The sequence below is a fragment of the Callithrix jacchus genome, chromosome 6 (assembly GCF_049354715.1).
Source record: "Callithrix jacchus isolate 240 chromosome 6, calJac240_pri, whole genome shotgun sequence".
Lineage (NCBI taxonomy): Eukaryota > Metazoa > Chordata > Mammalia > Primates > Cebidae > Callithrix > Callithrix jacchus.
Window position 1 is genome coordinate 144,331,341 of NC_133507.1, and position 284,878 is coordinate 144,616,218.

The window sequence follows — 284,878 nt, forward strand, 5'->3', positions numbered from 1 at the left end:
CCCCACATGGACTCTGGTCAGGGATCTGAGATGATTCCTGCAAAACGCTAGCTAGGCACAACACCTGTCATGCGGAGACCCGCACTGCGGTTTCTACTGAGCCATGGTGGTATCTCCCAAGTAGCTGGGACTATAGGCGCACGCCACCATCAAAGTATCCTTTGATCGTCGGGATACTTCAGTGTCTTTTTACTGGTGGCTAATTAGGAAGGCTAAAAAATCTGTGCATAATTGGCCCCACTCACAGTGGCACCTGTCAGGTTTCCATGTGACAGAGACACTGCAGACTGGAAGCCCAGGAGGCTTCCCTCCTCTCTGTGCCTCATGGGGAACAGACTGTCCCAGACATGTACTGCTGCCTTGAATTGTATCATGCATGCCGCTCTCTACTTTTGAAATGCAAGTTTTCAATAATGTGTTTTAGTTTGCTGTGACTGTCACAACAAAAGATTACAGGCTGGGTGGCTTCAATAAAAGAATTTTATTTCTCACATTTCTGGAGGCTGGAAGTCTAAGATCAAGGTGCCAGCAAAATAGGTTTCATTGGGACGCCTCTTAGCTTGCTGGTGGCCACAATGTTGCTATGTGCTCACATCACCTCTTCTGTATGTGTGCACCAGGTGGGCAGAGCAAGAGAGCAAGCATTCTGGAGTTTCTTCTTAACAGGGCACTTAGTCCATCATGAGGGCCCTCCCTCTCATGACCTCATCTAGCTCTAATCACCCCCCAGAGGCCTCATCTCCGAAGAGCATCACGCTGGAGGTCAGAGGGTCCGCATGAGTTTGTGAAGATACATTCAGTGCATAATAATATACATAAAGTTATTCAAGGTCCTAATAACACAGGAAGCCAGAACCTGGATAGAAGGCTTTAGTTGCTTAGGAGGCACATTCTGCTTAAGGCAATTGTGTCCCTTAAAGACTGTCTGTTTTTGAATAAAATGGACAGAAGGGCCAAAGTCAGTACTCAAGTATTAAGTTAGTGATGTCATACAGAACACCCGGCACAAACAGGTTAAGATAGAAAAGCAAGATTTTGAGTAATGTTCTCTCTTACCAAGCCGATGGGCCCATCATTGCTGAGAGCAGGGCAGTGGTTAGGCTGGCTGGTTTCTAGTAGATTACTCCTGTTTAAAATGTGAGCATAGTCATCCAACATATTTTAAATTCAAAACACACCCTTTGACCTAGTGACTCCTACATCTGAGATGTAAGGTACTGGACTAATACATCATTCAAGTACAAACATCACGTCAAAGAAATATCTAATTACCTCTACGCATTTCTGCATGTGTGTGTCAAATGTGGATATTTATACAGTTCTTGCACCCATTAGGACTGGTTTTCCTTGGGCCCTAAGCCAGCAGTATTTTTCAGGGTGCGTGTTAATTGGAGCAGTGTTATAACTGCAAAAAGTTGGAAACAACTGAATGTCCACCGATGGGGAAAACTTGAATAATTATGAACATCTGTACAATAGAATACTACCTCATTTAAAACAATGAGATAGGTCTCTAGGCACTGACCTGAAAAAATGGGACACATTAAGTGAAATGTCATGAGATATATATAAAATAAAAAAATGTCACAAACAAGTAGAGCATGACCTCCGAAAATGTGAGCAGGTGTATGTGACTGACTGTACAAATCAAGGAAAATGCCCAAACTAAGGAAACGATACAGGCTAAATTGTTAACAGTGGTTAGTTACTTCAGGGAATTATGAGGAAGAAAGGTAGATTAGCTTGGAAAGGCCATATTTGCCCAGTTTTTAAAAGTAGTAGACTTAACAAGGTTTAACTTTTAATGGAAAACAAAAAGTTTTCCACTATTTTTATATTTTTAAAAAAAGTATAGAAAGTAACATTACTTACTTTTGCATAAATAAGTAAATAATGCAAACCAGTGTGTGGGCTGTGGACTCCAAGTCACTCTTAAATAGTGTCTCAAACTCATTTATTGGTTATGTGACTTCTGAGTGAGGTATAATCTGTCTGAAACTCAACTGCTTTCACCCTATCCATCAGGGAGAATTCCTATTCTCATACTATAATTAAACCAAAGCAATTAAAATGTGAAACAAGATCAATTCAAAAATACTTTAACAACAGAAGAGCGGGCTGGGCGCGGTGGCTCACACACCTGTAATTCCAGCCCTTTGGGAGGCCAAGGTAGGCAGATCGCCTGAGGCCAAAAGTTTGAGATCACTCTGGCCAACATAGTGAAACCCCATCTCTACTAAAAACACAAAAACTAATCTGTAGTCTCAGGAGGCTGAGGCAGGAGAATTTCTTGAACCTGGGAGGTGGAGGTTGCAGTGAGCCGAGATTGCACCATTCCACTCCAGCCTGGGTGACAGAGCAAGATTCTGTCTAAAAAAACCCACAACCAACAAAAAACCAGAAGAGCACTGCAGAACTGTCAGGCTGTAGTAGTGGAATTTAAGTTTTCTGTAAGCTAGACTACAAATCAATTACATTTAATTTTCACTTTAATACTAGAGCTCCCAGTTTTTACCAAGAAGGTGTGCATCTTCTCTAATGAAGGCTTTTGGCAGTACTCAGACTGCCCAGGCTCCAGTTCAAATGCTTCACCAGGAACAGGTGTAAGATGATCTGGCTGCAGAGCCTCGACTCATAAGCTGAAGGTTCACTTCTTCCAGTGTGGCTGACACCGTTTTTCTTCCTACCGTTTCCTGCTTCTGAGGGCAGAAACATCTACATCATGCATGGAGTTGATCATTCCCCTTTCATGCTGGGATATACAATTAGGCATTAGTGGGTTTTTCATTATAAGTAATTTTGGCTACCCCAAAAAATATCCAGGTGGACAGCTGCTGACAGAATGAATGGTTCCACCTATTTCAACAATGGCTATCATAAGATGATCCATACGCCATGGTTTTAACTACAGCGAACCTGAAACTAAGGGAGAATATATCAATAGTTGTGGACCAGTGAGCTATCTTAAATAGAAATGTCAATTCTACAGTTCATGTTATTTCTCTATACATTTATCAGCTAGTGCTATGCAGTTAAATTATTAAAATACATTACATTCTATTCTTTTTCTCCCAGCTTTACTAAGGTATAACCTACACCTGAAGTACACCTACCACCTCAATTAAGATATAGAAAATTTCAGTCACCCCAAAGTTTCCTCTAAACCCACTGCAGTTTTCTTTCCTGAGCCTCTGCCAATGCATCTGCTTTTTACTTTTCTGGACTTTCATACAAATAGAATGAAATAGAGTCTTTTGTGTCTCTCGCTTTCACTTAGCATACTGTTTTTACATTCATTGATGTTGTTTTGAGGATCAGTGGTTCATTCCTTCTTATTGCTGAGAAGTATTCCATAGTATGGATATACTGCAATTTGTAACTACTAAAAGTAACACCGTGAACACTTGCATAAAAATCTTTGGCCATATGGATAAACCTAGGAATAGAATGGCTAGATGGTAGGTGTATGTTTCAAGACACTGCCAAGCCATTTTCTAAAGTGACAATGTATGTAACGTTTTACACGATGACTCACCAGCAGCGCATGGAAGTTCCACTTGCTCCACTCTCACCAATATTTGATTAAAAATCTTCTAACTTTTAGCCATTTTAATGGGTATACAGTTTATCATTGTGGATTTTATTTGCATTTCCCCCATGACTAATGATGTTGAGCATCTTTTCACATGCTCATTGGCCATTCATATATCTTTTGGGAAATGTTTGTTCAACTCTTTTGCTCATTTCAAAAAAACAGTTGTTTTATTATTTTTAAGAAATATTTGTGCATGCTGGATAAAGTCCTTTTGACATGCATCATTTTTAGAGGGCATATCTCATTTCATTTTTAAAGTGTTGTAAGGAACTGCTTACAACAGAGCTATGAAAGGTCAGATGGAAGTCCGTGTTCACAAATCTTACAAAGTTAAGACACTCCTGCCCCGATTCACGGTTGTGAAATGGTTGGGTTTTCTCCTAGTAGTAGGCTCAGCGAAAGATCCAAGAACATAATTCTTATTTCACTACCTTTGGTAGCTTTTTTTTTTCTTTTTTTGGTAGACAGAATCTCACTCTGTTGTCCAGGTTGAAGTGTAGTGGTGAAATCTAGGCTCACTGCAACCTCCACCCCCTGGTTCCAGAGATTCTTCTGCCTCAGCCTCCCAAGTAGCTGGGACTATAGGCCCACACCAACATGCCTGGCTAATTTTTGTATTTTTAGTAGAGATAGCATTTCACCATGTTGGCCAGGCTGATTTCGAACTCCTGGCCTCAAGTCATCTGCCCACCTCAGCCTCCCACAGTGCTAGGATTACAGGTATGAGCCACCATGCACCTGGCTTTTGTTAGCTCTTTCTACTGAGACTTTAAAATATTATATTTTATCATATTTCTTATTATTTCAATACTACTTGAGAACTTCTCTCAAACAGACCCAGCTTTTTTCCAGAGATGGTACCTACTGGAGAATTCTAGATTTAAGTAAAAAAGTAAATTAGGATACAAAACAAGGAGGATTGGCTGAAGCTTAGCTTCAGAAAAAAGAGAGGTCTAATATCTCCCTATAAAACAAGACAGAAAATTTAAGTATTTAAAACTATGATTTTACAACTGACTGAATACAGTACCATGCATGGCCTACAGCAAAAGTAAGTTTCTCACTGTTTCCTAATGTTCATACTGCACCGATATCAATACTTGTCCATTTTAACTTTTGTTTTTTGAGATGGAGTTTTGCTGTTGTTGTCCAGGCTGGAGTGCAACAGCGCGATCTCGGCTCACCATAACCTGTCTCCCAGGGGTTCAAGCGATTCTCCTGCCTCAGCCTCCCAAGTAGCTGGGGTTATAGGCATGCGCCATCAGGCCTGGCTAATTTTTGTATTTTTAGTAGAGACGGGGTTTCTCCATGTTGTTCAGGCTGGTCTCGAACTCCAGACCTCAAGTGATCCACCTGCCTCAGCCTCCCAAAGTGCTGGGATTACAGGCGTGAGCCACCGTCCCTGGCCCATTTTAACTCTTATAGCAGAACAGATCTTTCTTGCATGTACTCTATCTCAGAGTATCACAGATAGAGTATGCACCCTCAGATATTTGGAATACTTGTATTACAGACTTTTCTTTCATTTTAAACTGACCTCAGAAGCTATAACTGTTGGACCATAATAGATTCTTAAATGTTTTCTAAAAATATTGTTATTTTAGTATTTCTCGATGAATACAGGCCAAATGCAGAAAATCAAAGCTAAATCTCAGTTATCTCAAAGTCACGCAATATAAACTCTCATCAATAATCTTGTTTTATCAATAAGGAAAAGAATGGAATCTTGCTATGCAGGGTAATCCGTTTCAATGCAGTGCTCTGATGTCTGAGGAGCACATCTGACTTTCAGAACTTACCCTGCACTCCGCTAGTGCATTTCTCTGGCACTCCACTGGGCTTTTACCCAACAATGCAGCTTCACACACAGACACCACATCTGTATGTTGCACACGCTGGCCGAATGCAGGGAAAGGGTGGCATCTACCCTCAGAGACAGACAGTGCTTTCTACTTTATTAAACATTAAAGCACAGTGGATATTCCCTGTGGAGGAGTAAAGGAGGTAAAAGGGACACTTGGGAAGAGAATCATACAACAGAGACCAATCTTCACAAAAACGGTTCAATATTGATTTCCAGGGAGGAGCAGGGCATGGTCAGCTCAAATTTGGTGATAACGTCAGGATGAAGGACACCAAGCTTCCCGATGCTTTGACCCCTGGCAAAGATCTCTGCACATCGCCCAGGGAAGAAAGCAGGCCCTGAAAAAGAGAAAGTGAGAGAAAAATCAATGTTTCTTCTGGCAAAAATGTCAATAGACATTTAACACTAAAAGCTCACTAGTCTACTTTAAAAAAAAACTATTCTTTTTTAAACCACTGGCTATGAAAAGAAAATGCTTCCTCATACTTTCTAGTATTTAAAAGAAGGATTTGCTATCAAGAAACTCTTGCAAGAAAAAATTAGGGGCAAATGCGAAAATAAGGGTCCTGTGTTTTTGGTGACAGGGGCCCGAGCAGGAAGGATGAAATCATGGAGTCTGCTGAAGGAACACAGTCAGAAAGGGGAACTCTGCCTGCATTTGAAACTGGTCTTAAAAAGGACAAAAGGAAAAATAATGAAATATAAAACTGATGAATTTGCATGGGAAAAACCAGTTTTCAAACAGGTTTTTCCATAGCGACACTCACCGGGTAAGACATCGACACTGAATTCATTTGCTCTGCACAATGTCACTTTTTCTCACCTTATGATAGAAAGAAACCAGGAGCCACAGTGTCATAGGCCAGCAACATGGGAACCACACTTCTGATGACAGGCCATGCTACCAGAATGCAACCCACATTCCTGTCTAAAGAGAGCTTTCTAAGTAGTACTGGAACATCAACTGTAAAACCACAGCAAAGGCCAGCCCAACGCAAGCCTGGGATGATGCCTTATTTACTTCAAGACGGGCAGAAAGTTCTCTCTTCATCTGGGTGCCAATGCACTGACACAGCTTAGCAAGACAGTAACAGTTCTTGAGGTTTATAGAGCTAAAAACCAACATACAGGCCCACTCCATACTCATTAAATAACCAGTGCCAAAGGAGTTTATCAATGCTCTGTCCTCTCCTGAAGTTTACAAACATGCTGACTCATTGCTGTCACCACCAACTTGAAAAGGGATCAGGCCCGCAACTCCTGACCGATGCAACAGAAACGTTTACTGGCATGAACTATAAATACCCATGCAGAGCTGGGCCACAGCTTCCAGCCCGCCGCTTCAGAGTGAGTGCATTATTGATGAAAGAGTAAACTGCTGAGTCTCTACTAATGGTTCCAAGGTCAGCATCCTCAAGAAATACAGAATTGGGTTGGAGGGGAGGGGAACCCGATACCTTCAAGTTAGCACCATAGACACAAAGGACAATTACATATATTTCTCCACCAGCAGAGAAGTATCTTTGTTTATATTTCTGGGGGAAGACCTGGAAAACATTTTAACATTTAAACATTGTCATCCTTTTTTTTTTTTTTTTTTTGAGACGGAGTTTCGCTCTTGTTACCCAGGCTGGAGTCCAATGGCGTGATCTCGGCTCACCGCAACCTCCGCCTCCTGGGTTCAGGCAATTCTCCTGCTTCAGCCTCCTGAGTAACTGGGATTACAGGCACGCACCACCATGCCCAGCTAACTTTTTGCATTTCCAGTAGAGACGGGGTTTCACCATTTTGACCAGGATGGTCTCGATCTCTTGACCCTGCGATCCACCCGCCTCGGCCTCCCAAAGTGCTGGGATTACAGGCTTGAGCCACCGCGCCCGGCCCACATTGTCATTCTTTTTTCTTTTTTTAATTTTTTATTGCATTTTAGGTTTTGGGGTACATGTGCAGAACATGCAAGACAGTTGCACAGGTACACACATGGCAGTGTGTTTTGCTTCCTTTCTCCCCTTCACCCACATTTGGCATTTCTCCCCAGGCTATCCCTCCCCAGCTCCCCCCACCCGCTGGCCCTCCCCTTTTCCCCCTAATAGACCCAGTGTTTAGTACTGCCCTCCCTGGGTCCATGTGTTCTCGTTTTTCATCACCCGCCTATGAGTGAGAATATGCGGTATTTCATTTTCTGTTCTTGTGTCAGTTTGCTGAGAATGATGTTCTCCAGATTCATCCATGTCCCTACAAATGACACAAACTCATCATTTCTGATTGCTGCATAATATTCCATGGTGCATATGTGCCACATTTTCCCAATCCAGTTTATCATCAATGGGCATTTGGGTTGATTCCAGTTCTTTGCTATTGTAAACAGTGCTGCAGTGAACATTCGTGTGCATATGTCCTTATAGTAGAACGATTTATAGTCGTTTGGATATATACCCAGTAATGGGATTGCTGGGTCAAATGGAATTTCTATTTCTAAGGCCTTGAGGAATCGCCACACTGTCTTCCACAATGGTTGAACTAATTTACACTCCCACCAACAGTGTAAAAGTGTTCCTTTTTCTCCACATCCTCTCCAGCATCTGTTGTCTCCAGATTTTTTAATGATCGCCATTCTAACTGGCGTGAGATGGTATCTCAATGTGGTTTTGATTTGCATCTCTCTGATGACCAGTGATGATGAGCATTTTTTCATATGATTGTTTGGCCTCATATATGTCTTATTTTGTAAAGTGTCTGTTCATATCCTTTGCCCATTTTTGAATGGGCTTGTTTTTTTCCTGTAAATCCGTTTGAGTTCTTTGTAAATTCTGGATATCAGCCCTTTGTCAGATGGGCAAACTGCAAAAATTTTTTCCCATTCTGTTGGTTGCCGATCCACTCTAGTGACTGTTTCTTTTGCTGTGCAGAAGCTGTGGAGTTTGATTAGGTTCCATTTGTCTATTTTGGCTTTTGTTGCCAATGCTTTTGGTGTTTTGTTCATGAAGTCCTTGCCTACTCCTATGTCCTGGATGGTTTTGCCTAGATTTCCTTCTAGGGTTTTTATGGTGCCACATTGTCATTCTTAAGTAAACCCAAAGCAACAGAAGTGAAACATTAAGGTGGCCTCTTTTTCACATCTCTCCAAACTCAACAATCCTGCCTCCCTATCTTTTAAAGCAAGAATTTCAGTGAGTACATTTAACTATCTATCTCTGTGCACTGATCCACACTTGAGGTGAGGGACAGGGAGGGAAACCAAATAAAACAATGAAGAAACCAAACCCAACTAATACTACAGAGCCTTAGTTTGATACACATATTACCAAATCTGATAAAGATGATGCATTTTAATCCCATCAAATTGAAAATCTAACTTAAAAGACAAAACTCTCCTCCCCTCGACTCCCCAAAACAAAAGAAAAATCTTCAAATGACACATAAGCGAAGTGTTGATGGTAAGCAATATAATCCAGAACTGGAAGGACTGCTGGGAACTATTTATCCCAGCACCCAGCACCGTTTATAGAGCTAGACTTGAATGCAACCATGCTATCTGAAAAAAGACACCAGCCTGCTGCGCTTTCTTTTCAACTTTTATTTTATTAATAGATTCAGGGGGTGCGTGTTCAAGTTTGTTACCTAAGTATATTGTGTGATGCTGGGGTTTGACACAAGCCTATTTTTAAAGGACACTCAGAAAGGAAATGTTCAAGATCTTCCCTGATAACTTTGCTGCGCTTAAGAATCCTCACTGTACCAAAATTCATCCTTTCATCTATCTTCAATTCCAATTTGATTGGATTCATTTTTACTGAAGCATAAAATCAAACTATTTTAGAATCTAAGCCAGATGTGCTAGCTCTTACAATGTTAGCAAAATAAAGCCTAAGAAATAAGAGAATTTTTACTTTATACAACAACGTTTTGAATCAGCACTTTTTTAGCAAAATTCAGTATATTCTTCCTCAGTTGCCAGTTCTCCGTCTATCCGGAAGTTGGGATCAAACTTTGCTTTAGCTCATTAACCGGACAAAAATATTTGTGTCGCTAAATATAATTTTCTCTCTTTCCAAAGGAAAGCAAAAAGAACTAAAATTCACATTATGCTTTACTTAAAACATATCCAACTATATGAGTATTCTACATAATGTAAATATCAAAAGCTCTCACCTGGGCACAAAGACCGTGTAAGCCAGTGCAGCATCTCAAACTGCTCCGGGGTCAGAAGGCCTTAGGGCCTAACGGAGCTGACAGCACATAAGAGCCTGCCGCCCTACCATCCAATACTAATCAGCCTCCACTACCAATTCACATGTAAAAATGAAGCCTGCCGCCCTACCATCCAATACTAATCAGCCTCCACTACCAACCCACACGTAAAAATGAAGCCTGCCGCCCTACCATCCAATACTAATCAGCCGCCACTACCAATTCACATGTAAAAATAAAGCCTGCTGCCCTAACATCCAATATCAACAACCTTCCCCTACCAACCCTCAGGTAAAAATGAAGCCTGCCGCCCTACCATCCAATACTAATCAGCCTCCACTACCAATTCACACGTAAAAATGAAGCCTGCCGCCCTATCATCCAATACTAATCAGCCTCCAATACCAATTCACATGTAAAAATGAAGCCTGCCGCCCTACCATCCAATACTAATCAGCCTCCACTACCAATCACATGTAAAAATGAAGCCTGCCGCCCTATCATCCAATACTAATCATCCTCCCCTACCAACCCACACGTAAAAATTAAGCCCAGTCAAACACTTTGTATCTGACCTTGTGAAAAGTGAAAAAAACGGCAAGTTAAAATTATCATCACAGGTTAAACACTTCCTGTGATTTTCTTATCCCCTCCTCTGTTCAGCAAGACTGAAGTTCTGTCCTCCTCATACACAAATTGAGAGGTAAGCACACAAAAGGTCCTTCGAGCTGTCAATCCGTACAACAGAGAGAACCTTAAAAAATGTGCCACTTGACAGATACTATATGTAAATTAGAAATACTGAAGAAAAATATGTTACTAAAACACAAGCATTTCTTAGTGCTTTGAAACCCTTCAAGGTTCAAAGCAAATTTTGCAGGCAGAAGTGAATCACTTCAAAGGACAGAAGAGAGAATAACTACCTCACTAACAAAACAAGGGCGATAACAGCCGACTTGGGCAACAATTAGGCTCTAGAGTTCAAAGACGAGAGCATCTCCACTGCTGGGAGAAAGGGGGTGGCTGAGCGCAGTAACTCCAGCAGATCACTGTGATCATAGTGCTCTAGCTAGGACGAATGCATCTTAAAGCAAAGTATTTCCAGAAATAAAAACAGTCACATCTGAATGGAACAAAATGTGGATCTACGCTTGTGAAAAATCAGACCTGGGTGACAGCCAAAGGCTAACCTTAGAGCATCCACAAATGAAAACATACTTTTAGAGAAAGAGCAGCATGCTATGTCTAGAAACGTAAAGTTGCCAACTCCAAGAAAACCACATTGCTTTGTGAAATGGGAATTCTCAAATCCAAATTCTATAAAGGACATTAGTTTTCTTTTTTTTCATGTATTTAACTGCAGATTTCCTAGCTTATGGGTGTTTCAAGACACGGAGTACTACAATTTTCAATCTGGGCCCAAAACGTCCCCCCGCAAAAAGCCTCCCAGTCCACTTTTCTACCTACTTCCTTACACTGGTTAAACTGTCAGCTTTGCTCCTATCTATCACAGTAAATGGCTTCCAACATAAAACAGATGTGGGGGAAATAGTGTTCTCTGTTGAAATATACGTGAAAGTCTGGACAAAAGAAACATCAGGTAAGCACAAATAAGAATTCAATTTCCAAAACGTAGTGGGGTGTTAGTAAGTCCCTTAATTAAAGCCTTTGTAGCATCTCCTAGAGGTCTGTAATTGTGTCTGTGCTCAAACGGCAGGACCACTCTGAGGACCTTGGGGGTAATTCCTGGGCCCGTAATCCAGCACAGCACCCAGTCTTTAGCACATTTTCTGGCTAATTGACCATCAAAGCGTTTGTGAGCTCCCTCTCTTGCTCAATGCTAAACACTTTTCACAGTTTCTTTTTGCCTCATCTTTTTTTTCTTAAGAGTAATATTATAGGCCCAAAGTTTGCATAAGCTTTACACACAGTCATTCCTGTAATTTTAAGGAGCATCGGAAGTAGAAGCTTGAGGTGGTGACTGAGCAGACCCCCTAATCTGAAAGCATTAGAAGGCGTTATCAAGCCCCTTCTTAATTAGGGTCTTCATTCCTGATCTTAATCCCTCTGCCACTGGCTATATTTAGCTCATTCATTTAGTACTTTACTTGGCCCATCTGTAAAAAGTTATCTACTCATACAATTTTACTTTTCCCTTTTTTTACATTACTAATACATGTTGTGAGGCTCAAACCCAAATATTATACTGCTTGCATGATACTTAACCATCCAAAATTTCTGCAATAAAGAGATAAGAACAAAATATAAAGGGGGGCAGGGAACACTGGAAAAGGAATGTCCATATGTTACATATATCACAGCAAGCAACAGAAACTATCATGAGTTTTAACTTCACATAACTCTCCAACTTCAGGAATGAAATAAAAAATACAGAATCATATAGATATTATAAGCCACTGGGCCAACTGAATGTACTGTAAATCTGTTCTAAGTGACTGATTATGTACTATGGAGTGAAGGGAGAAATAACCATTTCACAGGCTGACTCTGAGGGCATCTACCCAAGCCCTTCTCCTCCCAGAAAAGGGGAAAAAAAACTCCAGTGTTCCATTCTGGGGTGAAATTGACAAGGCAAAGAGTGAAATGAGGCTGGAACCATAATTTCCTACAGAGGAGGAGCTTCCTCCTGGTTTCCCACTAGTTTGCTGAGAATGCAGTAACAGGAATTGTAGAACTCTGCTGCCAGCCCATCAACATCACCTTCCTTTTCTAAATAATGTTGATTTAAAGAAAGAGATAGAATATAGAGACTATAAAACTAAACACACACTTATCCCACGTGAGGGTGGTGTCCTACTTAAGGGTGGTTGTTCTCAAAGTTTTAGAACCAGCAGTTTTTTGAGGGCACCAATGGACTTACACCAAGGGGAGAGAACTCAAGGGGAAAACAGTACCATGTAGGTAAGACATTAGCTTATAAAAGGAAAGAAACAGGCTTAGGAATAAAATGAGGAGACAAAAAAAAAACTATCAAGATATAAACACAAAACATTTTTCAGATCCTGGTACACTCAGTTGAGAGGAAATGTTCTGTGTTGATATCTCGATAGTGATTTGCTCTCTGCAAAGACCATTTAATTTGTAAGTGGAGACTGAATAATTTCCAACTGGTAATATAAAACACCCATTTTCCCCAGATGTATACAAGTCTTCACCTTGCATTTGAAGTGAAATATTTATGGTACCTAAAGTCTGTAAAGAGAGGGGACCTAATCCCTTGAGTTTAATGGCCATCTTTCATCCCTTTCTGAAGATCAAAAGAAAGAAAAACCCCTTACACAACTTTACAGTGCTAATCCCAACACACCTGCAGACACCATTAACTCTTAAAGTGAAGGCAACTGGATGCGAGGGAACCACAGCATGGAACTCAGGGAGCCCATGATGCAGCAGCATTCTATCAAGACAGGGCAAGGCACACTACTACAAATAAGGACAGGATCCGGTAGGGCCTTATGCTTAAAAAGAAAGCAGCAAAACCCACATTACCTAGTATTCTAAGTAATCGAGCAATGTCTTCAATAAGTAACCATCTTTTAAAAATTACTGCAATCTCCTATGAGAATCGTTAACTCCAGAATTTCCCGGTCTTAATTTGTGTAGAGAAATTTATCATTTATCATATATTTCTGTGGTTTTTGCTTTGTAACATTTCTTATGAAACGTTTAGGTAATTAGCAGGGTGAATACAAAATGATTAAATAGCAAATGCTCGGGAGATGTTGAGATCTATTTTAGTCTAATCTTAACTACGTATCTCTCATGCACACGTACACACTCATATTTTAAAACCTAAAGGAGGTTACGAATATTGGAAGAGCTTCAAGACAACCCAGCTAATTGCAACTTTAAATCCATTTCAAATTGTGTAAAACCAAAGGATTTTTACCTCTAGGTTAAAAAGTACTCTGTCAGTCTGTTTTTAAAAATTATGTTCTTAAATAATGCCATCATCCTATATTTGTATGACACCCTTATCATTTTCCCCCAAAATTTTCACACTTCTTCAGTATATATAGAATATATTTGGAAAAACAACTTCAAAAATAAAAGCAATCACTCTGCTGCCTTCCTGGGCCAACAAATGGTTCTTTATCTAGTCTTTTGCCTGAAAAAATCTTTAAGGAGGCTATTTCTCAAGCCAAAAGGAATAACGTATTACTTCCTCCAGAAGTACAGTGAAATAATTAAAAAGAGACTCTGGTGGGGCTAATTAAAGAAAGAACAGAAATGTTGCCTATATGAGATTGTATCCATAATTTCACAATTAGTTAACTTACACAATTGTGACCTTTAGCTAACTTTGTGCAAACATCACTTTAAACATGTAATTTTTATAGATGTTTTAGTTTCAGAGTAAGATTTCAGGTGACAAATAGGGCATGTAAAAGAAAAAGGAGGCAGGGCAGTGTGACTCACACCTGTATTCCCATCACTTTGGGAGGCCGAGGCAGGCAGGTCATAAGGTCAGGAGATCAAGATCATCCTGGCCAACACGGTGAAACCCCTACTAACGTCTCTACTAAAATACAAAAAAATTAGCTGGGTGTGGTGGCATGCACCTGTAACCCCAGCTATTCGGGACACTGAGGCAGGAGAATCACTTGAACCAGGAGGTGGAGGTTGCAGTGAGCCAAGACTGTACCCCTGCACTCCAGCCTGGGTGACAGAGCGAGACTCTTTAAAAAAGAAAAAAAAAAATAGGAAAGAATAATGAAATTGTAAAAACATGGTACCCTGCTTTCTATTCATCACTTCTCCCGTAAAAGCACTAAGCCATTCCCATTGCAGCCCTGGCCAAGCCCTTTGTGGGACAGACAAGTTACAGATGGGAAAAAGTGAAGCACAAGGAGATTAGGAGGCTCGCCCTAGGCAAGAAATAGTAGAGGCTGGAGAGCAAGCTAAAGGTGAAGAAGGGCCGTGGAATCGGCTCCTCTCTGTGTGTGGCCCACAGGCACTTAAGGCCTACAGCAGAATGTTTTTAAGCTTTTGGTCAAGCTGTCCATTTCATGTTTGCAAACTTCTTCGGGTTTAAAATTAAATAAACAAACAAAAGAGAAAAAAGAAAGACTGACAGTTCATCATCTCTCTCATCTCTCACCTTAGGACATACCCAGGTGGGCTCTGTAATATTAGCATAGCATAATATGGACAAAACCTAGAGCCTTCCATGGAAAATAGAACTATTTATTTTTTAAATCCTGTATAACGCAGGTACTTGTATGAATCAATTTCAGATTCTTGAAATAAAGCTGGAATTATTTCAGAAGACAAATACCACAGGGACACCATCTAAAGGCAAAGAAAAAGAGCTGAAATGTTAGAACCTATGGCAGAGATTCCTTCTGAATTTAAACTTATGCAGAATCTTAAAACTGGAAATGACCCTGGAAGCCACCCTGTCCATTTCCTTCACTTGATATACGAGAAAATAGATACTAGACAGGTTAAGAAAACTGTAGGTAAGGGCGGAATTGAGATCAGAAATCAGGTTTTCCTGAAATCCGGTCTCAACTCATCCAATGTTGCTTTCCTGAAGACAGACCTAGGATCTACTCCAGATTTACCCTGAAGAGTGATTTACACATTCCAAAACGCTTTAGCAAATTCTTGCATCTGTCTCTCCTGAAAACCCTACGGTGTCGATGGGACAGGTATCTTCATTGCCATTGTACAGACGAAGAAACGGGGGTGAAGGAATTAAGCCTTTAATCACGTGGATTAAAGTGACAGAAGGACTTGTTGCAACACTCAGTGTCATACTGACTGTCACAGTTGATTAGCATGCATCCTAGGGTTTTACAAACAACATATTCATTATATATATGAATATTGTATACAATATTCATATTTGAATGTGAACATTCATATATTATATAATATTGCATATATATATTCATTATTATATTATATGTAAACATATAATATTCATTATTATATAAACATAATAGTCCTATATAATATTCATTATATATTATATATAATATTTATAATGAATTAATGTCTATTCCATCTTGGGAACTGCTTTTTCAACTGAATTTATATTCACATGCCTAAAGACATTTTAATCATATTCCATTATATTTATACATCATAGTTGTCAACTTATTCTTTAAGTATTTCATCTTGGAGTTGCTTCCTATTATTCCTTAGTATAAATAAGGTTTCTATAAGCTTACAGTCTGTCTTGGATTACTTCTCTTTTCTAAAAGTAGCACTAAAGGTCAGGCATGGTGGTGTACACCTGCAATCCTAGTGCGTTGGGAGGCTGAGGCAGGGGGATAGCTTGAGATCAGGTGGTCACAACTAGCTTGGCAAAGTACTGAGACCTAATCTCAAAAAAAAAAATAGTACTACACAGGTTAAAAAAAATGAATCATTGTATAGCTCCTTATACACAAAATGTTAAACAATGCACGACTAGTGGTACTGGCAACAAACCACAAATAACAGATTATATTGACGATCATCTTACACAACACCAATAAAAAACTTTCTTCTGCGTAACACTACTACTGCCTTAAAAAAAAGTTCCACTGGCAGGAAAAAAAAATGCCTCAAATCAATCTAGGAAAATAATTCCAAGAGGAAATCTTTGTTCAGAGAACATAATACACAAACTAAAAGCCTTTAGGGATTAAGAGAGTGACTACAAACCTTTATCTTCTGGAAGGTGAGTGACAAAGTACAGTGACTCAGAAGGGAGAAAATGAGGGTCCTGGGTCTGCGAAGGGAAGGAGGAAAGTACATCTATGACACAAAAAAAACCCTGTAAGACAGGAAGGGCCACATGGGTCTTGAGACATCTTACTTGGCCTTGTAAAACCCTCAGCAGGAAGATCACATTCCTGACCCACAGCCCATATGAGCCAACAGGTGCTCAGCCATATCTCCAAGGTTGCCCAAGTCACCCAAACAAATGACAGCATTCACTTCTCAAAGAGGCCAAGGTCAGGCCACAGCTATTCAACCCTAGTGTTAAACAAAATAATTGGTCAAAATCAAACCACAACTGAGACCTCAGTGAAGTTAGCAGACCTCCTGTCATTTTTATGAAGGTACTGGGAATACTTTAAATGAATGTCAATCTGCTGGATTTCTGCAATGACATAATATATATAGAAGAGTAATTTTAGCTAAAAAGCAGAAAGGAGTCTCTCCAAACAAAGCATAATATGGGGAGAGAAGGAATGTGCTAGCGATGAATGAAACTGGAGAAGACAGGTATCTAATGATGTTCAGTCATTCCCCACTGCCACAAAAGTCCATGGTAAAAGAAGCATTTCTAATTTTTAAGCCAAGCAGATTATGAACATATTTTTAAAAATCAGAGCAAGCATTTAGTTATTAGAGGTTTCTAGAATCTTGCTTGTTAAAAAGAAATACTAGGAAAATGTCAAAAAAAGTGGATTTTTCAACAGTCTTCTCGATTCCTACCATTAACAGATAAGCTATTAGCTTCTGAGCAGTTGAAGTCAAAAGACAGTTGACAAACTAAAAAATATATAAAATATATATATATAGCATATGTTTATCATGAAGAGTTGATAGCCACACTACATAAAAGGTTCCTAAAAACAGAGAAGATTGACAAACCTAAAGAAATAACGAGCAAGGCAGGTGGAACACGGAAAAGGGAATAAAAATGTCTTTGCGAACACGTAAATATGTTTACACTCGTTCACAAGGGAAATTCCACTAAAACTACAGTGAGACACCACTTCCCATCTGAAAGACTGGCAAAGACAGAAAGTCTAGTGACCACGGCTGTGGAGAAGTAAGTTCTCTCAAGTGCTGCTGCTGCGTTTGTACAACGTTGAACTAGAAATCCTGTGGAGGGTGTCTGGCTGGCAGTGTCTGGTGAAAATATGAATTTATTTACTTTGTCCCAGTGATCCCATACTTCTAGGACTCTGTCCCAAAGATGCATTGACATTACCAAATAACATATGCACAAGACTATTTGCTGTAACACAATGTGTTAGAGCAAAAGATTGGAAACAACTCAATGTTTATCAGCAAAAGATTGGAAACAACTCAATGTTTATCAACAGGAAATTAGTTGATCACACTGTGGAACTCCACGCAATGGAGTACCCCACAGAAATCAAAAGAGGAAGATCTCTACATACTGCTACAGAATGATCTCCAGTGTAGGCTGACAGGTAAAATGAAGCAAGTTACAGAACAGTGTGTAAAGTATCAGCCCCTCAGATGAGAAAGTGGAAGAGAAAATGAACACACATACCCATGTGTGCACACGTACATTAGAAGGATAAACTGAAGACTAAGAAAAATCATACCCTATAAAGGCAGGGAAGGAACGGTGTGGAGGACGGAACAGAGGTGGAAGCCAGAGCTCCCTCAATGCCCCTTATTTATAGTCTATATTTTAAGTACAAAAAGTAATAAAGATAAATTTTAAATGCTTTCAAATAAGCATATTGTTGATAATAGTATTGGTATTTTTATTTTGAAACTATGATAAATAGATAAACAGAATGAGCAAACAAACAATAATGCAAATTTGGGTGCAGGGGATCATACGGCAATCCTTGCACTTTGGTAGGCCAAGGCAGGCAGGTCACTTGAGGTCAGGAGTCCAGACCAGCTGGTCCAACATGACAAAACCCCATCTCTACTAAAAATACAAAAAAATTAGTCAGGTGTGGTGGTGGGCTCCTGTAATCCTAGCTACTCGGGAGGCTGAGGCAGGAGAATTGCTTGAACTCAGGAGGCAGAGGTTGCAGTGAGCCAAGATCACACCACTGCACTCCAGCCTGGGGGACAGAGCAAGATTCTGTCTCCAAAACAAAACAGAGTAAAGAGCAATAATGTAAATTCATTAGGAACCAAGATTCTCAATAAAGAAAAAGAGCTAAACTAATGCAGAAACAGAAAACCATACACTGCATGTTCTCACTCATAAGTGAGCACTGAACAATGAGAACACGTGGACAGGGAGAGGAACAACACACAGCAGGACCTATTGGGGGGTAGGGGACAAAGGGAGGGAACTTAGAGGGCGGGTCACTAGATACAGCAAACCACCACGGCATAGGTATATCTACGTAACAAACATGCACGTCCTGCACATGTATCCCGAACTTCAAGTAAAATAAAAAATTTTTCTAATATTATTCAACATCATTTTTTTCTAAAGAAAAAGAGCTAAAGTCAGATATCTTACATAAAAATTCTCAAATCATGAAAATGTCTGCACAAACTCAATGCTTTTTCTTAAAAAAAAAAAAGGCAAAAAAACAAGTTTTCTGCAGCTTTGCCTACTAAAAATCCCTGGAAACAAAAACTTTCACAGTAGCAACAAGCAACCTTAACATCCAGACTGTGATCTAAATTTGATTTCTTACTGGAAAGAACCAGGACCAGATGGAGAAATATGCCAGATTTGAGGAAGAAACGTTAGGTGAGCCCAGAAAGATATTTCCTACATTACCACCCCCTTTCAAAAAAGCCCCACTGTATGCAACCATTTCCTCCCCTTCATTTTAACAAGAACGTCTCTATCAGCAAAGGCTTTGTAAGACTTTAAAAGTCTTTATCCCCTTCTCTTCCAGAACAATTCAGCCCTAAAGGAGCAGAAGAGGCAGAAACCCCTACCTGGAGGGGTGAGGAGATGAGATAAAAACTGTGTGTCCCAGGGCAGAAAGAGAAATCTAACATGGGGTATCAGAGCCCAAGGGGGACGGGGTGCATCCACAAGTGAGTGGAGAGAGTCCTGTGGGGGAGTCAGAGGCTCAGTGATGAGCAGGGCAACCTGCAGAGAAGATGAGGAAGAAGAGAGTTCAGCTACATGCAGGGGCATAGATCAAGTAAGTAAATAAACTGAGACTAATGGGAGCTAGTTGCCTCAGAGTTGGAGAAGAGAGGTACCAATATGGATCAGGAGAAAACTGGAATAAACCGTAAAGTGTTAGGCTGGAACTGGACATATTGTAGACTTATGGTTCTGTATATACATATGGATCTATGTTTGTGTACATACATATGTACATAAACAAATACAGAGGCATAGATGCAGATGTGTGTGAGTGTGTGCGCACAGGCACGCATCATGCCCAATCCTCCCTCAGTCCTCTGTGAAGAAGGCCTTGGAAGAGCAACCCTCCCCTGCCATAACAATAATCACACCTTGCACCCTAGATCTTGGCTTCAAGATACCATTTTCCACTAAAAGAAACCAGGTTCGAGAAATGGGGTAAGAGAAAGTTCAAGATAAGCCTAGGATATCTTGTGCCAAAAGCAAGGGCGTGCTCAAGAACGGGAACATGTTAGAAGCAAACAGAAGTCAGCTTGAAGGGACTCCTCCTGGCCAAATTGGGGATAATTTGAGCATCAAAATAAATGACTGTAACGGATTTAAATACACTGAATAAAATCAGCAACAATATGAGTCCAAACTGACATAACCAAGTATACAGGAAAACTGATTAGAAATAGTATATTTACATAATTTCAAAGCTCTTGCCCATAAGATATTTATTAATTATAATGAAGAAAAGAATAACTTTACAGTAGAGAAGACTGGTAGATACAACCTTAATTAAGTGATTACAGTGAACATTATCAGTTACGGGATAAATGAAAATTGTGTGCCACTTCATAGCATGCACTGAGAAGTTAGCATTACTTCTATATCATTCCTCCAAAGATGCTAACAGGAATTTAATTAGTGAAGAAACATCAAACAAACCAAAATTAAGGAAAATGTTACAAAATAACTGGTCTGTAATCTTCAAGTGTCAATGTCAAGAAAGTCAAGAAAAGACTATTCTAGAAGTCTCCAGAAGGAGACTAATGAGACATGATGGCTGAAGACAACAAGTGACTCTCTGCTATTGATATGGTTTGGCTGTGTCCCCACCCAAATCTCATCTTGAATTGTAGTTCCCATAATCCCCATGGGAGGATCTGGGCACGAAGTAATTGAAAAGTTCTAGTGATAGTAAGGGAGTTCTCACAAGATCTGATGTTTTTATGAGAGGCTTTTCCCTCTTTACTCACTGTCCTGCTGCCCTGTGAAGAGGTGCCTTTCACCATGACTGTAAGTTTCCTGAGGCCTCCCCAACCATGTAGAACTGTGAGTCAATTAAACCTCTTTTCTTTATAAATTACTCTGTCTCAGATATTTCTTCATAGCAGCATGAGAAGGGACTATTACAGCTATAAAGGACAACTGATAAAACTTGCATAGGGCCTAAAGATTAAATAGTGGTTAACATAAACATCAATGTTTATCTGATTTTGATGATTAATATTAAGGTTATGGAGAATTACATCCTTGTTAACAGGAATACATACCAAAGTATTCAGGGATTATGTGTTATCAGATTAGCTCTCAAACAGCTCAGAAAGAAATATTTGTATACCACTCACATTTTTAATATAAATTTTTGATTGTTTCAAAATAAAAAATGGGGATTTCAGTTATAGAAGTTGCTTAAAGGGAGTTTCCATCCAATTCCTCCCAAAAAAGTTTTAAAAATTATTGTTCTAGTCCTATACCTTGATAGAAAAGGAAATAACTAAATGTGAATACATTAAAGGGACTTTTGGAACACAGATAAACTCAATAAACTCATTTGCTTGGACACTGGATACATTTACTTAAAAAATAAAAGAATTGGCTGGATATGGTGGTATGTGCCTATAGTCCTGGTGACCTGGAAGACTGAGGTGGGAGTATCACCTTTGCCCAGGAGTTGGCAGCTTCAGTGAGCTATGATCATCAAGCCAGGGTGCGCCAGCCTTGGTTAAAGAGTGAGACCCTGTCTCTTAAAAGGAGAAAGAAAGAGAGAAAGAGAAAGAGAAAAAGAGAGAGGAAGGAAGGAAGGAAGGAAGGAAGGAAGGAAGGAAGGAAGGAAGGAAGGAAGGAAGGAAGGAAGGAAGAAAAGGCTGAACCATCAATGTTCTGGCAGACATTCCTTTTTAAGTCAGTGTTAATGAAAAGATAATTACTTTTAATTTTCCAGTATCCAGAAATCTCAAATATCTTCAAGTACCTAGTGTTCCTGTGCAAACAGAACTAGAAAACACCCAAAGCCTTAAATTTAATTGCTGATTCATATAAGAAGCTAAACAGGTATCAATCACTTTTCACACTCCAATGCATCACCTCTATGTGATATGATGAGCTGGTATTGCCACAATCTTTGTACTCATACACACAGCACACCAAAGAAAAACAAACAAAAGTAATTTAGAAAGAGAAGAATAAAAATGCCTAATCATCTTTGGTATAGCATTCATAATCTTCCTCATGTTCTATTAGAGTAGGCTTCAAACTTTTTTTAAGACAGGTGATCCTTTGTTCAAATCTTACTTGGAAGCATATATACAATTTTTTTTTAAGTGGCTGATCAGTGGGAGCCAAGAAGACATTTTTAAAAGCCAGTCCTCTACAGCATATTCCCTGAGAGTGGCCAATGCCTTCACTAGCTGTAAAAATGCAAATGCAAACTGGAAATAAATGTCAGTAGTTACCAATAATAGCCTTCAAGGCAATAAGATAAAGTGTGTCCACCAAAACACTTTACATGTAGATACACCAGTGAGCATCTAAATGTGTTCAAAAGTGCAGTGTATATAGTGGGGGCAGGGAATGAATGAGAATGAACAATTTCACTAAGAGTTAATTTTAAAATAACTTAGAAGTTAGCTTGAAACTTGACTCAGTTTAGAGCTGGATGGCATCTTAATACTGCCAAGGGGTTCCAGCAAGTAGGAATTAAAATATCATTTGTAAGTGAGGATTGGTTTCAACTTTAAGAAACTCCCAAATGGTAATGGTTTAAAAAAGATGGAGGTTTTCTCTCTCTTGTCAAAGCCGTAGTTAAGTGCTCCAGGGGAAAAGGCCTTTATTTGTTGTGGTCGTGTGCTCAGGACCCTATTTCACAGTTACCATCCCTACCTAGGGATTTATGCAATGTGTTTATCCATCTTTCTAGCTACCCATCCATCCATTCTCTTAATCCTTCTGGAGTAAAGCTGGACTGGCCACTTAGAGGGTTGGTAGTTTATCAGAATACATCATGCTCTAGGAATTCCCAGGACAGTGACTCTTAACCAATATGCTGCAGCACACAAATGTGTCAGAACCAAGTGCTGCCCCATTTTGGCCAATGTATAAACTGCTGATGTCCAAGGAAACGAAAACTATCTTATATGTGTAAGATAAAAATTTAGTAATCAGAATCATCCTAAAAATCCTTTGAACTTTCAGGACCTGGGCCCTTGAAAGATCACAAGCTAAAAATGAACTTCTTTTATAAGTCTTTGTATTTGGGCCACAACCTCGTTTTCTATAGAACAGTGGAGGCCAAGATCTAATATGGATGCAGAAGAAAAGAGAGTACCATGAGCTAAAATATCTTCCTCTTTTTTTGCCCAGTATTTACAGTTGGATTTATATACAGTAGTCCCTATTTATATGCAGTTTCACTTTTCTGTGGCTAACTGAGGTCTGAAAATATTAACTGGGAAATTCTGAAGATCAACCATTCCTGTTTTAACCTAGACACTGTTCTGAGGAGTATGATGAAACACTGAGCAGAGTTGTCCCTCTCTGTCCTCCACCGGACATGAATCATCCTTTTGTCCATGTGTCCATGCTGTATACACCACCTGCCGGTTAGTCACTTACTAGCAGCCTTGGTTATCAGACTAAAAACACATCATATATAGGGTTCAACACTATTTGCAGTTTCAGGCATCCATTGGGGGTCTTGGAATGTATACCCTGCAGATAAAAGGAGACTACTGTTGTGCCAAAGTATTCATTCTGTTATAGCATGAATTTTCACAGGGGTGAAAACTGGTTCTTAGAGGGAAGATGGTGGTGGGGGGTGGGCATGAAATAAATCTTCCATATTAAAATGGTTTGTGTTGCTCGAATGCTAGCCCTACTTGACACAAAACTTACTCATTATTTAAATTCTCTCACTGGGTTTTCTTGAGTATCACACAAGTAGCGTTGATATGGAAGATAAAGTAAATATATACAAGAACATTGCTACAAAAAACTATGGCAACAGATGGCTGTGTTTGGAAGACTCTATCCATTGCCAGATCTCCACGTCACATTGAATAGGCTGCCATTTGACTGCGTTGTGGCTGATCTTTAGAACTTTTGTGTGTAGCTCAGACTCTGAGAATTAAACAAAATAGTTTATATTTTATTATTTAATTCAAAAGGTTATTTAACACATCATTAGTTATGGTAAGTACTCAAAAGGTAGGCGTGGTGGCTCATGCCTGTAATCCCAACACTTTGGGAGGCTGAGACAGGAAGATCACTCGAGGTCAGAAGTTCAATACCAGTCTAGGCAACATAGAGAAACTGTTTCTACAGAAAGCAAAACAAAACAAAAATTAGCCAGGCATGGCACCTATAGTCCCAGCTACACTGGCTGAGGTGAGAGGTTCACTTGAGCCTGAGAGATCAAGTGGTGATGGCACCACTGCACTCCAGTCTGGGTGACAGAGAGAGACCCTGTCTCAACAACAATATCTGAATATCAGCTAGATCAAAGTTACTTTCTTATATCAAGGAAAAGTTAAAAGTTAAATTCACTAAAAATTATTTTAGCTAGGTGTGGTAGCTCACACCTATAATCTCAGCACTTTGGGAGGCCGAGGTGGGTGGATTGTTTGATCCTGGGAGCTCAAGACCAGCCTGGGTGACATGGCAAAACTCCACTTCTACAAAAAAAAAAAAAAAATAGCTTAGTGTGGTGGCATGCCCTATAGTCCCAGCTACTTGGGAAGCTGAAGTGGGAAGATCACAGTGAGCTGTGATTGTGCCACTACACTTCAGCCTGGGCAACAGAGCAAGACCCTGTCTCAAAACATAACAACTGTTCTACTTTTGCTAAAATAAGTTTTGAATGATTTTTCAATTTTTTATTACTGTTACCATATATGTGTATAAATTGCTGATTGGCAAATATAATTTGATATACTACAGTTTATGCATGTAAATAAATAACATTAAAAGTTATCCAGCAGATATAAAGTTAAATGTCAATCATTTTAAAATTTAACTTAAAATTTTTATTGATAACCCTGAATTGAAATTTTTTAAAGTAAGCATTACACATTATTTTTATGTATACAGCACAGCTACACATATAATACATAATATATATATAGTATCTATATATACAGTTTAATAATGTACATATACAATATATATAGTGTACAGTATATATGTAATGTATCTGTGGTATTAAAGTTTTATGAAGAAACAATTAAGGAGAAAATGTCTAAAAGAGGCTCTTAAGGAAGAGATTAATTTTTAAAAGGTTAAGAAACTCTGTAACTACAATATCTATCAGATGGAATAACAAGCTGACTAAGCCATTCATCTTGGAACTTTATTCCAATTTGCTACAAATACTGAAGTATCAGGGAAGCATCAAAACACCTGACCATCAAAAAGAGTTAAGTGAACACGAGTGCAGAGAACTTTGCCTTGCACATACAAAAGAGTGAGGCGAGAACAGAAAAACAAGACAGGACTAAGTGACTCACGTGATGACTGCTGAAGCTTTTATAAAAACAGTGCCCATGTTATACCACTATTTCAACTGTGTGGGAATCACTGCTTATTTATTTAATATTGTTTTGTCTTTTAATTCATTCAAAGAAGCAAAGAAAAATGGTAGGATTTGAAGAAAGCCTGCCTTAAACACAAAACAGCAGACATCCAGAGGAATAAAAACTGTTGGCGCACAGACTAACCAAAGGTCAGAAGCTTAAAAACCTCCAATTTTTCTTTAACCTGTTGTCTTCACAACCTCTTTGTGATGTTAACTAAATGGTATCATCAACATGCCAGAAAGGTCTCCCTTTATTATAGTCCAGAGCGTTCTGTATAAACCAAACCATAAATTGAACACCTTTACTTCAACAAGTTGTTCAACAGATATTTTTCTCATGTATTTCCAAGCTCATGTTACACTAAAAACCAGTGTGACGACCAGGGAAACATCACAATTTCACCCATATTTTTTAGCATCTGAAATCTTTCACAGGTGTCCTGAAAGGGGAAATAGGTCATGAACTCCAGGTCAAGCCAATGATCATTAGGTATTACTGCAGCAGAAGGTACTACCCACTGTGTATACATATGGTACAGGATTAAATGTGCGTATTACTTACAAGGTTATTTTTCATTTCACAAAATGAATTCTGAGCAGCATGAAAACTAGAATTATCAAAACTAAAGTTCTAAACCTGATGTCTCTCCAACAGGGATCTTGTCACAAGTTAAATTCAAGTTTTCTGTAGAACTGTAAATAATCGAATCTGAACTAGGAAACAAGCTAAAGGCGAAAAAAGCCACAGGCTCAAGTCAATGCCGCCAATCACACACAAAGCCCACTACATTCTACAAGAAATGATTTTTGCCCCGATCCCTAGCAACCACATAACTGTTCTAAACACAAAAATGTTGAGAATTTTCCTTGCCCAGAAGTGGTTTTTGAAAAGGATAAATGCATCTTAACATACATAATTTAGTTTGCAAGAAACCACAAAAACAAAGGGGAAGAAGCCTGAAGAAAAGAAAAAGCATATATATATATACATGCCATAATCGGATCCAAAGCCACTAAAATATTTGGAGTTGAACCCTTTTGAACCTCTTAAAATGCTCTGCAGTCTGCTAAAAAGTTAAAGATTCTTTTTTTCCCACTCAACACTGGCCTTATTCTGTCATCAATCTGACATTCTATCTCACTTTATGGTGTTAACTGCAAGGATGCCCAGCAAATAAGAAATGAAAGACCTTGCCAGGCACGGTGGCTCACACCTATAATCCCAGCACTTTGGGAGGCCGAGGCAGGTGGCTCACGAGGTCAAGAGATCAAGACCATCCTGGTCAACATGGTGAAACCCCATCTCTACTAAAAATATAAAAATTAGCTAGGCATGGTGGCATGCGCCTGTAGTCCCAGCTACTCGGGAGGCTGAGGCAGGAGAATTGCTTGAACCCAGGAGGCAGAGGTTGCAGTGAGCCGAGATCGTGCCATTGCACTCCAGTCTGGGTAACAAGAGTGAAACTCCGTCTCAAAAAGAAAAAAAAAAAATATGTAAAAACAGGGGACAGTAGCTTTTCACTCTGGCTTCAACTACAGGCTTTCTGAGTGCTTCTACAGATACTCCCCATGCTGCAGAGGGCTGCCGCCTGCCTGACAAGCAAGGTTACGCTCAAGTGTCAACAAAACTCCTTAGATCAGTGCAAGGATCAATCAGATGAGTTTCCAGATGTCTCACAATGCACAGAGTCAAGTGTCTCAACAGCAAATCAAGTTCTGTTCCATTCATCCCCACCACCAAACAAACAAAAGAAAGCTTAGTAGCATACATTAGAAGGACAGGAAGAAATAGTTGCCAATGCAACTGACATATGCAGGAATCTCTGGAGAACAGACTTAGCTCAATTACAACTGCAAAGCCACTAGGGATTTTTAATTATTAAAAAGTAAACCATATGCCAGAGTAATATAAGATAACCCAGTAATCAAGAATGGCAGGGAATGGTAGTTCTTAATCTGCTTCTACTCTACTTTTTAATACTCTGAAGACCTTTTCTTAGCAGAAAAAGCTGTATGTAAAATAACAATAAATCAGAGAAAATGATGCAGCTAAACATGCCCCATAACAAAATTCCTGTGTCTAATTTGCTTAGGAGTCTGAAAAACAATTTTATTCCTTAGTCGTGGTATGTATATGTGAGTATTTGTGTGTGTATTATATATACCACCTTTGTTAACTAATACCAACATTGTTACTGACTTATTTTGACAAGCCACTTCGTCATGCTTTGGTTTCCTTAACCATAAACAAAAAAGGATAATTATATTTGCCATTAGATAATTCAAAATAGACTTAGAAATCCTTGTGAGAAATGAGGAACCATTATTTGTAAAGATACTAATTCTCTCTGGCTTGATGGCTCTTGTAGGAAGCACCCTGAGAAAAAAGCACCTAGAGCTAGATGCATGCCCAGAACTCCAACAGACTAATGTGGCCAATGATGGTGGTGATAGGGAGTGAAAGTAAATCTCCTGCCCTTTTCCAAAGAAAGCCAGTTAGATTGAAATATATACAGACCCAGGCTGCCCATGTGTATAAAGTTTCTCACATTCATAAATCTTGGACATTTCATAGGTGGAAAAACTTCAAAACATTTCAATATTCTACTATGACAGCCAATATAGATTCAAAAGGAACCAAAAGTCTGAATCTGTAAATATTCATGCCAAATCAAAAACCAAAATAACCTAGCCTAACAAAACTGAACATAAAAATCTACAACCACATCAGAAGTAGTGACAGTTTATGAATGCATATTTCCTAATTAAAAAAAAATTCTAAACAAAAACAGCAGACATCTATATTTTAGGGAAACTAGACACTAAGTATTATATTCTGTATGGAAGCTAAATTATATGAAATTCAGATTATAATATCGTAAGTTTAGATTTAGAAAAACCTGACTTTTAAAAAGAAGATGAACACAAATTAGCTGTATTATTTAAGGTTCCAAGTGGCACATATCACAAACTTTTCCAAATGATGAATGCTGTAGCTTCTATCTTCCCAAGGTTTCTTAAATCAGTCTTATCCTTGGTATAGCTATTACCACCATTCAGGCCAAGTCCTCATTCTCACTGCTCTACAATGTGCTAAAATCCCTTCCCATCATTCTTTTCACCTCTGCTCTCCATCCCACCCAACCTACATATTGCTGTAGGCTGTAATCCCAGCTACTCAGAAGACTGAGGCAGGAGAACTGCTTGAACCGGGAGGCAGAGGTTGCAGTGAACTGAGATCGTGCCACTGCACTCCAGCCTGGACAACAGAGTAAGACTTTGACTCAAAAAAAAAAATATGAAAAGCAAAAATTTCAGAATTCCTTGGATAATGGCAACTAATAATACTGTATTAGGAGCACATATATACAATTTAGGTAGCCTAACTGAAACTCCCCAACAAAGATGCTACTGTACTTGGGCTTTCATACACAAGGATTCCTATCCTTGCTCCACCAACTCTATGACTTGATTAATATGTGCGAAGTCTTTCAGAGTAATTTTTGAGGCTTTTTTTTTCTTTTGCCTTAAAGCTGTCAGACAGGTGGCTTTTGAGCACAAACCATCCCTTTAGGTCTTCTCAGCTTCCAGTTAAAACTTCTGGGTTCACCATGGTGCTGACAGCTTAAAGGTGCCAGTAACTAGGGGTTACCATAGTTCAGTTGGAACAAAAGGATACTGTGCAGCACTTATGAGAATTCCAAAAAGTGCTTATTAAAATGCTAGAGGGAAAGGGGATATTTTCTGGATAATACTGACAATTAATTAAAATAAAGCTCTATCTGCCTTCCTTTCTACAATCCCAAATCAAAACTATCAACTTTATCAAAAACAGGGTGTAGCAGCTTCCTGACATTGTCACTAACTCTGGACTCAGCTCATCTGTCTTACCTTCTGATGCTCTGATCACATAGCCCGCCTTGTCTTCACCAGGAGGCACATCGAGCAACTGCATAATTCTGTCCAGCAGCCCATGAATGATCTCAAACCCAGGATTCTTGTTGTAATACACAGCACAGAGATGCCTGTAGTTTTTTGCACCTACATCTGGAAAAGTAAAGGCTGTATTAACCATTGCTTATGAAATTGATTTACCCCAATACAAACAGGCAAAGTCGACAGAAAAGGAAACCAAATATTAAACATACAGAGAAGGATTCAACCTCAGAAATGCAAAATAAGATAAAACGGTCTTTTTTCGGCTTATCGAATTCCCTAAGGTGTTTTATTTTGGGAAAAGAGTCAAAAACTGTCAAAGCTGACCGGGGAAAATGAGGCTTCATTGAGGTATAAATTGGTAAAATTCTTTGTAAACAATTAAAACTTCATACTCTTTTATTTGTAATACTGATACTATCCAAAGAAAATAATGCTAAATACAAAAAGGCTTTATGTAAAAAGACATTTACCACAACATTATTTCCAATAGTAAAAATTTTAAACAACTTAAATTAGAGATAACTACATAAAGTACAGTCAGTAACTCATCAGGATACTCAGTGGCTCTTAGAAAGCATCTATGATGGTTTATCATAACAGAGCAACAACAAATACTTATAACAGTAAATGACAATAAAATAAAGAAGTCACAAGGTTCAAAAAGAAGCAAAACTACATTACATTATTTAAAGAACAATCATAGGTTGGAAAACTATGAAGCAAGTCAAGGGAATGAAGATGACCAAAGATAGGCTAACAATTACCCTAGGTAAAACGAAGAATCTGTGACAGGGAGGGGTCAGACAAGGAGCTTAGGATACGGGCAACCTTCTATTCTTCATGTGGCTGATGGTTATACTAGTGTGTGTTTTAGAATCTTTTTAAAACTATTTATGTTGAATACATTCTTCACAAAGCATGAAAAAAAAGCAGAATACTAAAGTTTATGAAATTATGCTACCACATGGGTGAATCTTGAGGACATTATGCTAAATGAAATAAGCCACTCACAGAAGGACAGATACTGCATGATTCCACTTACATGAAATAACTAAGCCATGAAATTGGGAGAAACAGACAGTAGAACAGTAGCTGCCAGGGGCTGAAGAGAAAGGGAATGGGGATTTGATATTGAATGGGTATAAAAGTTCAGCCATGCAAGATGGAAAGTTCTAGAGACCCACAACAACGTCCATATAGTGAACACTACTGCACTGTGTACCTAAAAGTTTAATAAGAGAGTAGCCCTCATATGTTTTTTACCAAAATAATAATAATTTTAAAAAGCATATGAAGAATGGGGCCAGGCAAAATAACTCATGCCTGTAATCCCAGCACTTTGGAAGGCCAAGGCAGGAGTTTGAGACCTACCTGGGCAACACAGCAATACCCCACCTCTACAAAACTAAAAAATAAAATAAATGAAAAACAGAATCACAACTACATAAATATAATCGTAAGCCAAAAAACTCCATGCACAGAGAAAAAGACTAAAATAAATATTCCTACCTAAATGTTAACAGAGGTTATGTTTGGGAAAGGATAATTTTTTCCACCTTTTATTTATTTCCCAATTTTTCCATGATTAGTATATTATTATTCTACTTTGAAAATTAAAATAAATTTGCAAACTCAATTTTTCATTTTATTTCACTTTATTGTTTGAGATAGGGTCTCGCTGTGTCTCCCATACTGGTACACTCACACTGCACTGCAGCCTCAACTTCCTGGCTCAAGCAATCCTCCCACCTTAGCCTCCAGAGTAGCAGGAAACATAGGCACGTGCCACCACACTCAGCTAATACTTCAGTCTTTTGCAGAGACTCTCACTCTGTTGTCCAGGCTGGTCTCAAACTCTGGGTTCAAATGATCCTCCCACCTCAGCCTTCCAAAGTGCTGGAATTGGATGAGCCACTATGCCCAGCCAAAGTCAGTATTAAAAAAAAAAAAAAAGAATTGTAACAGTCCAAAGGAACCCTGATGGATAAAGAAATTGGTACATCCATACAGTAGGATACTACTCAGCAATAAAAGGAACAAACTATAGATAAGACTTGACAACTTGGATGACTCTCAAAGGCATTATACTGAAAGAAAGAAGGCTCCCAAAAGGCTACAGACAATGAGTCCATTTATATGACATTCCGGAAAAGGCAAAACTATGGCAACAGAACAGGTAGTAGTTCTCTGGGGTCAGGTATGGGAAAAAAAATGACTAAAATAAGGGAGTTTTGGGATAATGGAATTATTTTTGATCCTGCAGTGATCGTGATAATCATCTAAACCTGTAATAAAATTTATTTTTAAAAAGAAGTACATAGTATAGAGAGGAAAACTCAAAGTCAGCAGTCATCACTTAACTTTGTAACACTTGTGGCCCTTCAGTAAATTCGGGAGACTGCTGCTCTAACACAAACAGAATGAATGCTGGCCTCATTTTGCTTTCCAAATTAAAGAGAAAGAACAAACGAATATCTGAGGGAATCAACTGAAAATAGAAAGCTACTTCATGTTAGTACATATTGAGCAAAACTTTATCCATAGATTTACTCCCATAGGTTAAATCTGCTAGCAATGGTTGACATAAAATACAGAATGCCTTTTATCTTCTCCGTATCTAAGTAAAACACGACTATTTTAAGATACTGTATTCTAATATTAAAATAATATAAAAGTAAGCACATAAATGGAGTAAAAGGAAAACTAACACGAACTGTTAGTCTATGGTATCGATTATCTGGCGCGTGCCAGGTATTACCTGTCTATCAATTTATCTATAATCTTTCTTAATTCTCAAGACAACCATGCAAGGTGAAGTATTAATATTGCTATAAAACAGATGAAGAAATAAAGCTCAGAATGATTAAGCAACTTGCCCAGTCAAACTAATTGGCTGGAGCTAATCCATTTAATTATATTGCTAATAAGTTACAAAACCAGGATTTGATTAGAACTGACTGACTTTTAAATCCACATTCTTTCCACTATAGGGTACACCCAAAAGGATTTAAATGAAAATGAACATTCAAGTGTGAACTTACGTATGGCTACATATCCACCTAATATGGTCAAAGATGTGCATTCTTGAAATGTTTTTTATATGATAAACAGAAGTTTTAATTTTCAAAAGTTTTTGTGACACTTAAGAATTCCATTTAAGCCACTGAAATAAATTATTGTTAAGGGTCATGAAGTTTCTAGCCATCCATAATACTGTTACTTACGGTAAGTATATTCTGAGTTGAACTCCAGACTGAACAGACACAAGGAAATACCTGCCCCAGCCATTTAACATTTTCCAGTACACACTGTACTCAAGGTGCTCTATTCTAGATATCGTTTGACAATAGAGGTCAAAGCCAGTACAAGGCACCCACAACCTAAACCTTCAACAATTCTTTTTTTTTTTTTTTGAGACAGGGTCACAGCCTAGTAGGCCAGGGTGGAGTGCAGCAGCACAATCTTGGCTCACTGCAACCTCGACTTCCCAGGCTCAGGCAATCAGCCTCCCGAGTAGCTGGGAGCACAAGCACACACCACCATGCCCACTTATTTATCTGTTCGTTTCTATTTTTAGTAGAGACAGTGTTTTACCATGTTGCCCGGCTAGTCTCGACCTCCTGGGCTGAGACAATTTGCCTGCCTCAGCCTCCCAAAGTGCTAAGATTACAGGCATGAGCCATCAGGCCAGGCTTTTGGTATTTACTCAGAAAATAATTACTCAGATAATTATTTTCTGAGTAAATGCTTAAAGCCTAGAAAAAAAGATAAACACACACAAATAGCTATTAAACTGGGCCAGGAGCAGACAGTGGGTCATATCTACGCCAGCTGAGGTAAGCAAGTAGGATACCACTGTCACCTTCTATCATTTCTATTTTTAAAGATAAAGAAATTTGTTAACTAAAAGCTATAAGTCGACATTAAAATCAGACAGGCACAAACCCCACTAAACCAACCACATGCATAAACTAAAATGAAGATCCTGATTCCACTGTAGGAATATAAACTTAACTTTCTCTGTCTCTCTTTTTCTTTCTTTCTTTCTCTCTAAAGGGAAAAAAATGAAATGAAACAGAACTAAATTATCCCTTTCATACTACTGACTTGCTTCTGGGTATTTTTGCCATGTGGTACCCATTTGTTGGTGTGGATGTCACATGCTTCCACTTTAACACACAGGGATGTATTGAAACAACTTTGTAGTTCCATTTTTCTGTGAAAGAATAGCCCAACAGTAACACCATCCTTAAGAGAGAGCTTAGCAACATAAACTGGAAGCTTTATTTTGGTAAACGTTGCCAAATTCCAAGTATTTTTTTCCTGATCTCCAAATTATGTAAAACTTTTATATTTCTGATATGAACAGCAGCATCCAGATTAAAATCTTAAGAATTTTAAAAAACAAATTAAGTAAACTTGTAATGAGAATAATAAAATCACAATAAAAAATATAGAATTTATGCCAGGCACAGTGGCTCAGGCCTGTAATCCCAGCACTTTAGGAGGCTGAGGCAGAAGGATTACTTGACCCCTGGAGTTTCAGACCAGACTGGACAACAAAGTGAGACCCCATCTCTATGAATTTTAAAAAATGTAAAGGTTAGCCAGGCACGGTGGGGGTGCCATGTGCCTGTAGTTCCAGCTCCTCGGGAGGCTGAAATGGGAGGATCCGTAGAGCACAGGAGTTTGAGGCTGCAGTGAGTTACGATCATGCCCGGCTGACAGAGTGAGACCTGCCTCCAAACAAAACCAAAAGAGAACTTAAAAACATTATACTGGATTTCATTCAAGAAAGGTTTCAGAATGTTGATAGCACACACATACAATAATGAACTATATATTTTTAGAATTAATTTTGCAATATTTTTAAGAAAGGCCTGACTTCTAGACATTGTACTAAGCCCACCATAATAATTAGATTAACCTCAGTATTTAGGTGCCCGCCTCCCAACTCCACACTGATTGGCTGGCTTTTTACATTTCCCAAAGGTTACTGCTCTCTCTGGACTTACTTCGTCATGTCTTGCTAAAATACTCCCTCTACTGTAGTTGAACTGAATCAAAGGAGAAGATAACCACAAACTCATTTCTACTCATTCCGCTTCATGAAATTGCTGGGTATAGTAAAAGTTCCATTTCCTAGTACGTTGCACTAAGAGACCATACTACATCACAGAAAGTCCACTGACTACACACCACAAAATGAGAATTATTTAAATGTCATGCCAAAGCTAGGGTTTGTTGGAAATGCCTCAGTTCTTTATAACTTAGTTAACAGAACGCTTGTGTCATGCCATCAAACAATTCTGCTTTTTAAATGGGCCTGCCAAGTATGTCAGCCTAAATTATCTATGTATTTCACAGACTTCAAAGTACTGCCTGGAGAGGGCTGATCTAAGCTGTGCAAAGGAGGGGCGGCTAGCTGGAATTCTATAAGCTGAAAGAACACGCCAAATGATTTTTTTTAACAGAAAAGAAAAAGGAATGCTACATGATGTCTGCTAGTAAATGACTATTACATATAACTCAAAATTTTTAAGTAGGTTCCGGCTTGGTGTAGATCCTCTTCCACCAAAGTCCCAGTGATTAAAAGCTAAGGTGTTCAGTTATGTTATCACACATGGCACAGACTGGAAAAAGGCAGAATCTTCCAGAGAGCCTTTCCATTCCTATTCTCACATTCACCTAGAAGCCCAAAGAAAGATGCGAGGCAAAAGCCTACTGGGATGCCAAAATAGCTTCTAGAATAATCAGAGGCTGATATGGAGCCTGAGGTTAATAGTCTGGCCAAGTTCAGAAAATAAAACAAAGCTGGCAGGACATGGTGGCTCACACCTGTAATCCCAGCACTTTGGGAGGCTGAGGTGGGTGGATCACGTGAGACTGGGAGTTTGAGAACAGCCTGACCAACATGAAGAAAGCCCATCTCTACTAAAAATACAGAATTAGCCGGGCATGGCGGTGCATGCCTGTAATCCCAGCTACTCGGGAGGCTGAGGCTGGAGAATAGCTTGAACCTGGAGGCAGAGGTTGTAGTGAGCCAAGATCGCACCATTACACTCCAGCCTGAGCAACAAGAGCAAAACTCCATCTTAAAAAAAAAAAAAAAAGAAAAGAAAAGAAAAGAAAAGAAAACAAAGCACCTTGATTTTTAAGCCTATTCCATCCAACAAATGTATTTCATATTGCAACCCAAATAACTATAACTTACATTGCAAATTTTATACATCTGAAGAATTTCAATGCAGGCCTAAATGATTCACAAATGCAAAAAGAATCTTGTGAAAACACAATGCCACCAAAAATCATATCGAATGTGGGTAAACAGGCACCTTTATAGACTCTTGGTAGAACTCTAAGTTTGTAAAAATTCCTTTTTTGAAGAGAATTTAACAAATCAGACATTTAGATGTTTACACCTATGGAACGATCAGTTCTAGTTCTAAAAATATCTGTTTGTATAAACTACAAGGACATTCCTTGCAACACATAGTTTAGCAACAATTTGGTAAAAATCTAAATATTCATAATAGTCTAAGTAAATAAATTACAGTACATTGATATGATGGAAAATTATCTAGCCATTAAAAAGAAATGAAGTCGATAGAATGTGTTCAAAGGAGAAAATGAGGTGCAGAACAAGACAGGTAAAATATATCCCATTTGTATAAACACTAGAAAGTATTTATCCATATCTATGGCTGTACATAAAAGCGTAAATGATGTTTGTATATGCACAGAAAAGGTCTGGCAACTAATTCTAAGAGCATTAAGAAGTTGAATACTTTTTTTTCTTAAAGAAAAGATTAGAATTACTCTTAAAAAATATATCCATGAAAGGTCTTAAAAACATTACAAATATATTTTCAATTAAAAAAATAACACAATAAAGCTTAAGAACAATTTTCCTTAAAGTGCTCTCTGATATCATAGCACCAAAGTACAGACTTTTCTTTTTAAAATAGTGCTAAAAAGCCAAGAAACAAATGTAAGAAAAAAATCTATGACCTTCTCAATGCATGAAGGAAAAAGTTACATCCTTGTAGGTTGGCTTTTATTTAGTTAATGTAAACCTGGAAAGGATTTTTTACCTATTAAAAAAATAAAATATTCAATGCATGACAGGGCACATTATGCTCATGTTAGCAGATCTTAACTATGTGGAACCAAATATACTAAAGTTACTTTCTATATTAAAAATGATCTATTTACACAGTTAAGATGCCATCACGTATACAATGATGATACTTCAAAAATTGTTAACATCAATGCTCCTTACACCCATATTTTTTGAATTATTAATTGGAAATTCTACATGCCAAAAATATGAAATGGTGAAATTAAATTAATCCAGACTGATGACATAAGCTCTCTTTGGAAAATCACATTCCACATGTGGACGCTAGATAATCCTTCATTATTTGAGGGCTCCAAAATTACTGGACAACTTCTCAGAACTGAAGGATTTCACAAGCTCATAATGAAAACGCTTTTATTGAGTTATTTTTAAGCACAGATGTACACAAAAACCTTAAAAAATCTGACCACTACATCTTTGTAACTTATAAGACAGATACACAAACACCAACATACAGATACAGTACAAATCAACAGCAAATTGAATGAATATACCAAATCATAAAATAACAGTGAATTAGGTTTGTTCTTTGATGGCTGTGGTGGTCAAGGGAGGAGAAAGGAACAAGAATCTTAAACATATATTGTGACTAAAGTTTAAAAGAAAAATCTGGATTTCTACATCTTTACCTAAGCATGGTAAGAAGTAGCTTATTTTCTCATTTAGAAAAGTTTCAGGGAGACTGTGAAATTTTAAAAACTATTTTGTCAGTGATTTGAGGGATAGAGGAAATGCGGCTTGCACCAGGACCACAGCAATACTTTAGAGAAAGTAAGAATGCTCTGAGCAAAAGGTGAAGGTTTAGCATGCTTCATGAAGAAACTGACGCTAACTGGAGCCTTATGAGTAGTCAAGAGGCTTTAACCTATCCTATTCCATCTACTATATTTATTAAAATCCAAACTTTTGTTAATGTAGTAGTTATAACCAAAATGCACGGCAATTTGATTTTCAGGGTTCTCCACAGATATATGTCAAATTGACAATTGGATGATTGTATCCTGTTAAATCTAAATCACCCTCTTTTTTTTTTGGAGACAGAGTTTCACTCTTGTTGCTCAGGCTGAAGTGCAATACTGCAATCTCTGCTCTTCAACCTCTATCTCCAGGTTCAAGCGATTCTCCTGTCTCAGCCTCCTGAATAGCTAAGATTATAAGCATGGGTCACCACACCCCACTAATTTTGTATTTTTAATAGAGAAGGGGTTTCTCCACATTGGTCAGGCTGGTCTCAAGCTCTCAACCTCATGTGATCTGCCTGCCTTGGCCTCCCAAAGTGCTGAGATTACAGGCGTAAGCCATCACATCCAGCTAATTATTTATTTATTTATTTATTTATTTTAGTAGAGATAGGGTTTCAGTGTTGGCTGGGCTGCTCTTGAACTGCTGACCTCAGGTGATCCGCCTGCCTTGGCATCCCAAAGTGCTGGGATTACAGGCGTGAGCCACCGCACCCGGGCCTAAATCACCTACTTACATTACAAAGCCAAACCAATCTTTCTTAGGCTCTTGTTCCTTTTATACTTAAACTTAACGCAGTGATGTGTTTTCTCTTGCCATTTCAGGGAAATTTTATGTATACTGGCAGCTTCAGTGACCATAAAGGAATAAACTGCAATTGCAGAAGTCAATCTGTGTTTAAGAAAAAGCCAGAATATTAGATTTTGCAAAATATAATTGCTTTTCTGGGCATAAAGTTTAGGAATTCACAATTAGGTCCTTTGCACCCCAGAAGTCATTGTTGTTGTTTTTTTTTTTACTATTTTGTTTATAGTTTAGTTGTTCCTGACATTTAACAGAAAAAATAAAAATATTAAGGACTGAAACCAATCAATTGCTCACACAGCAGCCTGATATGGCAGCTTCAGTGCTGCGTCTGCTGACTTCCTTGTTATCAACTAAAAAATTTACCCCACAGCAGAGTCTGCATTCAACTTCTCATTCCAAAAACATACGCCACTCTGCCCAATAAGAGGCATAAATCAGCTGAGTCCCTTGAGTCATGACTAATTTTTTTAAATGTTGCAGCAACTTCGTATTTGGAGACTCAGTAAATACAGAGGTTGGCTCAGACTCAAAGAACCTGAATGTGTCTGATTTAGAGTGGAAGTTTTAATGTTCGAAAAGTGTGCCTGACACAGTCTCTAAACTGGCAGCCTGACAGCCTCACACAACACGGATGGTCAATCAAAAAAGTCTACATTAGAATAAGAAACTGTCCGACGAGGTCAAGCATGGAAACAGGGCTAGCAGTCTTTCATCTACTCTTATAGGAATACTGGTCACATAAAATGTGTGGGAGGCACATCGAAATCCAATAGGGATTTTATTTTCATTTTCATTTTGGAAGACATGCTTACCCACCCCAAGTTGATACAAGGCTGAGAATGCTGGGTTTTCCCTTAATATTAGAAAATAAATTAGTTAATGGCAACTGTTGCTCCCTTCTGAGCTACCAAGGGGCAACTAGTACATTCTCTCTGAGCATGATCTGTAAGAATCTGCTCACAGGTTTGTCTCCCTCAAGTCTGGCAACTCTTTCTCTGATATTCTAAAGCAGTCTCTAGAAAGGAAGAGGAACTTAAAAACCTTCCACTGAAGTGCTGTGCTGAATGAGATTGCCCTGCTCATTCTTGCCACTCCACCTCCACTCTTTTGAACCAATAGTTTGGGTATTGCTCCCACCAATGAAAATTAGAGGAATTATCACATTAACTGGAAAACTATTGTTTAGACCTTTTTCTTCAAAAAAGTTTCAATATTTAGAAGGAAATCGCTAATGTAAATCCAACAGAGAAAAAGGGTTACTGGTTTGAGAGACAGTAAAAACACATTAATTCACTGAAAAAAAGTAGGTAACAAATTACTTAAAAAAACAACATTCCTGTTTCCATAAATACATTCTCACAATAGTCTGTTTTGTTTTTTTTTATTCTTAAAAAAAAAAGGAAATAAAAGAGCCTGGCGCGGTAGCTCACGCCTATAATCCTAGCACTTTGGAAGCTGAAGAGGGCAGATGACAAGGTCAAGAGTTCAAGATCAGCCTGACCAACATAGTGAAACTCCGTCTCTACCAAAAATACAAAAATTAGCCATGCGTGGTGGCGCATGCCTATAATCCCAGCTACTCAGGAGGCTGAGGCAGGAGAATTGCTTGAACCCGGAAGGCAGAAGTTGCAGTGAGCAGCGATTGCACCACTGCCAGCCCAGCCTAGGCAACAGAGCAAGACTCTGTCTCAAAAAAAAAAAAAAAAAAAAAAGGGCATAACAGAACCAATTAAGTCAAAAGTTAGGATAAAAATTGGCCCCAAGTACCTCAGCAAGGTGACATCAGCCCTTTAATGGACAGCTAAGTCATTCATGTAAAAAATTCCCATAAACCAGGATGCTAAAGTATCTGAGCTTAGGAATTGTAAATTTCTTTTGCTTTTATTTAATTATTTAAAAAAAATTTTTTTTAAGAGGCAGAGTCTTGCTATGTTGCCCCGGCTGGAGTGCAGTGGCTTTTCAGAGGCTCGATCCCACTACTGATCAGCATGGGAGTTTCGACCTGCTCCGTTTCCGATCTGGGCTGGTTCACCCCTCCTTAGGCAACCTCGTGGTCCTCCACTCCCAGGAGGTCACCATAGTGATGCCAAACTTAGTGTGGACACCCGATCAGCATAGTGCACTATAGCCCAGAACTCCTGGATTCAAGCAATCTTCCAGAGCAAAAGCCAACACTTCTTATTATGTGGCTAGAACTTTTCAAACTGCAATTACATTTAATCCTCATAACACATCAATGAAATAAGTGCTATCGTTATTCCCACAGTTTGGATGAGGAAGCTGAGCCATAGAGAGAATAAATAGTCTGAAGTTAAGCAGCTGGTAAAGGCAGAATCATGACTCAAAGCCAAGTACTCTGGCTGCATGCAGTCTTTCTATGGAACTGTGGTGCTTTGCTGCCTTCCCTATAGTCCTCTATGTACAACAGGCAACAAGTAGGGAATTCACATGTACACATTTAAAATACTCCATCAGAGAAGCTCATTTTTGTTATGAAATAAAATCCAGGCCTATCTAAACAGAAAACATACTCCAAATAAACTATGTTTTTAAGATGGCAGACTATGTTTTCAAGATGGCAGACTTACCAAGCACATTTGCCTCCCTTCATTTCTTAAGTCCCATTGATGATGGAATTTTTTTTTTAAAAAAGAATAAAGCAGAATGTTGCACATCAATAGGCAAAAGTAATACCAGAAATGAATCAATGAAGAAAATAGAGCAATTATAACTAAAGATACATATAAAAGAGGTTTCCTACAGAAATTGGAACTATCTTTCCTGACGAAACAAAGTACCACAGAAACGCACATCTAAGAAGTATACGAACTGAGTTTCTGGGATAATCACCTCAGTAATTTGTCTTTTTGTTTTGTTTTGTATTGTTTTGGAGACAGGGTCTTACTCTGTCGCCCAGGCTAGAGTGCAGTTGGTATGAACGTTGCTTACTGCAGCCTCAACCTTCTGGGCTCAAAAGATCCTCCTGCCTTGGACTCTCAAAGTGCTGGGATCGTAGGCAGAAGCCAACACGCCTGGCCACGTAATTTGTTAGAAGATGGCCTATAGCACTAGCATTTAAAAACAGCTCTTTCAGTAGGGAAGTCATTCTAAGCACAGGCCTTGGGGCCAGAAAGAGAAGCAGAGTACAGTCAATGCCTGGGCCTTTCCAACAAACACAAATTATAACAAATATAGCAAAGGCACCACTACCCAGGACTAAAATACAGTCAAGTGCCCCATCCCTACAACAACCTCAGCTTCCTCACCCGTACCTTCTACCTGGCTATGAGCATGCCCAGCCCCATAGAACTGTGCACAGCCCTTAGGGAGCCCTGGCAATTAGGGAAGAGGCCTACTGCTGAAACAGTATTACAAAACTTTTGAAGAAACCTTGTATAATTAACCTAATCCTGTATTTATAAACATAGCCATGTATTTCTAAATATGAACAGATCATCAAGGATCAAAACAATAAAAAACTCAAAATAAGATGAATGGAAACAAGTCAAGGCTAACAGAAAAATTCGACATAGGAATTGAATCAAATTCTCAGTTACTATACCAATGGAGGGGTTAAGGCACTCAAAACTATTTGCAGCTGGCACTAAAAGTGTTTCTGATTTCTATTATAGTAAATTTACCATCTAAAGAAAATTCTACATAGTGATATTAAAAATGAACTTTCGGCCAGGCACAGTGGCTCAAACCTGTAATCCCAGCACTTTGGGAGGCCGAGGTGGGCAGATCACAAGGTCAAGAGATCAAGACTATCCTGACTGACATGGTGAAACCTACTAAAAATACAAAAACTAGCTGGGTGTGGTGGCGCATGCCTGCCATCCCAGCTACTCAGGTGGCAGTGGCAGGAAAATCACTTGAACGCGGGAGGTAGAGGTTGCAGGGAGCTGAGATCGCTCCAGGAGGCCAGGAAGAAGGGTAGTACATGCCACCTACAGGAAAACTCCTGACGCCAGACTGCAATTGTCCTGTAGGTGGTATGCACTACCCTTCTTGCCAGACTCTGTCTCTGTCTGGCAAGATTCTGTCTCAAAAAAAGAAAAAAATGAACTTCTATTCTCTAAGGATGTATAACTGAGACCTACACTATGGCTCCAGCTGCAAATTCAATATTTTATGCAGGCCTGGGCAAATTACCACTTTCTAATTTTTCAGTCCATTAAATGGGACAATACTGGGGAACAGATGGAATCCAGCCTTGGCTGGATGGTCTGCCATGGACAATACTACCTCTGGTCCTATCTCTATATTTCCTCCATAGGTTGATTTACAGTCAATAGTTGTGACTACGTTGGGAAGTTAAGAATGATGTGCATTATCCTCTTCAGAAGAAATTGAGAATAAAGTCTCTGCTTCTGTCAGCTGATTCAAAAGAACACAGTGCATTCTGTAGAGTCTAGAGTAAGCATGGCTACATAAATGCTGCTAGGAATTGATCTGTTAAATCCAGGAGCCAAAGGAAACACAGCAATTGAATCACTTAAAGTACTGCTCCCCAAGGGACCAGTGCACATATAGCTTCAAACAGTCAGATTTGTATCAGAGACTGGAGATGTGGAGTCTGAACCAGACTGAATTCCTTGGCAATCAAGTGGAGGTATTTACTAAATATATACTCGTTAAATAACCACCACATTCCAAGTGCTGGACCAAGCAACCTACTGTACTAACGAGTCCAGGACTTACTCAAAAGTAACGAAAACTGGCAAAACACATTCGAAGTCACTGGTACAATGGTAACGGTGGACAGTCACTGTGAAACTAGAATGACACGATATCAAGTATGTTAAGACAATATGCATATAAATCACATCATATAAGAAAATGTTCCAAGATAAAAAAGACAAACAACCAAATAAAAAAAAAGTTCCACGGTGCTTGTCAAGTGAGATTTTAATGGAAATCTCATTTACTAAATCCTTTGTTTAAAAATGCTTTCCATTAAAAGAAATGTGAGATATAGCAACCAAATAGCTGGACCTTGAATTGATTCAAATAAATTAATCATAAAAATTAAATTTATAGAACAAATAAAACTAAAGTGGTAGCGCTTATCTTTTTGAAACACATGCTAAAGTGGCTGGGTGTGGTGACTCACACCTGTAATCCCAGCAGGTTGGGAGGTCAAGGCAGGTGGATCACCTGAGGTCACGGGTTCGCAACCAGCCTGGCCATCATGATTGAAACAGCATCTCTACTAAAAACACAAAAATTAGCTGGATGTGTTGGCACATGCCTTTAATCCCAGCTATTCAGGAGGCTGAAGCATGAGAATCATGTGAACCCAGAAGGCAGAAGTTGCCATGAGCCGAAATCACGCCACTGCACTCCAACCTGGGTGACGGTGAAACTGTCTCCAAAATATATATATACTAAAGTGTTTGCTGATTAAATGATACAATGTATGATTCATATTAAAATAATATGGCAAGTTAATAGTAGTATAGATGAAACAAGCCTATCAATGTGTTGGTAACTGTTGAAGGTGGGTGCTGGATACACAGGGGCTAATTATACTATTTTTTCTTTTATATATAGTTAAGGTTTTCATAATGAACAAAATGCTTTAAATACACAAATCACATCAAAGGTGACTTATTCTTACCTGTATTAGAATCTTTTATTACAATGTCAGAGATTTCAAACAGTTTCAGAGGAAGGGGCATCTTCCGATTTGCTGCTATGGTCTTCAGGAGGCCAGGAAGAAGGGTAGTGCGTGCCACCTACAGGAAAAAACATGAAATTGCACTGACTGAATAGGACCCAAACAAACAGACTTGATTAAATCAAGACAAAGACTATGGCTTCATAGGAAGACACTTCTGGAAAATGCAATGCCCTAAAATATCCAAGACGCTTTCAATTTTCAATTCCAGGACACTGAAATTGAACTGAAAGGAACTGAAAACATTCTGGCTTCCAAATTTACAAAATGCAAAATCATAAATTTTATTTAAAAATAAATAAGAAACAAATATAACTTAAATATGTTTGCTCATGTCTAAGGATTGGTTATTTTATTCATTATCATTTTATTTATTTATTTCATTTTTTTCTTGTTTTAGAGACACAGTCTCACTCTTTTGCACAGGATAGAGTGCAGTGGGCACAGTCATAACTCACGACAGCCTCAAATGCCTGGGCTCTAGTGATCTCCTGCCTCAGCCGCCCAAGTAGCTGGAACTACAGATACATACCACTGCACCCAGCTAATTGATTATCATCTTAAAAATTAAAGTCTGCTCTCAAGATTTCAAATACATGTATGCAAGTTTTCAGAGCCTGCCTCATTTCACAAACTAGAAGAAATACAAATGTTTAAATAAATTAAATGTGGGTCAGGCACCATGGCTCACACCTGTAGTCCCAACGCTTTGGGAAGCCGAGGTAGTTGGATCACTTGAGCCCAGGAGTTTGAGACCAGCCTGGGCAACAGAGCAAAACACCACCTCTACAAATTTAAAAATTAGCTGGGTGTGGATACACGCCTGTAGTTTCAGTGACTCAGGAAGCTGAGGTGGAGGATTGCTTGAGCCCAGGAATTCAAGGCTATGATCATACCACTGTACTCCAATCTAGGCAATAGAGACTCTGTCTCTAAACAAATAAAAAAAAACATAAATATATTAAATATGAATTAATCAAAATTAGGACCAGGAAAAATATAAATGCAATTCAAATATCATCACAATGAGGAAAACAGAATATAAATATATAGGTCCTAAAAAATATATACAGCTGCTATGGGTAGGCTGTAACAATAACTCTAAACTTTTCATTGACTAAAACAAATGTGAAATTACGTACAGTCGCCTCATTCTTACTATTCCTAAGAAGTGTATACCCTGGTACATTAAAAAAAAGCAAAACTTTCCTGCTTTGTCTGTGAAATAAAATTCTCTCTATAAGCTATCTGAAATATATTAGCTTCCAACACACGTTTCCAGAAGGGTTTTATAAGCAGTGGTATAACATTACTGGTAAGAGCTTAGGCTGCGCAGTGCTCCCAAGCACTATTCTCTTTTGCCCAGACTATTGCATAACCTTCTTAAGCTGGCTTTTGTGTTTCCACTCCTGCCACCTACAACCTATCCATACAGTGTGGTCCTTTAAGATGGAAATCAGATTATGCATCTCCTCTGGTCAAAAATCTTCAACAGGTTTCCATTAAATTTTGAATAAAATTCATGGCCTACCTGGGCCCTGTGTGATGTGCTCTGCCTCCCTCTCTATGCTCAACCCCTGCTGCTCCTGTGGGCTTACTGCACTCCAGCCACATTGGAGGTCACACTGGTCGGCAAGTAAGTTTCCATCTTAGGGCCTCCGTGCTTACTCTGCTCATACATTTTTCCCCTAGGTTCACATGTGGCCTCCTTCCTTCCTTCAAGTGTCTGCTCAAATGTTCCCTTCTACAGAGGTTTGCCCTGAACACCCATGCTAAAACACAGACCCTCTTAGATCTTGCACAAGAAACCATAAGACCCTAAATGGAATTGCTAGATTGTGCTTTGAAGGAAAAAGGGAACATCTTTCCCATTACACTCACTATACCAACAAGCTGCTATTCGTCTTCAAATTGGTGCTTCTTAAATATTGTTCATTTTCCCCATTGGAGGGCAAGTGCCCAAAACATTCACAGAAACGAAACTACAATGTTGAAAGTTACAAGGAAATTTAACTTAGTGAGATACAATAAACTACTTTTATAGAAAACTTTTCTTAATGTTATCAGCATATTTTACAGATATGCCTTATTTGCATATTTAAAAATCTACAGCAATACAAAAACTTAAACCTGAATCTAATCAAGCTTCTGTCTCCAACTACTAATTTACTGGAAATTTAGGGGGCCAGTGGAATATATTCAGCAAAATCCTAAATGTGAGAATTCTGTAGGACAAATGACTCAGTTTCTTCAATAAACAAACTAAAAGAAAAAGAAAGAAAGATGGAAGGATGGGAAGTGCAATTGCAGATTAACAGAGACATGAAAAGCACATAAATCAATGTCAATGTATAAACCACATTTGAATCCCAACACAAACTGTTAAAAAAAAGATTGACAATTGGAAAAAATAAAACAATGACTGGATATGTGAGATTAAGGAATATTATTATTAATTCAGAAGGCGTGTGGCTATAATCTGTAAATTTGTTTACCATAATAAAGGTTTACATATGTTAGCTAAGTTATATTTTTATCTTGTCCATTCTCTAACATATTTACTATCAGAAAAGAGCCCAAAGTTAAGAATTATGCAGGAGAAAGAATGAGCTTAGACAAGAAATTGAGTTACAGGCCCATGAAGAACTTCACATTTAACTTAACCAAAAATAAATATAAACCTTTTAACCAAATTAGTAATGGAAGGACTCGCCTGTTGGTAAAGCAGGGTAAAATACAGAATCTGTCAGGTCAAAAGACAGACACTCTCTCATATCTTTAAGGTATTTTATGCAGAAAAATTGATCCTTAAGTGTGCTAAGCCACAGCTATTTATAGTGACATTTAATGCATTTCTGATTGTTTTCCTTCTACTTCTATAAAATAGGTAAGACAGGATATAAATCCTGAAGATCATAACAGTTACCACATCTTAAGAAATCTACCAAGCTTCACTAGGGAATACAAGGCAGAGAGGGAGGTGGGGTAAGGACTGAAAAACTACCTATAGGGTACTATGCTCACTTCCTGGGTGATGGGTTCAATAGGACTCCAACCCCAACATCATGCAATCTACCTTTGTAACAGACCTACACATGTACTAACTGAATCTAAAATAAAAGCTGAAAAAAGGCCAGGTGAGGTGGCTCACGCATGTCACCCCAGCGCTCTGAAAGGCCAAGGGGGTGGATCACTTGAGGCTGGGAGTTCGAGACCTGCCTGGTCAACATTGTAAAACCCCATCTATTAAAATACAAAAATTAGCCAGGTATGGTAGCATATGCCTGTAATCCCAGCTACTCGAGAGGCTGAGGCATGATAATTGACTGAACCCAGGAAGTGGAGGTTGCAGTAAGCAAAGACTACCACTGCATTTCAGCTTAGGCAAAAGAGCAAGGCTCTGTCTCAAAAATAAACAAATAAAAATAAAATAAAGTTTAAAAAAAGTAATCCATCAAGCTTGATAACTGGGAGAAAAGGGTGCATTTGGAATAAACAAAAATCCATTAAGATTTACTAAAATTCATTCTATGCAAATAAATTTGAATACCTCTTATTAAAAAGAATACCATGGGCAAATTTTAAAAGCAGTAAGAAAGCTAGACCTTAGAATACAAGATATAACAATTCATTATTACAATCCTTGCAAAATTAGTATAAGTATTTTTCAAAGTTCTGACCCTAAATATAAAGAATTAATTCATTTGATTCATATTATCAATTAGTTCTTTAGCTCTAATCTACATTAGTAGATAGTTCTATAGATAAAGTTTAGAATTTTTTTTTTTTTTTGAGACGGACTTTCGCTCTTACCCAGGCTGGAGTGCAATGGCGCGATGTCGGCTCACCGCAACCTCCGCCTCCTGGGTTCAGGCAATTCTCCTGCCTCAGCCTCCTGAGTAGCTGGGATTACAGGCACGCGCCACCATGCCCAGCTAATTTTTTTGTATTTTTAGTAGAGACGGGGTTTCACCATGTTGACCAGGATGGTCTCGATCTGTTGAACTTGTGATCCACCCGCCTCGGCCTCCCAATAGAATTTTTAAATTTAAACACTTGCAGAACTTTTAGATTTTTAGAACTAACTCAGTCCCTTATTTTTGCAGAAGTAAAAACCAAAATACAAAGAAACTATTTGAAATCAGAATTCAGGGATTATTTATAATAGCATTAACCTTCTTTAAAATATAACCATCCAGTTCTAAGATTTCCCCTTGATTCTAGAAGACATGATTTTCTCTAAAGTCTGGGTTAAAAAACATACAGATTAGCATATGCAAGAGAAAGAGAATAAGAGTTTATTAGTATAAAAAAGAGATAACTAAAGTTATTAATAAGCAAAGATGTTATCATCTTAAAATACACTCCTCTTATAGTTATTATCCTAATCTATAACACAGATCACTTAATACTTAATATTAAAGCAGTATCATTATAATTTAAGTATTCCTAAACTCTAAATGAAACTGCCAATAAACTTAGACAATTGCAATAAAAGACATAAGCAGCACAGTCAAGAACTGATGTAATGGGCAATTTCAAAGTGAATGACTTACAAAGGAACTGGGAAGAGGTTCTGATTTATTTATTACAAATGAGTGGAAAAGAGATGAAAGCTGGTTGGGCGCAGTAGCTCATTCCTATAATCCCAGCACCTTGGGAGGCAAAGGCAGGTGGATCACTGAGGCCAGGAGTTCAGGACCAGCCTCGCCAATATGGTGAAACCCTGTCTCTACTAAAAAGACAAAACTTAGCCAAGTGTGCTAGTGCGCACCTGTAATCCCAACTACTTGGGAGGCTGATGCAGGAGAATCACTTGAACCCAGGAGGCAGAGGCTGCAGTGAGTCGAAATCATGCCACTGCACTCCAGCCTGAGCAACAGAGTGAGACTCTATCTCAAAAAATTTAAAAAAAAAAGATGAAATCTGAAAAGAGTATTAAATAAAATCAATTATGAAATGGAAAGTTCAGACAAGAGAGACATGGCCAGATAATAAAAAGCAAGTAAGAACCAAGCATAAAGTTAATCAAGAAAAGATTGTTTTTTAAAGTTTTAAGAATTTTTGGCAGCAAAGCATGTAATAACCAACTATAAACTTACCCAAGAAGATATTATTAAAAAGCTCTAAGATTTCACCATCTCAGTTATAATAACTGAAGAGACTTTTCCTACCTCAGGTACTGCCTCTCAGTTTTTACCTGAATTCTCACCTACTTAAAATTCTTACCTGAAATTCAGCTGTTTTAGGATTACTTATGTGGACTGCCTTTGTTGCAGAGATATCCACACCAAGTTTATCAGCAATATCTTCTTGGGAGCACTGCAAAGTACATAAAAAAATAGATGAATATGGAAAAGCAATTAAGTTTAAAATAAAAAGTAATGCTGTAAGTCAACTTCTAAGAGCAATTTATATTCTCTCCACATATCAGCAAGTTAAGAATAGGCCTGATGTGAGCTGAAGTAAATGTAGTAATAATAATAAAACTATACAAACAAAAAGAATAAGCTAAAAATAAACACACATCAATCTCAGCCCCACAGCAGATGGAATTTAACATTAATACTTCTCTCACAGTGAGTCCTAGCCATCATGCAGAGCTAAAGTAAATTTCTCATGTGGAGATGGTATAACCTATACTCGGGCCCTTCCTAAGCTAGTTTCCCATTTACCTTTCCAATCTAATCTCCCATGATGCCCTAGCCATTCCCTAAACCTTATATTTCCCTACATTATCCAAATTGCACTCCCAGCCCCACTTGCTACCCTTCCCTAAGGCCCTACTTAAGTGACTTCTCTTCCATAAAAATTTTCCTAATGACTCCAATCAGAAACTTTCTCTCCCTCCTTGGTACTTCATGACTTTCTATTTTGACTACCATTGTAACCCTTGCTAAATCTATATTGACTTGCGGCAGAATAGTAGGACTGAGAACAGAATTCAAGTGACCGGAACTCTGCCCAGTGTTCTTTTACTGTATCGCTTAACTTCTGTGTATGTGCCTGAAACTCTTACAACAAATAAATTCCTTAGTATCCACCCATCAAAAAGAAAGATGCTTGTCATCCTCAGAAACTAGCAATGTAGACAGAAGTTATAAAATTAAAAACTCACTTGACTATTAGATGCATCAAGTCTAATAATAAATGATATAATGAGAAAATGCAAGTATGGTGCCTGGCACAGAGTAAGCACTCAAAAAATATCAACAATGATGATAAATGACAAGTCATTAGCAAGGATAAACTATTATCATGTATATTAATGCTAACTTTTTAAAAAGCATTTAAAATGCAACACAAAAACTAATGTACCATCAGATTATTGTACTATTGTCCAGTGTTAAACAATATTGTTCATTATACTCTTCTACAATTAGTTTTCAAGGACTAGTTGGCCTCTATTTCATTTATAAAAACAAAATGGTACACACCAACTGAAATGGTAAAAATAATTCATTTCATGTCAATGTCAGTTCTAGTGCTTCTTGCCGTGCTTTCTTAAGAAAGATCCTGAAGCCACATCCAGGCATAGCAGAAAACAGCTGATCTGATATGGCTGCTGAGGTGAAGAACGGTGCCATGCGCAATGGGGATAAGTGTTTTCCCCACAGCATAAAGAAGCTTTACAGCAAGATTTAGGTATAATGTGATTGATTAATTAGGAAATGCAACTGACTTGAAGCAATCTACTCTCAACTGAAACTAGTCCTTTCTGAGTAAAAGAAAAAGACTCCACAGACATGTGGCAATGCAGCTGTGTATCTGAGTGACCTTGTGTTTTCTCATGGCAATGGATAATAAGGGATAGTGACAAGAAGCAATTTAAATTAAGCTACCTTCAATGGCAGTAGTTAGCATACAGTAAGAAACTTTTTTTTTTTTTGAGACAGGCTGGAGCACGGTAGTGCAATCCCGGCTTGCTGCAGTCTCCACCTCCTAGGTTCAAGTGATTCTCCTGCCTCAGCCTCCCAAGTAGCTGGGATTACAGGTGTGCACTACAATGTCCGACTAATTTTTGTATTTTTAGTAGAGATGGGGTTTTGCCACGTTGGCCAGGCTGGTCTCAAACTCCTAGTCTCAAGCAATCTGCCCATCTCAGCCTCCCAAAGTGCTGGGATTACAGGCGTGAGTTACCGTGCCTGCCAGAAACTTCTTTTTTAAATGTTAATATGTAGCGTTTATGGCCGGGCGCAGTGGCTCACGCCTGTAATCCCAGCACTTTGGGAGGCCGAGGCGGGTGGATCACGAGGTCAAGAGATCGAGACCATCCTGGTCAACATGGTGAAACCCCGTCTTTACTAAAAATACAAAAAAAAAAAAAAAAAAAAAAAAAAATTAGCTGGGCACGGTGGTGCGTGCCTGTAATCCCAGCTACTCAGGAGGCCGAGGCAGGAGAATTGCCTGAGCCCAGGAGGCGGAGATTGCGGTGAGCTGAGATTGCGCCATTGCACTCCAGTCTGGGTAACATGAGCGAAACTCCGTCTCAAAAAAAAAAAAAATATTTAGCGCTTATTTTAATGTGTTAGAAAAATATAACAAGTAAATGAAGCTCATAATTTTTATGAATATTATTCCTATAACAAGGCTGAAGTACATGAACCAATTTAAAAGACAGTATTACAACTACTATGCAGATATAGCAAAAATCGTGATGATGGAATGTGAATTATTTACACTTGGAAAGTCCGGGACTACGTTTCAGAAAGAAAATGGTTGTTACTCTTGTGTAAAACTGGATTTAAAAATATAAACCATCTTTGCTCAGTGATGCTTAGGCTTGCCTAGACACATCTTCATAAACATCTTTCATGCTGAAAATCCTATAGGAAAATGTAGTACAAATCTGAAACTGTCCAAGAGCTCACTCCTTCCTTTCCCCACAGGGATGAACTATGAATGTATTCAAGTGACTTTGAACAGCTTAACAGACTGTTTCTAACATCCCTGGTGTGTCAGTTCAGTCACAGGCCTCGGATGCAGACAGACATGGGCAGGAATCCCTGATCCACAGCCATGGCATAGGACAAGGTACTTAAATTAACTGCTGTGAAAGACAGGAATGCCTACTTCACAGGAGTATACTGAGAAGAAATGGAATCATGTACACAAAGCCCTTGGCACAGGGTAAACATTCCCTGCAGAGCCGCCACTAGACAGGACTCAGCCTCTGTGCTTCTTCAAAGACCCTCAAGGCTCCAAGGTCACAAAATCAAACTGCACCACTAATACAAAAGGGCAGAGAAAAATGCAGACTCAAGTTTTAACAGCAGTTGTTTCTAGAAAGGAAAACAGGATTCGAAGTAGGGAAAAGAACTGGCATGGTTTACTCTACATGGTTAAAATCTGAGTCCTTTAAAACGAGATAGATTCCTATGACACTTATATGTTTTAAAAAATAAAAATGCCTTACTCAATATTATTTTCGGTATTTCATTTTACAGGATACCATGGATGCCCACAACTACAAATGTGTGTATAAATGTGTATATAGACGAATGACATGGTATTAGAAAACTACTGTATACAGTATGACACCATGGAAAAGCACTGTTCTAGAAGGCCAAAGGTCAGGACTCTGCTCATGATAGAATGAGATAATGCAAGTATGATGCCTGGCACACAGCAGTTCTACTGCTGTCCATGTAAAATGTGCTACATACTTATCCTCTCTCAGCCTCAGTCTTCCTCATTGGTGCAGTGCCTGACATATAACAAATGCCCAATAAATGTAAAATAAATGACTGCTGAATCAGAAAAATCAAAGTATGAAGCAAACTGGAAGTAAGGTCCCTTAAATACTCCAAAAGATTGAGAATTTCAGGGCTAGGGCTGAGTCGCAGGGGAGAAAAAGAAGTAGCTTCCTTCCCCCACCGCCCCAGATCATTAAACGTACTTGAATCCTTAAGAACTATATTGTAGGCAACGCAGAAATGCTCAGCAAGAGGGAAAAACGGAACTACAAATTGCATACACATTTTATTCTTTCAAACGGTCAATCTGGTGGGGGACAGACATTTCCTTCGGATTTTGTAATAGAAGTCATTTCCTGATTTAGGCCTTTTATGTCAGCTTTTCAACTCAAAGCAAATGTTTGTGAACATGTTCAAAGACAAAGAAATAAATTTAATGTGGAACAGTCCACAAGCTTTTACCCAGGGCGGCATCTAGTGGGCAGAGCTGTAACCAAATTAAGGCCAAATATTCCGACTTAATAAATTTGGTTATGAAATACATCGTGAACTCTCAACACTCACATGAAACTATAAAATACTTTGTCATCTGCCATTTAAGGTCTTTTTTTCTAGGCCTTCATGTTCTTTTGTGGCTGTAAAAAGAAATGCTTCAACATTACTTTACCAGGAATTATATAATCTCAAGTAACAAAGTTATTCTTCCAGAATCTGAAAGTTTTAACAGTCTAGATTTTATAAATTCATAGAAAGAATCACAGAATAAATAATTCAGAGAGTCTCAGCAAACAATCAGCTGGGCAGAAAAAGGATGTAAGACATACCAGGGCAAAGGTAAGCACTTCAGTGAAGCCAGCGGCTGCCATGTCATGTCTGAGAAGTTCAGTGAGCTTATTAAGAGGAAACTTAAAAAAAAAAAAAAAAAAAGTATCCACTTTATTTCACCTCAATACAATTTCTTGTCTTTTAAAAGGGAGATTTATACAGAACATGTCATTAAAAAAATGTTTTTAATAAAAATGTTTAAAAGATTAAAAACCTTTTCACCCTTACTAATGTACTCCTAGTGCCACAATTTCCCTACCAATATTACTTCCTCCTTCCCCACTGCTCTGCCACCCCTCTGCTCCTACACAGATGTACAAACCATTCCCACTTCCACCTCTCCCACACACAGCTTCTGCCTTCAGGCCCAAGTTGAGAAAATGAATCCCTGAGTTAGAGATTCAACAAGGGCTCCAAACTCGAAACCTGTCTTTCTTCAAAGAACTAGTCATCACAGGTTTTCAACTTACTCTAATCATCTGGGCATCTGTTTTGTATCCTCTCCATAGCAAATGCCTCTCATTGCAGAGCATGTCCAAATACTGCTTGATTCCTACGTTCTGTTTTCTTGAAGCCTTTCTGGCATTCAACAATCAGTTTCTAACAATAAGGAGTGTTTATTTAAGGGTACAATCTTACTTGATTAGCTATGGTGTATGTTTTCGGGAGAGTCATCTGAATGTTGTTATATCCATAAGCAATAGCTGCATCTTCTACAATATCACATGCATGGATAATGTCAGCTCTGGTTGGAGGGATTTCAATCTCAATCTGATTCCCATCACCTATGACTTCTGATTTTAAATACATCCTGGTCAGAAGTTTGGCAAGATTTTCTGGAGTTTCTCTGAAAAATGAATGAACAAACCATAAACTTCATTGGATTATGTTTTAAATGTTTACATTTTGTTTAAAATATGCTACTAGCCAAAATAGTAATCTTTCTTTCTGAGTTCTATCAGAAACCAGACATCTTAACTGCTGTTCTATCATTCCTTAACCGATTCTGAAGGATTGCAAAAAAAATTAGTCATATGTGTACTTCATTCTTGAATTACCTCCAACAGTAAATACATAAATGAAGTTTTCAGAGCATACCTGATTCCCACTTTTTTGTTAATGAGGTCAGCTCTCACTATCTCCTTTCGGTAGGCTAGTTCCTTAAAGAGAAAGAGTTTAAAAAGTAAATAATTTCCCATCAGATACAGCTTTAGACTCTTTTCCATTAAATTAGTCATTACTGCAGTTCTATTACATTCTGAAGAAACTGTCATTAGAGCCACATATTGAAAATAAACTTGATGTTGCAAAAACAGTTTTGTGAGGACTACATTTGCTACATTAGATCCATATATGAACATTCTACTTGCTAGACAACTTGCACTGCCTGGAAATATATAAAATGCCAAACATTTTTGCCTTTAGATAGTCAATCTCCATTCCCCACAGTAAAACACTGCTGTGTTACATCATTCCAAAGATGTTTATAAATCCAGTGGAAGATTTTCAGTCTCATCCTATGCAAGCAGATGAATATGACCAAGAAAGAATAATTCCAATGTCACAATGTACTATCCATCATACTCAGTCTAAGAGCATGATGAAGATATTCTTTTCTTACCATTTCCAGGTGGGGAAATACAATGATGTCCCAAGTCCTGGCTACCAATCTGCTCCAGAAGACAGCAGAAGTCGGAACATATAATGAATTTGGTACTCAGTCTCCTTCAAATACATAACTCCACCGTATTAGTGAGGTGAAAATCCACACACATAAAACCCAGGCTTTTCAACACCTTTGGAAATGTCCTTACGTCTTATCACTGAATCACTCTCAAAAGTATAAATGCCACTAGCAAAAAGGAAATTTAAAAACCTGTTTTGATTCAAGTAAGGGCAATGGTCCAGAGCCTTGCTACTCAAAATGCAGTCCTCAGAGCAGAAGCACGAGCATCACCTGAGTGCTCGTGAGAAAGGCAGACTGCAGGTCTTGACAGCTAGTGGCAGTGACACCAGAGCTACTGAAGCCCACCCAATCTGCATGTTTTCAAGATCTATATGGTTTGGAGGTACATGATGAAGACTGCGAAGTAATAAGTAAGTTTTCTGAACAGTTACTACAAGCTAAATACTCACAGTTATTATGAGCTGAATAGTACAAAATGTATTTTTAAGATAATCTTACTTAATCTTCACAACAGATGCTATTAGAATTCTTATTTGACAGATAAGGAATTTGAATTTTAGCTGAATAACTAGTTCCAGGTCACAACAATAGTAAACTGCTGAGTTCAAGTGGTGCTATATGCCCAGTGCTTAGAAAATAATTATCAGATAATAAGTATTTGGCATATATATTTAATGAGTGAATGCATGCATGGAAGAAGTAACAGGGATTACAGGCGGTGGCTCATGCCTGTAATCCCAACACTTTGACCAGGAGTTCGAGAACAGCCTGGCCAACATTGCAAAACCCCATCTCTACTAAAAATACAAAAATTAGCTGGCTGTCGTGGCATGAGCCTGTAATCCCAGCTATTCAGGAGGCTGAGGTAGGAGGACTGCTTGAACATGGGAAGCAGAGGTTGCAGTGAGCTGAGATGGTGCCACTGCACTCCAGCCTGGGTAAGAGAATGAGACTCACATCTCAAAAAAAAAAAGTAACCAATGAACAAATGAATTAATAAACAAATTAAGACAACCCGATTCCAGAGCACACAACTTTAACCATTACTCTGACTACTGACTACTTATCTCCTCTCTTATTTTAAAACTTTATTCTTTTCTATGAAATAACAAAACACTAGAAAAAAAGAGTTTGAGAAAACATGCCATTTAATGTGAGAAAGAATCAGCTTCCCCCAGAGGATCCTTCCCTAAGAAAAGCTGTTCTAATTTAAGTTTAGGAGAAAATAAATGAACAAATGCCAAAACACTCACGTAGGACTCCTTTTCAAAGGCCACCATTTCAAACTCACAAAAGAGCTCTATATTATGAAGAAATGATTTTAAGGGACTATCCACATGAGGAGAATGACCCAAATATTAAAATATATTTATCCTTTTCTTCCCAATAATATATAATCACTTTTAGTAACCCTTGACAAGTCTTCATATTACAAAGAAAAAGAGGCCATGCATGGTGGCTCATGCCTGTATAATCTCAGTACTTTGGGAGGCCGAGGCAGGCAGATCACAAGGTCAAGAGATCGAGACCATCCCGGCCAACATGGTGAAATTCCATCTCTACTAAAAATACAAAAAATTAGCTGGGCACGGTGGCACACGCAGAAGAATCACTTGAACCCGGGAGGTGGCGGTTAGTGGGCCGAGATTGCACCACTGCACTCTAGCCTCGTAACAGAGCAAGACTCTGTCTCAACAAAAAAAAAAAAAAAAAAAAAAAGAAATTTTTCTTAGACATTATTTTAAAACCATCTAAAAAACTATCTCCAGCTAATCCTAATTGCTACCATCATAAACTGCAAAAACAGCCACAAATTTCTCCCCTCTCCGTATCCATGGCCTTGCAATGTGACACTGCCAATCTTCCAATCAGGAGATGGCATCTATTCTCCACCCCTCAAATCTAGCCAAATGACTGGCTTTGGCCAACAAAATAATGTTTGAAAAAGACCTGGGCATGAACCATGCTCTCTTGCTGCTAGGAACCCTGCAACCAACACCATGTAAAAAAGGTCCAAGTTAGTCTGCTGGATGATGAGGGGCATGTCACTTGTTGATGCCACTGCCAGGAAGTAAAGGAGAATGAGGCCATCCCAGATCATCCAGTTGCTAGCCAACCAGTCAACTGACTACACATGGGTAAGCCCAGCAGAGATAAGCCAGATTTGCTCAGACCAGGAAAACCACTCTATTCACCAAGAGAATCATGAGATAAATAAATGGTGGTTGTTTTAAGCCACTAAGTCTTGGGGGTAGTTTGTTAAATAACAAAAGCTAACTGGTAACAGCTACTTAAATCCAAATCAACTTTTAAAAACTGATATTGCCCATATAATTTCAGTTATGCTTCATACAGTTACATGTTTCTTTTGAAGTATAATTAATGCTCTAGAATAAAATATGATGCTAAACGCGAATGTGTTCTGGAATAGGGAGGTTTTGATCTTAGCAGGTTTCATCTACTGTAAAAGCTATCTAAATAGTAGAAACTATTTCAGGCTGTGATATACTTCATAAATAACAAGGGAATAGTGAAAGATTCGAAGGAGAAGAAAAAGCTCATCAAAGAATGGTCTCACTGAATGAGAACCACGAAGTGACTATGATACTGTTGTCTTTAAACAGTCATCTTGGAGGGACAAAGCACCCCAAGAAGGGGTTTAGATTTTTTACCAAGATCTTATGTCTTGACAATAACTGTGTGCTTACTACTAAATTAGTCTTATTAATACATTTGAAATTATTTATTAGTTACAGTAATGGCCTTCAGCAACTGTTAATTCAAGTGTGAACAGACTAATTACATTTGGAGGGCTGAGTAATCTTAAAAGGAGTGAGAAGATAAATTATCCAGTTAATAAGTTCTATTGTTCTACAGCACCGTAGGGTGCTATAATATAATTAACAACAGTTTATTGTATATTTTCAAATGTAGAGGAGCAGACTATGAGTGTTCCCAACACAACAAATAATAAATGTCTGAGATGATGGATATGCCAACCACCATGGTTTGATCATTACATATTATATACATGTATTGAAATATCACACTGTACCCCATAAATATGTACAATTTTATGTGCCAATTAAAGAATAAAAACATTAAGAAAAAACTACTCAGTTAACTAGTTAATAAGATAATAAATCATAGGAATTATAATCACACAATGTTGTTGTATAATGTTATGTGTTGACAGCTGGCGTACAACTGTCTGAATTTAGATTCTAGCTCTACTACTTTAAAATAATAAGCAAGGTGGCCAGACTCGGTGGCCACCCAGCATTTCGGGAGGCCAAGGCAGGCAGATTACCTGAAGTTGGGAGTTTGAGACCAGTCTGACCAACATGGAGGAAACCCTGTCTCTACCAAAAATACAAAATTAGCCAGGTGTCGTTCCAGGCTCCTGTAATCCTAGCTACTTGGGAGGCTTAGGCAGGAGAATCACCTGAACCCAGGAGGCAGAGGTTGCGGTGAGCCAAGATCACACCATTGCACTCCAGCCTGGGCAACAAGAGCGAGACTCTGTCTCAAAAAAGAAAAAAAAAAGCAAGGTATTTGACATCGCAAGGTCTCAGGGTCTCCATCTGGAAAAAGCATAATAATAGCACCTACCCTCACAGGATTACTGTGAGGCCTAAATCCATGTGATGCACATAGTATAGTGTCTGGCACACAGGTGGGTAGATAGGGGATGGGTAGGCAGACACAACATGAGTGCTTTATAGATATTATCATTAGTATTGCCATAATCATGAAGTTTCTTAAGCACTTACTGGAAAGGTATAGGATTTTCCATTAGGAAAAACCACCTCAGCAGCTTCGACCCTGAAAACAAAAGCCAGAAATAAAATACTTAAGAAAAAAATGTACCATGATTACCAAATCTTTCATTTGGGCTACAGCTACAGCCTCACCATATTCCATCTATCCCATTCCAACACCGTTTGGATTGATCTTGCTATATACAGTATTACTCTATCATTTCATCTCCTAGGCTTCCTATGTGCTTTTCAGGCACTACCTACTTGAAAGGTTTATTTTCCAGTACTGCAAAGCATGCATCCTATAGGGACTCCTTGCCAATATTGATACCCACATTCTAGGCTTTACCAGGGCAGTGTACTATATGATAAAACAGACAGAATCACTGAAATGAAAATCAATTGAAAAAAAAAACCTGATGCTGCCCATATAATTTCAATCATGTGTTCTATAGTTATATATTTATTTTCAATTATATTAATATTCTAGAATAAACTATGATGCTAGTACTAAGGATCATATAGATTTGTTAAATAATTTTCTAAATTAAAAATATGCTTTGGAAAAAATACAGTAATCTTGCCGATATGGGATGCATGCTTTGTTCTTGTATATGCCTCTCTACCTCTGCCTAGCTGTTCTTCTGCTGTTCTTCCATTTATATAGTTTCAAATCTAATGATCCCCAAACACAGCTTAAATTTCATTGCCTCCATGAAGACTTCTCAGATTGTATCAGCTGGCAGTAACTTGCCCTTATAAACAGTCAGAATATCCCCAAAACTTTTTAAAGTACTTAACACTTATGACTTTATCCAATGGTTATGCATATGTCTTATCTTTCTGAATAGATTATATGTTCTAGTTATAGGAAACACAGTTTTAATCTTTATATTTGTTTCTTCATTCTTTTTTTTTTTTAGACAGTGTCTCCTTCTGTGACCCTGTCTGGAGTGTAGCAGCACAAACATAGCTCACAGCAGCCTCAACCTCTCAGATTCAAGCAATCCTCCTGCCTCAGTCTCCTCAATAATTAGTACTACAGGAGCAAGCCACCAAACCCAGGTTAAGTTTTAATTTTTTGTAGACATAGTGTCTTCCTGTGTTGCCCAGGCTGGTCTTGAACTCCTGGGCTCAAGCAATCTTCCTACCTCAGCCTCCCAAAGTGCTAAGATTATAGGTGTGAGCCACCACGCCTGGCCTATCTTTCCATCTGGCACAAGGCCTTGCCTTCAGAATAGTGGGCCATCAGTAAAGGTGCTGGATGAACTTACGTAAATTGTTTCTCACAATATTCACTGAACATGGTGACAATAATATCAAGAACTATTTTTGCCTGCAAAGAAAAGAAAAACAAATATTATGGTAATCTATAAATATCTTCTCGTCACTCAGATGGAAATGAATTAATATTTAATATAATTGCGTCCCCAAACATCTAATGGACCTTTACATATATCTTTTAGGAAAGGAAGTGGAATGAAAACATGAGTAGGCCTACCCTTATCTTCAGCTGTTCTCCATTTATGCAGTTCTCTGACAGTTATAATTCATGACTGAGACAAATCATTTTGTTCCCCCACCCCCAACCTCAGGTTCACTGGGCTTCAACAGAGATAAATGGCTAATTACTGGAATAAATTTTATCACTCTCCTAAGTCTCAAGCCAGACTGCTTGAATCCTGGCTCAAGTACTTACTAGCAGCATGACATTGGGCAAGCTGCTTTTCTTATCTGTTAAGTGGAGATAATGAAAGTTCCTATCTCGTTTGGTTATTACAAAGATTAAATACATTGGCATGTAGTAAAGGCCATATAGATTTGTTAAATAATTTTCTTTCAAAAAAAATTCTTAAAAAAAAAAATACAGTAACCTTATTGGGATATATGCTTTACTCTTATATATGTATCTCACTCCTATATATACAGGCTTCAGGAAAGACATTCAAGGTTTGTAAATGCATGAATTAAATTTTTTTAAAAAATTTAATATTAGGCCGGGCGTGGTGGCTCACGCCTGTAATCCCAGCACTTTGGGAGGTCAAGATGGGCAGATCACGAGGTCAGGAGCTCACGACCAGGTTGATCAACATGGTGAAACCCCGTCTCTACTAAAAATACAAAAATTAGCTGGGCGTAGTGTCGCATGCCTTTAATCCCAGCTACTCAGGATGCTGAGGCAGAAGAATTACCTGAACCTGGGGGTGGAGTTTACAGTGAGCCAAGATCGTGCCACTGAACTCCAACCTGGGCGACAGAGTGAGATTTCGTCTCAAAAAAAAAAAAATTAATATTAAAAGCTGTATTACCCTGGCAATATTTCTGAAGGCAAGGAGTACATAAAAGTTATAAATGAAATACATTACAATGGCCTCTAATCATATAAGATGTACATGAATACCATTTATTTGACCTGTTTCTATACTCCAGCCTTCTCCTACCATTTGAGTTTACCTTTCTTAATTTGTTTAACTGCCACCTCATTTAACATATGTAAAGAAGACATGTCATAGAAAAAGCTTTCATAGCACTCCAATCCAATAGATGAAGTGACTAAAAGTGAGTGACAAATTATATTCTAGATAATTTTTGTGCAGTAAATCATTTATCAATTTACTAAATAAAGCTTCTTCATAGCAAGTTCATTTTTTTTTTAAGATTGTACCAAGTCACAAAGGTACCAAATTACTCGGCATTTAAATTAAGTCAACTAGATAAACAATTTATATAGATCTTGCTACAGTACTCATTCCATTTTGTGTTTTATAGTTACATATATTACTAACTCTCCCCCTAGGAGTTCTTTGAAGTGACGAAACATGTAACTCATTATTAAATTCCTGGCACTGAAAAGACATTCACTAGACATTTGTCAAATTAATGAAAGCACCGTAACCAAAGTGTAGAATATCTATCTTTCTAAATTTCTAAAATAGGTTCCCATCTACAAAATGCATGTATTTTACATTTAAGCCTTTTAGTCTTGGTCTAGAAATAAAATCTATCCATCTGATCATATAAAAATTGAATAAAAGTTGTATTTACCTTCGTAAAGTCAGTTCCCGTGCATTCAATGAAAACATTTCTAGTATTTACTGTTATTCTGGAATGATCCCCTGCAATGAACACAAAACAATAACAACACAATAACTAGTTTCAGAAATAGAAGTGCACTATTAAGCTCAATAAAACAAACTATATTTTAAACGTGAAACACATTAAAAACTAACACCTTAAGAGCAAAGAGATAAACAACTTTTATTTAAGCCCCCACTGCAGGTTGAAGAATGAAAATAAAATAATTAACAGGCCTTTACTGAACGCATACAGCATGTCAGGTGCTATGCCAAGCACTTAACATAGGTTGTCCTCTCTAATCTTTACCACAACACCATGATGTAATTGCTGGCAAGAAACAAAGTTCAGAGAGATTAAACTACTTGACCATGATCACAAGCAGCAAGGCTAGAATTTGGGTCTAGATCTGGTTAACTCTGGGGCCCATGTTTTTTAACCGCTGTAACTACTAGAGTCCAAGACCTCGAGAAGAAGCTTCTCCTTCTCAGAGCAAATCAGCTAAGCCTCCTTCTTACCTACAGAAAGGCAAACATCTATGGCTCAAAATCATTACGTTTTGTAAATACATTCAAACTGCCTCATAAAAATGGCCATCAGAAAGGAATTAAGAGGGCAAATTTTAAATTAAAAGTTTTAGTTTAACAATAAAACTATAGGCAAGGCCAGACATGGCAGCTCATATCTATAACCCCAGGGCTTTGGGAGGCCAAGGTGGGAGAATCACGTGAGCCCAGGAGTTTAAGGTTGCAGTGAGCCATGATTGCACCACTACACTCCAGCCTGCGTGACAGAGCAAGAACCTGTCTCAAAAAAACAAAAAAGAGAAAAGAAAGAAAAAAAACGACATACATGACAGAGTTCGACTTCGAGTTTAACCAAGTGAATACCTGCTAAAACCAAAACATCAACTGCCTTTGGAGGAATTTAACAGAACTCAAAGCCAAGCATCAGAAAATATTTATAAATGTATGAACGTATTATAAATTACACAAGAATCACCAGTAAAATGTCGAATAAATGAATGAAAAGAATAGTTAGAATCTACAAAAGACCTGAGATACTCAGATTATGAGTTATTTGAATTTGATTCAACCAAGTCTATTGAGAATTCTACAGAAATGCTGAAGATTAAAAGGAAACAGCAAAGATCTGTGATGCTTGTGAAATAACTCACCATTGATGATGGGAGGCATTGAAAGGACAACACCATTACTATCATAGATAACTGGATACAGGGGTTTGTTTTCAATGATATGTAAATACTGTTTAAGGTGATTGTCAGTCTGCAAACAAATCAAATAAAATTAGTTTTTAAAATTTCTATCACTATAGTTTACCTACTGACCTAATATTAAAAAAAGAAGGGGAAAAGTCAGAAAAACCTTAAAACAGTCCCAAATAAAGCAAGTTCTGAATTTAAAATATTTTCTAATATAAATTAATATTCCAATACTCAACGAACACAATTGAGTCATTTCTCAAGAGTGAAAACAGCTTTGCACTGGTATGCCTGAATCATTTCAAAGGAAACATAAAACATGACAAAACTAGATAAATAGGAAGAAGTCACTTGCAAATCAGGGCAAGGATGATAGCTGCTTTTTCTAAATGACACCCATTTTTTCTATTTGTAAATACAACCCAAAGTGACTACTGAATTCATTTCTGCTGCTGGACTTTTAAATAATGGGAAGTAGTATTTATAACAGTATTTCCCACAAAAACACTAGCTGAGTCTTATTACTGTTCTTTATACTTGCATGAGTTTCAGTTATACCCAAATATGAAGATTACAATGTGGTATGGTCTACTTCAGTGGTTCTCAATCTCAGCAGTACACTGAAATCATATCAGAAGTTAAAAATGGAGCCTACCACACAAAAAAAGCCCAGGTCCAGACGGGTTCACAGCCGAATTCTACCAGACACACAAAGAGGAGCTGGTACCATTCCTTCTAAAACTATTTCAAACAATCCAAAAAGAGGGAATACTTCCCAAATCATTTTATGAGACCAACATCATTCTGATACCAAAACTTGGCAGAGACCCAACAAGAAAAGAAAACTTCAGGCCAATATCCATGATGAACATAGATGCAAAAATCTTCAATAAAATATTGGCAAGCCGATTGCAACAGCAAATCAAAAAACTTATTCACCATGATCAAGTAGGATTCATCCCGGGGATGCAAGGCTGGTTCAACATACGCAAGTCTATCAACGTAATTCACCACATAAACAGAACCAAAAACAAAAACCACATGATTATCTCAATTGACGCAGAGAAGGCATTTGACAAAATTCAACAGCCCTTTATGCTAAAAACCCTCAATAAACTCGGTATCGATGGAACATATCTCAAAGTAATAAAAGCTATTTATGACAAACCAACAGCCAATATCATACTGAATGGGCAAAAACTGGAAGCATTCCCTTTGAAATCGGGCACTAGACAAGGATGCCCTCTTTCACCACTCCTATTCAATATAGTTCTGGAAGTTCTAGCCAGAGCAATCAGGCAAGAAAAAGAAATAAAGGGTATTCAAATAGGAAAGGAGGAAGCCAAATTGTCTCTATTTGCAGACGACATGATAGTATACCTAGAAGACCCCATCACCTCAGCCCAAAAACTCCTGAAACTGATAAGCAACTTCAGCAAAGTCTCAGGATATAAAATCAATGTGCAAAAATCACAAGCATTCGTCTACACCAATAACAGACTTAAAGAGAGCCAAATCAAGAGCGAACTGCCATTCACAATTGCTACAAAAAGAATAAAATACCTTGGAATACAACTCACAAGGAACGTAAGGGACCTCTTCAAGGAGAACTACAAACCGCTGCTCAACGAAATCAGAGAGGACACAAATAGATGGAGAAACATTCCATGTTCATGGTTAGGAAGAATTAACACCGTGAAAATGGCTATACTGCCCAAAGTAATTTACAGAATCAACGCTATCCCCATCAAGATACCATTGACTTTCTTCACAGAACTGGAAAAAACCACCATGAACTTCATATGGAACCAAAAGAGAGCCCGCATAGCCAAGTCAATTCTAAGCAAAAAGAACACAGCGGGGGGCATCACACTACCGGATTTCAAACTATACTACAAGGCTACAGTAATCAAAACAGCATGGTACTGGTACCAAAACAGAGATATAGACCAATGGAACAAAACAGAGGCACCGGAGGCAACACAACATATCTACAACTATACAGTCTTTGATAAACCTGACAAAAACAAGCAAGGGGGAAAGGATTCCCTGTTTAACAAATGGTGTTGGGAAAACTGGCTAGCCATGTGCAGAAAGCAGAAACTGGACCCCTTCCTGACACCTTACACTAAAATTAACTCCAGATGGATTAAAGACTTAAACATAAGACTTGGCACGATAAAAACCCTAGAAGGAAATCTAGGCAAAACTATCCAGGACATAGGAGTAGGCAAGGACTTCATGAACAAAACACCAAAAGCATTGGCAACAAAAGCCAAAATAGACAAATGGGACCTAATGAAACTCCACAGCTTCTGCACGGCAAAAGAAACAGTCACTAGAGTGGATCGGCAACCAACAGAATGGGAAAAAAATTTTGCAGTTTACCCATCTGACAAAGGGCTGATATCCAGAATTTACAAAGAACTCAAACGGATTTACAGGAAAAAAACAAACAAGCCCATTCAAAAGTGGGCAAAGGATATGAACAGACACTTTACGAAAGAAGACATATATGAGGCCAACAATCATATGAAAAAATGCTCATCGTCACTGGTCATCAGAGAGATGCAAATCAAAACCACATTGAGATACCATCTCACGCCAGTTAGAATGGCGATCATTAAAAAATCTGGAGACAACAGATGCTGGAGACGATGTGGAGAAAAAGGAACACTTTTACACTGTTGGTGGGAGTGTAAATTAGTTCAACCATTGTGGAAGACAGTGTGGTGATTCCTCAAGGCCTTAGAAATAGAAATTCCATTTGACCCAGCAATCCCATTACTGGGTATATATCCAAAAGACTATAAATCGTTCTACTATAAGGACACATGTACACGAATGTTCACTGCAGCACTGTTTACAATTGCAAAGACCTGGAATCAACCCAAATGCCCATTGATAAGAGACTGGATTGGAAAAATGTGGCACATATACACCATGGAATATTATGCAGCAATCAGAAATGATGAGTTTGTGTCGTTTGTAGGGACATGGATGAATCTGGAGAACGTTATCCTCAGCAAACTGACACAAGAACAGAAAATGAAACACCGCATATTCTCACTCATAGGCGGGTGATGAAAAATGAGAACACATGGACACAGAAAGGGGAGTACTAAACACTGGGGTCTACTGGGGGGAAAAGGGGAGGGCCAGTGGGAGAGGGAGGTGGGGAGGGATAGCCTGGGGAGAAATGCCAAATGTGGGTGAAGGGGAGAAGGAAAGAAAAGCACACTGCCATGTGTGTTCCTATGCAACTGTCTTGCATGCTCTGCTCATGTACCCCAAAACCTAAAATCCAATAAAAAATTTAAAAAAAAAAAAAGAAGTTAAAAATGTAACATTAAATAAAAGAAAACTGTCTTTAGGTCCCACTCAAGATCAGATGAATCACTATCTCTAGGTTGGAGCCCAAACGGTGCTATTTTTTAAACGTATTGACTACATTTCCCCGGTTGCAAGGCTTGACTCTGATGGAATTTCGTGATTTTTACAAAGCTACTGCATAATCAGAAAGGGTACTTACCTTGTATATGTTCATCAGTTCACAGGCTGTATACTCCTTGGTCTTATTTAGAGGCTTGAATTTGATATCTGAAGGACGCTTTGCAGTGTAAGTAAATGGGCCTGACAAAGTGTCCAAATCATGGGTACCAATAGCAACCAATGCTCTTTTCCTAATTGTTGAGAGGGTGAGGGAGAAGAAGGGAGGAAAGGAAAGGAAGAGAATGATAAAGATTTGAATATTCTAAAGCAGAAATTCTAAAGATAACATAAACATAGACTATATATATTTTGTAAATTATTTCAGATACTTTCCTGAAACAGCAAATTGCTACTACATGGCATCTTAGTGGCAAATAATGAACAAATTCTCACAACCATTAAGAGTACTGAGAAATCACAAAACCACTTGAAATACATAATTTCAGAAGCTGAAGAAAATTCCTTGCCATTATGTTTTCCCAAATACTGTTTCTAGGATATCTTCAAAGTTAGCATTTCCTTTACCTCTTGTAACCTATTTTGTCTTGATATATTCAACTAAACATGCTTTAATAAATTAGAATAAACTACCAAATTGTTGTGGGTTTTTTTTTTTTTGGCTTTTCTATGTTTTCTTAAATTTTATCATATAGCTGAATTACTTTAGTCATGGAAAAAAATTAATTTTAAGAGCTCTGAATAACAGTTTGAGTTTTGTATAAGGAAAGTTCAAAAGGTATTCATTTCACTTGTTCTACAGTTTACCCACAAAAGATTTAAGGTAATTGTAAGAAATTACAACAAGCTACAAAATTGGAGAGAAAGAAATAGAAGTAGGATGTAAAACCGAGCCAGGAAATGTTAATTCTGATTTAGGATCTAAGGGCCTAAGTCTTACCAGGAAGGGTCACAAGTTTGGCTCTAAGCTTTTAAACAGTCAATTCGAAAAGAGAAACTTCATCAAAATTCTTTAGTGCACAAAATGTATGTGCCCTAAAATTAGTTTAAAATGCTTAATATTACATTTTGGTCAACTTCCAGGACTGCAGAACTGGTGAACTAGAACTTTAATAAATAGGGTTGAAGAAAATTGCTAACAGGCAAAAAGGAAATGTTACTTTACTCAATTAGTCATATGCTTACAGAAGATAACCCACAACTATCATAGGATAAAATGCACATGGTTCAATAAACCTAGGTAAATTGATAATTGACAAATGCACAGGTAAGAAAGTCTGTTTCCTTAGATATTAATATTGGTCCTTTAATCTTAAAACAGTACCTTCAAAACATCATCAAAATTTCAACTTCAAATCATCAACAAAAAAACAAAAAAATTAATTCCAAGCCAGGATTACAGATCACACCTGTAATCTCAGCACTTTGGGAGGCTGAAGCAGGAGGATCTAAGTTCAGGAGTTCAAGATCAGCCTGACCAAGATGGTGAAACCCTGTCTCTACTAAAAGTGCAAAAATTAGTCAGGTGTGGTGGGTGCCTGTAATCCCAGCTATTTGGGAGGCTGAGGCAGAGAATTGCTTTAACCCTGGAGGGTAAAACCTCCTGGAGGCGGAGGTTGCAGTAAGCCGAGATGACACCACTGCACTCCAGCCTGCGTGACAGAACAAGACTGTCTCAAAAAAAAAAAAAAAAAACACACACAAAAACTTAATTCCAGATGAATCAAAGACTTAAGCATTTTGAAAAGCAAAAGATAAACATATAAGCATACATACAAAAGACCCCATAAAAATTATTCGAAGAAAATAGAAGCCAAGTGAGGTGGTTTACCCCTGTAATCTCAACACTGGGAGGCCAAGGCAGACTGCTTGAGCCCAAGAGATTAAGACCAGCCTGGGAAACATGGTGAGATCCCATTTCCACAAAAAAATTTAAAAATTAGCTGGGTGTGGTGGTATATACCCCTGTGGTCTCAGCTACTTGGGAGGCTGAGGCAGGAGGATCACTTGAGCCAGGAAGGTCAAGGCTATAGTGAGCTGTGATTGCACCACTGTAGGCCATCCAGTCTCGGCAACAGAGTAAGACCCTGTCTTAGAAAAATAAAATAAAATAAGAAAATATAGAAGAATATGCTTAAAATTGTAGAATAGGACACCACTTCTTAAGTAGGTCATAAAACCTAAAAGTCATGCAGAAAGACTGATAACTATACCCAACTTACAGGTCCAGAAGACACCCAGTGTCAAAAAACAGAAAAGGTGTACATTTACAGGAAAAAGATTAACATTCCAAATATGGTAAGATATGAAAAAACTAAAAATATTCAGAAATCAAGATTTTATTTAACATAATGGTAAAAAATTTCAAAGTCCTGCTATAAAAGAGTGGCAAGTGAAAGGTAAAAGAGCTGAGCAGAAAACTGCACCGCTGCCAAGTCTGAGTCTGGCTAAGTATTCAAGTCTTTGCCTCAAAGAACAAAATCCACTCTTCAGCAAAACATAGCAAAGTCAAGACTCTTTCCTAACATAACATTCTATAGTCATCAAAAGGCAATGGACATGAGAAGTAATACAGAACACATGGGAAGTTCTATAGAACACAGTCCATAGAAACCAACGCTAAGATGCCCCAGATTCTGATACTGCCACACAGATTTTAAAGCTGCTACCAAAAAATGTTCAAGAATTATGGAAAAACATACACAAATAAATAGATGAGGAAATATCTGCAGAAAAGAAGAAACTATTTTTTTTAAAAAACAGTGGATTGCAGAGAAGAAAAGTAAAATAACTGAAGTAAAAGACTCGCTAGGCACTTCAAGCCAACACAGAGTAACAGACTAGCTTTACTCCTGCCTGAAACAACTAAACAGCAAAATATATGGAACAATAGTTTTCATGGCACCTAACAGTAGGCAATGTAGGGCAGCAATCCCTGAGACACAGGAGACAAGCGAGGCGAGCCCTGACTATAGGGCAGGAAAGGGGGTCCGGTGGAGCCCAGGAGACTCGCTGAGAGCAAGAGACACAGCTGAGAGTTTGGGGAGGTCAAGGTGGGCAGAGTCCCGGAGAAAAGCAGAGAGGTACAGAGAGAGAGAATTCTGAAGATATGCAGAGGGGCTCACTTAAGTACTGGTGAGGTGAGTACTGATCAGAACATGCAGCTGAGAAAACTACCTAAGGCCAGGAAAGAATTATCCAAGAGAATTAGAGGAAACAGTGTCCACGCTCACACAGACTAAAACTTCACTGCTCATGTAGCAGTGGATACAGTAGGTAAAAGGGTCTTGCCTCAGCAGTAGAGACTAATTAGCCAAAGAAAGAGGCTTAATAAAAATAGAGGGAAAAATAAGAGACCATCCCATACACATAAGCTCCTCCTAGTGTCTATTACCAAACAGGATCAATGAAACCAAAAGTTCATTCTTTGAAAGATCAATACAACTAGCCAAGCATGGTGGTTTAGGCCTATAACCCCAGCACTTTGGGAGGCTGAGACAGGAGGATCAATTAAAGCCAGGAGTTCAAGGCCAGCCTGGACAATCAAGTAAGACCCCTGTCTCTACAAAAAATTTAAAAATTAGCCAGGTGTAGTGGCTCATGCTTATAGTTCAGCTACTTAGGAGGCTGAGGCAGGAGGATCCCTTGAGCACAGGAGTTTTGAGGTTACAATGATCATGCCACTGGACTCCAGCCTGGGCAACAGAGCAAAATCCTTCCTCTAAACAAACAAACAGAAAGATCAATAAAACTGATAAACCTCTAGCCACACTGCTCAAAGGAAAAAAAGAGAGAAGACAGAGGAATGAAAGAGGTGACATCACTACAGATACCACAGCTATTAAAAGGATAACAAGGAAACATTATGAACAACTTTATCTCAATAAATTTAATAACTTACACAATATGGACATATTCATTGAAACATGTAAACTTCAAAGCTTATTAAAGAGGTTAATTAGGATTTACTGACAGAAAAGAACTCTGGTACACCAAAGTATTAGGATGTGTTCAATTCTTCCCCGTAGAAAAAGCTCATGATTTCCAGAAATACCAAATAAAACAGAGCTTAAAGTTAAAGTAAGAAAATGTTTGTTTAGATTAAAATAGCTCCTTAAATAGTTAATAGAGCCAGAGTAGATAATCTAGCTCAACCACTTAAATTACACCTATACTTGTCGAAAATCTTGTGTATTGCTCTAATTTTGAAATTATACTTAAATTGTTATTGCTTTGCTTAATAATGACATATTAGCAAGCTGACATATAAACTCTTTTTATTTAAAAGAACTGGGAATAAACATTATTTGGAATCTGAAAAAAATATTGCTTCTACCACATGCACAAACATGTTTCAGGAAAAAAAAGCCTCATGAGCTTAAGCATATGTGTGATTTTAATTTTTCAGTGTTTTTCACCATAGCAGAAAATGTCTACAGTTCTCCTCTATCCTGTCCCTAGACCATCCCATACACATAAGCTCCTCCTAGTGTCTATTACCAAACTACAATTATTAACAAATAACTGTGGCAGATCGCACACAAAAATAAATAAACAAAAAGTCTTTTTTTTATTTGAGACATATAACTATCAATCATACCTTTGGATCAACATGCAGTAACTTATGTTGTTCTATTTCAGGACCAACACAAATAAGCTTAATATGATAGCTAAAGTCTAAGGTTTCTCATCAGTAAGTATACGGTTTCCATTAGGATTTTCAAATCTTAAATTAGTTCAAGGATTCCCACTGCTACCTTCACTGACATAGAGGAGTTCAGGAATTATATAGGTTTGAAGATCATTGCCTTAAAGGGAGCTGTGCAGGAAATTATGCATAGTAATGTAAAGAATGAATAAGTAAAATTTAGTCATTTAAACTCAAGTTTTATCTGTCAATTTATAACTATTCTCACTCAAAAAGTGAGAATAAGCCAAAATTTTGTTTCCATTTTAAAAACGATATATCATACTTCATCCCCATGGTTTATACTTGGTAGTATAATTCACTGCTGATCTGAACCAAAAAAAAAAACAACAAAAAGCAGGGAAGTCTCTAAGTCCAGGTAATTCTTCTCCTATGCGGTATTCAAAATAGACCTCCTGTTTCTCCATGCATGTACCATGTACAAGCAGTAACAAGTATCTGGCAAAGCAAAGTTAAATTCTCATAATCTGTCACATTCTATTAATTTAGAAATGCTTTGTAAAAAAATCTGCAGAGGAAGAAAGGAAGGAGAGATAGAGAGAAAGAGGGCAGAAGTGGCAAGAGAGAAGAGGGAAAGGAGATGGGGATAGGGAAAGGGGAAGGCAAGGAAGAAAGAAGATACAGCCACAAACCTGCAAATATTCTGATGTAATTTCTCCTGAAGTTCGATGAAGCTGTCATATCGACCTTTAGTAAACTTTATATTTCGGAGAACTGCTGCTACTGCAAAAGGACGTATCTTAGCTGTCTGAAATTCATAATATCATTAGAGGTAGCAAACAGTAAGGCTTTTCTTTGTAATATCTTATAATAAAAGGCATCTGCACTCTTGCCACTGGCATATATTTTCATTCAAACAAGTATACATTAATTTATTCAATCGACAAGCAATGAAGTGGTAAGCAAGAAACGAAGTCACTGTCTTCACAGAATTTACATTTCAGTAAGATTTCTGAAAATGTATTAAATAATTGAGAAAAAGTTTGCTCTTAATTCATATTTTTACCAAAATATCCCCTCTGAAAAATTTAAAATCTTTTAAAATTTCATTAATGTTCTACAATTTACATAATTATATCTCAAATGTGTTTTAAATATGCATTTAATATTATTATCCAGGATTATTTACAGAAAGCAGAGGCTTTGCTCATTATCATTGCTAGGTTAAAATTTTTTTTCAAGAGCTAGGGGCTAAGTATATACTCATTTTAGCAAATGATCAAAGAATATCGCATTTTTTAGAGGCCTAAGCTTTGGGCCAGGCACAGTGGCTCACACCTGTAATCCCGGCAGTGTAGGAGGCTGAAGGGGAAGGATCGTTTGAGTTCAGGAATTTGAGACCAGCCTGGGCAACATGGTGAAACCCCATTGTTAAAAAATACAAAAAATTAGCCAGGTATGGTGGCATGTGCCTGTACTCCCAACTACTCAGGAGGCTAAGGCAAAAGGATCACTTGAGCCTGGGAAGATGTTGTAGTGAGCCAAGATTGCACCACTGCACTACTGCCTGGGCAATAGAGACAGACTCTGTCTCCAAAAAAAAAAAAAAAAGAGTAAGCTTTATTTCTTCTTCTTCCCCACCTTATACAAACATGTATAAAAAAATCTTTTTAAGAAAAGTAAGAATTTATCCTTATTACCTCTTCTGTGATAATCAATTTCTGGATTTTTCCATCAGGCATTACCCGTTTATACACCGGAGCCTTTATCCTAAAATAATATTAAAATAAATTTACTCATAATTAATCAAGACATTATATAATTAATTATATAAACTAATTACATTCTATGCTATGTAGAGGAAGTATACAAAATGAATTAGGACAATGGGCTGAGTTACAGCAAGTCAAATTTTGGCTGAACACGAAAAAAAAAAACTAGCAACCTTTTTAACATCTAAAGTTGTCCAAAAAAGACATAAGATGCCTCATAGTCATGTATTTCCTATCACTAGCATTCCAGCAGAGGCTACAAAACTGTTAACTGAGCAATTGTTTAAGAAGCATTTCAACATCAGCTGAGGGACTGGATTAACTTTTAAGTTAACATAGTTATTCTAACTATGAGATTCTGAGCTTCTAGGGAAAACAGAGCTTATGGAAAATACAGATTCCCTGGTTCCATCTGGACCTACTGAATCAAAAAAGTGAAGACAAAGGTTTGGTAAATGGTGCATTCTGAAGGCATCTCTAGGGAACTCTTATCATAGCGAGAAATTGGAAATCACCGTTTTAAGGCAATGCTTCTCAAATTTCTACATGCTTACAATCAACCGGGAAGTTTGTTAAACCACAGATTCTGACTTAATAGGTGCTGGGTGGCGACTAAGACTGCATTTGTAGTAAGTTCTTAGGTGATTCAGATGCTGCTGGTCCATGGACTCACTTTAAGTGGAAAAGGTTTAATGTTGCTTTCCTAATTGTCTGACCACAGAAAACACAAGGTGACTGTTATAAATACAGATTCTCATTGGGCAGGTTTGGGAAACGACCTCTTAGGAGTTATCCTTGATCCTAAAATAAAGCATCTGATTATCCTACAGGAAACCAACTGGGTCAACTACACATTTTAACCACCTTTAACTTAATGTCTAATTACCATCATTTCACCAATAACCATCACTCACCTAAAGCCCCATAATTTCAGAATATGACCCATCAGTTAGAACTCATTCTTTTGCAGCTGACCAGGTAACACAGAAGTAATCAAAAACAATTAATTTTGGTAGCTGTTATTTTTTTTACTTTATATATTCATTACCCTCTATCTTTTTTTTGTTTTGTTTTGTTTTGTTTTTTGAGATGGAATCTCCCTCTGTTGCCCAGGCTGGAGTGCAGTGACGCAAATCTCAACTCACTGCAATCTCTACCTCCCAGGTTCAATCGATTCTCATGCCTCAGCCTCCTGAGTAGCTGGGACTACAGGTGCATGCCACTATGCCTGGCTAACTTCTATTTTTAGTAGAGACAGGGTTTCACCATGCTGGCTAGTCTGGTCTTGAACTCCTGACCTCAAGTGATCCACCAGCCTCAGCCTCCCGAAATGCTGGGATTATGGGCATGAGCCACCACGTCCAGCCCCTCTATCTTTATTAAACGAGAATAGAGGGGACTTATAAATCTGCTTCATTATAGATCAGGAAATTGAAATGAGAGAGCCCAACTAACTTGCTCGATATCACGGAGCCGTCATAAGATCTTTGGTTTTCCACTTAGGGGCTTCACTCCTGAGCTAAGGGGGTTGCTATCTCTCCCTTTCCTCTCAACCTTTTCAATACATCAAGTGAACTACACATTCCAATTAGATCACTGATCTAATTGATTGAGAAATCACACAAACCTGCTAAAGAATTTTTAAAGAAGCCATAAAAGCATTAACCACCAGTTTTAAAATACGCTCCCCAAAATGGATAGCTATGTCTCAAATTTTCATGGAAGTTTTCAAATGGCTACAAGCTACATGAATCTTATCCTGAAGTGAACCCTCTGCTGACAGCTAAAGTTGTGTGCCTGCACAAGTTTTTTCCTAGAAATGTAAACGTGGCTGCTGATAATGACAAGGAAAAAAAAGAAAATCCAACTTAGCACAGTCTTTAAGGAACACATTTCTTTACCTTTCTTTGAAGACCTGAAGTCCTCGAACCAATCCTTCCAGACACAGGAGATCATATCTATTGGCGGGGACATCAATTTTGTAAAGAACAACATCAGAGGCTCCTGCTGCCTTTATACTACCTTGTTCTTTACTTATTATTTCCTTCTCAGATGTCTAAAACAAGCCAAAAAGTAATGATAAAATTAAATAAACTCTTTTTAAAAGTAAAAAGCTGACAAGCCCTATAAAGCAGTAACTACATTATACATATTTTCTGCAACAAGAACACGGGATTATTAGATCCATGACAAAAACAACATGAAAATATTAAGTGTTATAATTATGGAAGTCAGAAAAACACTTCAACTTTAACTGAGTTAGGATATCTGGCATCCTCAGTCACCCCAGAACAGCACAAATCCATCTAAACAAGGGTCAGCAAGCAATGGCTCCCTGGCCAAATCATACCTGATACTTGTTTTTGTAAATAAAGATTTACCTGAACACAGACAGATCCATTCACATACTATTGATCGCTACTTATAAACTGCAACAGCTGAGTTGTAACAGAGACTACAGCGCCTACAAACCCTAAAATATTTACTATCTGGCCTTTCACAGAAAAACTTTTCCCAGCTCAACCTAAAAGAAAATGAAAACACCACCAAGAACATAAAGTAACAACGACAAAAGTGTCAACGGGGGAAAAGAAAGATAATTCACTAAATAAAAGAAAGGCAACTTCTTATACAATGACTCTAAATCCTGTGGGCACCCAAGTACGTATGGGAATGTGAGGGATAATATAAAAACAAAAGACTTTCAGAGACCATCAGAAACTGGTGAAAATTAGAAGGGATGATAGGTACAGTGGGAAGCAAACTAGTGATGGTAAAGGGATAGTGCAGCAGAACGAAGGCAACTAAGAGGGAGATGACAGAAGAAACACCACTAGAATATGTTTAATGCAGAGGCAAAGAGTCCAGAATATCTCAACCGCTACACTACAGCAGGGTAACAGATTTTCCTAAACATAACCAGTGCAGAAAAGTTACATTCTATTCTTTACGTTTACTAAAGCAGGGAACTGTAAATATATTTCAGAAACTTTCATTCAAAATGCTTAAGAGTTGTATTCCAATTGTAAATGTTACCTTTTAATTATCTGGAAACTCCACTTAACCAGAATTCCTACTATTTCCACCAAAAACAACCTGCTAAAAATGGATTTCTATCAAAATATGTAATGATTTTTGTTTTACACGATGCTCTCCCACTGCCATAATATAAGTATGTCAAATTCTTGCCCAAATTAATAATTACATCCACATTTGCACAGTATGCAGAGGAATTCACTTCCGGCCACTGAGTATTATGTGCCAAAGTCCCACCCAAGGAACCACAGGAGTCTATACAATGCTAGGGCTGTGCAAGGTGCTGCTGGGCTCCAGAAAACATCTACCTCAGGCATCTCAAACTCAGGATACAAATTTTTTAAATTAGGGAAAATGGAAGAGAATGAAGAGGAGGAGAAGGAGAAAGAGGGAGAAAAGATAAGGGGATGGAGAAAGGCAAAAACAGAGGAGGAAGAATTTGAGTTTAAACAACGTTCAATAAATGGGGTCAATAAAATGACTGGTATTTAGTGAAGAAAGCTGAGTCACCTCACAGGAGATATAGCAGATCTCAGGAGGGACCTAAACACAGGGAAGATAATATAATAACTAGAGCAAAAAAGGCATCTGCATTCATGTTTGAACAGTATCCCTTTATCCACAAGGGATATGTTTCAAGCTCCCCAGTGGATGCCTGAAACCTGGCATAGGTTAAACCTTAAGTATGGACTAAACCTTAAGTATGCCTTGTCTCTTCCTATACATACCTATGAAAAAGTTTCATTTATAAATTAGGCACAGTAAGAGACTTGTTAATAATAAAATAGAACAATTATAATAATATAGTATAATAAGAGTTACATGAATGTAGTCTCTTTCTGTCTCAGAATTTCTTATTGTACTATATTCACCTATTTTCAAACCACAGTTTGCTGCAGGTAACTAAAACTGTGGAAACAAAAAAACTGTGTATAAGGAGGAACTACTGTAAAAAAAAAAAGAAAATCTAATTCCTTTGTAAAAAAAGACACAGAAGCTTTTATCTTCTTTCAATTTCATTGTCTCAACTCATACAATGACCATATGGGAAGACTAAGTTTGTCAGTGCTACCTGACAAAAATCTTACAGAAATCAAAAACCACATAAATTTCAGAGCCAGAAAAAAAAAAACACACACACATAAAGATCATATAATACAAACCGCTTATTTCACAAATGAAAAGGAGTCTCAGAGAAACTAGTCTGGACTGTGAGACCCAGGCAGGCAAAGCAACTGTCTTTGTTACAAAGCTAGTAAATGTTGAAACTAGAATTCAAATTATCTAATATCCAGTCCAGCACTTTTAGATCTCACATAACCTCAAATATAATTCTGAGGTGCAGCAAAATTACTAATAGCAACTTATAAACTACAGAAATCTCAGCCAACTTCTCAAGTATATAAATATTAATTAGTATGAAGATGATCTTTCTATAACATTAGTAAGGCAGCAGGAAAAATAAGGTAAGACAATGTACAGTTTTTTGCCTGAAGATTTTTTAACTTCACACCTAAGATAGTGTTGTAAAAACATTGAATGGGTGAAGAAATAGAAGGCTTAGGGAAAAGAAAATACTAACTACCAGAAAAGTATCTTTTAAATTAAAGTATAATATCTTTAATAGAAAATTATTAACAATATTAAAAGGTATAGCCCAGACTTGATTTTTTAAAAATATTTTAATCATTATACCATCAAAAGTCAAAGAAAATGCTTCATCATTTTTATAAGCTAGTCTTCAAAAATTATGAGCTCGTTTTACAAGATCAATGAATATAGTAATGCATTAATACTGGTTAAAGAGGAACGGAGGAAGGTGGTAGAGGCAAAGGGGCTGAAGGAGGAGGCGCCGGAAGTGAAGGAGACAGTGCAGCTCTGGCTGAAGCAACATTTCTACTGCCTCTTGGTCCCTTTCTGTGATGAATTTGCCAAAGGAGGGGGCTTACTTTCATACTGGGGTTATCTAACACATTCTATGCATTTCCACAGCATGAGCCTGATATCATAGTGATTATAGACAGAATAAGGCATGAAACCCTTTTGAGATTTTAGTCAAGGCAACAAACAGAACTGGAGCTTAACCCTCAGAACAAAGAAATCATCATGGCCCACAGATGTTACCATCTTAGTCTAACTATAAGGTAATGGCGATGAAATATAGTACACCCCTGAAAAATAAGCTTATGCACACAATCATTGAAAAACAGACAAATATCCAATACATACAATTTCATCAAGTTCCAGACCAAATTCAAAACATAGTTCATCAAATTCTTCGTCAGCTAGGAAAATAAAAAAGGAGATGGTTAATTTTACTGTGTTCAGCACAAGTGAAAAACGACATACAAACTGCATTTTCTTATTATTTCTAATTCCCTTACGCCAACCATACTGCTAAATACCAGGTATCACATATTATCATTTAAAAACAAACAGGCCGGGAGCAGGGGCTGACATGCGCAGTGGCTCACGCCTGTAATCCCAGCACTTTGGGAAGCCGAGGTGGGTGGAGTTTGAAACCAGCTTGGCCAACACAGTGAAACCCCATCTCTACTAGAAATACAAAATTAGCCAGGCGTGGTGGTACATGCCTGTAATCCCAGCTACTTGGAAGGCTGAGGCAGAACTGCTTGAACCTAGGAGGCAGAGGTTGGAGTAAGCCGAGATCACGCCATTGCACTCCAGCCTGGGCGACTAAAGTGAAACTCTGGCCCAATAAATAAATAAATTAAATACATAAATAAATAAATAAAAGCTTGGCCAATTAAAAAAGAAAAAACTATTACCGGCTTAATTAATCTACACTAATATCAACTGTAGTTTAGGTTACCTGCCCTGGGAAGTTTGCAAGTACATAGAAAAAAACAAACAAACTGTTAAGTAGAGATCAGATATAAATCACATAGCTAGACTGCAACATGGTGCGACCCAAAGCCAGAACCACCCACCTAAGCCACTCCCCGATTCCTGTCTCTCAAAAATTTTGTGAAATAATAGTCTTGTTGTTTTACACTCCTAAGTATTAGGATAATTTGTTATATAGCAACAAACTACTAATACCTGAGATTAACTTGTTATATAGCAATAGATTACTAATACAGACTTTAGTCCCTGGATGGGGGGCACTGCCATAACAAAAATGAAAAACATGGGAATGGTTTTGGAACCAAGCAGTGGGCTTTGAGGAGTGTAAATGAAAACCTAAAGGGCCTTGAAAACGTTATTAAAAGAAGCCTCATAGTCTTTGATAAGGATACAAGTGAGGACCTGGAGGAAAATGAGGTAATGTTACCAGAAAGTGGAAGAAGAGGAATCCTGGTTAAATAGAGACAGAAAGTTTAGCAAGACCATTCCCTGCATTTATGCGGACTGTGAAAAAATCCATGGGGCAATGTAACTAAGAAGATTTCCAACCAGTGTTCAAAGGGCCACCCGGGTTTTTCTTGGGCTTACGTGAAAAAAGAGATAAGCTAAAAGAAGGGCTATTAAACAAAAAGGAGCCAGGATGTTGAGGATTTTAAAAACTCTCATCTTCTCCAGATGTGAAACAATGCTAAAATTAAGAAATAACTTCTGAGCAAAGACCAAATCCAAGGCACTGCCAGGAAAACATGGTCCAAAGATAAAAATCAAGGTTATGACTGTAAAATCTTAAGACTCAGAAAGATCAAAGGTACTAATCGTTCAAACAAAGGGCTGCTATAAAGAATTATAAAGAATGTGCCTCACAAATCCAATTAATCACACAATAGAGCTTAATTAAGAGCACTGTTATCAGCAGAAACTCAATATATTTAAGAGATGTATAGGTGGTGTGGCTTTTGACTAATAAAATGAAAGCCAGTAAAATGCACCAAAAACCCGCAAAGTTTTTAGAAGAAATACACATGCAGAAGCACTGCCAGCTAGAATTGAAAAGGATAGAAATAGGATAAAATTAAGTCTTTGAACTCTCAAAATTCTATTAGCAGTAAGTAGACTGAGAACACTAACCAGCTGTAAAGCACATGCTTTCTAGAGATCACTCAGAGGGGTGGAACCAAGAGCCTACAGGGCAGGGCAGACAGCCACGGAGAATTATCCCAGGCCTTCGGACCTAATCAAGAACATCCAGCATTTGCCACTTGATTTCAGAATTGCCATGGACCAATGACTTCTTTGTGTCTCCTATTTCCGCCCTTTTGAAAAGGAAGGTCTACAGTAGTTATCCTATGTCCATCCCACCACTGTATGTTAGGTATACATGAGGCAGGTAACTGGTTTCTCAAGTCTCTTGGGCCAAGAGTGAATTGTGCTAAAGAAGCGATACTGAAGGAACTACACCCAAGGAGCCACATCCACGTCTGGTCCTGACTGAGATGATGAGAGTCTAGATTTTGAGCAGCTGTTGTAATGGGATGGCACTTCTGAGGGCCTTGGGAGGGGGTGAGTATATTTTGCATATGGGAGGAACCTGAATCAGTGGAGGTTAGAGGGGGAATGGCTGCAGTCAGCCTCCAAGATGGCCTCCAATAATACTGGCCTTCTGGTATTCACACCCTTGTAAAATTCCCTTCCATATTGTGCTAGGATTGGTCTACGATCAAGAGAATATGAGAAGGGCTAGTGTATCACTATCCTATCTATCTTGAGATAGGATAAAGAGTGCTGCTATCTTGAGCACCCTTTCTTACATAACTACTCTCTCAGACCTCTGCATCTGGGGCAAACAAGGTAACATATTCTAAGTAGTCCTACAGAGAAAATAAGGTGGGAAGAACTAAAGCTACTGGCCAAAAATCACCAAGGAACTGAGGCTTGCCAACAACCACTTGAATGAACCTGAAAGCAGTTTCTGCAGACCCAGTTAGGCCTTGAGATGACTACAGATCTGGCAAACACTTCCACCTCAATCTAGTAACAGATCCAGAGCAAAAAACCACCCAGCTAAGTCAATCCCCAATTCCTGACCCTCAGAAACTATATAACAAATGATAGTTGCTTTAAGATGCTAAATTTGGGGATAATGTAGTATGCAGTAATAAATAACTAAATGATACAGAGCTATTAAAATATGCTGAATCCTAATAATCATGTTTTATTCCTGTCAGCTGTATTTCACAGGTTTAGATATAAAGAAAAATCAACAATAAAATCATGATTAGTAATTTCCTCCAACAAAATGACACATCAAGTAACCACACCTTAAGGGGTGTGTGTGATATGCACAGAAGGCTCTGACATTACTGCCAGCCATTACATTAAGCCAGAACAGGACTATAATTGTAGAGCAGTGATAATAAATCAGTTAACAAGAAATGGAGTTGCAAGAGGAAACCACCTGCACAGAAAGTCCATTGAAAAGGTAGCCTAAGGCGACAAAACTGCTCCAAAGGAGTCGGACAAGCAAAATAACCAAAATGGCAAAAGGCTTGAAAGAGACGTACAATTGCTAAGCAAAGAGGCGGTGAAAAGGAAGGTGAGGACTGGTAGAAACAATGACATTTCACTTAGAAAGCAACTCTTGGAGGGACTAAAAAGAGAGAATGTGGATTTAAAAAGCGTGATCGAGACATTATCTGAAAACAAGAAAAAAAAGAGGAAGACTGAAAAAAACAAGGGTAAGAAACAAGATGTATCCATATTACTTGGAAACCACATGCTTTGCTGAACATGCTTTTCCAGTTCTGACCTCAACCCAGTTAAGTTTCAAGAAAGAACACAACACATGTAAACTAATGAGGAGTGTTGTTTCTGATCTCTGGAAAGTGTATCTCAATAAATAACGTCAATCTTTCTGATTCTTTTTTTTAAAACAGGGTCCACTTTATGGCCCAGCCTGGAGTGCAGTGGCTTGATCACTGCTCACTACAGCCTTGACCTCCTGGGTGACCTCCTAGGTTCAAGTGATTCTCTGGCCACAGCCTCCCAAGTAGCTGGGACTACAGGTATACACCACCACACCCAGCTATTTTTGTAGAGACAGGGTTTTGCCATGTTGCCCACTCTGGTCTTCAACTCCTGGGCTCAAGCAATCTGCCCACCTCATCCTCCCAAAGTACTGGGATTACAAGCATGAGCCATGTACCTAGCCCTTTATAGACTGAGTAGCTAACAAACACATATTTATGAAAAACTCACTCTTAACTGATCACTAACAATATGAAAAAAAAAGGGGGGACAGAATATGTTAAAACATCAAATGATAGTAAATAGGTTACAAATCTTACCATTTTTAAGAACTTGGATTATTTCTTACTTTCCTAGAAATGGAGACTGGGATGGGAACTAATTATAGACATTTTGAACAAATATTTACCACCTACCATCTTACACAATTCAGGTATACAGTTTGAGATTCTTAATCCAAAAATCTGAAATCCAACGTGCTCCAAAACCCAAAACCTTTAAGTGCAGACAAGATGCCACAAGTGGAAAATTCCACACCTGACTCCATGTGACTTGTCAAAACACAGTCAAAACTTTGTTTCACAGACAAAAAAATTATTTAAAGTATTCCATAAAATTAACTTTGGGCTATGTATATAAGGTATATATGAAATATAAATCAATTTCATGTTTAGACTTGGTTCCCAACCCCAAAATATCCCATTACAATTATGCAAATATCCCAAAATCCAAAATCCAAGCCGATTTTGATCCAAGCATTTTGGATAAGGGATTATCAACTTGTACCACATCCCATTAGTGAGAATATGGTTTAGAAGGGCACTTAAGAAATATGAATATTAAATAAAGCAATTAGGGAAATAGAGCCAAGTACAAAGGGTAAGAGTAATGCAATACCCTTGTATTTCCTTTACTTTCATGGATTTATGACAAAACTTGCAGAGAATGTCACATTAAGAATAGGTACTACCTAAAAGTACACACTTAGGAAAGATTTTTAAACAGCTTTAGGCCAGGCACAGTAGTTCACATCTGTAATCCTAGCACTTTGGGAAGCTGAGGTGGGTGGATCACCTGAGGTCAGGAGTTAGAGATCAGTCCGGCCAACATGGTGAAAACTTGTCTCTACTAAAAATCCAAAAAAATAGCCAGGAGTGGTGGCAAGTGCCTGTAATCCCAGCTACTTGGGAGGCTGAGGCAAGAGAATCACTTGAACCTGGGAGGCGGAGGTTGCAGTGACTGGAGATCATGCCACTGCACTCCAGCCAGGGCAACAAGAGTGAAACTTATGTCAAAAATAAAATACATAAGCAAACAAAAAAGTCTTTCTTTTCACGGTAACAGTAATATATTCTAGGAAGTGGTGGCTGTCATTAAACCGATTAGGCCTTTGTTATCACACTGAGCCCTAAAAACAAAAAACAGTTCTCACAAACCATTTGCTGTACAGCCTTTAGACAAGCTAAACATTATGGGTTGGGGCAGCTGCTACAGCTCTGTGGTAACTGAAAACTGCACTTCTTATCTCCCTCCTTTTTTTCAATGGTTGTGTTTTTTAGAACTGAGTAAGAGATGAAATGTAGAATGAAGTCTACGCTCATCGAATACTCCTCATTCAGGTCTCAAATCAAATGTTACCACCCTATCTAAGGTTGTTCTTGGCACAACACCTTTTCTTTCCTTGATGGCATTTAACATTATCCGAAATCATTTTATTAACGTGCTGGTTAATTTTCTGCCTCCATCAGACAGAACGTGGACCTGTGTCATGTGCACAGCTCTAGTCCTAAGCTCTTAGAACAGTGCCTGACACATAACAGGAGCTCAGGAAACATTAATAAAACGAAGACAGATGGAATGTCATTCTCCACTCTGCTGCACAAACCTCTCCTCCTACCCCCGAGTTCGCACAGCGCTCTTTTTGCACTAAACTGGCTACGCTTGGGATGCACCCCGGGTTTCCTTCCTGTTCTATTCCCTGGCTTGGATGTCGGTGCCAGGTACTCTGTGGCAGATCACTGAATGAATGACACGGCGAGTCAGGCACATGCAGGTGATGCAATGGCACCGCTGCGATGCCGGTTCCGAGGCTACCACAGCCCAGCCGGACAGCCACCATCATCATCCCTCCCGTGTAAAGTCCGGCCGCCCGGGGCCAAAACCTTCGGGAAGGCATGAATGTCGTCACATTGCCCTTTCGGAGGGAGGCCCAGCTTCCGAGAAGAGGAGTAGGGCCCAATGTACAGGGCCGGCACTCACTGTAGGTGCGGCCCAGAGCTTGGAAGAGCAGATCACGCTTCACGCTGACAGTCGGCATGGCGAGTCAAACTCACTGCGCCTGCGCGGCAAGCTGGCCCGGGCTTCCCCAGTGAAGGGTGTAGGACCCGGCTCTTCTTATAAGAGCTGTCTTGAATATCGCCATTCTGCCGCCAACAGTTTCTGTTCTCTTTTTAATCTAAAAACATTCATCTGGCCATTATCTAGCTGACTAAATTTATCTATATGGCACTAATAGCTTAAAAGCTTGTAGGAGAGATATAATTGGATACAGCTGGCTAGGATTTGTCAGGCATTATAATGGACTGACCCCGAAGTCCCAGCTGCTTCCGGCGCGCTAAGGGCAGGGGACGCCCAACCAGATGGGCGGGGCGAGAAAGGGGCGTGTCCGGGAGAAGACTGGGCCAACACCTGGGAAATCTTGCCGAGAGGCGGTGGAAATGCGAGTGGAGGAATTTAAGGTTCCCGGAGAGAGGTTTGCAAATCCTGGCGGCGGGAGAGGGAGGGGCTGTTAACAGACCTCAGCTTTTACTTCATTCTTTAATCTCTCCTATTCTCGTGTAAGTGCTTTGTTTGAACCTTGCGGCAGCTCTATAAGGGAGGCGTTGTTAGAGACCTCTTTTTAGTCTATTTGCTTAATACGCTCTGCTGTCAGTGGCCTGTGCTCAGCCCTTTGAGAGCATTAAATTTCCTCCTTAAAACAACCCTGAGTGTAATAGGCTGAATAACTGCCCCCCAATAATATCAGACCCTAATCCCTACAACCTCTAAATGTAACTTTATATGGAAACAGGGTCTTTGCAGCTTAAGTTAAGGATTTTGAGATGAAAATTATCCTGGATTCTAAAGACACACACTAAATGGAATCACAGTATCCTCATAAAATCATAAAAGGGAGGTAGAGACACGATGTAGCCATGGTGGCAGAGATCGAAGTATGGCAGCCACAACTCAAGGATGCCAGCAGCCACCAGAAACAGAGAGACAAGCACACACTGGGGCATGGGGGTGGGAGGGAGGAGGCGGAGCAGGGAGCATCAAGAAGAGCTAATAGATGCTGGGCTTAACACTTAGGTGATGGGATGATCTGGGCGGCAAACCACCATGGCATACATTTACCTGTGCAACAAACCTTCACATCCTGCACAAGTACCCCTGAAATAAAGAGACAAGGACAGATTCACCCCTAGCCTGTGGGACAGCCCTATAATGCGCACTGTTTTGAACCCAGTGAAACTGATTTTGGGTTTCTGACCTCCAGAACTGTAAGAGCATAAATTTTTGGTTTAAGTCAGCAAGTTTGTGGTAACTTGTTTCAGCAGCCAAGGGAAACTAATACATTAAGGTAGGTACCATTATCCCTGTTTTACAAATAACGAAAATAAGGCACAAACTGGCAGTTGAAGCGGGAGCCTTGCCCTTATCCTTCCTACTGTACAGTGAGTGAGGGCTTCTTCCAAGGTCCTTTACATGAAGGAACAAAAGCTGAACCACATTTAGGTCACGCTAACTATTAATCAAGCAGTTTTTCCTGTACAGTGTTAGCTCCCCTCCATGGCTGCAGGCAGTTCTTTCTCAGTGACCAACATAACAGATTGGCAGCACCCCATAAATGGCAAACATCCCTGATGCAAAATACAATTTTCTATCTAAAATTGGTGCTTTGTGCCAAATTAATAAAGGACTAGTGCCAAGTGCAGTGGCTTACATCTGTAATCCCAGCACTTTGGGCGGATCAGAGGCCAAAGTGGGCAGATCACTTGAGGTTAGGAGTTCGAGACCAGCCTGGTCAACATGTGAAACCCCATCTCTACTAAAAATGCAAAAGTTAGCTGGGCAAGGTGGTAGGCACCTGTAATCCCAGTTACTGGGCTGGCTGAGAACTGAGAATCACCTGAACCCAGGAGGCAGAGGTTGCAGTGAGCCAAGATCATGCCACTGCACTCTGGCCTGGGTGAAGGAGCAAGATTCTGTCTCAAAAATAATAACAAAATAATAATAATGATAAATAACTAAAGGACTTCCTGCTGAACTGCTCTGCTTTGGGCAATCCAAAGTGTTCTGTGGCTTCTGAACCTCAGTTTCCTCATCTATAAAATAGTTATAGTAATATACACCTTAGAGAATTACTGTGTCATGCACCTATAATTCTAACACTTTGGGAGGCCAAGGTGGGAAGATTACTTGAGCCCAGGATTTCAAGACCAGCCTGGGCGACAGAGTTAGACATTGTCTCTAAAAAAAAAAAAAAAAAAAAAAAAAAAAAATGAAAACTTATCCTGGCATGGTGGCACACACCTGTGATCCCTTATACTCCAATCACTTGAGCCTGAGAGGTCAAGGCTGCAGTGAGCCATGATCGCACCACAGTGCTCTAGCCTGGGTGACAGAGTGAGACCTCGTCTCAAAAACTAAAAAAGAATTATTTTCAGAATTTGAAATAATGCTTATAAATAACTAGTGTAGTTCTTATCACGTCAGAGGTCCTGGAACTAGGGCAACTGTCATTATTGTTTTTTACCCTCCTAGTTAGTTTTCTGCTAGTCTCAGACTGCCAAGGGACATTCTGTTCTCATCTCTCCCATTCCCCAACTGACCCCTCCTGCTTTTTATCATTGCACACATTACAGGTACTCTGTCCCTTCTTTTTGAGAAGGTAAACTGTTAGAAGATTCTAATGGAAAAGAGGAAACTAGGCCACTAGGGCTCATCAGAAATGGCATTAGCTAACTGAAAGGAAAGGTACATGGAAAATGATGAGCTTGTATATCACAAAATGTAGGTACAAATGTAGGTACATGCTTCTTTCATCTAATTTTGGGGCCAGACTGAAAGCAGGGATGAGGTGGCAGAATTTCCTAGGAATGAAAGACGAACTGGACAAAAGACATGAAAAACTCTCAGCTCAGTAGAAATTAAGGAATGCAAATTAAAATTATAAGGACATACATGTTTATATCTATGAGACTGGTAGAAATCTTAAAGTCTGAAAACAGTAGATCTTGGCAAGAATCTGGGAGTAGAAATTGATATGAACTCTTTGGAAAATATGGCCTTACCTAGAAAAATGGGGCATGTCCGTATCCTACTACCCAGCAATTGTACTTCTAGGAGTATTCCCCAGAGAAACTCTTACCCATGTGCACCAGAAGACTCAAGTAAGAATTTTCATGGCTACACTGTTCATTATAGCAAAAAGCTAGAAACAACCCAATGTTTGTCAATAGTAGAATAGGTAGACAGTGATGATAAATTTATGCAATGAAACACCAGCTGTGTAAACAAATGAACTACACCTGCATGTATCAACTTGGATCAATCTTACATTGTAAATTTGAGGGAAAAAATGTAAATCACAGAAGAATACGTATCATGTGATGCTGTTAATATAAACACTAAAAACCAGGCTAACCTAAAGAGTATATTATTAGGCATATATAAATAGAATGGTAAGCCTATAATAAAAAGCAGAGGATGACACACACAAAATATGAGACTAATTAGTTCTGAGTGGGATGGAAGGGCTGCAGCTTGGGGTGTTGGAATACCTGTATTAGTGAGAGCTCTCCAGAGAAATAAATAGGAAATAGGTAGACAGCTATTTATTATGAAGTAATGTCTCACGCCATTATGGGGACTGAGAAGTCCCACAGTCTACCATCTGTAAGTTGGAGACCCATAAAAATCAGTGAAGTAGTTTGATGCCCTGAGAGCTGAAGAGGTGGTGATATAGATGCTGTCTCAAGGTCTGAAAATCGGGAGAACTAAGAGCAGGGAAAGATCTATGTCCCAGCTCAAGTAGGCAGACAGAGAGTGAATTCAGCCTTCCTCCCCCTTTTTATTCTCTTCGGGTTCTCCATGGATTGGATCATACCTACCCACGTTGGGGAGAGCCATTTGCTTTACTCAGTCTATCAATTCAAATGCTAATCTTGGACAGGGCAGTGGCTCATGCCTGTAATCCCAGTACTTTGAGAGGCCAAGGTGGGCAGATCACTTGAGGTCAGAAGTTTGAGACCAATCTTGCTAACATAGCAAAACGCCACCTCTACTAAAAATACAAAAAATTAGCAGGCATGGTGGCAGATGCCTTTAGTCCCCTACTTGGGAGGTTGAGGTAGGGGAATCACTTGAACCCAGGAGGTGGCGGTTGCAGTGAGCTGAGGTTGTGCCACTGCACTCCAGCCTGGGCAACAGAGCAAGACTCCATCTCAAAATATAAAAATAAAAACAAATGCTAATCTCTTCTAGGAATACCCTCACACACCCAGAAATAATGTTTAATCAGCTACCTGGGTACCCATTAGCCCAGTCAAGTTGGTACATAAAATTAACCATCACAATACCCAAGCAGTTTTAAAAATATTGGTAATGCCCTGCTTTATCCAGTATACCTTTATGGATGTATTTTTAAGCAAGTAAAGACGGAGGTGGGAAACAACAGATGAGTGTGACAGTCTGTTTCAGTAGTGGGGAAACATGAATGTTGGGTGGCCTATAGCTGAGCAGAAATGCAATAGGAATACTTGCATTTGATTTCACTTAAAGGGTTTTTTGTTTGCTTGTTATGATTTGTTTTTTTTTTTTTCCTTTGAGATAGAGTTTTGCTCTTCACCCAGGCTGGATTGCAACGGCGCCGTCTCGGCTCACTGCAACCTCCACCTCCTGCGTTCAAGAGATTCTCCTGCCTCAGCCTCTCAAGTAGCTGGGATTACTGGTGCGCACCACCACACCCAACTAATTTTTGTATTTTTAGTGGAGACGGGGTTTTACCATGTTGGCCAGGCTGGTCTCAAACTCCTGACCTCAGGCGATTCAGCTGCCTCAGCCTCCCAAAGTGCTGGGATTACAGGTGTGAGCCACTGTGCCCGGCGGATAAAGGGCTTTTAAAAAACTTGAGCATTTCCCTTTTGCAGCCATCACCAAAGCGGGAGCGGCCAAAATGAAGTTCAATCGCTTTGTGACTTCCGACTGAACCAAGAATTGAAAAAGCCATTTCAATGCACCTTCCCACATTCGCCGGAAGATTAGGTCTTCCCCTCTTTCCAAAGAGCTGAGACAGAAGAACGACGTGCGATCCCACCCCGTCCGAAAGGATGATGAAGTTCAGGTTGTCGGAGGACACTGTAAAGGTCAGCAAACTGGCAAAGTAGTCCAGGTTTACAGGAAGAAATCTGTTGTCTACATTGAACGGATGCAGGGCGAAAGGCTACTGGCACAACTGTCCACATAGGCATTCACCCAGCAAGGCGGTTATCACGAGGCTAAAACTGGACAAAGACCGCAAAAAGACCTTTGAATAGAAAGCCAAATCTCGCCAAGTAGGAAAGGAAAAGGGCAAATACAAGGAAGAAACAATTGAGAAGATGCAGAAATAAAGTAATCTTATATACATACAAGCTTTGATTAAAACTTGAAAACAAAACAAAAAAAACTTTATTATTCTTTTCCTTTATGGATGAAGAGGTTTAGGTTATGTTTTAAACGGTCTTCCTTAATCTCAAGATAATGATGATGATGATGATGATGATGATGATTATTTTGAGACGGAGTTTCACTCTTGTTGCCCAGGCTGTAGTGGAATGGTACCATCTCTGCTCACTGCCACCTCCGCTTCCCGGGTTCAAGCGATTCTGCTGCCTCAGCCTCACCAGTAGCTGGGACCACAAGCACCCACCGCCACGCCTAGCTAAGTTTTGTATTTTTTTTTAAGTAGAGACGGGGTTTTTGCTGTGTTATCCAGGCTTGTCTCAAACTCCTGACCTCAGGTGATCCACCTGCCTCCCAAAGTGCTGGGATTACAGGTATGAGCCACCTTACCTGGCCTATTTTTTTTTTTAAGTATGTTTCTCAGAGTACTTAAATGGTTTTTTGTTTTGTTTTGTTTTGTTTTGTTTTTGCATTTAAATCTCAGATCCTTCTGAAATTTGTTTTGGTTTTGGAGTAAATGAGCCTGCTTTATTTTGGTTTTTAAATAATTCAGTTAATATATTATTTGTTAAATAAGCTTGTTTTTACCCATGTATTTGAAATATGTTCTTTATCCTGAGCTATCTATTCTATTGCCAGTACCAAGCTTTTTCAATTATTATAGTGCTATAATACATTTTAACCCTTGGAAAAGTTAGTAAGTTGGTGTCCCTGTCCCTTCAATGCCTTCTTTTGAAATCTTTCATGGTTTTTAATCTCATGTTCATTTTTCTAGATGAACTTTAAGTTTTTTCAAGTTCTGGAAAATGTTCTTTTATCATTTATTAGGAATCAAACATAATTTGTGGATTATCAATCTTTCCTGAGTGTGCCAAGCAGTGGCCCACCTTAGGCCTTTGAAGCAGCACTTCCTTCTGCTTGAATATTCCTACCCATAGATTCCTACAGAGTTAGATCCCTTGGCTCCTTGAAGACTTCCCAGAAAAGCCTATCCCTGACTATACTATTAGTTATGGTTAAGAGATATTAAATGTCTCTCCCTGGTAAAACATGAATCTGTAAGGGCAGAGATTTTTGTGTTTCGTTCACTAATACATGCTAAGAATCTCAATCATTGCCTGGCAGAGAGCAGACCATCAATAAATATTTGAAGATTTTTTTTTTTTTGAGACAGAGTCTCTCTCTGTTGCCCATGCTGGAATGCAGTGGCGCAATCTCAGCTCACTGCAACCTCTGCCCCCCAGGTTCAAGCAATTCTCCTGCCTCAGCCTCCTGAGTAGCTGGAATTACAGGCATGCACCACCATGCCCAGCTAATTTTTGTATGTTTAGTAGAGACTAGGTTTTACCATATTGGCCAGGCTGGTCTCGAACTCCTGACCTTGTGATCCACTTGCCTCAGCCTCCCAAAGTGCTGGGATTACAGGCATGAGCCACCGTTCCCAGCTGTATATTTGAGGTTTTAACATTAGGAATACTTGGTATGTTACCTTTTCTTTTTGTAAATATATACTTTAATATTAAAAATGAGCAAAGAAAGTGAGCACCAATTAAATACAACAAACAAAAAGAGAAGGGAATATAAATTAAAACAACAATGAAAGTTACAGATATTTTCTCCAGGGAGACTGGCAGGCATTAAAGAAACCAATCGTATCAACCCTATGTTGGCAAAAATTTAGGAAGTTGGCACTTTAACTCCTGTTGAGAATATAAGTAACAGTTTGACAATACGAATCAACATTTTAAACATTTTTTCTCTTTATCCTGAAATTCTACTTTTATGATTATTCTAAGGAAACAGTGAAACAAGTCTTCCTCTCTTTGTAATGTAGAAAATTTTGAAACAACCTAAACATCCAACAATATGAGCTTGATTAAATAACATATGATACCTTTATGCAATAAAATACTATGCAAACATTAAAAATGATATTAGTTATCTACATTTTTAACGTTATAAAAAGTTCAATGTACTTTATTTTATTTTGGAGATAAGGTCTTACTCTTTCACCCAAGCTGAAGTGCAGTGGCATGATCATAGCTCACTGCAGCCTTGATCTCCTGGGCTCCAGCAATTCTACACCTCAGTCTGAGACCATAGGCACACACCACCACACTTGGCAATTTTTTTTTTTTTACTTTTTGTAGAGACAGAGTCTCATTATGTTGCTCAGGCTGAACAATATACTTTAAATGACTAATTTTTTGTTTTACAAATGCATGTATGGCTGAGCGCAGTGGTTCATGCCTGTAATCTTAGCACTCTGGGAGGCTGAGGTGTGCATATCACTTGACGTCAGGAGTTTGAAACCAACCTGGCCAACATAGTGAAAACCTGTCTCTACTAAAAATATTTTTAAAAATTAGCCAGGTGTGGTGGTGGGTGCCTGTAATCCTAGGTACTCAGGAGACTGAGGCATGAGAATCACTTGAACCCAGGAGGTGAAGGTTGTGTGAGTGGAGATTGTGCCATTGTGCTCTAGCCTGGGTAACAAGAGCAAGGCTCCCTCTGAATATTGAAAAAAAGCTTGTGTGTATATGAGTGTGAACAAAAATAAAATGGCTGCCATGATATATAACAGAATGTTAACAGCCACTCTCCTTGGGTGGTGAGATTTTTTAAATTGTATCTTTTATTTTACAGAATTGTAACTAGCAATTATTATTTTATTATGAGGGAATAAAAGGCTATTATAAAACACAATAATGCTCACTTCTTTTCCCTGCCTAATCAGACATTGGTAGATTGTCCAGCTTTCTCATTAGTACCTGGAATCAGAGCCTGAACAGGTGGATTGTTTTTTGCCTGTAAAACGTATAATCAGCTCAGAGGAAATTTCGGAAATTATTTTGTCACTTTCCTGTAATGCTTGTGGGTTGGCTACTAATTGCGAAAGCCATTAGGTCTGAAGTTCTTCTGACACAGATCCTAAATTGCAGTTCGAGGTAAGATGACATTTTAAACTGGAGCCACAGATAGTTTAAGGGGCATGTTGATACCGTGTAGCGCTTTCCTCTCCAAAAGTGAACATTCTCTGCTTGCAGCCTCAGTTTCTTCATTCACAAAATGGAGATCATATTCCATCTGAGGGTTGTCAGGATAAAGTATGTAGAGACAATTTGAAACCTTCAAAGTGCTATTTGATTAGTAGATATTTATTTGCAGGTAATTATCCAGTATATTTACCCAAGTGATTTGAGACTAGGACTTGTTTTTGGTATGAAGCTTTGTAAAACTTGAGATGCTGTCTCCCAGAGGGTGAGACGGGGCTTTCAATACAGCTAATAGATGATAGAAGTTACTATAGCTGGCCTTGCTTTTACTTGCTGTATGTTCAAAACTGGCTCTCTATCCAAAATCTTATATGCCTTTCTTGTAAATTTCCTTGGGCAATCTGTAGATTACCCTGAAACTTTTAGGACATAACCAAAGTCCATTTATGTTTTTGGGTTTCTTTTGCTAGATCCATCTAGAACCAACAAGGGCTGCAAGCAAGACCTCACAAGAATCAGTTTAATCAGCACTAGGAATTTGCTGAAACAATGGTCATTTTAAACTGGATTTTTAAAATAAACCCATTAGACCATTTTATAGTATTGACCATTCCCTCATTCTTGAAATTCTCCTTCCTTAGCTTTCCTGACTCCAGGCTCCTGATTGGCTCCTTGGATTTTTCTATTGTCACTATGTGAGAGGCAATAAAACATAGTATTGAGTTCTATCAGTCACAGATTTAAATCCTGGATCTGCTGTTCACTGAGACCTTGGACCAGTGATAGAATCCTGATCAGCCTCAGTTCCTCATCTGTAATGCAAAGATAATAATGATACCTACCCTGTAGGTGGGCCATGGGATGGTTGTGAGAATTTTAAGAGATGGTTTGTGTTAGGGTTTGGCCTATCATGAGCACTGAATAAATATTAGCTCTCTCATGCCCTCCTGCACCTCCTACACTGCATTTTCCCTTCCTTCTGTGTGGGATGCTCTCCACAGTTACATGCTTAGAGAGCTTCTCCTGGAGTGAGGTCCGCAGCCTCCACTAACACCTAAACATAGATGACTCCCGTCCTATCTTCAGCCTTTATCTCTCTTCTGTACATATTTCTTACCAGCTTCTGAACATCTGCACCTGACTCTCCAACATGCTGGCATCTCATACTCAACATGTCGAAAACTGAAGTTTCCCCTAAGACCCATTTTTTCCCATGTCCCCCTTTTCTTTTCAATGTCACCCCCATCCACCGAATTATCCAAATAAGAAATACTGAAGTCAACTCCTCCTCACTTATTTCTCCCTTCTGATTGGTTTTGATTACAGAAACTTGGCAGCATCTGCCCAGAATTTTCTTTCTGTGCCACAAGGGTAAACGTGAGAACCTCCATAATACAGCAGTGGGACCCTGTATCTCATTTGAATGAATTGATACAGAAGTAGACACCTGATGCCAGCTGGATTTTGGACTTGGAACCATAAGGAACTTAATTCCATTTGATTTAATAGTGGAAGCTGTAAGGTACAAGTGTGGGGCCGTTCGTGGCCATGCTTCCCACCCCATGGAGAAAACTAGTCTGCAGTGAGGTAAAATGACTCACTCCCACAGCAAGAGGGAAGACAGGAGCGAGAGGATCTAGACACATTGAAGTGCCTGGTTGTTCTTGAGACCCACGTGTCTCTTTCTTCCTCCTGAAACTTGACTGCTCAAAAACAAAATAAGTTCAAAATTATTAAAGCTTAGAGTGTGAGCGTTGGAAGGCTATAGCTGAGACTCAAGAGGTGAGCTGTAGATGACCTACATAATGCAGAATCCAAAATGATATTAAAGAGTCTGGACTTTATCTTGACAGCAATTGTGAAGAAATGCAGAGATTTTAAATGATCTTTGAAAAGTAATTGAAAAGATTACATTGGGTGTGTTGTGGAAAGGTTATAAGGAGTGTTGGTTTGGAGGGTAAAACTCATGGCAAGAAGATCAGTTAGGAGGTTGCAATAATGCAGGGGAGAAATGAGAGCAGTCAGGACTGGGAAAATGGCATATGTTGAAGCAAAACAAAACAACCAATAATAATAGACCAGTGGAATCAACAAGTCAAATACCAAGTGCCCATAAACAACAAGAAAGATACAAACATGTTCAAGCCCATCCACTGGATGGGACTGTCTTCATCCATTGAGGCCACTATAACAAAACATCCTATGATGTTTTGTTTGTAAGACTGGGTGGCTTATAAACTACAGAAATGTATTTCTCACAGTTCTAGACACTGGGAAGTTCAAGATCAGGGTGCTGGCATAGTCGGGTTCTGGTAAGGGCCCTCTTTTGAGTTGTAACCGCTGACTTCTCACTGGATCCTCATATGGCAGAAGGAGCAAAAGAGCTCCCTTTGACATCTTTTATAAGGGCGCTAAGTCCGTTCGTGAAGGAGGAGCCATCATGATATAATCACCTCCCAAAGGCCACATCTCTTGTACCATTACCTTGGTGGTTAGGATTTCAACATGTAAATTTGCGGGAGGAGGATGGGGAGAAAACAAACATGCAGACCATAGCTTGGATCTTCTTGGAAACTGGAACTAAATAATGGAACCTGCTTTGTCATGTCCCCAAGGGCACTGCTGTTGGAGTAGCCGACTGCCTGTTTTATAAGATGGCCTTGAACTCAGGACAGTTGCAGGAAACCTTCCTAGTGTCTTTATTCTTGTTCCTACCTTGCATGGGTTGCTGGATCCCCAGGTAGTGTCCCAGGGCAAATGCACATGAAGGTGTGGGTGAGGATCATGGGAAGAAAAAGGACATTTAATACATACTAGTGATTATCCTCATAATTTCTCAGAGTAATCAGTCATAGTGTTATAACAAATTAAAAGAACAATTAAGGGCCAGGCATGGTTGCTCATGCCTGTAATCCTAGCACCTGCCTAGCAATCCACCTAGGCAGGTGGATTGCCTGAGCTCTGGAGTTTGAGACCAGTCTGGGCAACATGGTGAAACCCTGTCTCTACTAAATATACAAACATTAATTGGGCATGGTGGTGTGCACCTATAGTCCCAGCTACTCAGGAGGCTGACTCATGAGAATCACTTGAACCCGGGAGGCAGAGGCTGCAGTGAGCCAGGACTGCACCACTGCTCTCCAGTCAGGGCAGCAGAGCAAGACTCTATCTCAAAAAACAAACAAAAGAGCAATTAGGGAAGTGTATATTTTGTAGAGAAAACATCACATATTAACATAAATTAACTAATGGAGAGATAACACTTGAACTTCTACGAATTGAGTTTTCAAAGAAAAATGTGAATGGAAGGCAGTCAGGAAGGTACATGGGGTCTGAGACCTTTTGTGTACCTGTAGCATTAAGAAAATACGGAGGAAAGAAAACCTTGGACTGCAATGAGGGGGCTGCAAAGCCTCACCATCTCAGGCAAGGTTCCTGCAACTTCGCCCAGAACAAACATACCCAAGCCTTGTCAGATTGATCAAATAGTTGAGAAGACAATAAGAACGCAGAAGGACCACAGCAAGTTTCTTAAACTTTATTCAAAAGAGCCTTGAAAATAAAACTTGAAGAATATTCCATTGAAACTACCATAGGATGGCCTTCTATCTGACTTTAACCAGAGCTGGTTGCTCTCAGTAGTGTGTGTGTGGGGTGGGGGGAGGGGGGTGGGGTGTGGGTGATTACTTACTTTTATGATTAATCTTATGAAAATCAGAACCATGACCTTTTCCCTAAAGTATCTCCTCTAGGGAGTCTAGACAGAATACCAGCAGAGTACTATATCCTTTTTAACTTAACAATGAAAATGCTTTTACTTAAGTTACAGTAAAACCTCATTATTATGGAAAATTTGTCACCTTCCTGCTAGTAGAAGTTATAGTAAAGTGCACAGGAAGAAGTAAATAAAACAAGGAAATAATTTCTTATTTCTCATTTCCAAGAGTAACCTTTCATAATTGTTGAGGCAATCTGACCTGTGACCTTATTTCTTCATCAGAGTTGAGAAATAGAAAGAGGAACCATGCCCATCAGTGAAATCCCAGATTTTCAAAGGGTCTGTGTTGGTTTTTTTCCCCAGGACTTGGCACAGCTGTGGTGATTGATACATTTTTGTTGAATTATTGTAAACATATATATGTATTATTCACGCATATTTCACCAATTCCAGGCCCATAGGAACAACGCTGACACTTATGTCAAATGTATTTTTCTTTAGTCATTTGCTAAAATATTTGTTGACCGAATGGATAGCTAAACCTTAACCCAAATGACAAGCTCAGTCATCCCTCTTCTACATACTGTTCAATGACGTGTTCCTCTGGTGTGACAGCACTCTCTTTCTTCCTTATAGCATTTGAGAAGCAGCCTAGTATACCAGTTAGGCTCTGGAAATCTTAGGCTCATATAGAATAATTGTTTTGAATAGCTTGATGAATTAAAACTTTCCCACTATGTCAATCCAGTGATCTCATGTTAGTAACTTGGCACACAATCTGTAAACAAATAAATACATGTTGAATGTCAAAAGGATGAGTAAATGATTTAACTGTTGATTAAAGTGGTGATGGACTGTTGCATTGACTGAGTGCTGCTGAGTCCATGCTTTGCTTCGGTAGGTTGTGATGGCTGTGATGAGATATGACAGTTGTTTTCTATCAGCTAAGTGCTCTGGGAAAGTGACAAACACATTACTAAGCACAGCAAACGCCAAGTGGTCAGGATCAGGAGTTCTCGGTGTTTTGCTCTTCTTTACTGACAGACTAGGAATCCAGTTAATGAAATACTCCTACCATTTATATCTCCCATGAGTATCTTAAGGCTATATCTATTTGCCCAAGCTTCAACCATCCTCTACAATCATCCTACAATAGTCGCCTCAGGGGATATGCCTACTTCCGCTCTTGCTACCACCAATCTGTTCTAAATAGGTGCCTGTCATTCTGTATCAGCCTAAGTGTTTCCTTTAGGGCACTGTCACAAATTTGGTTGTCTACATAGGCAGGCATTTTCTGTTTGTCTCACTAGACTGTGAGCCCAGCAGGACAGGGACCTTTCTTAGTCACCATTGTAGCTCATCTCCACTCTCACCTAGTGCCTAATTTATAGAAAGCTATCCACAAGTGGGAACGATCCAAGATGGCCGATCGATAACATCTCCGGATTGCAGCTCTCAGTGAAAGTGCAGAGAACTAGAGGATGCCACACTTTGAGACAAATTCTGGTCGCTTATGGAGCAGAAGATTCCCAGTGGAGGAGCCACACGGGTTGCCAGCGTGACTCTTGTGGCCGGCGTAGAGGTTTCGCCAGCACCTCGGTGCAGCAGCTCTCGGAGCAGAGTAAACAGGGCTGGCTCCCCTTCTGACCGAGGTTTGCAGGACCCACACGGGTCCCCAGCACGACTCCTGAGGCCAGCGCAGCGGCTGTGACAGCTCTCGGCACAGAGTAAACAAGACTGGTTCCCCTTCTGACCGAGGTTTGGAGCCCCGGGAAGGCAGAGTCGCCTATTACGAACACAAGAAGGAAGCCAGACAGGAGAATCCTGGGCAGAAAAGCACCATCAGTCTTAACACTGCTGTTCTGGCCCTGGGAACTAACAACTTGGACGCCCACTCAAGAGACCTAATCTGAAAGTAGGTAATTTCAAAGATGACAGAAGGATAAATTTACAATGATAGGAAGAAACCAGCGTAAAAAGGCTGAGAATACTCAAAATCAGAACACCTCTCCCTCTAAAGATGATCACAGTTCCATATCAACAATGGAACAAGGCTTGATGGAGAACAAGCACATCCCAATAACAGAATCACACTTCAGGGAATGGATAATAAGAAACTTCTGTGAGTTAAAAGAACACGTTGTAGCCCAACGTAAAGAAACTAAGAACTTTGAAAAAAGGTTTGACGAAATCCTATTGAGTATAGACAACTTAGTGAGGAATATAAGTGAATTAATGGAACTGAGGAATACAATATGGGAACTCTGAGAAGTAGGCACAGGTTTAAACACTCGAATTCTTCAAGCAGAAGAAGGGATATCAGAGGTCAAAGTCCAACTTAATGAAATAAAACGAGAAGACGAGATTAGAGAAAAAAGGATAAAAAGGAATGAGCAAAGTCTCCAAGAAATGTGGGACTATGTGAAAAGACCAAATTTACGTTTGATAGGTGTACCTGAATGCGACAGAGAGAATGAATCCAAGCTGGAAAATAGCCTTCAGGATATTATTCAGGAAAACTTTCCTAAACTAGCAAAGCAGGTCAATATTCAACCCCAGGTAATAAAGAGAACACCACAAAGATATTCCTCAAGAAGAGCAACCCCAAGGCGCATAATCGTTAGATTCACCAGGGTTGAAATGAAGAAGAAAATACTAAGGGCAGCCAGAGAGAAAGGTCAAGTTACTCACAAAGGCAAGCCTATCAGACTTACAGCAGATCTCTCAGCAGAAACTCTACAGGCCAGAAGAGAGTGGGGGCCAATATTCAACATCCTCAAAGAACAGAACCTTCAGCCCAGAATTTCATATCCAGTCAAACTAAGCTTCACAACTGAAGGAAAAATAAAATCTTTTATGAACAAGCAAGTACTCAGAGATTTTATTACCACCAGTACTGCTTTACAAGAGCTTCTGAAAGAAGCATTACACATAGAAAGAAACAACCAGTATCAGCCTTTCTAAAAATATACCAAAAAGTAAAGAGCATCAACATAAAGAAGAATTTACATCAACGAATGGATAAAATAGCCAGTTAACATCAAATGGCAGTAACCCTAAATTTAAATTGACTAAATCCCCCAATCAAAAGACACAGTCAAAACCCAATGGCATGTTACATCCAGACCTGTTTCACATGCAAGGATACACAAAGACCCAAAACAAAGGGATGGAGAAAGATTTACCAACCAAATGGAGAGCAAAAATAAATAAATAAATAAATAAATAAATAAAAAGCAGGAGTTGCAATTCTCGTATCGGATAAAATAGATTTTAAAGCAACAAAGATATAGTGGTAAAAGGATCAATGCAACAACAAGAGCTAACGATCCTAACACCCAGATACATAGAGACTTAGACTCAGTGAGACAGAAAATTTAATAAGGATATCAAGGACTCGAACTCAGATCCGGAACAAGTAAACTTAATAAATATTTATAGAGCTCTCCACTTCAAATACACAAAATATACATTCTTGTCAATACCACATCACACCTACTCATAGTTTTAAATGAAACATTGATTGGCCATTAATAATACACATTTTTTTTTTTCAGAATAAAGCAATATTTCCGTTCACCCTCCCTCTTTCTCTTCCTCTTTCTTCCTCTCCTTTACTCATTTTTTTTTTCTTTCCTTCTCTCAAAAAAAGAAAAAAAGAAATCAACTTGTAAACCTCTAGATCCAGGTCGGCAATGTCTCTCTCATTGCTTGATTTCCTTCCTTCCCTTCCCTCCCTCCCTCCCTCCCCCCCTTCCTCCCTTCCTTCCTTCCTCCCTCCCTTCTTCCTTCCCTGCCTTCCTGCCTTCCTCCCCCCCCCCAAAAAAAAGCTATCCACAAGTAGTCAATGAATAAATGTGCATTAATTCTCAAAGGCACAGTGACCTCGCCTTAATTCACTTTTGTGTCACCAGTACCAAGGACAATGCCTAATGCAAGGCAGACACTCTATGCATGTTTATTCCATGTTGGGTTCAGTTGATGAGGGGATGACTCGCCTCTCCAGATTTTACAGAAAGCTACATTTGAATCTTCTCTATTCTGCCATTTACCAGCTCTGTGACTTTAAGCCCTGATTTCCTTAGCTGCAAAATCGAATCAAATGCTTATTTTGTAGGGTTTTTGATAAAACGCCTGTGAGGGCTCTGCAGAGTGTCTGACGTAGTGTGTGTTCGTCGTGGCTCCCCTAGCACTGGGGCAAGGTTCAAGGAAGAAATCTAAAAGGAAAGAATAAAGTGATTCCTGGGTCGGGCGCGGTGGCTCACGCCTATAATCCAGCACTTTGGGAGGCCGAGGCTGGTGGATCACGAGGTCAAGAGATCGGGACCATCCTGGTCAACATGGTGAAACCCCGTCTCTACTAAAAATACAAAAATTAGCTGGGCATGGTGGTGCACGCCTGTAGTCCCAGCTACTCGGGAGGCTGAGGCAGGAGAATTGCTTGAACCCAGAAGGCGGAAGTTGAGGTGAGCCGAGATCATGCCATTGCACTCCAGTCTGGGTAACAACAGCGAAACTCCGTCTCAAAAAAATAATAATAATAAAATAAAAAATAAAGTGACTCCTTCAGAAGGGGAGAAAACCCAAACAGGTTTTGCATACAAAAAGTCACAAACAACTCCCCCAAGTGGCCCTTGTTTTAATCAAATCTCTGTTTTAAAATGTTGAAGAAAGGGGCATCGCATGGGGAAGAAGGGAGGGTCAACTCTGTTGCCCTGTTCCAAGACCTCTCCAGCAATGACTTGACAGCTACTCATCATTTTGAGCTTTTTAACTATGTGGTAATTAATATTTATAAATAAAGTGCAGTGGTTGCTCCCAATGACTAGGCACCATTTAGAATCTGTCCATCCATTTATCCATTCAGCACATCATAATTGAAACTCTTCAGTATCTTGTATTGCTCTTGTGGTACAAACTTGGACCCTAAACACAGTCTGCAAGGGTCTGGCCCTTGCCCCTCATTTTTGCCTGATGTTACCCCAATCTCACCCTTGTTCCCCAAGCTCCCACTGTTTGAGCTCTTCTTTAAGTTCAGCCAGAGGACCTTTGCACATGTTCTTCCCTTTGCCTGGATGACTCCTGGGTTAACTGAATTCGGCTACAGCTCAAGTAAGGGCACTTCTTCAGACACTTCCCTGACCATGTAGCAGTCTTAGCTCTCAAGTCTTCTAGTCATCCACAGTATAGGCTTACTTGTAATTACACACCAAATTGTTTAGTCGTTTTGCTTATGTTTTCTCCCTGTACTCTGAGAACAAGACAATGAATAGCTTGGCACATGGTGCCCCGCATGTGGCAAGTGCTCAATAAATGTGGGTTGAATGAATGAATGGATGAAACGTTCCCAAAGCTCCTGAAGGGATCTGACAATCCAAGAGTGAGGAAGCCAGGTTTCTTCCCCCTCCTCGGGGAAATCAGGGGTGGCGGGGGACACAGATCAATAAGCTAAGAAGCAAGTCTCGCGCCTCTCTCCAGTTGGTGCGCGATTCCTCAAACCAACCCTCCGCCAGTCATGGAGGGTTCGGAGGAAGGGGTGGGTTTAAGGGCGGATGCTCTAGGCATGTGCTGGGTGGTCGATCAGCTGAACAATGGTCAGATCCTGGTGGAGATCCCAGATCCTCAGCCAGGCGGCCCGAGCCCGCGCTGCCCGGCTCGGGCCGGCCGCCAGCTGACTCCTTTCGCCATCCCTCGTGTCCCACGCGGCGCGCTTTCTCCAGCGCCCGGGCGCGCCAGCCAATGCGCCCGGGCCTCGGCAGCTGCTCCCCGGCCAGGGCGCTCTGGGCCAGCTCTGGCGCCGGGCGCTCGTGATTGGCGGCCCCCAGCCCCAGCCCAGCGTGCCCTCTTACCCGGGGCGAAGTCCAGTCCCCGCCCGCTGCCTGGGCTCTGCCCCCTCCTCTCCGCCCAGCCGGTGCCCGGGGCCCGGATCCGGCCGAGCACTTCCCTCAGGGGCCGCAGAGCAGCAGGGTGCAGGCGGCTGTGGTTGGCGCGGTCCTCGGCCGGCCGGGCCATGAAGGTCGAGTTTGCGCCGCTCAACATCCCGCTGACGCGGCGGCTGCAGACGGCGGCGGTGCTGCAATGGGTCCTGTCCTTCCTGCTGCTGGGTAAGGACCCCGCGCCCCGTGCCGCGGCGCCTGGGCTCGGTCTCCTCCCTCGGGACGGTCGGGATACCAGGACCTGCATAAAACCTTCCAACCCTCGTTCCCCTGTCGGCCCGAGCGAGCAGGTCAAAGAGGGCATATGGAACTAACGTGGGCTCTGGTTTCTTTCCTCAGAACCTCATCGCGAGCGACTGTTTAACCCACTTTATTTTACCCTGTGCTATTTTTTTAAATTGAAGTGCACCTTGCCTACAATAAAAGGTGCGGTTGTACGGATACAGCTCGATGACTTTTGTCAACTGTATTCACCGAAATGTAACCATGACCCCACCAAGCGCTTGAGCTCTTTAGCCCTCAAAAGTTGGCAAACTTGTTTCTGGAACTGTTGATTCATAGATGGAAAAGTAATGTCTCCGTAGTTCAAACCTGATTCCTTCCTCGTGACGGAAAGCAGTGTTCACTTTTCCGTTTTGTAGATCTCCTGGATGCAGAGAAGTACCTTTCTGCAAAGAAGGCTGCACCACTCACTGCGTTTCGTTGAACGATTTCTCTCTGGAAATAATTTGATCCAGCAGCGTGTGTGTTTTGGTTGGTTCCCAAGTTGAGCCCATGAAACATATAAGAGCCGAATTATTAGATGGGGCAAAGATGTTTACCTGGGTGGTTTGGGTTTTTTCCTTCATATTTGTTCTCCTCTTGAAGTAAATTGAGGTGATGTGGGAGGAGAGAGGAATTTGGGGAGACCCTTCTTTGGAAACATAAACTCTTCTGAAAACTAAGAGCATGTATATGATGTAAGATCATGCATTGTACAGCGTTGGGTGGTCATAATAGTATAAACCTTGCCTGGGAGAGTTTTACACTTTTATTTATTTATTTATTTATTGACAAAACTCATGACTACTTTTGTGCCAGAGTTTTACACTTTTAAAACTGCTTTCACATTTTGAAAGCCTGAATCAGTGGTTCTCAACCCTAGCTCTACACGAGAATCGCCAGAGAAGCTTCTAAAAAATGCAGATGCCCAGGCTCCATCCCTAGAATTTCTAGTCATTTGTTTCATAATAAAGCTGGCGCACCTTTTTTCCCCCCGTCTTTTCCTTTTTAAGAACTCTGACTGGGCGGGCGCAGTGGCTCACGCCTGTAATCCCAGTATTTTTCCAAGCCAAGGCAGGCGGATCATGAGTTCAGGAGTTTGAGACCAGCCTGACCAGCATGGTGAAACCCCATCTCTACTAAAAATACAAAAATTAGCCAGTGTGGTGGCGCAAGCCTGTAATCTCAGCTACTCAGGAGGCTGAGGCAGGAAAGTCGCTTGAACCCAGGAGATGGAGGTTGCAGTGAGCAAAGATCGTGCCACTGCACTCCACCCTGGGGGAATAGAGTGAGACTCCATCTAAAAAAAAAAACCCCAAAAAGCAAACAAACAAAAAAACAAAACAAAAACAAAAAACAAAAAACAAAACCTCTCCAAGTGACTCTCTTGAGCTGCTAGGTAGAGTTTACCAAAAAAAAGTAATTCAAAATGTCAACTCATTAAGTCCTCAAAGGCCACACTGAGGCAGGGTTGATAACATTACACCCCTTTTTGCTCTGGATCAAAGCACCATGAAGATAACAACACACAACCTTATCCAGTGCTTGGTATGTGCTAGATGCTGTTCTAAGCAACATCCACAATCAACTACGCAATCTGTACAACACCCCTATGAGGTAAAGACTATTCCTGCACTCATGGTACGGGAACTAAGAGGTGAGGCGAATTGCGCATGGTGATGCAGCTAGCAGTTCGCGATAGAGCTGGTTGCAAACCCACTTCTGCTCCCAAGTCTCTGCTTTAGCACTAAACTGCTCTCTTTAATGGCCTGAACGTGGAGCCCGACTTCCTAACTGATCACCCGACACATCTCTGATAGCCACTGTCCTTTTCTTTCATGGCCCTTTTCATTGCTTGTATCTGTGTATAACTGCGGTGATTTGACAGAGTTCTGTATGGCTGTCCTCATCTACACGCTCAGTGAGGGAACACCCAGTATGTGTCTGGCCCGTGGAAGATATACACAAATATTTTTTGAGATATATAAAAATACTTGTTGAATGGGGCTGTTTCTGGTCTGTCATCCAGAAGAGAAGATATTCATCCCCCAGCTGCCTAGAGTATTAACTCATGTAATCCTGACAGCAACTGGGTGAGGGAGGGACCACCCCTTACCCTCGTTTTACCAAGGAAGGAACTAGGAGGTAAAAGTAAACTGCTCAAGGTCATGTGGCTCAGCAGTGGCATGTGAGTAGATTATGACAAGGACATGGCAGGTGCTTAATGACCTGTGTCTAATTTGAATGAAACTGCAATGGCTCTAGATCCAATCACTTCAATATTTTTGTTTCACACATTTGACGTTTGTGTTGGCTGGGGCATATTATTTTGTATTATCATATATCTTGGAAATTATATTGTGGGAAGTTTCAAACATATGGAAAGTAGACAGAAGAGTATGAATTTCCATATACCCAGTACCAAGGTTTATAATTATTTAATAATTTGCCATATCTTTTTTACCCATTATTTAGCAAAAATACTTTAAAACAAATCAAATTTTTTTGTATAGGCATTTTTTTTTAACTTTTAGGTTCAGGGGTACATGTGCAGGTTTGCTATATAGGTAAATTGTGCATCATGGGGATTATACAGATTATTTCATCACGTAAATCATTGGCGTAGTTCCCAATAGGTAACTTTTCCTCATCCTCCTCCACCCTCCACCCTCAAAGGAGGCCACAGTGTCTGTTGTTTCCTTTGTGTCTGTGTGAACTCACACATTATGATATTTTAATTCTAGTTTGCCTATTTTAAAAATAAGTATTTTGTGTGTAACCATAGTACTCTTCTCATACCTACTGCAGTTTACAAATATTGCTTAAAATCATCTAAAACCAAGTTCAAGTGTCCTAAATTCTGCCAAAACTATGCCTTTTTTTTCTTTTTGGTAGAAACAGGGTCTCCTTATATTGCCCTGGCTGGTCTTGAACTCCCAGGATCAAGTGATCCTCCTGCCTCAACCTCCCAAAGTGTTGATATTATAGGAGTGAGCCACTGCATCCAGACAAAAAACACTTTTACTGGCAATTTGTTGGAACGCAGATCCAAATAAGAGCCTCATGTTCTATTCGGTGTTTATGTCTTTTGTGTAGAACAGTGCCTCCCATTTGTTTTTTTGTCTATGAAGCCTTGAAGAAGGCATGACATAGGTCCTGCAGAATGTCTCATTTTGTGAGTTTGCTTCTTTGTAGAGTTACCTTGTTCCTCTATCCCCTATATTTCTTTTAGAAGATGGAGGTTAGAGTTAAATGCTTGATTAGATTTAGATGAAACCTTCTGGGTAAGACTTCTTCCTAGGTGTTGCTTGATTAGATTTAGATGAAACCTCCTGGGTAAGACTTCTTCTTAGGTGTTGCTGTGCACTTCACATCACATCACATCACATCAGGATGCACACGGTGTCTGCTTGTCCCAAAAAGAAAGTAATATGAGACAAAATGACTGCCATGCTGCAGACGTTCCTCATTGACAACTGACCTTTCATCTAGTGATTTCAGTCATGATCCTTGCCCCAATTGTTTTATTTGAACCAGCAAAATAGTAATTTTCTTATTCTATCATTTAACCTTCATTTATTAGCTAGAATTTCCACAGTTAAAAATTTAGTCTTATCATGTAGCATCATTTGACTACCCTATAATTCAATTCTTACAGGAAAGAAAGGATAAATGCTACCTTCTTTCCATTTAATTATCAAGTTTCAAGTAAGGAGTTGATATAAGTTACTCCCAGTGGTGATGAGAGATATTTTATTAATGATTAATGAGAAATGTTTTTATTTAAGATCTCTAAATCAAAATCCCAGAATGCATTTTTCTTGCCACCACCAGGAAAGTGAGTTTAAGCTATTAGTACTTGAAATATATTTTAAAATAACAAAATGTTTCATTTAGTAATAAAATCAGTTTCTTTGAGATACATGTTAAGTATCAGTCACCCAACCTTAAGTACCAGTCACCCACCTTAATATTAAAAAAACTGAAATATTTCTTACTAGCTTGTACTAAGCTACGAATTGAAAGGTAGAAAAATGAAAAAGAAATAGACAACATTTATTGGCTATCTTCTACCTACAATCTCATGGAAAGAATTATTATATTTATTTTTTTAGATGAGAAAACTGAAGCTCAAGAAGTTTTTTGTCCAAGGTTATATGTGATAACTGGTGGAACCATGATCTTTTACTGAATGGGTTTATTTACTTATATGTTTGTTTGTTTTTGAGATGGAGTCTTGTTCTGTTGCTCAGGCTGGAGTGCAGTGGCATGATCTTGGCTCACTGCAACCTCTACCTCCCAGGTTTAAGCAATTCTCCTGCCTCAGCCTCCCGAATAGCTGGGACTACAGGTGGGTGTCACCATGCCCAGCTAATTTTTTGTATTTTTAAGTAGAAACGGGGTTTCATTGTGTTAGCCAGGTTGGTCTCGATCTCCTGACCTCGTGATCAGCCCACCTCGGCCTCCCAAAGTGCTAGGATTTTGGCGTGAGCCACTGTGCCTGGCTATTCACTTATTTATTTAAGCAGCCTTATTGAGGTATAATTGATATGCAATAAACTGCACATATTTAAAGTTTACAATTTGGTAAGAAACCATCACCACAATTAAGATAGTGAGCATAGCCATCATCCTCAAAGATTTCTCATACTCCTTCTCTGCCCCACCTTACCCTTTTCCCAAGCAACCACTGATAGGCTTTTCTTTCTCTTTTTTTCTTCCTTCCTTCCTTCCTTCCTTCCTTCCTTCCTTCCTTCCTTCCTTCCTTCCTTCCTCCCTTCCTTTCTCTTTCTCTCCTTCTTCCTTCTCCTTCCTTCCTTCCTCTTTCTTTCTTTCTTTCTTTCTTTCTTTCTTTCTTTCTTTCTTTCTTTTTCTTTCTCAGGGTCTCCCTATGTTAACTAGGCTGGTCTTGAACCCCTGGGCTCAAGGAATCCTCCCACCTTGGCCTCTCAAAGTGCTGGGATTACAGGTATGAGCCACACTGTGCCTGATCTGATCTGCTGTCACCACAGATTAGTTTGCATTTTCTAGAGTTTTGTATACATGGAATCACATCCTATATACTTTGTTTTTGTCTGGCTTCTTTCACTCAGCATAATTATTTTGAGACTCTTTCTTGTATATATCAATAGTTCATTGCTTTTTGTTTCTAGGCAGCATTCTCTTGAATGAATATATTGTAATTTGTCCAATCATCTATTGATGAATATTTGGCTCATAGCTATTATTAATAATACTACCATGAACTTTGACTTACATATCTTTGTATGAACATATACTTTCTTTATTCATAGGTAAACCTAAGAATGTAATGACTTGATTATATGATAGTTGCAGGTTTAACTTTTCCGGAAACCACCAAAGTTTCTTCCAAAGTATTATACCATTTTACATTCCCACTGGCAGGGCATGAAAGTTCTAATTGCTCCATGTCCTTACCATCACCTGTTTTTCATATATATATATATATATTTTTCTTTTTGAGATGGAGTCTCACTCTTTTGCCCAAGTTGGAATGCAGTGGTGCAATCTCAGCTCACTGCAACCTCTGCCTCCCAAGTTAAAGCAATTCTCCTGCTTCAGCCTCCTGAGTAGCTGGGATTACAGGTGCCTGCCACCACACCCAGCTAACTTTTGTATTGTTAGTAAAGATGGGGTTTTACCTCCTTGGTCAGGGTGGTTTTGAACTCCTGACCTTGTGATCTGCCCGCCTCAGCCCCCCAAAGTGCTGGGATTACAGGCATGAGCCACTGTTGCCAGCCGATGTTGTCTTTATAATTTTTGCAATTCATTTTTTATTGTGATACACATCAATTTTAATTCTAGCACCTGAAGCTATATAAGGGGATGCTCCATAAACTTAATGGGACTTTTGTACACATTCAATAAAGCAACAACTAAGCACTTTAGTATCTCAAAATCAGGAACATACTTTTGAATTGTTTAAACACAATCCGCAGAATTAAAAAACAAAATCAGAAGCCGTCCACAGTTACGCTAATTGTCAACTGAAGTTTTACACTTCATACTTGAGCTGTAACAGTCTATATCTAGCAGCGGGTATTGAAAATGATTTCAGAGTCTCATCCTGTTGTACTCTATTGGGAACGTTTCTTGAGTGGATATGTGACTAGCCAAAGGTGGGTACAACCAAAACCAGACCAGCAAGTGAAAATTCTTCCACCGCTTCCATAGGTTCCACTTTTATTATGTTAGTTGAAAGTGAGCATGAGAATTAAATACTTAACTTTGCAGATATACAAGGTACGTTGTGAAGTATATTTGCTCATAAACATATAAAAATACCTGTTGGCTGGGCGCGGTGGCTCACGCCTATAATCCCAGCAATTTGGGAGGCTAAGGCAGGTGAATCACGAGGTTAGGAGATTGAGACCATCCTGGCTAACACAACAAAATCCCTTCTCTACTGAAAAGCCACCATGCCTGGCATGTATATTTTAATGAAATCAGACAATTTCGAAGCAGCCTTGGCATTTCCTTTAAATTTGTCTGGAAATGACCATCGTATTAGCTTCATGGAAAGGACTCTCCAGCTTCTTGGTCTAAGGCTAACATGGCGATCGTGTGTCTAAGGCTAGAAAGATACCAATGACATGTAAACTGTAAGGAGAGAAGAAGATGAAGGCTTTTCATGGAGGCTGATAGCTAAAACTCACAGGATTCTAGAAAATGACACAGTAGCAACCTTTCTTGTCTGGTCTGGTGAAGAAGGAAATTACTGCCTTTGAAATTTCCTTATAACTTGGACAAGTTAATGGAAAGCTTAATCTACACTCATTCTAATCTTTGCTAATGCCTTCTGGATATGCTCCCTTAAGATGATGTACTAACTCTGTCCTTTCTGTGTTACTTGTCTTTGATGATCCAGAACTGTCCTATTATCATCAGAAACTCATCACAATCCTTTACTCTGAGAATCTGTCTTTGAAATGTATAGATTTTTTTCAAAACTGCTTCTACACGTGACTCAAAAGACCAACAGGAAGCTCTTACCAGTTGTCACATTCTGTTGTCTTGTGGCTCCGAACTCTTCTTGTTCTGCTATATCCAAAATATCTAGCCAGCCTGCTGTGTAATCCATCACACACTGCTTTCTGTAGAAATCTCCAGTGATTGGGTCATACTCCATTACAAAGTAAGACTGGATTAACTGAATGATGAGTGCCGACTTGCCCACACACTCTCCCCACTGACCACAGGAGCCAGCATTTTTCCTGGCTGGAGCCAAGGGAATATTGCTGACACCCTCGTTTTTGCAATTTTAATAAGTACATAGTGGTGTCTGATTGTGGCTTTAATTTGCATTTTCCCAATGAGCATCTTTTCATGTACTTAGTTGCCATCTGTATTCCTTGTTGAAGCATCTGTTTAAATATTTTGCTCAGTTTTTATTAGATTGCTTGTTTTCCTATTGCTGGGTTTTGAGAGCAATATCTTGTATATTCTGGATATAAAGTCATTTATCAGCTGTGTGCTTCATATAGATTTTTCTTTCAGTCAGTGGGTTATCTTTTCAGTCTCTTAACAGTGTCTTTTGAAGTGCAGAAGTTTTAATTTTGATGACATCCAGTGTATCCATTTTTTAAAAATGAATTGTGTTTGGTGTTATATCTTTAAAATCTTTGCTTAATCCAAGGTCACAAAAATTTTCTTCTGTTTTCTCCTCCCAGTTTTAATAGTTTTAGGTTTTCCATCTAGATCTATGATCTATTTAGGGTGAATTTTTGTATATGGTACAGTGTCTAAGTTCATTTTTTTTGCATATACATAATCCAATGGTTCCAGCTCCATTTTTCTTAAAAGAGCACTCTCTGCTCTCCACTGCATTACCCTTGTGCCTTTATCAAATATCAGTTGTCCATATATGCATGTGTTTATTTCTAGACTCTTTATTCTGTGCCATTGATCTGTTTATCTATCTTGATGCCAGTACCATGTTGTTTTGATTATTGTAGCTTTGTAATAATTCTTGGAATCAGATAGTGTTAGTCCTCAAACTTTGTTGTTGTTGTTTTTCACAGGTGTTTTGATTATTCCAAGTCCTTAGCATCCCCATATGTATTTCAGGATCATCTTGACAATTTCCACACCAAAGAAAAGCCTCCTGGGATTGCTGTTTGATGGGAATTACCCTATAGTTTAATCTGTAGAAAACTAACTGATTATAGTATGTATTTCCTAAAACTAAGCACATAGCCACAGTTCAATTACCCAAATCAGAAAAATAACACAACACAATATTATGATCTACAGACATTATTCATATTTTAGCAGTTCCCTTACTAATGTCCTGTATAACAAAGGAATCCACATGTTGTATTTAGTTGTGTTGAACAGAAATTATTGGCAGCCATTGTTTTGGACTGAGCTCCTATTCTAGGCTCCAGCAGACCTGAGCAAATTAAAGTGAAGTCACTCATCCTACGTGCCACATAATCAAACTGCAACTTCAAGGAAGGAAATAGATCTCCAGACAGACCAGTTTGCCTGAAAACAGGAGATCCAGTCTGCCTGTCAGTGTAATAAGGAAGTCTCCTTTGTTTTAAACTTTGTAAAAAAGAAAGCTGAAGTGACATGACAATACCAATCCACTTTTTTTCCCTCTTGTTCTGTTTTCCTTGTTTCTTCCTTACCCACTGTTCTGCTATTGCTCAGTAAAAGCTCTCCTTTTCTTTTATTATGGATTATCTCCATGGATTTCAGTTTGAGCTATACAAAGTATTTGTGTTTATAGAAACCTTCCTGAAATATTCAGAACATAGGGCTGGTTACAACTGGATCTTTGCTATAATTTATTTGCCTTTGTTGGGCAAGGAAGTAGGTTCAATATTGAATGTGCTATAAAACAAGAAAAATAGATTTCCCTGTGTGAAACACTTTTTAAAAGCAGTGTAGAATAAACCCACATATGAAAAAAGCTAGGCTGCAAAATTCTGCAAAGGGGTCTGATGAGATCTGTCTTTTAGCACAATTCTTAAAAACTCAGGGAGGCAAGTTCTCTTAAAATAGAAATTTTTTTAAATCAGAAGAATTAACACTTACATTCTTATATTCTACATATGGCACAGATAGGTATTTTAAAGATACAGTGTCTCCAGGAATAAGAAGGAAAAGAAGTGCTAATAAACTTTGCTTCTCTCTGAATTTTACTTACTTTCTTCATACTATGTTAAATCGTTAAAAATAAGTATGGAAGCTGGGCGCGGTGGCACATGCCTGTAATCCCAGCACTTTGGGAGGCCGAGGTGGGCAGATCATAAGGTCAAGAGATCGAGACCATCCTGGCCAACATGGTGAAACCCTGTCTCTACTAAAAAAAATACAAAAATTAGCTAGACGTGGTGGCTCGTGCCTGTAGTCCCAACTACTAGGGAGGCTGAGGCAGGAGAATTGCTTGAACCTGGGAGGCGGAGGTTGCAGTGAGCCAAAATCGTGCCACTGCACTCCAGCCTGGTGCCTGGCAACAGAGTGAGACTCTGTCTCAAAAAAAAAGGAAAAAATATGTATGGAAACAGTTTACATGCAGAAAAAAAAAAGAAAATGTTTTAGATGAGACTAGGAAGAAATAATACATATACAAGTTAAATGTCTTAAATTATTTCTTAATTATGGTCATTATTCAATGCAAGTAAATATACATTCAACAGTTTTCACAATGTTTTGGCTGATGCAGGTTGCTCATGGAGATTTTATAGAACAGTTTCACTTATTGTCAATATCCAGGTGAGTGGACTGGAGTCAGAAAGGGTAGAGACAACAGAAGAAAAATCATTAGTAAGCTGCAGATATGGGAATGGTCTGTGTAAGCACTTAAGCACCCCCCAGAAGCCACAGACCTGGCCACCACTCCTTGCCAAAAGTCTTCAATTCATGGAAAACTGAAAATTTACATCCCTGATTTTGCTGGACCAACCCTTCTGCAATTCTCCAGACACCAACTAGGTATCCCATAGTTCAATTTTGGTGCTGTCCACCTGGAGTTGGGTTCCACAGGGGAAGAGCTCAGTCTACAAGACTGCCCCAACTTTAGATGCCAACCACAAGTCCAGGCTGGCACTTGTGCTTCTTTCTGACTGGCTACAAATTGAGGAGTCACACTACCTCCTCCTTGGACTCTGTCATTTGCTATGATGGCTCATAGTACGCAGGAAAACACTTACATTTTAATTTATTAAAATTATTATATTTATTATAATACATAATAATTTTATATATTATAAAATATATAAAATATATATAATATTTATATTATAAATATAAATTTTATTATAATGTTTATTATAATGGATGGACAATATATTATATTATTATATTGTTTATAACAATATAATATTATATAATATATATTAATATATAACAATATAATATATTGTTTATTATAATGGATATAATGGCAGTTTATTATAATGGATATGATAAAGGATATAGACGATGAGGTTCCTAGGTCAAGGTCTGAAAGGTTCCCAAGCACAGGAGCTTTTCTGTCCTCATGGCATTGGGGTACACCAATCTCTCAGCATGTAGCTGTGTTCACAAACCCGGAAGCTCTCGAAACCCTGGACTTTATGGAGCCTTCCTCATTTAGACATGATCAGTTACTAACTCCATTTCCAGCCCTTCTCCTCTCTTTTGAGAATGGGGATGGGCTGCAGGTTCCAAGCATCTAGTGACTGCTTAGTATTTCGGTGACCAGCCACCATCCTGGAGCCCACCAAAAGTTGCCTCTAGAAGAAAAGACACTGCTGTCACTCAGGAAGTCCCAAGGGATTGGGAGCTCTGCAACAGGAACTGGGGTCCAAATATTAGAGTAAAAGATAGAAAGAGGTACCTAGCACCCTTGTTGATCAGGAAATTACAACAGTTTTAGGAGCTCTAGGCTAGGAACTGGGGACAGAGACCAAATATTATTATGTCACAGACATGGTACTTACAACTAACAATACTGCGTTAGACACTTGTTCACACAAATGTTTATTTGTTAATAGGGCAGATTGCATATTAAGTGCTCTTACCATAATAAAATACAAGTTTTTGAAAACACATTTTTTATGTAGATTTAGCAACTTTTTAGCATTTTGCCACGTTTGCTTTCTCTCCCTCTCTCCACACACACACACAGACACACAAACACTTTGTTGTTGCTGTTCAACAATTTGGAAGTAAGTAGCTAAGTTGTAAACATCATAACACTTCACCTCTAAATGCTGTAGCATGTATCGCCTGAAAACAAGAATTTTCTGCATAATCAAAATCCCACTATCATACCCAAAATATTTATCCGGGATACAATAATCTTATTTAATATTTGACTTATATTCAAATTTCCCTAATTGTCTTCAACTTTTCCTAGACCAGTTTCTTTGCCTTTAGTTTGTTTTTAAAGCATTTATAAGGTTATTTTTAAACAGCCCAAGCCAATTATCTTGTAGAATGTCCCTGAACCTGGACTTGACTAAGGTGATGGAATGTATTTCCCATTAGATCCTATGAGGAGGCATCATGTCATTTTGTCCCTTTATTGGTGGTGCTGAATTCAATGATCGCACATACACTTTGCTGGAGACTTACTTGTTTTGAACATGTAGTACTGTTCCAGTGATGGGGGCATTGTGGCACTATTCACAGTAGCCAAAAGGTGGGAGCAACCCAAATGTCCACAACAAATGCATGAGTAAGCAGATTACAGTATATATGTATGTGGGAATATTGTGCAGCCATAAGAAGGAATGAAGTACTGATACATGCTGCACCATGGATGAAACTCAAAAGCTTGATGTTAAACAAGGGTCTGCAGAAACCTGTTGTTAAACGAAAGTCTACAAAAGGCCCCATATTCTACCATTCCATTCATATGAATATCTAGAGTGGGTAAATCCATAGAAACAGACTATAGCCTGGTACGTTGGCTCACACCTGTCATTCCAGCACTTTGGGAGGCCAAGTAGGTGGATTGGTTGAGCTCAGGAGTTCGAGATCAGCCTGAGCAACATGGCAAGATCCTACTATTACAAAAAATACAAAAATTAGCCAGGTGTAATGGTGTGCACCTCTAGTCCCAGCTACTTGGGATCACATGAGCCCAAGAGGTGGAGGCTTCAGTGAGCCGTGTTCATGCCACTGCACTCCAGCCTGAGTGACAAAATGAGACCCTGTCTCGAAAAAAAAAAAAAAAAAAAAAAAACAGAAACAGACTACAGACTACTGGTGATTGCCAGTGGTGGCGGGGAGGGAGAAAATGGGGTGTAACTGCTTAGTGGGTAAAGGGTTTTATTTTGAAATAATGGTGATGTTTAGGAACTAGATGGTGGTAGTAATTGCACAATATTGTGAATTAAATGCCACCAAAATTTTCTGTTTAAAATCACCATTTTTTTATGTTATGTGAAGTTCACTTCAATTAAAAAAAAAGTGGGGGGGGCCGGGCACAGTGGCTCACTCCTGTAATCCCAGCACCTTGGGAGGCTTAGGTTGTTGGATCACCTGAGGTTAGGAGTTCTAGACCAGCTTGGCCAACATGGCAAAACTCTGTCTGTACTAAAAATAGAAAAATTAGCCAGGCGTAGTGGCACATGACTATAATCCAAGCTACTTGGGAGGCTGAGGCAGGAGAATTGCTTGAACCTGGGAGGTGGAGGTTGTAGTGAGCCGAGATCACTCCACTGCACTCCAGCCTGAGCAGCAGAGTAAGAGTTCATCTCATTAAAAAAAAAAAAAAAAAAAAAAATGTGAGTGAGGGACAGCTTCCCCAACAATGTGGAGAAAGTAGAATTTTTGCTAACTAAGTGAAAATAGAGTGTCGTTGATGGGGGTCTGAGTTGTGGTTTTTAATCCAAAATATAGATAAATCAACCCAGCTAAAATTCAACTCAACTTGGCCTTCAACTCAACTTGGTTTATGAATCTAGACAACTTTTAAAGTTATCAGCTTGCGTTTCGAGAGCTGCACAATATAATGGCATAGACCCTTGTATCTTCCTGTCTCTTCGAACTCCAGTTTGGAAGAATCCAGTTATCTTGAATTGCTTAATGAGATAAAACAGAAAACAGAGGTTATCTAATCAACTAGTTTTTGTGGTGTTTTCTTCTTTTGATCCCATTTAGAATCAAAGGATTACAGGGCTGGGTACAGTGGCTCACACCTGTAATCCCAGCACTTTGGGAGGCCGAGGTGGGTGGATTACCTGAGGTCAGGAGTTCAAGACCAACCTGGCCATTATGATGAAACCCCATCTCTACTAATAATACAAAAGTTAGCTGGGTCTGGTAGCACATGCCTGTAATCCCAGCTATTTGGGAGGCTGAGGCAGGAGAATGCCTTGAACCCGGGAGGTGGAGGTTGCAGTGAGCTAAGATCAGGTCATTGCACTCCAGCCTGGGCAACAGAGTGAGACTCTGTTTCAAAAAATAAAAAAGAATCAAAGGATTAAAAAACTATTTTGATGCTCTTTATGATTTGAGACAAAAAATGTATGCAGTGTCTAGAGTGGGAATTTAAATTTGAACAACTTCCTTGGATAGCAAAATGTCAAAGTGTACCAGGTGACAAAGATGTTTCTGCTTAGCCATCCAGTATTTTACTTGCTTACTTACTTATTTATTTATTTATTTTGAGACGGAGTCTCAAGGTTGTTGCCCAGGCTGGAGGACAATGGCGCAATCTCGGCCTCCCAGGTTCAAATGATTCTCCTGCCTCAGCCTCCTGAGTAGCTGGGATTACAGATGCCCACCACTATGCCTAACTAATTTTTGTATTTTTAGTAGAGTCGGGGTTTCACCGTGTCAACCAGGCTAGTCTTAAACTCCTGTCCTCGTGATCTGCCTACCTTGGCCTCCCCCAGTGCTGGGATTACAGGTGTGAGCCACTGTGCTCGGCCATATTTTACTTCTTTTTTTTCTATGGAAGCAAATCAAAATGTGGGGAAACTTTATGCAAGATTACATTTACAGAGAAAAATTGTTAGAATCGCAGATGTTTAAAAGGAAGAAAATGGTTGAATTAGCACTAACCATCAATGGAATATTGATCAGTCATTAGGTTGTAAAACAGCTAATGTGACACAATTTTAAGTGATAAAATACAGAATTTTGAAAATGTGATCATATTAAAGAAACATAACCTGTTCATAGGATAAAAAAGTCAAAAGGACAGAAAATGAAATACTGCATATTCTCACTCATAGGCGGGTGATGAAAAATGAGAACACATGGACACAGGGAGGGGAGTACTAAACACTGGGGTCTATTGGGGGGAAAAGGGGAGGGCCAGCGGGAGGGGGACCTGGGGAGGGATAGCCTGGGGAGAAATGCCAAATGTGGGTGAAGGGGAGAAAGGCAGCAAAACACACTGCCATGTGTGTACCTATGCAACTGTCTTGCATGTTCTGCACATGTACCCCAAAACCTAAAATGCAATAAAAAATTAAAAAAAAAAAGTCAAAAGGAAAAGTTTAAGAGTAGTTTTTGTTGAGGAACTTGCCTGATGTCCTGTCTGCAGCTACATTTTGCATTTTCCAAATGTTTAATAATAAAGAAAGTAATTATAACAGTGGCTGGCATTTGATGAACACTAGTTCTGTGCCAGGCACTGTACACCCTTATGTTATTTCTTCCCTTTATGGCATTTGGAAACAGGAGCTTTCATAAGCCCATTTCACAGGCAGTGGAATTGAGGATCAAGAGCTCACAGAATTTGGCCTGGGTAGACTAGTCAGTGGCAAATTCTAACTAACAGTTCAATTCCAGACCTACATCTTAACTGCTATGCATGCAAAACATGTAATGAGCATTAAAGAGGTATATGCAGTATATACATATATATATACATACATACATATATACACATACATACATATATACATGCATACATACATACATGCATGCATACATATATACATACACATACACACACATGTACATACATACATATATACATACATATATACATATACATACATATACGCATACATATATACATACATACATGCATACATATACATATCTGCATACATACATATATACATACATACATATATGCATACATACATATATACATATATATACACATACATACATACATATATACATACATACATATATACATGCATGCATGCACGCATACATACATGCATATATATACATACATATATACATACATACATACCTGCATACATACATATATAAATACATACATACCTGCATACATACATATATACATACATACATATATACATACATACATACATATATATATAAATAGAAAATAGAGGTTATCTAGTCACCTAGTTTTTATAGTGTTTTCTTTTCCTTCTTTTTTTTTTTTGAGATGGAGTCTTGCTCTGGTGGCCCAGTCTGGAGTGCAATGGCACGATCTCAGCTCCCTGCAACCTCCACCTCCTGGTTTCAAGCAGTTCTCCTGCTTCAGCCTCCCAAACAGCTGGGATTACAGGTGCCCACCGCCACACCCCACCAATGTTTATATTTTTAGTAGAGATGGGGTGTCGCCATGTTGGCCAGGCTGGTCTCAAACTCCTGACCTCAGGTTATTCACTCGCCTCAGCCTCCCAAAGTGCTGGGATTACAGGCATGAGCTACCACGGCTGGCCGTGGCGTCTTCCTTTGATGCAAAACATGTAACGAGCATTAAAGAGACATGCAGCATGTGTTCAGGTATCCGTAGTTCAGTTAGTGGAAGAGTGAATGAGTAGCTTGGGGACATTATTTCTGGATCTGTTCCTGGCTCACTCTGTGATTAAAATTCAGTCAGTTTGCTTTTGATGTCAGTTTTTCCATCTTTGTAGTAAGGAAAACAGAACCTCCCACTTGCCTGATTCTTTACGCTTATTAACCTGCTTATGCACCTGTCATAAGTTTGTCTACAGTGTTATTGCCATTAGCTGGAGGATAATGTGGCTTTGTGAAAAAGTGCGTGGGTTTAAGGATTAGGCAGATCCAGCCGCAAATCCTTTGGATGCTCAAATTCCCTGAGCCTCAGTTTCTACAACTGTAAAATGGGGCAGTAACATATACCTTGGGGGTTGCAAGGAGGAATGAATGAGATGCCCTATATACAGTGAAGGAGGATGGTTCTCTTTTCAGTAACTGCTCTTTCCCTGCCCTGTTTCACTATACCTTACCTGATCAAGATTTGAGTACAAAAGAATGAGGCCCACGTAAGTTTCCTGTCATTTTTTTTTTTGCACGTTTTATGAAAATAAACAGAAAAATAACCAATAGTGGCAAATCATCAGCACTCGGGCCTGAATAGAAGAAATCAGAGGAAGCAAAATGGAATGATCCTGTAGGAATGAGGACAGAGGGCATTCTTTCCATCATGCTTTGGACTCGTGGAAACTTTTCTGGCAGGTCCAGAATGTAACAGGATACCCCACAGAGGGGTAGAAGACACATGCTCCCTTAACCTTTCATCCAGTCTTTTTTTTTTTTTTTTTGTATGGAACGCTTTATGAATTTGCATGTCATCTAGTCTTTTAACCTTTAACCAACTTAGAGAGACCAGCAAGTCAGTTTGCTGACTGGGTTCAATGATATATCTGAGAAATTTGTTGATTTATATGTATTAAGAAATAGAAATAGGCTGCGTGCAGTGGCTCACCCCTGTAATCCCAACTCTTTGGGAGGCCAAGACAGATGGATCACTTGAGGTCAGGAGTTTGAGACCAGCCTGACCAACATGGCAAAACCCCATCTCTACTGAAAAATTAAAAAATTAGCTGAACGTAGTAGCACGTGCCTGTAATCCCAGCTACTTGGAAGGCTGAGGCAGGAGAATCACTTGAATCCAGGAGGTGGAAGCTGCAGTGAGCTGAGGTTGTGCCACTGCACTCCAGTGTGAGCAAAAGAGTGAGACTCTGTCTCAAAAAAAAAAAAAAAAAAAATATATATATATATATATATATATATATATGAATGTTCTGTTTTTGGTAAAACATCTATGTCAGTACATATGAATATATTTCAATAATAGATTAAGGTACTATTTCTCGGAGAGTTTGTGGATCATTTGGGGAAAGAGTTGTTTTTAACAAAGATGATTGGCAGTAGATAAGAGCTTGGGGATGAAAGTGAACCCTAGATTGGAGACTGCAGTGTATGATAGGAAAGAAAGCGACAACAGCACTCCTTAAAGTCAAGGTAGCTGGCATTTAGTGAACATTTACTGTGTGCCAGGCTTTATGTCTTCATGTACGTTCTCTTTCTCTTGCTAACGTGTTTCTCTTTTTATACATTTTTTAATTGTAGTATATAACATAGACATTTTAAAAACATATAGCTGAGCTTCATGTGTTACTTGAAGATAACCAAACTTGTCACTACCACCCAAGTTTTGACAGTTTTTGCCCCGTGTATCTTGAAGCTATGTTATTAGGTGCTTAAACAATTAGAATCGCTTGCTCATTATCAAATGTTGCAAGAAGTGATGCATGCTAAGACCTAAAGGGTCCCACCTTTGCTATTTCTATGTCTGACAGCAGTTCCTGAAAATGAAGTTTGTTGCCAGAATGTGCCCTCTTTGTAGGCACATGAATAATGCCTGCTCGGTCAAGGTAGGAAGATGGGAATTCCTGTGTTAGGAAATTCTCTGCATCCTCGTCGGCAATGATCCTTCCACATATTCACATAGGGGAGGAGATGTAAAGCCAGGACTAAGGAGTTAGACTTTCAATTCAGACAGATCAGCCACTTAGGTGCTGTGTGGCTTGGGCAACTCACTTAACCCCTCTGTAAGCTTCCATTTTTGTCTTATTTATTTATTTATTTTTAGATGGAGTTTCGCTGTTGTTACCCAGACTGGAGTGCAATGGCACCATCTCGGCTCACCGCAACCTCCGCCTTCTGGGTTCAAGCAATTCTCCTACCTCAGCCTTCCCAGTAGCTGGGACTACAGGCGCACACCACCATGCCCAGCTAAATTTTGTATTTTTAGTAGAGACAGGGTTTCACCTTGTTGACCAGGATGGTCTCGATCTCTTGACCTCGTGATCCACCAGCCTCGGCCTCCCAAAGTGCTGGAATTACAGGAGTGAGCCACCGCGCCGCCGGCTGTTTGTCTTCTTTAAAAAGAACGTTAAGAGTTCTATGAGGCCAGGTGCGGTGGCTCACACCCATAATCCCAGCACTTTGGGAAGCTGAGGCGGGCAAATCACAAGGTCAGGAGTTTGAGACCACCCTGATCAACATGAACCCCTGTCTCTACTGAAAATACAAAAATTATCCGGGTGTGGTGGCACACACCTGTAATTCAAACGACTCAGGAAGCTAAGGCAGGAAAATCACTTGAATCCGGGAGGCAGAGGTTGCAGTGAGCCGAGATTGCGCCATTGTACTCCAGCCTGGGTGACGAAGTGAGACTCCATCTCAAAAAAAAAAAAAGTATGGCTTGGTGTTTCCTGTATCCATTCTTTCCACCTCCCCCTTCAAAAATAAAAAGAGTACTATGGCTACTTTATTGATATGTGGCTTTATGAGGATTAAATTAAGATACCTTGGCAGGGTCCATAACACAATGCTTGCCATATGGTAAACATCCAATAAAGGTTAAATGATACGGTGTCATCACTGCCTGGTTCTATTACCTTACCTCAACTGAGGCTCAGTTTAACATACCTTATATGTATTAGTCCCCGTGCCATGGGCCACTACGGTGAGCAGCTACTAACAGACTCTGATTCCATGAGACTTTTTCTTTCTTACAGCGCAGGTGTGCATTGGGATCATTGTGATGTTGATCATCCACAACTATTGGTTCCTTTACATCCCTTATTTGACGTGGCTTTACTTTGACTGGAATACCCCAGAGCAAGGAGGCAGGAGATCCAACTGGGTCAGAAATTGGGCTGTGTGGAAATACTTTAAGGACTATTTTCCAATCCATGTGAGTACAATTGTTTTGTAAAGTATTATTTTGAGTTAGCAAAAGAGTGGAAATCTGTTTTCATCACATATACCTCAAGCTTCTTTTTCAGAGGGGGTGTCTGAGTCTGTTTTGTGCTGCTATAACAGAATACCAAAGACTAGGTACTTTATAAAGAAAACAAATGTATGTCTCACAGTTCTAGGGGCTGGAAAGGCCAATCCCAAAGATGCTGGCATCTGGCAAGAGCCTTCCTGCTGCGCCAGCCCATAGCTGGAAGGGCAGGAGAGGCCAAGAAAGAGCAAGAACGAGTTGAATTCATTCTTCTTCTTCTTTTTTTGGAGACAGAGTCTCACTCTGTTGCTCAGGCTGGAGTGTAGTGGGGCAATTTTGACTCACTGCAACCTCCGCCTCCCGGATTCAAGCAATTCTTCTGCCTCGGCCTCCCTAGTAGCTAGGACTACAGGTGCAGGCCACCACACTTAGCTAATTTTTGTATTTTTAGTAGAAATGGGGTTTCACCATATTGGCCAGGCTGGTCTCGAACCCCTGACCTCGTGATCTGCCCTCCTCGACCTCCCAAAATGCTGGAATTACAGGTGTGAGCCACTGCGCCTGGCTGAATTCATTATTTTATAAGGAACTCACTCCCAAGATAACAAACCTACTTCTGTTGTAATCCATTCACTCTGGTTTCATGCCTAATCACCTCTCATTAGGCCCCACCTCCCAATGTTGCCTTGGGGATTAAGTTTTTAAACATTTACTTTTGGGGGGACACATTGAAACCATAGCAGGGAGAAAGGCTGCAATTCAGTTCCAATTACTCAATGAACTGTCAGCTGACTTGACAAAATCTAGAAGGCTGTATATAAAGGGATCTGGGCTCAGAAGATAGTTTAGAAATTTGGAAACAGCTCCAATCCAGGGAGCTAAAACGAGTCATATTCTCCATTTTCTCTTGACATAAAAACTAGTTCTTTTGTTTCTCACTGGAAAATAGTAAGGGAACTTACTTTTTTTTTTCTTTCTTTAATCTCAATATGAATGTGCTGTAGCTCATTAAAACTCAAGATTTGGATCCAAGTCACAACTATATATTTGGGTTTCACCCCCATGGAATCCTCGTGGCTGGAGCCTTTGGAAACTTTTGTACAAATTATTCTGACTTCAAGCAGCTGTTCCCTGGCTTTACTGCGTACCTTCACGTGCTGCCATTCTGGTTCCGGTGTCCTCTCTTCCGAGAATATCTGATGAGCAGTGGTAAGTGATGGCAGATCAATGCTTCCACAGGGCAGCGGGAGCACACAGACATTCCCTCCCAAGCCCATGTGTGTTCATGGTTTCTTAGAGTAAAACCTGTTTCTTTGGATATTTTTTGAGACAAGAGTTTTTGCTTTTGTTGCCCAGGCTGGAGTGCAGTGGCACAATCTCGCTTCACTGCAACCTCTGCTTCCCAGATTCAAACAATTCTCCTGTCTCAGCCTCCCGAGTAGCTGGGATTACAGGCATGCACCAGCACGCTCGGCTAATTTTTGTATTTTTGGTAGAGATGGGGTTTCTCTATGTTGGTCAGGCTGGTCTTGAACTCCTGACCTCAGGTGATCCACCCGCCTCGGCCTCCTAAAGCGCTGGGATTACAGGCATGAGCCACTGCACCCGGCCAAAACCTGTTTTAGCCTCATCTGGCACTTCCTATGCTGTCTGGGTGTTTCCTGTCCTCCCCCACTGGACTGTAAGTGTCAGAAAGACATAGACTATGTCCTTTTTTCTGTTCTATCCCAAGTATCTAGCATGGTGCCTGGAACATAGAAATGATCAGTGAATATTAACACAATGAACAAATAAAGTAATGAGTGTGTTTTGTGTATTCAGGTGTAGAAAAAGAAATCATGGATCAAGTAAGTGACAAATGACACCCTTGGAGAGGCACCATGCCTTCTGTTACAAATACTAGAAATGGAACATGTCTTTTGTTGTGTCTTGAAGTAACAGCAGTGATAAAGCAAAACATATTCAACTGGCTGTCTTCCTAGATTAAAAATAACTTGGCTCAGAAATAAGCGTTCAGGCCGGGTGCCGTGGCTCACGCCTGTGATCCCAGCACTTTAGGAGGCTGAAGCGGGCAGATCTCTTGTGAGCCCAGGAGGTTGAGATCAGCCTGGCCTACATGGCAAAACCCCATCTCTACAAAAAATGCAAAAATTAGCCAGGCATGGTGGCACATACCTTTAGTCCCAGCTACTCAGGAGGCTAAGGTAGAAGGATCACCTGAGCCCGGGTGATCCAGTCAAGGCTGCAATAACTGGAGATGGTGCCCCTGCACTCCAGCCTGGGGGACAGAGCGAGGACCCATAACAAATAAAATAAATAAATAAATAAGACGAGCTGAGCGTGATTGTGGTTCATGCCTGTAATCCCAGCACTTTGGGAGGCTGAAGTGGGCGGTTCACCTGAGGTCAGGAGTTTGAGACCAGCCTGGCCAACATAGTGAAACCCTGTCTCTAGTAAAAAAATACAAAAATCAGCCAGGTGTGGTATCAGGCACCTGTAATCCCAGTTACTTGGGAGGCCGAGGCAGGAGAATTGCTTGAACCCGAGAGGCAGAGGTTGCAGATGAGCCAAGATTGGGCCATTGCACTTGAGCATAGGGGACAAGAGTGAGACTTGGTCTCAATAAATAAATATCAAAATAAAAAATTAGGGCATGGTAGCGGGTGCCTGTAATCCCCTGTTCTCAGGAGGCTGAGGTGGGAGAGTTGCTTGAACCCAGGAGGTGGAAGTTGCAGTGAGCCAACATAGCGCCACTGCACTCCAGCATGGGCGACAGAGCAAGACTCTGTTTCAAAAAATAAAGAAAAAAAAGAATTCTTCATGGTATTCCAAATGTTTTATTACTTCCTGTGAATTTATATACCTAGTAGGATATCATTAAGCACCCTAGGACCAGGATTCACCTCTGGGTTTTCAGGTTGTTTTCTCAGTCCAGTCTGAGCCAGAGCGCACACTAGAGGGCGCAGTAAACCCTCCAAGCTACCAGAAGATCTTGTATCTGACCTGCAGAGGGTGCACTATCCCCTTCTTAACCACCAAGGGTTGCGGGTGGGGGGCGAGGGTGGGGATTACTTCTCTTTCTTGTTTTGAATTCATTGTGTTAGAGTTTTAGAAAATTACAGGGAAGAATGTTTAAATTTCACAAACGCACAGAAACATATTTAAAGTGTACTGCTTGCTTATTCAAAGCATTGTCACATCACAGGTGAGTTTTAGTCATATAGTTGAGAGCAGGTTTGGCAAATTCATGGCACTAAAGACGTACGAACCTGCTTCTTCATGGCCGTGTCAGACACATAAACTCCATTTTAAAGTCTTTCTCCATGTAGCGCCCCTACAGCTACTGCAGTTTACTAACGTTGGCTTTGGAGAGGAAACCTGTTTGCAATAACTGGTTTCATATATATATATATATATATATTTTTTTTTTTTTTTAAGTTCTGGGGTACATGTGCAGAACGTGCCGGTTTGTTACATAGGTATACATTTGCCATGGTGGTTTGTGGCGTCCATCACCCTGTCATCTGCATTAGGTATTTTTCCTAGTGCTATCCCTCCCCTATACCCCCACCCCCAACAGGCCCTGTGTGTGATGTTCTACTCTCTGTGTCCATGTGTTCTCATTGTTCAGCTCCTACTTATGAATGAGAACATGAGGCCTTTGGTTTTCTGTTTCTGTGTGTGTTTGCTAAGAGTGATGGTTTCTAGCTTCATCCATGTCTCTGCAAAGGACATGAATTCATCCTTTTTTATGGCTGCATAGTATTCCATGGTGTATATGTGCCACAGTTTCTTTATCCAGTCTGTCGTTGATGGGCATTTGAGTTGGTTCCAAGTATTTGCTCACGTAATAAACATACGTGTGCACCTGTCTTTATAACAGAATGTAATCACTGGTTTCTGACATCATGAATTCTTTTCTGTGGTATAACCTTCAGTTATTTCAGAATAGAAATATTCAAACTTTTAGCCAGTAGAGGTTTAGACTATCCTTGTCTTTAAGTCTAGAAAGTTCTCTATACTTCCTAGAATTAGCTTTCTAGGACAGTCCTTGGTCCAAGGCTGCCCCTCTTCACTCTGCCTGCCCAAGTGGCTACCTCTCTGGGTGTGAAAGACTGGCAGAAATAGGCACCAGAGCTGACGTAGAAAGGAATCATGGGGCTTCAGAGGGCCTTTGCTGACAGCAGTCTGTTTTGCTCTTACCCAAGGGGATTCTGCATCTGCAATTCCTTTTAAATCCCACCTCCAGCCCATTCCTCTGGTCCCATTTTGGTGTATCTGTACCCATCAGGTGTCAGCCAGAGCTGACTATCTTTCAGGGTTCGTGTTCCTTTCTGTTTACTCCTTAAGGCTGGACAGATAACAGCATCAGATCATGACAGTCTTATATACCACACAGAGGACTTTAGATTTTATCTTGTAGACAAGCCATGGGGAACTTGGAGGGATTTTGAGCAAAGGAGGGATCTGATGGATTTTGTGTGATAGAAAGATAATCCAGCTTTCTTTCTTCCTTTTTTCTTAAAAAAAAAAGAAAGAAAGATAATTCAGGCAACAGACTGGAGAGTGGTTAGAGGCAGGTAGGCCTGGAGATTGTGATGATGGAAGGGATCAGTTGGGTGATGAAGAGAGAGGTGATAAGGGCTGAGCTAACATTGGCAATGGCACTGGAGATACAGAAGAGGAGATTAACATTAAAAATATTTGATAGAGGGGCCAGGTGTGGTGGCTCACGCCTGTAATCCCAGCACTTTGGGAGGCGAGGCGGGTGGATCACGAGGTCAAGGGATCAAGACCATCCTGGTCAACATGGTGAAACCCCATCTCTGCTAAAAATACAAAAAATTAGCTGGGCACAGTGGCGCGTGCCTGTAATCCCAGCTACTCAGGAGGCTGAGGCAGGAGAATTGCCTGAACCCAGGAGGTGGAGGTTGTGGTGAGCCGAGATCGCGCCATTGCACTCCAGCCTGGGTAACAAGAGCGAAACTCCGTCTCAAAAAAAAAAAAAATTTGATAGAGTCACTAAGACTTAGTGATGGATTCATCCTTATGAAGGCAGCCACTGTATTTTGTCATTATTATCAATATCTAGCCCAGTACCTGACGTGTAGCAGGTGCTCAATAAATGCTTTTAAATGAATGAATGATCAGTCAATGTGGTGGCTAAGAAAGGGAAACGTGGCTACATATGGAAGAAGTTGTGTTTTGACCAGATAGACGATGGTCCCATTCACCTTGATAAATAGTGTTGGAAGAGGGACCACTTTGAGGGAGAATTTAATGCATTTGGTTTGGAGATGTGTAATTTGAAGTGTCTTAGAGCTGTCAATGTAGAGATGTCAGTTAGGCAATTGGAGATATGGGCGTGGAACCTCAGGAGGAAGATCTCCTGACAGATGGACTTGGGAGAGCTCAGCACACACAAATGGTGGTTAAATTCATGGGTGTTAGAGGACAAGAGAGATAATGAAGGACCACTAAGAAATAGCAGCACTGGGCCAGGCATGGTGGCTCACACATGTAATCCCAGAACTTTGGGAAGCTGAGGTGGGTGGATCACCTGAGGTTGAGAGTTTGAGACCAGCCTAACCAACATGGAGAAACCCCATCTCTACTAAAAATACAAAAAAGTAGCTGGGTGTGGTGGTGCGTGCCTGTAATCCCAGCTACTTGGGAGGCTGAGGCAGGAGAATCGTTTGGACCTGGGAGCTGGAAGTTGCGATGAGCCGAGATGGCACCATTGCGCTCCAGCCTGGGCAACAAGAGTGAAACTCCATCTAAAAAAAAAGAAAGAAAAAAGAAATAGCAGTGTTGAAGGATGGCCTGAAGACAGGGATACTGAGGGAAAACTGCGAAGTGGCCAGAGACAAGTGGCCAGAGGCCAGAGCCAGGTGTGTGAAAACCCAAGAGGCCCTCTTCCTGGTGGGAGAGATGCACCCAGCTGTCACTCAGGTTCACACAGAACAGAATGGCACGCCTTGACCACAGTGAAGGTTCAAACCAGTCTAGACAGGCTCAGGTTCTCTATCTCTAACCTAGAATCCTCTGCCTCTGAAGAGGATAGTTGGTCATTCAGAATCCTGTCATAATTCCTCCCATAATAGAAACCCAGAGTAAAATTAGCATATCATTTCCTTCAAGAGATGTGATATGCTATGTCTTTATAAAGCCTGTCTAACACATTCTGTTATGACTGAATAAAAATGGATAAAGCCCAGAATGGAAGGAAACATAAGACATTAAAAAGTGATTATTTCTGAAATGTAGGTCAAGAGTGGTTTATATTTTTGTCTTTGTTCTTTTCTATATTTTCCTCCAAGAGTACGCAGAACATGTAAAATCTGGAAAGGAATCTTTTAAGTTATTTTTACATCAGAAAGCCTGAAATATAGACTGAACAATTATCTGTTTTAAATGAACAATTTACCAAAGTCAGACTACACATTTTGGAAGCGTGTAGAGAGCTGGCAAGTGATCGAGGTTGTCAAATGTCTTGATTTTTTTTTTTTTTTTTTACTGTTTGTATTAGTTCATTTTCATGCTGCTGATACCCAAGGCATACCCAAGACTGGGAAGAAAGAGAGGTTTGATGAACTTATAGTTCCACATGGCTAGGGAGGCCTCATAATCATGGTGGAAAGCCAGGAGGAGCAAGTCACATCTTACATGGATGGCGGCAGGCAAAGAAAGAGAGGTTGTGCAAGAGAACTCCTGTTTATAAAACCATCAGATCTCACGAGACTTACTCACTATCATGAGAATGGCATGGGAAAGACCAGCCCCCATGATTCAGTTACCTCCAACCTGGTTCCTTCCATGACACAAAGGAATTGTGGGAGTTACAACTCAAGATGAGATTTAGGTGGGGACACAGCAAAACACATTTATGTTAGAAATGTGTTTCTAACATAATATCACATAAGTATCACATTTATGTTAGAAATCCAGGTTTGGAAAATAATTATCCATATAGAATATCTGAAAATAGGCCATTGTATATTCAGAAAATCCACTGCAGCCTCTTGGAGAATATACCTTTTGGTTCTGTGTAAAAATTCACCAGGGTAAGTAGCAAGACCACCACATACAGCTGTATAGGTTGTGCACTGAACAACTCTAGGGGCAGGGGATTCTTTTACTTAGAATGCAATATAAATGGTATCCCGTAGAGTTCTTCAGCACATTGCCTACCTAAAGAAATAAGTGGTAGACCTAGTAATGATTAGATGGCATTTTAAAGATCTAGCCCAATTACCTGACAAATGCTAACTTACTAATATAATGCGTTACTAAAGATTTGGCTATGAAAAATTACAAACCTGCACAGTGCTGCAGAGGTAAGCAGTGTAGGATTGTTAAATGTTTACTATTGTCATGGAAGATTATGACAAAACATAATTTTTTTAAAAGGATAATTAGTTACACTTTTTGTTTTATTCACTAAGGGCCAGTTTCAGTTTCCAAGAAAAGTGTGTCCTATGTACTAAGCAAGGATGGAGGTGGAAACATCTCTGTCATTGTCCTTGGGGGTGCAGAAGAATCACTGGATGCCCATCCTGGAAAATTCACTCTGTTCATCCGCCAGCGGAAAGGATTTGTTAAAATTGCTTTGACCCATGGGTAAGTGGCTTTTTGTATAAAGCAGTGGGTCAGGAAAGTTAAGACATTACTGAGCAAACCACGAAGAAGTAAGGTGATTTTCTAGCCCGTAAAGACCTCCCCCAAGTCGATCTGACAATAAACGCAGGTCTGGAAGTTCTTGGGGAAAGGAATAATGACTTTTTTTTACCACAGTAGCTAATGCCATGACATTCAGCAATTAAACTTCACTCTAAAAGCAAAGCAATGAGAACAACAACAAACACCAACATTCTTCCTATACACACAGAGTAATTTTCCAGCCAAATAAACAAAACAGTAGCCTTCACTCTGCCACCAGGCTGGAGTGCAGTGGCACAATCTTGGCTCACTGCAATCTCCACCCCCCGGGTTCAAGCCATTCGCCTGCCTCAGCCTCTCAAGTAGCTGGGATTACAGGCACGTGCCACAGCACCCACCTCATTTTTGTATTTTTAGTAGAGCCGAGGTTTCACCATGTGGGCCAGGATGGTCTTGATCTGTTGACCTTGTGATCCACCCACCTTGGCCTCACAAAGTGCTGGGATTACAGGCGTGAGCCACCACGCCCAGCCTGGAACCTTTTTCTTTTCTTTTTTTGAGACAGGATCTCGCTCTTGTTGCCCAGGCTGGAGTGCAATGGCAGGATCTTGGCTCACCACAACCTCTGCCTCCTAGGTTCAAGCAATTATCCTGCCTCAGCCTTCCAAGTAGCTAGGATTACAGGCATACACCACCACGCCCTGCTAATTGTTTTATATTTTTAGTAGAGATGGGGTTTCTCCATGTTGGTCAGGCTGGTTTCAAACTCCGACCAGGTGATCTGCACACCTTGGCCTCCCAAAGGGCTGGAATTACAGGCGTGAGCCACCATGCCCGGCCACCTAGAACCCTAATTTTCTATAGAATACAATTCCATCTGTCAATGGCTAGCCAACTGAAGTTCCTCCCCAAAGAATGTCAAGTTTAAGGCAGTTTCAATGAACATGAAGTTACCAATATAGAAAGGCTTGGGCACATTAAAAAAACTTTTAAGGATTTGTCGCACGAGTCTGCTGGACAGAATAAGTTATTTGAATCCTTTTCATTGAAAATTCTCATCTGTTCCCTTTGTTATTGCAGCGCCTGTCTGGTCCCAGTGTTTTCTTTTGGTGAAAATGAGCTGTTTAAACAAATTAGCAACCCTGAAGGCTCATGGCTTAGAACCGTTCAAGAGAAACTACAGAAGATCATGGGGTTCGCTTTGCCCCTGTTTCATGCCAGGGGAGTTTTTCAGTACAATTTTGGCCTAATGCCATATAGGAAAGCCATCCACACTGTTGGTATGTACATAAAATGACTACAATTATTAGCTTACTTTAAGCAATGTTTCTTGTTATTGACTGAGGTACTAATGCAAGAAAACTGGCTTTGAGTGAGAACTTTCTAAAATAATAACTCTGTAGACGTTATTTGTTTTGTTTCTGACATTCCTTTTATTTATGAAATGACTACATTTTCCACTAGAATAGGAATTGATTGTTTTCAAGAATACTTGTATTGGGCCAGGCGCAGTGGCTTACGCCTGTAATCCTAGCACTTTGGGAGGCCGAGGCGGTTGGATCATCTGGGTCGGGAGTTTGAGACCAGCCTGACCAACATGGAGAAACCCCAACTCTACTAAAAATACAAAATTAGCCAGGCGTGGTGGCCCATGCATGTAATCCCAGCTACTCAAGAGGCTGAGGCAGGAGACTCACTTGAACCCAGGAGGCGGAGGTTTCAGTGAGCTGAGATTGAGCCATTGCACTCCAGCCTGGGCAGCAAGAGCAAAACTCTGTCTCAAAAAAACAAAAACAAAAAAAAAAGAAAACACGGATACTGCTGTTAAACTACGATAAAATAAAATCCAAGTTTTGAAATAAAGTTTCTAATGCTCTATAATAAATCTATTTCTTTGTGCCAGCTGATTATAACAGCAATTCTTTGATGACAAGTTCTATCAGAGTTTATGGATAGATGAAAATTTCTGTGTGATAAATGTCCTCATCATGCTCAGTTCACATAGGCATCAGTTTCTATAGAAAAAGCTTTTTTTTTTTGCAGCTATCTATATATATGCTGCTATAGATCCATTTTATTTTTTAATTTTTAAAATTTCAATAGGTTTTTGGGGAACAGGTAGTATTTGGTTACATGAATAAGTTCTTCAGCGGTGATTTCCGAGATTTTGGTGCACTCATCCCTGGAGCAGTGTATACCATACCCAGTGTGTAGTCCTTTATCCGTCACTCACCTCCCACTCTTTCCCTGAGGCCCCAAAGTCCACTGTATCATCTTAATGCGTTCGTGGCATAGCTTAGCTCCCACTTATGAGTGAGAACATACAATGTTTGGTGTTCCCATTCCTGAGTTACTTTACTTAGAATAATGGTCTCAATTTTATCCAGGATGCTGCAAATGCCATTATTTCATTCCTTCTTATGGCTAAGTAGTAGTCCATGGTGTGTGTGTGTGTGTGTGTGTATCACAATTTCCTTATCCACTCGATGATTGATGGGCATTTGGGCTGGCTCCAAATTTTTGCGATAGCAAATTGTGCTGCTATAAACATGCATATGCAAGTATCTTCTTTGCATAAATTACTTTTTTTCCTCTGGGTAGATACCCAGTAGTGGGATTGCTGGAAAAAAATGGTAGTTCTACTTTTAATTCTTTAAGGAATCTCCACAGTTTTCCCTAGTGGTTGTACTAGCTTACATTCCCACCAGCAGTGTGGAAGTGTTCCCTTCTAACCACATCCACACCAACGTCTATTATTCTTTGAATTTTTGATTATGGACATTCTTGCAGGAGTCAGGTGGTATCGCATTATGATTTTGACTTGCATTTCCCTGATCATTAGTGATGTTGAGCATTCTTTCATACATTTATTCGGCATTTGTGTATCTTCCTTTCAGAATTGTCTATTCATGTTCATAGCCCACTTTTTGATGGGATTGTTTTGTTCTTGCTGATTTGTTTGAATTCTTGTTGATTCTGGCTGTTAGACTCATTTTATTTTAAAAAGTTGCATGTTTGGGAGAATCCAGTTGGAGGACGATGGTGAAGACCATGTTGACAAAAATACTGAGGAGTTAGCCAAGCATGGTTGCACACACCTATAACCCCAGCACTTTCGGAGGCTGAGACAGGAGGATTTCTTGATCCCAGGATTTTGAGACCAGGCTGGGCAACAAAGCTAGAACCTCATTGCTACAAAAAATTTTAAAAATTAGCTGGGCACCATGGCATGTGCTTGTAATCCCAATGCTTTGGGAGGCTGTGACAAGAGGAGCACTTGAACCCTGGAGTTGGAGGTTGGCGTGAGCTATGATTGCACCCTGGCAATCTAGCCTGGGTGACAGAGCAAGACCCTATCTCAAAACAAACAGACAAACATAAAAACCCAGGAGCAGCCGGGTGCAGTGGCTCACGCCCATAATCCCAGCACTTTGGGAGGCTGAGGCGGGTGGATCATGAGGTCAAGAGATCGAGACCATCCTGGTCAACAAGGTGAAACCTCATCTCTACTAAAAATACAAAAATTAGCTGGGCATGGTGGTGCGTGCCTGTAGTCCCAGCTACTTGGGAGGCTGAGGCAGGAGAATTGCTTGAACCCAGGAGGCGGAGGTTGCGGTGAGCCGGGATCGTGCCATTGCACTCCAGCCTGGGTAACAAGACCGAAACTCCGTCTCAAAAAAACAAACAAACAAACAAACAAACAAAAAACCCAGGAGCAAAGTATTTAGCTCCTCAGATTGGAAGAGGATTGGAGAGCTAAGAGGAGAAAGTGCTGAGCCAGGCACTAATAACAGAATGACTAAAACTATAAACTTAATATGAAGCTGGAAGTGATATGTTCACCATGGATAGCCCATTAAGTGAAATTCAGATGTAGTCAAATATTATTTTTGGTCTGTTTTGCTAGGCTAGGATTTTACTACCATCAGTTTATAAGTGGTTTCCATTTCATGTGGGGAGTAGGGGTAGGGGAGAGGAATAGAGGAGGGGATGGGGATGGGAGTAAGGGGAGCGGAGGGGATGGGAGTAGGGTGAGGAGAAGAGAAAGGGTTCTTTCCATTGGTAGGCTTGCCTTGATGGCTTGTGGCTGATGCTCCAGCACTAGCCACATAGAGACTGATCTTGGCATTGAGAAGTCATTTATTATGCAGCAGCTGGATATACAGAAGGAAGTGGTGTGGGATTGAGGTCTGACTCTGAGTGACTTTGAATGTTTCATTTATCTCCTCTGAACCTCAGAGTTTTACAACTATGAAAGAAGAGACCGTTATAACGATTCTGCCTTCTCACAGGGTTATGATGGGGATTAAATGTCAGGTTACTTGGGCAGGCACTCTAGAATCTAGCTGCTAGGCAAATGCAGGTTGGTAAAGGGAGTAACGGCCTCCTGACCAGCTTGTTGAGAACTTTCAAATGTGTTTCCGTTTCCCTATATAAATAACTTGCCAAAATGTTAATCTGAATCAAATCATGAGGAAATAATCAGACAAATGCAGATTGTGGGACATTGTACAGAACAACTGGCCTGGACTGTTTAAAAATATCAGTGTCGGTCAGGTACAGTGGCTCATACCTGTAACCCCAGCACTTTGAGAGGCTGAGACAGGCAGATCGTGAGGTCAGGAGATCGAGACCATCCTGGCTAACACGGTAAAATCCCGTATCTACTAAAAATACAAAAAATTAGTCAGGCGTGGTGGCACCCACCAGTAGTCCCAGCTACTCATGTGAGTGAGGCAGGAGAATCGCTTGACTCGGGGAGATGGAGGTTGCAGTGAGCTGAGATTGCGCCACTGCACTCCAGCCTGGGCGACAGAGGGAGACTCTGTCTCAAAAAAAACAAATAAAAAATCAATGTCATAAGAGACAAGAGGGCCCTCCCTTATGTGTCCTCAGAGACACATAACAGCTGTTGTGAATTGACAAGAAAATAATAACTATGAATGGTATGGAGATGCTTGATAAAGTTTCAATTTGGATTAAGTACAAAATAACATCATGAAGAGGCGACATTTCTTGAGTATAATAATGGTGTTGTTATATAGAACACTGTTTTTGGTTTTAAGTAATACTGAAGAAGTATTTAGGGATGATTCACATGACTGAATCATTGATGTCCACAACTTACTTTCAAATCACCTACAAAAATAGAAATAATACTGCATATGTATATAAGTACACATATGTGTGCACATGTGTGCAAAGTATTAGAAATTGATGCGCCTAGATGGGAGTAGACAAGGCTTATTGTATTCTTTCTGAAGGTTTGACTTTTTTTTAAACAAAAAAGATAAGTAAGGGAATGCAGTTTATTTAAATAAAGCTAGTTCGTTAACCACATGAGGACAAATATAATCCATTGTGTTTCAAGTAATTATTATATTCTGATGGGAAAAATGCAGAGTGAACCCGGGAGATGGAGGTTGCAGTCACTCCAGCCACTGCACTACAGCCTGGGCGACAGAGCAAGACCTTGTTTCTAAATAAATGAATAATAAAGTTCGGGCAAGGTGGCTCATGCCTGTAATCCCACCACTTTGGGAGGCTGAGGCGGGCAGATCACCTGAGGTCACGAGTTCAGCCTGACCAACATGGAGAAACCCCATCACTACTAAAAATACAAAATTAGCCAGGCATGGTGGTGCATGCCTGTGATCACAGCTACTCGGGAGGCTGAGGTGGGAGAATCACTTGAACCCGGGAGGCGGAGGTTGCAGTGAGCAGAGATGGTGCCATTACACTCCAGCCTAGGCAGTAAGAATGAAACTCATTTCAAAAAAAAAAAAAATTATAGAAAAAAAAAGGCAGACTAAGTAAGGGATTTAGTAAAATAGAAAAAAAAAGTAAAAAGGAACTTAATTTAAGTTTTCATTGTAAAATAAAAAGGATTAAATAAGATAATATTGTTAAGGGCACTAGCGTGGTGTAGGGGAGGTGTTGTATGTTGTAAACTTTACCTATAGCCTCTTAGGGTCATTGGCTGGGCCTGAGAATGAAGTTGACATGAGCCTACAGGAGAAAAGCATACAGAGTTTTGCAAGCACGTGGGAACCTCCGTAAGAAAATGAAGACCCAGAGAAGTGTTGAGGGCTGAGTTTATATACGAGGTTCAACAAAGAAAGGCAATTGTGGAAAAATAGCTGAAGTCAATGGAGAGACTAAAAGAGGATCAGTTGTTTTAACAAGGTCTGAACAGATTTCTCTTGGCCTGTGTCTACATTTCTGGTGATAATGTTCCTTCCTTCCTACTACGGGGCGGGGTGGGGGGGATCTTTTACGAGGAATTTTGTTTCCTGCTTTCAAGAAGAAAAGGGGAGGTTAGACTGCCCTTCTTGTACCTGAGGGCTTGTTTTTTTTAGTGCCTTTAGCCCAAAGTGATCTCTGTGCCAAAGTGGCATATTTTAGGGTGGCATATTCTTCCACCTTTCAGCACCCAGGATGACATATCAATGCTCAATGAACGTTCATGAGTGAGTGTGTCTGTGTGCGGACCTATATACCCATACTCACATGTACACATGCTGACATTGGGCATCTTGTAAGCCTCTACCATAAGCCACAGGCGAGCCCTGATTTGCTCTCTGGCTTCATCTGACACCCAGGTTCCTGCTCTTTTTTTTTGAGACAGAGTCTTGCACTGTCACCTGGGCTGGAGTGCAATGTCACAATCTTGGTTCACTGCAACCTCCGCCTCTGAGGTTCAAATGATTCTCCTGCCTCAGCCTCCCAAGTAGTTGGGATTACAGGTGTCTGCCACCATGCCTGGCTAATTTTTTGTATTTTTAGTAGAGACGGGGTTTCACCATCTTGGCCAGGCTAGTCTTGAACTTCTGACCTCGTGGTCCACCCACCTTGGCCTCCCAAAGTGCCAGTATTACAGGCGTGAGCCACCCGGTTTCTACTTTTTTTAACCCTCGTTGGCCACAGAGCCCATGCCTGTTTTTTCTCTGGTGTACGGCTATGTGGCAGCTTGAAGGGCAATTCCTGCATGAGACTATTAGAGCAATCAACTCTATGGAGTCTTTATGACTACAGAAAAATACAACAAAGATTTTTTTTTTTTTGCTATGAAAAATCTACTACTTGCCTCCACGAGAAAAAAAAATAATGCCCATTTCTAAATGCTTCTCCAGCTGCGTATACCTATCACAGCCCACAAAGCTCCCTTATCTTAGGTAAATACAGCATAGCACCGTAGAAATTGGAGCAAGATTGCGGTGTAAGGCGATATATGCATAAGTGATCTTGAATTGTTGGAGGGAATTGGAAAATAGAGCAGCTGAGCGTACCAGCTATAAAAAGCAGCGCAACATAAACAAAAGCTGTGATTCCTGACTCTGCCACAAGTCGGCGTTGGCAGATTTTTTTTTTTTTCCAGGGCAAGGAATTCTATTTCCAAGAGCAGCCTGATGCAGCTGTTTTTTTCCCCTTGTTTTGTAAAAAGAGAGTTTTGCAAAAGTTTGCAACTAGCTTAGTGTTATGTTGAAAACGTTTTTTCTTTTCCATGTACTGAAAAGATCTTTCTGTGGAGAGAGAAAATTCTGGTCTTCTAGGGCTCCAGGGACCCTTTTAAGAATATACCAATTTGCAATAACTCAGTACAGAACAATTCCAAGTAGATTTTTTTTTTTTTGAGATGGAGTCTTGCTCTGTCACCCAGGCTAGAGTGCAGTGGCACAATCTCGGCTCACTGCAGCCTCCACCTCCCGGGTTCAAGAGATTCTCCTGCCTCAGCCTCCCAAGTAGCTGGGGCCACAGGTGCTACCACCACACCCAGCTAAGTTTTTGTATTTTTAGTAGAGATGGGGTTTCATCATATTGGCTAGGCTGGTCTCGAACTCCTGACTCCGTGATCCACCCGCCTCGGCCTCCCAAAGTGCTGGGATTACAGGCGTGAGCCACTGTGCCTGGCCCAGATCTTTTTATTTGACCCTCACAGCACTGGAGTTGGGTATGGCAGGGATGTTCTTTATATGGTTTCGCAGATGAAGACCTTGAGCTCTAATGATAAGTAAGAGTTAAATGTGATGAAAGCATATAATCCTTTAGATCTTTGATGTAGGCTGAGACCCCAAGTAACTGAGCGTTGGCCTAAGGGATTATGGGTAGGTTATGATAGTGTTGCAGGAAACGGGTCCGATCCAGTCCCCAAGAGAAGGTTCTTGGATCTCACGCAAGAAAGAATTCAGGGCAAGTCCATAAAGTGAAAGCAAAGGAATAAAAGAATAGCCACTCCCTAGACAGAGCAGCCCCCAGTGCCACCGGTTGCCCATTTTTATGGTTGTTTCTTGATTATATGTGAAACAAGGGGTGGATTCCTTGTGCTTGCCCTTTTAGACCATAGAAGGTAACTTCCTGACATTCCTTGCCGTGGCGTTTGTAAACTGTCATGGTGCTAATGGAAGCATAGCAGTGAGGATGACCAGAGGTCACCCATTGCCATCTTGGTTTTGGTTGGCTTCTTTACTGCAAGCTGTTTTGTCAGCAAGGTCTTTATGACCTGTGTCTTGTGCCAACTTCCTACCTCATCCTATGACTTAGAATGCCTTAATCATTTGGAAATGTAGCCCAGGAGGTCTCAGCCTTACTTTACCCAGTCCCTGTTCAAGATGGAATTGCACTGGTTCCAGTGCCTCTGACAACAGGGCTAGGATTTGAGGCAAGCTGGGGGCCCTCAGAGCCAAGGCCCTGATCAGCTGTTCTCTCCATCTGTCCTCCCTCTTGCAGAAGGTGAGGTGACCATCTTAGAGCCATGAGGGTGCATGGATATCTCAATGTCCTCATCTCTCTGCCTTTGGCTGGAGCCCATTCCCTGAAGTTCTATATTTCTGACACTGCCATTTGGGTTCATGATGTTTTTCCATGAACTGGCTGATTAGCCTTCCTGTGTCCCTTGTTCTCATTTGTAAAACATGGACAGTAATGGCTGCCTTGCTAGCTTGTTCCAGGGATTTGACTTAAAGACATCTAGGAGACTCTTGATATATAATAGCTTGATTTCTAATACAGGCACAAGTTAGCTTCAGCGTAGCTCTGTTGGAGCTGAACTATATTGGTAGCAGGTTGTTTTCCACGACTAATGGGCTGGTAGCTTTTGTGGGAAGTAGAAAAGTTCCTCTTTTAAGTTTCCTTTCTTGTTTAAGAGTAAGTGTGCTAATAATTTTGTTAAGCCCTATCCTATGTAGCTGTCAGACATGCCATGCTTACAGGCACGTAGTACATTCTATGTCCTTGTACTTTAACCAAAATATCTGTGCTGGACGTGCTTACAGCCATGTCCCAGCTCTCCATTGCTTTTACCTGTTTAGAAAAGTTTTAAGTTGTTAGCCAATAGGGTTTTAGTTTAAATGGTGAGGTCTGACCCCAGCCAACAAAGATCAGATACAGCAGTAAGGACGACCCCAAATGCACAAGGGATAACGTTGCATGCTTTCCTTTGTTTATTGTACTCCCATGGCCCTCACAAGGGTACCCTTCCTGCAGACCAGGAAGTAAAAACTGCATTGCTGAAAGATCCGTTGTCTCAGTGCTAATTTTTCTTTGTGCACTGAGCATCTATTTCCAACAGCTTTCAGCCTCATTTCCCTAAGATGGGCTTTTCTGAGTTCCTTAGTAAAGGTATGATTATGGTCTGTGTTCTGTGACTTCTGGCTTCATCCCTAAAAAGCAATTAAGAAAGATTTCTTACTCTCTAATCCAGTTCGGGGTTAATTTAGGAAGCAGGGGCAGGAATGCTGGGTTTAAGTCATATTAATTTCCTGGGGTTTTTTTTTTTTTTTTTGGAGTGTAGTTTAGGAACTTTCAGCTCCTCACTTTTCCTGCAACTAAATAAGACAAAGCCAGGTAGACTATTTCTATCTCACAGTTTAAAGGGAAAAGTCTTATGATCATAAATTCACTCTAGGCTGGGCACAGTGGCTCAGGTCTGTAATCCTAGTACTTTCTGAGACCGAGGCAGGTGGATCACCCGAGGTCAGGAGTTTGAGACCAGCCTGGCCAACATGGGAAACCCCATGTCTACTAAAAATATAAAAATTAGCCAGGCATGGTGGTGCGTTCCTGTAATCCCAACTACTCAGGAAGTTGATCGCTTGAACATGGGGAGTGGGGGTTGCAGTGAGCCAAAATTTGCTGCTTCACTCTAGCTGGAGCAAAAGAGCGAGACTCTGTCTCAAAAACAAAGAATTCATTCTATACGAGCATGTTTGAGCTCTCTGCAGGAACCATCTGAAATGCAGTAGAACTATTAATGAGTAAAGAACAGGACTGAAATTAGCTATAGAATAGCTCAAAAGAAAGAAGACTCACTAATTCACAAGTCTGAGGCCTAGCTAAAGTAAGCAGAGAACAACACACTTCATTGTCTTAGACCACTCTTTTTATTAGTCCCCTACTCCCACCCTGAATAGTTACATTGACTGTCTCATTGGAATAATATCACTAAGAAAACAAAAGCTATTTCAATAAAACCACAAATGTGCTAGTAGATTTGCATGTAGATTTCTCAATATCGTCCTCAAGCAACAGGAAGAAAGCTTTAAGATTTTGGAGTTCTACTCTTTTTTCCTATGCATGTGAAAATTAAGGCCAGAGAGGCTGGCTGTGGTGGCTCACGCTGACCCAGTGCTTTGAGAGGCTGAGGCTGGTGGATCACTTGAAGCCAGGAGTTTGAAACCAGCAAGGCCAACATAGTGAACCTGGTCTCTATTAAAAATACAAAAAAAAAAAAATGTCTGGGCATGGTGGCACATGCCTGTAATCTCAGCTACCTGGGAGTCTGAGGCACCAGAATTGCTTGAATTCAGGAGGTGGAAGTTGTAGTGAGCTGAGATCGCGCCATTACACTCCAGCATGTTATAACACGGAAGGAGAGGAAATAAAGGAAAGGAAAAAGGAGGGAGGGAGGGAGGGAAGGAAAGAAGGAAGGAAGGAAGGAAGGAAGTAAGTCACTTGCCCAGTGCACTTGCTGGTGAACTGTGGTGAACCAGCCCAGCCTGGTGATTTCGTGCAATTCCCGTTCCCAATTCCACCTCATCACTACGTTAGCCTCTGCTAGTCCTTATCTCCAGCCACCACTGACAGTGATATGATTGCTTCCAGTTCTTTGCATTGAGTTAGACAGGACTTATGTCTACTAAATTCGACATCCAAGCTACCAAAGGAAACCACTTGAGATTTTTGAGGCTGTATCTGGTTAAATTCTTAGCAATTTGAGAATATGAGTGTTGCAGTAAGGGTGTGTGTGTGTGTGTGTGTGTGTGTGTGTGTGTCTCCTTCTCTGTGCCCCCTCAGCTCCCATACTGATGTCATTTATCACTTTTTTCCTTCTCTGTGACTTAACATTTCCTCATTTTTTTGGTTAGCTAACCACCTACTCTTACTGACATGAATCAGAGCCTCGTATGTGACATGGGGTGACTCAGGGTATGACAAAGATTGCTCCACTGTGAGTCCTGTTCATTACCTAGAGCCCACCTGACCTCATGCCCAAGCTAATGAGGTCAGAGGCAGCAGTTTGCCACCTCATTGCACATCCTGTACATTTTCAACGCTTGCCATCAGTAGCAGTATCCGACCAGCAGGGGGCGCAGTGAGTGCCAGCGCCAAAGCCATGGGAATTTTTGTATTCTCTAAAATCAGAGGCAAGTGAGATGTTATTACGTAAACACCTTTTAAAATATGTATAGAGATTGCCAGATTTGTTTTTAATTCGTATATTTGGAAAAATACAAATTCATTCTCATTTGCAGAAAATTTATAAAATACAGTTAGAGTGAAATTTCCCGATTCCTACTTCCTTTCTGAAAAATGTTTCCCTCTCTTCCCAGACTTTTTCCATGCACTAAAAACGTATAATAGTTCTAGAAATATAAACTTGTTTTTTCAAAATGGATCATGCTGTATTATTTTGCAAATTATTTTTCCACTTAATACATTTTAGACATCTAAAATGTGTGTATTTGTGTGTTTGTGTACACATATTTATATTTGTATTACTTCATTGTTTAAAAATTTCTGCCTAGGATTCTATTGAATGACTATCATGTGGTTTATATAACAGCTTTTCTATTGAGACATTAGTTGTGTTCAGTTATCCACTATTACAAACAGTGGAATCCATGTAATTCTTGTGTATTTCTCTAATATAGATACTTAGCTGTGAAGATATATAGTTTTTAATTGTTTATAAAGACATTCTAACCAGGCCTGGTGCGCCTGTAGCCCCGGTACTCGGGAGGCTGAGACAGGAGAATTACTTGAACCTAGGAGGTGGAGGTTGCAGTGAGCCAAGACTGCACCACAGCACTCCGGCCTGGATGACAGAGTGAGACTCCGTTAAAAAAAAAAAAAAAAAAAAAAGCCGGGCACGGTGGCGCGTGCCTGTAGTACCAGCTACTTGGGAGGCTGAGGTGGGAGGATTGCTTGAGCCCAGGAGTTCTGGGCTGCAGTGCGCTATGCCGATCTGGTGTCCAAACTAAGTTCGGCATTAATATGGTGACCTCCCGGGAGCGGGGGACCACCAGGTTGCCTAAGGAGGGGTGAACCAGCCCAGGTCGGAAACGGAGCAGGTCAAAACTCCCATGCTGATCAGTAGCGGGATTGTGCCTGTGAGTAGCCACTGCACTCCAGCCTGAGCAACACAGAGAGACCACGTCTCTATATATATATTAAAAAAAGACATTCGAAAGAGACAGACTAGGCCCGGCTCGGGTGACTCATGCTTGTAATTCAAGCACTTTGGGAGGCTGAGGTAGGCGAATCACTTGAGGTCAGGAGTTCAAGACCAATCTGTCCAGCATGGCAAAACCCCGGCTCTACTGAAAATACAAAAAAAAATTAGCCAGGCATGGTGGTGGGAGCCTGTAATCCCAGCTACTCAGGGAAGGCTGAGGTAAGAGAATTGCTTGAACTCAGGAGGTGGAGGTTGTCTTGAGCCGGGATTGTGACATTGCTCTCCTCTCCAGCCTGGGTGACAGAATGAGACTCTGTCTCAAAAAAAAAAAAAAAAAAAAAAAGAGATAGAGAGACTACAGGACTGCCATGTGACTCGAGGATTCACAGTAATAATCAGGGCACTGTGGTCTGGCTGTCAACTGTCCCAGAGGGAGGAAGCTGGTGACGTGGACACACAGCTATGTCCACTCACCTCCCAGCTGCAGTCAGCACAGTAGCTCATTTGACTCCAAGTCCAAACCACCAGGGTCCTGACAATGCAGTGTCTGCCTCGGAAGAAAGTTCTTTATTTGTTATCGGATGGAATGGTGTGACCACTGTAGGCAGCTAGTGAAACAAAACAAGGATGGGATGAGCAGGCTCGAGGGATTCTGATTGGCAGTTGTGTCCGCAGCTGTGTATTACAGGCAGCGGTCTGTGGTGGAGTGGCTTTAGTTCCTCACGTATGATGTATTATCTCTTTCCGCAGTTGGCCGCCCGATCCCTGTGCGTCAGACTCTGCACCCGACCCTGGAGCAGATTGAGGAGTTACATCAGACCTATATGGAGGAGCTTAGGAAATTATTTGAGGAGCACAAAGGAAAGTATGGCATTCCAGAGCACAAGACTCTCATTTTTAAATGACTGGACTGGAATAAGGCGTAAAGGACAACTGTGGGAATAAGTATTTTAAATAAGTTTATTTTTTCTTTTGCCTGTGGCGTCAGATTTGCAACAGAAAAGTATCATTTATGGTGATGAATGCTGATGTATCTGTGGTAAATACAAGCACAGTAGACAACTGTAGGATAGGGATGGAGATGGCTATCAGACTTTTAATAATTTTCCTTGCTTATGAAGGCTAAATCATTTTCAGGTTATGAGCAGGTTTAGAATTATTCATATGCTTCAAAAAACAAAAGAAAGCTTCAAAAAATAATTAGACCTGGCCAGGCGTGGTGGCTCTTGCCTGTAATCCCAGCACTTTGGGAGGCCGAGGCAGGCAGATCACTTGAGGTCAGGAGTTTGAGACCAGCCTGGCCAATGTGGTAAAACCCTGTCTCTACTAAAAATACAAAAATTAAACTGGGTGTGGTGGCTCACGCCTGTAATTGCAGCACTTTGAGAGCCTGAGGTGGGTGGATAACCTGAGGTTGGGAGTTTGAGACACGGAGAAACCCCATCTCTACTAAAAATGCAAAATTAGCAGGGCGTGGTGGTGCATGCCTGTGATCCCAGCCCCTCAGAGGCTGCCAGCAGGAGAATCATTTGAACCCAGGAGGCAGAGGTTGTGGTGAGCCAAGATCATGCCATTGCGACAGCGTGAGACTGTCTCAAATAATAATAATACTAATTAAACCCTTTTACTAAACATCACAATAACTTAAGGCGGTGTTTTCATGAAGTGCGACAGCTGACGTTCACCGCAGCCAGCCGTCTGGGAGACAGTGTGTAAAATAGTTCGCCGTATACAGCTGGAGGAAATATTTTTTCTGCTTCAACAGGTCATCTGTTAATGACCAAGGATACTTTGAATACTTAGTTTGAGCCTTTGGTCATACCAACAGCACATTTTTATACAACAGCGCAGGATTTTTATGCCATTTTCAAAATGGGATCTATTGGTCATACAAAAACTCATGTGGACGGGAGCTGTCTCCTCACTTCTATTTATGCTTAGAATCATGCTCCTTTGCTGTAGAGAAGGAAATCTATTTGGAAGATAGGCTTTTCCACATGATTTAGGACTAGAAATTCTGGAAATTCCAAAAAGGTTTTGTGCTAATAGAAACGGTGTTAATTTTCTTCCTGAATGGCCTTTTCATCATAAAATTTTCTCTAAAAGAGAGTGTTCTCCCTGGTGAGATATGTCTAGTTCATAGTTTGCCAGGCTTTGGACTCTTCTCTGACCCAGCATGATCAGGGACTTTGCCCTTCCTGCTTCCTGATGTCCCCTCAGTGCCCAGGTCAGCTTATGGTGCTTAGTAGGCACAAAACAAGTATTTGTTTGATGAATGTATTTGTAGCTGAACATGCAAACAAACATTGCCATTAAGCTGAGAATTTTTAAAGCCACACCATAGGAAGAGACCTGTTTTAAGATAAGACCCACCTAACTGGGCACGGTGGCTCACGCCTGTAATCCCAACACTTTGGAAGGCTGAGATGGATGCATCACCTAAGGTTGGGAGTTCGAGACCAGCCTGACCAACATGGAGAAACCCTGTCTGTACTAAAAAATACAAAATTAGCCAGGCATGGTGGCACATGCCTGTAATCCCAGCTGCTTGGGAGGCTGAGGCAGGAGAACCTCTTGAACCCAGGAGGTGGAGGTTGCAATGAGCCGAGATCCGCTATTGCACGCAGAAGGAGAATATTTGCTGTGTCTGATTGTTCTGCACCAGTAATCAACAACTGGTAAACCAATTGATAGGGAGCAAGTCAGAAAGAGGTTTCTGATAATTAGTCACTAAGTGTTAAGTAACTAGTCAGTGGACAAGAAGAATGTCTATTTCTAAACCATGTCCACTGCTAGATGTGAGTGCTTGTAGGCAACTTTATGGAGTTGCCTCCCCACTTATTGGAAATAGGTCTTCAGGTTTCCAATTTTTAAATACTCAGCTCTGGGTTAGGGCGCGGATTGAGATTTAGTCACAGCAAAGTGCAATCATGCTGGGTAATACCTTAAGAAGGAAAGCATGTAACCGCCCCCCCCCCCCCACCAACACACACACACACACACACACACAAATGCAAAACCCGGAAACTTCTCAGTTGTTCTACAGGAAGGTTTTTAGGCCAGAATCCCTTTGATTTCACCCTTGTTGAGCAATCCAGGAGTCCACTGACCCTGGCTTGATCAAAGCAGGGCCTTTCACTTATTTTTAAAACCGACAAGTTGGGCCGGGCGTGGTGGCTCATGCCTATAATCCCAGAACTTTGGGAGGTCGAGGTGGGCAGATCACTTGAGGTCAGGAATTCGAGACCAGCCTGGCCAACATGGTGAAATCCCGTCTCTACTAAAATATACAAAACTAGCCAGGCATGGTGGCGTGCACCTATAGTCCCAGCTACTTGGGAGGCTGAGGGAGGGGAATTGCTTGAACCCAGAAGGCAGAGATTGCGGCAAGCCAAGATCGCGCCACTGCACTCCAGCCTGGCGACAGAGCAAGACTTGTCTCACAAAACAAAACTAAACTAAACTAAACAAAAACCATGAGTTGTATCCCCTTGGAGCAGGTTATTAAAAGACCATGCCACATCATCTTTGCGATTTCACAGAGGTATGAGTTTTAATCTCACACTTAGTATTGAGAGACCAGGCTTTTATCTACCAAGCTTTTTTATCTATCAGGCAGTTAAAGCCCATGCTTGTAAATCAGAGGCATTAAAAAGTGAAAAAAGTTCGCTCTCATGAAATTATCTAAAATTTTGCCATTAAAAATCTAGGCATAAGCAACTGTAATTTTGGCATACATAAAATGTTATTTTTCAGTACACATGATAGGGGGCGGGGATGATGGGGTTATCTCTTTACATATTGCAATATCTAGAGATCTTAATTCAGCCATGCCAGAAGTCTATTCATGTATGCAAAGCATACCTGTAAGTTCCATTTAGTCCTGTAGATTGCAAATGAATTTTTTGATATGAATTTTTGCTACCAGACAACTGTTGGACATATTCACTAGTATGGGTTGATGGAGATCTCTTCCATTGTAAGGTTTCCATCTACTAGGTAATTGCACATAAATTTTAAACAGCAGCCGGGTACAGTGGCTCATGCCTCTAATCCCAGAACTTTGGGAGGCCAAGGTGGGTGGATCATCTGAGGCCAGGAGTTCGAGACCAGCCTGGGCCAACATGGTGAAACCCCGTCTCTACTGAAAATACAAAAATTAGCTGGGCATGGTAGTGCACACCTGTAATCCCAGCAACTCAGGAGGCTGAGGCAAGAGAATCACTTGAACCCGAGAGGCAGAGGTTGCAGTGAGCCGAGATCGCGCCATTGCACTCCAGCCTGGGTGCAGCCTGGGTGACGAGAGAGAAACTCCATCTTGAAAAAGAAAAATTTTTTTTTAAACAGCAAGGCAAAACAATGATAACAGAAATAACCCTGGAACACTATAAGAGAAACATTTCCTTGGGAAGACGTGCATGTATGCTGTTTGATTTGGACAATTTTCCCTGTGTTTCCATTGCATCCTGGGTACAGCCTGAGTCATTGCTTTTCTCTTGCAGCAAGAAAATAAAATTGTTGATGACTAGCTAAGTCTATTATGCTCACATTGAAGGTTGCAGCTTCAGTGCTTATGAAGGACAGCCAGGTTCGCCCTTTTCAAAGGGGAACAGTAAATGATGCTAGATATTTTGCTGCAAAACCCTGGCAACTACTGTGAAAACAGTCCAAATGTGTGTACTTTAGGGATGATGGGTGAATCTTTATTGTATGCATAGCATTAAAAGTGAAATTCCTGCTTTCCGTAGAATGTACGTTTCTATCATAAGAAGCATGGAGACGGAATCTGGTTATAATGTCCGCACATCTGTAACTTTACATTTCTTTCAAACTACCTCACTGATGCAGCCTACTAAAGTTTGTGATAAAGATGAAAATAGTTTTGGGGTGCATTAGCTCTATAGTTTTCCTCTGACAAGAGATCCCATTGACGGGATTTGTTGATTGGCTGCTTTTTCCAGTAGCCCAAGATGGCTGGTTCTCATATTTGTAGGGTTTTTTTTTTGTTGTTGTTGTTGTTGTTGTTGTTTTTGAGATGGAGTTTCACTCTTGTTGTCCAGGCTGGAGTGCAATGGCGTGATTTCAGCTCACTGCAACCTCCACCTGCTGGGTTCAAGTGATTCTCCTGCCTTAGCCTCCTAAGTAGGTGGGATTACAGGTATGTGCCACCACACCTGGCTAATTTTTTATTTTTAGTAGAGATGGGGTGATTTCACTATGTTGGTCTGGCTGGTCTCAAACTCCTGACCTCAGGTGATCCACCCACCTTGGCCTCCCAAAGTGCTGGGATTACAGCATATTTGTTTTTTTAACCTAAGTGGCCAAATGTCTATTTGTAGAGCTGGAGGAGTTACTTCAAGTAGAATTTGTATATCTTTGTAAGGAAGAAAAACAGAGCGACTTCTAAAATAACCAACCAGTTGCCCTAGTTTCTCTAGGAGAGCAAACACAGAACAGTTCTTTATATTAAAAACAAAGGGATTTTTCTAGTATCTTATATTTTTTGTTGTTATAGTCAATCCTTCCCAAACACCTGCAGCTTAGTGCCTTACAATCTTCTATCAAAAGGAAAAAGTTTATCTCAATCCATGTTAACCCGTAGGATGATGACTTCCTCAGTAGCAGAATCTGGATCTTGTTTGCATTTCGATCCTGACCCAGACAGAGGTGGTCTCTAGCAGTTTCTTGGGGAATGTTTGTGCACTAACCTAGAAATCTTGTGGATTGTGCCAAAGAAGGCAAATTTTAGCACTAGAAGGGACTTCACCATCTGCCTAATTATTCCTCCTGCCGATGAAGCAGTTGAACCCCAGTGAAGTTTCATGCAGATGAAAAATAACTCCATCATCGTATTACTCTGCCCCAGATCGAGCAGGTGGTACTGCTGGTCTATGATTGCTGAATAATAAACCTAAAAATCCTCCTATAAAACAGAAGTGTCAAAAAAAAAAAAGAGTGTGATTAAAAATCCACTTGAAGTAAGGGATTAAATAGGGCTGAAGCAAGCTATCTTATTGGCACTGAGAACATTTTTCTTTTTGGGGGCCGGTATACATCATTGTTGATTTTTCCCTTTTGTGAGAGCTATTTTGGTGATGTGTCTTGGGCAAAGTCCAAGTTTCCAACAACAAGTTTAGCCTCTAGAGCCTTATGTATTGGAGGAGTGAATAAGGCAAGGTGTCATATGCCCATGGCAACTGACAGAACCAGAAAAAAATCTTCATCAGTCGTTCTGTGATCATTAATGCAGGCCAGAGCAATCCTGTTACTCAACAGAGGTGGAGGCCAAACTTCTGTCACCTCAGTGACAGTGCTAAGCCCAGACTCATTTCTGGCTCCAGCCTCATTCAGCTGGGTTATCACAGCTGCTTTTTTTTTTTTTTTTAAATAGCTCTTAGGTTCTGGTGAAGAATCATCTTAGGCTCTCTCAAGAACAGACATAAACCCGATGTTCCTGCTGTTCCCAAGGGCTGCATAATTCTCTCCTACTCCATTTCCAGACCAACTTGGAGCCTGAACTCTTTCTGATTGGATTCTAGACCCTGCAGTATGGGTGTGCAGTGATGTAGGGGCAATCAGAGAATGAGAACCTGGTTGCCCCACTCTTTTCTACGCTCCAGTCTTCTGTTCTAGATAGTCCTTCAGCCTTTGATCTTTTAGTAACTGGCTACGTGACCTGGGCTCCATTCTTTCCTATGTAAATAGGGTTAAGAGTGAATGATCCTCAAGGTCACTTCTGCCTGTATCTTATGGCCTCTGCCTGGCCTTCTGTCTGTCAGGGCAATAAGGTCTCATCGGAGGTGTAGGTTTATCTGATAATTCTACCTTTTCCTCTGCCTCTGTCACTTTTTCTGTTCCTCCAGAAATGCAGTGAGCTAGAATGATTGTCTCACTTTCTTGGCATGTGTATCTATACGTGCATATACAAACACACACACGCAGATGTTTTACATATCTGTACATATCACAAATTATATATATATAAAAATCGCAAATTATATATAATGTAATCACAAATTATATATATCAAATTGCTACTGGAATTTATCCAGGATCACAATGATATTTACTCATGTGTTTATGAGAAATAATTTAATTCCCTAAGTAAAAAGAGGTAGAATTTATCTAAGAAGCTACCTCCTTTTTATCACTCAAAACTATGGAATAACACAGTTTATTACTTGTTAAAATCTTCATAGGAGACTGTGAAGTTTTTATATTTCCTACATGGGATGTGCTATAGTGTGTTTTTTAAAAGCTTTCCATTTGTAAACGTTTTGACCAATAAATGTGTTTTTATGCCTGAATGATAACGTTATGAGTGTGGTTTTTATGGATAGAATGTTTTTCATCTCCCATACTTTGGAAAGCTGAATTAATTTAGATTGGGGATGAATAGTGGCGAGAGAACTGGTGCGAAATTGTGAGGATTGCAAACGTCAGAGTGAGGAGTCGGTACTTTAACGTCTCTTGATGGAATACAAGATACAACAGAAAGCAGGGGTGGGGTTAACTGAAAGCTGCAGGTGGACAGGAATGAAAGAAGTGCGGATGGAGGAGGAAGCGAGTCGACCAGCTGCCATGGTCTCATGTGGTTGGAAACACAGAGAGGCTTCTCGGATTCAGAAATATTCAAAAACTAGTAGAAAGAATTGCAGATTACAAATCAAGTCAATTAATGCTAATGGCATGGGGTTTCTTCTGGAGTAATGAAAAATGTTCTAAAATAAATCACGGTCATGGTTACACAGTGCTGCAAATATACTAACCCCTACCCAAGTTCTTCATTTTAGTGGGTAAATTGGATGGTATGTGAATTATATCCCAATAAAGCTGTGGTATAAAATCGAGTGAGTCACGCACTTGCCAAAATAATGAAAGACACTAAAAGCGAAATTCTTTTCTGTGTCAAGAATGAAGTAGCCTCCCTTTGGATGTCAGCGCTTTGTAGGATAAAGCTTCTGCCTTGATTTTTGAGACGTGTTGGTGTACCTGGTGTTCATCATCAAAATCAGTGTTTTCCAACCTCTTTTTAAAGTATTTTATTGGATAAAAAACATGCTGTTGTATTGTGGTGTAAAATATTGCTTGACTTTAATTTTTCCCAGTATTCTCTCTCTTTTTTTTTTTTTTTTTTTGTTTGAGATGGAGTTTTGCTCTTGTTACCCAGGCTGGAGTGCAATGGCACCATCTCGGCTCACTGCAACCTCCACCTCCTGGGTTCAGGCAATTCTCCTGCCTCAGCCTCCTGAGTAGCTGGGATTACAGGCACGCACCACCATGCCCAGCTAATTTTTTGTATTTTTCGTAGAGGCGGGGTTTCACCATGTTGACCAGGATGGTCTCGATCTCTTGACCTCGTGATCCACCCGCCTCGGCCTCCCAAAGTGCTGGGATTATAGGTGTGAGCCACCGTGCCCGGCCTTTCCCAGTATTCTCATTACACTGTAGCATAATACTATGTATTGTGTTATCATATAAAACAATAGTCAACATTTTCCATTCATCTACGAGGTGCCAGATACAGGGTTAAATATTTTATGTATGTTGTGACATTTAGCGCTTAAAATAGCCCTATGAGGTTGGTACTGTTTTTATTCTATAGACTGGGGCTCCAAGGGATTAAAAACTGTGCTTGAAGCACCCCTGATGGCGGGTGGTGGGGCTCAGACACAGTAATACCAGGTCCTCTTGCCAGGCCTCATGCTCTGGATATAGGACCCAAAAGCCTTGAGGGTATGTGATGTTTGCTGTGAGATTCTGGGTAATTGCATACCCTTTACCTATTAAAGGAGAGGACGAGACAGAAAGGCTAAGGTTCTTTCTGGATCTCTCTAAGTCATGATTCTGTTCTAAAGCTGTTTCTGAGCAGCCCTCTTTTCCAAAATCCAATGAGCACAGCAGCCATCCTCAGCACTAAGGACAGCGCCTGGGGACCCTTTATATAATGGCAAAATGGTATACCCATTATTAAAAGGACAATACAGAAAGTTTCATAAATGGGCTAATATTTGTTGTCAAAGTTAAGTATTTACAAAGAACACCTGGCTGGGCACAGTGGTTCACGCCTGTAATCCCAACACTTGGAAAGGCCTAGGCGGGCAGATCACCTGAGGTCAGTAGTTCGAAACCAGCCTGGCCAATATAGTGAAACCCCATCTTTACTAAAAATACACAAATTAGTCAGGTGTGATGGCGGGCGCCTGTAATCCCAGTTACTTGGGAGGCTGAGGCAGGAGAATCGTTTGAACCTGGGAGGTGGAAGTTGCAGTGAGCCAGCAACAGATAAAGACACTGTCTCAACAAAATTTAAATTTAAATTAAAAAAAAAAAAAGAACACTTGTGCAGTCAAAAGTCTTGATTTTTAGAAGCTATTACTATGGTCCACAAAGAATTTGCTGGGGAAAGATAGCTTTTCAAAACTGTATCTTTAAATTCATTTTATTTCTTACATGTGCACACTAAAGGTGTGTGTTTCTAAGTACCTTGACATGTTTCTTGTAAGATGACCACATGTTCCAAATTTAAGAAGAATCTTTGCTGCCTTCTCCAGTTCTCCAACAACACCTTAAAAAATTCTAGATGTAAAGAAAATGTAAACTTTAGTTTGACCTGGCCTTGATATTTTATGTGCTGCTGAAGTAAAGGAATGGTGGAATTTATCTCAGGTTGGTTCATGATATAAGAACAGAATCATACAGTTTATCATTTCAAATTGACTTAATTTAAAAATAACACTGGATCTATGAATATAGAATTTTCATTCATCTAAAAGAATTGTAACAAGATTTATGGAAGGGTTTATGTATTATATAGGGTTCATACATTACATATTTAGATGGAGATATTGATGTAGATTCATTACTGTTATTGAAATAATACCAAAACAAAGGAAATTTTAAATCATTAATAACAGCAAATGTGTTTCATTTAGCAATGAATTATACCTTGAAAGCTGAATTTGGGCTTGGCGTGATGGCTCCTGCTTGTAATCTCAGCACTTTGGGAGGCTAAGACGGGAGAATTGCTTGAGCTCAGCGCTTTGAGACCAGCCTGGGCAACATGGAGAAACCCTCTCTCTACAAAAAATACAAAAATTATCTGGGTATGGTGATATGCGCCTGTAGTTCCAGCTACTTGGGAAGCGGAGGTGGAAAGATGGCTTGAGCTCAGGAGGCAGAGGTTGCGGTGAGCAGAGATGATGCCACTGCACTCCAGCCTGGGTGACAGAGCAAGACCCTGTCTCAAAAAGATGAATTTGATTTATGTTTTGAGTAAGATATGGTCGGTTGAACTTAGTGTGATTACATGGAGGCACTGGGGATGTGACCTAGGGAGGCTCTAGCACATTTCTATGGAGAGCAACACATTTTGCTGTTTCAAACCAGGTCACAAGCATGTCTGTGGCTATAGGCACTGAGAGCTCTGGAGGCAATAGGTAACGTTTCCAGCCAGGGAATCATTTGATGAGAAGTCAACCCACATACTTCCCTTTTCTACCTGCTTCTGTTATGTATTTTTTTCCTCTTAGCATTGGCTTCTGCTTTGTCCATCACCCAGGAAGTGGGGAAAGAGGAAAGTTGAATTGCAAGAAGCAGCGAGAACTTGTGTTTTCTCAGAGGTAAGGTCAAGGACCAGGAAAGTAGGGAAGAGTTGAAAAGGAAGAGATGAAGTGGTATTGAGGAGGAAGGACAGGAGACAAGGAGAGGAAGTTACCTGTCATTACACATTTCTTACTAAGCATTTTAAGTTTTCTATTAAAGAGCCTCTCACATCCCAGGGCATGGTGTGTCCTTGTTCCAGGGGATGTTCATATCAGCCACAGATGGTAGAAACACACTTGGTGCTGCCTGAATGAAATATTATCTTGGAAATGGTATCCCTCTGAAGGAAGGTATAGCCTCTTTTTAGCCCTTTCCTGGCAGTCTAAAGGAACGATTTCTGCTTTAGAAGTTGTATTAGTCTGTCCTCATGTTGCTAATACAGACATACCCAAAGCTGGGTACTTTATAAAGAAAAGAGGTTTTAATTGACTCACTGTTCCACATGGCTGGGAAGGCCTCACAGTCATGGCAGAAGGTAATGGGGAAGCAAGACATGTTTTACATAGCAGCAGGCAAGAGAGCATGTGTAGAGGGACTCTTCTTTATAAAATCATTAGATCTTGTAGACATATTTGTGATCATGAGAACAGCCCAGGAAAGACCCACCCCATGATTCAATTACTGTTATTGAAATAATACCAAAACAATCTTTCATGGCCTGACATTGATTGTCTGCAGCTTTTCCAAGTACACTGTGCAAGCTGTTGGTGAATCTACCATTCTGGGGTCTGGAGGATGGTGGCCTTCTTATCAAAGCTCCACTAAGCAGTGCTCCAGTGAAGAATTGCTGTGGGGATGCCAACCCCACATTTCCCTTCTGCACTGCCCTAACAAGGTTCTACATGAGGGCTCTATGCCTGCAGCAAATTTCTGCCTGGACATCAGGTATTTCCATATATCTTCTGAAATCTAGGTGGAAATTCCTAAACCTCAGTTCTTGACTTCTGTGTGCCCACAGTTTTAACACCACATGGAAGCCACCAAGGCCTGGACCTTGCACCCTATGAAGCAATGGTCTGAGCTGTACATTGGGCTCTTTTAACCATGGCTGGGACACAGGGTGCCCAGTCCTAAGACTGCACAAAGCAGCAAGGTTTCCCAGCCCACGAAACCATTTTCTCCTCCTAGGCCTTCAGGCCTGTGATGCGTGGGGCTGCTGTGAAGACCTCTGACATGTCTTGGAGACATTTTTCTCATTGTCTTAGTGATTAACATTTGGCTTCTCATTATTTATGTAAATGTCAGCGGCTGGCTTGAATTTCACCCTAGAAAATGGGTTTTTCTTTTCTATCGTATTGTTGGGCTGCAAATTTTCTGAACTTTTATGGTCTGCTTCCTCTTGAACACTTTGCTGCTTAGAAATTTCTTCCACCACATACCCTCAATTATCTCTCTCAAGTTAAAGTTCCACAGACCTCTAGAGCAGGGGCAAAATGCTGCCAGTCTTAGCAAGAGTGACCTTTACTCAAGTTCCCAAGTTCCTTATTTTTGTCTGAGACCACTTCAGCCTGAGATTTATTGTCCATATCACTATCAGCATTTTGGTCAAAGCCATTCAACAAGTTTCTAGGAAGTTCCAAACTTTCCCACATTTTCCTATCTTCTTCTGAGCCTTCCAAATTGTTCCAACCCCTGCCTGTTACCCAATTCCAAAGTTGCTTCCACATTTTCAGGTATCTTTATAGCAATGCCCCATTAATCACTACCAATTTACTGTATTAGTCCATTTTCATACTGCTATTAAGAAATAGCTGAGTCTGAGTAATTTGCAAAGAAAAATAAGTTTAATGGACTTACAGTTTCACATGGCTGGGGAGGCCTCACAATCGTGGCCGAAGATGAAGGAGGAGCAAAGGCACAGCTTACATGGTGGTGGGCAAGAAAGCATGTTCAGGGGAACTGCCCTTTATAAAACCATCAGATCTCATGAGACTTATTCACTAAAATGAACAGCATGGGAAAACCCACCCCATGATTCAATTATCTCCCACTGGGTTCCTCCCATGACACATGGGAATTGTGGGAGCTATTCAAGATGAGATTTGAGAAGGGACGCAGCCAAACCATACCAGAAGTTCAAACTCTCCTAGCCCCATCAGACTACTATCATAAGGATTTTTATTATTTACCTGATTACTGTTATGAATTCTCTACCTCTTACCTAGACAGGTAGACAGCTGAAGATGTTAGCTGAAATTATGAGAGACTTTTAAAGTCCATTTCCTCCCCCTTAAATACTGTGACAAGTTGATGGGTGATATTACAGCAACTTCAAATAGTCATGTGAAAACAGAATAGTAAAATTGCTTTGTTCAGATCTGCATAGGCAAGGTGACCTTTACAGCTACATGTTTCCACTGTTATTGTTGAGGGTTCTATGAAACAACCCATCAGGATGACCTGACTGCAGTAGACATTTAGATGACAAAGCTTACGCAAAGCAGTGTGCCCAAATGGTGATTGTGGCCAGAGAATCCTTATGAATCCTTCATAAGGAACCACTGATCGTAAACTTTTGGATCTTATGGAAGTCTTTACCACACCTTTCTAGACTGCCTTTATTGCAGAGATTATTTCCCTTTCAACATCTTGACAGGCTTAGAAACTGCCCTAGGGCCACCATTATTTCAAAGGAGAAATTTCTCTTCCATCTTGCCTGTGATTTCTCTTTGCTCTGGGCTCTAGATTTTGAAAACATGTGGATGCAGTGACTTTAGTCTGATACCCTATTGAGGGTATGTAATGTGTTTTCTGCTAATTCTCTCAGTTCCATCAGGATTATTTCTTTGCCAGAATTATTTGGCAAGAATTCACTGAAGAATGACTTTCAGCTTTGTTTGTGGTTACCAGATTAAATTGGAATTTCCTGCATCTCTTCATGATTCAGAGATTGTTATGGTGGGGCTAAGGCCCAGGTTGTAAAGTGTGTTTGTGCCAGTAAACACTAAGAAGTCCAGGCTGGGCAAGGTGGCTTGCTCCTTTAATCCCAGCACTTTGGGAGGCTGAGATTGGTGGATCGCTTGAGGTCAGGAGTTCAAGACCAGCCTGACTAATAACATGGGGAAACCCCATCTCTACTAAATATAAAAATTAGCCACGGGCCATGGCAGGCACATGTAATACTAGCTGCTCTGGAGGCTGAGGCATGAGAATCACTTGAATCTGGGAGGCAGAGATTACAGTGAACCAAGATTGTGCCACTGCACTCCAGCCTAGGCAACAGAGCAAGCCTCTATCTCAAAAAAGGAAAAAAAAAATAAGACATCCAGGCAGGTGCAGTAATCCCAGCACTTTGGGAGACCAAGGTGGGAGGATTGCTTGAGGACAGGAGTTTAAGACCAGCCTGAACAAGATGGCAAGACCCCCATCTCTACAAGTGATTTTAAAAATTAGCCGTGCATGGTGGTGCATGCCTGTGATCGCAGCTACTTGGGAGGCTGAGGTGGGAGAATCACTTGAGTCCATGCCATTGAGGCTGCAGTGAGCTATGATCATACCACTGCACTCCAACCTAGGCAACAGAACAATGCCTGACTCAAAATAAATGCGTAAGAAGCCTGGATGCAGCATGGGGCCCAGTGCTTCAGTGCATTCTCCCAGTGTGTGATGGAAAATTGTGATCAAGCGCTGACTTGGTGAAAAGAGCCGAGGCATGGACGTGTGTGCTGCCCTCTCGGGGGCTCACACTTCGAGAAGCATCTCATAGGAGAGAGAGTGAAGCCAGTGTCAAAAGAGCAGTACCAACCCAGTGCTTTGGGCATGTGGAGAGATTCGTTCTGGCTGAGGGATCTGGAAGGGAGTCACGGCGGGATGGAATTGACTTGGGCATGTAAGGATGAGGAAGATTTAGGTAGGCGCTAAGGGAAAGCTCAAGCGAAGGAGTCAGATGGGGTGACCAACTTGTCGCCGTTTGCCTGAGACTTCCCTGGTTTAGTAGTAAAAGATCCTGTCCTAGTGATGTACACACACCCCAAACTCAGCCCAGGGGGGTTCTCAGTTTTGTACAGGAAAGAATCTGAGAGCAAGATAACAGAGTAAAAATGGCTGCTCCAGAGACAGAGCAGGGCTAACCATGGGCAGAGTGGCCCTTGTGGATTGCTGGCTAGCTACACTGACAGCTACTCCTTAATTATATGCTAAAGGAGGGTCATGGTATCATAAATTTTCCAAAAAAGGGGTGTGGAGTTCCTGGAACCAAGGGTTTTTCCGACCATATAAGGTAAATTCTGGGCATTTCCATGGCATGTGTAAACTGTCATGGCTCTGGCAGGAGTGTCTTTTAGCATGCTAAAGGATTGTAACTGTGTACACTGAGCAGTGAGAGGAACTAGAGGTGCTTTGCTTTGCCATGTTGATTTTAGCTGGTTTTGGCTGATTTCTTTACTACATCCTTGTTTTGATCTGTGAGAATCCTGACCGATGCACGGAAGACAAGTCCTACTTCTCTCCTGCCTCAGTAGAAACCTCCTCAGTCCCAGGCAAAGTAGGATCCTAGGCACATTAGTGAACATAGGCAAAGAATACTGCACAACCCTGGTATCTAGTGCCTAGCTAGCTAGCAGCTCTCTCTACCTTTGGAAGGGACGGTAGAAAGACATTTTTTGTGTGTGTGGCAATGGGGTCTCACTCTGTCACCCAGGCTGGATTGCAGTGGTGCCGTCATGGCTCACTGCAACCTCTGCCTCCTGGGCCCAAGTGATTCTCCCACCTCAGCCTCCCAAGTAGCTGGGATCATAGGTGTGCACCACTAGGCCCAGCTAATTTTTGTATTTTTAGTAGAAATGGGGATTTGAGCTCAAGTGATCTACCTTCCTTGATCTTTCAAAGTGCTTGGATTACAGGTGCAACCCACCATGCCTGACCAGGAGACATTTTTTTTTTTTTAATGTTCCAGAGGGCAGCTTTTAAACAAATTTTTGGAAAAAGACTAATTCCAACTTAGCTATATAACCTATGATACCCTGAAATTTCCCAGCTACTGGGAATGAAGTGTGAATGATGGCCTAAGGCTCTAGAAGGTCTCCATATGTTTGGGTGAGATTTTGTTGTGAGTTTCCCTTCATGCACTGTCTTGTCTGAATGGCTTTAAAACTAACAAAAGTGACTCCTCCCTAAAAGTCTGAGTCCCACTGAAAGGGTTTTTCTGTGATTGTGACCATCTTTTCTGTGCTTCAGTTTCTCTTTCCGCAGGGAGAAAACTTTTCCTGTAATGGATTTCTAACATATTTTTAATGAAGGTGGTCCTAGACCCTGTGGCTTTTGAACTCAAGGTATAATTAAAGGTATGAAATGTAAGGAAATGCTCGAATCTTTACATAGCATTTACTCTAAGTTTTTATTTTGTTCAGCCTTTTAGTTGTTAAAAATATACATATCAAAATCTTATTTATTTATGTCTTGTTCCCAAAAAGACTATGGATGGAATGTCTCTGCTAGAGATTTCATGATCTAAATTGCTGCTACAAAACTTAACAATCAAGACCTCTTAAGTATTCACTTGCAATAATAAAATTATCTCTTCTATACGAAAGATTCACTGAGTAGGCCAGGCATGGTGGCTCACGCCTGTAATCCCAGCAGTTTGGGAGGCCCAGGTGGGTGGATCACCTAAGGTCCGGAGCTCAAGACAAGTCTGGCCAACATGGTGAAACCCTGTTTCTACTAAAAACACAAAAATTAGCCAGGTGTGGGGGCACATGTCTGTAATCCCATCTACTAGGGAGGCTGAGGCAGGAGAATCGCTTAAATCCAGAAGGTCAAGGTTGCAGTCAGCCGAGATTGTGCCATTGCACTTCAGCCTAGGTGACAGAGTGAGACTCCATCTCAAAAAAATTAAAAAAAAAGCTTCCTTTCCAACTTAGACCTCACAGAATGGCTCCTGCAAAGAAGGGTGGTGAGAAGAAAAAGGGCCATTCTGCCATCAATGAGGTGGTGACCCAAAAATACACCATCAACATTCACGAGCACATTCACGGAGTGGGCTTCTAGAAGTGTGCTCCTCGGGCACTCAAAGAGATTAGAAAATCTGCCAAAAAAGAGATGGAAACTCCAGATGCATGCATTGATACCAGGCTCAACAAAGCTGTCTGGGCCAAAGGAATAAGGAATGTCCCATATCGAATCCGTGTGTGGTTATCCAGAAAACATAACGAGAATGAAGATTCACCAAATAAGCGCTGTACTTTGGCTACCTATGTACCTGTTACAATTTTCAAAAATCTACAGACAGTCAGTGTGGACGAGAACTAATTGCTGATCACCAAATACATCAAATAAAGTTATCAAATTGCAAAAAAAGAAAGATTCACTGAGTAGTGGGCATTAGCAATTACTGGTATGTTTACATCTTCGCCATAGTTAATGAGCACATTTTATCTTGAAACACGCTTTTAAACATGTGTTTATGTCCCTCCTACTCCAAGCACCGTCACAGATTTAATCTGGGCTGAGATTGAGCTCCCCTCAATTGGAATCTGTGGTTAGTGACAACAATCAAATTCCTAAAGAAATGGAGTTGCCCAGTGGAAGCTCCTGTCTAAATTATTCTTGCCCCGGTGACTACCCTCAAGACTAGCTTTAGACAAACTAAACGTGGTTTCAAATCAGCTCCAACTCCAGATTCAAGAAACACTGGATCTTTGACCAACATACCCAGGTATATCCTAGATAGGAATACTGTCAGCCTCATGCTTGTTTTATTATGGTGGCAAAATGGTCACCACAGCTCCAGATATCACATCTGGGTTAAAGTTTCCTACTTTATTTATTTATTTTTAAGACACGGTCTCATTCTATCACCCAGGCTGGAGTGCACTGGTTGATCATGGCTCACCATACCCTTGACCTCCCAGGCTCAGGTGATCCTCCTACCTCAGCCTCCTGAGTAGCTGGGACTACAGACATGTACCACCACACCTGGCTAATTAAAAAAAAAAATTTTTTTTTTCAAGACAGGATTCTGCCACTTTGCCCAGGCCAACCTCAAACGCCTGGGCTCAAGCGATCCACCCTCCCTGGCCTCTCTAAGTGCTGGATTACAGCCTGAAGCCCCGTAATCCCACCTGGCCATGCTCTACTTTCTTTAGGAACTATTCTTCTTTCCTAAAATCCCTCTTGCAGACTTTTATCGACATCTCCTTGTCAGAAATGGACTATGTGGGTCACTCCCAGCTGCAAATATGGCTGAGAAAGTATCTGAATTTTTATTCTCTATTACAGGCGTCAACAACCTTTCTCCGTAACTACCAAGATAATAACTAGCTTTGGCATTGCAGGCCTTTTGGTTTCTGTTACAAAGACTAAACACTGCCATTATAGTGCAAAAGCAGCATGGATAATATATAAATGAGCAAATGTGGCTGTGTTCCAATAAAATTCCATTTACGAACACTGAATTTTGAATTTCATATGATTTTCATAAAATATTCTTCTTCTTTTGATCTTTCTTCAACCATTTAAAAAGGTGAAAACCATTCTTAGGTCACAGCTAAACAAAAGTAAGCAGCGTACTGGATTTGGGCCACGGTGTGCCCACGTGTGAGAGGAGCGCAGGAAGGGCTTTGGGCAGTCCATCCACAGTACTGATGCATACAGTTTCTATGCCTTGAATGTAGGATATTGGAAAGTGATGGCAAGCTCAATCTATCAGATCCACTTTAATTTTCCTGAGAGCCACAAGAAAAGCCTGCTTCTAAATCATGTTGTTTATCATGAGCAAACTAAAGTTGACCAAATACCTTTAACACCGAAAATCGGTATTGCTGATCTCCTGGGACAGGAGGCCTACTGTATTTTACATCTTTTGTTTTAAGTTGTCTTATAGTGCTTGCAAAACTAGATCAGATCTGACCTGAGAAAACTCTAGAATACAGTCTAGTACTGTAACCAGAAAATTGGCACTGTAACATAGACATTTGCATAATTCCTCAAAGTTCTGTTTGCATAAGCTTTTTGAAAATTCAGAGATGAAAATACCCTAGATATATTTATTCAGAGACAGGGTCTCACTGTGTTTCCCGGGCTAGAGTACAATGGCATGATCATAGCTCACTGAAACCTTGAACCCCTGGGCTTGAGCAGTCCTCCTGCTTCAGCCTCTGGAGTAGCTGAGACTATACACACACACCACCACATCTGGCTAACTTAAAAATGTTTTTGTAGCGATGGGGTCTGGCTATGTGGCTCAAGCTGGTCTCAAGCTCCTGGTCTCAAGCAATTCTCCCATCTTGGCTTCCCAAAGGACTGGGATTACAGATGTGAACCACCAGATCTTGTCCTAAACACTATTTAAAACAGAAGAGTAATATATTAGATATGTTGATCTATAATCATTCTTTTTGAAAATAACTTTAAAATATTACCTGTTCATTTACTTAGAAATTTCTTGTTTTTGAACTTCACAGTTAATTTCATAATTATAATGTATTTATGTATAGGTGTATAAATATATATAAACTATATATATAATTATAATAAAATAATACAACATTATAACTATACTACACACACACACACCCACACACACACATATATATATTTAATAGGCAGGACATTCTCTTTCTTAAGAAAATAAACTCATTGAGTTACATGGCTTAAAAGTCTAGGGATTCAAGCATGGATCCAGATACCCAAATGCTATCATCAGGGCTGGGTGTGATGGCTCACGCCTCTAATCCCAGCATTTTGGGAAGCTAAGGTGGGCGATCATCTGAGGTCAGGATTTTGAGACCAGTCTGACCAAAATGGTGAAACCCCATCTCTACTAAAAATACAAAACAATTAGGTGTGTAGTGGCTCACACCTGTAATCCCAGCTAGTTGACAGCCTGAGGCAAAAGAATCGCTTGAACCTAGGAGGCAGAGGTTGCAGTGAGCGATACCATGCCATTGCACTCCAGCCTGAGTGATGAGCAAAACTCAGTCTCAATAAATAAATAACAAATGCCATCATCAGAATGCAATCTTGCACCATATTTCTGGTGTAAGAGGGCTACCAGCACACATCCCACCAGGGCAGCATTCCCTGGAGAAGAATAGCTTTTCTTTTCCCTAGTATTGGGTCTCATTAAACTGACTTACCCATCTATGCACCATCAGTACCGTCAAGAGGTTGAAATATGTTGATTGCCGGGCGTACGCTGTGTGGTTGAGTGTGCTCTCAAGAGCCGGGGCTATGATGAGGATGGCTGGTTTGTCTGAACTATGTAGACTGAGTGTAGAAAATAAGTGGTTCCTCAAAGGAAAAATCAGGGTGAAATGATTCGGGAAAAACAAAAACAATTGTCTCCATTTGACTTTTAACAAAAGAGTCAGGAAGGGAATATAGAGACGGAGAGAAAATGAATGCGGAAGGAGAAAACTGTGGGAATGTAAAGAAAACGTCTTTTAGTAAGTTGGACAAGGTCAGTGTTTCGTGATTTTGGATGTATCAGAAAATCTAGGTAGTTAAGAAAAGAAAAGATTCCTGCACTCTACCCCAGGCTGAGTAAATCAGAATCTCTGAGAGTGGAATCTGGGATTCTGTAAGCGTTTTAATCGCCCGAGGCAATCGAAATGCAGCTTAGCCATAGACTCACTTTGGGAACCATTGAACAGAACTGCATGAAAGCACAGGCTCAGCTGCAAGACAACCTCGAACTACAGAGGCCTGACCAAGAAGCTGATTTCTTTCTCACCTAATAGTCTGCAGTCGGATGGTCCAGGATGGTGGGTGGCTCTGCTTCATGTGTTCACTCAAAGACCCAAGTTCTTTCCATCCTGTTGTTCACCAGCCCCTAGGGTGTTGTCTGTCTGTAGAGCTGAAGCTGGCTGCTACCACATCCACATTGCAGCTCATGGGGAAAACGGAAGGAAAGGACTGGAGAAGCATGGAGTTGTATGTTAAGGCCGAGGCTCAGAAGTGGTACACACCACTTTCACTTTCATTATGTTAGCCTGAACTTAGCCACATGGCACAGCAAGCTGCAAGGAAGCTGGAAAGTGTAGTCTTTCTCTCACCTAAGACATAAAATTTTGTCTTGTCTCTCAAAATACAAGCGTGCGCGCGCACACCACACACACACACACAGGTGGGCATATGCTGAGCTAAAATCAGACACTTGAAAATTAAACATTCATTACTTTCAGTTAGACATCGTAAATTGAATGGTTTATTTATTCCTTCCTGAAACTCTACTGAATAAAGGAATGAAAATGGTCAAAAGTAAAGATGTCCCAAAGAAAACAGGAGAGGAGTTAAGAGGAGAAAGTGATGTCAACACTACTTTGCAAAATGGAAAACAGATGGACAAGTGGAAACTGACCTGGCAGCGCAGAGCAAGCAGAAACTTACTGCCAGGAAGAATTGGAAGGGGAAGTCGAGTAAGGAGTAAGCTGATACCCACTGCAGAACCTGGGAGAAGCTGAGCTGTGGAAGGCACCACCTATCTCTGAAGGTTGGGGGTGGAGGGAACCGAATCCAGAGAGAGGAATGGGAAGTCCCTTGAAGTAGCAGTCAGGCTCTCAGATTTCCTGCCCTAGTTCCTGGAGCATCGTCACCCCCTACCTAGATAGGCACAGGAGCTTTGCTCTTGGAAATTCTAGGAACCTCTGAGCTCTGGGACTCCAGGCTCAACCTAGGGGGTGGTGGTGGTGAAGTACTCTTAAAGTAAAGTACTTCTTATTAGATGGTAAATTCCTTAGTCCCCTTCCCACAGTAGGTTCCCATGATCCTAGGCAGCCAGTTTTATATTCCTCCAATAGGAGATTGGAGGGTTCTATTCTGGGGAAACCGACCTACAGAAGAGAGAAGACCTGCCAGGTTCCAATTTCTGTAGGTCCCCATCTGCCACACCATAGCAAAGGCCACCAACAGTCTTCACGCAGAGCTGCCGCTCAGCTTTTAGTGACAGTGCTGCTCATCCAGGAATCACTAGACATTTCAAGAAACGCTTCAACAGGAGAGAATCTACCAAACAGGGAACATGGGAGAGATGGAGACAGCAGGAGAAAACTTCAGAAAATGGTAATTGATATTTTTGGAAAGATAAGAGAAAATTTTACAACAGTAAAACAAGAACGGAATGCAATGTAAAAAGGAACATTTATTAAAAAAGGAAAGTGACATAACTCCGTGGAGAGGATGGGTGGAGGAGAAAAATAGGTGCGAGAATGCGAGGGAGTCAAATCCTCCATTTGCATGGGAGAGTGCCAACAGATGAGGTCTAAAATAAAAAAGTGAAAAGCAGCAGCTTCAGCATGCAATGTAGAAATATAGAAGAAGCAAAAAGAGTTGAAAATGACTGATTCTAGAAGCAGGATTGGAAGGGGAAGAAGAAGAATGCTGGATTTCATTATGAGCTAGGACTGTTTGATTAATCCATGCCCATGATGACATTAAATTGTCTTTTAATATTTTTATTGGTTTCAATATTGACATCTTTTATACTTTAAAATCACAAAAAATCACTACTTCCTATTTTAAAGACTACTTTCCAACAAGATGTCAGGATGTAAATGTACGCGAAGTCTCTATGCGCAGTGATCAGCGTGAGAGTAGCGTCAAAGCACGAGGGTGAAGAGGCAATTTACGAGGGAACACTTGGACTTAAGACCTGAGATATTTGAAAGAATCCCAGAACTTTCATGGGAGAAAGTGGGAATTCCTATTTTAAGAAGTCTGAGCAAACTGTCATAAACCAAGCTGCCAAATGTCTGCAGAGGGTTGGCAGGTGTTGTAGAAACTGCAGATCCTCTGGTTTTAAAATTTTGTTTATATATTTGAATAATTGGAAGTCAGTTTGTTTGGATAATATCCGGAAATGAAACTTGTTTTTCTTTTTAAGTTATAACAGAAATGCTTTGCATAGCTTTAGTCAAACGCTACTAATTGACTCCTCAAAAAAGAAAATCCTCCCATCTCCCTGTCTGTCTTCCTCTCAGCCAAGAATACACTTGTGACCTAGTTCTGGTCAGTGAGATATAAGGGAGTCTGCTTAGGGGCTTATGGGTTCTTTCTTCCACCTGATAGGAGGTTGGTGCACGGGGAGCCAGATTCTGCTTCCTGCTTTTGAACAGTGTGAGGATGTCATTTTGCAGCTTTCTGTGGTCACCTTAGCAAACCACAAGGGCAATTCCAAAGGAGTTACAAAGACGCCACTCCAAAGCCCTGGCGTCGATACATCCCAAGCAAACACCAGTAACTAACAGCAGTCTCCCTGTTATGCAAGAGCCATACGGCCAAGGTCAATCAGGCTTTCTGATATTTGCAACCAAAAGTATCCCTACTCTCACCATTGGTCCGAATATGCCACTGTGGGATTTTTACAAATGATATCATGGTCTCGGTGATGAGGCAGTATTGAGTAAAGGGAGGTAAAATGATTTACTTACATCAATCTGATTATTCCATTCCATTCATACATTTGTAAGAAAATTTACAACACAGCCTCTCGAGAGGTGTGCCTTGACACACAAATGTTCCACGTGTGATGACTTTTTGACCCCTCAATCCTGGGGGTTACCAAGAGAGGACTGGAGTGGCAGGAGTCTCTAGGGCTACCAGAACCCCAGAGCAGTGAAAACTCCCTCTGGGCCTCTTTACCTGTTTACCCAAAGCACTGTGCAAATCTAATCCTTTCTTCAGAGTGCTGTCAAGGGAAATATGCCATGAAGCCAAACTCTGGGATTTACCCATGGCATTCATGTACATTCTCTCTCTTGGTTTTCACAGGAGCATTCTGAAGTTATTATTAATCTCATCTTCCAAATGCAGAAACTGAGATTTAAATATCAGCACCCCAATCTGTACAGCCATTTGGTGGCAGAGTCAGAATTTGGAACTAGAGCTCCAGACTCACTCTACTGCTGCAGAGAAAAGGCACCCTTATTATTCCCAGCTCTCCATCCTCATTGCACACTTTCCTCTGAGCCTACCTGACAATGGTGGACTTTCATTGCTGAGAGGGGGTGGTGGGAGGAGGAAGTGAATGGGGTGATGTGATGTAAGCCAGGAGAACAAGGGTGGTTCAGCCAGCTCAAATCTCTTTGTCCATGGTCTGTGAAGATGTGACAAGACCAGAGAAGCCAGAACAGAAGACAGAGGCCACATTGTTCTGCTGGCCTGGGGCCGAATGTACTTCCTCACCATGTGTTTCTTTAGCCTCCTGAACTTTGCTTGATGGCATTGTACTGGCCCCTGTGCCAGCTGCTCAGGGTGGGAAAAAGAAGGAAGATTTTGTGTGGGAGCAGGCTGGGCTATGTCCAAGCGTATGTGGCATTCTGCTTGTTTCTTTAACTTCTAGACCTGTTTGTCTGAGACGTTCAGCCCTGGGGCTACTGCTAGATAGAATGTTTTATTTCTACTTGTGAACCAGGATGGTGGGGATCTGGAAGAGAATTAGAGGCATCTGGGAAGCAGAGGGTTAGTCCAGCCTTCTCCAGGATGAATGCATTTCCCCAAATCACAAAACTGGTTAGTGATAGAGGCAAGAAAGGGATGAAATTCTCCCCCAAGGTAGTAGAGCTGGCTCAGGGAAAATCCAGTTTGGGAGCAGCTTCCTGGATGTGTGACCTTAGCCAAGAAACTTCCCTCCAAGCTGGAGGTTCTCCATCTGTAAAGTAGGGATTTAAAAAGTGCCTTTTCTGCAGGAATGAAAGAAGTGGTTGAGGTTATTTATGTAAAGAGCCAACTCTACTGCCTGAGCACACAGGATGTGCTCAAATGTTTCGTTTCTATTATTACTGATTCCTAGACAGCTTCTCTCTGTTCAGTTCTGCAGCTCTTTAGTGTGCTAATAGCTAACTGTGAGGAGCGCAACAAGAAGTGTTCCATTCATCAAAACACACTTAGAGCTGGGCTAAGTAACTCACATCTGTAATCCCAGCGCTTTGGGAGCCTAGGATTATAGGTGTGAGTTACTCAACACAGGTCTAAAGAGTTCAAGACCAGCCTTGGAAACCCTGTCTCTACTAAAAATACGAAAACTAGCCAGCCGTGGTGGCATGTACCTGTAGTCCCAGCTACTTGGGAGGCTGAGGCAGGAGAACCACTTCAATCCAGGAGGCAGAGGTTGCAGTGAGTAGAGATAGTGCCACTGCACTCCAGTCTGGGTGACAGAGTGAGACTCTGTCTCAAAAAAAAAAAAAAAGAAAAAAACAAAGAGATCAGCCTGGGCAACATAGAGACTCCACCTCTATAAAAGATTATCAAAAAACAATTGGCTAGGTGTGCGCGCCCGCGTGTGTGTGTGTGTGTGTGTGTGTGTGTGTGTTTCCAGCTACTCAAGAGGCTGAGGTGGGAGGATCACTTGAGCCCAAGTGTTTGAGGCTGCAGGGAACTGTGACCATGCCTCTGTACTCCAGCCTGGGTGACAGAGTGAGACCCTGTCTTAAACCAACAAAAAAACCAAAACTCAAAACAAAAAAACCCCTCACTTTACTATATGTAAGTAATAACTTAATAAAATTGAATTTTGTTTTGAAGTATTTATTCTATGACAAACCATCAAGCCTCATTAAAAACATGTAACGCTGTCATTTCAGCAACTCCTTACTCAATTACAGCTGCAATTTAAACCATGACAGCTAAAGGTATCCGTTTAGAGGGAACTGAATTTTTAAAAGTGTTTTAACATTAGTCTAACGTAGGTGTAATGAATGTCAACTTGAGTGCAGTTATAGATATTTGCCCAGAGTATTGCATAAGGCTTCTAAAATCTCTGCAACCAGTTTTAAAAATGAGCCCTGTGGTTAAACAATGATTGTTTGGGGGTGGTGGGGAGTTTAAGGAAATTGCTTATTTTCCCTTGCAGTTTATATGATTTTTCTTGCCCAAAGATTTGAACAGTTTTTAATGAACTCCAGACTTCATTTCTCTAAAGCTTTGTAAAGTTAGAATACATTTTCCTGCTTTCCCTTCACCCAAGCCGAGGTGACCTAGCTCCCTGGGAACCTGCTGACAAGGGTGACACTCTCATGGTGGCATCAAGATCTACCCTACATCGGAACGATCCAAGATGGCCGATTGCTAACATCTCGAGATTGCAGCTCCCAGCGAAAGCTCAGACAACGAGAGGACACCACACTTTCAGACAAATTTTGGTCACTCACAGAGCAGAAGATTCCCAGTGGAGGAGCTCCATGGGTCGCCAGCGCAACTCTTGTGGCCGGCACAGCAGTTTCGCCAGTATCTTGGCGCGGCAACTCTTGGTGCAGAGAAAACGGGACTGGTTCCCCTTCTGACCAAGGTTTAGAGGAGCCACACGGGTCGCCAGCGCAACTCTTGTGGCCGGCGCAGCAGTTTCGCCAGTACCTCAGCGCGGCAGCTCTTGGTGCAGAGAAAACAGGACTGGTTCCCCTTCTGACTGAGGTTTGGAGCTCCAGGAAGGCAGAGTCGCCTATTAGGGACTCAAGAAGGAAGCCAGACTGGAGATTCCTGGGCAGAAAAGCACCATCAGTCTTAACTCTGCTGTTTTGGCCGGCGCAGTGGGTTGCTCATATTTCGGCCCTGGGAATTAACAACTTGGACGTCCACTCAGAGACCTAATTTGAAAGTTGGTAATTACAAAGACGACAGGTGGATAAATTTACAATGATGGGAAGAAACCAGCATAAAAAGGCTGAGAATACTCAAAATCAGAACGCCTCTCCCTCTAAAGAGGATCACAGTTCCTCATCAACAAGGGAACAAGGCTTGATGGAGAACGAGCGCATCCCATTAACAGAATCAGGCTTCAGAACATGGATAATAAGAAACTTCTGTGAGTTAAAAGAACATGTTGCAGCCCAATGTAAAGAAACTAAGAACTTTGAAAAAAGGTTTGACGAAATCCTAATGAGAATAGACAACTTAGAGAGGAATATAAGTGAATTAATGGAACTGAAGAATACAATACAGGAACTCCGAGAAGTATGTACAGGTTTAAACACTCGAATTGTTGAAGCAGAAGAAAGGATATCAGAGGTAGAAGTCCAACTTAATGAAATGAAACAAGAAGGCAAGTTTAGAGAAAAAAGGATAAAAAGGAATGAGCAAAGTCTCCAAGAAATGTGGGACTATGTGAAAAGACCAAATTTACGTTTGATAGATGTACCTGAATGCGACAGAGAGAATGAATCCAAGATGGAAAATATTCTTCAGGATATTATTCAGGAAAATTTTCCAAAACTAGCAAAGCAGGACAATATTCAACCCCAGGTAATACAGAGAACACCACAAAGATATTCCTCAAGAAGAGCAACCCCAAGGCACATAATCGTTAGATTCACCATGGTTGAAACGAAGGAGAAATTACTAAGGGCAGCCAGAGAGAAAGGTCAGGTTAATTACAAAGGGAAGCCTATCAGACTTATAGCAGATCTCTCAGCAGAAACTCTACAAGCCAGAAGAGTGGGGGCCAATATTCAACATCCTTAAAGAACAGAACTTTCAGCCTAGAATTTCATATCCAGCCAAACTAAGCTTCACAACTGAAGGAAAAATAAAATTTTTTATGAACAAGCAAGTACTCAGAGATTTTATTACCACCAGTACTGCTTTACAAGAGCTTCTGAAAGAAGCATTACACACAGAAAGAAACAACCAGTATCAGCCTTTCTAAAAATACACCAAAAAGTAAAGAGCATCAACATAAAGAAGAATTTACACCAACGAATGGATAAAACAGTCAGTTAACATCAAATGGCAGTAATCCTAAATTTAAATTGACTAAATCCCCAAATCAAAAGTTACAGCCAAAACCCAACGGCATGTTACATCCAGACCCATTTCACTTGCAAGGATTCACAAAGACTCAAAACAAAGGGATGGAGAAAGATTTACCAACCAAATGAAGAGCAAGAATAAATGAATGAATAAAAAGCAGGAGTTGCAATTCTCATATCTGATAAAATAGATCTTAAAGCAACAAAGATATAGTGGTAAAAGGATCAATGCAACAAGAAGAGCTAATGATCCTAACACCCAGATACATAAGACCTATAAAGAGACTTAGACTCAATGAGACAGAAAATTAATAAGGATATCAAGGACTCGAACTCAGATCCAGAACAAGTAAACTTAATAAATTTTTATAGCGCTCTCCACTCTAAATACACAAAATATACATTCTTGTCAATACCACATCACACCTACTCATAGGTTTAAATGAAACATTGATTGGCCATTATTAATACCCATTTTTTTTAGAATAAAGCAACATTTTCCTTCTTTCTCCCTCTTTTTCTTCCTCTTTCTTCCTCTCCTTCACTCCTTTATTTCTTTCCTTCTCTCAAAAAAAAAAAAAAAAAAAAAAAAAAAGATCTACCCTACATCATTATCTGTGAACATCTCTTACTTTCTCTTCTGGATATTTAGCTTTTAGAAGTCAGGGGCTGTATCTAAATGATGTTCCCATTCCTCAGGGTTCCGAGTATAATGCTGAATGCAAGAAAAAGTCAGCCAATCATTATTGCTAACGGATAAAACAGAATTAAGAAGTGATGTATTGTTTCATAAAGAACCTGAATAAATAAAGGGAAAACACGAACAAAATACTGTTTCATTATTGTTCATGGGTAGAAGCAGAAATGAGAAGTAATGTGTTGTTTCAGAGGGCACTTCAGGTCCTTGGTTTAGTAAATAGACAATCTTCCATTAACATATCAGTTATTTCCAAATGAATGCTTGTGACTGAACCTGGAATTAGGGCACCAGGACTGTAAGCCCAGCTCTGTGACCAGCACACTGTGGAAACTTGGCCAAGTCCCTGGGGCTTCTGAATATCAGTTTCCTTCTCTGGACAATGAAGGTATTGAAGTCGTTATTTACATCATCACCCAAGTTTCTTCCAGTTTTAGTGTCTACCAAGTGTCTCCTCTTGGTGTCGTCTCAGTTTCTTGGACACAGGAGACTCTCAGGAAATGCCTGTGAGTTGATTGAGGGAGTCAGTTCAGTAGTTTGACTTTCGCACAGTTTATTTTGCCAAATCTTTTTGTCTCATCCAGGATTCTAAATCTAAGGTCTCTACCCCTGTAGGCTTTACGTTCCCATGAACCCCACCCCCAAAGGTAGGCCTCAGAATCCTGTCATTCATTATTGGTTTACTCGACCTTCTTTTTATTAGCAGCACTTGTCACCACTTGAAATTGTCGTGTATCTTTTGTCATCAATTCTGCGCCTGAGCTCCACACTGCATGTGAACACACACACACACACACACACACCACTGTAAGTTCCAGGAGGGTAGCACTTCATTCTGTCTTATTCACCACTGCATCCCACAGTTCACAGAACAAGGCCTGGCACTCAGTAGATGCTCAATAAACATCTGCTGACTGAATGAATGTGTAAGCCAAGTAAGTCCCAGTTCCATTCCACATTCCCCAAACTCACACATCCAATTCCAAAATCTTTTTAAACTATGTAACTTCTGGAGCTTCTAGAATAAGTAATACAAGGAGGTGGGAATATATTCCAAATATACATCAAGCTTCCTAAAACTCCTCTTTACCCTCCCATCTCTCCCACATTTCACACATCAAGGCAGAGATACGTTGAGCTGCTTTTTCTCATTCTCCCCAAGGCTCTTTATACTGCACACTTGTCATCCTCATATCTTCTCTCCTCTGTGCCCCCAAATCTATTCTTTTTGTTGAGATATAATTTATGTACCTTAATATTTAACTTTTCAAAGGCTACAAATCAGTGATTTTTAGTGTACAACCATCACCAACTCCAGAATGTTTTCATTACCCCATAAAAAAAAAAAACTGTACCCGGCTGGATGCAGTGGCTCATGCCTGTAATCCCAGCACTTTAAGAGGCCAAGGCAGGCAGATCACGTGAAGTCGGGAGTTCAAGACCAGCCTGACCAACATGGAGAAACCCTGTCTCTACCAAAAATACAAAATTAGCCAGGTGTGGTGGCGCATGCCTATAATCCCAGCTACTCAGGAGGCTGAGGCAGGAGAATTGCTTGAACCTAGGAGGTGGAGGTTGCGGTGAGCTGAAATCACACTATTCCATTCCAGCCTGGGCAGCAAGAGCAAAACTCCATCTCCAAAAAAAAAAAAAGAAAAGAAACCCAGTCCCCCCCCATTATTCCTTTCTTCCAGCCCCTGGCAACCATTAAGCTACTATCTGTCTCTATTGGTTTGCCTATTCATGGCATTTTACATAAATGAAATGCTGCAACCTTTTATGCCTGGCTTCTCTCCTTTAGCATCATGTTTTCAAGGTTCATCCATGTTGCAGCATGTAATACATGAGTACTTCGTCCCTTTTCATGACTAAATAGGATTCAGTTGTATAGAAATACCACATTTTGTTTACCCATTCTTCAGCTGATGGGCATCTGAGCTGCTTCCACTTTTTGGCAATTATGAATAACGTTGCTATGAATATTCATGTGCCAATCTTTCTGTGAATATTTCCTTTCTATTTTCTTTGGTGCACACCTATGAGTGTAATTGCTAGGTCATGTTTAGCTTTTTTGAGGAACTGAGAAATTATTTTCCAGAGTAGCTGAGTCACTTTTACATTCCCATCAGCAACATGTGAGGGTTCTAATTGTCCACGTTCTTATCAACACTTGTTATTGTTCATCTTTTTTATTCTAGCCTAGTTGATGTAAAGTGGTGTCTCATTGTGGGTTTTGATTTGCATTTCCCTAATGGTGAATGAGACTAATGAGACTGAATATCTTTTCATGAGCTTATTGGCCATTTGTCTACCTTCACTGGGGATATGTCTTTTCAAATTCTTTGCCCATTTTTAAATCTAGCAATTTGTCTTTCTATTGCTGAGTTGCTAAGAGCTTGTCACATAGTCTGGATACAAGTCCCTTGACAGATAAATGACTTGTGAATATTTTCTCCCATCCCTTGAGTTGTTTTTTACTTTTGTAATTTTGATGAAGTACATTTTATCTACCCCAGATCTATTCTTACCTTCTACATCAGCGCCCTGACCTTTCTTAGGTAAATCAATCCAGCCTCTCTTGTTACATCCAATTCTCCTTTCTACATGTCCCTGATCTGTATAACAAAGATCCTGAGGAAAGTGGAGCAAAATGTGAAAAGATAAATAATGTCTGTGACCTCCCATATTTTCATATTTTTGTTCTTTTCTGATATACGAAAATACTGTAACCACCCAACGGATTCACCTTACTGCCCAGACAAAGCTGATTTCTCGAGACAGGGGAATCACAACAGAGAGAGAATAATTAACTCAGAGCCGGCTGAGACGGAGACGGGAGTTTTGTTATTCCTCAAATCATTCTCCCCCAACATTTGGGGATCAAAGTTTTTAGAGACAATTTGGTGGGAGGGGTGGAGCAGTGAGTCAGAGAGTGCTGATTGGTTGGGTCGAAGGTGAAATCAAGGGGCGTCCCTGTCTTCTTGTGCTGAGTCAGTTCCTGGGTGGGCGGGGGTGGTCACAAGATCAGATGGGCCGGTTGCTCCATCTGGGTGGTGCTGGTTGATCTGCCAAGGGTAGAGTCTGCAAAACATCCCAAACACTGATCTTAGGAGCACTTCAGCAAGGGTCAGATTCTTGTAGCCTCCAGCTCTGTGACTACTAGACCATAATTTCTAAGCTTGTGGCTAATGTTAGTAGTCTAGTCTCTAAGCAAGAAGAAAGTTTCTTACAGGAAAATTCTGTTAATCATCTTTGTTTTAAAGTACAAAATGATTTTCTCCCAAAATTAGTTCCACCTATGCCCAGGAATGAACAAGGACAGCTTGGAGGTTAGAGGCAAGATGGAGTCGTTTAAATTTGACCTCTTTCACTGTCTCAGTCATAATTTTGCAAAGGTGGTTTCAATATTTAGGCACAGTATGCATCTTTCTGAGGGTACGAGTCTATAGATTTATTTCATCAGATTTTCAAACCGGTCCTTGATGCCAACAATATTAAGAATTGTGCATGTAGCCTCATTCTCTTGTTTTTCAGGAAAATGAGACCTAGAGCACTTGAGTGATTTGGCCAAGGCCACCTAGCTTGCTAGTGACAGTTCTGCAGATACTCAGTATCTTGGTCTGTTTTTTGTTGCTGTAAAGGAATACCTGAGGCTGGATAATTTAGAAAGAAAAGAGGTTGGCCTGGCACAGTGGCTCATGGCTGTAATCCCAGCACTTTGGGAGGCTGACACAGGTGGATCATGTGAGGCCAGGAGTTCAAGACCAGCCTGGCCAACATGGTAAAACCCCAACTCTACTAAAAATACAAAAATTAGCCAGGCATGGTGGTACCCACCTGTAATCCAAGCTACTCGGGTGGCTGAGACATGAACATCACTTGAATCTCAGGAGGCAGAGGTTGTAGTGAGCCAAGATCGTGCCACTGTACTCCAGCCTGGGCAACAGAGCAATATCTGTCTCAAAAGAAAAGAAAAGAAAATAGGTTTATTTGGCTGACGGTTCTGCTGGCTGTATAAGAAGCATGGGCATCTACTTCTGATGAGGACGTCAGGGAGCTTCTCCACTCATGGCGGAAGGTGAAGGGGAGCTGGTGTATGTAGAAACCACATGGTCAGAGAGGAAGTAAGAGATGGGGCCAGGCTCATTTTAACAACCAGGTCTGGGGAGAATGCATAGAACAAGAACTCACTCACTACCCTGCCCACACACAGGGAGGGCAATCATGTATTCATGAGGGATCTGCCCCATGACCCAAATATCTCCCATTAGACCCCACCACCAACATTGGGAATCAAGTTTCAACATGAGATTTGGAGAGATCAAACATCCAAACTAGAGCACTTAGGTTTCCTTATCTTTCTCCCTAACTCACCATCACACCATCCCACTGTACCATAATGCCTATAGAATTTCCACATTGCAGGTAAATTTCTCTTGGAGTAGCACATGAATCCAATACCAATATTTTATCAAATATTTATTTTTCAGAGACTAAGACCAGGCAGAATTGACTCAGAAGGCTGTGTGGGAGCTCGAGAACAAGGTGAGTCTTGCTGGAAAGCGGCAGCATTGGTCCTGAGGCTCCTCTGAAGAAGCTGCAAGCCAGTGGCCTGGCACGGTGGCTCACACAGGTAATCCTAGCATTTTGAGAGGCCGAGATGGGCAAGCTACTTGAGCCCAGGAGTTCAAGACCAGTCAGGGAAACATGGTGAAACCCCAACTCTACACAAAATATCAAAAATTAGCCAGGTGTGGTAGCATGCATCTGTGGTGTCCCAGCTACCTAGGAGGCCGAGGTGGGAGGATCACTTGAGCCTGGGATGTCAAGGCTTCAGTGAGCTGTGATCACGCCACTGCACTCCAGCCTGGGCAAGAGAGTGAAACCCTATATCAAAAAGAAGAAGGAGGAGGAGGAGGAGAAGGAGGAGGAGAAGCTGCAATCCTGATGGAACCCAAATTAAAAAGTCACAAAATGAAGAGTAGGGGAGGGGATGGTGAAGATACATCACCACCTGGCCTGGGCTCAGTTGGAAACAAACTGCAGATTTAAGTCAAAGAAGGTGCACATGGTGAGGGATGGATGAGGAATCAAGGAAATTAACTCTTACTTAGCAAAGTGGGGAGCAAGAAAGATGGTACAACTGACAACCCTAAGTGACCCCTTTTCCCATTCTAAATAATAGAGTTTCTTCACGTGCTGCAGTGAAAGACTCAACTTTCAGTCCAGGTCTGGTGGCTCATGCCTGTCATCCCAGCACTTTGGGAGGCTGAGGTGGGCGGATCACATGAGGTCAGGAGTTTGAGACCTGCCTGGTCAACATGGTGAAACCCCATCTCTACCAAAAATACAAAAATGAGTCAGGCTTGGTGCCATGTGCCTGTAATACCAGCCACTCGGAAGGCTGAGGCAGGAGAATCACTTGAACCTGGGAGGTGGAGGTTGCAGTGAGCCAAGATCATACCACCACACTCCAGCCTGGGAGACAGAGGTAAAGTCCATCTCAGAAAAAGAAAGAAGAAAGAAAGAGAGAAAGAAAGAAAAGAAAAAGAAAGAAAGAAAGAAGGAAAGAAAGGGAAAAAAAAGAAAGAAGAAAGAAAGAGAAGAAAGGAAGGAAGAAAGGAGAAAGAAAGAGAAAAAGAAAGAAAGACTAACTTTCTGGCCAACTTTTTCCTTTTTTTTTTTTTCCTGTTAGTAAAGCAATTTTTAAATGCTTACTTGGGCTTCAAGGTGAATATTTTGGCCAAAAAGTCTGCCTGGTGTAGTAATATGGTAGCAGTGTTTATTTCCTGGCATTGGTAATGGTACTATTTATGTGCAATGTTGACATAGGAAAACTGAGTGAAGGGCATGTGGGAATTCTGTACATTTTTTTTACAACTTTCCTGTAAGTCTAAAATTATATCAACATAGAAAGTTAAAAATTAAAGAGAAAAAACTATGGCTGCATTTTAAAATTTTTTGCATTTCCAGAAATTTATGTTTTAGCAATATTTTCTTTATGAAATCATAATGCAAAATAGCAACCAGTAAACAACCAAACATAGCAAGCCTTATTGAACTTGTATATTTATTTTATTTTATATTTGGAGATGTTATATTTTTAACATTCAAAATTTAAATATTAAAGAGTATGAAGTGAAAAGTTTTCCTCCACTTTTAGCCACCACTCATATACACACGATTGCATATACCAACAGTTTTTTTTTTTTTGAGACAGAGTCTTGCTCTGTCGCCCAGGCTAGAGTACAATGGTCTGATCTCAGCTCATTGTAACTTCCACCTCCTGGGTTCAAGCAATTCTCCTACCTCAGCCTCCCGAGTAGCCGGGATTACAGGCACCCCCAACCATGCCTGGCTCGTTTTTGCATTTTTAGTAGAGACAGGGTTTCACCATATTGGCCAGACTGGTCTCGAACTCCTGACCAGCCGCCTTGTGATCGGTCCACCTCGGCCTCCCAAAGTGCTGGTATTACAGGCGTGAGCCACCTTGCCTACCAAATACCAACTTTTATACAAGTGGTTGTGAACTCATAAACAATTTTATGATATTTTGAAGTTAATTTTAAGGAAACAAAAGATATGACAATAAGGCGTCATCTTTGCTAATCCCATTCATACAACAGAATATTCTTATTTATTTATTTACTTTAGACAGAGTCTCGCTCTATCACCCAGGCTGGAGTTCAGTGGTGTGATCTTGACTCACTGCAACCTCTGACCCTGGTTCAAGTGATTCTCCTGCCTCAGCCTCCTGAGTAGCTGGGATTACAAGAGCCCCCCGCCCCCTGCCCCGCACCATGCCTGGCTAATTTTTGTATTTTTGGTGGAGATGGGGTTTCACCATGTTGGCCAGGCTGGTCCAACTCCTGACCTTAAGTGGTCCGCTCCCCTCAGCCTCCCAAAGTGCTGGGATTATAGGTATGAGCCACTGCGCCCAGCCTATTATTATTATTATTGAACAGGGTCTCAGTCTGCCACACAGGCTGGAGTGCAGTGGTGCAATCAGTTCACTGTAACCTCAAACTCCTGGGCTCAGCCAGGGGCAGTAGCTCATTCCTACAGGTGATTACAGCACTTCGGGAAACCAAGGCAGGAGGTTACTTGAGCCCAAGGGTTTGAGACTAGCCTGAGCAACACAGTGAGATCCTGTCTCTACAAATAATAAAAAAATGAGCCAAGCGTAGTGGCACAGGCCTGTGGTCCCAACTACTCTGGAGGCTGAGGCAGGAGGATTGCTTAAGCCCAGGAGGTCACGAGGTGGATGCTGCAGTGAGCCATGATCATGTCACTGCACTCCAGCCTGTGCAACAGAGAACCTGTTTCAAGAAAACAAAAAAAGGTGACCAATCTCGTGTACTTCATTCCACGTTCTCCCTCCACCTTTCATTCTGAAGCTAACATTCATTGATTTCAAATTTCACTTTTGTGCCTAATGTAGTCACATGTCTATATATATATTTTTTTTTTTTTGAGACGGAGTTTCGCTCTTGTGACCCAGGCTGGAGTGCAATGGCTCAATCTCGGCTCACCGCAACCTCCACCTCCTGGGTTCAGGCAATTCTCCTGCCTCAGCCTCCCAAGTAGCTGGGATTACAGGCACGCACCACCATGCCCAGCTAAGTTTTTGTATTTTTAGTAGAGGCGGGGTCTCATCATGTTGACCAAGATGGTCTCGAGCTCTTGACCTCATGATCCACCTGCCTCGGCCTCCCAAAGTGCTGGGATTACAGGCTTGAGCCACTGCGCCCGGCCCACACGTCAATATTATAGCAATTGCTAGTATGCCTCTTGGCAGAAGAGAGGAAAACCAATTCCTCCGCCCTGGGGACTGCCCTCAGAGCAGCTGATGCCATCCTGCAGCAGAGTCCCATGACATCAGGACACACACAATCAGGGTAGCTGAGCTGGTGGTGGATTATTCACAGAGGCTAAGAAGTGTAACACAGGAAATAAGTCAAGACCCCTCTTTGCCATTTAGACTCTGAAAGCAGTGGTCGGTGGCATTCTCCCGCTACCCACCAAACACGCCACTTCCTTTTCTTCCCTCCAGCCTCAGACTTCTTTTCTCTCTTGCTCTTGCACGCACACCACGTAGTGTTACAGGAAGGCCGTGGACTTGGGAACCAGGTTGGCCCATGTGTATGGCCACATGGCTCACCTCCAAAGTGTGGACCACAAAGTTCATGCCAACCTCTCAGCATTTCACTCCCCAGCTGCAAAATGAGCATAAGAAGCCCTACTCAAGCTTCTACTTCTCAACCTTCTGTGCCAATTACGTCTCCAGCTTCTGTGACAAAGAAGAGCCCACATGAGAAAGGGATTTGACTGGGAGCCACCAGCCACCCACTGAAGTTGAATAAGTGTTAGCTCTCTACTCTGGATTCTTCTATTTCTTTCTTTTTGTCTTCATTTCATCCCTCCTTTCCTTCCTCTCTTTTTTCTCTTCCTCAACCTGTTATCCCTTATTTCTTTTATTGGTTTTCCTTCCCACCGGCCTCTTCCATGTCCTACATCTCATACTTTCCTTCACTTTATTATGACATGGAAACCATTGTGGATTCCTGATGAGAAAGGACAGGGGAATGAGACAAGACCTTGCCTGACAACTTTATCAACAAAGCCTGTGGAGGGAATAAGAATGAGGACTGCTAAATAGAGTCCATAGATAATCCACACATAGATACATATTTATTACATGCATGGAGTTACCCATCATCCTGTTTAGTAACCTCTATGCTAATTATACATTAAGTCCAGAAAAATACGCTCTCCTATCTTGGACTGCCTTCTATAGTATTGCAATGCCAGCTGCAAGCTTGGGGTCAGGTTAGCAGGTCAGCAGAAGACCAGGAAGTGCAAACAGATGGCCTCCATCTACCTCTGCCCCAAGTTCTAGATGGCATACAGACTTAAAAACAAACTTCTTATAAAAGTCCTGATTTCTAGTGTCTATTAAAAAAAATGAGGGTGGGAGGAGGGAGAGGAGCAGAAAAGGCGACTATTGGATATTGGGCTTATTTCCTGGCTGATAAAATAATCTGTACAACAAACCCATATGTACCCCCAAACCTAAAATAAACGTTTTTTTAAGGCCAGGCACGGTGGCTTACGCCTGTAGTCCCAGGACTTTGGGAGGCTGAGGCAGGCAGATCACTTGAGGTCAGAAGTTTGAAATCAGCCTGGCCAACATGGTGAAACCCTGTCTCTACTAAAAAATACAAAAATTAGCTGGGCATTGTGGCAGGTGCCTATAATCCCAGATACTCAGAAGGCTGAGGCAGCAGAATCCCTTGAACCCGGGAGGCAGAGGTTCCATTGAGCTAAGATGGTGCCACTGTACTCCAGCCTGAGTGACAGAGTGAGACTCCATCTCAAAAAATTTTGTTTGTTTGTTTTTTTAAAGTAAGCCGGGTGTGGTGGCTCATGCCTGTAATCCCAGCACTTTGGGAGGCTGAGATGGGTGGATCACAAGGTCAGGAGTTTGAGAGCAGCCTGGCCAACATGGTGAAACCCCATCTCTACTAAAAATACAAAAAAATTAGCCAGGCAGGGTGGCACATGCCTGTAATCCCAGCTACTTGGGAAGCTGAGGCAGGAAAATCACTTGAACCTGGGAGGTGGAGGCTGCAGTGAGCCGAGATCACATCACTGCACTCCAGCCTGGACCACAGAGCAAGACTCTGTCTCAAAAAAAGAAGTAAATGAGAAGGCCTGGCAACCCTGGGGCTCACATTTCTGTATGGCAACAACTGTCAGGAGAGGAGCCGTGAGGGTGCCTGTTTAGAAAGGGCTCACGCTCTCCACTTTACCCTGATCCCTCCTGCCCCCTAAAGCAGACCATTTGGCTGGTTTCACTTATTTATGTTACTGACCTGGTTTTCTGAAAGCATTTGGGTTCAGGAGATCTGGATTCTCCTTTCCCTAAACTCTGTCATGCAGAACTATGGGGTAAGGGGAGGAAAGAAAAGATGGGAGAGCAGCAAAGTCCTCCGGGCTTTAAAAAAAAAATGTGGCAAAATAGACAGAACATAAAATTTACCATCTTGACCATTTTTTTTTTAAAGATAGACTTTTGCACTGTTGCCCAGGCTGGAGTGCAGTGATGCGATCTCGGCTCACTGCAATCTCCGCCCCCTGGGTTCAAGCAATTTTCCTGCCTCAGCTTCCCAAGTAGCTGGGATTACAGGCACGTGCCACCCTGCCTGGCTAATTTTTTTGTATTTTTAGTAGAGACAGGGTTTCACCATGTTGGCCAGGCTGCTCTCAAACTCCTGACTTTAGGTGATCCACCTGCTTCGGCCTCCCAAAGTGCTGGGATTACAGGCGTGAGCCACCGCACCTGGCCCATCTTAACTATTCTTAAGTGTACAGTACAGTGGCATTAATTACATTCACATTGTTGTACAACCATCATTACTATCTAGTTCCAAACCTTTTCATTATACTAAGCGGAAACTCTGTAACAATTAGGCAGCAATTCCCCATTCTTCCCTCTCTCTCAGCCTCTGCTCATCTCTAGTCTTATCCTTCAGGAGCAAGTCTTTACTTCCTGGAGCCAGTAGATAAGATGGTTTTGCTTATTATTTAACATCACGACAATATTTCCTATCCCAGTATTGTTTAACACAGACACAGGAAATTATGCGGGTTTCCGTCATAGATAAGGAGGGAGGAATCGGATCCTGACTTGAATATCACATATTCATTGGCTGAAAACCACAAGATAAGGAGGGATGGTAGGACCATCAGGAATAAAGCTGGGATGAGAATTCAGAAGGGAATTATAGTCCTTCAGGCCAGTTCACTGAATCTAGATCAAGCTGAATTTCTTTGCCCTTCATTTGAATTTGAAATTGTAGATACTTTTTAAAAGCTATATTTTATGAACTATATATCCAGATGGGTTTTTCTCAATGTTTTCAGTGTTGTCAGCCATGGAGGTAACAGAACTCACCTCCTCTATGCCACCATCCATACATCAGCGGCGTGCACACACACACACACACACACACACACACACGCATACACACACACACACATATGACTTCTCTTTCCTCCCACGTCCCCTTTAACACAACCTCTACTTAGTCGAAAATTGACAAAGAGCCATAAGAACTAGGCCAGCTTCACAAAATGCTGCATTGTTTTTGGGAAACGGGAAAATAGCACATTTGTTAGCTTTCATCTGATGTGTATTTGCATGTGCTGCTGTTTCAATTATTACAATACTCTTCAGGTATTAAAATTCCGACGTTTCTAAATGATAAAATCAGAATTTCATATCCATTTCATTACAACGGTCCACTGATGTGCCAGATTTTTGTCTGACAAATAAGATGTCAAAGTTTGCCACAGTCACTTGAAACAACCAGTTAATGAAAATGTTTTGCACCAGAATTCCTCTTGGGAAAGCTCCCTGTTTATTAGAAAGAAATATCTTGCTAAGTTACTTGAGCTGGGAGGGTGAGATCTCAAGGACACGATTAAGTAGTAAGAAGAAGAACAGTAGTGAGTGTATGAAGCCTGAGTCCTGTGAACAGGAGCTCTCTTGTTCTGCTGTGCTGTGAGTTGGTTTTGCGTGTGCCCGTTTGGGAGTGGTAGCAAAGGAAAAGCAGATTGTCCCTGCATAACACATAGGAGATCTGGCTAGCCTGGCACTGCCGAAGAAAGGAGAGAGAGAACAACTGTCAGTCATGGCACATCTGAAAGCAGATTGAATTGCAGTATCTAGTATTTTACTATAGGGCGTGACTGTAAATCCCTAGGTCAAGGTCTTCCATCACTGGCACTTTTGACATTTTGGACCATATAACTCTTTTCTTTTTTTTTTGAGATGGAGTCTCACTCTGTCGTCCAGGCTGAAGTGCAATGGTGCGATCTCAGCTCACTATAACCTCTGCCTCCTGGGTTCAGGCAATTCTCCTGCCTTAGCCTCCCGAGTAGCTGGAATTCAGGCACGTGCCACCATGCTTGGCTAATCTTTGTACTTTTAGTAGATATGGGATTTCACTACATTGGTCAGGCTGGTCTCAAACTCCTGACCTCGTGATCTGCCCGCCTCGGTCTCCCAAAGTGCTGGGATTACAGGTGTAAGCCACCACACCCAGCCCATATAACTCTTTATGGTGGGGCCATCTTGCGTACTGTAGGATGTATAGCAGCATCCTTGGCCACTAACCACAAGATGCCAGTGGCATATTCCTCCTGCCCCAGCTATCATAACCAAAAATGTCTCCAGACATTGCCAAATGTCCTTTGGGCAGCAAAATCATCCCTGGTAGAGAACCACTGGTAAAGTCTAATTTGGTGGTTGGTTTTGTTTTGTTTTGTTTTGAGATGGAGTTTCACTCTTGTTGCCCAGCCTGAAATGTAATGTGATGTTGGCTCACTGCAACCTCCACTTCCCAGGTTCAAGTGATTCTCCTGCCTCAGCCTCCCAAGTAGGTAGGATTACAGGCATGCACAACTACACCCAGCTAATTTTGTATTTTTAGTAGAGATGGGGTTTCTCCATGTTGGTCAGGCTGGTCTCAAACTCCCAATCTTAGGTGATCCATCCAACTTGGCTTCCCAAAGTGCTGGAATTACAGGTGTGAGCCACTGTGCTTGGCCTGCTATTTTTTTTTTTTTAGGCCAACAGTCAGCTGCCAAGATGAATGATTTTTTAATAGGAAACAGGACATAACTACAGGCTTATTGTACTGCGACACGTTTATACTAATGTTGTAGACATGTGCCATGCCCATACAGGCTCAAGTTTCAAATAAATGTCTGACACATTGCAAAGACAAGAGGAGCCAAGAGTTTGATCTTCTGCAAACTCCTAGTTTCCCTGTGCCCCCATCAACCTTGAGCTTGCCTTTATTGTAGCACTTTGCCTTATACCTTAACCCCTGCATATATGTGTCTGTTTCCTTTGCAGCCTGCAGCGCTTTTATCTCCATTACCCAATACAATTTTTAAACTATTTTAAGCTTGAAGTCAAAAAGTGGCAGCTCACAGACCTGAAGCTATGTTATATTTAGTCCTATTAAACCGCAAGAATGTTCATGTTAAAATACAGATTTGCAACTTCTCCAAGAGAATCAGAAGATGGCCAACAATTGACTAGAGTTGCCATGTGACCACAATTCCTGGAGTTGAGAATTAGCTTCCTCTTTAGGAGAGTGACACAGTTACCAGTTTGCGGAGTGTCCTCCGTCTTCTTGGTATTGCCCCAGTCCCTTGGATTATGTTTCTTGCCTGGTCCCCAAAATTATGTAAATTTTCAATGCCTGTAGTAAGTAACTCTAATATGTTTAGAATAATTGGGAGGGGTGCAGTGGCTCATGCCTGTAATCCTAGCACTTTGGGAGGCTAAGGCAGGTGGGTTTCCTGAGGTCAGGAGTTCAAGACCAGCCTGGTCAATATGGCAAAACCCAGCCTCCACTAAAAATACAAAAATTTAGCTGGGTTGTTGGTACATGACTGTAATCCCAGCACTTTGGGAGGCTGGGGCAGGTGGGTTTCCTGAGGTCAGAAGTTTGAGACCAGCCTGGTCAACATGGTAAAACCCAGCCTTTAATAAAAATACAAAAATTTAGCTGGGTTGTTGGTACATGACTGTAATCCCAGCACTTTGGGAGGCTGAGATGGGCAGATCACTTGAACCCGGGAGATGGAGGTTGCAATCGGGCCATTGTACTCTAGCCTGGTCAACAAGAGTGAAACTCTGTCTCAAAATAATAATAATAATAGTAATAAATAAATAAAATGTTTAGAATAATTGGCTTCTGATTTCACATTAGGTATCCTATTATGATACGGTGTAGAAAAGAAATTAACAAAGATTGCCATATAGCAGTCTGAGACAAGACTGAATGTATGTGTTTACCTGACAAGGGAAAGCTGTATTATTTCAAGTGCAATATCAGCAGGTCTTTTTAACAGAAGTGAAAGAGCTAGATGGTGGCAAAAAAAAAATATAGTACATCAAATACATACTGAATATAAGTCTGATGGCTCCTGGGGTGGATCATAAGCTCCTCTGGTCAATACACTAGCTTAAGGCACAGGAGCAGGAGCACAGTTCTCAAAGAGAACCACCTTGATGAGTTAGGAAGGCTCAAGTGAGCATTAGGCCTCACCAATTGGTATGAACATGCTTGAAGGCAGGTGGAACATTTTTAAACCACGGTTAACAGTAACTGTTATTTAGACAACCAGGTGTCTGTGTCTTTCTTTCTGGAACATGAAGAACATCTTAGGCTGGACGCGGTGACTCAATCCCAGCACTTTGGGAGGCTGAGGTGGGCACATCACTTGAGGTTAGTTTGAGACTAGCCTGGCCAACATGGTAAAACCCTGCCTCTACTAAAAATACAAAAATTAGCCAGGTGTGGTGGCAGACACCTGTAGTCCCAGCTACTCGGGAGGCTGAGTCAGAAGAATCACTAGAACGCAGAAGTCAGAGCTGAGATTGGGCCATTGCACTTCAGCCTGGGCAATAGAGCAAGATTCCGTCTCAAAAATCAATCAATCAATCAAACAAACAAACAAAAAGCAACCAAGCAAACATCTTCACGATGTCAGATGTAGGCCATTCAGTTGGGCTCATTCTCTCGTTACACCTTTAGGGAATCTTCCAGGCCTGTGCTTTCCCCAACGCTAGTGCCTTGCTCCACGCAGCTTCCTGCAGCTCTCAGGTACAGGGACAGCAGGCCAGGCTGGCCATTTCCTGAAACGGAACTTTTGTATTTTTCAACCACTGTGATAAATCAGTCAACCTCATGGCCATGGATTTTGGACATTAAAATAAATTATTGCTCTATCAGAGGACATGCTTTTAGGCACATATATCAAACCCAGTTTCATTCTGCTTTGTGAGTAATTGACAGGATGATTTACAATCATTTGGCATTTTTCAAAGTGAATACTTAAGACATAGACTGAAGGCCGGGCGCGGTGGCTCATGCCTGTAATCCCAGCACTTTGGGAGGCTGAGGTGAGGTGGGTGGACTTATCAAATATTTTCAAATTCCTACTTTATCACTCTTAATCTTTAAAATTGTGGTAAAAAATACACAATATAAAAATTACCATTTAAGTTCTTCCTAAATGTATGGCTCAGTGGCTTCATTTTTTTAAAGCTATTTGTTTATTAATGAAAAGGATTGGTGAGTGGCAGGAAGCAGAAGAAATTTATTTGTCTAATTTCACATACCTGAAAGGGGACCCAATCTATGTCACCAAAAACCCACTTCCCCACATCTCCTAAAAGAGCCTCTGAAATTAAAGAGGCAAAGTCATAGCTAAGTGTATGTGCCACTGCTTTTAAGAAACAGAACTTCAGTTGTTCTTTTTGAACCCAATATGGGTGGTTAGATTGGGTAGAGAGAATAAGATATTCCCTTCTTCTTACCATTTGGTGAGGTGGGAAGTGCACTGAAAGTGGCATGAAGAGAGGTGGATGTGGTGGCTCACACTTGTAATCCCAGCACTTTGGGAGGCCAAGGCAGGCAGATCACAAGATCAGGAGTTTGAGACCAGCCTGATCAACATGGTGAAACCCTGTCTCTACTAAAAATTAAAAATTTTTAAAAAAAAGTGGCATGAAGAAGCTATATTGAAATAGCCTGCCATCCAGTTTCAATCCACTTGTCTTGTTTGTACGCTTTCTAACAATTTTAAAAACATGAAACATATAAGCATTATTAAAATTTGAGTCAGGCGTGGTGGCTCATGCCTGTAATCCCAGCATTTTGGGAGGCTGAGGTGGACAGATCATCTGAGGTTGGGAGTTTGAGACAACCCTGGCCAACATGGTGAAACCCCATCTCTACTAAAAAAAAACACAAATTAGCCGGGTATGGTGGCACACATCTGTAATCTCAGCTACTTGGGAGACTGAGGCACAAGAATCGCTTGAACCTGGGAGGTGGAGGTTGCAGTGAGCAGAGATCACGCCACTGCACTCCAGCCTGGGTGACACAGCAAGACTCCGTCTCAAAAAAATTTTTTTTCTTTTGAGTAAACAAGTATTCTTTATTTACCTGAAAAATGTATTGCTCTATCAAAAACAAAGGCAAAAATAAAGTCAAATGTATATTTTGAACTTTGGGTTTTTGATTTTCACATAAAGCACAGAATGTATTTGCTTCAGCTGTATTTTAGGCATTATATAGGCCAGGTATTCCCAAATAGGAATTAAAAAAAAACCACCAGTTTGAGGGCTGGGAGTGGTGGCTCCCACCTGAAATCCTAGCACTTTGAGAGGCTGAGGGAGAATCATCTGAGGCCATGAGTTCAAGACCAGCCTGGGCAACATAAAGCAACCCCCCAACCCCCATCTCTATGAAAGTAAAAAACAACAAACAAAACCCACTGGTTGAGTTGTTGACTGGTGCCACTGTTAAGGGATAGAAAGCTGTCAACTAAGTCTCCTCCTTGAAAATCCTCAGTACCCACCCATAGTGTAAAGGCTCTGAGAAGTCCTGTCGGAACAGTGGACCTGTTCGGTTTTCTCAGAGGTTAGCGTATGTGCTAATGTCATTTGATCTGGATCCGTAAGATACTTCTTTTCCCTGCAATACCACTTATTTGCTGTCCTTAAAATTAACATTCATCACGATGAGTTTTGTTTATGTATCACAATTGTTTTCTGTCATTCTTTCCCTTTCCTGTGTAGTATCATTTTACAAATTAGGAAACTGGGCAATAAAATAATAATTATAATATATAATAATAAAACTTTGCTTTATGCTACACAAAGTATCAAAAACCTTTATTTTTATCATAACCATAACAAAAACCATAACAAAAGCCTTTATTTTTATCTTACTTTTCAGTGGCACTTTTTTCAAGGAAATAAATTAGATTTAAATAATTTATATCAGGACATTATTAATATCTACCAAAGCTCTTTGCCTGCAATCCCGGGAGCTGCCACCAGGTGGTGGTGAGCCAGTTTCCATGCATAGGCTCGTTTCTCCAGGGAGATCTGAAAAATAGAGGTTTTGTGTTTTAATTTAAAAAGAAGGTTGGGCACGGTGGCTCACGCCTGTAATCCCAGCACTTTGGTAGGCCTAGGTGGGAGGATCACCTGAGGTCAGGAGTTCTAGACCAGCCTGGTCAACATGGTGAAACCCCATCTACTAAAAATACAAAAATTAGTCTGGCATGGTGGCTCATGCCTGTAATCCCAGCTACTTGGGAGGCTGAGGCAGGAGAATTGCTTGAGCCCAGGAGGCAGAGGTTGCAGTTAGCTGAGATTGCACCACTGCACTCCAGACTGGGCAACAGAGCGAGATCCTTTTCAAAAAAAAAAAAAGGGTCAGGACATCATTATGAATTAACAAGATTCATCTGTTGATAAATGTTTTCCTTTCTTTCTTTTCTCTTTCTTCTTTTCTTTCTTTCCTTCCTTCCTTCCTTCTTTCTTCCTCCCTTCCTTCCTTCCTTCCTTCCTTCTTTCTTTCTTTCTTTTCTCTTTCTTCTTTTCTTTCTTTCCTTCCTTCCTTCCTTCCTTCCTTCTTTCTTTCTTTCCTTCCTTCCTTCCTCCCTCCCTCCCTCCCTCCCTCCCTCCCTCCCTCCCTCCCTTCTTCCTTCCTTCCTTCCTTCCTTCCTTCCTTCCTTCCTTCCTTCCTTCCTTCCTTCTTTCTTTCTTTCTTTCTTTCTTTTTCTTTCCTTCTTTTCTTTCTTTCATAAGCAGAGCTGCTTGGGGCCAATACCTTCTTCCTCCCTTCCTTTCCCATCCAGTCCACTCTGCTCTTCTGAGTCCATTGGTGGCTGCAGTGGGCAGTGCCCAGCACAGGAACAGCTTCCCACCCCAGTGCGGGGGGGCCCACTCTCTGCTTTTCTGCCAGGAACTTGTCTCTAGTTCAAGAAGTTTTGGCATCCATTCTGTGTGTGTGCTCAGGGAAGCCTGGAAGACCAGGAACTTCCTCATCTCAGGGGCAGCCCTCAGACAATGAGGACTTAATTTCTCTCTTGGAGGCAATTCTGAGAAGCTTCTGCATGATTCCTCAGAGGGTCCCCAGGCAGACCGAGCCCTGATGGTCCCTAGGGGAAAGCGGTTGACCTTTATCTCTATCCCTTCTGACTTCCCTCACTTTCTCACTGGTGCTTACTGAGTGAGATAACCTCAAAAAACTACGGCCCTCAAGCTGTCTTGGGGGCTGCTTTAAGAAAACCTAAACTAGGAAGCTAGTGTAATTTACCTCTGGCATCCTCTGTTGTATTAGATGTTGTATTAATATGAGAATTGTGATGTTATTAGGTGATTTCCTAACGCTGCCAGCTCTGTCTTTGATCTTTCTCTTTCTTTCCATTCTCAGCCCTTATCCTTCTTTTAAATTTTATTTTAAAATATTTAATTGTCAAATAAAGATTGTGTATATTCAAAGTGCGGAATGTGATGATTGATATTTATATATATTGCGTGATAATCACCACAATCAAATGAACACATCCATAACCACCCATGCTTTACATTAGATTCCTAGAACCTATTTAACTCATGACTGAGTGTTTGTACCCTTTGGCCAACATATCCCGTCTCCCCCACCCCCTAATCCCTGGTAATCATTCTTCAACTCTCTGCTTCTACAAGTTAAACTTTCTTAGATTCTCTATGTGAGATCACACAGCGTTTGTCCTTCTGTGTCTGGTTTATTTCATGTGACATAATTTCTCAAGGTCCCATCCATGTTGCCAGAAATGCAGAATTTCCTTCTTTTGTATGGCTGAATTATCTTCTACTGGATATATGAACTAGTTTCTCTCTCCATTCATCCGCTGATCAAGACTTAGGTTGAGTCCATATCTCGGCTATTGTGAATAGTGCCGCAAGGAACAGGAGCATGCAGATATCTCTTGGATTTCATTTTCTTCAGTTATATAACCAGAGGTGGAACTGCTGGATCATATCATAGCTTTATTTTTAATGTTTTGAGTAACCTCTATATTATTTTCTGGTAATGGCTGGACCAATTTACATTCCCACCAACAGTGTACAGGTGCTTTCTTTTCTCCATACCCTTACCAACACTTATCCTTGTCTTTTTTTGGAAATAATCATCCTAACAAATGTGAGATTATATTTCATTGTGGTTTTGATTTGCATGTTGAGTACTTTTTATATATCCATTGATTGTAAGTCTTCTCTGGAAAATGTCCGTTTAGGATCTCTGTACATTTTTTAATTGGATTATTTATTTATTCATTTATTTGCTATTGAGTTGTGTGAATTCTTTATATCTTTTGGATATTGATCCCTTATTGGATATATAGTTTTCAAATATTTTCTCCCATTCCATTGTCAGCTGCCTCTTCCTTTTCTTGATTGTTGTGCAGAAGCTTTTTACTTTGATGTAGCCCCACTTGTTTATTTTCGCTTTTGTTGCTTGTGCTCTTGGTGTCACAGCCAAAAAAAGAAAAAAAAATTATTGCTAAGACCAATACAAAGAGCTTTTTGGCTATATTTTCTTTTAGGAATTTTACGGTTTAGATCTTATATGTAATTCTTTAATTTACTTCAAGATAATTTTTGAATATGTTATAAAACAAGAATCAATTTTTATTATTTTACATGTAGATATTTAGTTTTCTCAACACCATTTATTGAAGAAAATTTCCTTTCCCCATTGCACGTTCTTGATACTTTTGTCAAAAATTAGTTGACTGCATTTGCATGGTTTATTTATGGGCTTATTATTCTGTTCCATTGGTTTAGTCTCTATTTTTATGCATGTACCATACTGTTTTTACTATTATAGCTTTGTAACATAGTTTGAAATCAGCAAATGTCTCCAACTTTGTTCTTTCTCAAAATTGTTTTGGCTTTTCAGGGCCTTTTGTGGTTCTATGTGAATTTTAGAATTGATTTTTCTATTTATGTGAAAAGTGTCATTGGAATTGTGATAAAAATTGCACTGAAAACCCTTATCCTTCTATTATTCTTTAAAAATAAAACTTAAGCATTTTCTTTTCTTTTCTTCTTCCTTCCTTTCTCTCTCTCTCTCTCTCTTTTTTTTTTTTTTTTTTTTTTTTTTTTTTTTTTTTTTTTTGATACAGGGTGTTACTCTGTGGCCCAGGCTGGAGGGAGTACAGTGGTGCCATCATAGCTCATTGCAGCCTGCAGTTCCTGGACTCAAGCCATCTTCCCACCTCAGCCTTTCAAATAGCTGGGACTACAGGTACATACATCCACACTTGGCTATTTTATTTTTTATAGAGAAAGGGTTTCACTCTGTTGCCCAGGCTGGTCTCAAACTCCTGGCTTCAAGCGATCCTCCTGCCTTGGCCTCTCAAAGCACTGGGATTACAGGCATGAACCACCATGCCTGGCTCCTTACCCTTATGAAGGCAGGCAGAAAGACCCACAGGATTCAACACAGTGGGGCTAGTCATTAACAGGGACTTTTATGAAGCAGAGAGTGGAGGAAGGTTGATTTTCATCAAAAAATTGGAGCCCGAGAGAGAAGAAAATCAAAGCCTTCTGTTTTAGTTAAAAAAAAAAAGTCACCTACAATAAAAATTAAAACTAAAAGTAAATTCTGGAGCCATGTTAACAACTGATATGATAACTTGCGGCAAATAGCCTTTGTAAAAGCCAGAGAAGTAAAAGAAAAGCACAGATAAAATAATAGCATTGGAATTTCTTTCAACATATATGGCTTAAGGCTCTTGAGCTTTCCTTTAATAAGAATCAGGTCCACAGCTGCTGCTTTTGTTAATGCCATAATTTTGTGGTGAACTCATAATTTACTGGTTACCCGCTGTATGCAAGGCACTGTGGGATGCACATGTCAAAGAGGGTGCCCACGTTTCTTCAGCGACCAGCCACTGTGATCAGCACTCTGCTGGATGTTTTCTTATTTAGTTCTTTTTTTTTTGAGACAGAGTTTCACTCTTCTTGTCCAGGCTGGAGTGCAGTGGCACGATCTCAGCTCACTGCAACCTCCACCCCTTGGGTTCAAGCGATTCTTCTGCCTCAGCCTCCTGAGTAGCTGGGATTACAGATGCACGCCACCATGCCCAGCTAGTTTTTGTATTTTCGGTAGAGACAAGGTTTCACCATGTTGGCCAGGTGATCTCAAACTCCTGGCCTCAAATGATCTGCCCACCTCGGCTTCCCAAAGTGCCAGGATTACAGGTATGAGCCACTGTGCCTGGCCAAATACTAAGTTAATTTTAATAAGCCCCCCAATACTGACATAGCACCTACACTTAGCAATTTACAGCCCAGTTAAGGTTTAGCTTTGTTTCGTTCAAAGAAAAACTCCAGCAGAATTAAATTTAAAGGAGTTTAATTGAGCAATGACCTTGCGAAGCTGGTAGCCCCCAGAATCACAACAGATTCAGATAGACTCCAGCACAGCCACATGGTGGAAGATTTACAGACAAAGGGAAGCAACATACGGAAATCGGAAGTGAGGTTCAGAAACAACAGGATTGGGTATAGCGCCGTGTTTGCCTTATTTGAATATAGTTTGAACACTCGGCAGTGTGTGAGTGGTGGGAACATGGCTGCTGGGATTGGTCAAGACTCAGGGACTGTTGCAGGCACATACTCCTACGTTCAATTTTCAGTCTTGTCTACCTGTTACATTAGGTTGCTCTTCATCTACAAGGACTCGAATAGAGAAGTACAAAGTCCTTCTCAGGTCATACTTATATTGCTTTAACAGTCTAGTCTCTTAAACATGCCTTGCATTGTGTGTCATTAATTTGGGTTAATTGTACGGCCAAGGTGGCTGGTCATCATGAGTCTGATGAGGAGGAATTCTACCCATTTAACAGTTAGTGAGGCTGAGAAACTCATAAAGGTTTTTGTTTTGTTTTTTTTTTTTTTTGCTTGCCTAAAAATCATATGACTTTGACTTAGGCAGAATTTAAACCCAGATCTATTTGACTCCAAAGCCTTCACCATGATCTAGGTCTGAGTATTTGTGGTCCCCAAAAAATTTTATGTTGGAACCTAATCCCCAGGGTGACAGTATTAGGCGGTGGGGTGTTTGGGAGGTGATTAGGGCTTAAGGCAGAGTCCTCATTAATGAGATTAGTGCCCTTATAAAAGAGGCCCCAGTGAGCTCCCTGAACTTTTCGCTACGTGAGGACACAGCTCGAAGGTGCCTCCCTGAGCCTGAAGCTGGCCCTCACCAGACACTGAATCTGCCCCACTTTGGTCTTGGACTTCTCAACCTCCAGAACCGTGAGAAATAAATTTCTGTTATTTCAGAGGTACCTAGTTTACGGTATTTGATGCCAGCAGCTCAAGTGGACAAAGGCAGTCTTTCCTCATTCCAGCTCACGATGAGATCGCTTTAACAAGGAAGTAAGTTTGTTAACATGCTTTCCTACATAGAATAATATGTTTTATATTTGTTCAAAGAAATCTTTAGTGGGCTCCAACTCCCTTCCCCACAGCCAGCCCTGCTTCTCCCTCTGATGTCAGTACTGCAAAGGATCCTCTGAGGTTCTGCCGTCTGAGACAGCACCCACAAGCCACATGTGGTCTATTGAACCCTACAAATGTATCTAGCCGGAATTGAGAAGTGCTGTAAAGGCTCCCAGGATTTCAAAAACTTGCTAAGAAAAAGAGAATGTAAAATATCTCATTCATAATGTTTTTTATATTGATTATGTGTTGAAATCATAATACTATGGCTTTTGGGCGCAAAATAAAACATGAATTCCAATTCATTACATCTGTTTCTTTTTACTTGTTTAATAGAATGACTAGAAAGTTTAAAATAATCCATGCTGCACACATTCTATTCCAAAGGGTAGCTCTTCTCTGAGGCACAGGCTGTAATTAGAGCTTCTCCTTTGTTGCTTTCTTGGTAGATTAAGTTGCTATTATTGGGAGTTTAGGGAGGATTTGCGAGAAGGAGGGCTGACAGCTTCTCAGCAGGCCTGGTGTTAGAAGACCCTAATGCCAAGGACTTAACTGGGCTAATCTGCTTGAGCTGGAATTTAGTGGCCTCTGTCATTAATAGAGTTAAGCTCTTTAGTGAGCTTTGGTCTTTGAAAACACTACCTGTCTTTTTGGATTTTATCTTAAGGAATGTAAGAAAAGTGGGGGTGCATGATAGTCAAAGCACAAAATGAAACACATTCTCACTCTGTTTTGTCAAAGGATGGTGCAAGTTCCATGTTTCTAAATTTGTCTTGAGTTTACCTGGATGGCAGGCCAAGAGCTATTTCATTGCTTGCCTTCATTTATAAAGGAAATGCCGATGACTGTGTGACGGCAGCCCTCTCTTTTTATACTATAGTTGAAAGGGATGGAAAAGTACATTTGCTTTGGAGAGGCCGAGAGACAGAAAGAAGCCCTGCAGGGAATATCACATTACCTCTTCCAGCTGGGAAAAGGACAGTTGGCCCAAGATGGGATTTCAGCCCTGTTGTTAAATAAGCAAACAATCTAACCATGCCATACAATAATAATAAAATAAAGGCGGATAGTTAAATCCAGGTCAACTCCCCACATTCAGCAGCTGTAACTACAAGGGCCCGGGGAGGCAGGGCCAGCTGAGGTCACTGAACTTCACCGCAGGAGCAGCCTATATCTGTAGGCGGTAGGGTTGGGGCACAGCTTCACAGATAATCAGTTCAGGGCTCTCAAACTGCTGTGTACATTAGAATCACCGGGGGACTGTTAAAGTCCCCATGCCCAAAACCATCCTCCAGACCGATGACGTCATCAGTGGTTGGAAAGTTTCCCAGGTGATTCCAAGTTGCAGCCAAGTTTGAGAACCGCGGATCTAGGTCACCCCCCTTGTTTCCACAGATACTGGGACCTAGAGAAGAGGAGAGAATTTTGCTCAAGTTCCTAGAATTAGCAAGTGGCTGAGCAGGGACAAACCTTTCCTTTTCTGACTCTCAACTTTGTCCTTTCCTTTTACTGTTGTCTCAGTTCACGATTCTTGTTTTTTTGGTGTCGTTTTGTTTTGTTTTTTTTGAAACAGCTCTTGTTGCCCAGGCTGGAGCGCAATGGCACTATCTTGGCTCACTACAACCTCTACCTCCTGAGTTCAAGTGATTCTTGGGCCTCAGCCTCCCAAGTAGCTGGGATTACAGGCGCCTGCCACCAAGCCCAGCTAATTTTTGTATTTTTAGTAGAGATGGAGTTTCATCATGTTGGCCAGGCTGGTCTTGAACTCCTGACCTCAGGAGAGCCTGCCTCAGCCTCCCAAAGTGCTGGGATTATAGGCATGAGCCACCACGCCTGGCCTCAGTTCACTATTCTTACATGACCTCACTTTGCTTTCCTCAGATATGTCCTTTCAGATCTTTGCAGAGACATCTCTTTCTCTTTTGCATCTCGGCTTCCACGCAACATTTCTTGAGAGAGGGTCCCCTGACCACGCATACCACCTCCCACATCAGAGTACCACTGTTTTTCTTCTGGGCGCTTCTCTTTATCCAACATCATCCCATATGCTGTCTGCCTTCCCCATTAGGCCACATCTTGTCTGCCAGGGTCACAGTTCTCTTGCCAGCTCCTGCCATTGTCCCTGTCCTGTTGTAGCGGTCAGTAAATCTCTGTGAAATAGATGAATGTTTAATGGATTGTCTTCTAAAAGTATCATTTCAAGGGACATACACTTCCTGTGATGTAAGATGGAGAAAATATTATTTCATATGGGGAAACGTATTTTCCAGCTTAACTCTTCCAAATCACATCTGTTCCATCACGTGAGGCTCATCTGGGTGGACAATCTGAATTTACACCAGCTGAAAAACTCCTAGGCTATTTAAAGGGATGACATTTTATCATGATCCAAAAATGGACTTTGATTAGACAGTGGAGCGTGATTGGAATAAGAAAGTGTCACGTGACTAAGTGGAAACATTTGCTGACAATGAAGATCAAATTATAATCGCTCTTCTTGAAGTTGGATGGATTAACAATGTGCCAATTAAAGAAAGCTTTCCAGGTGAATAATATTACATCATAAATTAACCCAGGCTGCAGGCTACACAATGATGGCCTTCAGTGTGTTTGTGGACCCCCGTATTCACGAGTTCTGTAAAATTGCATTAATGAAAAGCTACAATAAACATGACCCCATCCCATTTAAATCAGCACTTACTATATGTGGAATTTAGAGCCTGGTTACTCAACAGTGTTCTTCCTAGACCAGCACCATCAGCATCACCTTAAAGCTTTTAACACAGACAAAGTCTCTGGGTCCGCACTCCTGGCCCACTGAGCCGGAGCCTGCACTTTAGCAAGATCCCCAGGGAATTCATATGCGCGGACATTTGAGAAGAATCCATCTGGATTTAGACTCTGGATCTCTAGAGGAGTAGTTCTCAGTTGAAGGCAGGGCACGATTTTGTCTCCAAGTGACATTTGGTGATGACTGGAGACATTTGATCATCACAACTGGGAATGGGCATGAAGAGGGTGGAGGGTGGATGCTACTGGCATCTAGTAGGTAGAGGCCAGTGATGGTGCTCAGTACCCTGCAATGTACTAGATCGTCCCCCAGCATAAAAGAATTACCCAGCAGGAAAGCCGGTCATACTGAGGCTGAGAACCCCTGCTCTAGACCAATAGACTGTTGTTCTAAATGCTAACATTATGGGCAAAGCCCAGTGGCACAAGTCTGTAATCCCAGCATTTTGGGAGGCCGAAGTAGGAGGATCACTTGAGGCCAGGAATTTGAGGCAAACCTGGGCAACATAGCAAGACCCCATCTCTACAAAAATTGGAAAAATCAGCTAGGTGTGGTGGCACACACCTGTAGCCTGACTACTTGAGAGGCTGACATGAGAGGATGACTTGAGCCCGGTAGTTTGAGGCTGCAGTGAGCCAAGCTCGCTCCATTGCACGCTAGCCTCGGCGATAGAGTGAAAGAGCCTGTCTCTGTTAGGCAGATTACAGACTATCAACATTGGCCAAGGAGAACTGACTACAGAGTCCCTACAACTGAAACTTGAAAGATGAAATAATTTGAAAATCAATAATAACTCATACAGTTATAGCCATGCACATAACTGATTAGTGGCAAAAAAGAAAGTCTATCATGAAATGCTAAGGGTTTAGGAGCTAGGACTAAAGGCATGAGCCATCATACCCAGCTGCAAAGATTTTTTTAAAAATAAATTAAACCCACTGTCATCAACCTCACCTGCTCATCTCCTACCAACCCCTCTGCACCATGCTCTGGTCACAACATTGCCTCCTGCTTCCTATAACCCTCCACGCCTTTGTGCATTGTTTCCTCTGCCTAGAATGTCCTTTCCCCTCTCCTTCATCTGGCATATTTCTACCCTTCCTAGCCCCAAAATGTCATTGGCTGCTGCCCTTCTTAGCACTACCCCTTTCCCTCCTGGCCTCATTCCTCCTCTCAGCCTCCAGCTTCTCTCACTATTGCACACACATTCCTGGGTGTCCATGTCTGGTGGTACCTGTGCTTTGCTCAAAAGCCTTCTCTGGGGGAATTACTAGGGCTGAATCCCACTCCAGAGAGTCTCTATCTGGGTGAGGCCTGGGCATTTGTATTTTCAAGCTCCTCAGCCAGGGTTAAGAATCATTGTTCTTAGACAGAGGCCAATCTCCTCAACTCAGGGAACTCTGAGGGTGCCCTAACTGGAGTGTCTATTTCAGAATAATTTCTCACCCTCAGCATCTTGACCTCTTTACTTCCTAGCCATATTCTCAAATGCTCCGTTCACTGCACAAAACCAAAAGAAAAACTGTGATAATTTTCCTCGTTAAATAACTGAAGTCTATTTGTTTAAATTTTGGAAAAGACAGGGAATGATGAAGATGAAATTGATCACCACTAATTCCAGAGCCAAGGGGTAACCGTCAGCATATGTCAGCATTTTCTATTAGTATTGTCCTGGGCACAGTCATCCATAAAGTCACATCTTGTCCCGCAGATGTGCCTCTCTTCATATGACTACTTCTCCCTGGAATGCCGGCCCCGCCTCCAACCCTTAGCAAGCTACTAGAAAGTCCTTCATGCCTTCTCTTCGCTCTTTTAACATATTTTCCTGACTAATCTCAGGCAGATGGAATGTCTTCTCTCATATCTGCATTTCCACAGGACTGTACACACGCCTTGCTTATGGTGCTGATGACAGGCTGCTGGTCATTTCCTCCTGTAGGACAGGGAGGTCTAGGAGGGTAGGAATTCATGACTTTTTCTTGTGCATGCTTTTTGGTTTGTATTTAAATCCCTAAAGCATTCACACTGCCTGGCTGGAACACAGATGCAGTCAATGTTTGTTGAATATTGAATTTGCTTCTGTAATTGAATTAGAGAATAAGATATACCCCTTGGTGAAGCCATTCTAGAGGGTGGCAGTTCAGCAATTGCTATGGCTTATGTTTTTCTTTAATTTGGCATTCTTCTTCTTTATGCTTAATATTATTGACCGGGCACAGTGGCTCATGCCTGTGATCTTAGCACTTTGGAAAGCTGAGATGGGAGGATTGCTTCAGCCCAGGAGTTTGAAACTGGTCAATGTAGTAAAATTCCATCTCTACAAATTTTTTTTTTTTTTTTAACTAACCAGGCATGGTAACATGCCTGTAGTCCCAGCTACTTGGGAGGCTGAGGTGAGAGGACTGCTTGAGTCTAGGAGTTTGAGATGGTCAACAGAGTGAGATCCATCTCTAAAAAAAATTTTTTTAATTGCCAGGCATGGGGACACATGTCTGTAGTGTCAGCTACTTGGGAGGCTGAGATGGGAGGGTTGCTTGAACCCAAGTGGTCGAGGCTGCAGTGAGCTATGACTGCACTCTAGCCTGGGCGACAGAGCTAGACCCTGTCTCAAAAAAAAAAAATGCACTGTTCTTTGCTTTTGTGTGACTAAACAATTCTATTTTGATTGAAATCAAAATGATAGCAAACAGGCATAATGAGTTTTCTCTTTTATCCATGTGCTTTAGAATTAGGCTATATGGGAGATGGGTGGATGGGGTAAAGGGAGCATGAGATCAGTAGCTTTGCCCTTTAACAACAAGAACAAGGGCCAAGGATGGTGGCTCATGCCTGTAATCCCAGCACTTTGGGAGGCCATGGTGGGCAGATAGCTTGAGGCCAGGAGTTTAAGATCAGCCTGGGTAACACAGAGAAACCATGTCTCTACTAAAAATGCAAAAATTAGGTGGGGTAGTGGCATGCACTTGTAATCTCAGCTGCTTAGGAGGCTGAGGAATGAGAATTGCTTAAACCTGGGAGGCAGAGGTTACAGTGACCTGAAATCGCACCACTGCACTCTAGCTTGGATGACAGAGCGAGACTCTGTCTCAGAAAACAAACAAACACCTCCACAAAACCCCAAGAACATACAGCTGGGTCCCAGAGGGGACCTTTGAGCTCTTTGTACTTAACAGACTTGGCTTTACCTGGGAATGATGCTTTACTCAGAGTATGCTCTGTCCAACATTCACAGCAGAAACACCGCAGAGGAACAAGAGGAGGATGTGTGAACTCTCACATCAACAGTAACCGTATTAGTCCGTTCTCGGGCTGTTAGAAAGAACTGCCTGAGACTGGGTAATTTAACCAACTCACAGTTTAACTAACTCACAGTTCCACATGGCTGGGAGACTTCAGAAATCTTACAATCATGGTGGAAGGGAAGCAAACATGATGGCAGGAAGGAGAAATACTGAGCAAAGGAAGAAAAGCCCCTTTTAAAACCTTAAGATCTTGTGAGAACTCACTCACTATTACAAGCACAGGAGCACGGGGGTAATCACCCCCATGATTCAGTTACTTCCCACCAGGTCGCTCCCACAACACATGCTGACTATGGGAACTACAATTCAAGATGAGATTTGGGCGGGGACACAGCCAAACCATATCAGTTATTTGTTCAAAATGACCAAAGTTATATGCATTTTTCCATTTATTATCTGGGGCATAACAATCCCTAATAGCAATATAATTCTACATGAAAAATATCTACTATTTGAAATAAAATATTTAGTCTACGTAAATTGTTAATATTCTTAAAAAGCTGGCCAGGTATAGTGGCTCATACCTGTAATCCCAGTGCTTTGCAAGGCTGAGGCAGGAAGATAGGTTGAGGCCAAGAATTCCAGACAAGGCTGGGCCACATAGTGAGACTCTATCTCTACAAATAAAGATTAGCCAACATTGGTTAATCTTAAAGATAGAATCTCACTATTTCTACGAAAAGAGTCTCACTAGGTGATAGAGTGAGACCAGTGAGACTCTTTTTTTTTCTTTTTGAGACAGATTCTTGCTCTGTTGCCCAGACTGGAAGTGCAGTGGCATGATCTAGGCTTACAGCAGTCCTGATATCCTGGGCTCACGCGATTCTCCCACCTCAGCCTCCTGAATAGCTGGGACTATAAGCATGTGTCACCATGCCTAGATAATTTTTTGTATTTTTTATAGAGATGGGAATTTGCCAGATTTCCCAGGCTGGTCTCAAGCTCCTGAACTCAAGCAATACGTCCATCTTAGCTTCCCAAAATGCTGGCATTACAGGCATGAGCCACTGTGCCTGGCCAAGACTCTGTCTTTAAAAAGAAATAAATAAATTAAATTAAATAAATAAAAAGCAAATGTTAGCATGCCAGGGAAGTACAACAGGTACTTCAGAGTCTCTGAAGAGAAAAAAAAAACACTAAATTCTAAGCAAGGCAATGTTCTTACATAAACTAATTATTGTTATTGACAATTAAGATAGCAAGACTGCCCCCAATCCTCCCTGCCAGCTTCCATTACATTTTATTATCACAAAATCTCTCTGCAGTCATTGTGTTAGAACTGCTTTCAATTGTGTCCTGACAATTTGTTGGCTCATAGGGGACTGGGATTAAAAAAAAACAATGAGCCGTTTCACTTGCATTTCAACAAAAAAATGGGACACTGCTGTTTGCTGCTTCCTCCAAGCCAAACTTCAAGGGCCAACATGAGGTTGATATTTGAACACAGGCTGATGCTAACCTGTTTGTTCTGGTAGGCCTGGCCTTTGGATTCTATGCCAGAAGAAGGCTGCCTCCAGACCAAGATCGTTTCTATGACTATTGAGGAAACTAGCTTTGGAGTCAGACAGACCCCCTTCAGTATGATCTCGGGTAAGTTCTTTCACCTTTCTGAGCCTCAGGTTTTTTGTTAAAATAAGACATAATGATACAAGTTCATGCCAAAGATATCTTGGGATTAAATGAGCTCTAACATAAAAGCACTTAGCACAATGTCTGCACAGGGTGGTCTCAGTAAATAGCAGCAATTATAATCGGTCCACATTATATCCATCATAATACATTTATAAATGTCCTGAGTATCCTGAGTCAGGTCTAAATCTTTTCAGAGTCCATGGATCCCCTGAAGGAACTAAGAGCTTGCCCACAGGTAAACCTGGTTGACTCCTTTTTCAGGTCTGGACTTGGAGTTCCAAAGAAACTCAGAAATACAAAGGAACAAAAGATTAAAGGAATTCTTTCATTGGTTCTCTGGAGCTAAGTCATGGGATTTTACTCTCTAGATAGTAGCCTTCTTTAATAATCTAGGTGTTATTCTGGGATTGCTTAGAATGTCTTCTCCTAAATCTTTAAAGACCCCAAATAAAGGCTTTACTATGTTTTCTATTGAGTTTGATTGACTGAAGGTTTCAGTGGGGAATAGATACTCAAAACAGTGACGACTCAGAGTGTGGCAGCTCACACCTGTAATCCCAGCGTTTTGGAAGGCCAAGGCGGGAGGATCACTTGAGCACAGGAATTGGAGGCTAGCCTGGGCAACATAGGGATACATGTCAGTATAAAAAAAAGAGACATGCATTTTTTTATTTAAAAAAAAAAACAACAGGATACCCCATCTCTATAAAAAAAATTTACAAAATTAGCCAGGTGTGGTGGTGCACACCTGTAGTCCCAGCTACTCATGAGGCTGAGGCAGGAAGATGAGTTGAATATAGGAGGTCAAGGCTGCAGTGAGCTGTGATTGCGCCACTGCCCTCCAGCCTGGGTGACAGAGCAAGACCCTATCTCCAAAAAATAAATAAACAAATAAATAAAAAGAAAAATACTAAAATTTTTTTAAAAAGTAGTGACTAAGACAAGATGAAATTTAATATCACTCTCATATAATAGTCACAGTAGGTGTCCAGGCTGGCATGGTAACACCATAATCATCAGGAGCCCTAGGCTCCTCCAATCTTACTGCTTTTCTGTCTGTAACCTATGCCTTTCATCTCTTGATCCAAGATGGCTGCTCCAGCTCCCACAATTCCAAGCAAAGGGAATGGGGAGGGGAGGGAAATGCAGAGTGAGGCTATAACCCTTTCCTTTTAGGGCAAAACTTGAAAGTTCCCCCCAACACTTACTTTCATTCCATTGCCTGAACTTAGTCACACACTCACCCTGCCTGCAAAGAATACTGAGAAATGTGATCAGGATTTGGGTGGGCATGTGCCCAGCTAAAAACTAGAGATTCTGTTAGTACGAGAGAGAAGGGGAACATAGAAGGAAGAAGAACAATCTATGTCAACAATCACCGTCCATGCAAGCCCACTGCTGTCAGGGATAAATGAGGATTGTCTCTGATGACAAAAGCTTCAGTAGCTCACATGTTTTTGGTGACTTTTTTCTGATTGTATTTCTTGTACTCACAAAACTCTTCAGGCTGAAAAACAGGGGCCATCCCAGTCATTGACTACCACATATGTTATGGAAGGAATTTTTAAATCAAAATCTTTTTAAGGTGCAGTGGCTCATGCCTGTAATTCCAGCACTTCGGAAGGCTGAGGCTGGAGGATCGCTTGAGCCCAGGAGTTTGAGACCAGCCTGGGCAATATAGTGAGATCATTTTTATCAAAAGAAAAAAAAAATCTTAAAAAAGGTTGTGAAAGTAAAATATAGAAAAAACTTACTATTAAAAAAAAGCTTCTCTATAGTCTCATCCATCCAGAAGTAAAACTGTTAGCATTTTGGTGTATATTTATTATTTTATATTATTTCTTTTTATATATATGTAATATATATAGAATTATACCATATGAGGTATTTAAAAATTTTCTCAGTTGCTTAATATGTCAATAACATGTTTTCATTCCATAAGCTATTCTTTTTTTCTTTCTTTTTGTTTTTTTTTAATAAGAGATAGAGGGTCTTGCTCTGTTGCCTAAGCTGGAGTACAGAGGTACAATTATAGCTCACTGCAAACTTCAACTTCTGGGCTCAAACGATCCTTCCTCCTTGGCCTCCCAAAAGACTGAAATTTCTGGCCCTCAGGTATTCTGTAGCATCATTTTCCCTGTTTTTCTAAGGTATAATTTACATACGATAAAATTGGCTGCCACCATACCCAGCTAGTTTTTGTAGTTTTAGTAGACATGGGATTTTACCATGTTGGCCAGTCTGATTTCAAACTCCTGACCTCAGGTGATCTGCCTGCCTTGACCTCCCAAAGTACTGGGATTACAGGCATGAGCCACCTCACCCAGCCAAAAATTGCTTTAAAACAATTCAGTAGTTTTGGGAGAACAGGTGGTTTTTGGCAAGTTCTTTAATGGTGATCCCTGGGATTTTGGTGCACCTGTCACCCAAGCAGTATATGCTGTACCCAATGTGTAGTCTTTTATTTCTCACCCCCTCCAGCCCTTCCCCCTCAGTCCCTAAAATTCATTATCTCATTCTTATGCCTTTGTGTCCTCATGGCTTAGCTTATACAATAACATATAACATTTGGCTTTCCATTCCTGAGCTCTGCCCTTAGAAGAGTGGTTTCCAACACACGCACTCTCTCCTACACACACACTCACACAGACCCACTTTCACTCACATGCACTCTCATACTCACACACACACACATGCTCTCACACACACACATGCTCTCACACACATACACACACATATGCTCACACACACATGCTCTCACACACATACACACATATGCTCACACACATACACACATGCTCTCACACACATATGCTCTCACATATACACACACATGCTCACACACACTCACATGCTCTCACACACATACGCACACATGCTCTCATATACACTAATACACTCACAATACATATGCTCTCATGCACACATGCACATGCTCTCACACACACACATACATGATCTCATGCACACTCATACACACACATATGCTCTTACACACACATGCTCACACACACTCATACACACACATATGCTCTCACACTCATACACACACCTCTCATGCACACACATACATATGCTCTCACACACACTCTTACACTCACACACACACACATATGCTCGCTCACACACACATACACACTATAGTCCTCTGTCTATAGCAAGAAACTATGGCAGAATCTTCCCAAAGAAAGTACACACCTCAGCTGGGCACATGGCTCACACCTGTAATCCCAACACTTTGTGGAAGGCAGAGGCTGGCTGGATCACTTGAGATCAGGAGTTTGAGACCAGCATGGCCAACATGGTGAAACCTGTCTCTACCGAAAACACAAAGACTAGCCAGGCCTGGTGGCGAGCACATGTAATCCCAGCTACTCGGGAGGCTGAGACAGGAGAATTGCTTGAACCTGGGAGGCGGAGGTTGTAGTGAGCTGAGATTGCACCACTGCACTCCAGCCTAAGTGTCAGAGCAAGACTCTGTCTCCAAAAAAAAAAAAAAAATGCTGCCCAGGATGCAGGCATGCACACAAAGAAAAGACCGTGTGGGAAGCAGGGAGAAGGTGGCCGGCTGCGAGCCAAGGAAAGAGGTCCCAGGAGAACCGACACTGCCTAAATCTTCATCTTGGACTTCTAGCCTCCAGAACTGTGCAAAGATAAAGTTCTGTTGTTTAAGCCATTCAGTCTGTGATATTTTGTTACAGCAGCCAGAACAAACTAATACAGCCTCCAACTCAGTTTTTGCATCTGAATAAAGCAGCCTTGTACCAATAAATGCTCTGAGCCCTGTTACCCAACTGATCAGGGACAGAAGAAACAGGACGTAGTGACCAATCGGATGTGGGGGGCAGTGATAGGAGGAACCCACAGTGAGGTTCAGATTTGAGTGAGCTGCGGCTGAACCTACCGCCGTCCAGGATACGGCCAGACGCTGATGGAGTGCTGGTGACTGACACTGCTTTTTCAAACTCCACAGAATACCCGTCTCCATCAGACGAGATCATGGTTTTCTCTATGTGATTAGATGGATGCAAATGAATCATATGTGAGTGAACCCAGGTACCCTCTCCCCTCCCGCTAAAAAGGAGTTTGGCTTCACTGACTCAGTTCTTTTCTCCCCTAGTCCTCCAACCGCGTCTTTCCTTGCAGGATTGACCCTTTTGGCTTTTTCTGGCACATACTTGGAAAAACTGGAGGAGGAAATAGAAGTGAGGAAGTGCAAAGGCTAGAGCGGAGAAAAGTGTGTTTTTTCCCAGGTAGGGCTGGTGAATGGCACAGAAGTATCTCTTATCTTTAAATAACGTTGTTGGGAAAGGAAAGAAAATTTTAAAGAAACACTTCTATGGGATATTTCAAAAGACCAAGAGCTTGAGATTTTTTGAAATTACTTTGATTTCTGGAATACACTCCTTTGAAGGAAACACTGTTCCGAGATGAATCACTTGGCTCACAGATTCGACTAGGTTACACTTGCATTCTGGGCCTGATGATTCCCTTTGGACTGATTAGACCGAAAGACTTTTGGTTATAGGGCTTGAGACAGTCTCCCTTTAGCTTCTCACGTGTTAAAACTTCTTTCTGTTTGTGTCCATGCTGTCACCGTGCAGCAGGCTCTAGCTTGCTTGGCCCCATCATCTACAGATACACAATTGCAACCCCACATTTACCCAACTCCCTGGAACCTGGTTCATGGTCTTATAACCCATAAGAGTTATAATTTTCTTTTTCTTTTTCTTTGAGATGGAGTTACAAGCTTGTCAACCAGCCTGGAGTGCAATGGTGCAATCTCTGCTCACTGCAGCCTCTGCCTCCCAGGTTCAAGCGATTCTCTTGCCTCAGCCTCCTGAGTAGCTGGAACTACAGGTACCTGACACCACACCCAGCACATTTTTTGTATATTCAGTAAAGACAGGGTTTCACCATGTTGGCCATGCTGATCTCAAATTCCTGACCAGGTGATCTGTCTGCCTCGGCTTCCCAGTGTGTTGGGATTACAGGCGTGAGCCATTGCTCCTGGGCTAAATTCTTACGTTTAGTATAACTTTCGCAAGGATTCGTATGCCTAGAAAAATCATCAGAAGAATATACCCCTAAATGCTAACAGTGGCTGTGAATAGTGTTGAGACTGTCTCCTTTTTCAGTTCATTCATCTGTATTTCTTAGATAGTCTTTGATTACCCCATACATTACTTTTATAAAAAGGAAAAATTATTTAAATGTTACTATAATTTTTAAATATTAAAGGACAAAAAGGATCACAGAAATTGCCAGATATGTTTGGATCTGATAACTGATAGATTAAAATAGTAGGCAGCGCACAGTGGCTCATGTCTATAATCCCAGCACTTTGGGAGGCCGAGGCAGATGGATCACTTAGGGTCAGGAGTTCGAGACCAGCCTGGTCAACATGGTAAAACCCCATCTCTACTAAAATTACAAAAATTAGCCAGGCATGGTGGTGGGCACCTATAATTCCCAGGTACTCAGGAAGCTGAGGTAGGAGAATTGCTTGAACCCAGGAGGCAGAGGTTGCAGTGAGCTGAGATCATGCCACTGCACTCCAGCCTGGGAGACAGAGGAAGACCGTCTCGAAACAAAAAAGTAAGTAGCCCAGGTCTGCATTCTAATATAAGTTGACCATCATGATAGCACAACTTTACGCTACACTTGTTACTGTCCTTTATTCCCACCCCTTTTGAAATTTTCACTCCACTCCATTTGCATCTCCCTCTCCTTCCATTTGGGACCTCAGGGTGTGTTTCAATGACTCACTCACTTAATTCCTGTCATGTAGAAATGCATCTTCTGCTAGGCAGCCCTTGAGGCCACCTCTTGTGTCACCTTGTGCTCCCAGAGCACAGTGCTCAGCAGACTGCACTGTAATACCTGTTTGCCAGCTTCTTTCTCTCACTAAACAATAAACTTCTCAAGGGCAGGGAACATGTCCATGTTGTTTCTCATGATACCAGCACCTGAGGCCATGTCTGGTATAAATATAGCATCTATTGTTTGCAGCTCAGACCTACTCTCCCTCTCCTCTGCTCTGCTCTGTGACCTGGGAAGCTGGCCCATAGTGACACCAATCAGCTCTTCACCTCTGCCTTCCAGGTGGGTTTGGCCTGTGGGGGTGGAGCAGGTTTTGTTGAGGCTTGAAGCTTACAGCATCTTTGGAGTTTTCTTTAGGAAAACAAGATTATTGGCCAGGCACAGTGGTTCATGCCTATAATCTCGGCATTTGGGGAGGCCAAGATAGAAGGATTGCTTGAGGCCAGGGTTTCAAGAGCAACCTGGCCAATATAGTGAGACACCCAACTCTATTATAAAATTTCTTTTTTTAAAAAAAGAAAAAGATTATAAAATTATAAATACAAAATAAGGAACAAAAGTAAATATTTGGCCAGATGCGATGGCTCGCACCTATAATTCCGGCACTTTGGGAGGCTGAGGTAGGCGGATCACAAGGTCAAGAGATTGAGACCATCCCAGCCAACATGGTGAAACCCCGTCTCTACTAAAAATACAAAAATTAGCCAGGTGGGGTGGTGGGTACCTGTAGTCCCAGCTACTCAGGAGGCTGAGCCATGAAAATCACTTGAACCCAGGAGGCAGAGGTTGCAGTAAGCCAAGATCATGCCATTGCACTCCAGCCTGGTGACAGAGGGAGACTCCGTCCCCCCAAAAAAGTAAATACTTATTTTCAAAAAATACATCCTGATAAAGAGCATCATGCTTTTTGTTAATTAACTTCCTGGTATGCCGCTGTGATAATTTTCCCCCATATTTTTGGTCTGAATTCTCTTGAGTGCCTCTTCATGTGACAACAATCTTGTAATAATATTTACGATGAAGAGACTCGATAATTCAGTTTTTCTTCTGGCACAGTGTACGGTTTTGTAAAAGTTCTTTTACCTCTTAGCTTATTATTACTGGTGACATCATTTCAATTTCTAGTATTTTTGTAAATTCGGGAAATACATTGCCAATGTGTTTTGTTTTGTTTCGTTTTTCCCCTAAATGAGCTGTAAGATTTGAAGAAATGTTAAGACTGGCTTCTGGATCTTTTCAACTCCATCCCTGAGCCTCTTCCCCATAAACACACACACACTTCACAGGACACAGTGACCTCACAGTGCAACTCTGACCCTGCACAGAGGATGGTAGGGTATTCCTGAAAATTCCTCCACTGGAAAGGCAAAGACACAGATAGGACTGTGAACCACATACATTTCCCCCAAAACACGAAGTAAGCATATCTCCAACGCAGCTTCCCCTCAGCAGCACCCTTCAAATACCCATGATCTTTTTCAGCACCGCGTGATATAGGTGGAGAGTAAGGTAGAGTGTGAAGAGATAGCAGGCTTAACTAGCTGCAGTTAGGATGTGTTACATTTGGAGGCTGGGCATGGTGGTTCACTCCTGTAATCCCAGACGTTGGGAGACGAAGGTGGGTGGATTACTTGAGTTTAGGAGTTTGAGACCAGCCTGGGCAACATGGTGAAACCCCATCTCTACAAAAAATACAAAAAAGAAAAAATGGCTGCGTGCAGTGGTGTGCACCTTTGCTCCTAGCTACTCGGGAGGCTGAGGCAGGCAAATCCCTTGAGCCTGAGAGGCGGAGGTTGCAGTGAGCCAAAATTGCACCATTGCACTCCGCCCTGGGTAATGGGAGTGAAATCCTGTCTTTAAAAAGAAAAAAATAAAAGGTCAGGTGCAGTGGCTCACTCCTGTAATTCCAGCACGTTGGGAGGCTGAGGCGGGTGGATCACCTGAGATCAGGAGTTCAAGACCAGCCTGATCAACATGGTGAAACCTCGTCTCTACTAAAAATACAAAATTAGCTGGGTGTGGCATGGTGGCAGGCACCTGTAATCCCAGGTACATGGAAGGCTGAGGCAGGAGAATCGCTTGAACCTGGAAGGCAGAGGATGCAGTGAGCCGAGATTATGCCATTGCACTCCAGCCTGGGCAACAAGAGCAAAACTCTTTCTCAAAAAAAAAAAGTGTTACATTTGGACATTTTACAAAAATGCATGACCATGTGAACATTGCCAGGGCCCACCCAGAGCCTTAGAAGGAACCAGTATATATGATAGGCGCTGCTGGTTAACAGTCAAGAGCTTCATGGCAAATCCACCTATGGTTCTACCAGTGGGAAACATTAACAGCAGGTCAGAGAGAGGGAGGAGGATGAAGCTAGAATATTTATTTCCCTGGCTTCCTTCCTACAGGGTTGCTGCAAGCTGGCTCAGTCCTGCAACCAAGATCACAGCTCCTGTGAGGTGGCCGTCTTCACAGAATGGCTGCTACACCAGAGCCCTAGTAACTGCTTTATCCTTTTGTCCCTCGAGGCTTAGGGATGGCAACAGAGACAGCTACATTATTCCTTGTGGTTTCCCTAATACGTTTCCTGAACCTTTTAAACAGTCTGTTTATTAAACTCTCCTAGAGCTCTTAATTGCTTCCTCTGTTTTCTCTAGGGTTTCTGACTGATAAAGGCATATAGGAGGTTCTGAAATGTTGAGTGAATGAATAAATCAGCATTAGAAAAAGCATGGAGTTTGGAAGAGGATCAGAATTTAAAACCAGCCTAAAAGGGTAGAGTCAGGGAAACTCAACCCATTTCCCATCATCTTCATCAACCTCTTGTGACATCCTGATGTTCAGAAGATCATTCTAGAAAGAGAACAAAATTCTATCAGCGAGAAGTATAATACGCTTGTATGATACACCAAAGTGTGTGCAATCATCCAAATGACCTGAGAAATGCAAGTCCTGGTTCTATTGAGGTCATCAAGGAGAAAGCAAGCTAGCTGGCAAGTCAGGAACCTGTCTCAAAGTAAACACGTGACCTGTGACCTTGAGGATGTGCGTGTGTTTATTGTTGGGGCAGTTGTTTCTTCCCTGCCTCTCCCCAGCTCTCAAATAGACCTGTTTAAGCTTTCTGTGTGAGGACGTATCTCATGTGCAGTTGCAAATATGCTTCTTTATTCTTCTCTAATAACCATCAAAGTTATAGTTATAAATATTCACCTTCTCGGGCTGCTTTGTCAGAGATTTTTCTGGCTGGGTGCAGTGGTTCATACCTGTAATTCCAGCACTTTGGGAGGCCAAGGCGGGCGGATTATTTGAGGTCAGGAGTTAGAGCCCAGCCTGGACAACATGGCTTGTCTCTACTAAAAATACAAAAATTATCCAGGCTTGGTGGTGCGGGCCTGTATTCCCAGCTACTCAGGAGGCTGAGGCAGGAGAATCACTTGAACATGGGAGGTGGAGGTTACAGAAAGCTGAGATCACACCACTGCACTCCAGCCTGGGCAATAGAGCGAGACTCTGTCTCAAAACTTTTTTTGAAAAAAAGAGAGTTTTCTCAAAGCTTCAAGCCATAAGGCTGGGCATGGTGGCTCACACCTGTAATACCAGCACTTTGGGAGGCTGAGGCGGGAGGACTACTTGAGTCCAGAAGTTCAAGACTAGACTGGGCAACATGGTGAGACCATGTCTCTAGGAAAAAAAAATAGTGAGGCTTGGTGGTGCCCTCCTGTAGCCCTAGCTACACAAGAGGATAAAACAAGAGGATTGCTTGAGCCCTTGAGGCTGAGGCTGCAGTGAGCTGTGTTACGCCACTGCACTCTACCCTGTGCGACAGTGACGTAGTCTCAAAAAGAAAAAAAAGCTTCAAGCCATGTTGTTTAGAGTTTCTCAAGAGAGACTGTTTTTTCTGGGTCTTCATTTTTGGTGTCAAAAATATTATATCAAGATAGAGTCCCATGCTCGAACATTTCCAGTGGAATATCTTGTCTCAAAATGAGAATCAGAAATGATGCTTATGTCGTCACATTAGTGATGGCTATTGCAGAAAACATGACAGTCCAATGTGAAGAAATGCCGATCTGCTCTTAAGAGGAAGGTTGCTATTGTAGCATAGTTTGCTTACTCAGAGAAAAATCTCATAGGTTGGCAGCTTCACACCTGCCTGTTCACCCTGCTTCCCGCATACTTCCATTCTGATGTCCAGTACTGATAATGCAGATTTCTTCCAATGCTATCATATTAATATTTCCTAACTCAGTGAACTTTTATGTTGTCAGTAAACCTTGACAGCAAGTGAGGAACATGTTGGTTTTCTGGCCAATGTGCTGAGCTTTGTGAGAAATGCTTCTTTGAGGGTTATGTGCTTCGAGTTTTGTTTCTGGTTATGGAGATAGATTTCTCTCATTTAATTATCATACATTCAAAGTCTCTCGATTCATTCTCTCTTACGATTCATGGCACACATAATGGAAAATGTGAAGTTACAGCTATAATCAGAGTTATAAAACAGCAAAAGGGTCTCTAGCCTTCCTAGAAACCAAACCTATGACAGTCATGTGATTAGCCCGACGTATTGACCACAGGTTTACACATACCTCTTATAAAAGGAATATTTATATGAATGTGGTCTTTCTATCGCAAAATGAGACAGCTCCTTTCATCTACTGAAAGTAGTGCTCTAAAGTGTATAAATCGTTTTACTTGTTAAAGATAACTGAACATGAATTCCTCAAATAAGAACATTTCAAGTTGTATTAGGTTGTGCAAAAGTCATTGTGGTTTTCACCATACTGTCAATGGCAAAATATGAGAGAGGTAAGAACTGATGACACCTATGTTGATACGTTCTGGAAATTATTGCTGGGCAAGATATATGTAAACCAATAAATAATTTAACTTTTAATAATTTTCTGTAGGAGATTCCTGCAAACTCATTTATGTAGGAACACAGTTCGCTCATGTGGGAAACCAGCTGCTCTATCAGAAACGGTTTGCTCACCTGAGAAAAGGCTTGTGTATCTCATCAAAGCCTTCCCTCTCTGGATCTGTCAATACTATTATGTCATCAACTATGCCTCTCATCAGTTAGTTCCCTGTGGTAAAAAATCAGCCCAATGCCACGTGAGCCTGACCCCAAGTTCTCTAAATGGCTTTTCTTGAAATCTTCCTTCTGAGACACTATCTGTCAAGGTGGTGTTTTCCTCCGCTACAGTAAGTCTAACAAAATTAGCTTTGGGGGAATTGACAGTCAACAGAAGGGAGGAAATAACAAATATTTATTGAGTATAAGTGTAGCTTCTCATTATGTGTCAAACTGTTATCCAATTCCATTGCTAATTTGTATTGAACACATTAAATATATTTGCTATAAATCTGTGTTAAGTTACAGTATGACTTCAGCTAGGAAAAAGTAAAGTCTTTACCTTGTTATTCTGAACTCTAAGATTCATAGTGAAAAGCAGTAGAAATTTGAAGCTTTCTTTACTCTTAGTTTAAAATGGTGACATTTTAAGGCCTTAAAGAAGCTTCCACTTTTCAGCCTTCACGTGCATCTGGCCTCTACAAATGTAGTGTTAACACATGTGGTTGCAGAAAATCCTTCCTTTCCACCTTCTCCCTCTACCCAAATCCTACTGCCCTGAGGTTAGCTTCTATGGCCGTTATCTTTGCTCAGACAGCTAGGTATGACTCCATAATTCTTTGCTCAAGCCCAGTATTATGAGTTGAATTATGTTTCCTAAAAAGGCATGTTGAGGTCCTAACCCCCACTGCTTCAGAATGTGACCTTATTTGGAAGTCAGATCAAGTCAATTTAAAATGAAGTTGTCAAAGTTGGGTCCTAATCCATTGTGACCAGTATCCTTTTAAAGAGAGGAAATTTGGACACAGAGACAGATACAAAGAAAAGATGATGTGAAGACACAGGGAGAAGACAGCCATGGGACTAGAGTGATGCCTCTGTAAGCCCAGTGATGCTAAGGGTTACAGGCAAACACCAGAAGCTAAATGAGGCAAGGAAGGATTCTCCCCTAAGGCCATCAGAAAGAGCACAGCTTAGACTACACCATGATTTCAGACTTCCAGCCTCCAGAAATGTGAGATGACAAATTGCCTCTTTTTAAGCCATTCAGTTTTTGTTACTTTGTCATGGTAGCCCTAAAAAACAAATATATTCATAGTCAACATTTTAAAGGAAAGACTGATTCCATAAAACATTTCATTATGTTTTATCATATGTGTAATTCATCTTAAATTGGTACTTAATGTGGTTCAAGGCAATTGTATTAGTCCATTCTCACAGTGCTATAAAGGTACTTCCCAAGACTGGGTGATTTATAAACAAAAGGAGTTTAATTGACTCACATTTCCTTATGGTTGGGGAAGCCTCAGGAAACTTACAATCATGGCAGAAGCCAAAGGAGAAGCAGGCACTTCTTCACAAGACAGCAGGAAAGAGAAGAGAGAGCAACAGAGGCACTGCCAAATACTACAAAACCATCAGATCTCGTGAAAACTTTCTCACTATCATGAAAACAGCATGGGGAAAAAAACCACTGTGATCCAATCACCTCTCACCAGGTTCCCCACTTGACATGTGGGGATTGCAATTCACAATGAGATTTGGGTGGGGACACAGAGCCAAACCATATCAGTGGTATTAGTGGATAAAGGGAATTGAATGTTGGGTTTCTGGTTAATTAGATGAACTTTTACATTAATTCTCATGGAAATAATTTTCCTTTAGAATTCTTTCTGAAATAAGTTATCTTTTCTTGAAATATGACTTTGGGACCTGGATCTACTCTGGTCTAGGTGCTTCACATATATGACTTAAATTGTTGAAGTAGTTATCAATAACCATTTCTGAAGATGGGGAAATAATTTCTAAAATGTTAACTTGCCCAAGATCACAGGACTGATAAATAATGGAGATACTTATGTGAACTAACTGTCCTCTTAAAATAAAGTTCATCTTTCCACTCTGCAATTTATTAAAAGCACTGATTATAAGGATCAACTTACACTAAGAAATCATCACAAGATCAATGCCCAAGGTGAGGAAGAGAAGACGCTGCTTTGAAAAAATAAGATGGTAATGTCCAAAACCTTTTCTTCAACTTTTCAAAGAATAGTATGTATAAATATTTAATCAAGAAAGATTTAGATTCAAATCTAGTGACACCTCCTAGGTGTCAGATCTTGTAGTAGGCACTTTCATAGGTAACAACATTTCAATACTCATACCAGCAAAAAATCTATTAATATGTATTAAGATTATAAAGTATTCATATTGGGCCAAGTGCTGTGGCTCATGCCTGTAATCTCAGCACTTTGGGAGGCCGTGGTGGGCAGATCACTTGCGGTCTAGAATTTGAGACCAGCCTGGACAACATGATACAACCCCCGTCTCTACTGAAAGTACAAAAATTAGCTGGGCGTGGTGGTGTGTACCTGTAATCCCAGCTACTCGGGAGGCTGAGGCAGGAGAACTACTTGAATCCAGAAGGCAGAGGCTGCAGTGAGCCAACATTGCACCACTGCATGCCAGCCTGGGGGGCAGAGCGAGACTCAATCTCAAAATAAATCAGTAAACAATAAAGTATTCATATTAAAACAACACAAATATACCTTCCTGACAAACAGGAATACCTTGGAATTCACTACCTCCCTCGTGTACTCCTAGAGATGGATTTGAAAAAATGTTTAAAATATTCTGTGATGGACGTTTTTTATACTTTTATTTAGTTTCTTGAGAACTCAGTGGTTCTCATGATTTGACTTACTGCACAAGATTGTACACGGTGTGCCACGCATTACTATACTTTGTGAGTCATTTAAGGGATTTTCGAAAACCACTCTAATTACACATAATCTTTGCCTTTATGCATACCCCTGGTTTAATGTGCAATTTCATAACAGTTGCTGTGATTCAGCCCCAAATTTTGCTCTGGATCTTCAGTATCCAGTATTACAAGGGCAACATAATCATAAAAAACTCTGGACTAGCATAGGTGAAGGCAAATTTAGAAGAACTCTGAAGGGGAACTGGTACTCTTAGCAGCTAGTGTGGACTCATTGGGGTAAAAAGTCTACATAAACTTCACTAATTATTTGATTAGGAGACAGCTCTTGATCTGAATTTTTGCAAAGCAGTTGAAAGAGGATTTCACACGTCCTTGGGACAAAAGGTGAAGTGTGAGCCGAATGATCACAGTGTGAATTTATTATATATTGAGGCCCCCTGACTAAAGTGGACACTGGGGACAGGTTGAGAGACTCTACCCTGACCTCCTCAGAGTTATAAACAGCATAAATTTGCTACATCTGCAGATAATGTTGATATGGAAGGAATCACAGGCCCTGGATAACAGAATTGAAATCTGAAAATAACTCAAATAAATTAGAAATACAACTTAAATTTAACACCACGAAATATACTAATGGTGAATCTAAGTTTTGTTCTAGGGTCTTCAGTCCAATTACATATGTAAAGGAAGATTAAAGGGTAGGAAAGATGCATGTTCTTTAGTTGGCTCCATCCCGAGCAGGAAGTACATAGAAGGTGATACAAACTTGAACTACGTTAGAGATAATCCAGAAAATGGGAATAATAATCTGACATCTCTGGCTTTTCACAAGCTACCCCTTGACCAGCAGTGTAATCTGGGACAATGAAATCTGATAGAAACATTGATAAACTGGAGTAGGCTCAAAGGAGAGCATCTAAAACATGACAACTCTTCAAGTTATGTCCCATGAAGACTCAACTGGAGATGCTTCATGTGAATGAGAAAAGAAGGACATATGACATCTGCCTTCAACTATTTGTATGGCTGTCATCAGGAAGAAGTATTCAAATCCATTAGTATATCTCCCACAGGGCAGGACCAGCAACCACAGGGGTGAGTTAAAGGAAGGCTGATTCTGATTCAAAATAAAAACATCTTTCTGGACCTGCCAAAAATGGGATAGTCTGTCTCCTTTCCCTGAAGATTTTCAAGCAAGTATTAATGGTCACTGATTGAGGAAATCTGGCCATCACTCACAATGCCTGGTCAATATCCATCCTCTACTTTCCTTCTTTCCAACTATATCTAATTTCACTTAAGGGTGAAGAGACAATCCAGTTACAACCTTAGAACTTAGATCTTAGAGAAATTCCCTGCTGTGACATTTGGATAAGGCTTTGATTTCCTAATAAGAAGGGACAGATACAGCTGCTGGCCACCCTCTCTCTTATTCGGCCTGCAATGCAGATGGATGCTAAGAGCTGCAGAAGCCATCTTAAAACCACAAGGAAAAGCCAAGAAAATCAGGGAGAATTAGTTCTGATATCACTGAGCTGCTAAACCAAAGCCAGCAAGTGCTTACCTACAGACACCTTGCTGCGTGAGAAAAAGACATTTTTGTTTGTATAAGCTAGTGCAGTCAGATATTCTGTTATTTAGGCCAGGTGTGGTGGTGAACACCTGTAATCCCAGCTCTCTAGGAGGACGAGGCAGACAGATCTCTTGAGGCCAGAAGTTTGAGACCAGCCTGGCCAACATGGTAAAAATCTGTTTCTATAGCAATCACGTGCATTATTACTGGGGAAAAAAAGAAAAAGAAAAAGAAATCTGTCTACTAAAAATACCAAAATTAGTCAGGTGTGGTGGTGTATGCCTGTATTCCCAGCTACTCAGGTGGCTGAGGTACGAGAATCACATGAACCTGGGAGGTGGAGGTTGCAGTGAGCTGAGATTGCATCACTGCACTCCTGCCCGAACAGCAGAACAAGATCTTGTCTCAAAAAAAGAAAAAAAAAAAAAAAGATATTCTGTTATTTGTAGCTAAATGCATTTCTAACTTATCCAGGAAAAGTGGAATATAAAGAGCCAATGCAGCAGATTAGATCACTCCAGAGTCCTTCCAACCTTGAGATTCTTTTAGTGCGTCATCTAAGTTAAAGTTCTTAAACTTTCCTACATTTAATAAGTATCCTTCTAAGTACTTACTGTATAGATGTTGGTGTGCTAGGAGCACTGAATGCTCCCTGATATGTGTACAGTATCAAAGCCTCTTACTTTTCGTTGTGAGTCAACAGTATTCTGGAATCAATCCCACACTGATGTCATTAGAAGAAAAGATGATTTTACTTTGGAATGAGTTTTGCGTAGCAATTCTAATACAATTTTGTACTTGATGACCATTGTTTCAGACCTAGATCCACATTTGTTCAAAGAGCTGTGTCCTTTAGCCCAGGGCCTGTGAAGAGAATTTTTGGGATTTCCAATAGGTTAACATCTAGGTCGACATTCAGGTCAACATCTCCCCTTCCCTCTAGCACACACACAGTGTGTGAGAGTGGCCTGGGGAAGCAGAGCATATCCCCAAGCCGGGAGAGAACCTGTGGTCATTGCCCCACTTTTGAACATGGGGAAGAATGTCGGGAGAAGTCTCAACCCCAGCACATTGGATGGAGACCCCCCCACTGAATAGCTTCCTCTGAGACTGGCATCTCCTTTCTGTGAAGTTATCCTAGTACAATCCTGGTTGGCTAAGGGTCTGGAGCCCTCAGATTGAGGGTCAGTCTCCTGCACACCAGCATAACCCCAGAGACAAGGTGGACAGTGACCTAGGAACAAGGGTTTGCCTTGGCATCTCTGCAAGATGGAAGGGTATCCACGCAGGGATGCTACGGTCAGCTGTAGAAGCAGAAGAGAGCCCAGTCTGGTAGAGTGGAGACAGAGCTCAAGCCAACTCTGACCACAAGTGGAGGTGGAACCCATGCTAGTGTCTTGATAGTGTCCAAAGGCTACACCGCTAAGAGAAGATGGGTGTGTGCAGGGAGCAGTTAGCCTGAAGACTCCATCCTGATTTGCCAAGAGCTGTGGTTTCCAGGCAATTTGGAGGAGGGCTAGAAACCACATCCCCCTTAGGAGATGGGAGAAAACCTCTGGAAACATAGCTGGAAAGTCCAGTTTACATTCCAGAAACTCTGATTGCGGGCTTGAGCTCAATAATGCTTCCAGTTTAACTGAGGTCTGAGATTTCTCAGCAACAGCAGAGGAAGGTATAGCCTCAGAAATTAGGATGTTGCACATAGGCCAATTAATAAATACTTTGGAAACTATGAACTGCAACCCATTAGTGAGTCATCAAATTAACTTAATGGGTCTGTAACAGCATTTTTTTTAATGAGAAAGATAATAAAATAAAATAGGTTAGAAAGAAAAGATCAGAGTTCATTCCCTGTAGTAGAGGTAATTAATGTGAAACTTCTGTTACTGTGTGTGTGTGTATGTGTGTGTGTGTTTCAGATTTTTTTTTAATGGAGTCTCACTCTGTTGCCCAGGATGGAGTGCAGCAGTGCGATCTCGGCTTACTGCTACATCTGCCTCCTGGGTTCAAGCGATTCTTGTGCCTCAGCCTCACAAGTAGCTGGGATTACAGGCATGTGCCATCATGCCTGGCTAATTTTTGTATTTCAGTAGAGACAGGGTTTCAGCATGTTGGCCAGGCTGGTCTCAGACTCCTGATCTCCAGTGCTCCGCCAGCCTCAGCCTCCCAAAGTGCTGGGATTACAAGTGTGAGCTACCGCGCCTGGTCTGTTCCAGATTTTGATGTAAAATGTATTTCTTACTGTGAGTAAGAATAAACAATGTTTGAAAGCCACTGATTAAGAGTCTCACTGCTTAAACACTTAGTTTGCATAACATAGTCTTCAGGACATTTTGTAGCCTATTTCATTTTTATGACTAAACGAACAGGAAGCAAAGTGATTCAGGGCATCGACTGACATTAATTAAGCAAATGTCTCCTAATTTGAGGAGGATAATATGTTCTGGTTTTCCGTAGCTCTTTTGGCACATTTAAATATTCCTACTTAATTCAGGGAGAGGATTGTTTGCTCTTTTGCTGCTCTTATTTCTTACTTTCTCATTGTTAGTGACATTATGTTAGTGAAATAATATCCTGGGACATAATTCACCTCAATTTTCATAATTTTGGTCATTGCTTCCAAGATTCCTCCTTTCCGTGTGATACCACCTCACACCCACTCAGCTGGTTATGATCATAAAGACCTAAGTGTTAGCCAGATTGTGGGCAAATTGGAAACCTCGTACATCGCTGTTGGGGAAAGAAAATGGTGCAGTCATTACGGAAAATAGTCTAGTAGTTCCTCAAAAGGTTCAACATGAACTTACCATATGACCCAGCAATTCCGTTCCTAGGTATACACCTAAGAGAAATGAACACATATGTCCACACAAAACATGTATACAAATGTTCACAGCAGCATGATTCATAATAGCTCCAAGACGGAAGCAATTCAGATATTTATCAACTAGTTAATGGATAGACAACTGTGATATATCCATGCAATAGAATCTTATTCAGCCATATAAAGGAATGAAGTTCTAATACATACTACAACATGAACAAACTTCTAAAACATAATGCTAAGTGAAAGATGCCAGACACAAAATGTCATAAATCGTAAGATTCTGTTTTTATGAGATGTCCAGAAGAGGCAACATCTTTAGAGATAAACAGTAGATTAGTGGTTGCCAGGGGCTGGGGAGGAGAGAGGGAGAAAAGAGTTGTCTAGAAATGGAGAATGACTAGTAATGGGTTTCTTTTGGGGATGATTTTTTTTTTTTTTTTTTTGAGGTGGAGTTTCACTCTTATTGTCAGGCTGGAGTGCAATGGCCTGATCTTAGCTCACTGCACCTCCGCCTTCCGGGTTCAAGCAATTCTCCTGCCTCAGCCTCCCGTGTAGCTGGGATTACAGGCATGGGCCACCGTGCCCGGCTTATTTTGTATTTTTATTTGAGACAGGGTTTCTCCATGTTGGTCAGGCTGGTTTTGAACTCCTGGCCTCAGGTGATCCACCCACCCTGGCCTCCCAGGTGAGCCACTGTGACCAGCCTTGGAGATGATTAGGATGTTCTTAAGTTGATTGTGAAGATAGTTGCACTATTGTGTGAACATACAGAATTGCACACTTTAAATGGATGAATTGTATGGTATGGCAATCATATCTCCATAAAGCTTCAGTTTTGGAGAAGCACAGGTAGAGAGATGGGCTCTCAAACAAGAGGCAGGACTTTTGGGGTTGACAGAAAGTTTCTATATCTTGATCGTGGTGGTGATTAAGAGGTATGTCAATTTGTCAAGCCTCACTGCAATGTCTAGAAATTAATCCTCAATAAAGTTAATGCCGGGGCTGTGTTTGCCCCAACTTACAAACCTGCAGCTTCAATTCTCCTAAGGGTTCAAGATGCTCCTTATATCATTTTCATGGACATAGGTCACTAGCCTTGTTGCTCCCGGGATTCCCTAAATTTAGCTGAGTCTTTCTCTCTTTCTCTGAAATGAATCGAGAATGTCCAAAATCCAGACAAGCAGGCCTGGCTGAGCTTAAAGCCCACTATGAAGCTGGCAGGAGCCCCTTTACCTTTTCATAAGGAAGGGGACTGACCCTGTGTATGATGTGTATGACATCCCAATGCTTGCTCAGCAGCAAGGCTCAGCTGAGAGGACTCAGAAGTGGGCAGGAGATTCTAACCCACGCTCTCACTAACTTTTGGCTTCAAGTGCCTGATGTCCGATGTGACACCCCCTTGACTTCCCACCATACAGTGTCACATTCTTTCCCCACAGGATCACATCCCATTGTTTAGCCTCAGGCTTCATAGTGCTGCACCTCCTCATGCTCCTTGACTAGATTATTTTCCTCCATTTACTCACATGGGGACATCAGTAAACAGGGTGGACTCTGTTTGGATGACCAAGAATTCCAACTCCTGAGCCTCTAGGAAGACGGAACAGAGCCAGAATAGTTGTTCCAAGGGGCTACCACTCATGCTGCATCTTCTAAACTTTCCTAGGAAGCATGAGCCTTGAGTAGCTGGGTCCTCTCCTCCCCTCTCCTCTCCTATTTCTTTCTTTCTTTCCTTCCTTCTTTCTTTTGTTCTTTCTTTCTTTTTCTTTTTTTCTTTCTTTCTTTTTCTTCTCTCTCTCTTTCTTTTTTTGAGACAGGGTCTCACTCTGTCACCCAAGCTAGACTGCACAATCACAGCTCACTGCAACCTTTACCTCCTGGGCTCAGGAGATCCTCCCACATCAGCCTCAGAGCCTCAGCCTCCCAAGTAGCTGGGACCACGGGTATTTATACTACATGCCTGGCTGATTTGTAAAACAAGAAAATCTGTAGAGACAGGTGCTCACTATAGGAACATAGTGAGATCTTGAATTCGTGGGCTCAATGGGCTCAAGTGATCTTCCTGCCTCAACCTCCTAAAGTGTTGGGATTACAGGCATAAGCCACTAGGTTCAGCAGAGTAGCTGTTTTCGATAATAATTATTCATATTTACAGAACGCTGATAAAGTATCTGGGTCTTACAAGCATTATTTTATAAAATCATCACAATAACTTTATTGGTATGGTATCATTTTCTTTATATTACAGATGAAGATTAGGCTGTCAAAGGTTGCATCCCTGGAGCATTTTAAAGCAAAGATGAAATGGTAAAGGCACCAGTCAGAGCTCAGAATCCTGTTCCAATTGTGATATACACAAGAATTTCGCAAATGAGTGTAAGGAAGGTACACTTGTGAAGCACGTGAAGTATGGATTCATCTCCTATAAATTTTATTTCCAGCCAGGGGTGATGGTTCATGTATGTAATCCCAGCACTTTGGGAGGCTAAGGCGGGCAGATCATGAGGTCAAGAGATCGAGACTATCCTGGCCAACATGGTGAAACCGCCTCTATACTAAAAATACAAAAATTAGCTGGGCATGGTGGCAGATGCCTGTAGTCCCAACTACTCGGGAGGCTGAGGCAGGAGAATTGCTTGAACCAGGAGGCAGAGGTTGCAGTGAGGAGTTGCACCGCTGCACTCCAGCCTGGCGACAGAGCGAGACTCTGTCTAAAAAACAAAACAAAACAAAACAACAAGCTTTATTTCCCTGTGGGCTTCTCACCCACTGAAACAGGACATTTCAGGACTTTAGGTAAAAGGCAAATATTCATAGAGCAACTCAGTTACTTCTCAGCTTTGACTCAAATTTAAAAACCGCATCAAATGCAACAACACCATCAGCTTGACTATCATACTCGAGAAAGGGCCTGGGAGTGACAGCAAAGATTGCTAACTTAGTCACTAAACTTATGTATCAAGAACTAAGCCTGGACAATAAAGTTTCTTCCTTAAAAATTAAAAAAAAAGTCCTTTCACTTTTTAAAACTTTAAAAACCAATATGTCATTCTTTTTCACATTTCATGGCTATGAGGATATGATGAAGGGAAAGTGAAACCCACATCTGGGAAGCAGAAGAAGAGAGAAAAAGGGAAAGCAGAGAAGTTTAAACAAGGATTGCTACCTGCTGCTCCCTGAGGGCCAGTGTGTGTGTGTGTGTGTGTGTGTGTGTGTGTGTGTGTGTGTGTGTGTTGAGCGAGAGGAGAGAGAGAGAGAGAGAGAGAGAGAGAGAGAGAGAGAGAGAGAGAGACTCAGCTAGATTTGGGGAAGCCAGAGCATCTCGGGCCCCCAGGAGAACTGAAGCTGCAGGTTTGAAGCTGGGAATGTGTAACTCAGCCTGAGACAATGCTGGGCAGGCACATGAGAAGCCAGGGACTAGGTGAGCCTGAAGCAGTGGTCCTCTCCCCAAAGCCTGGCACACAGGGGAATCAGACCTCTTCGTATGCCTGAAAGGGAGGGTAGGTATGGCTCTTCTGAGTTTGCAGTGGACCAGTAGGGGCCTGGGTCAGCAGATGGGGGTCCCAAGACCAAGGACGCCAGCACCACAGGTGCCAGCTAGAGGAACGAGCAGATCATCCTCCAAGCATGGGATCAGGAGCATCTCAGCTCTCACCCAGACCGGGAAGGACACTAGTCCCTCTGTGGAGATCAGTGTGGACCCAGCAGACAAGCATGGAACATCATCCATCCCAGGGTCCTGTAAACCGGCAGTCCCCCAGCTTTTTGGCATCAGGGACTGGTTTAATGCAAAACATTTTTTTCTGCAGACAGTGGCAAAGGAATGTTTTTGGGATGAAACTGCTCCACTTCAGATAATCAGGTGTTAGACTCTCATAAGGCAGGTGCAACCCAGATCCCCCGCATGCACAGGTCACAATAGTGTTGGCCTCCTAAGAGAATCTAGTGCTGGCGCTGAGCTGACAGGAGCTGGGCTTACAGGAGCAGAGCTCAGGAGGTAATGCTTGCTTGCTCACATTACCTTCTTCTGTGAGTACCTTCTTCTGTGCAGCCCAGTTATAACAGGCCATGGACCAGTACTGGCCCAAGGCCCAGGGATTGGGGACCCCTGCTTTAAACCACATATATCCCAGTAACCCCAGAGGCCATGCTGGAGGGGAGCAGGCAGGAGAAGAAGAAGAGGAAAAGACCTCAAGGGACCCAGGATTTGTCTAAAGGAACTGTTTAAATAATGGAATTGGAATAAACTGGACTGAACTAGGTGTTTCCTCTGCCATGGCCCAAGCTGTGTCCCCTGAAAAATTCATATGCCAAACTACTTAAAAGGTGACTATATTTAGGCCAGTCATGGTGCCTCACACCTGCAATCCCAGTACTTTGGGAGGCTGAGGCAGGAGGATCACCTGGGATTGGGAGTTTGAGACTAGCTTGGCCAACATGATGAAACTCTGTGTCTACTAAAAATATAAAAATTAGCTAGGTGTGGTGGTGCATGCCTGTAATCCCAGCTACTTAGGAGGCTGAGGTAGGAGAATCACCTGAACCTGGGAGGCTGAGGTTGCAGTGAAGTGAGATTGAGATCACATCACCACACTCCAGCCTTGGAATACAGAGCAAGAGAAAGAAAAAGAAAAGAAAGAAAGGAAGAAAGAAAGAGAAAGAAAGAAAGAAAGAAAGAAAGAAAGAAAGAAAGAAAGAAAGAAAGAAAGAAAGAGGATTACATTTAGATAGGGCCTTTAAAGACGTGATTAAGTGAAAACGAGGTCTTTAGGGTGAGCTTTTATCCAACCTGACTGGTGTCCTTATGAGAAGAGGAAATTCAGCCACACAAATAGCAGGGATGTGTGGTTGCAGTGGAGAGATCGCCTGAAGACACAGCGAGAAGGCAGCCACTTGCAGGTCCAGGTGAGAGGCCTCAGGAGAAACCAGACCTGCTGATACATTGACCTTGGACTTCGAGCATCCAGAACTGTGAGAAAATAAATATCTGTTGTTAAAGCCACCCAGTGTGTGGTACCTCACTATGGCAGTCCCAGTGAATAAATACACTCTGCCCCCACATATCTGTTGTTAAAGCCACCCAGTGTGTGGTACCTCACTATGGCAGTCCCAGTGAATAAATACACTCTGCCCCCACCCCCAGCTGCCCCCTCCTATATCTACCCAACAGGGTGGGATCTTGAGGAAAACCAAACCTCTTAATAGAAGTATAAGGAAGCTCTATTTTTTGACTTTGCTCAAATCATTTGGAAAACAAATGTTTTACAACTTCAAAATAACAATTTTACTTATAAATAATCTGCTCTCATTTACCTAGTCATTTGAAGAAGAGGAAAGAAAATCTTCACTTATTAACCCTGGACATATTCAGAAGCCAAAAACCCCAAACTTTATTTCTTTAACATTTCTAATCTGATGGTTTTTAAAAGAGGTTAAATTAGCACAATTTATTCCAAATTAATGGAGTTCATCATATGTTCATTTCAAAGTCAGTCTTAGAGAATTCTAGTCTCATTCTCTCATTCTGTGAAACTGAAAGGTCGTATTTTTCCACTAAAAAATGCCCCTGAAATTAACCTCTGAAGTATTTCTTTACAAGCGGTATTTGAAAGTATGTTGCTTTTTTTGATCCTCATCCATACTTCTGTTTTAATATGTTAAATTTAAAAACAGAGATGAGGAATTTCCTCATGAATATTTCTACTCAGGGACAGGATTTGAAGGGAAATGAGACAGATGCAGCCAGCCCTTGGTGGGGGCCGCCCTCTGTCTTTGTTCAGGCCCAAGCCTTTCCTTCCTCGTTGTAAGTAGGACACTCGGTGCCTTCGCCGCTTGGCTCGTTCGAGCTGAACTGTACAGAACAAAACCACTGCCTCCGACAGGGACACGGAGCCTGGACACTGTGTGCTCCCGACTGCGCGTCCGTGGACACGTTTGCCAAGTGTTTAACAGTTGCAGCGGATTAAACACAACTTCCTAATGTTCACGGCTTCCTCGGGCAATCATTTCATTCATCACAGGCCCCGTCTGACAACTATTAGGATGGAGGCCAAACACCTTCCTAAATTGGTCTGAAAAGAGGCGTTTCTAAGCTCTTGCTCCTTCCTCGCAGACTAACCCACTGGCATCTCACAGCCCACCCATCAATAGCTGGAAAGCCAGACCTTGTTCTTGACCCGAGGATTCTTCCGGCTAATCACAGTCTCCCTTCGCCTTTCCAGTCCAGATCTGTCTGTCTCAGAGAATGAGTGGATTCAGCACGAGGCTCCCGGAGACATGCAAATGCAAAAAAGAAATGAGCATTTGGACAGAACGTGTCAAGTCAATGAAGATGGCGTGGGGACGTTGGAAGGATCAGGAGGATGGTGGAGTTTCGTGGGGTCTGGGCAGGACAGCGGGTCATCTATGGTAGGAAGAGGCAGCTGTGATTCTCTTCCTTTTAAATCTATTGCTCTTCCAAAAACAAGAGTCTCTGTTAGTGGTCAAGAATCCCAAAATGCAGGCCGGGCGCTGTGGCTCACGCCTGTAATCCCAGCACTTTGGGAGGCTGAGGCAGGTGGATCATGAGGTCAGAAGTTTAAGACCAGCCTGGTCAACATAGTGAAACCCCATCTCTACTAAAAATACAAAAAAAAAAAAAAAAAATAGCTAGGCGTTGTGGTGGGTGCCTGTAATCTCAGGAACTCTGGAGGCTGAGCCAGGAGAATCACTTGCACCCAGGAGGCAGAGACTGCAGTGAGCCAAGACTGTGCCTTTGCACTCCAGCCCGGGTGACAGTGCAAGACTGTCTCAGAAAAAAAAAAAAAAAAAAAAAGGAATCCCAGAAACCCGTGATAAAAATTGCTATGTCACTTTTGGAAGACATCCTTTTTCTCTTTACAAAATAAAGATTCTCTATCCTCTTCCTCCTCCTCCTTCAGTAAAATGTTATGTCTGAGCATGGTCAAAATTCAAGAGGTATAAAAATAAATACCGTAAACCAGTATTTTTTTAAATGCGGAAATACTTCCCTTAAAGCATAAAGTACAGAAACATTATATTTAAAAAATGCCATCTTTATCCTCAATTCTCCCTCTGAAGACAGTTTATTACCAGTTGAGTGTGTCTACTTCCAGAGATATGTTATTGGGTTGTGCAAAAGTAACTGCGGTTTTTGCCATTAAAAGTAATTGCAAAAACCGCAATAACTTTTGCACCAACCTAATGTATGTAAGTATATTCTGACATGTTATTTTGAGCTCCCCAGAAACAAAACAAGATTTGCAACCCGGTAAAAGACCATCCTGGTGTTCCGAAGGAGAAACTCGAGGTCATGATGTGGATTATGTAAGGCCATAAGGCTCCCTCCCAGATATTTTGATCCCTGCAGAATTCTTTATGGGATTGTCCTGTTTTTTATCCATGGGTCAGAAGACACATCCATCTCTGACTAGGCAGAATAAAATAAAATCTTAATCAGACGGTTTCCAAGTCTAAATTGTGGGGCACAAACAAGTCAATTATTTTGCCAGCAGCACCTACAAGGAATCCATCTTTTGTCTACAAATGCAAGTCAGTGTTTTCGTCAACTCCGGCCGCTATGATAAAATACCATAGACTGGATGTCTCGAACAACAGGTTTATTTTCTCACAGGTCTGGAGACCAGAAGTTCAAGATCAAGGTGCTGGCAGGGCTGCTTTCTGGTGAGGCCTCTCCTCCTGGCTTGCAGACCACCACCTTCTCATCCTGTCCTCACGTGGACTTGGAATTTCCTGTGTGCATGAGAGGATAGAGAGAGAGAAAGAGAGAGACAAAGAGAGGGAGCTCTCTGTCTCATTTCTTTTAAGGACACTAATTCTGTCAGGTCAGAGACTGACTCTTGTGACCCCATTTAACCTTAATTACCTCCGTAAGACCCGATCTCCAGATACAGAAGGTCTCCAACTTACAGTGGTTCCACTTATGATTTTTTGACCTCATAATGGTGGGAAAGATCCAAGTTCAGTAGAGACATACTTCAGTGCCCATACACGCATTCCACTTTTCACTTTCAGTACAGTATTCAATACATTACACAAAATATTCAACACTATTATAAAACAGGCTTTGTGTTAGATGATTCACCCAACGGTACAGTAGGAGAATGAAAGTAATCTGAGCAGTTTTTTTTTTTTTTTTTTTTGAGATGGAGTCTCCCCCTGTTGCCAGGCTGGAGTGCAGTGGCATGATCTCGGCTCACTGCAGCCTCCACCTCCCAGGTTCAAGTGATTCTCCTGCCTCAGCCTCCTGAGTAGCTGTGACTATAGGCACGTGCCACCACGCCTAGCTAATTTCTTTTGTATTTTTAGCAGAGACAGGATTTCGCCACATTAGCCAGGATGGCTTCGATCTCTTGACCTCATGATCTGCCCACCTCGGCCTCCCAAAGTACTGGGATTACAGACGTGAGCCAGTGCGCCCGTCCTCTGAGCAGCTTTAAGGTTGGTGAGGCTAAACTGACATGCAGTAGATTATGAGTACTAAATGCATTTTTGACTTAAACATTTTCAGTGTATGATGGGTTTATCAGATTATAACCACTTCTAAAATTGAGGAGCACCTATATAATCAAATCAGGGGTTAGGGCTTCAACATATGAATTTGGCAGGGGTGGAGGAAGAACACAACTTAGTTCATAACAGTCAGCAGCATTGATAACTATTTTAATAAAATGATAATGGCTACTATGTAAGTGTCAGGCAATGTACAGCATGCTTTATGCATATTACTTAGAGTCCTCAAAACACCTCCATGAAATGGACATTCTTATCACCAGAATGATTGAAACTAGAAATATTTGACAAGTGGTATGAGTTGAGCACTGACTAGTCAGAATGAACACCAGCTATAAACAACCTGGCTGTTGTTCCAGTGCATGCTGGCCAAAGATGAGCCCCAAATAATCGAGTTGCTCAGGTAAAGAAGGAGGGGACTGGAGAGGAGAAGGGAACTAGACAAGCCCCCGCAGCCAGCAAAGGGTCGAGCAGGGACACGTCTGTCTTACTCAACATTATTTTGCCTCTCCGCTACCTTGCCGGGAGCTATCTGTGGGAGATCCCCATATTTCTCTACTTTGGTCAGTCTTTGAGTGTTTTGAGTTATTTCCATCATGTTCATAACTCAACGACTGCACCTGCCATGGCAGAGGCTGGTTTGGGATTGAGTCAATTTGGCCACTGACTCCTCTCTGAATAGACCTAGACCCTGGTGGCAGGGGATCGTCTTTGCTGTCCATGCTGGCTCACAGTTGACACTATTGCAGTGTTTCTGTATCTGGGTCTTTGCATTGGGCCAAGCTGTCTTTTTCCAGGAGACACATCTGAGTCTTTGGGATCATTTGCCTTCTTCCATGAATTTGACCTCTACTGTCAATCTAGATTCAGGTGTGCGCTGACTCACCATACCCATTACTTGCTGCCTTTGTTCCCTAACCTGACCTGATCTTGGGGCTCAGGCTACAGCCTGCTTTTCCATCACAAAGTACCCAAACACCACACACAGCGCTGTCTGTGTGCCCCCTTTCCCTGCCAGATTCTTTTTTTGTGCTACTTCGATCTCAGCTGCGGACACTTTCCTCCAAAGACCTTTTAATTCCCTCCCCGATGAGGTCCTCTTCCCATTCTAAGTGCCCCTCATTCTTTCTCTCTCTTTCTTATGTTTTTTCTTTTTGTTTGTTTTTGTTTTTTGAGACAGAGTTTCTCTCTGTCACCCAGGATGGAGTGCAGTGGTGCGATCTTACCTCACTCCAACCTCTGCCTCGTGGGTTCAAACGATTCTCCTGTCTCAGCCTCCCAAGTACCTGGGATTGCAGGTACACGCCACCATGCCTGGCTAATTTTGTTTTTTCTTTCTTCCATGTTCGTCCTTTTCTTCTTCTTCTTTTTCTTTTCCTTCTATTTTAAAATTGTGTTAGCACATACCCAAAGAGTGGCCTTCACTTGGTATTTGGGACTTAGGAACATCCTTGTCTCCTGGGCTGTGAGGGGCAGAGTGTATCTGTGGGACATTCTATAAACCTCTCTGTCAGTCAGTGACACCTACAAGCAAACAGAATTAGGTCATTTACAAGGCACCTTCATTAAAGATTAAAAAGCAACCTTGCCTATCCCAAATTTTACCACACTTCCCCCCAAATGTCACCTTGTCCAGAGGGAAAGAGAAACACTGTGTGACTGGAAAACCTGCTATCATATTCAAACCTGGACCAGCTCCACTTCTTCAAAAAAAGTTCTACTGTGCAAACTATTCTATGGCCCTACATCCTGCTGTGCTCATGTTACTAGAATAAATATTTGTAGTACAAGCAGAACTTGTTCTGAGGATAAATCCAAAGGATACTTGGCATTTTGACAAATGAAAAGCCAGTTTTTAGCTGCCCTTTGATACACACTGGATGTTGCGTTTTCTTTTCTGGGTTATGTGTTATGTACAAATTCTCGCCACTCTTTGACAAGAACTTGTAATGGCAAATCGCCTTTTGACAGTGATTCTAGAGAGACTTCCTGTCTCCAGAAAGTATCCCTTTAAGGCTCCAAAGGTCTCAGTCTCAGGGTGATGTCCTGGACACTTTTCTTTTGCACCGTAAATGAAATGACAGTGAAGATGTCAGTCTCACCATGTTGTAAAACTGTCTGTTTCTTGGACTGTTACTAGTCCCAGGAACAGAAAGGCATGATGTTCACAACCGAAACTTGCTCATGGGGCCCTGCTGTGTGTCCTCATGCCTGAGAATTGCTCTGAGGAGGGACTCATTTTCCACATTTGCACTGCAGAAGTCAAAACTCGGTGATCAAGGGACATCCTGGAAAAGTCAGTATAGATCCTGAACCAAAAACCCAGAAGTGATTCTGGGCTGCTGCCCAAGAGCTAACATGCATTCATTTGTTCATCACTCAGCAAATATTTACTAAGTACCATCTCTCTTGTAAACTCTGTACTGTAGAGTCAGAGTCAGTATAGATCCTGAACCAGGCCTCACAGAGCTGACCGTTCCCATGGCTCTTTGCAGTGAATTATCATCCTGGGCACTGATGGGCAGTGGTGGAAGCCTGCTGAGCCAGAGGGACAATGAGCTGCTCTGACAATACCCAGTACTCAAGGTTCTCCAAGGAGCCTCCCCTGCTGCACCTGAAACACTTCAGATGAACTGCAGCTTTTGAAATATCCTCTTCATGTGTCAAAGGAATTATGGATTTTTTTCCGACAGTATAAAGAAAAAAAACAGGAGCCCGACAAGCAGGACATATACCTAAGGTGAAGGGGAAGGCTGTCTAGGGTCCACACTTGAGAAATCATTTTTTTAAATGTTTAATCTTGTTAGGACGGACTTCTGTGACTGCTGCCAGGGTCTCTGAACTCTCAGCAAATAAATACAGATGATATTTATCTGCTCAAGTTAATGCTATTGTAATAAATGTGAAAGGGTCACTATCTTTCCCCCAAGCTTCCTCCTCCTTCAAAATAAGCTTTCCTGCAGCTTGTCTTCTTCGGCTCTAGGAGACAAAGCCACGAAGTCTTTATTCCTTTTGAACTTGATGCCATCTGCCTTCGGCAAAAATTGCCCTAGTATTGTTTTTGAAGGAAATAACTTGAAAACTTTAAAAGTCAGTTCTGGCCTTGTATTTTATTTTAGTTTTTAGAAAAAGCTCTAGCTATTCAATGACCAACTTACTGCCTATTACTTTATCATTTACTTGCTTTAAAGTAAATCATGTGTCAAATCACGATGTTTTGCTCAAAGATGGAGCTCATGTATGTATACAGTATAGTCCCGTCAGATTATAATGGCGCTGCCCTAAATAGGTGTGCCATTTAAAAAATGTTTATATTGGGCCAGGCGCGGTGGCTCACACCTGTAATCCCAGACCTTTGGGAGGCCAAGGTGGGTGGATTACTTGAGGCCAGGAGTTCGAGACTAGCTTGGCCAACATGGTTTAAACTCCATCTCTAAAAAAAAAAAAAAGAAAAAAAAAGTTTATATTGTACTTTTACTGTACCTTTTCTACATTTAGTTCCACAAATACTAACCATTGTGTTTTAATTGCCCAAGGTATTCTGTACAATCACATGTTACACAGGATTTGTAGCCAGGAGCAATAGGCTCTGCTATACAGCCTGTGTGTAGTAGGTTATACTACCTAGGGTTGTATGAGTACATCTGTGACATTCAAATAACAACAAAATTGCCTAATGACACATTTCTCAGAATGTGTCCTTATTAAGTGACACTTGATGGCAATGATGATTCTTAAAAGACAGGGGAAGAGAATGATGAATGACGTATTTTAACTCCAGTGACTAAAACACAATAAACTTCCTATTTCTGAGTGGCACTCAGAAAAATGATTTCTCCTTTTCTTTTTTATTATTCCAATATTCTTTTTCTGTTTTTGAGATGGAGTCTTGTTCTGTCACCCAGGCTGGAGTACAGTGGCACGATCTTGGCTTATTGTAACCTCCACCTCCCAGGTACAAGGGATTCTTTTGCCTCAGTCTCCTGAGTAGCTGGGACTATGGGCATGTGCCACCACACCCGGCTACTTTTTGTATTTTTAGTAGAGACAAGGTTTCACCATATTAGCAAGCTTCTCTTGAACTGTTGATCTTAACTGATCCACCCTCCTCGGCCTCCTAAAGTACTGAGATTATAGGCATGAGCCACCACACCCAGCCTTATTTTTCCAATTTTCTAGACAATATTTAAAGAATGGAGTGGATCGGTATGCTAAAATCCCAGCTTATCTACTGCCCAGAAAATACCCTTTAGTTGATGCAATGAGAGATGAACCAACTATGTTGACAGGTGACCCAGTCTTCCAGCTACCTCTGCTTTCTTTTCCTGGGTCATGGGGAGATTTGAGATAAGTATGCAGCTTTGAAGGTGTAGGTGTGGCCCAGATGTAACTCTTTGAATCCGCGTTCCCTTTAACGTGACAGGTCAGCTGCTCCTTTTAGACCTGACCTACCACTTGCTTGGAGAATACTTTAGCCAGAAGCCACTTGGTTACAGTGGGAATCTCTTTGAGGTGCACAAATGTTCTTGGCCTGAATCCCAATCCCAGGAGCCTCAGGTGTGAGGTGAGACTGGGTGTCAGGTAGGATGGGCCCCATAGCCTAAGGAAACCTACTGGCATTCATTCTAGGTTCACATTCAACTGGAGCCAGAACCTTAAAGGGAGCCATTTTACCAAGCTCTAGACATGAACACTCTGCACATTGACACTGACAACATAGCTTTGAGTTCGGTTCCCTCCTGAAGTTGTTGGCATATTGCTGTTCATAGAAAAATTCTTTTCTGCCATATACTTCAGGATTTCCCATTTCCAAATTCAGACAACATTCTGCTATAACAAAGTTATTTTAGGATTAATTGCCTGACGTTGCAAATGTAATTTTGGAAATCGTATCACTATACCAAAGAGATTGAGTTCTTCTAACACTAAGAGGATATTTCTTATAGGTCTTATAGGTTGTTACCTATGTGCAATTTTGTAATTACTTTCTGAAGGTTTTTATCACAGTAACTAAGAGAAATTTGTTGTTTTTATTGCTCAAGGAAGGATTCAGGAGCTTATTTAAAGAGAAACACAAAATAGTTTCCTAACTGGTACATCTGTAAGGGTACACATAAGCTGGTTTGGAAGCATCCAATCTGGAAATTTGCCTCTGCACTGTTTTCTTGGTGAGAGATGTGGATAGAAAAGGGAGGTGATAAAAAAGGAGTAGAGGGGTAAAATGCAACTCCACACACAGGCAGTCAACTCCAATAGGACTGGAATGTCCTCACGATTCTGCCGTTTAACTCACGCACTCTGCTGATCATGATGTGTGGCTGTTCTCTTCCTGAAAGGAGGCAACGCATACAGACAAACGTTCATTGTACCCTTGCTCTGTGGAAGCCATGTGCTACATAAACTCGTAGGGGGAAGACAAGGGAATATAAGAAACAGTCTTGAAGCCATTGATTTAGCAGGAGTGATGTTAAACACCATTAAAGACAGCAGGGCAGCCTGGGCAACATGGCGCAACCCCATCTCTACAAAAAATGCAATAATTAGCCAGTCATGGTGGTATTCACCCATAGTCCCAGCTACTTGGGAGGTTGAGGTGGGACCTCTTGAGCCCAGGAGATTGAGGCTGCAGTGAGTTGTGATCGTGCCACTGCACTCCAGCCTGGGCAACAGAGCAAGACTCTGTCTCAGAGAGAGAGAGAGAGAGAGAGAGAGAGAGAAAGGGTGGGGTGGGGTGGGGGGGAGAGAGAGAGAGAGAGAGAGAGAAGATAATGTGGACGTCAGTATAGTGTTTTGGTACCCGTTCCCTTCAAAACTGCTCCTTGGGGCTGGATGCAGTGACTCATGCCGGTAATCCCAGCACTTTGGGAGTCTGAGGCAGGCAGATCACGAGGTCAGGAGATCAAGACCATCCTAGCCAACATGGTGAAATCCTGTCTCTACTAAAATACAAAAAATTAACTGGACGTGGCGGCACTCCTATAGTCCCAGCTACTCAGGAGGCTGAGGCAGGCGAATCACTTGAACCTTAGAGGTGGAGGTTGCAGTGAGCCTAGACTGCACCACTGCACTCCAGCCTGGCTACAGAGCAAGACTCCAGCTCAAAAACAAAAAACAAACAAAAAAATGCTCTTTGGGCTTCCGACATGTGCTTAAATGAATGGGAATTAACTGACTAGTTAGTTCCAAAGTATTGAGGACCACTTCTCCTTGGCAACAGAGCAAGAATCTGAGAAAAAGAGAGAGAGAGAGAAGAAAGAGAAGAGAGAGAGAGGTTCTTCCTTCCACAAGCAGCACTTGGCCCCTGGAAGCCCAAGCAGGGATTCCCTCACCTGCCTTCCTATTCCCCATTGGGTGGCTGGACACACGGAGGAAGGAGATTCCAAGTTCTTGTCTCTAACAGTTTCAGAACAAGTAGTTGGACCAGAGAACCCACAGTTCAGAAGGCAGGGAAAACCAGAAGAATTTTGCTCACTGCTACGTTCCCAGGGCCAAGTGTTGAGTAGAAACTCAACAGAGCTGACTGAATGAATGATTGAATGGAGCATGACACAGAGTAAGAATTTCTGTTTGTACTTTATGCACCTAAGGGAGTGGATTCCTGAAAGAAGGAATTCAGGAGTGGATACCATTAGGTGCATAAAATGCAAACAGAAATTCTTACGCTATGTCAGGGAAAATATGGCATTATTGTAGGTTGAATCAAACATACATAATTAGACATACATTCGTGCTGCATTTTAAAAAAACATAGCCGCTTCAAAATTAATTTTAAATATTTTTCTCTTAAGCCATAAAAAGTTACTTCTTTTTAAAAATATATATTTCTAGAACCCTAGATGGTTAATATAGAGTAAGTATATTAACTGAGATGACAAAATTGGAGTTACTGGTATTTAAAAATTATCTTTGGATAAAACCTATTTTATTTTACCTAATCAAACAATTAAGTATTTCCAATGGAATGTTCCTTGTTTGGAATATAAAGTACAAGTAAAGCTCTCAGATTTTTTTTTTTGGTTTTTTATTTTAAGAATTGACGGACCATCAGTTACTTTATTTGTATATTACAATGCAAGTACATTGATTTATTGAAACCACTCTTTAGAAGTAATGTCAAGAAATCAATCATCCATGGTGCCCTATCTAGCGATTTAATTTATCTTGTGTGTAACTACCCATTTTGGGGAAGAGGAATAAAAGGGAAATTTGCTTTTGTATTAAGACCATTTGCAGCTGGATGTCGTGGCTCACACCTGCAATCCCAGCACTTCGGGAGGCTCAGACAGGAAGTTCACTTGAACCCAGGAGTTTGAGACCAGCCTCGGTAACACAGTGAGACCCTGTCTCTATTTTTATAAAAATAAAAAAGAAGAAAGGACCGTTTGTACCAGAAACCATGATCTCTTTCAAGGCTGTCTTCTGACTTATTAGGTATCTATGTCTATCAGTTCTCCCACTCCCATTTTTAGATTTCTCATCTGTTTTCTAAAACAGGATTTTATTATTTCTTAGGACTACAGAAAAACATTATGCTAACTATAAAAAATTGAAGATAAGTGAAATAAAAAAGTTAAAATATTCTTACTCCCCAATCACTGTTAAGAGTTTGATAGAGGCCAGGTGTGATGGCTCACACCTGTAATCCAGTGCTTTAGGAGGCTGAAGTGGGTGGATCACTTGAGGTCAGGAGTTCAAGATCAGCCTGGCCAAGATGGTGAAACCCTGTTTCTACTAAAAATATAAAAATTAGCCAAGCTTGGTGGTGCACCCCTGTCATCCCAGCTACTCAGGAGGGTGCAGTGGGAGGATCCCTTGATCCCTGGAGGCAGAGACTGCAGTGAGCCAAGATCGTGCCACTGCACTCCAGCCTGGGCAACAGAGAGAGACTCTGTCTCAAAAGCAAAAAACAAAACAAACGAACAGAAAAAGAATTTGATATATTTTTCTTCTAGTTTTTTTCTAAGCTTACGTTTAAAAGTAACATGTATTACACATACTTTTTTTTTTTGCAATGTTCTTTTTTCATTTAATATATTTCCATGTCAATCTTGTCTGGAATAAATATCTCACCATAAGTTATTTTGCAAAACTCAGATTAAGGGCATTTGGGGCAAACATAGGGAGGAAAATGTTTTGGACAAGGTAGTATAAATGATGTAAATGCAGAAATTAATGCTAATTTTCCCTAATCTAAGAATTGTTCTTTTTTGGTAAAGACCCTGTAGTATACTGCAGTTTGGATTAAATAGAATGAATAGATAAAAAATGACAACAGTGAGTTCATTTTAGGGTGACTTCATCTCCCCTATCCACTTCCCCACCTCTCATAGAGTTAAGCAGGGTACACGTGACTTTTATATGAAGGCTGATTTTCTATACAGTGTATTTAGTTTTCTGGCACTTATGATGCATATTTTTTTTAAAAAATATGTTACTACTGTTAACAATTTGTCTTATGAAAGAATGCACTTCCTGGGCCGGGCACCATGGCTCATGCCTGTAATCCCAGCACTTTTGGAGTCCAAGACAGGCAGATCATGATGTCAAGAGATTGAGACCATCCTGGCCAACGTAGCGAAACCCCGTCTCTACTAAAAATACAAAAATTAGCTGGGCGTGGTGGCACATGCCTGTAGTCCTAACTACTCAGGAAGCTGAGGCAGGAGAATTGCTTGAACCTGGGAGGCGGACGTTGCAGTGAGCCAAGATCATGCCACTGCACTCCATCCTGGGGACAGAGTGAGACTCTGTCAGAAAGAAAGAAGGAAGGAAGGAGGGAAGGAGGGAAGGAAGGAAGGAAGGAAAGAAAGAGAGAGAGAGAAGGAAGGAAGGAAGGAAGGAAGGAAGGAAGGAAGGAAGGAAGGAAGGAAGGAAAGAGAGAGAAGGAAGGAAGGAAAGAAGAAAGAAAGAGAGAGAGAAGGAAGGAAGGAAAGAAAATGAAGGAAAGAAAGAAAGAGAAAGAAAGAAAGAAGAAAGAAAGAGAGAGAGAGAGAGAGAGGGAGGGAGGGAAGGAGGGAAGGAAGGAAGTTCCTATCAGTCTTTCCCCACTAATTTAACAGGACTTTCCATAATTTTTATTAACTATAATTTTTTTTTCTAATCCTAATATAATGGAGTAACTGGACAATTTACTGCCGTGTGGCCTAAGAGGAATGACATGCTTTGACATCTGAAGTTAGTGTTTTTAAAGACAGACAGCCCAACAGAACACCTGGAGAAACACATTGCAAAAATGAATCCCCCGGACATGGTTAAAGACCAGCCGTGCTGTTAACTGTGGAATTGCTCTCCCTAGCTGGTCTGTCTGCGGCAACTCCATGCCTCCCACCAGCTGTTAGACAACATAATGGTGTGCAGTGCCAGGTTTTGATCTGTCTCCACTGTGGAGATAGATTAGAATCCATTGAAAGAGCCGAGATTGTATTAATATTTTGAAACCTGTGAATTATAATTTTCTTTCATAATTGTGGCACAAAGAAGAACTTGACAGCTGCTGCTGCTTCAAAGCAGTGTTTGAAGTTGAATCTGTTCCACATGTCATTTGCCATCATTTGTCTTCCTGGTCACATCAGCCAGCAAGTGGGTGACAATCTGTTGATGCTGGGATTCCTTGCCACAGTGCGACACTTCCTTGCACACAGCTGAGGAATCAGAACAGAGGCTGAGTGACACCCTCTTTAGAGTTCAGGGACACCTGCTCAATGAAACCAGTTCATCAATTCATTCAGCGTGTATCTTTTCGTGTTTCTGGCAGCGACTTTTACCACCATTTTGACGAGTCCAAGTGCAAACATCTCCTGTTAGAACAAATAGGAACTCTCTGGGCAGTTTGATAAAGCTGTCTGGCCAGGAAAAATAATGTATTTTGTGTCTGGATAATTTAAAATGTTGTTCCATGATTGAGACATAGTGCTAAAGTATGTACATTAACTAAACCAATCATGTCAAATTAATATGGATAGCCAAGAAGTACGATGACAAATACATGGACGCTTTGGCTCTGTCTACATTCCTCTCCACCAAAGTGAGCTCTTTCATTAGCTTCATGTATAGCCTCATCCCCGAGTTTCTTTATGTATGTGAAAAAATGATGCATTTTTATGCATCATTTTTCTACTCAAAAGATTGTACAATAACTTGACTGCTCTGCCTTTTGTTTATGTAAAATATCTTACAGACCTTTCTATATCAGCGTGAACACCCTTATTTTAAAATGTTATTTATTTATTTAAATATTCTTATAAGTATCCTTTATAAAATATTTAAATAGATAAATAAAATTTATTTATTTATTTATTTTAAATCCATTTTATTTATTTTATTTTTGAGATGGAGTCTTGCTCTGTCCCCAGAATGGAGTATAGTGGTGCGATCTCAGCTCATTGCAACCTCTGCCTCCTGGGTTCAAGTGATTCTCCTGCCTCAGCCTCCTGAGTAGTTGGGACTACAGGTGCGCACCGCCACTACCAGCTAATTTTCGCATTTTTGGAAGAGATGAGGTTTCACCATGTTGGCCAGGCTGGTCTCAAACTCCTAACCTCATGTGGGAATAAACAAATTATATTCATTTTGGCCCCCTTCGGCCTCCCAAAGAGCTGGAATTCAAGGTGTGAGCCACCACACCGGCCTTTATTTGTTTCAACAGTTTTGTTGAGGTTTAATTCACATACTATGCCATCACCCTTTGAAGTACACAATTCAATGGCTTTTTCTCTATTTACAAAGTTGTGCATCCATCACCGCAAACAATTTTAGTGCATTTCTATTGCCTCCAAAAGAAGCCCTGTACCTTTTAATCACCACTTCCCCAGCCTCCCCACCCTGCTCCCGCTCCTTTGCCCAAGGCAACCACCAATCTACTTTCTATCTCTGTAGATTGCCTGTTCTGAACATTTTATGGCACTGGAATCATACAAAATATGGTCCTTTGTGACTGGCTTCTTTCAGGTGGCATAATGCTTTCAAAGTTCATTCATGTTGTCCCCTTGTTCTTTTGATGCATAGTACTTTATTACACAGAAGAACTACCGTTTGTTTGACCAATCATCCCCTTATTAGACACATAGGTTGTCTCCAGTCATTGCTCTTTCAAGCAACACTGCAGTGAATAACCTTGAACATATGTGTTTTCCTATGTGTGCTGGTGCATATGCATAACACATACCCAGAACTGAGATTTTTTCAGAGCAGATAGTAACTGCAAGTGTCATTATGTTCGATAGTGCCAAGTCACTGTATGACACTCCCACCAGCCATGTTTGAGAAGCCTGTTTCCTCTAGCCTTGCCAGGATTACATGTTGTCAAACTCTTAGGGTTTTGCTAATCTATGGGTTGAGAAAACAGAGCATCTCCATGTGGTTTTCATTTGCATATTTCTTATTACCGTTGAGATTGATATAGGTAGTTATTGACAATTCTTAGGAGATCCTTGTTTGAACTACATTTTTTTTTTTTTGGCTTCATCAGAGTGGTGGTTGCTGTCTGTCTGCTATGATAATTTGATTTTCCACAGTGTTTGATTTTTAACATCTTTTACATATCATATTTTTGTACTGACAGTTACAATGAAGATATATATTTTAAGCATAAATAATTATTTTCATAACAAAAGTATCAAAATGAATGTAATTTGTTTATTCCCAAGTTATTTTGCTCTTATTTTCCTAGAATAATTTAATAAGAAATTAATTATCATTCAATAGTTAAGGTTATTTTGGTTGGCAACATAACTGTCCTTATTATGAAACTGCAATCCACATTAAATAGAAACAAAACATCTATTTGCTACCCACTGAACTACTTTATGATATGTTAGATGCCTGTCATCAGTCCCATTTGGAATTTCTTAGAAAAAATAAGTTTTAGTATTTCCTGAAGAAAGAAAAAATACTCTTTCTCTAAATAGTCTCCCTCCTTCATTAGACATTTTCTCAAGTGACTTTGTTCTTTTGAAACTAAGTTTTCTTTAAGGAGTAAGCCAATCTGTATATGTTCTGATTCCTTTAAGCTTATTGTCCTGAAACTCTGGGACTTCGGCACAAATTAGTTGTATTTTTTCTCAGCAGCAAGTCATGAAAGGTAAATACTTTTCTCTCAAAGAACACTGTTATGCATTGAGGTCTAATCTGCAAATCCACCTAAGAAACTCTGGGGTGTCAAAGCAAGATAGAAGACATTCTTGCCTGGATTACCCTACATTTCCTGAAAGCAACAATGTTGAAAGCAGGGCTGATGGCCAGGCCCTTGGACTCTGACATTCCCAAACGAAGACCATAAACAAGCCTGCCCTAACTTGTGCATGAACTCTCCTGATGCTTCACAGAGAACCAGGCATGTGACAGAGAGCCTCAGGTAACAGGTGTCAGAGTTTGGAACAGGTGAGTAATTGCAATCAGAGAGGGATAGAGGTGCTCTGGAGGGTGCTGGGTCGTAGTCATCAAAAACTCTGAGACAGCTTCATAGCCTCTGCAGCAGGAAGTTCTTCTTCCTGTAAGTCAGAATCGCTGGCATAAGCTGAATCCACTGAGAGGCCGTGCCATTTATCATCAGGTAATGACAACCACAGCAGCAACAATACTAATACAGAGTGCCAATGTGTTTGACCTCCGCTGGGAGGGACCAGATGGGCTCATATTTTTCCCTGCTCTGTGCCTGTCCGCAATGATTGAGAGAGCACAGGGAGGGTTGATTGGTCTGGAGGCTGCGAGAAATTTTAGCCAGTAGGTGAATTTGTGAGTATAAAACCTGGGACTAACAGGGAGTAACTCATACCATAATCATTGAAAACAAAATCAGAAAACTCTCCCTCCCCTTTGAGGAAGATAGCAGTGGTTGCAGAATACACGGAGCAAGTAAACTGATCTACAAAGAAGGGCATCTCTGAGTGTCCCAGGGTGTCCACAGTGGGGACAGCTTGAGGGCTGACACTGATTTTCTGTGGGCCTCTGGACATGTCATGAAATTTCATCAGTTTCCTCATCAGCAAAACTGACCTAACACTTCCTGACCTACCTTCTTCAAAGGGATGTTTTGAAACTAAAATGTAGGAACTCTAAGAGACTAAATAAATTAGAGAATGAATTACAAAATAAATAAATAAATATGTAAATCTAAGGATCAAGAGAAGTTGTTTCTATGGGAATCGTAGTAAAGGTAATTTTTATTTTCTTTGATGCTAAGTTTTTTTCACAATGATTTATAATACAACTTATGTTTATACTCAGAAAAAAAAATTCTTAAAAGCCAAAAGCATTTGTGAGAATAACATACATTCCTATGAAACTGCTTTGAAAAGTCCAAATGTTAAAGCTTATTTCATTTTCCTGAAATAAATCAATATAAACACAGGGTTAGTAAACTGAAGTGAATTCCAACCTGCTCTGTCATGAATGGAAAAACAAGTCTCACCTGGTTTGAATAGTTAATCTTGTTGTCAGAGCCGTTTAGCTCAGGGCTACTTTTATACCATTAAAGAAAGTCTCCCGTACTGCACAGACTCCGCCTGTCCCCTCCCAGTCCCAGAACTGCCCTTGACTTCATTCGCACTGAAAGAAAAACAAAGGGAAGGAGGGCGAAGTTATTTTCCCTCAACATGTAATAGAACATAAAGGGGCAGGTGATGGGAATTAGGGCAGTGTATGTCCCAGCTCTCCTAAAAGAAGCCTGCACTACTAAGCTTCCCCTTGATCTAGTAACGCGGTTTTAAAACTCTAACACTTGTGTACTGGTTCCAGGAACAAAATTGACCCACTGTTTAGAAGCACACATTTGTCTCAGCACTTTTGGACAGAGGAGGGTTGTCGGATTGGAAAGCGCACTGCCTTCCATAAACAGGTATTTACTTGCCGTCAAATTCCTCCCTGTCACTTCCATTGGACATGCAATTCTTCTTCATTTTCTAATCTAAACTGTCCTATGGTATGCTGAGGGCAATTCAACAGCTGGGATGTTTTATGATTGAGATAGCTGCTGGTACGCCATGCTAGGTAATGTGATGCTAAAATAGGTTAAAGAGTAAAGCCTCCTTCCGCTCTCCTCTATGGCTTACAAAGAAAGCACCAACCTGGTTAGTATATCTTACCAATTCCTAGACAATTAGGCCTCTTGGAAAAGTCAGCAAAAGGATCACTGTGTAAATATTTAAAACCACTTTTAGATACGCCAGAAGAAAGAACCACCTTGAAGAATTAATAAGGAATGGTCGACATGGTTATGATTTTTGTTTGGTTTTGATTTTTCTTTTTTTTTTTTGAAACAGGGTCTTGCTCTGTCACCCAGGTGGAAGTGCAGTGGCGTGATCATGGCTCACTGCAGCCTTGACCTTGGGCTCAAGTGATCGTCTAACCTCAGCCTCCTAAGTAGCTGGGACTACAGGGGCTGCCACGATGCCCAGCTAAAATTTTTTATTTTTTGTAGAGACGGGGTTCTCACTGTGCTGCCCAGGCTGATCTTGAATTCTGGCCTCAAGTGATCCTTCTGTCTTGGACTCCCAAAGTGCTGGAATTACAGATTTAAGCCACTGCACCCAGCCACGATTTTTTAATAAGAAGAAATGTAAAGTAATTAATGCTTTCTGAAGTGAACATTGTTGTAACATTTAATCTGTGTAAGCTTGACTTAGAACATGAACTGTGTCCCATGTAGATGTTCACAGAAAAGTCTGTAGTTTCACAATAATCCTTCAAAACATTGCTTCAGAGGAACCCAGAAATGCCAGCCCACGTGGGGAGGGCACAGAGACCAGCAGAGGTAAAGAAAAGCAAGGGAGTTTGAAGTGAGGGGAGGCAGAGAATCTGGTGCCTGAACGTTCAGTAAAACAGAGATCCCAAGGAAGGGGCCTGACGGACGACAAGCTGAAAGGAATCATGCTAAAGTAACAGTTAACAGCTAACACAAATGGTGTGGGTTAAATTTAATTTAATTTATTAGTTTATTTATTTTTGTTTTTTGAGATGGAGTCTTGCTCTGTTATCCAGGTTGGAGTGCAGTGGCGCGATCTCAGCTCACTGCAACCTCCAGCTCTTGGGCTCCAGTGATTCTCCTGTCTCAGCCTCCCGAACATCTGGGACCACAGGTGTGCACCACCACACCTGACCAATTTTTCTATTTTTAGTAGAGCCAGGGTTTCATCATATTGGCCAGGATGTTCTCCTGACCTTAGGTGATCTGCCTGCCTCAGCCTCCCAAAGTACTGAAATTACAGGCAGGAGCCACCATGCCTGGCCTTGAAAATTTAATTTTAAACAACTTTGCCAACTGGAAGTGCTTATGAATGTAAGAAGCATTTGTTATCATGTTGATAATAATACTTAAAGATCCAGTAATACATATATCATCGTGTCATTTAAATTTCTTTTGCTTGTAAGTGAAAGAAATTCAATCAAACCAGCTTAAGCCACTAAAAAAGGTCAGGTAATATGGCAACTTTCTGTACTTTCCACTTAAAATTGCTGTGAACCTAAACCTGTTCTAAAAAATGAAGTTATTTATGCAAGAAAGATGCCAAGGCGGGAAAAAAAAATAAAGACTCCTTTAAAAGGGGGGTGACAGGCAGATGTGGGGGTAACTGACAGTGTAGATGGAATATTTTTGTAACCCAGATTAATGATTTAGAACAATCTAGAAAAGATCTGCTCCTAAAGCTACCCAAACACATGAGATTTCGGTTGAACCTTCATAATTTTGTATCCCAGATTAGTTATGAGGATGTTGCTTTATACAATTCTTTTTTGGGGAAAAAATCTGTTATTGTACCGCTATGGGAGACTCACGAAAAAGTTCTTATATGAGTAAGGCAGTTAATCCGGATCCTAAAGATGGAAATCTGGTCGTGGCATTTTAAGAAAATCCTTGGAAGGAAACTGAGTCTGGAATGCGGCAAAGTTGATGGCCGTAACCCTGGTGGAAACCAGTCTGTTTGATTTCTCCGTCAATTCATAGGCTTTGGAAAATATTTAGTACCACCAAGTGCATTTCAAACAACTGAGAAGAGTCTTGAAGACTGCCAGATTCTCAGGCTGTTGGAATTTCAAGAGCAAGACGGAAAAATAAGTGAAAATAAAATGATATAAACTATGGGCCATGAAACAAGGATTTGGTTTTGTGGAACATTCAAATAAATGTAAGGCAAACTATTTTTGCTGACATGTATAAAATAAGCCTTCCTTTTAAACCACTAGATAGAAGCAGACGTCAAAGATGAAATCAAAGAAGGTAGAATCTTGGGGTAGCTGAGCTCAGAGGGACCCCTGAAATAATCTCTCTGGCCTTGTCATCTTACAGTTAGAGACACTGAAGCCCAGAGAACTCAAGTAACTGGCTCAGCTGAGGCTCTTTCTTCCTTGCCTCACTTCTCTTGAAATAAAACACACTGAAAGACACAGCAATTCCCAGAAACTCCCCCATGACTAAAGGGAAAAACAGAAGAAAGGGAAAGAGGAAAAGGAGATTCTTGCTCAAGAATTAAGTTCCTCTTCCTGTGGCTCAGCCCAAAGTCCCTTCACAGTAAAATTTTCTCAAACTTCAAGCAGGCATGCTTGTCCATCTCTTCAGTTACTCCTAATTATGTATCATTAGTAACCAAGGTTCGGTGCCCAGTTAAAAATGAGATGGACTTGAATGGATAAAATGTGGTACATCTAGACGATGGCTTATTATTTAGCATTAAAAAGAAATCAAGCAGTGAAAAGACATGGAGAAAACCTAAATGGATATTATTAAGTGAAAGAAGACAATTGGAAAAGGCTATGTACTGTATGGTTTCAAGTGACATTCTGGAAAAGCCAAAACTACAGAGACAATTAAAAGTATCAGTGGTTTCCAGGGGTTCGGGGAAGGCAGGAATGAATAGGCAGAGCACGGAGCATGTTTAGGACATTGAAAATCCTTTGCATGGCCAGGCACAGTGGCTCAGGCCTGTAATCCCAGCACTTTGGGAGGCCAAGGCTGGCAGATTACAAGGTCAGGAGTTTGAGACCAGCCTGACCAACATGGTGAAACCTCGTCTCTACTAAAAATACAAAAATTAGCCAGGCATGGTGCTGCACCCCTGTAATCCCAGCTACTCAGGAAGCTGAGGCAGGAGAACTGCTTGAATCCAGGAAGCAGAGGTTTCAGTGACCTAAGATTTTGCCACTGCAGTCTAGCCTGGGTGACAGAGTGAGACTCTGTCTCAAAAAAAAAAAAAAAAGGAAAGGAAAGAAAATCCTTTGCATGATACTATAATGATTGCTACATGTAATTATACACTTATCTAAACTCATAGACTGTATAACACCAAGAGAGAACCCTAGTGTAAACTGTGGACTTTGGTGATAATGATGTGTCAATGTAGTCAATGTGTCAATTATCAGCAATTCTAATAATTGCTAATGTGTCAATTATCAGCAATTCTAATAATCATTCCACTCTGTGGGGGCATTGATAATGGGAAGACCATGCATGTGGGTCAAGGGGGCATATGGGAAGCGTCTGTCCTTTCTCTTAACTTTACTGAGAACCTAAAACTGCTCTAAAAAAAGTGTTAAAGAAAGGACTATGAAAAAAATCAGGATTTTAAAAAATGGAATAAATTTGAGGATAGGATGCAAGGAAATGTTAGAAACAGCACCTTATAGGTGCATATGAAGAAGAATTAATTGGCTTTTTAAATATTAATCTTAATAAACTTATTGTCTTACTAAAAAAGTTTATGAGGATATATAAATACTAATATAATAAATAATGTTCTATTATCTGAATAGCCAAATATTAGTTAGTAGGAGGATCGATGCCTGAAAGCATAACAAAAAGATTTAGTTTTGGGTTTTCTTTTTGTCAAGTGACTTTGGGACGTCACCAGACTTTGGTTGCAGCTTCTCAGCCCATAAAAATGGCAAAAAAATTACCCACTGAGAGAACCTCAAAGAAGTGTTCTCATGATTAATGAGTTGATGATGCTAATATGGCTTATACATCTGAGATGAAAGGCTGGGTTTAAAAATATAATACCTACCACTGTCATTAGAATTCCTGTAATTGTTCATAACAAGCAAATACGAGTGCATGTTAGTCACAGCTAAAAATTAGGCCACGCAAGAAAAAGAATGAGTATCTTTATGAATTGTGATTTCATTTGCACTAATTTTTTTTTCAGTATTATTTTGATGAGATATACAACTTAATGAGTTATTGTTATAACAAAATGTCTTTAGAACCTGATTTCCAAGTGGGAGAGGTGGTGTATGTGGAATGTTCTAGTAGCCAGCACTGGGACCTTCATAGTGCCTCTTGGATCTCAGTTTCCAAGTCAGTAAAATCCAGTTGTAGGATTAAGTGATCTCTGACTTTTCTACTAGCTCTGAGAGTCAACAATTCTCTCTCACTCTTGAGGGCCAATCCTGCATCTGATGAAAAATAGAACCCCCTACGCTAGGTGTACTGGCTCATGCCTATCATCCCAGCACTTTGGGAGGCCAAAATGTGCAGATTCCTTGAGCTCAAAAGTTTGAGGCTAGCCTGAGCATCACGGCAAAACCCCATCTCTACAAAAAAATACAAATGTTGCGGGGCATGGTGGCATGCACCTGTGGTCTCAGCTCATTGTGAGGCTGAGGTGGAGGATTGCTTGACCCCAAGAAGTTGAGGCTGCAGTGAGCCATGATAGTGCCACTGCACACTGTACTCCAACCTGAGTGACAGAGTGAGACCGAAAGAAAGAAAGAAAGAGAAGGAAGGAAGGAAGGAAGGAAGGAAGGAAGGAAGGAAGGAAGGAAGGAAGGAAGGAAGGAAGAAAGAAAGAAAGAAAGAAAGAAAGAAAGAAAGAAAGAAAGAAAGAAAGAAAGAAAGAAAGAAAAGAAAGAAAGAAAGAAAGAAAGAGAAAGAAAGAAAGAAAGAAAGAAAGAAAGAAAGAAAGAAAGAAAGAAAGAAAGAAAGAAAGAAAAGAAGTTGGGGAAGGTTAGTTATAAAACTGAGCAGTTCAGTGATGTTTTAATACAGCTGTGCTGTAATTCTGGTTCTGCTACTTCATATTACTTGTAGGCAGATTTCCTCATCTGCAAATGGAGCTCAGAGCTCAGTGACCCTTCAAAAAGTCATTGTGAGGATTACATAAAGGTCTTAGATAGTACCTGTCACGTAGGAAATGCTCAACCAATTGGTCAGATTTTGCCAAGCTCTGGAAGGTCCTGCCCAGCATTGCTTCATTTGCTCTGGCACCCATACAACATTCACCAAACACTCATAATGCTCCTAGCAGAGTGCCTCCCACCCTGTAAATGCTCAAGCTAAGCACAGTTTTTTTTTTCAAGAAAAGTTTGAGTTGCTTATTAATACAAATAATTATGGGCTGCAAAGAGCCTGAAAAGTGTCCTCCCAAACTATACAGAATGGCTTTTGCGTGTGGTTCTGATTGTTCATTCCTTCCTTCATTCATTCACCCAAGCACTCATTTATGTATCACTTATTTATCTGTATCCCCGTGATGTGCTATGTATAGTGCTGAATGCCAAGAAACAATTTTGAACTGGACAAAATCCCTCAGGGACCTTAACTTCTAATGACATCTAAATTGCTTCTGTCTTCTCCTTCTCTGAACTCTTCTGCTTGTTCCCTGTTGCAGCCAGGGACCTTTGAGGTTGCAAAGCTCCCCAAATCGATATTCATTTGGAAAGTGGAGAAGGTTTCTGTCTCTCTCTGTTGGACTGGCTCTGTATCTGTGACAGTATGCACTGTACTTAATCGTGACACATACCAGCTGCATTTTTGGTTTTCTTTGCTGAGCACGACACCAAATGCATTGTTTTTTATTATCTCCTTTAATCTAACCCGGTGGGGTAGGTAGTAGGTATAATCACTAGCTCTTTTTGCAGATGTGGAAACTGAAGCATAGAAATTTTAAAGCAACTTGCCCAAGTTACAGGGCCAGTAAATGTTTGAGCTGAGGTTTGGAGGCTTCAACTCAGAATTGCCTAGCTCTGTGTTTGTCCTATGTCTCACAGAGGTTTGAGTGAAATACTTGTTTGGGTTTCTACTTAGAGGCCCTCTTTGCTGCAATCTTGCCTCCCTGTCTCCCTGTGAGAAATAGATTTCTGTTCTTTAAGCCACTCATGTACGGTATTTTGTTCCGGCAGCCCTAGCTGACTAATACATAAATTTGCATATATCATATACTGTAACAACGTTCATTTATGATATGAGGAAGCTGGTCTCTGACTGACAGCCTCCGTTAAGATGGTACCAGACATAGATGAGAATGAGAGACTCAATGTTATTCTAGGGAGCACTCCTCTCCTCCTCTCCATGGTCTAAGACATTTTTCCCAGGTCAAGCCACTTGAGCATGGCTCTCTCCCTTAGGAAGAGGATTTTTTCCCCATGAAGTTCTCCAGCCCTTAATGCAAATTGACATCTGGCAGGCAGCTCCAGATCTGAGTATCTCTTCTGCCCTACACTGCAGAATTAGACAACATACCAGCCTTGAATTTTCTGCATGATCTTTTCTGGATATGAGTAATGTCTTCAGTTGTTGAGACAAACAAATGATTCTGTTCACCCTCCCAAACTTACGTGCCAAAGTAGCAGATAGTTTACCCCCTCTTCCTACTGGCACCTACATAGACAATTGTGGAGAGTTGCTTACTGGGTGAGAGAGGAGCAGGCTTAATAATGCTTAGGCCAGCTCACTGCCTCGAGGCAGTGAGAGGAAGAGATCGGCTTCCTCATTTTACAAATGAACGTTGTTACAGTATATGATCTTTGCAAATTTATGTATTAGTCAGCTAGGGCTGCTGGAACAAAATATATCATAGAGTGAGTGGCTTAAAGAACAGAAATCAATTTCTCACAGTTCTGGAGGCTGGAAGTCTAAGATCAGGGTGCCAGCATGGTTGCGTTCTGGTGAGAGCTCTCTTTCTGCCTTGCAGATGACTGCCTTCTCAATGTCTTGACATGGGGGTGACAGAGCAAGTTGCCATCTCTTCTGCTTCTCAGAAAGGCACTAACCCCATCAGAGAGGTCCCATTCCCAAGACCTTATCTAAACTGAATCATCTCCCAAGAGGCCCCACCTTCAAATACCATCACATTAGGTGTTAGGGCTTCAACATATTAACATAAATATTCGGTCCGCACAACTTATAAAAGACCAATTATAACTAAAGTCTTTTTATTTATAAATATAAATTTATTTATACAAAAATAAATTTTTATAAATTTATAAATAAAAATAAATAAATATTAATAAATTATAATTGAATGATGTTCATATGTTGAAGCCCTAACCCCTAACACCTAAATATTTGGTCCAAACAATTTATAAAAGACCAATTATAACTAAAGTCTTTTTCTGAGACTGAGTCTTGCTCTGTCGCCCAGGCTGGAGTGCAGTGGTGAGATCTCGGCTCACTGCAACACTCGCCTCCCGGGTTCAAGCGATTCTTGTGCTTCCATCTCCCAAATAGCTGGGATTACAGGTGTGCACCACCACACTCAGCTAATTCTTTTGTATTTTAATAGAGATGGGGTTTCACCATGTTGGCCAGGATGGTCTCAGGCTCCTGATTTCAAGTGATCCACCCGCCTCGGCCTCCCAGAGTGCTGGGATTACAGGCATGAGCCACCAATTATAACTAAAGTCTAATTGGCATAAAAAGTGAGATCAGAGGCCAAGGCAGGAGGATCACTTGACCTCAGAAGTTCAAGACCAGCCTGAACTACATAGGGAGACCTCGTTTCTATTTCTATATTAAAATACATATTAAAATTTTAAAAACATTCTCAACTTATTAAATGATTACATTTAATTAATACTTCAGCTAAAATGCTTCACACAATTTTTATCTCCCCCTCTCAATTTTAAACATTTTGTGAAAATGATGCTGTGCTTGATACCATTAGATGATCTGGGTGACAAATCAATTTTGAATGTTAATTGGGCTTTTCTGTTATAGAAAAAACTTTTTCTTTTTCCGATTACCAGCCATAGTCAAAATATTACTTTTCTTGAAAGGATTATGTTACAAATTTGATTTCAGAAAAGATGACTTCCTGCAATGATAGCAATAATTAAACTCAGTCAACGTCAATCTTTCATTTTCAGTTTATAAAACTCAGAATCACCTTATTCAAAGGGCTTTATAACTGAATTCTTATCTCTCTCTCTTTTTTTTTTTAACAGAGAATAAGACTGGGTGACAGAGTGAGACTTTGTCTCTCTCTATAAATATATATGTAGGCTGGGTCATAGTTAATACATACATCCCTCTGGTCTTTTATAGGAAATTCCTGTATCACCAAGTGAAGTAGTAAGTTCCAAATCCAACACATTGGCTTTATCTATATAATTGGCTTTCACGATCAGTGTCATTTGGCTTCCCACAAGAATAGCAGGGCAGGCACTTAAATAATGTCTTTACCAGACTTACCTTCTATCCCCAGTGGAGAGAAATTTTTAAAAGGCTGTTGAAAAAAATGTCAAAAGCCAAGAAAGCCTGTCATCTGAAGCTTCAGTTTCTGCGGAATGGGGCTTGTTGCCTTAATCTTTGTATTTCTGCAAAGTCTCTTTGCTTCTTAGGTTAGTTGTACAAATTACAATCCATATATCATGCAAATACAAGTGTGAAAATGCCTTCTAAGGTGATTATTGACAACAGACTGAGTCTCTAACAAAAATAAATACTGACTTAGAACCAGACAAAAGCTGTATATCACTAGGAAATTCTCACAACTCAACACAGAACTCCCTCAATAGCAAAGCCAGCAAAAAATGAGTTTTTACTCACTTTTTAGACTAATGTCAAGAAATAGGAGAAAGCAAAGAGACCAAAGAAACCAAGAAATCACTGCAATGACAACACAGAAGTCATCACAGGCAGGATTTGGGGACATCTGCCTCCACTTATTCTGGCCTGGTAGATAAACTGGATTCTGTTTTCTTCTGCAGCCTTACGTAACAGTCTTACTTTTTCAGGTTGAATGGAGTTCACAGTGGTTCTTAACCTCATTTTCTTCTAGCTAAAAGTTATGATGACTCATTTATTTCTGCAATTGCCTTACCCTTTCATTTTTCAGTGGAGCTAGGGCGTCCGGATTGGGGGTGGGAGGCAGATCCTCAGGAAGCAGCCTGAGGAATGGACTAGAAGACCTTAAGCCTGGCAAAAAAACACAGGCTTCTGCCTGCTTTGTTTTCCAGAACTCAGTCTTCATTTTCTTGGAATGTTGTCTTTATTCTATCTCAGCTTAAAAGTCACCTCCTCCAGGCAGCCTTCCCTGACTCTCCAGACCCTCTGTCCTTATTCGTCTTCATCTAGCCATGTGACTATATCACTCCCTGGTCTTTAAGGTCATGAAGACTTAATCTTTGTTTTGCCCACAAGTGGCATGGCCAAGATATCACGTAGTGCCTGGTGCATAGCAGGTACTGTAAACATACAGCAAATGTGTGGATTATAGCTCTTTTCTCCAGCATTGAATCTGAAGTTCTGATTGGGTTTGTGAGGCCTGAGTCTGAGTTGCTGGGGAAAGTGAAATTTCCCCAGCGCTTAGCACAGTATCTTCCGTTTTCATCTTGCCTGTCCTTCAGTTGTCCTTCTTACTCACTCATTTCCATTTCAAGCTTGGCTCAAAAAGTGCTAAGTATGGCTTCAATATTTTGCTGATGAAATGCTATCTTTTTATTATCTGCCTAAATATCTTCCTAACCCAGTCTTATTCTCTGTTAAAAGAGAGAGAGAGAGAGAGAGAGAGATAAGAATTCAGGAATAAAGCCCTTTGAATAAGGTGATTCTGAGTTTTATAAACTGAAAATGAAAGATTGACGTTGACTGAGTTTAATTATTGCTATCATTGCAGGAAGTCATCTTTTCTGAAATCAAATTTGTAACATAATCCTTTCAAGAAAAGTAATATTTTGACTATGGCTGGTAATCGGAAAAAGAAAAAGTTTTTTCTATAACAGAAAAGCCCAATTAACATTCAAAATTGATTTGTCACCCAGATCATCTAATGGTATCAAGCACAGCATCATTTTCACAAAATGTTTAAAATTGAGAGGGGGAGATAAAAATTGTGTGAAACATTTTAGCTGAAGTATTAATTAAATGTAATTATTTAATAAGTTGAGAATGTTTTTAAAATTTTAATATGTATTTTAATATAGAAATAGAAACGAGGTCTCCCTATGTAGTTCAGGCTGGTCTTGAACTTCTGAGGTCAAGTGATCCTCCTGCCTTGGCCTCCCAAAGTGCTAGGATTACAGGAGTGAGCCACCGTACCCAGCCTAAAATTTTTAAAAATTTGCTCTGGAAATATTAGCAATGTAAAGATTTTCAGAATAACAGCTGTCAAATAGTGAGAAAGTTGATTTAAACTATTAAACTAATCTTTAGGTTAATAATTATAGGTGGCCTTCTTTATCTGCAGGTTCTACATCCACTAGTTCAACTGAAAGTGGATTGCAACTATTTTTTTAAATGACACAGTAGTTCACACCTGTAATCCCAGCACTTTGGGAGGCTAAGGCAGGCGAATCACCTGAAAAGTCTGAGACCAACCTAGCCAATGTGGCAAAACCCTGTCTCTACTAAAAACAAAGAAAAATTAGGTGGGCATGGTGGCATGTGGTTGTAATCCCAGCTACTTGGGAGGCTGAGGCAGGAGAATCACTTGAACCAGGGAGTCAGAGGTTGCAGTGAGCTGAGATCATGCCACCAAACCCCAGCAATGGAGCAAGACTCTGTCTCAGAAAAAAAAAAAAAAAAAAAAAAAAAAAAAAAAAAATATATATATATATATATATATGAAAATGATACAACAGAAATAATACAAATTAAAAAACAATATAGTATAACAATTACTTACATAGCATTTACCTTGCATTATGTATTATAAGTAATCTGAAGATGATTTAAGTATACAGGAGGATGTACATAGATTATATGCAAATACTAAACCATTTTAAATAAGCAACTTTAGCATTTGTGGAGTTTGGTATCCACAGGGGTTAATTCAATTCCTGGAACCAATTCCTGTGAATACCAAGAGATGACAATGTGTTACTATGTAAATTGGTTATATGGATTTTTCCATTAGTATATCACGTTAATCAAGTTTAATTTATCCTTTCATCATATTTTTAACTCATTGTGATTAAAACTGCATTAATACTACTTAGTTTTCCAATTCATGTTTTTTTTATATTGCAGGGAGAAATTTCTGAAAGATTTTACCCAAGAAGGAGAGGGCTTAAATAAGTGGTTAAGAGAGGTTAAACAAGCCAACTTAAAGAAGTAGGATGTGAACTGGTTTATTTTGAAAATTTGTTTTACCTGATCAAGAATTTTCAACTTATAACTTAGTTAAAATATTAAAATGTTAAGGAGAGAGAAACATGATATAAATACTAATATAAAGACAGTATACATCACATTTTTTTCAGAGTTAAAAATGAACAAATGTAAGACGTTATTGAGTGGTGGGCATGCTTACGCGAGCCTAACCCCAAAGTCTGAGGAAGCGGAGAGGCTGAAGAAAAAGGCTGACATATCTAGTGTCTCAGAAAGAAACGTTTAATATGGGCTTACCAACAGAACCATAGTCTTGGTGGTGACAAGACCAGGTGGCGAATCCTGGCACCATTATCCCCCCATATCCAGGACATATATATCACAGTGAGAGGGTGTGTGGGGTTCAGAAGGGATGAGTAGACAACTCAAGTATGATAACATCAGGGCTGTTTTGACCCAAGGGTGGAAGGTACAGTAAATACATGCTCTCACATAAGGAACAATGGATAAACTGAAAATCTTAGAGGTCTTCCCAGAACTGGGATAGTCAGAAGATAACATGGCAGATTAGCAACAAGGTGGAGTTACTTTTGCCTCCACAGCTGTACTAAATTGAACCAAGTGTATATACAAGTAAAGGTTAACTGCATTCTATTGTAGTCTGGTCATGAATACAGAGGGGATTCTTGTATTGAAGCAAACATGCCTGTTTGGTCATCAATGGATCTAGCATATAAAATATCCAGCACTTGCTGAGATCATAGCATGATACTATTTTAATTAGCATGACGTGCTTGATCATGTTCAAAGTTCAAATGAGGTCACATCTTCCTTTAATAATCAAGTTAATCACTGGAGCCCTGCTTGCCCAAATATGCAGAATTCTGCTTTCTCTCTTGAGGTCCTCTCTCAGGAACACTAAGGGATTACACAGTCCAGTCAGGCCCATCCTGCTTCCAAGTATCTTGCCAAGGGAGCCTGGGAAAGCTGATTAGTTAGCCTGTAGATTTTGTGTATTATGAGGCTCTTGCTTTTGTGCATGGACCCAGGTTTCCACTGTGACCACAGTTCCCAAAAGCACATCTCCCTTGTCTGAGTAAGCCATGCACTCTGCTGGAACCAGCTCTCGATAATCTAGACCTTGATATTAGGCCTAGGAGTCTAGGCTGGTTCACCCTTTTCTTCTTGGCCAGATTCTCCTAACAGACCATCTCAGTCCCATAGAGAGCATCTGAACCCCAAAAGGGTAGGAATTATAAATCTCTACATTTTCGCCAAAGCTTCCCCATGCAAATTTGGCCACATTCTTTCCAAAACCTACCACTCCTGCATATTGGATGGAGCATCCTTTGGTAGGCCAAACACAAAACAATAACAACAACCAAGCCAACTTCAAAACAAAAACTGAAAAGAAGCAATGCTTTCCTAAACCAAGACAACATGTATTTGCTGCTGCCATCTGGGCTGAGAGGTGTTCAACCTTATTTAAATGGCAATCTCTTAAGTTCAGCACTAAGCAGTAAAACAATATTCAGAGTGCAACAGAGTTGAAAATAAGTTTATTTCTCAATCCCTTCTTGCATTAACTTGACTTCCTTCCAGTCTTGTGGGTAAAGTATCTTTGCTTCTGGATGAGGAAACTTTAACGCCATTCCACAACACGTTGACAAAAAATAGAATTACCTCTACAGCTTTGATAAACATGTTTCATGGTACACACAGCCAAGAAATAGCCCTTAATATTATATTTCTCCTAATTTAACTTTCTGTATATTTTTGAAATCCTTGTTTAACTTCAAAGGCTGTCTTCTTGGAAGAGAATTATGAATGAAATCTATGTTATCTGACTAAAATACAGTAAGAAATAATATAAATTTGTTGCAGATGGGTAACAATTTGATTATATTCCTTATCCTTGGCAAATCTTGGTAGTTTGTGATCGAATGTAGACTTAATATCTGCATCAAGTAAAATAAAACAAATCTAGAAAATTCTCTAGTATCTTTCTACCAATTTTTAAATGCCACGTTTCTAGATTCTGTCTCTTCATGGTAGAAATGTAGGAATTCATATATATATATTTAAGTCTGGTTTTAATTTTTAATTTTAAATGCCATGTTTCTAGATTCTGTCTCTTCATGGTAGGAATGTAGGAATTCATATATATATATTTAAGTCTGGTTTTAATTTTAAGTACTCATGCTTGTACTCTTTAATCTTCAGAGCTGAGAGTCCCTTCTACACTTTTAACTTAAAATCTTATTTATGGGAACAAAGATTTTCTGTTTCTAGTCACTTATGGAGTCTCCTTTAGAATTTCAAGAATTAAATATTGTTTGAAATGTATGTTTTTTATTTCTTAGTCCAATCTAGATGTCTCTAGGTTTTGATGTATAAAAGGCTGTGGTGCTCGCTTCAGCAGCACATATTCTAAAAAATAAAAGACTGTGAAATACTGTGAGTAATTCCAAATATATATAGCCTCCAGCGATTTGTGAAGCAGTTATTTATTAAGTAATGAACCACTCAAACTTCAAAATTTCTGTAGGGTTTTACAGAATACCCCTCAGGGTAGAAACTCAGTGGCTGGCAACTAAATTTATTTGGAACAAGATCTTTCCAAATGTTTGAGAAGTTCATTTAGAAGATCATAAATATCCTCAGATGTGGACTTCAGTTGGATTTTATTGCCAAGTCAGCACATCAGCAACACTCCTCATGGCACAGAGCAATAAGGATCCTGTGTATTCATTAGGCCTTTTTGCAAGTGACAGAAAAACACCTCTAGCTAACTTAGACCATCAAGGGGATTTATTGGCTCACATAATAAAAAGTTCCATGATATACACCTTCAGACAAGATTTGAGACCACGGTTCAAATGGTCTCATCAAGAAGGATATCAGTTATCATCTTCTCGTTCTTCAGGGTATCTCACCTCTCTCCATCTCTCCCCAGAAGTTCTAGGAGGCAGAATGGCAGCAGCATTCAAAAACCTCTCATCTTCACATCATATCTTCTAGGATAACCAGCTCTTTCGGGGGCCATTGGTACCACCATCTCTTTGACCAAAATCATGTAACTTGTTATTTCGGGAAAACTCTCAAACGGTGTTTTGGCACCCACATACTAACCAGCAGACACCAGTGGGGTGTCCTCCAATTCCATTCTGATACTATCTACCGGGAGATAGTGTCAGATCCCAGAGGCTATGGGCTCAGTCCCCAAGACTGACCCCCTCTTCAGCCACCAGTCACAAGTATGGGCATCCAGAACTTCTGGCTGACTGGCTTCCAGCTGGGGTTCCTAAGACCCCTCTTTGGGTTCAATAAATTTTCTGAAGCAACAGCTCGTGATACTCAGGGAAACACTTGCATTTACTGATGTATTATAAAGGGTATTACAAAGGATACAGATGAAGGGTTGTGTAGGGCGAGGTACGGGCAAAGGGTGTTGAGCTTCCATACCCTCCCTGTACCTTCAACCCCCGAGGAACCTCCATGTGTTCAGCTATCTGGAAGCTCTCTGAACCCTGTCTTTTTTTTTTATGGAGGCTTCATTACATAGGCATGGTTGACAACCATGTAGAAATGTGACTGGACAAAAAACACACAATTTGAACCCAGCAAGGCCTGTCTGTTCAGACTTTTCTTGGCCTCTCTGTGTAGCATTCCTTCCTTTAGGATGTGGGGCAGGACCCTCTCAGGAAGGACGAGCTTTTGACCCACAATCAGTTTAGAGTTTTGCCTTGGGCAGGTGAAAAGAAGATAGGATGGGGTTACAGCGAGAGGGATTCTATTTCTTTTTCTTTTTCCTTTTTTTTTTTTTTTTTTTTGAGAAAGATTTCTCACTCCATCTCTCAGGCTGAAGTGCAGTGGCCCAATCTCGGCTCACTGCAACCTCTGCCTCCTGGGTTCAAGCAATTCTCCTGTCTCAGCTTCCAGAATAGCTGGGATTACAGGTGCCTGCCACCACACCCAGCTAATTTTGTGTCTTTAGTAGAGACAGGGTTTCACCTTGTTGATGAGGCTGGTCTCAAACTCCTGACCTTGTGATCTGCCCGCCTCGGCCTCCCACAGTGCTGGGATTGCAGGCGTGAGCCACCATGCCCAGCGAGATTCTATTTCTTAAGGCCTACTTCTGAGGCTTAAAGTGCCCCAACATTATAACAAAACACTGCAAAAAGGGCTATGAGAGTTAGGAGCCAGGAAACATGGACAAAACCCAGCCTTTGTATATATAATCAGACTATCACACATGTCCATCCCTGAGCCAGTCTCTGTGCTCAATATCAATTATGTGGATAATCTTAGATCAACCACCCCAAACCCCTTCCCAGAAGTGAGGTTGATTCCTTAGGCAAAGGTGAAGTGCTTGCTATACCCTAATGGCAGGAGATGGGGTCATGGATGGATGGGTGGAGATAGGGCATGACACCCTTCCTCTCCATACTCTTTTCTTTCCCATTGACTTTTAGTAGAAGACACAGGGATATAAAAGAGGTTTCCAGATGCTGACAGCCTACTTGACTGCTTTCATATCAGTGACCTCCAGAGTACCCCTTGTCTTTGGCCATTTCTGCAGGGCAAAAAATATTCTTCTACACCTTTGTGGATGTAATTCATTCAGCCATCATTTCACGATTTCGTTCATGCATTTGTTCATTTAATATATATTTATGTGCCCAGTATTGTGCTTTTTTTCCTGTCTCTTCTCTTAAGACTGAGTTAAGGGGCGGGCGCAATGGCTCATGCCTATAATCCCAGCACTTTGGGAGGCCAAGTCAGGCAGCTCACTTGAGGCCAAGCGTTAAGAGACCAGCCCTGGCCAGCATGGTGAAATCTCGTGTCTACTAAACATAGCAAACTTAGCCAGGTGTGGTGGAATCCACCTATAGTCCCAACTATGTAGGAGGCTGAGGTGGGAGGATGGCTTGAACCCAGGAGACAGAGGTTGCAGTGAGCCAAGATTGCACCACTGCACTCCAACCTGGGTGACAGGGCGACACTCCCTATCAAAAAAAAAAAAGACTGAATGAAGATGCCGGACCTGGTTGAAAGAGCTGAACCCAGGCAGAGCCAGTGTGCCCAGAGGTAACGGGAGTAGAGGGGACCATGTCTGAGTCATTTTCCTTGCTAATATGCAGGCTTGCCAAGAGCTTTTCTTTATAGGCATATAACTAACTCCACCCACTCTCACCTAGAAATGCCTGGGCTTTTTCCAGATACTTAATTAGCTATTGGAAGATAATCCTTGGGAAGCTCCAATTTTCAAACAAAGTATCTTTTAATGGTACTTTTAAATCCTCTCTCTAGATGACAAAGGTAATCACCCCATTTATTGAACTCCTACTAGGCTCTCAGTATCCATTTGACTTATATTAGGTTATTAATTCTTTACACAAACCACCAAGGTAGGAATTATGATTTTACCATTATAAAATGAAAGCATAGAAAGGCCCAGTGAATTTCTCAAGGTGCAAAGCAACAGAACCAGGATGGAAATTTAGAACTGTCCAATGACAAAGCGAGTTCTAATTCCACAGGCCTCTCTCTCCCATGGTGCACTGCAGCATCACTAAATATCAAACCTTATTTTCATTATGAGGTCACAATGAAACCCAACTATCCTATCAGTGTCTATTAAATTCAACTTAATAAGTAATTCTGAAACCGAGACTTCGTTTGAATGGCGCGGTGGCTCCCGCCTGTAATCCCAGCACTTTGGGAGGCAGAGGCAGGTAGATCACTTGAGCTCAGAAGTTCAAGACCAGCCTGACCAATATGGTGAAACCCCATCTCTAGTCAAAAGACAAAAAACGTAGCCGCGAGCAGTGGTGTGCCCTTGTAGTACCAGCTACTTGAGAGGCTGAGATAGGAGAATTCCTTGAACCTGGGAGGCGGAGGTTGCAGTGAGCTGAGAATGTGCCACTGCACTGCAGCCTGAGTGACAGAGCAAGACTACATCTCAAAAAAAAAAAAAAGAAAAAAAAAGAGTTTAAGGGAACTAGGAGACCATGCAAATAGAACTACATTTTTACTGGAACTAGTAGTAGAACTTAGGTTTTCTTTTTTTTTTTTTTTTTTTTTGAGACAGGGTCTCTCTCTGTCACCCAGACTGAAGTGCAGGGGCATAATCTTGGCTTACTACAACTTCCACCTCCCAGGCTCAAGCTCAAGCTTCCCCACCACAGCCTCCCAAGTAGCTGGAATCACCAGCATGTGCCACCACGCCCAGCTAATTTTGTGTATATTTTGTAGAGACGAGGTTTTACCATATTGCCCAGGCTGTTTTCAAACTTGTTGGCTCAAGTGATCTCCAACTTGTTGGCTCCAGCCACCTTGGCCTCCCAAAGTGCTGGGATTACAAGGATAAGCCACTGCACCCATCCGAATTTAGTTTTGTTTTTGTTTTTTTGAGACAAGTCTCACTCTGTCACCAGGCTGGAGTGCAGTAGAGCGATCTTGGCTCGCTGCAGCTTCTGACTTGCCGGTTCGAGCAATTCTCCTGCCTCAGCCTCCCAAGTAGCTGGGATTACAGGCATGTGCCACCATGCCCACCTAATTTTTGTATTTTTAATAGAGATGGGGTTTCACCACGTTGGCCAGCATGGTCTCCATCTCCTGACCTCATGGTCCTCCCATCTCAGCCTCCCAGAGTACTAAGATTACAGGCGTGAGCCACAGCACGCAGCCTGAATTTAATATTTCTAACTTCCAACTTGTTCTTTTCTGAATCCCTCACAAGAAAATAAGACACAGACCCTTCCTGAACTTATAGTCTAGTTGGAGAACAGGTCTTACAGAAACAACACTGCTGTTAATTGTCAAAGTGAATAGTACAAACGCAGTTGAATGTCGAATGGAATATTATTACCAGTAAAAACTACCGGAGGAACTTGGCGTGTGCATTTCTCCTGCAGTTTCATTTTGTTTTTACGATTTTGGGGAGAAAGCTTCTTTTCTTTTCCCATTGTTTCATATGGAGGAACTTCCATTAGAACAGTGCCCTTGTCTTAGGAGTCAGTTACTAATTGGTAATAGCAAGGATTCCACACCTAGTGGTTGCATGTTCCTTGACTGAGTAAAATTAATCTGCTTAAAAGCTGCAAGACTGCAAGCATCAGAGATTCATTCTCTTTCCTCTCTGCCAGACCAGGGCAGGGATCGCGGAGAGGTGCATCTGTTAAGGTGCTCTGTCTCACAGTTCACACTGCGAGACGTGGGCTCGGAATGTTAGCCAGCCCTGCCCTTTGGCTACAGGTGTAAATTCATGTTCTCCCATCAACTGCCACATTCACCTCCATCTGTCAGCTCCCTGTGTCTTTTGTCTCTGTTGTTTCAGAACTCCACAGAGGAAAAAAGAAATGTTTTGTTTGTTTTGAGATGGAGTCTTCCTCTGTCTCCCCTAGGCTGGAGTGCAGTGGCTTGATCTCAGCTCACTTCAGCCTCTTCCCCTCCTGGGTTCAAGCGATTCTCCTGTCTCAGCCTCCAGAGTAGCTGGGACTGCAGGCATGTGCCACCACACCTGGCTAATTTTGTATATTTAGTAGAGACAGGGTTTCGCCACGTCGGCCAAGCTGGTCTTGAACTCCTCCTGACCTGAGGTGATCCACCCGCCTCAGCCTTCCCAAAGGGCTGGGATTACTGGCTGAGCCACCACGCCGGGAAGAAGTGTTATTTATTAGCCTTTTAAAAATCCCAAAGTACAAAGCATTCACTTCTTTACTTATAATTCAGCAAATATGACTTATTGCTATGTCTAAAGAACTCAAAGCAAAACTTTGTTCTTAATATTTTAATTTGTATTAAGAATGCTGAGCCATGATTTACTAAGATGTACCTTTTTAAAACACATGACTGCTTTTACCAGGGCCCTTGTTAGTTTATGAGTGGAAGAGAGGTTTGTGGTAGACCATATCCCTCAACCACCTCTAATTCAGCCACAGCTGAGGTGTATAATTCCCTGGGCCTCAAGCAGGTGTCCTGTGTTGTTCCATCTTCAACCCTGGAGCCCTCCCCCAAGGTGGGGAAGTTGCCCACTTAACCTGCAAGCACAGCCTGGAATTGTGGGGAAATCATGCTGGTCAGGGAGACCCTCAAGCAATGAGGAAGAGATGCAGTGGGCAAGTGCTCCAAGCTCCTGTCCTTTGGATGGACAATTCTCAGAGCCACTGTGAGCACTTTTCAGGAGGGTCCAGTAGAACCAAAACCCTCTGTCCATAGAAGTGACAGGTAAACCACATGCAGTGGCTCACCCCTGTAATCCCAGCACTTTGGGAGGCTGAGGCAGGAGAATCATGAGGTCAGGAGTTCGAGAACAGCCTGACCAACATGTGAAACCCTGTCTCTACTAAAAATACAAAAATTTGCTGGGTGTGGTGGCACGTGCCTGTTATCTCAGCTATTCAGGAGGCTGAGGCAGAAGAATCGCTTGAACCCGGGAGGCAGAGGTTGTAGTGAGCTGAGATCACATCACTGCACTCCAGCTGGGTGACAGAGCAAGGCTCCGTCTCCAAATAAAATAAAATAAAAAAGTAAATAAACTATCTGCACTCAAATTCTGGCTCTGCTTTTGCAGAGACCCAAACTAAGTCAATGATAGAAGATAGGATATGAACCTATTTGGAAATTAATAAAAAAGAAAAGGAAGAAAGGATCTATCCAGGAGGAGTAGACTGCTCCCTTGAGACAGACACTCCCATCCAAACCTATCCCAGCACACACAGCAGTCTTCCTCCTGGTCATTGCCCCTGTTTAGGTCTAGCTGTCATCACTTAGGATAAAAATAAAGCCCCTTCTTCCTCAAAACCATGCCTGTGAATCATCGCCTTTTCTCACAGCCTGGGCTTGTCCAGCTTCATTAATTTGTCCTGTTCACTAGAGTCAAACAACTAGTTCAAGTATAAGACAGCCTCTTAAAACTATGAGAAAATGTCAAGATCTTACTTGAGCTGAGTTATGAATACAGTGTGGTTCCTCTGTTGGCTTATCCTGACTCCGAACCATTAAACAGTATTTTCTGGCACTTGTTGTTTTGCTGTTCTTTCCCCATTTTAGACAACAGGCTTTTTCTTTTCTCTTCTTTTCTTTTTTTTTTTTTGAGACAGAATCTCACTCTATTGCCCAGGCTGGAGATGTCAGCTCACAGCAACCTCCACCTCCCAGGTTCAAGCAATCCTTCCCACCTCAGCCTCCCGAGTAGCTGGGATTACAGGCACCCACCACCACACCCAACTAATTTTTATATTTTTAGTAGAGATGGGATTTTGTCATGCTGGCCAAGCTGGTCTTGAACTCCTGATCTCAGGTGATCCACCTGCCTCAGTCTCCCAAAGTGCTGGGACAACAGGTGTGAGCCACCATGCCCAGCCATGGCTTTTTCTTGTAGATCCTTGCCCTCGGGTTTTTCCTAGACCACTCTTCCTCTTCATTCTTTAGTTTGGATTATGGCCTTTAGGTACCCTTTAGGGTTTTTTTTTTTTTTTTTTTGAGACGGAGTTTCGCTCTTCTTACCCAGGCTGGAGTGCAATGGCGCGATCTCGGCTCACCGCAACCTCCGCCTCCTGGGTTCAGGCAATTCTCCTGCCTCAGCCTCCTGAGTAGCTGGGATTACAGGCACATGCCACCGTGCCCAGCTAGTTTTTTGTATTTTTAGTAGAGACGGGGTTTCACCATGTTGTTCAGGATGGTCTCGATCTCTTGACCTCGTGATCCACCCACCTTGACCTCCCAACCCTTTAGGGTTTTTGTAGACACACATACACACACACACAATCATCCATCATTTACTAATAGGGATAAGCTCTGAGAAATGTATCATTAGGCGATTTTATAGTTATGCAGACATCATAGCATGTGCTTCCAAATACCTAGATGGTATAGCCTACTGTACATTGGTGCACAAGAGATATGATATAACCTACTGCTTCTAGGCTACAAACCTGTACAGCATGTTAAAAACCCAGCTCCAGACCATATCAGATGGGCTGCCACACAGGAGCAAAAGGCCTCATTCCACAGAGAGCCCTGAAGCTGGATGGCTCTTCAGAGTTGTTCCATCCTGCAGCAAAAAGCTCAGCCTTAATGAGCTCCTGGTAGACCAGTCATTGGATTCAGGCTGCTCTGGAAAGAGATGGTGACCGTGGGCATAGCAGGTTGACTCATCCTAGGCAATTCCTAAAGAGGGCTGGCAGCTGAGAGCTGCTGGCTGCCAACATTCCCAGCAGCTGAGGAAAGAAATTGTCATCCTGAAGGAGAGAGTAGGAATCTGGGAAGCGTGACTACACTCTTCCACTTTAAGTCTCCACCATTCATTCTCTAAATCCTCACCCTAAGCTCTGCCCAGAGATCTTCAAGTTAAAAGTCAGAGATCTAGCATTGTCTCAAAAAACAAACAAAAATTTGTAAAAATTATGGTACCAGATAGTCCTTTTTTTTTTTTTTGAAGGAGTTTTGTTCTTGTTCCCCAGGCTGGAGTGCAATGGTGCGATCTCGGCTCACTGCAACCTCCGCTTCCTGGGTTCAGGTGATTCTCCTGTCTCAGCCTCCCATGTAGCTGCAATTACAGGCATGCACCACCATGCCTGGATAATTTTGTATTTTTGGTAGAGATGGGGTTTCACCGTGTTGGCCAGGCTAGTCTCGAATGCCTGACCTTAGGTGATCCACCCACCTCAGCCTCCCAAAGTGCTGGGATTATAGGCAGAAGCCACCGTGCCCGGCCAATAGTCCTATTTTCTTAAGAAAAAAAATTCAGACATCAACTTGCTTTTTGTAAATGAACCTCTATGTTCCAAAATACATTTCCAATGCCCTAAACATTCTCTTCCAGACGCGCCTAACTTTGTGAATTCTGTAGGAAATGGAAACTTGATTTCAAAAAGAAACTTGGAAGCAATTTGAAAATAAAGAAGACCTTCCTTTTGAACCGATGCTGAGTTAAGCGGGCCCACAGACACTGTGAACAAAACTTCTTCAGACTTCTTCATAATGTGAAAAGATTGCAGTAACAGATATCCTAGAGTGTATGGCAGGATTTTCAAGTAGCTTAGGGAATATGGAGAAGGCTTCCAGCTAAAAGCTTCTACATTCTTTTTTTCTGAATTTGGAGTTCATTCTAGGGCTCTTCAGACCTTATGAATTTATGTGACGAGAGGGAGGCAAGCCCACCTGACGATATGAACAAGTCAATGTTAAGGCAAGTTTAGGGCTGGGCGTAGTGGCTCACACTTATAATCCCAGCACTTCGGGAGGCTGAGGCAGGTGCATCGCTTGCGGCCAGGAGTTCAAGACCACCCTGGCCAACATGGTGAAACCCGGTCTCTACTAAAGAAAATACAAAAAACTTAGTCGGGTATGGTGGCACATACCTGTAGTCCCAGCCACTCGGGAGGCTGAAGCAGAATTGTTTGAACCCCGGAGGCAGGGACTGCAGTGAGCCGAGATCTCACCACTGCACTCCAGCTTGAGCAACAGAGCAAGACTCTGTCTCCAAAAAAGAAAAGAAAAAGTCACTGTTAGGAATGGGCTGTGTTCTGCCTCCCCTCCTGAAATATATGTTGGAGTCATAATCCCTTGTACCTCAGAATATGACCTTATTGGGAGATACGGTTTTTACAGAGGTAATCGGGTTAAAATGATGTCATTAGTGTGAGCCCTAATCCACTATCACTGGTGTCCTTATAAAATAGAGGAATTTGGACACAGAGTCACCATCCACAAGCCAAGAAACCCCTGAGGGTACTGGAAGCTGGGAGAGAGGATGGGAAACAGATTCTCCCTTATGTTCCTCAAAAGAAGCCAACCCTGCTGTCACCGTGATTTCAAACTTGTAGCCTCCAGAACCGAGACAATACATTTCTACTGTTTAAGCCACCAGCTGGTGATACCTTACTACAGCAGCCCCAGGAAACACGGACGACTACTCTGACAGGGCTTTCCCTGTTCAGCCTTCCATTTCATATCCGTACCGTCATCTTCCATGAAGGTAGCTCAGGAGTTGAACAGACTTGATCCTCATCCTGATTTGATCACTGAGTTAAGTTACTTTCTTTCTTTTCTTTTTTTTTGAGACAAAGTTTTACACTTGTTGCCCAGGCTGGAGTGCAACCGTGAGATCTCAGCTCAGCGTAACCTCTACCTCCCAGGTCCCAGCGATTCCCATGCCTCAGCCTCCCGACTAGCTGGGATTACAGGCATGCGCCACCAAGCCCGGCTAACTTTGTAATCTTAGCAGAGATGGCCTTTCTCCATGTTGATCAGGCTGGTCTCGAACTCCCAATCTCAGGTATCCATCCAGCTCTGCCTCCCAAAGTGCTGGGATTACAAGCGTGAGCCATTACACCTGGCCTACTTTGTTTCTTCAAGTCTGTTTTCTCATATGTAAAATAAGAACATGAATAATACCTACTATGGAGACCTTTTGAGTATTCAATGCACTAACATAGGTAAGATCCTTTCTAGGTGCTTATAAATTCAAGTGTCACCTAAGACCCATTGGCTCTTTGCCAACAAATGCTCATGGTCTAATGGTGGGTAGTCTGATCCTTGTAATTCGTATGGCTTTTAGAGATTCAAGTTCAGCATCACTTCTTCTGTCCACTAGTGTTCATTATAAATACTGCTGTCATCTTCTCTTATTGCCTCCCAATGACCAAGGCCGTTAAGTCTCCTGAAACAAAACAATTAATTATCTTTACGTATGAGGAAGCAGTAAAACAAAAAAGATGACAGCCTTAGGGCCAGCACCCAGCCTTTCCTGACCAGCCATTGTGAATCAATCTGGGGACATTGTGTATTAATCAGTAGCATTGGTCAGGCTCAATGAGTCACCCAACCAGGGACCAGCTTCCAGCTCCTTTTGAGCCAGATAGGCACACAGGACTTTATTTTTTTATTTTATTTTTTGATACAGAGTCTTGCTCTGTCGCCCAGGCTGGAGTGTGGTGGCTCAATCTCGGCTCACTGCAACCTTCGCCTCCAGGTTCAAGCGATTCCCCTGCCTCAGCCTCCAGAAGAGCTGGGATTACAGGCGTCCACCTTTTGTATTTTTGGTAGAGACGGGGTTTCATCACATTGACCAGGCTGGTCTCAAACTCCTGACCTTGTGATCTGCCCACCTCGGCCTCCCAAAGTGCTGGGATTACAGGTGTGAACCACTGCGCCCAGCAGGGCTTTATTATTTTAAATCTATTTTTTAAACCAGATAATCATCCTTGGTTTATGTGGTACAGACACTTAAAATCATACCTAAACATTACGAAACTAAACACGGCTGGTCTTTGGACCGTTGATTAGATTTGATTACCTGAATGTTTTTCTTGCTTTGTCGTGATAACTCAAAGCTGACTAAACCACGAGATATCACTTCACTAGGATGGCTATAATCAAAAAATTAAAAAATAGCAAGTATTGGTGAGAATGTAGAGACATTGGAACCCTCGTACATTGCTGGTGGAAATGTAAGTGGTACAGTGCAGTGGAACACAGTTTGGTGTTCCTCAAAATGTTTAACATAGAATTACTATAGGGTCTACATAGCATTTCTACTTTTAGATATATACCACAAAGAAATGAAACCAGTTGGGGTGTAGTGCCTCATGCCTGTAATCCCAGAACTTTGGGAGGCTGAGGCAGGAGGATCGCTTGAGCTCAGGAGTTCGAGATCAGCCTGGGCAACATGACACAACCCCATCTCTACAAAAATACAAAAATTAGCTGGGCACAGGGGCGCGTACCTGTAGTCACATCTGCTCGGGAGGGTGAGGTGGGAGGATTCGCTGAGCCTGGGAGGCTGAGACTGCAGTGATCTCAGTGAGCTGTGATCACACCATGGCACTCCAGACTGGGTGACAGAGTGAGACCTTGTCTCAAAAAGAAAGAAATGTAATGAAACCAAAGACTAATGCAGATACTCGTGTGCCACTGTTCACTGCAGTATCATTCACAACTGCCAACAGATGGAAACAATCCAAGTGTCCATCAACAAATGAATGGATAACCGAAATGTGGTAGAAGCATGCAAATGTACATTATTCAGCCACAGGAAAAGGAATGACGTTTTGATACACACTACAACATGAATAAACCTTGAAAGCATTATGCTAAATGAAATAAACCAGATGCAAAAGGACAAATATGCATGCTTTCACTTATATAAAATATCTAGAATAGGCAAATGAATTAAGAGACCGAAAGCATATTAGATGTTACCAGTGGCTGGGGTTAGGGGTGAATGGGGGTTAATTGTTTAATGGGTACAGAGCTCCTTTTGTGGTGATGGAAAAGTTTTGAAAGTAGATAGTCGTAATGTTAAGAGTAGCACAACACTGCATGTAATTACTGCCAATGATTGCCATTTTAAAAAATGACAAATATACATTTTACCACAATAAAATTTTGAAAAGGCTGATTACATAATCATTTTGTTCTTTTCATGTGAAACCAGACGCTCTCCAAACTAGTCACAATGATGATCTCATTTCATCTTCACACATGCCACGAGGTAAGGAATATTGTCTCCATGTGACAACTGAGAGAACTAAGATTCAGAGAAGGGCTCATGGCCAAGTCTCTACTCACTGAGCCAGGACTGTGCTTTAGTCCATCTTTCCCTAACACTAAGTGGTCAATACATGAATTTCTCTGCGTATGATCTACCGATACCCAATCATATAGGTGTGTATCCATTTATCCTTTACAGCAGCAGATCCAGGTTAGTGGGGAAGAAGAATGCTCTGGGCTCCATATGGAGAATTTCCCGATTCTGAGGGGAAATGGAACAGAGTTTTCTCAAGGAGTCCCGTTGATTCTTTATAAACCTAAGGTTTGTCTTGAAAGTGTCGCTGTAATGCTTCATGTATTTTATAATCTCAGTTATCAGGAAGACAGCCAAGATCCAGCATGAGCAAAAATCACCTCCTAACAACATAGGAGAGCTGAAAAAAGTAGAGCTATGTAAGGGTATTAAGGTTAGCTATTCCATTAGCGCTGCAGCCTCTGCATGCTATTACAATGCCTTTTCTCATTGCCATTCCAGAATGGCAATTTAGTAGAGAGAGCTTTAGTAGATAGAGGCTGGAGAAGGAGATAGATTTTCTTTTCTTTCTTTCTCTCTTTTATTTTGTTTATTTTGAGACAGGAAAAAAAGAGGGGTCTCACTCTGTTGCCCAGGATGGGAATGCAGTGGTGCAATCTTGTCTCATTGCAACCTCTGCCTCCCAGGTTCAAGCGATTCTCTTGCCTCAGCCTGCCGAGTAGCTTGGATTACAGGCACACATCACCACACCCAGTTAATTTTTGTATTTTTAGTAGAGCCAGGTTTCACCATGTTGTCCGAGGTGGTCTTGAACTCCTGGGCTCAAGTGATCTGCCCACCTGGGCCTCCAAAAGTGCTGGAGTTACAGATGTGAATTTCCATGCCTGGCTGGAGGCAGTATTTTCAAGAGAATTGCAAATGACTATAAAGATGTAAATCTGGCCAGGTGCAGTAGCTCATGTCTACCTGCATTTTGGAAGGCCAGGGCAGACAGGTCGCTTGAGCTTAGGAGTTCAAGACTAGCCTGGGAAACATGGGACCCTGCCTCTACAAAAAATAAAAAATAAAAAGTTAGCCAGGCACACTGGCTCACGCCTATAATCCTAGCACTTTTGGAGGCCAAGGTGGGAGGACTGCTTGAGTTCAGTAGTTCGAGAGTTCAAGGCTGCAGTGAGTCATGATAGCACCACTGCACCCCAGCTTGGGCAAAAGACCAAGACACTGTTTCAAACAAACAAAAAAAAATTAGCCAGGCTCAGTGGCTCATGAAGCTGAGGCAGGAGAATTGCTTGAGCCCAGGAGTTTGAGGCTGCAGTGAGCTATAATTTTGCCTTTGCAATTAGCCTGGGCAACAGAGTAAGACTCTATCCTCCAGAAAGCTAATTATTATAATTTTGTTGTTATTGTTGTTGTTGAGATGGAGTTTTGCTCTTGTTGCCTAGGCTGGAGTGCAGTGGTACAATCTTGGCTCACTGCAACCTCTGCCTCCTGGGTTCAACTGATTCTCCTGCCTCAGCCTCCCAAGTAGCGGGAATTATAGGCATGTGCCACTATGCCTGGCTAATTTTGTATTTTTAGTAGAGATGGGGTTTCTCCGTGTTGGTCAGGCTGGTCTGGAACTCCCAACCTTAGGTGATCCTCCTGCCTCGGCCTCCCAATGTGCTGGGATTATAGGTATGAGCCACCATAATAATGAGCCAGCCTATTATAATTTTTTTTAAGTAAGAAGAAGGCTGGGTGTGGTGTCTCACCCTTGTAATCCCAGCACTTTGGGAAGCCTAGACGGGCTGATCATTTGAGGTCTGGAGTTCAAGATCAGCCTGGCCAACTTGGTGAAACCCCGTCTCTACTAAAAATACGAAACTTAGCCAGGCATGATGGCACATACCTGTAATCCCTGCTTCTCTGGAGGCTGAAGCAGGAGAATCACTTGAACCTGGGAGATGGAGGCTGTGGTGAGCCAAGATCATGCCATTGCACTCCAGTCTGGGCGACAGAGTGAGACTCTGTCTCAAAATAAATAAACATAAAATAAAATAAAGAATGAAGAAGAACAGCATCTGTCCTGCCTGGGGAGGTGGACATTCTTTTTGCACTCTTCCATGTCCGGTCCCTTCATTTTTGTCTCCTTTCTGACTTCTCTTTATTCACTGGATTTTTACATGTTGGTGATGCCCAGGGTTCTGTCCTTCCAAATTCTCTTCATATTGTACACTCTCCATTGACTGATCCCATCCACAAACATGGCTTCAGCTACATTGGCCTGAGGACATCTACATCTCTAGCCTGGCGGCTCCCTTGAATTTGGATTCATCTATTCATCACACATTTCCAACTGGATGTGCCCAACCATAGTCATCATCCCTTTCTGAAACCTGAGTTTCTATTATCAACCAGGTCAGGAGCAGTGGTTCAAGTCTATAATCCCAGTACTTTGGGAGGCTGATATGGGCAGATCCCAAGGTCAGGAGTTCGAGTCCAGCCTGGCCAATATGGCGAAAAACCATTTCTACTAAAAATACAAAAGAATTAGCCAGGTGTGCTGGTGCATGCCTGTAATCCCAGCTACTTAGGAGGCTGAAGCAGGAGAATCACTTGAAGCTGGGAGGTAGAGATTGCAGTGGACTGAGATCATGCCACTGCACTCCAGCCTGGGTGACAGAGCAAAACTCTGTCTCAAAAAACAACAACAACCATCAACCAACCAGTCACTCAAGTCAGAAACCTGGGAACCCCTCCTAGAATCCTCCTCTCTGTTCTCTTCCTGCATCCTACTTCCTCTTCCTGTCCTGTCAGTACTATTTCCTGTTCATTGCTAATTCAATCCCTCTTCTCCACCTTCACTGTGCTTTGTTTAATTCCTCCTTATCAAAACTTTCTCAGACCACTACAGGAGGCTGTTTGTCTCTCTCTCTCCAATCTTCATCTTCTGCAATTTCTTCTCTAAGGAGTGCTTAAACAAACAAACAAGATTACATTTGGTCATGCTTTTCTTCTACCTAAAAGTGACTAATGCTTGTTGACAGTAAATTTCAAACATCCAGGCTTGACATGGCTGACAAGTTTATTCATGTTCTTCGTCACATGTTCTCGGGCCACTTTCCTACACACAACTTGAGCTGTAGTCATCCTGGCCTACTTGTAATTCTAAAAATATGCCACTGCCCATCTTGCCTATGTGCTTCTACACAAAATGTTCTTTCTACTTGGAGTGTTCACCCACTCCCTTGTCCTCTACCTCTCTGCCCAGCTTTTATGTGTCCTCAGGGACTTAGCTCAAGCATCAGTTCTTAGAGGCATGTTCTGACAATTGAGCTGATCTGGAAGCTTGTTCTTTGTAACCCTCCCTTATGAGCCTGTGCAGAACTCTACTTACTCCTTATCGCATTGTCTTCATATGAATTTTCTTGTATAGTGTCTTCACTAGGCTAATTATAGATGGGAACTGCATCAAGTGGATGTTTGATACATAGGAGGGGACGAAAAGGCATGTTGAATCAATGCTCCCTGCTTAGAAAATTATTCCATGCTGGTTGAGTGTGGTGGCTCACGCCTGTAATCCTAACCCTTTTGGAGGCTGAGGCAGGTGGATCACCTGAGGTCGGGAGTTTGAGACCAGCCTGACCAACATGGAGAAACCCCATCTTTACTAAAAATACAAAAACATTAACTAGGAATGGTGGCGATGTCTGTAATCCCAGCTACTCGGGAGGCTAAGGCAGAAGAACTGCTTGAACCCAGGAAACAGAGGTTGTGGTGAGCCAAGATGAGCAAAGTTGGCGTCATTGCACTCCAGCCTTGGCAACAAGAGTGAAACTACATCTCACAAAAAAAAAAAACCAAGAAAATTATTCCATCTCAGTCAAAATCACCAGGAGTTGATAGACAACCCCTTTTAGCAACAATAGTAATGTTCTAAGGGCTCCTTGAGATGCCAGGGTTGAAAAGAAAAGACTAATAGATTGAGACCTGAAAGCCAGAGTTTGTTAGACAGGCATTAGAGATATAAAAAGGGCAGGAATGACAATGAGCCTGGATTATTCAGTGTGGCTACTCACCACGGAAGCTGGTGGACATCCCTTGCTTTTGCCTCCCAGTGATACTTTGCCTTTCTTTTAGTAATGTTACCTTAATATGCCTTAGAGATACGAAACCAGCCCCTGTGGTTCAGGTGGGGCTGATTCCAGGCTTTCACTCCATTGATAAGTATAGGTCCTTGGTCTGTCTAATCATAACATTCCATTCCCTTTGCCTTAGCAGTTGGTTCAGAGACAGGCACATGACACAAGCCAGATCAATGATGCTAAACACTAGGACATTCTCTAGAGCTATCTATTTTATTTTTATTCATTAATTTTTTCGAGACAGAGTCTTGCTCTGTCACCAGGCTGGTGTGTAGTGGCACCATCTCGGCTCACTGTAACCTCTGCCTCCTGGATTCAAGTGATTCTCCTGCCTCAGCCTCCCAAGTAGCTGGGATCACAGGCGTGTGCCACCATACCTGGCTAATTTTTATATTTTTAGTAGAGATGGGGTTTCACCATATTGGCCAGGATGGTCTCAATCTCTTGACTTCATGATCTGCCCACCTCAGCCTCCCAAAGTGTTGGGATTACAGGCGTGAGTCACCATGCCTGGCCCTCTGGAGCTATCTAGAAAGAACTTTTCTTTTTCCAGTGGGGTTTTGGTGGAAATAGAAGGTAGAATTATAAGCCTATGGTGACTAGTTGCCATTTTTGCCTCCATATGGAAGAATACTTGAGAATGAGGCCTTAAGAAGAAGAAAGAGGTCCTGAGAGGCAGGAAAACACCTTGCTGCTGGTAATGTTTTGAGTTCCTAATCCAGCTTTGCAAGACACCAAGCCCGTTTGTTGTCACCCAGGCAATAATGATTGAACAATAATGGTACAATCTCTGCTTACTGCAACATCCACCTCCCTGGTTCAAGCAATTCTCCTCCCTCAGCCTCTCAAGTAGCTGGGATTACAGGTACCCACCATCATGCGTGTCTAATTTTTGTGTTTTTAGTAGAGACAGGGTTTTTCACCATGTTGGCCAGGCTGGTCTTGAACTCCTGACCTCAGGTGATCCACCTGCCTTGGCCTCCAAAAATGTTGGGATTACAGGCATGAGCCACAGCTCCCAGACAAATTCCCCTTTTTGAATAAGGAAATTTCAATTGGGGTCTCTGTCACTTGCCATCAAAAGAGTGTTTATTATTATAGAAATCAGAATAGCCAACACATCTATAGAAAAAAATGTAAATACAGATGTCCTGTGGTCATATGACGAGGATGTGCTTCCTTCCATCCAAATCATCTCACCCAGTGACTCTCTGGGCATGTAGTGCAGGAAGGGTGTGGTAGTCTCAAACTACTTGAACTGTGACCCACTTATATGGAGCATGCCTACTCCCCATTCCATTCACATATTCAAAAAAAAAGAGAAAGTTTTCCCAAATTTATTTTGTTTTATATTTGTTTTTAATTACTAAGCAAAACATGAATACATTCTTGTAGCGATTGAAATATTATAGATAAAGCAGAAAGTCCCCTGCCTTTAACTTGACAATTCCCTTCCAGAGGTCACCCTGCATACAGCTAATAGCCTTTAAAACCTTATAACTCAGTGTAGCCACATATGGGAATGTAGAGGTTTGCATCACATGGTGGCTGTGCAGGTGACAGTGACTGTGATTATGTAGGTTCTGCCCACATATACAGCAAGAGTAAAGTTGAATTAAAAAGTCCCAGCTGCAAAAAACACTTCCTGTCTTACTCCATCATCCAACCCCAGAGATATCTGAAGCTGTCCCCTCTTTTAAATTCCTTCTAGGCCTTTAGAAATCCTCTCTAAAAGGCTGCTCTTAAAAAGTTTCTTGGGAAGGGGAGGATAACCTAAATATAATTTTTCTTGTATGTACTTTCATTCATTCAAAAGAATTATATAGGTAATATATGAACATATGCTTCATTTGAAAGACTAAAAAATACAGAAGTACATGAAATACAAGGTAAAAATCTACCTTGTATTCACAATCTCAGTTCACCATCACCATTTCCTCCTCTTCGCATTATGGCAACATTTATTTATTATTTTTTAGTTTTGCTTTAAGTTCTGGGATGCATGTGCAGAATGTGCAGGTTTGTGACATAGTTATACATGTGCCATGGTGGTTTGCTGCACCAATCAACTCTTCACCTAGGTTTAAAGCCTCGAATGCCTTACATATTTGTTTAATCAGTTTTTTTTTTTTAATCTGAGGCTGGAGTGCAGTGGCACGATCTCAGCTCACCACAACCTCTGTCTCCCAGGTTCAAGTGATTCTCCTGCCTCAGCCTCCCAAGTAGCTGGGATTGCAAGCATGTGCCACCATGCCCAGCTTTTATATATACGTGTATATATATATTTTAAGTAGAGACGGGGTTTTCACTGTCTTGGCCAGGCTGTTCTTGAACTCCTGACCTTGTGATCCACCCACCTCGGCTTCCCAGAGTGCTGAGATTACAGGCAGAAGCCGCCTCACCCGGCCTAGGTATTTGTTACATGACATACTTTTCTAATCCTTTTCCTATCGTGTTGCTGCAAAAGTAATTGACGTTTGCACCAACATAATATGTACTTTTATGTCATATATGCAATGCAGCAATATATTTTAGAAACTTTTTCAAGTCCGTGTCATAAGATTAAAAGATTAAGCTATGAAAAACAAAGAATATGCCTTTTGGTAATGACATACAGGATGGGCAAGCTTTAAAGGGTGGAAAGGCGCTAGGAATTGTTGTACCCAAGCCTAAATGGGGAGAGCTGGGCTGGGACGGGCGGGGTGTTGAACATTTGTATGGGTGGAGGCACTCAGCAGGGCCATGTCCAAAGCAAAGCTTTTCAGTTTTTTTAGACCACTTGTCAAATCTGGAACCTGGGAGGAAAGCTGGGTTAGTGGCAGTAATGAAACTCTAATTGTTTATATTCTTAATTGCTATTAAAATTCAAGGTTTTTTTCTTTCTTTTTTTTACCACAATGCTTATTGTTACTTTTTTTCAGATAAATCAAGGTAAATATCTTTTTCCTCCCTATGTGGTCATTTTATAAATTAAGTCTTTGAAGAATTGTTCTTGTTTTGGCTTCTCTTTTTAATCTGGCAGAAATTTCCTCTTCCTTGTGCTCCACTTCTTATATTCTTCCTCTTCCTCCTCTTTTTTTTTTTTTTTAAGAAATATGCTCTTAAGCAAAGTATAACATAAGCAAAGTGTGATAACATAATGAATACAAGAGTGTTGTATTTTAAAGATTACATAGAAAATCCATACAACTGATAAAATAGGAAATAAAATAATTGAAAAAACAGATACAATATAAAATATATACAATGTGTTTATATTTGTATATGGGTCCTAGAAATGTTCCCCAAGATCGTTAGAGATTCAATAAAAACAAGAATAAATTACTAGCAAGATGCATACTAGTAATCTTTAAAAGGGGTTTGTTTTAAAACATTGGTTGTGATGGCATGGTCTTGCTTCATTAAAAATTTCTAGACTGAGCTGGGCACAGTGGCTCACGAGTATAAGTCCAGCACTTTGGGAGGCTGAGGCTGGTGGATCACCTGAGGTCAGGAGATTGAGACCAGCCTGGCCAAGATGTGAAAACCCGTTTCTACTAAAAATATGGAAAGTATCCAGGCATGGTGGTGGGCACCTGCAATCCCAGCTACTCAGGAGGCTGAGGCAGGAGAATTGCTTAAATCTGGGAGCTGGAGGTTGGAGTGAGCCGAGTTGGCACCACTGCACTCCACCCTGGGTGAGAGAACAAGACTCTGGCTTAGAAAAATATATCTATACACACATATATGTGTGTCTAATCAGGATGAGTGACCATACCGCCCTTTTTTCTGGAAAGTAATGTAGTGCCAGGGAGAAAATGATGGGCTATAGAAAGTTAGACAAGCCAGGGTGTATCTCCAGGTTATACCACTCACTAGTTACAAGAGCTCAAGAAGGTACCTCACAGGTCTCAGTGTTTTCTTCTATAAAACAGGGAAATGCTTCCTGGGGTAGTTGTCAGATAAAAAAAAATTATATATATATATAACACTGATTCAATAAATGAGTACTTCTACTAATTCCAGGAGGTAAAATAAAAAGACAATAAATGAATACAATTTTCCCATCCTTGCATTTTGATTTTGAGAATAGTCTATGCAACTTTATACTCTCCACCAAGTCAAACAAGGCAGAAAAGGAGAGAGAAATTCAGTCAGATGATCTGTCTAAAAGAAAACACAGCTTTCTGTTTCTCTTTTGCTGTATTCACTCAGAAACATGAGCTTGCATGACCTAGTGCAAGAAGAAAAGGAAGCCCTAGAAATAGGATTCCTGCTTTACAGAAACAGGATGATAGAATATCTGCAAAACACATACAGGAACTAGCATAATGTCTTGCTAAATATTTGTTCAGTAAAGACATGACTGCAATTTCACAATAGTAACAAGTCTACCTTTCTAAGTGTCAATGAATTTCCTTTTAACATCCTTCATTTTCCTGTTTGTATATATCAGGAAGTTTGAGTTATGAATGACCTCAAACTAGCTTAAGCAAATGCAAGCACACACATACATTTCCACATAGTATACTGAATCAGGTTACGGGAAAGAATGGGATGGGGAGGGTTGTTGACCTCAAGCACTGCTAGAATTGGGGATCCACATCCCATCTCTTTGCCAGGCTCCACTCTCTCTGCATGTTGGCCAGATGGCTTCTGAGAGAGGGTAGATATGAATTCAGTAAACTTAAACTCGAATATTCCAAATCAGTCTCTCAGGATACAGATGTAAAATGCCAGGGATGAACTCTAATTGGTCTTCCCTGGACCACCTGACCACCCTTTGAACCAATACCTGTGGTAAGGGGAGGGGGATGTTTTGATTGACAGGTTATGTACTGTACTCGCTTCTGTGGCTAGTGGGGACCAGGTTTGATGACCTGCAGTTTCACCAGAAACATACAGAATTGGGAAGGACTATTTTCCAAAGGGAAGAGATAGTTTTTAATATAAAAAGTAGGAGGGGGTTGCTAGGCACACAATACAACCAGAAGTCCATGCTGAAGAAAATCTTTTATAAATGATCAAATAGCTAGAATTTTGTTGTGATTGTATAGTGTTTTGAAATTTTATGTACCAAGTTATTTATTCCCTAGGAGAGTGTTTTTCACCTCATTACTCCTGATAAATGTATCCTAACATATTGAGGGAAATTATTATTTTTTTTTTAGAGCTGCTTTAATAGTAATAACAGGGAGGGCTATGTTGAGGTATCTCACCAAAACCAACAAATTCTCACTAATTTTTAATTTGGTGGTTTTCTTTCTGTACTCGCTAAAAGTAACTGATTCGGAAGTGGATAGATGAGAATTTGTGATTTTGTAGTTAAAATGAATGTGTGATGAATTGCTCTGATTTTCTTGAATTAATATCACTGATATAAAATGAGGCTGGGAAGCATGTTATGACTTTGTTGCATACTCATTATCGTTGCTCAGTTTAGTTCCATGAGGGGGTAGAAGTAGGGAATAAATCTGGTTTTGTGCTTTGTTTTTTTTTTTTGAGACAGAGTCTCGCTGTGTTGCCCAGGCTGGTGTGTAGTGGCGCAATCCCAGCTCACTGCGACCTCCGCCTCCCAGGCTTAATCCTCAGCCTCCCTGGTAGCTGGAATTACAGGCATGCACCACCATGCCTGGCTAACTTTTGTATTTTTAGTAGAGACGAGATTTCGCCATGTTAGCCAGGCTGGTCTCGAACTCCTGACCTCAAGTGATGTGCCTGCCTCAGCCTCTAAAGTTGGCTCTTTAAAACAGCTAATTTTTTTTTTTGCTTAGCCCAGATGCCCAGGGGCTGGCAGGATCTCCCACTTTTTGAATGAGTAGCAAACAATTGGGATAAAAGTCAGGTCTGTCTTCCCACCGCTCTTCCCCCAGCTTTCCTTCATCTATGTGCAGAAAGCTCCATGAGGTCCCTGTTCTGCATGCCAAGGCACTAGACATCAGAGCTCCTGTGTCTGTCCTCTGGGCCAATCGTTTTCATCTCTCTGTTCCTGGCTCTAAAGTAAGCGGCAAATATATCCACATTTGATGGTAAAAGGAACTGACAATAATGTTGAGTCAGTGCTTCTCAAACCTTAATGCGCTCATGAATCATTTGGCTAAGCTCTTGTTAAAATGCAGATTCTGATTCAGTAGATCTGGGCATAGCTCAGTAGATCTGGGTCTGAGAGCCTGCAATCCTTTTTGAGACCGAGTCTCACTTCTTTGCCCAGGCTGGAGTACAATGGCACAGATTTCAGTTCACTGCAACCTCTGCCTTCCAGGTTCAAGCAATTCTCCTGCCTCAGCTTCCCAAGTAGCTGGGATTATAGGTACATGTCAGGATGCCCGGCTAACTTTTGTATTTTTTGTAGAGATGGAGTTTCAACATGTTGGCCAGTCTGGTCTTGAACTCCTGACCTGAAGTGATCTGCCCACCTTAGCCTCCCAAAGTGCTGGGATTACAGGTGCGAGGTATTACGCCCGGCCTTCCAAATTTTAAGTAAAGCTGTTTTATACCCAGGTGAGGTACGTAGGTAATCTCAGTAGACCTTTAGTTAATGCTTTGATACTTCCATTATTTATGCAAGTTTGAGAAATATGCTCTTAAGCAAACTATGATGACAATGAATGCGAGTGTTGTGTTTTAAAGATTGTACAGAAAATATATGAAACAGATAAAATATAAAACATATATAATGTATTTATACTTGTGTATGGGTCCTCGAAATGCTACGCAAGATCATTAGAGATTCAATAAAAACAAGAATAAATTACTAGCAAGATGCATACTAATAACCTTCACAAGGAATTTATTTTTAAAACATTGGTTGTGATAGCATGGCGTTGCTTCTTTAAAAATTTCCAGACTGAGCTGGGCGGGTGGCTCACATCTGTAATACCAGCACTTTGGGAGGCTGAGATTAGTGGATCACCACCTGAGGTCAGGAGTTCAAGACCCGCCTGGCCAAAACGGCGTAACCCCATCTCTACTAAAAATACAAAAATTAGCCGGGCATGATGGTGGGTGCCTGCAATCCCAGTTACTCAGGAGGCTGATGCAGGACAATTCCTTGAACCAGGAAGGCAGAGTTTGCAGTGAGCTGAGATCGTGCCATTGCACTCCACCTTGGGTGACAGAGCGAGACTCTGTCTCAAAAATAAAAAAAAAATTCTGGACTGGAAACTGTCCTTATAATAGTAAGAAAAATATAGGCCGGGTGCGGTGGCTCACGCCTGTAATCCCAGCACTTTGGGAGGCCGAGGCGGGTGGATCACGAGGTCAAGAGATCGAGACCATCCTGGTCAACATGGTGAAACCCCGCCTCTACTAAAAATACAAAAAATTAGCTGGGCATGGTGGCGCGTGCCTGTAATCCCAGCTACTCAGGAGGCTGAGGCAGGAGAATTGCCTTAACCCGGGAGGCGGAGGTTGCGGTGAGCCGAGATCGCGCCATTGCACTCCAGCCTGGGTAACAGGAGCGAAACTCCTTCTCAAAAAAAAGAAAAGAAAAATATAAATGATAAAAGGCTTTTTTTTTTTTTTTTTTTTTTTTTTTTGAGACGGAGTTTTACTCTGTCACCCAGGCGGGAGCGCAGTGGCGCCATCTCGGCTCATTACAACCTCCGCCTCCCGGGTTCAAGTGATTCTTCTGCCTCAGCCTCCTGGGTAGCTGGATTACAGGCACTTGCCACCAGGCCTGGCTAATTTTTGTATTTTTAGTAGAGATGGGCTTTATTATATTGGCCAGGCTGGTCTTGAACTCCTGACTTCGAGTGATCTGCTTGCCTTGGCCTCTCAAAGTCCTAGGATTACAGTTGTGAGCCACCACACCCAGCCAATAAAGCTTTTCAATAGGCAAGATCTGAAATAGCAAAAGAGAAAAATTAAAATGCCTTCTCTGTTTTGTCAGCACCTTTGCTGACAAATATTTTAAACATCCTTCCCCTCAAATGTATGAATTCAACAAACACACATCAAGTGCCTGTTACATATCGGGCACTGTGCTAGGTGCTGGGATACAGTGGTGAGTGAAACAGACATGCTTTCTTGTTTTCATGTATCTTACAGTCCGGAGCTGAGCTGATCAATACAGTAGCCCCTAGCCATATGTGGCAATTGAGCACTTGAAAGGTGGCTAGTCCAAATTGAGATGTGTTGTAAATGTAAAATAAATGTGAGATTTAAAGGCGTACCCCCAAAAACTCACTAATAATTTTTTATTTTGATTACAAGTTGAAATGATAATATTTTGGATATCTTGTCCAAGATACAAATACTAAATATAAGAAGACTTACGAAGATTAAATGTGAATTGAAATAAGTGATTAAGAGCTGGCTGTGGTGGCTCACATCTGTAATCCCAGCACTTTGGGAGGCTGAGGCAGGCAGATCACTTGAGGCCACGTGTTCGAGACCAGCCTGGCCAACATGGCAAAACCCCATCTCTACTAAAGATGCAAAAATTAGCTGCATGTGGTAGTGCATGCCTGTAATCCCAGCTACCTGGGAGGCTGAGGCACAAGAAGAATTGCTTGAACCCAAGAGGCAGAGGTTGCAGTGAGCTAAGTAGACAAATAATAGTCTAAGTTTAGACTTCACTTAAAAAAAAAAATCAGACTATCTCAGCCATCCTCAGTGAAGGTAAAGGTGAAAAGGACAGCACAATCAGACTCTGGGAAACTTAACTTGGAAAAGCATTTGGAATTATACTGCAGTGTGATGGTACCCAGCCCCAGTGTGAAGTGAAAAAAAGAGGAGGAGTGAGTAAGGCACAGAGGTAATAGAGAAAAAGGCAGCTTTTTGAATCCTCTGTAGTTGAATCATCCCAGTACCAGCTGTACTCCAGCTTGGGTTATACAGTGAGACCCTGTCTCAAAACAAACAAAAAAGATCCCTCTGAAATATCAATAAGAAAAACACATAGGAATAAATCCATTCTAGAAAGAATAATAAACTGAAAATATCACAGAAGAAATCACTGAAGTATATGTAGCATAAGAATAGTTTTCAGTTAAACTTTTAAGAAACGGTTTGACGTCTTGTGAGAGATTTAAATGTTTAGCCAACATTGGTGTATGTACCCCTCTAAACATGTGTGTGTATGCACAGTTTTCATAGCTGAATTCAACAAGTGTGTATTGGGGGAGACATTGTACCAGTCAGCACATTGGATGGACCTTAGGGATACGGAAGTGACCGTGATGTGCTCCTTGTTCTCAGACACCTTATCATCATGTTACAGAAGGAAATACACACAACTGACAGTGATACAGCCCAAGAAGCGCTAAGCTCAAGGAGGTGCCATCTGAAGTTTTGTTCCACTTCACCTTTCTACTAATAACTGTACTCTGATTCACACCTGCCTCCCTCTCTGTTTTGGGGTGTGGATGGCTGAACTCCGGCCTAGAATCCAGTGGTGAAGCAAGTGAGTCAGCCTGGAACAGTCAACAAGATTGAGTGAAGAGGGACACATAATCTCTCAAGAGAAATAGGATTTCTGGGAAGAGACTGTGAATTTCCAGTGAGATAGGAGTCTGAAGGGGCCTCTAGCCATCTTGCTGCTATGGGAACGTTAGGCTGGAGCAAACACCAACATCGAGGAAACCGAACTGTGGAACAGAGAGGCAAAACTAATCTTTCTGATATTTTTGAGCCCAGTCTCAATTTTCCCAGAAGGCAGATATACTCCAGGGCTGTTCAGTTTTGTAAGCCAATAAATTCCATTCGCATAAGCAAGTCTAATTTGCATTTCCTGTTCCTTGTAACAGAAGGAGACCTAACGGATAACATGATACCTAACCAATAGGTAACTGATTACGTAGCTAATAACCAACAACATGACACCTAACCAATAGTGTAAACAAAACACGGAGAATGTGATGAGTGATTTTGCAGGGGAGTCACACAGGCCACTTGATATTTGAGTTCAGCGCCTTCAATGAGAAAGCAAGATCTAACGGACCTGTAGATGATGAGACTGTATTCCTTGTTACATCCATGGATTCTGCAAATAGAGCAGGATTCCTAAAAATGTCAGGCCATTTCACACGATACAAAAATATGTTCCTGGCCGGGTGTGGTGGCTCATGCCTGTAATCTCAGCACTTTGGGAAGCTGAGACAGGTGGATCACCTGAGGTCAGGAGTTGAAGACCAGCCTGGCCAACATGGCAAAACCCTGTCTCTACTAGGAAAAAAAAAACAAAATTACCTGGTGTAGTGGTGGGCACCTGTAATTCCAGCTACTTAGGAGGCTGAGGCAGGAGAATTGCTTCAACCTGGGAGGCAGAGGTTGCAGTGAGCCGAGATCATGCCATTGCACTCCAGCTTAGGTGAGAGAGAGAGAGAGAGAGAGAGAGAGAGAGAGAGAGAGAGAGAGAGACTCTGTCTCAAAAAAAGAAAGAACAAAAGAAAGAAGGAAGGAAAGGAGAGTGAGAGAAAGAAAGAAAAAGAAAGAAAGAGAAAGAAAGAAAGAAAGAAAGAGAAAGAAAGAAAAGAAGGAAGGAAAGAAAGGAAGGAAGGAAGAAAGAAAAAAAGAAAGAAAGGAAGGAAGGAAGGAAGGAAGGAAGAAAGAAAGAAAGAAAAAGAAAGAAAGAAAAGGAAAGAAAGAAAGACATTTCTAATCTGTGGGAGAGGCTCTTGGAAGCTGGAGGAATCTTCCTCACACTATACATATCAGCTACTTCCTCAATGGAGCTTAAATGCCATCTCTCAGAGTTGTCTTCACTGACCTCCCCATCCAAAATGGTCTCTATGTCTTTTTCCCAGTTATCCTGTTTAAATGTCTGAAGAGCACTTTGATTCTGTAATTACCTTTTAAAATAATATTGTTTACTATTTTGTTTATTTATAGTAGTGATTTTATTTTAGAATATAAAATGCTTAAGGGTCAGGACCTCTTCGGTTCAATATCTACAATGTGTTTAGCATAGTACTTGTTGTCTGGTGGCACTTAAATTTCCTTAAAATGATGTTCAACTAATTAGAACACTGAATCCAGGTTTGGCTTTCAAATATGTTCATTGATATAGAGAAGCCACAGCAGTTTCAGAAAAAAGAGAAGCAAGTTCACTAAGGAACTTAGAAAGAAATTGATACAAATGATTTTGGAGAAGAGAATAGTCAGGGACTATTTATGTATTTCACAGTATAAAGTCTTTATTAGAAACATGTAAAAAAAAAACTGCTCTGTATTGTCACAAACTTCTAAATTAAAGGGAGAAACAAAATTTTCACTGGCCCTAAAGAGGAACTTGGACTATCATTGGGTTCCGGGAAGTAGTTTTTTCAGCACCCAACATATTGTGCCTTTCTTCAGCTACCTTATCTTTACCAAGAGGGCAGAGACTGTTGGTTGCTTACCTGGTAACTCTTCTCCCCTTCATGGTTCATAACAGAACGCTAAATTTATTTAAGATGCCATTGTGTGTGTACTTCTAAGAGATTGTATGTTCCAGCTTCCTTAGTATGTGGTGACATTCTGGTCAATGTGATGTAAGATGATGTGTTGTGCTGAAAAATAAGAAAATCTCTTTGAAGGAATTACTGGGAACTGCGTCCATTTTGCATTATCCTCTTCTTTCTTCCTGATGCCTGGAACACAGCTGCTGAAGCTCCAGCAGCTATTTTATGACTTCGGATATAGACATCAGACACTACTAAGTCACACACAGAGACTGGAAGAACAAAAAGAGAGAAGCATCTTGGGTTGGGTCCCTGATAATTTCATGGAGTATCCATACCGGCCCTGAATTACCAAGTTCCAGATTCCTTTTATGTGAAATAAAAATCCTTATCTGCTGGGCCCGGTGGCTTACGCCTGTAATCCAAGCACTTTGGGAGGTTGAGGCAGGCAGATCACAAAGTCAGGAGATCGAGACCATCCTGGCTAACACAGTGAAACCCCTTCTGTACTAAAAATACAAAAAAAAATAGCTGATTGTGGTGGCATGCGCCTGTAGTCCCAGCTACTCAGGAGACTGAGGCAGGGGAATCACTTGAACCCGGGAGGCGGAGGTTACAGTGAGCCGAGATTGTGCCATTGCACCCCAGCCTGGGTGACAGAGCGAGATTCCATCTCAAAACACACATACACACAAAAACCTTATATATTTTGGCTACTATTATTTTGCATTCTTAGTTACATACAACCAAATGTAATTTTAATGATCGTGGTTTTCTCCTTTTAATCAAATACATAAAGTCTATATTATAAAAGATCTTAAGAAATAATAGGTAAACAGCTATTTTGGAGAGAAAGTATTATTTTAGAAACTGCCTGAATTCAGGGTTCTTTACATACATGCTTATAAAATAGAAAAAAGGCCCAAATAAACTGATAAATTGCAGAGAAGTTTTAGTAAGTCTAGTATAAAAGATTGTATATGCAGAAACTCATACATAGAACAGCAATGAAGCCCAACAATAGATTCAAAGAGACTTTTACACACACAAGAGTGTGTAGCTCATAAATGTCTACTTCCTTAACTGGGAAATATCATCAATCAAAATGAAACAGGAAGAAAAAAACGTGCATTATTACTTTTAAAAGCAAATGCATTTTAGGATATTTTGATGAAGTTCTGATGTATAAGGGCTGGGAATAGACCCTTTCAATATATTCTACAATTGCCAGGTCCCCGTTCAAAATATAGGTATTTGTTTTATTCTCCAAATGATGAAGAGGGGAAACGTGCACTAAAAATAATCAATGGGATAGAAAATAGGTCATTTTGGAAAGACTTTTTAAAAAAAGATTTGTCTACAAACAAATGGAAAAACATTCTGTGCTCACGAATTGGAAGAATCAATATTGTTAAAATGGCCATACTGCCCAAAGCAATCTACAGATTTAATGCTATTACTATCAAACTACCAAGGTCGTTTTTCACAGAATTATAAAAAACTAGTCTACAATTCATGTGGAACCCAAAAAGAGCTCAAATAGCTGAAAGAATCCTAAGGAAAACCAACAAGGTTCAAAGCATCACTTTACCCAACTTCAAATTATACTACAAGGCTCCAGTAACAAAGCCATCATGATACTGGTACAAAAATAGACAGAACAGAATAAATAGAGAACCCAAAAATAAGGTCACACATCTATAATCATCGATCTGTGACAAAATTGACAAAAGTAAACAATAGGGAAAGGACTCCCTAGTCAATAAATGGTTTGGGGATAACTGACCATCTATATGCAGAAAAATGAAACTGGACCCCTAATTATCACCATAGGCAAAAAATAACTCAAGATAAATCAACAACTTGAATGTAATACCTCAAACTATACAAATTCTAGAAGAAAATCTAGGAAATACCATTTTGGACATCAGTCTTGGCAAATAATTTATGGCTAACTCCTCCAATCAAAAATTTTTTTTCATACAATCAAAATATGTTTCGCAACAAAAGTAAAAATTGACAAGTGGGATCTAATGAAGCCAAAAAACATCTGCACAGTAAAAGAAACTACCAACAGAGTAAACAGACAACCTGCAGAATGGGAGTACTTGCAAACCATGCATCCAACGAAGGTCAAACCTTCAGAGTCTGTAAGGAACTTTAAAAAAAAATTTACAAGCAAAAGACAAACAATCCCATTAAAAAGTGGGCAAAGTACATGAACAGACACTTCTCAAAAAAAGCCATTCAAGCGGTCAACAAGCATATGAAAAAACGCTCTTCATCACCAATCATTAGAGAAATGCAAATCAAAACCACAATGAAATACCATCTCGTATCAGTCAGAGTGGCTATTAAAACATCCAAAAATAACGGATGCTGGCAGTGCTGCAGAGAAAAGGGAAAGCTTTCATACTGTTGGTGGGAATGTAAATTAGTTCGGCCACTGTGGAAAGCAGTTTGGAGATTTCTCAAAAAACTAAAAATGGACATAAAGAAGGGAACAATAGACACTGAGGATTATAGGAAGCACGAGGGAGAGAGCAAGGGTTGACAAATTATCTGTTGGATACTGTGCTCATTACCTGGGTGACAGGTGCAATTATATCCCAAAGCTCAGCAGTATACAATATACCCTTGTAACAAATCTGAACTTGAATCTAAAATAAAAGTTAGAGAAACATTTTGTCTAGCTTGGAAAAGAAAAATAAGACAAAATATTTCATGCATACGAAGAGTTATTAGAGAAGGCTAGTCAGTTTTTAATCATTAAAGTAGAACAGAATCAAATTACCTTAGGTTGAATAAATTGCATATTGATAGTGTTGACAAAATCTGGTATCATTGAAGGCTGGAGAAGAACCTTGATCCCTAGAGATCTTTATAAATTCTGGAGGGGATGTAGGGTATCCTAGTGGGCTGTCCTGCCCCATGATCAACCACGAACCTCCCTCCTGAAGCTCAGAGCCTGTGTTGAAAAGAAGGACTTCCTAGAAAGATAGAGTGAAATTTGGCTACAGAAACTTATTCTTCTCCTGATTCTTTCTTTGAAATTCAGTCACTGGAAAATTTCTTGAAATATATTCCAGTTTTTTTAACATAAGGAAAAATGGCAGCCACTGTTTTTTATTTTTATTTTTTATTATTTTTGAGACAGAGTCTTGCTCTGTTGCCCAGGCTGGAGTACAGTGATTCAATCTTGGCTCATTGCACCCTCCCCCTCCTAGGTTTAAGCGATTCTCCTGCCTCAGCCTCTCGAGTAACTGGGATTACAGGCATGCACCACCATGCCCAGCTAATTTTTGTATTTTTAGTAGAGACAGGGTTTCTCCACATTGGCCAGGCTGGTCTCGAACTCCTGATCTCAAATGATTCACCTGCCTTGGCTTCCCAAAGTGCT

General features: G+C 40.9%; 2 protein-coding genes, 1 long non-coding RNA gene and 1 pseudogene across 9 annotated transcripts; 3 read left to right on the forward strand and 1 right to left on the reverse strand.

The window, feature by feature from the left end:
* Positions 1-5,533: 5,533 nt before the first annotated feature.
* FARSB (phenylalanyl-tRNA synthetase subunit beta) lies at positions 5,534-84,002 on the reverse strand. Of its 3 annotated transcripts, none has more exons than XM_008999570.5 (17): positions 83,926-84,002; positions 78,004-78,059; positions 74,640-74,696; positions 72,667-72,736; positions 71,659-71,774; positions 66,401-66,551; positions 62,824-62,932; positions 61,617-61,687; positions 59,846-59,907; positions 58,584-58,635; positions 54,222-54,283; positions 53,763-53,970; positions 53,123-53,203; positions 48,832-48,924; positions 43,543-43,660; positions 29,183-29,338; positions 5,534-5,797 (listed from the first exon to the last, which is right to left on the reverse strand). In XM_008999570.5, exons 2-17 carry the CDS (start codon positions 78,042-78,044, stop codon positions 5,646-5,648), a joined length of 1,599 nt encoding a protein of 532 aa, XP_008997818.1. In that variant the 5' UTR covers positions 78,045-78,059; positions 83,926-84,002; the 3' UTR covers positions 5,534-5,645. The 3 variants fall into 3 exon arrangements, with proteins under 3 accessions (XP_008997818.1, XP_002749877.1, XP_078184806.1); XM_002749831.7 differs by having other exon boundaries at positions 74,640-74,794; XM_078328680.1 differs by lacking the exon at positions 53,123-53,203 and having other exon boundaries at positions 74,640-74,794.
* A 314-nt stretch (positions 84,003-84,316) lies between these two features.
* Positions 84,317-92,079, forward strand: LOC144576717 (uncharacterized). Of its 2 annotated transcripts, none has more exons than XR_013519123.1 (2): positions 84,317-84,503; positions 88,860-92,079. It is a non-coding gene; the product is annotated as an uncharacterized LOC144576717 (long non-coding RNA). The 2 variants fall into 2 exon arrangements; XR_013519124.1 differs by having other exon boundaries at positions 84,317-84,418.
* Positions 92,080-102,025: 9,946 nt separating this feature from the next.
* MOGAT1 (monoacylglycerol O-acyltransferase 1) lies at positions 102,026-192,230 on the forward strand. 4 transcript variants are annotated; one of them, XR_008482292.2, is made up of 10 exons: positions 102,026-102,191; positions 121,019-121,197; positions 122,235-122,439; positions 128,676-128,850; positions 129,970-130,169; positions 142,313-142,427; positions 174,034-174,088; positions 189,599-189,720; positions 191,766-191,861; positions 191,954-192,230. XR_008482292.2 is itself a non-coding variant. In XM_078328684.1 (8 exons), the coding sequence occupies exons 1-7, from the start codon at positions 102,098-102,100 to the stop codon at positions 174,038-174,040; spliced, it is 975 nt and encodes a 324-aa protein (XP_078184810.1). In that variant the 5' UTR covers positions 102,026-102,097; the 3' UTR covers positions 174,041-174,088; positions 174,729-175,143. The 4 variants fall into 4 exon arrangements, 3 of the variants coding, with proteins under 3 accessions (XP_078184810.1, XP_002749878.3, XP_078184811.1); XM_078328684.1 differs by lacking the exons at positions 189,599-189,720; positions 191,766-191,861; positions 191,954-192,230 and adding an exon at positions 174,729-175,143; XM_002749832.6 differs by lacking the exons at positions 174,034-174,088; positions 189,599-189,720; positions 191,766-191,861; positions 191,954-192,230 and having other exon boundaries at positions 142,313-146,309.
* LOC144576718 (large ribosomal subunit protein eL31 pseudogene) lies at positions 157,904-158,548 on the forward strand (annotated as a pseudogene).
* Positions 192,231-284,878: the final 92,648 nt, after the last annotated feature.

Bases quoted from the DNA above. Each gene is read 5' to 3' on its own strand.
- FARSB (XM_002749831.7), bottom strand. From the start codon at position 83,983: ATGCCGACTGTCAGCGTGAAGCGTGATCTGCTCTTCCAAGCTCTGGGC. The intron at 61,688-62,823 runs GTGAGTTATTTC...TGTTCATTGCAG, and splicing joins AATGCCTCCCATCATCAATG to GGGATCATTCCAGAATAACA. The intron at 54,284-58,583 runs GTAAGTGCTTAA...TTTCTCTTTAAG, and splicing joins GAAAATCCTATACCTTTCCA to GAACTAGCCTACCGAAAGGA.
- MOGAT1 (XM_002749832.6), top strand. From the start codon at position 102,098: ATGAAGGTCGAGTTTGCGCCGCTCAACATCCCGCTGACGCGGCGGCTG. The intron at 102,192-121,018 runs GTAAGGACCCCG...TCTTTCTTACAG, and splicing joins CCTGTCCTTCCTGCTGCTGG to CGCAGGTGTGCATTGGGATC. The intron at 121,198-122,234 runs GTGAGTACAATT...AATGTGCTGTAG, and splicing joins AGGACTATTTTCCAATCCAT to CTCATTAAAACTCAAGATTT.